A 269,238-nucleotide genomic window follows, 5' to 3' on the forward strand; every position below is an offset into this window, starting at 1 on the left:
GATCTGGCATCTTCAGGCCCCCCCAAAAGTTAGAATTTTTCTTTGGAGAGCTTGCCAAAATGCTCTCCCAACTAGAGAAAATCTACTTAGACGGAATATTATTGACGAAGCCTCCCGCCCCTTTTGTGAAAACCAGACAGAAACGGTCGAACACATCTTCTTCCACTGTCCCTGGACCAAATCTGTTTGGAGCCACCCTACAATGAAGTTACAATTATCAAGCACAGATATTTCAAGAGTAGATCGATGGCTTGAAGAACAACTCGAAAGGACAGGGAACTCCCTTCGGATGGAGAAAATTGCAGCAGTCCTCGGGTTAATCTGGAAATCCCGCAATGATCGCATCTTTAGAAGCAAAAATCCCAACACAGAAGAACCGATTGAAAAAGCAGATACCTTGCTCTGCAGTTATAAGAGATGGAACAAAAGAGATGAGAAAGCCATGCAAAATCAACCTCACTTGCAGTCCGTGTGGGTTCCCCCAAAGAATCGAGCTCTAAAGATCAATATCGATGGTTCCTTTGATGCTGGATGTAGAGAAGCGGCAATTGCAGGTGTTCTTCGAGATGGATCGGGTACGCTGCTTGAAGGTTTCACGGAAAAAATCCAAGCTTGTTCACCTCTTCATGCGGAAGCGAGAGCGCTAGTGGGAGCCTTAAAGTTTTTCGGATCTAGAAGTGGGGAGGAGCTGTACTTGGAAACAGATCGCAAGGCATTGATTGACGCTGTACTTGAACGAGATGTAATCCCGTGGGAGATTGAGTCGGTGATACGGGAAGCCCGAGCCCATCTTCAGAACTACACAAACCTCACCGTGGCCCATTGCGGGAGATTTGCTAACCAAGTTGCGGGACGGTTGTCTAAAGCATCGCGTTTGAACTTGCTTCCTGCTTTTTGGTTATGTAAACCCCCCCAAACCTTATGGGACTTTCTTTGTTGTGATGCCCCTGGGTTGAGTTTACGTTCTGCTAACCCAAGCTGAGAAATAAAGATTACTTGTGTTTCCGACCAAAAAAAAAAAAAACATAGCCAAGCCTGCCACTGCTACCACTACGGCTTTGATCAAGAAAATTAAAGTAGTATTTCACAAAAATAAATCAAATCTTGTAAGTTTGAGAGATCCAAATACCCTTCGTAAGTCGCGTTTAAGGGCAGCGAACAAGATCTGGATATTGAGAAGACCGTGCCATGCAGTTGAGATTTTCAAAAACATTTATCCTATCTCTAGTTGCACTAAACATGTGATGAGATTTTCCACGATCCGGAGATATTTGGAAGATTTCTAATCCGACCTAATCCTATTTTATCACCATCTAAATCCGGACGATCAAACGCAATCTTTAGAGCAAACTCAATTGGGATTTCGAGGATAGATAGACAGAGAAATTGCCTTAATCACTCGTAAAATCAAGGAGTCCGAAAAGGGGAAGGACTCCAACTTACATAATTTCAGCGACAAAGGAATCACCCCAAATTGATCCGAAACATTAGTCACACTTCGAAAAATCTTGGTGATTGACCACGATTAAAGAAGAACAAAAACGTTGCTTTGCGTGGAAAATGATCAACCCTAGACATCTTTCATCAATGTCCTAACCTTGTGGTGTCGGCTTTGCTTTCCATGCAATTGAAGATTGTCCATTTCGAGTTCTTGCTATATTATTCTTTTAATTTCGCTTTTTATTAATTATGTCTCCACCGCATTCATAACTTGCATAAGCTACATAATCTATAAGTTTAGTTCCCTTTCCTCCTCCACAAGAAACCCTGCGTTTGGTCGTCGGGATTTCCGGTCGGGATAGGATTGGATAGGATAGGATAAGAAATCTAGGGATTTGGTCATATCCTATCCATCATTTGGTGAACTACGGATTTAAAGTCCGATATTCTCATATCCTATCATATCCCGCATTTGGTAGAAACTGTATATCAATATAAATGACATATATGCCCTATGTGATGCTATGAAATATTCCGATCTTATGACTATAAAAATAATGTTCTCATACACAAAAAAAAAACTTGAAAATGTACACATTTTATTAGATTTTCAAACCTCTTTGCAAAAAAAAATAAATAAAATGAAAATAGAAACAAATGAGACAAGAAAGTTAGCTTTTATATGATGGATAAGAGAAATCCTATCCGACCTTATCCCCCCCCCTCCCCTAAGATTTTTTTATCCGGGTTATATCCCCTTATATCCGACATTATACTATCCGGGACACCTACCAAACACGGGATAGGATAAAACATATCCTATCCCGAGTTTTATACGGACGACCAAACGCAGCCTAAATGAAAAAAGTTTGAGTTAAAAGAACAAGAAAAAGGTAAAAAAGATAGTTTAGGGTAAAGGGTTTGCTAACCCCTCAATTTAACCAGTGAAGTTACATCACAATATCTAAGTTCTTGAAAACATTTTCGTAGCAAAAAAGAAAAAAGAAAACCGGGGTCCCAAAATGCGTAAATTCATTGGATTTTTTTTAATGCCTCACTGGGGCTTACAATGCGACTAGACGTTGGTATAAAAGGGAGTGAAATAATAAATGAGTAGATGTTCGCTACTAATCAACATTGGATTACACAAATAGATCAAGGGTATTATAATGCGAGTTTGCAATCCTAGGTCACGATCTTTGCGACGTTTATGCTGTGCTCATTGTAATTGATGTTTATCGTAGACACCCTATAAAATTGCACCTAATTGACAAATCGGTTAGAGCAAGTCGGAAGCGATTTTGAAATTTCAAAAGGAGTAATCAAGATTCACCGAATATCGATGGAGAAGGGGCTAAAGCACTTAATAGGAAGACATATTCCTGTACGTTTTTCCAAGGACGATGGGCAGCTGAACGTCATCTGCACAAAAGTAATTTTAATAATTGCTCGTGAACTTTGGTAATTTTCTTCTTCTTCTTCTTCTTCTTCTTTTTGACTTTTTTCCAGGCAGGCTCGAATCAATTCGGTGAAGTTGGACCGTGACAACAATATTAGGGCCGGCCTTGTAAAAATTAGGATTCTCTTTTATCTTTGGTTTTAGGGGACTGGGCCATAGTGCGGATCGGGCTGAGCCCAGTCCGATCGAGCCCAAGTCAATTAGACCATTTCGGTCTTCACCGGGTCGGGCTCAAGAACCCGGCCCAGGTCCTTCTATCAGATAGAAAATAGAAAAAGTAATAAAATATTAAAAAAAACAAAAATTTGGGTTTTAGGGTTAAAGTTAGCTTATTTCGTTTATTTAACATCCCTTTAGTTTGGGAGTTTTAGTGTACACGTCTAGTTTGGTCTAGGAAAATTAATCCTTCGGAAAAGAAATTGAAACTTGAATTGATCTTGGATCACGTTACGTGGGAGCTTATAACATGGCCATGTATATTCTTCGCCTGACGTGTGTATCGGGTATTAATCTCCCGTACCTTTATTTAAATGCTTTCAATTACTTGGATGTTTCATTCCAGCGCCGCATTTCAACACATTTCTCGTTAATTTCTTTTCCGAATTAGGTTAGGACTAGTTCGGACGGTAACGAAAGCGCACCGATAGATAAACAACAAACTAGCTTAGCGGTGCTGAAAGGACGCTAATAGACATTAGCGTTATCAAGTGCCCGAGTTTTGCTGATTTGGGTCTTTGTGATGGGACTGTGTTTTCTCCAATAAGAGCCAAAGTGCTACAATCAAGCACTTATGTTCGAGTGGTAAAAAATATCGCATCTTGAAGACATCCGATCCGAGAGATTTGATCGGCCAACCAATTCAAATAACATCTCACCCTTCTTTACCTCGCACCCCTCCGATCTTACTTGATGCACGTGAGCAAGGTGGTGCACGTGCATCCGTGTTGAAAGTCACCCGATTCAAGAGTATAAATGACTAAAAATATTGCAAGGTTTAGTTAAATTAAATATTAGAGAGCACCCTTTCTTTTTTTCTTTTCTTTTTTTCCGTTAAAGTTAACCCAAATGAGATCAGTCGTTACATTGTCTTTTGTACAGTTTTGTACACTTGATTAAATTTTTGCTTTTACAAGATGCTAAAAAATGTTGGAGCAGGTTCATCCACACACATCGTCAATCGAGGACTTGGATGGCTCTCAAACCTCCTCCGGGTTCCTTTGGCAGCTGGAATTGTGAAGCGAAGTAATCACGGCGGGTGGTACGACGGTGAATGACCGGACGGCATTTTGCGGTTCAGACACCACATCCGACCGAACTATCCGTCATCGCGACCGTTTTCAAGTTGAGGTGAGAGCAACCCAGTGATGTTGTGGATGAGATGAGGAAATCCTTGATCCACAGCTATGTCTAGTCATTTCATAGGTCGTTCTCGAGTTTAAAAGTTGGGCGTCATATGAACATTAGAAACTACATGGACTGATGGCCGAGATACGGAAGGCAAAAAAAAATTCTGCTCCGATTTCGACCACCCGACCGTGATCTATTAGAAGCATAGGCAGTATCCAATTTGAATCCCCTAGCCTTACGACACCAGTTCAACAATTTCACATCCTCCATGCACGCATCTTCCATCTTCTTCCACGAGACGAGACTTCAGAAACTCCATCACCCAGCATCTGATGTAGATCATCATCAAATTGGCCAACTCATTTGCATGCTTGCTTCGAGGTAGAAAAAGGAAGAACATGTATTGACCAACATCGTAAAATAAATCACTATGGAATCTCGAGAAACGAAGGGCTTTTATTCTTATGAAAAGAGTTTATTCTTACCGTTGGGATTTTGAACTCTAAGTCCCATAAGAGGTGAATGAGAGTGAAGGATGGAGAGTCCCACATAGCCCGCTTCGTGATCTGCTCCATCGAATTGAGTGCTGATGGATGCTTAATCTGCGTTAATCTGGAGAAATTGCAAGTAACCAAGACGAATTAGAGCAAATGGCATGCCGTAGCGTGCTTAGCACGTCATTAAAATCTTAGGAATATCGAATAGGATACCTTCCAAGAAGCAATAGGCAATCTCGGCATCATGTAAAGCAAACTTCATCAACACAAATAACCTTTCATAAGCTTTTTACGAGGAGGAGACGGGGCCTCATCTAGCTTTTGAATGCCTAGTCTTGTCTCGTTAATGGGTGCAGGATCGGCAAGAGGAGGAGATGAATGAGCAGACTCAAGTTGAGTTCCTATTGAATCAAGAACACAAGCGCTACCAGGACAACATACAGTACTTGATCGAGCTGCCAGTTTCCGGCGATTGCACTTTTAAGAGCGACTTATAATCTACAACGGAATATGCTTTATCCGACCCTCTTGTCGATGAAAAACCAACATCTTCAGAGTTTTCTTGTCGCTGCTGTTGGGAGTGCAGTCCATTAAGGGATGAGTTCCTGAGATCTGGTCATGAATATAAAACACGAACATTCGGCAAGAAAGCTAGAATCAACACGAAACGAGACAGGTCGCTTTTATGCCAAAAGTACCTTCCCATTTCCAAACCGCTGCATTTATAGCGGATAATTCATCGAAACGTTTGAGCAAAAACGACCATGAGATGCCACCAGGCACAAAAATGGAGGAAAACAAACAAGAAAATGTGCAAAACATCGACCTTCTTGCCCACTTTCAGGCTACACGGCAAAAAAACGAAGATTCTTTGCATGAGAAAACTGCCACCACCATACTCGGCCGCTAGGACACTTTAAATCCTCCATCTACTGTCAACTGATCTTGGTCGCTAGTGAAAATTAACCAGGCCAGTTTATGGCATGTGCCGTTCCAGGTCTGCGTCCATCTGCAGATGGCATGTGGCCAAGGCAGGACTAAACATTTCAGGATTGATTGGGTTTAATGGCAGACCTCGTCCTTTAGCATGGAGCTATGTGAAGCATAGAAGCCAACTTCCGCATAGCAAAGTTTATACACAATGCTGGTCAAATGATTCGAGATGCTTAATCAGGAAATTTAACAAGATAACAAGCGCTTATATCAGCTGTATGGACTGATGTCCCTTTTTTGCTTATCTATCAGAATAATACAAGGTAAAATCTACGGTCCATTACCGTCTTAATAGTAAACAACAGGAACTCAAAACAATTGAAACAAAAGCTTATCACTAATCTCCATTTGTAAAGGATCGGAGCTGCGTTCAGATCGAGCGAAAAGAAGAACCGATCAACATGAATCCCACCAAACTGCTTCCAGAACCTAACTTTCTCTTCTTGTCTCTTGTACAATCTATACAGAGAACGCCCCCATAAATCATAGAAAAGGTCGAGCTGTTTCCACAACTTTTTCGTCTCGACAATCCTCTAAGCTCTCTTCTCATAGCATTTTGAACAAATTCAAATGGACCGAAACGCCATCCGGCCACCAAAACAAGCTCAACATAGTCATTGAACAGTACACTCCGGTCACAATTGCTGTGATGCAAGACAACGCGTGTCCGGAATTGGGCGGCCCTTCCTAGCGATTGAAGTCAACCGGGGGACCTCCCTATTGACATAAAGTCAAAAGTGTTCCGTGACCATCTAAGGCAATGACCCTATGACCAATCCAATAAGTTTTGGAGGGTCAGCGAGTTGCCATTACAAACTATTGGCCCGTAAAACATAAAACAACCGACTGATGGGTTAGGTTTCGTTGAAATATCTAGCATGGCCCGACCACGAGGTTTATATGCTTTACAGTCTCTCTCCGCCGGTTATATCGAACTTTTAGGTCGGACATTTCAATACGGCACCGGAGTCGAGTTCCGCCTCTCCCATTTCGCGTGCATGTCCAGCCTGTTTAAATTCTTCGAGGGCTAAATTTTCTAATACGGCATTGTAATCGGGTATGCACGGAAGAACCGATGTTGAGATAAAGCAAGAAGAATCTCAATCGCCGCAGTTAGATTAGCAAAACCATATGAGGCATAAACGTTGGTTAGCATCAAGCTCAATTAATCCTACTCTAGGGTAATGGATGTAGGTACTTGCTATGGATTGGTTGGGGGGATGCATTAAATTATTAACCAAAATGAGGAGAATCTCTAAAGTGAATCGCATGCCCAAAAGAGTTGGGTCCAAAATCCTTCCCACCAATCTCCCCCGACCCCAGAAAAAAATCAGAAACCTCATAACTATAGTTAGTATATACCGTATTTAGACACATCAAAAACGTATCTTTATACGTTGCTGGTGCATTACATCCTCTCAGTTTTTTTTTTTCCTCCTTTACTCTCTCTCTCTCTCTCTCTCTCTTCTCACTACCTAATAAGGCCATGCGGATCAATCATCCCCCTTATGACCCTCGTTCCCTCCTCCGAATGCACTTAAAGAACCTCGAAAACTACAGCTCGTCCTCCCTGATCGTCCGTCCCCAACAGGCCCCCCCACCATCGAACCCATTTGATTTTGATTTTTGATTTGGATTGATTGATTGATGAATCCCCGCAAACTCGACAACCCGGAAGAGAGCCGACTCTCTTACGTTAACGCCAGTATTCCATTTATGTTTGATGAGAACGGAGTCGACATGAGGAAACGCCATCTCGACTCCGACGTCAAGGCCCGTCGCACCCCTCCCATCAAGGGCTGGCTCCTCGCCTCCTTGCTCGTCACCGTCGCCCTCCTTTTCCTTCTCTCCGCCACCGCCCTCGTCACCCCGGGGAGGAGCGTGGCGTCGTCCTCCTCCTCCGCTGCCTTGACCTACGTCCCGACGCCGACGCAGCTCCAGGCGATCCTCCACTACGCCACCTCGCGCGTGGTCCCGCAGCAGTCCCTCGCGGAGATCAGCCTCTCCTTCAACGTCCTCCGGGAGGCCTCCCCCTGCAACTTCCTCGTCTTCGGCCTCGGCCACGACTCCCTCATGTGGGCCGCCCTCAACCCGCGCGGCACCACCGTGTTCCTCGAGGAGGGCGAGTCGTGGATCCGGTCCGTGCTCGCCAAGGCCCCGGCCCTGCAGGCGTACCACGTGCAGTACCCGACCCGGCTCGCCGAGGCCGACGAGCTCATGGCCACGTACAGGAAGGAGCGGGACTGCATGCCCGGGCGCGCCCGGCTGGGGAGGGAGAGCCGGTGCCGGCTGGCGCTGCCGGGGCTGCCGGAGGAGGTGCGGCACAAGCAGTGGGACGTGATCATGATCGACGCACCGAGGGGGTACTTCGCCGAGGCGCCGGGGAGGATGGGGGCGATATTCACGGCGGCTGTGATGGCGAGGGGGCGGGTGGGGGAGGGGTGACGCACGTGTTCCTGCACGACGTGAACCGGCGGGTGGAGAGGGCGTACGCGAAGGAGTTCCTGTGCATGAAGTACAAGGTGGAGGGCGTGGGGAGGCTTTGGCATTTCGAGATCCCGCCGTCCCATAACGCGAACGCCTCACGATTCTGTTGAGGACGACTTTATTATCCTCTTCTTCTTCTTTTTTTTCTTCCAAGTTTTGGTATCGTCGTCTTCTTGTTGTTGCACCATATCGTGGAGAACTTGTGTAGAGAAGAAATCTTACGAAAAATTTAAAAATAAAATAAAAACTGAAGTGTGTTGAGAGTGGGATTTGAACCCACGCCCTTTCGGACCAGAACCTTAATCTGGCGCCTTAGACCAACTCGGCCATCTCAACCTTATTGACAGGGGATTTTCTTTTAATATTTTAACTATGAAATCATATCACCTTTTGGTCGCGACAGAACCACTGAAGGGGTGACATCTTATGTGCACTGGTTAACCACGAGCGTCGACGTGCCGCTCCCGGTCCTGTAGAACTCGTCTCGAGCTGGCGCATAGGGCAAAGTACCTAGTTGATACTGCTGCTGCTAGACTAATTGGATCGATCTGGTCGGAATATCTACCCTACAAATCCGGACCTTGTTATAACGATGTGTGACCCAGAGAAGCCAACTCACCAATCTCAATCAAACAGATTTGCAACTCAAAACTCATTTATGTGGTGGATTGTGATTCTCTGATGGAAGACAAACTAACTTTCGGGGATGGCAACATGGATCCTGTTATGCTTCTCACCAAGAATACATGTTGCTCTGGATGTAATAGTGCTCGAGTTCTCTCTTCATAGTATCCGCCAACCAACTTAACACCACCCGTAACACGAGTAATAATTTCTTAACCATGATATCCAGCTACAAGGTCTTAGTCAAATGCACATGGCGGTGCCATGGTTAACAAGCAAGTCTAACAATTAACTCATCGGAACATCGGTCGCCCGGTTGCTTGAGGTGGCAATTTGAACCAGAAGAACAGCACTAGAACCAGACAAAGCAAACCAAGCAGCACTGGAGCGGATTGACAATCTTTGTGCGGTTCACCTCAACTTGCTCCCCTGTTGATCCAGTAGAAAAAAAATCATCAAAAAAGAAAGTTAAGGAAAGGAAAGAAGCTTGCAAAATAGCACACCGCACATGCTATTAAATCAGGTCCAATCATTTCACTGGATTGTACCTTGGCGTAAATAGAGGCGATACCCTCCTTCGGACAGTTTCTTGAATTTGTTCTGGTGACAATACTGATGCTTCGCCGTCAAAATTTGCATTTTCTATCTGCTGCCGCAGCTGTTAGATCAAACTAATAGTGAGCTTCTAGGAAGGGCATATCGGGGATATGCACGGACTTATTAAGTGAGAAAACAAGGAGAATAAGAACCCTAAAAGTATTTTCTGGTTTTGATGTGAGAAATCACAGAAAGCAATTATCACACGGCAAACTCATGCTCACAGTAATAAGTCATGCGTAAGACATTTGTTCTTGGAACTGATTTTGCTAGACCACGTAAACAGCATAACAATGAAAATGGAGAAAATTATGAGCGCTTCACTCCAGCTCTTTCCCTGATTGGCCTTGAGAATATCCCTCCCAGCTCTTTTCTTTTAGGTGATACTATGAAGTAGGTTCTGGGTATGTCTATAGAGTGATTTGATCTGGTTATGCATCGCATATATCAGGTTAATGTAGATGATCCGTGATAAAGCATAAATGAACAGAGAGCACTATACAATTATTTACCTTATCAAGGATTGCTGACTGATCGTCAAGGTTAAATTGGCGCATGTACTTTAGCATCTCCATTTGCTGCAAGGTAGATTCATACTTTTTTCATCAATGAATAACTTCAATGAGATTGAACCACAAGTTTTCGAATTACAACCTGTTCCTGCAGTTTCTGCTGATAAAGCATTCTTTCTGAAAATTCATCTTGCCCAAATTCAGCCTCATCACAAGCCTCTTCTTCCCTGCCCCATAAACAGAGTCTTACCAACCATGTTTTCCCTATCAGAGACGCAAGACAAACACCTTTTCATCACTAGAATCTTCCTTCTCTATCATGAGCTTTATAGTTGCTTCAGTTAGCAATCTTTTTAGCAGTACAATGCAGTAGCGATAACTATAATCTCTTTGCTTTTCACTTTGAATATGTACAAAGTAACAATGGAACAAGAGTTAATGGTGGCAACTTCTTTCTGACTTCATGCCTAACGTGTCCAGATTAAAATAAAACTGAACAACACTGCTCATAAACACCAGGCACGCGTAATTGGTGATCCAGCACCTTGGGGAATGCTGCAATATCATACGTTCCCAATGTGTGTGCATGGGTCTTGCGCACAGGGAGAGAGAGAGAGAGAGAGAGATTACTTTGCAACAAATTTATAGAAGCGAATCATCAAATCCTGGTCATTCTCATAAACCATGTTTACTCTTCCCAAGCATGCTATGCCAAATCTTGGTTCTGCAAGAGAAAGGCAGCACATGATTCCCAAGTTACGACAGTGAAGCACAACTTCTGCGCTTCATTAAGCTGCTTATGTCACATCCTTCACATATCTTGTGCATCAGTGCAAGAGAAATAAATTCAAACAACATTGACCCTGAACTATGTCAAGTTCCTCGCTAACAAATTTCAGCTCCAGGCTTCAGAGAAAGGCAATAGTATCAAAATAAACTCCACGCAAACTTTTGCAGGATAAGAATCAGACTCATGATAAAAATAAATGAGCTCACTATAGCCGCTTATTTTTGCAATTCTAAGATTACTTCCCAGAAAATTTGGAAGAGAAATGCAGTGAAGGACTTAAGCACTAAAATATAATCATGTTGAGAGTAAATCCAAGAATAAACTTGAAGAGAGAAAACTAATTTGTTCATCTAGAGAAAACTAATTTGTTTGATCTAGACACAGGAACATATTTCAAGTTTAGACCATATATGTATTTCCAGAGCTAGCTGTCCTTTAGTCCAATCATAAGCATCCGAAACCTTTGCAAATTAAAGAATGAAAATGACCAAAGATCATGTTTCCAGTAATCTCACCGACACCCATCTCCTGAAATATTTCTTCTTGGATTTCCGTAGTCACAGCAACAGCTTCCTGCAGATTGCAATGTACGCCAGGTTATACACAAACATAGCACCATCACTTCGCAACAGATCACATTCAAAATAGCATCTGCAGACAATCTGATTTTGGTAGTAAATCAAAGTTCATAACACGGTGTAGGTAGCAACAAGAAGCTTCTCGAGCAATTTGTCAAGTTCTACAATGGATCCCACATGCAATATCACCTTGAGCTCATTAAAGCATCTACAATAGCACCGCAACCTTCTAAGCAAAAATTAACGGCAATCTTTCTACATTCATTTCGTAAAAGTACGTCCTGATGACACATTTGTGGGAGTAAAATCCCACTTGCATAGAATGACGAATTAGATGAAGAAAACGAGAACAGTTATATTTAGCAAGAAGATCCGAAAGATTGAACAGTTGAATCTTTGGATGTGTTCATTTTACAAAAGATACATATTAGCCGTCAGTCTGAAGCTAGCATAGTTAGTAAAAGGAACAGGGAAGGTTAACTTTGAAGAGATGTCCTTAAGACAACAAAATATCAGACAATGATAGATGCCCACATTTCACCATGGACAGAAACTAGAATATCCTCCTGCCTGAGGTTAGTTAGAATAACACCAGTATACTAGATGTCCAACCAGAACACGATTTCCCCATTCTGGGGACAAATTAAAACTTAAATCACCAGCTGAAACGGGGAAAATCTGTAGCTCAGCACAAGGTCCACAATGAATGCACGTCTCGCGTTGAAGATTGAACAAAATTGGTCACGTCAAGCACAAACGCGAACATCAGCCTAAAATACTGATGCCCGAGAGTTCGATTTGGATAGCTCGAACAACATTGCACAAGAAAAAAGCCCATTCCTTTGGAGTCTTGCCGAGAAATCGAGATAAATGTGGGCATGTAGATGAGCATCCAGAAAGCAACTCCTGACTAACAGCAACAAGCCATTCGAACAAGTAGTCCATCCAACTAAATCTAGGCAAATGCGAGGAGAGAGAGAGAGAGAGAGAGAGAGAGAGAGTTACCTGTTTATCCTGCACAGCATCCGAAATCCGTTTCTTAACATCTGCAAGCATGAGAGAGAGAGAGAGAGAGAGAGGGCTCATGAAACGGGAAACTCGAACTCCAGGAAAAGCAAGGAGAGAGAGAGAGAGAGAGAGAAGCTCGAGTGAGTTACCAGGCAGAGAAGCGAGGAAAGAGAAGCGGTGGAAGAGATGAAGAAGCTGGTCCTTGGACAGCATTCCCCGACTCCCAGAGGACGCCATTGCCATTTCCCTTCGTTGGCCTTCCTCAAGAGTTTCGAAATTTGTGGCGGTGCGGCGACGCTGCGGCGAGGACGATAAAGAGCCACACCGCTCCCGGGCGCTGGAGCTGGTGAATGAATGGTGATGAGTCTGATGATGACGCCGATTGGTTTTTGAGTGACGAGGCCGCGAAAACCTCTCAAATTCACTTCGAACAAAAGCAAAAAAAAAAAAAAAACCGGAGGCAAGCGGCTTTTTGCCTTTTCCTTTCCCAATAGGTTTTATTACTTATCCAACTATTATGTTTCTGTCCCAAAAAAAAAATTATATATATATTATTTGATCATTTATTATTGAGGAGGCGTTCCCTTTTTAGTTATGATGCCGTTGTTTGTTTGTTTGTTCGAGGGAAAGTATTTTTTGAAAACTTATTTTTAAAATTTTTCACTTGTTTGGTTTACCGAAAATAATAAGTCAACCAAAAACATTTTGATCAACGAAAATATTTATGCATAAAATCTAAAAAAGTGAATTCCCTCGACCGATCCTCAAGCCTTGGAAATGGCCGATGACTAACCACATGCCTAAAGTGGCATGCTTAAGCCTCGTTGGCCCACGCTTGTGGCGAGTGGAGCTTGAGCCTTGTTAGATGGAGTCTCGATCTCAAGCTCGTCATGGCCATTGACTGGCGATGTAGAAGAAAAAAAAATTAAATTAAAAAAGGAATAATGACACAAATAGTCAAATCTCTGAATTTTTAATTTAATCAATTTGAATTTTTAAAGCATATTCAACTTAATCCTTGAATTATAAAAAGATATTTAATGTAATCCTTCTATTAATTCAAGTTCAACAATTAAGTTGAACATATTCCAAATGTTCAAAGTCGATGTTATACCTTCGATTAAATGTTCAAAAATCATATTGATCAAATTAAAAATTCATAAACTACATTACACATTAAATAAAAATTTAGTAATAATTTGTGTCATTTTGCCATTAAAAAATTATATAAATAATTTAAAATTATTTTTCCAATGAAAACCAAATACCGGCCAATCGTTTTCTTTGATCTTTAAAGAATTTGCCCCATCGGTATAGTAAGCACAGGGCCAACGAAAGGACAGCGTTGCTCTTCCAAAAATGCCAAATTTTTCGCATTTATCTCTGTCCTGCACCAGCTAGCTTTACCCCCACAATAAATTTTTTTCAGAGACTTGACTATTTGTGTTTCTCGATTTTTGTTCTCATTCCAACAAATTCACCCAAAAAGTAAAAATAAATAGGGGACCCATTCACAACGAACCGGCTTTTATAACATTATCATTTCCCAAAACCAAAATAAGTTGCAAAAAAAAAAAAAAAAAAAAAAGAGAAAAAGTGAGACAGTATTTGGTACACCACGCCCCAACGGAAGCATCTAAAAGTCCTCGTCCATCTTGAACACGTGGCTCCCGCCGTCGCCGTTGATGCTGGACATGACCGAGGCCTTCTGGTACTCCCCGACCCGCTTCTCGAAGAAGTTGGTCTTCCCCTGCAGCGAGATGAGCTCCATCCAGTCGAACGGGTTCGCCGCGCTGTACATCTTCCCGTACCCGAGCGCCCCGAGGAGCCGGTCGGCGACGAACTCTATGTACTGCCCCATCAGGTCCTGGTTCATCCCCACCAGAGCGCACGGGAGCGCGTCGCAGATGAACTCCCTCTCGATGTCCACCGCCTCCCGCACGATCCCCCTCACGCGCTCCTCGCTCGGCTTCCTCCTCAGCAGCAAGTAGAGCAGGCAGGCGAAGTCGCAGTGGAGCCCCTCGTCCCGCGAGATGAGCTCGTTCGAGAAGGTGAGCCCCGGCATGAGGCCGCGCTTCTTGAGCCAGAAGATGGAGCAGAAGCTGCCGGAGAAGAAGATGCCCTCGACGCAGGCGAAGGCGAGGAGGCGCTCGGCGAAGGACTCGGCGCCGTCGATCCAGCGGAGGGCCCAGTCCGCCTTGCGGGCGACGGCGGGGACGGTGTCGACGGCGCGGAAGAGCCGGTCCTTCTCGGCGGAGTCCTTGATGTAGGTCTCGAGGAGGAGGCTGTACATCTCGGAGTGGATGTTCTCGATGGCGATCTGGAAGCCGTAGAAGGCGCGGGCCTCGGAGAGCTGGACCTCCTTCATGAAGCGGACGGCGAGGTTCTCGAGGACGATGCCGTCGGAGGCGGCGAAGAAGGCGAGGACGTGGGTGACGAAGTGGCGCTCGTCGGGGGAGAGGGAGTCCCAGTGGCGGAGGTCCTGGGAGAGGTCGACCTCCTCGGCGGTCCAGAAGGAGGCCTCGGCCTTCTTGTACATCTCCCAGATCTGGGGGTACTGGATAGGGAACATGCAGAAGCGGTCGGGGTTCGGGGCGAGCAGGGGCTCTTCCTCTTGGATGATCGACGGCATCGTTTTCGGCCTCCGGGCGTTCGAGCTCCCTGCGATCGGCTGCTGCTTCGACCGGGAGGTAGACGAGGGAGGGGATTTAGGGATTTAGTTCGGGGGATGCCGATGGAGGGATTTGGGGATTGGTGGGGGTGGGATTTTAAAGGGGAGGGAGAAGGGCGGGTGATTTTTGAAATTTGGGGAAAGCTTGCGCGAGAATTTTTAACGTTTCGAGCGTTTTTTAGAATTGAAAAGGAAGCTTGCGGGAGAATCTTTTGCGGGGGGCAGGGGTGTTTTGGGGATTTTGAAGGAGTTGAATGTGGATGGCGCGGCGGTTCTCTTGGGCTTTTCTTTAGTAATGTGGGATTGTACTTCTATCCTTAAAAGATCGTCCATCGTTTATTATTTTTAGGTCACGCAATTGGTCCTCGCGTTTCTTCGGAAATTTAGGAGAAATAAGAAAAATTAGATAAATATCTTACCACACTCGAAATTAGTAATGACGTATCTTTTTTTTTTTTTCTCTTGGTTCCGAGGTTACCGATGATGTTTCAATGAAGTTCGATTTGGATCTCGCTCGTGCAATCTCGTTGAGAAAAGTTTTTTTTTCAATTTTTAAAATGTTGATCACGTATCAATGAACATAGATACTTGAAAACGTATTTGCACATTCGAAATTGCAATCTGTTTTTTTTTTTTTGGGTGCATTTAATCTCGATTTCGATTATCTTTTTGATACTCCATTCAAAAATTAAGGATAATTTCTTATCTCGTGACGCTGGCGGGGACTTTTGCAGGCGCAAATGGGGAGGGAGGTCTTGAAGTTCGAAATGGCACGCTGTTCTATTTTTGGAGGGAGGAGCGTTACGGGGACGGACAGGTCGTTATCAACAATGACCATCGCATGGGGAGCGGAGCGGGCGACGGCTAGGGTTCGTTGTGGCGCGCGCGATAGCTGGCAGTGGCACGCGTCCCCACTCCAGCCGACGGGGTCCGCCTCGCGCGGCCTTCTGAGTTCTGAAGACTCGTATGGGCCGGCGGCGATTAAAGATTTATTGGGCCGTTTTACTCATTTGCAAGAAATTCAAGATTCAGTAAAAAAAACCTATCGTTTGGAACTATAAAAAAAAAAATCTCACACCACGGTAATTTATATCTTAACATATTCGCGAAGTATCAAAAAAAAAAAAAAAAAGGTCTGCTCAGACCATTGTTCCATCGTTTTTCATAAAATATCTCCCAAATTAATTTTTTCGCGAAACATCAAAAACAACATCACCTTTATCCTAAACTAATTGGAGTGGGCGGTTGATGAACCCATAAATAAATAAAATAAAAGCAAGACCGATTGTGGGAGAAGAAATAATTATATAAAAAAAAAAATATATCTAAAACGTTATAACAAACTTTTCATGTAATAAACTAAAATAACAATTAAATATAAGTCATATTTGAATTCTTATTTTATGTTATAAAAGCTTTTTTTCAAATAACAAACTTTCATGTAATAAACTAAATAACAATTAAATATAAGTCATATTTGAATTCTAATGTTAGAAAGAAAATGAAAACATGAAAAATAAATTTTTTATTTATTCCTATATGTTTTTATAAATTTTTGAGTTTCTTTCTACGTTATGATAAATATTTTGTGCATATGCACACACACTTCATATCTATATCATTACATATTTTAGGTATGGTAGTTTAGTTTATTATTCAATAAAATTTTTATTAAGGAATGATGTAATGAAATAAAAATAATGAAAAAAGAGATATGAAAATAAGAAAAATAAGTAAATAAAAATGAAGTAGAAGAACCCAAATTTTAAGTCAACAAGTTCGAACTTGAAAATGATCTTTTTAATTCTAGAAGGATGTGGGCCAATGACATTTCTAAAAAATAAAAAATAAACCAAGAAACCTCAATCTCATTCTCTTATGTATTTCTGGTTCATGTTAAAGTTCCATCATTCGTTTTTAGTTTTTTAATTCACGTCAAAATTCTACGAAAACAACAAGAGAGTAAAGAATTCTTCTAAAGATAGTCAAAACTCATTCTCATCCGCAGCTTTGTGGTCCATGTTGAAATTTAATGAAAGTGGTGAGAGATGCTAAACTTTTCTTAGTTTCCAAATGTGAATGATCATATTTTCTCTCTCTTACTAGAGTTAGCGATGAATTACAAATAGATTTTTAGGACATGCATGGTAATCATTCTCATTCTCTGATTTTGGGAACAAAAAAAGATGAGAGTCGCGTTTGGTAATGCAAATAAAATTGATTCCAATTATGTTCCTAAAATCAATTTTAGAAAATCGGAATCAGTTTTAGAGCAAAATACGGAACAAAAAGACGTTGGTTTTAGAAGAAAAAATCACTTTTGAGAATCACAAAACAAAATGAAATCTCGCATATCTTATTTTTCCCTTTCAATTCTCTAGTCACTTTTCACTCGACATAATAAAAATAAAATAAAATATTTTTTAAAAAGGAAATTATTTAAAAAATCACAAAAAATTTGGAAAGTCCCTAAATATCAAATAAGCTTATATAAGGCTAGTTTAACCTTATTTTCATAAATTTGAGCCTAAATTTCCTAAATTTCATAGATTTCACTAGTTTGTAAAAAATATCATAGAAGATGATATATGTTCGTAGTCATGCGTTACAAAATGTAAACACCTGCATGTGGAGCTGAAGCCAAACACTCACTTGAATTTAGGATAGAAGTTGCAAAATGATAGTTAAGGACTTGTACTTCATATCAAGGAGGATAATTTTTTTTTGTCGGTGGATAATTTGATTATTCGACTATTATGTTTATATGTATTTTGGACAACGCAACATTTAAAGAAAAAATGAGTTCTTAATATGTGAACTGTCCCATGCTTCAATCGAACTTCAAACATAATGTATTAAAATTTATGTTTCATTTATGACTTGCTAAAAAAAACAATGTATTTTAAATTATTTTAGTATGCATTGAAAATTAGTTTTCAATTTAGGATGAAATTTTACAAAGTAATTACATAGTTATTTGACTTAAATGAAAAAAAATTAGAAAGAGAAACAGTTTTTTGAAATAGAATGTTGTGCAATTATTAAACGCGTTTCTATTCCGGGAGTAGAAATTTTGGGCAATTATCAAATGCGTTTTGATTCCCTAAAACTCATCCAGGGAATAGAATCAGAAAAAGTCATTTTTATCGGAATCAATTTTCCAGAATGGTTACCATGCACATCCTTATAGTCTCCATTTGTGCATTTTTAGGTTCACTTACATTAATATGTATAAATACCAAATAATGAATATAACATGATATGAACATATCCGACTTTATTACTGTAATTCACCAAACAATAAATATGATAAAATAAAATCCTTGAATTTTATGTCCTATCCTATCCTATGCAATTTTATCCTGGCTAAAAATCTAGATAATCAAACGCAACCCTAAGAGATTATCTCCATATGAACCTCGTTTTCCACTCTCTTATCGGTATAATCATCCAAGAATGCTTCTTCGTTTGATTTCAAACTTCTAATAAACTCCCATCTCAAAATTTGAAGGACCATATAAATTCCTATTGGGACTTATTAAAGCCTTCATTAACCTTCCCCGATCAAAAGCATCATAAAGTATAAGCAAATCTCTTCCTTTACATGATGTTCAAAATCATTTTAAAAGGATCAAAACCTCAAACACATCTTTCCTCTATGTAAGTTGATAACTATGCCTGGAAGCAGTTAAACTTCATCCGAAAGAACACGGATTTAGCAAAAAGGAAGAAATCGCCAAGCCGTTGATAATTAATTGAGTGAAAATATCATCAAATACTCTATAAAACGATGAGGGCCAAAACGAGTTCAAAAGAACAAATCTCAACGGTAAGCACAGACCTACCTCAATGTGCTCTCTCCTCTCATCAACCATGAATCAACCCAAAAAAACTCAATGCTAATTAAAGTTGCAGAGACAAGATTAATTCTTTGGAAAAGGAAGCAAGGCGCCAGAAGAGATGAATGCCGCGCCGTCGCACATACATCAGCACAAACTTCTGGTGGATGCTTGATCTTCTGAATGAACACAGATATACCGCTACACTCATCGCGGGGGAGGAGGTGGTGGGGGCATGTGAGTTTTCGCAAACCCAACCCAGGCGACAATGCCGACAGCAAGGATGATCCAGCCAAATATGTCGTACTTGAGATCACTGGTCTTCTTTTTCTTTGAACCCTGAAGGGAGACGAAGCAGACCGGTCATGCATCCTCATAAAGATGTAGTCTATCAACAGAGACACCACAAGCAGACTCCTCATTTAAACATGCAGTTTTCTGTGCGCGCACACGTGTGATTGTATGTGCTACCATGTGGTCGGTCGGACATCACAGGCCAATATTGCCACAGCAGCGACCTCCCCCCAAAAATAATATATATTCTATATCTCTGATTGCACGATTGAATGTAACAAATTTTAAAATAGCAAAGCTCGGGTACAACCAAGCAAAGGACTATAATATAAGAGATTGAAGAGAATGACCTTCATGCCACCGGAAGAAGATGAAGGCCCAGCAGCTGCGACCTGTTGTCCTAATCCAGACTTGTGGATCTCCACGTGTATCTCCGGGGCCTAAGCAGAAACACAGACACGAATCTTTAAAGCTAAAAATCTCCATTAGGGAAGAATTGACTGCACGGACACCCTACTTTCAATCCAATTGAACAAACCCTGGACAACAAGACACTAAAAATAATAGTCCTTCCCCAACCGGATTGAGGTCACAGAAAAAGTAAGGCGATTTCAGAAATCCCCGACAGGCTATAAGCTGCATGCAGGCACACATGCTTGTAAATCCACAGCACCAGCACCAGCACCAGCACCAGCACCAGCACCAGCACCAGCACCATGCGTGCACATGCGCATGGTTATAAAAGCTTCCCAAGAAGTAGAGCAACCTCAAAGAAGATTAGTTCACAGTACCTTAGCAGCCACTTCCAGAGACTTAGCATACAACTCATTGCCAGGATCCTGAAAAGCATGGTTACAGCATAGTCATTTATCTACATCTACCAATCGAACAACAGGCATAGAAATTGTCGAGGCTTCAATTCAAATCACCTCAGTGACAGCTTGCTCAAAATAGCGAGTCGCCTTCTCAAAATAAACCTTAGCCTCATCTTGGTCTGGAATTAAAAATGCATGGGAAGTGTGAGCATTCCCAAGACACCAAAGAGTATCATGCCTGGTGGAGTTCACCTGGAGTGCCTCCTCAAGTTTTGAAATAGCATCTGAATGATCAGACTATCAGCTAAGAATGCAAAGACGACCATTCATTTCCAATAACAAACACACCGTGCAGCATTAACCGAAAGAAATTAACTACAACAAACACAATAAGTTCAAAGTCTATGCAAATGCACTCAGGGATTGGAAATACGGCTGCTGTGACAACAGGCTAATATCACATGTCCAGACATCAAGGAAAGACCCAATTATCGAAGATTTTCTTTTTCATCAAGGAAATAGCTTCTATTGATGCCTTGAAAATTCCTTGAGATAAGCAAAAACAAAAATCTTCATTGGTCGAGGAAATGAAGATGGGTGTGAAGGATGCAAAGGAGACCTTGAAGTTTTCATAATGAATTTTGGTCAATTTACGTCATCTTAGAACTTCATAATCATTTGTGAATGTGCCAAATTTGTATAGCTTTCATCTCTTCTTCTCATTTACTTCCATGATCGCGCCAAACAAACTGACTATCCTAGTTAAAAGGAGCTTGCGTAAACAGAATGACAAGGATGAGATTTTCAAAACAGCATACGTTCGCCGATCGATGAAATGGGACTATAATCATCCGGGGCAAAAAAAAAAAAACAGAAAAGCTAATTTCCCTTCAGAATTAACAGCAGACGATTGGGGCAACGCGCAGAAATTATTAAAAAAAAGAAAGAGCAACCTTGAATCATTTTTTTGGAATCCGGCACGCTCTGAAACTGAGACAACTCCAGCAAGGCTCCTCCCCACCTAGTCAAGTTCTGCACAGCGAGGGAACAAGAAAAAGCATCCAAATTAACCCCAGAAAAACAACATTCAAACAACGCAGGAAGCACAAATTGGAATCTGAAATCCCACAGTTAAAGCATCTCCCCACAAAAGCATCGAACCTACTAAAAGCCACAAGCAATCGAACCTGAGTCGACCGACAGGGCGAGAAGAAGAAGAAGAAGAAGAAGAAGAAGAAGACGAACGACGACGACGATAACTCAGGGTGAATAGATTACAGAGCGAAAGCGAACGATATGAATTACTGACATCGGCATCGAGGGGGTTCTTGGCGTAGGTGGTCTCGGCGGTCTTGCGAGCGTGCTCGAAGAAGAGGATGCGGTCGAAGTCACTCTGCATATCCATGGCGAGATCAAAAACTTGCTTCCCACTCTGTCTCGCTTGGGTTCAGGCAGCGGGAAGGACGAAAGAGGCTGGACTTTATGGGCAAAGTATTCGCTAACGAGCCCTAACGGAGCAAAGGAGAGTGAGGAAGACTAGTGTTTCGAGAGGAGACTCACAGCGAGGCGGCTCTGTAGAACCATGTGCATTTTCGTAATTTTACAGCTTTTTCTAGTTGTCCTTTTTCTTTCTGGAAAAAGGATGGACGTGGCCTGGGCCATGCGTGTGCGTGGGCCGAGGCTCGTGCGGCTTTGTTGGGGGGACGATCGACCGCGACGCCACCACGACTCGGGTTCGAGGGTCGTGCATTTGCGAAGTCGCCGGGGCGGTTGAGAGGTTTCGGTCGTGCCCACGTCGCCGAAATCAGGAATTTCTCAAGATAAAATCGGGTGTTCAATCAAATGGCGAAGGCCTACTCTTCTCACGCAGGTATCGAAATGAATCAGAACCGTCGGATCTACCTGGATCTAATAAGCGTTCTTGATCATCTCTAGTAGGGTCCGACCCACCATTTTGGATTTTGGACAGATCAAATGGTTGAAACTAAAGTTTGATGACCTGATGTAAATCCCACGAAATTTACCCTCGGAGAGATGAGATGAAATACTCTTGCCACATCCGGCTCCTGATGTACATAGCCCTAGCCAATTGGCCGTGGAACTTCTCTCTCAAAGACTCCCTCAACCGGAAGTTCGGAACAACGCCTGCGCCTCGTTGAAGGTTAGATGAAACCGGTGGACCGCACCCGAATCGCTTCTTTACCTCTTCTATCTCAATGTTTTCGTCCGAGGCGGATAATAGAAAGAAGATGAGTTCGCACACTGCCACGTGGACAACTCGTCCAAATAAAATTTCCATCACGCGAAATCCGAGCTCAGTCACAAGGTCTCCATTTTTTTTTTCCTCCTACATATATAGTGACTTCTAGGACTCGTTGACATTATACAAAACACACATTGCTTTCTCTGTCATTTGAAACCTACAAACACCAGGATATTCGAGACAGCAAGTTGTTCTGTCCATCGAAAGAAATGCTCCCGTCCTCACTGCCCCGTGCTTCTGATCTGCACAGATCGCTGATCCTGCCCCCTTCAACAACTCGATGCTTCAAATTGAGTCGGAGTTCCACACTCGGACAACATGACATGCTGGGCGCATTACAAAGCGGCTGAATTGAGGAATGTCCGAATTCTTTGCAGCAGTTCGCCCTTTACCGAATCGGGAACAGAGGCTGCATCATACGTTCAAATGCCAAACATTGCTCAGATGAAATCCAAAAGAAGTTCGATAGCGAGAACCATTCTCGTATGAACTGGCGGCTCACACACAAAAGTAAGTAGACTGACATCTTTCAGCAGCTGTGATGAACCTCATCCAAAAGAACCAAAATTTAAACATAAATTTCACCCGGTTGAAAAAGGCGACCTTTTTCCTCACGGGCACCAACATCAATCCACAGTGCAGGAATACACTAAGCCTACCACACAGAAAAGCACAGTGCCTCCAGTGCCGTGGCACTAATCTAGCACGAGAACACCCTCAAGACCAGTATGCTAAGGCCAAAAGTCTGTCACTTACCAAATTATGTACAGCAGAAATTGTTTTTGCAGTGATAAGGCAAACAATAAATATAACAGAACCTCAGAGTTCAAAGAGTAGTGGAAATTCGAGTGTCATCTTTTCTCCAGGGCCACTATAAGAAGAACCAAGAAAGTAGAGAAAGGATACACTTACCTCTTCCCTTAGGGGTAATGACATGTACGAGCTCATCCACAGTGACATTGTTCCTACCTTTCTTCTTTATAAAAGCCCTGTTAAAGAAAATAAGCTCCTCATGGTATAATACCCAAACTACTACGTAGGCCAAGATATCTGAAAGTGTGTGTATATATAGAGGCGCACAGATAGATATTCAACTTAACCAATCAAAGAAGTTAGTAACAGAGAAATAAGTTACTGCAAGAGAACATAAGACGACTGATAAGTGAAGCAGCAGTGCACCCGCTGTATTGCTACTTTCAATCCTTAGGGTCCCTATCGGGATCTATGTACTCGCTTGAACAATCTCTTTACAGCCAAGAAGTCATAAATCCACAGCTGTGCCTATCCTCCAGACATTTCATTCAGTGAGAACTTCATAATACCAAAATGTCATATTTTTCTTTACCAATATTACTCGGTCCTCAATATTTAGTGCATTACAAAGGGACAGGAGATTAGTTTGTGTGTAAAGCATTATCAATAAGCGAGCAACATAACTCATAAGAATCACTTGGGCACTCATAACACAAGCATTACATGTGGCCATCTCCGTTTTTGGGACCTGAGGTACGATTACGCTAAATCTGACAGTTAAATTAATCTCACAAGATGGGGGCAACTAATGAGAGAATATATATAATCGGCATAACCATAATAACCTGCAAAGCGTTTTCATTTCATCTTTCCAACCGCACTCGGTAAGCCTTTCCCTCAACAGCTCCATCAGCCGTTCCTTCTCTCCACTTTCTATCAGCTGCCACAAGACGTACACGTTTCTCAGTCGAAACAAGGTAAAGGGTTCGAAGCCAACGACATACAAAAAGGAACAACACGACAAGAACTGCAGCTAAACCCAACGAGCGAGTTCGATGTTGAGAGTCGAATTAAAGCAACACACTAAACTGGAGATGTGTGAACTGGCCCAACTCAAGTTTCTGAATCATGGGACAGTCTAGCTACTAAAGAACCGCGAGGAAAAACAATCAACGTCACAAATCGAACCTACAAAACCCAGCAGCCCTTCAGAGTTACCATCAATTTCCACATCGAGGATGCAAAAAGTTTGTCAATTGAGTGAAGAAACAGACCTTGATGTTGATAATCTCTTGGAGAGTAGGCACGTTTTCCTGATCCTCTGCTGCATCTGGCGTTGGGGGGCGATTCACCGAATGTCTCCTATTTTTTTCAAGCAGCAGAGAGAGAGAGAGAGAGAGATTAATCGGAAGAAAAGATCAGACACATTTCGTGTTAAGAATGCTTTAAACTGAAATAACCAGAATCTGTTCAGAACTAACATCTTTGTACTTGGCGCAGGCAGACAACGTAATTCGCCGGCACCGATTGGAGCAGCAAGATAGTCTTCTTCGCTCGAAGAGGAGGAGACGACGACGACGAAGAGGGAAGCTCGAGTGCGAGATTCGGATGCGCCCGAAACGACGTAGTTAACCGGGAAATCGAGAAATGGTGGGCGGGCCCAAAAAAATTTCCCCAAGCCCGCCCCGTTACGGGCGGGCCGGGCCTCAGGTGAAAAACGCCCATGCCCTCGAAAGTCAACCATGGAAAACGAAATGGCGCCAATCGGTCGCCATAAGTACGGCCTGTGGCCACAAACGTGCAAACGCCTCGAAACAAAAATATCAGCGACAACTCACGAACAAAGCATCGATGAAGCCGTCGCAGAAGCACGAGGGTCGTATCCGCCACTGACCTCCGCGCTCTCCGAAACACCTCCCTCCTCCGCATAGCCCTTCCTTCCTCCATGGCCTCGGCCACTCTCTCCTTCCTCGCTCTGCCTCAGAGACCCCGCGCCCTGAGCTCCGGATTCCGGCATCCGAGCGTATTCGGGTTGAGTTCGGTCTCGATCGGGTCGAATTCCGTCGGAAGGAGGCGTGGATTTAGGTTTTCTGTTTGCAGAGCCGCCGCGGTCGTGTTCCGCGATCTCGATGCCGACGATTTCAGGCACCCTCTTGATAAGCAGGTGTGTTGGGAGCTCTCATTTGCTTGGCTGCAATAGTTGTTGGAGAGTTTTGAGCTTTCCTCTTAGAGGATCGCCATGGAGATATCATATTGTCCAATCAACTTTGGTTACGCTGAGATGAAACAGAAATTGAGTTAAAAAAGTGAGGATTCTTGTTTATTGCGACAGGAAAAGGAAGATTCTTGTTTGCATAAAAATGAAATAGCTCGTGAATTCACTTCCTTCAATTTGTGGTTTTCCTCCATATGTTGTCATACATAGGAAACATCATGAACCATCAAGGAAATGGCAAATGGAGGGCATTGCTGCCTGAGAAATCAATGCGAAGTTAGACTTGTCGTAGAGTATCAGTTTCATTAGTACTTGTGGCACCGCCTGAATCCTTCTTCCGTAACCATTTTATATGCAGAATACACTAATATTGAGGGCAATTCCAGGACTAAACGATGTTGGGAAGGCTCTACTAGGTGAGTTGCATCTTCATATACAATAGCCAGACCAAGTGCCATCACCTTAGTTGGTTTTACATAGGCAGTTCATGTTATTTTCTCGGTAGGTCCTGTTTTTCATTCGAATACTACACTTCTATTCCATGCTCCACACTGTTGGTTGATTTTGCGTCAAACATCCTTTCAATTTGTCTCCATAAGAAACTTTCCTTGACTCTGCGATTGCAGGAACTGTAACAGAGCAAGTTATGCTTCTTGAGAATATTGGGACATCGGTTCTTGTTTCCCAGAATCAGGTCATATTATAATCATCCGTTATTTTAGTTGTTTGGCTTAACTTAACTCCTTTTAAATCTGCCTACGAAACGAACTTAAATTTTTTCTACCCTTTGCAACTTTAGTCCAAGCCAATACATGATGAGTCTGAACAGAAGACTTTTAACGAATCACATCACCTAAATGATCTCGTAACTTTTCTGGCTGGCCTACTGTTGACCTTTGGCTTGTCTGATTTCAATGATCATCAAATTTTTTCCTTTAGACCACACTCTTAGTCGTTCATGTAGTTTTGTCTCGATGAAGGATCTCGAGCTCTTGCATTAGGCGCTTCAGTCACGAAGAAGTAGCGTATATTTGGATGAAATTACTAGTATTCCACAGTCATAGTCACTCCTATGTGACAAAAGCACTCAATTGACAATATCTTTTCCACAAATTAGCATTAGCAATAGGTTGTTACGTCTAAGTGCTCCCACGTTTTAGCTGTTCCTTTTCTGGATGTGCCTAACTGCCGTCATGACTCAACTTGCAAGGAGTTAAGTAAATGCAAGTTGCGCTTATGTTTACAGGATTTTTTATTGGGTCAAAAGTTTCTTTACTGTTTACTAGTTTCCTCCCTCAGATGGTCAGTTGAATACGAATGAATGTTATATCTCTAGGGGAATATAGTGGTAAGACTTGATCCTACTATTCGAGTTTCCATGTTACAGCTTTCTGATCTCCATCAATTGATGATTGAGGCTGCGCAAATACTGAATATTGAAGCTCCGGATCTCTATGTACGTCAAAGTCCTGTACCAAATGCATATACTTTAGCAATCGGTGGCAAAAAGCCATTTGTTGTTGTTCATACCAGCCTTGTGGAGCTTCTAACACGAAAAGAGTTGCAGGTATCTGCTTGTCTCAACTGGGATTTACATTCTTGCTAAATGTTTTTATGTAACTTAGGTTCAGTGCTTTCTGTTGGCGGACAATGGATTGTTCCTAGTAATGCTTTGTTTTCTTCAAAATCAGTAACCTTATAATTGTATGGTATCCTTTCTGCTGACACTAATGATGCATTTGAAAAGATGTAGATATGGAAGTTATTATGAATTTCAGTTGATGGCATTTTATTAACTGGCATCATTTATTGTAAGAATAGGCCGTTTTGGCTCATGAGTTGGGTCATCTGAAATGCGACCATGGTGTATGGCTCACATTTGCGAATATTCTCACCCTTGGAGCCTATTCTTTGCCTGGTAGGTGTTTGGTATTTCAGCACTTAGTTTGGAAATTTGAGCATTTCTGTTACTTAATTGCCTTAATCCAAGTAAACTTTAGATACAATACCAAAAGGATGTCAACTTTTTCTTCAAAATGCTGATTAGTTGTATAGAATTAGAAGTTATCAAAACGTTTGATGGCTACACAATGTATATTTGGTAACCGCTTAATAGCTTGCAGCGCTGTGTGGAAATAGTCTTAGTTTGCATAATATGTCGTGGTGATTGTTCACTACACGCAGATAAGAAAATAAAGAAAGGACTGTCCTTGTAATGCTGTATAAAATTCATCTTATGGCAATTCTCTGTTCATAGCCATCTTCTGGAAAGTTAGAGCTCTAATAATTCTAAAGACGCTGCAATCTGTGGTCGCAATACTTGACATGATTCCAGGCTGACCATTCAGGCATCCTCATAATTATTTTTGGCAGGACTTGGTGGATTAATAGCTCAAAGGCTAGAAGAACAGTTGTTTAGATGGCTTCGAGCAGCAGAGCTAACTTGTGATCGTGCTGCACTTCTCGTTGCCCAAGACCCCAAGGTACAGGTCGATTCCTCAGAGCTTACGTATTATGGATAACCTGTAAAAGGATGAATTTTAATGACACTAATTGATGTTTGTACAAGAGGTTGTCATTTCTGTTCTGATGAAACTAGCCGGTGGAATCCCATCTTTGGCTGATCAATTAAATGTGGATGCCTTTTTAGAGCAAGCTCGTTCTTATGATAAAGCATCTTCAAGCCCTGCGGGGTGGTATATAAGGTGAGCGATGGTGTAGGCTAATTTTTGCCCATTGACGAGTTAAGAACTCGTGATATATTCTCTAGCCGTTTTGTCCAGAAATGCTCAAACAAGGCAACTTTCACATCCTCTGCCAGTTCTACGTGCCCGCGAGATTGATGAATGGTCCAGAAGTCAGGATTACCAAATCCTTCTGAGACGTGCTGCACAGGTCAATTCATTGCGGAAAGTATAGAAGTCTCCGGTGCTACAGAAAAATTATCAGGAGTAGCTTAAGCAGGTTAGCTTGTGACTTTGATCCTTATCTTCTGAACCTTCTGCATGCGTAAATTCTTTTCTTTCTTACAAAATTATCTCCCATCCCCAATTTCCACTGTTTCGTTAGGCTTGTAGGTTCTCTGCAATTTCCATTTACCATTCCAAATGGAACAGCGAGATGGTTTCACTTGCTACAAAAGCTCGAGTCATGGCTTTTATTTTCAGTATGTGGGATATGCCACGTTTTCTGCTGTTTTGCTCCAATAGGAATTAAAAAAAAAAAAATCTGCTGAAGAATTTTGCGAAATGGCCTTCTCAAATGCGAACTCACAAAAACGTCTGTTTACCTGACATTGTTGCTGTCCTTCTAAAAAGCTCTCATAGCAACACTAAATCAAAGACTCTAAAGAATTCTCAGGATCTGTGTATTAATTCATTTTATCTGGAAAAGAAATTTTATTTATTGAATTGTGGCAGATGGAAGATGACCGAAGAGAAGGTGTCTAGAGAAGCTCTCAGCTGCCTCGGAATTCAACGTCGCCGTAGCTTCAAGGGTCATCTGGAAAACTTAGTGTAGGAATACACACAAGCCTGCGTAAAATATTGTACAAACTGCAGAATATGCAGAGGGATGTATAATATACAGCAGTAAAAGAATGAACTTCTGTTAAAGAAACCTCGTGGTGCATTTGGTTGGACACAGGACATCTCCAATAGTGCACTGCTTGTACAAAATCTTCCAATGGACGCTTGAGGTGTATACTGATTATGGACGTCGGTCATAATTTTTACTGGATGTTCCTCAGTTTATTCGCAGTAATATAGCTTGATGTGAAACTGCTTTGATCTCTCTCCAGTTTTGTATCTCTTTTAGCATACAGCCACTTTGGTTTTTCTAGCCCAGCTGAGTAAATTTTATCCTATGCCAGCAAACGGTGGTAAAAACGTACTCATCAGGTGGTAAAATGATCAATTTCAACCATTAAAGAGTGAATATTTTCTCGCAGCACTCCTTAAATCGAAAAAACAAAATCCCCTGAAAACTTCTCGAAGAAACAAAATTACAATGCTCGCAATAAAATCATGTCATTTTCCGAAGGGCACATTCAATTCATTACGGGAGCCACAAATAAAAGCAGAGATAGCAGAAACCTCCACTGGATTGCCAATTTGAGGCCAAGAGAAGCTCGCAAAACGACATCGTCGACCACCGGACCGCAAAGCGTGCCATCCTTGGTCTGGCTACTCACATAGCTTACGAAGCTGATCGGCGTCGTGCCGGTATCAGAATCGGCCTTGAACTTGAAAGAGAACTTCTGAGCTGACCCCATCCCCTTGCTCTGAATTGTGTAGTTCTGAAGGACCGATCCCGCTTGCGCCCTGACTTCCAAATCGCCGACACAGGAATCGTTCCCGTCCCCGAGCATAAATTCCAATGTGTAGGACGAATCCTTCGTTAGTTGGGCGGCCGTTTGTATGCCGGATGAATTTCCTGAGACGAATTCTACAGCAGCATTTCCTTGAGGGATAAAGAAGTGTTTGGAGTCGATATACTTGACGGTGCCGAGGATCGACCACTCTCTCAATGGCGATTGAACAGGGCTCTGCGCCGGTTGTAATAGAACTCCTTCGTTAGAGTCCGCCAAGAAATCTGGACCGAACTCGAATCCCCCGTTTACCAATTCATTATCTGCGGAAGCATCAGCATTGTAAGAAAACACAGAACTCGGTGAAACCTCCAAAAATGGAGAAATTCTTCTGTTACGCACCATTGGCTTTGACGAGGCTCGTGATGCTCTTCAGCACGATCGAGTCAACGACCGGCCAGCACGTCGCGTTGACGTCCGACTCCGTCGTTTCGCTCCCGATCACCAGATCGATCGCCTCCCTATCTCCCCAGCTCCCCAGGAACTGACCGTACACGGCCCGCTGCTTCTCCCCCACCGGAAACACCCCCCGGCTGTCCGGCGCCGAGATCACGACGCTGCCATTGCTCGAGCAGTTCGCGCCGCCGGACGAGGCGATCGCGAAGGTGACCAAGTAGTCCGCGTAGTCGGCGGAGGCCGCGAAAGTCTGGTTGATCGTGCCGTCCTGGCCCAGCTGGACGGCGCGGCGTTGGCCGTCGCCGCTCGCCGTCAGGTAGTAGACCTCGCCGCTGAACGACCAGCCGGGGAGCGTGTCGTTTTGCCAGAGCAGGAACGGCCCGGTGGAGTTCGCCGGCACGCCGGGCGGCGGCGTCTCGAAGTCGGGGTTCTGGAGAAGATCAGCTGGGAAGGCATCGTGGCAGAGACATGGGAAATCAGTGGGAAGGACCGCAAAGAACAAATACAAAAAATTTCTTCTTCTCTTCTCTGTTCGACGATGAGAAAGATGAAATGTGTCACCTGCAGATGCAAATCCCAGCAGAAGAAACTGGAGGACGAGTGTCGATGCCGCCTTCTTCATTGCGATCCTGCGGCAGCAGTAGCGCAAGCCCATGAACACCGATCCGTTTGACTACGAGTCGCCGGTTGCCGCCATGTCTTTTAGCCAAAAAAGCAAAAAAAAAATTTGAAATAAAGAAGAAGATAAATTTTTTTACGGCAAATTAATTGGCGCATTAATGCTCTTGGAGGCTAATGTAATAACCTAAGGCACGTGTTGGAAAGCGTTGACTTGCACGTGGATGACTGCTTGACTTGGATGGTGACGCGACTCTCGATTCGGGTAGCGCCCACGCTCCACCGGCGAGGAGGACGGTGAGGTCCAGGTCACGTGACACAGGAAGCGCGTGGTGGTTTCGGTTCCACATCTGCCACCACGATGCGGCTTCCTTCCATCCGTCTACGAAGGGGAAGGTTCCGGCTCTCGCCAGGCGAGCAAGGCTTTTCTAATTTCCGCTAAAACAATAATAAGAAATCAAAAGGTAAGGACATTTTTTTTTTATAGTCCAGAATTAAGTTGAACGTATTTTAAAAATTTAAAGATTATACTGAAAAATTGAAAATTCATGGATTATATTACGCATTTGACTAAAATTCAAGGATCATATTGGTCAAATTAAAAGTTCAAGGATCACATTGCATATTTGACTAAAATTTATGGATCATTTGTGTCATTTTTCCTAATTAGAACTAAGTGCATCTTGAAAAATTAAAACGACTCGTGAGAATTAGGAAATAAAATTCTTTTTGTTAATACATTAGGAACATTTAATTGAGTAGGCTTGCTTGAAATCTAGCATTATTTAAAGATAACAAAAAATTTCAAATAAGATCTATGAACAATTCCCTAGGTCTTGATAACATTTAGGCTCCATTCCTTTCGTAAAAAATGAAGTGTTTTTGGAGAATGCTTTTCAGACAGTCATTTAAAAAAAATGACAATATTTTTCAGTGTTTGGTTGAAATCTAAAAATGAATCGGAACATATTTTTTGCCATTCGCTAGGGAAAATCAATTTCCTTTATTCACTCCTTTTAATAATTTTTTTTTAAACTTCTAATCATTTTTATTTTTTCTTTTTCTATTTTCCATTTATTTTTTTTATTTTTCCTTCTTCTTTGGTCGGCCAAAGGCGTAGCTCGCCGGGCTGGCCTCGTACAAGGCTGAGCCAAGCCACATTGGCGACCGACAAAGGAAGAAAAAAAGAAAATAAATAAATTATGAAAAATTTAAATAAAAAAGATTAACAAAATTGAAAATAAAAAGAAAGAAAAAAATAGAAATAATTAAAAGGAAAAGGAATGTGAAGAAGTAGAGGGAGGAAAGATGAGGGAACATATTTTTTTTTTCTTAGAAAGATAAAATCATTTTCTTCACTTATAAATGTGTTTTCGTCATGAGAGGGTGTCATTGACTTGCTTATTCTTCGACGAAACGACGGAAAATTCAGAAATCATTTTTCTAGAAATTATTTTTGCGAAACAAACGGACGGAGCCTTAGAAGTTAAATTGAGTCAAACTAGTTGTGCTTAGCTCGGGCACTCCTCCGGAATTGCTCGAGATTGATTCTTCTAATTTTGAGTCGAGCTCGAGCTACTTTTGTACCTTCGTGAGTCAAGCTTGAGCTCATCAATCCTCATCTCAATAGGCTCGATTGAGAGCCTAATCAAGGTTAATTTAAGTTTCCAGTACCACTTTAAAAACATTTAATGCTTATAGAACAAACACAAGAATACCTAAAATCACACGATATACCCACATCATACAATCTATTCGAGATCAAGTTTGAGTGTCTTTCCAAATTTATTGAAATCGAGTTGAATTCGACTACCTCAATTTTTCTATTCAACTCAAACACAAACATAAACTTTAACAGTGGATTAAACTCAAATCAAATTTTGAGCATCGAGAATGTGGATCTATTCAAACTCGAACTTGTGATTGTAACTACTCAACTCGGCGCCATCATACCCCATACTACATCTAGTTAGACGCAATTTGATTCGAGTTGATATTCTCATAGGCTAATAGTCCTCTAACTTATAAAATATATATAGTCACATCCTCTACCTTTTCCAACCTCCTCTACCTTTTTTCCTTGGCAAAAATAAAACCTTTTCGCCTTCGCCTTTATTGACACCGTCAGATGGCTTGACACGACATAAAATCAAGGGAAAAATCCAAAAAAGGGCCTGAAGTCCTCTTGTTTTTTCAAATTAGGGCCCCAAGTGAATTCTGTTGCAAATAAGGGTCCAAAGTGACATGGTGTGTTTCAATTAAAGGCCTGAAGTTGTTATAATATTTCAAAAAATGATCTGGCCTGAAGGGCACTTTCGTCATTTCACATTTTAATTTTTTTGTTCATTTTCCTTTTTTTCCTTTTTTATTTATAATTTTTTTTATAAAAAAAAAAAAAAAAAAGGAAAAAAGCCGCACAAGCGGGAGGGCCGCCCCTCCCCCCTGTGTGGCCGCCGGCGCATCTCTTATGGGGGGTCGGCGAGGGCGGCGAACGCCGGCGTCACTAGCCAAAAGCAAGGGTCATCGAGAGAGGGTCGGGCCCTCTCCCGGATCTGTGTGGGATCGGCGGCCCTCGCCCGGATCGAGAGCCGCGGGTCGTCGCCCGGGACCGGGCAGGGGTCACCTAAGCAACGGCATGGCCTCGGGACAGCGGTGGGTCGCGACTACAAAGGCCGAGGGTGGTGTCGAGTCTCGTAGAGGGCAACCGCGAGGTCCTCCGGTGGTGCGACGGCTCAAGGTACTGGGTCGGATGCGGATTTGAGCTTCTCGGGCTCGAATTTGGTGGCGAGGGGAAGGCGGGCCGGCGATTGGACAGATGGCTGGTGGCACGAGGTGGAGTTGGTGGCGGTGACAAGAGAAGGAGATAGGGGTCGGACCTCACCGAGCTCGTGGGTTCATGGGTCTCTCGACCTCGGGTGTAGGGGCTCGAAACGGTGGCAGAGGCGGCGAGAGGCTTAGACCGACGGTCGAGCGGCGCGGCCGTAGGTGGGTTGAGGTGGATGGCTAGCTGGCATCTATAGATGGAGGGGTGGTCATGAGCAACAGAAGGAAGGAGAAGGAGAAGACGAAGACGAAGGAGAAGAAAGAAAAGAAAGAGTAGGGGAGGGCCTGGTCGCATCAAGAAAGAGAGAGAGAGAGAGTGAAGGGAAAAAAAGTGTAAAACAGATAAAAAAATTTAAAAAAAGAAAAAAATCAAATAAATAAAAAGATGAAAATGCCCTTAAAATCGGACCCTTTTTTTGAAATTTTATGATCATTTCAAGCCCTTATTTGAAATAATATTCACTTTAGGCCCTTATTTGATAAAATGATGACACTTCATGCCCTTATTTGAAACAGAGATCATTCGGGACCCTTATTTGAAAAAATAAGAGGATTTCAGGCCATTTTTTAGATTTTTCCCTAAAATCAATACGAGGTGCTGACGTGGCATTGCATAACCACCACGTCAGCACCACAATTAGGAAAAAGAGCTATAAAGGAGAGTAGGTAGCATGAGTGCACAATCAACGGACTAGAACTAGGGCTAGTTTAATTTCAATTTGTCAGGCATCAACCAATCGGATAGGCTCTTGACTGGATTTCATCTGGATCGCTAAATATACACGAGCAAAAATGAACCACTTTGTGCGCGCGCATATATATCGAGAATTCTTCGAGACCTTGCGATCGGTTGAAAAAAAAAAAAAAAAAAGAACAATAATAAAAAAGATGTTGAAATGTTAAAATAAAATAAACTTCAAGATAAGTAATTTCGAAAAGTATTTCCACATCTTTAGATTTGAGAATTCACTTTACTGGATTTATGCGTGAATATTTTCGGTTGAATCGAAATTATTTTTTATTCAACTTATCATTTTCGGCTTCGAAAAACGAATTTATAAAAAAAAAAATACGTTCACTCAAATAAACTGTATTTTAATTTCACTGTCTAATTACCTTATTTAATCAGTCTTTGTTAATGTCCGAAGTGCTTTGTCAGTTGACGACCACTCACGAAATAGAATTTCAGAAAAAAGGAAAAAGATCAGTGCTGGACAGATAATGTTTCCCCGTACGCAAATGGGATCGTGACAAGTGTTCGTTTCAGTCCTACCAGAATATGGACAGTCATTTTTCCCTAGGCACATAATGCGACTGTTCAAAAGTTGGACAAGGACATGAATAGCAAACTGACGACACACGTTTTGCATTAGAAAGTCCAGTAAAAAAACGAAATAGGGCGCCGCACGGACGCGGTATCACAGGGCATAATGTCGTGGAAAGCCTTACTCTGATACTATGTCATAAAGTATAACCAAGAGCACAAGCCATCGGATGGAGAGAGAGAGAGAGAGAGAGGGAAGGAGATGCCCACAAGGCATGATTAAAATCAAGCAACCAAGTGACGTGAGATTAAATTTCAACACTTTACACGAGCTTCTTGAGATACATTCGATTAGGATGCGTCAGATGAGCATATAACCCGCCCACTAACGTCTGTCACCATAGAGAAGGATACACGACGACCGACGCAAGTCGGGGAGAACAACCTTGTTAACCAATTGTCGCTTCTTTTTTTTAAAATTTATTTATGACTATTTGTTGTTATGGTGAAGTCCAAAAAGATATGAACTGGCGAAGCCCCTTTCAGCGAAGTTCCCTCGCCTGGCAAATCCCCAATCGATGGAATTCCTATCTTCTTATAATATTTCAGCGGTGAAGTTAAATATTATTAGTCCATTCATGTTCCGTGAGATTAATGAAACGTTATTAGTCCGTGCTTTGTTTGTTTAAAGTGGGTTTCGGGTATTAAAGAAATCAAGATGGGCAATGGCATGTGTTGACAAGGTACTATATGCATGGCCTATCAATTCCCTGAATAAAATACAACTACGAATTGTATTAACTTCCCGTGCCTTTTTCCCGATTCGCGCCGAGGAAAGACGATATACACCCATATGTATAAGATAATCTGGGAGGGCCGGCGGCGAACGCCTTTCTTATTTGACTCGATCAGTGCCCATCTTCTCGCCGCCACTGGTTCCCCTCCATTAAATACAGATCTGTTGATATATAGACCTGTCAAAATGGGTCATAAATTTTTTTTTTTTAAATCCATATGTGATAGGCTGACTTGTTATATGGGTTAGCTATATTCAATAAACAAATCATAAATCGATTTAAATATAATACGAATGTTGAAAGGGTTGTAAATGAGTTTACAACTTACTTAGGCCCGGCCCTCCTCTACAACTTTCTCTTCGTTATCTCTCGTGCTGCAATTTCACACCGGTTTGAGTAAAGAGTATTCCTAAAGTTGATTAAATATGTAAGTGTTTCGGATATATGAGTCGGGTCGACTATGTGTCACTGGATTTGTGTTGCCATGAATCGGTCATATACGGGTAAAATGTGTATATTTGGATCGGACCATCCGATCCGCCCATTTGTCGAAAATTGTCGAAAAAGGCTTAAACTTATTGTATTTTTGTCAATTCGAGTCATAAATTTTTTTGTGCCAATTTAGTCATAAACCTCTTGTATTTGTACTAGTTCATTCTATCCGATCAATTTTGACCGGCCGACGCCGACGTGGACGCCGATCGGTACAGGACGGGGTAATTTTTTAATTTTACTTTTTTTTTTAATTTTTTCCTTTTTTTCTTGTTCTGGTTCATGTCCAACCTTCGACCTTCTTCCTCTGGTTCATCTTGTTTCTTCGGATTTTCTTCGTCCACCAAGGCTCGCCGGTGCCACAGTCAGCTGGGCGAGGCCGACCTCGACATCCGATGGGTCTAGCCGAACGATAATTTTTCTCTCGAGAAAGCGTGTATAAATAGATTTGGCAAAGATGGTTTTTTTCGCAGGCTTAACTTTTTCGGGTAAGACGTCAGAGACCGTGAAATTTATATTTGAAAATGCGCGCTTTATATTCGCTATACAGTGATATACTCGGTAGAAGACAATCGAGCTCGTGATGGACGGTCCACTGTTTGGCCAGACTGAAGAATGGCTGGTGGGGCGCGAGGGGGAGTGGGGGACGGCGCCAGGCTGTCGTGTTCGAATGGCTGGATCCGCAGACTGTACTTTGCGACTCTCTTTCGGACAGTGAGATGCTCGGACCGCGACCTTTTCCCACACGTGGGCGCATCACACAATCAACTTTTTTTTTTTCCTTTTTCTCTTTCCTTTTTCGTACGTACATATTTTAGCTCTAATTTTACCTAACGTTTATAATCACATCGCTCCAATTGGTTAGAGCTGACGAATTCGTGCGAGCCGCTCAGCAAACCGACGTGCAATTGCTTTTCTTTCTGCCATTGCACGTTACCGGTCACGTCGGAGTGAAACAAAAAAAAAAAAAAAAACTTTATGGGTCGCGGGATTTCTGAACACAAGCCGTGAGCTCGGAATTCTGTTTAGGCTCTCGTCGGTCGCGACGGATGCGTCGCCCTCGATTAATTTGATCCGGAGAGGTTCAACGAGCCGTGATAGGATGGGTTTAGAATAAAGAAAGCATTTGAATGGGAAAAAGCCAGATAGATTTGAAAATTCCGATTTGACATGTCGAAGAAGAAGAACATTATACAAATGGAAGAGACCGGAAGTGGAGTGTTATCCTCGATTAACAAAGACACAGCAGCCAGCCACCAACAAATTTCCACAAAAGAAGGACAAACAGAGAAAATGGAAGGTAGGGACTCCAAAATCAAACTCCCCATTTTTTTTTCCCATCTTTTCAATCATTCAAAAGAAGAAGAAGAAGAGAGAGAGAGAGAGCTTTGATGTTTGGGGAAACCGACCAATCAGGAGCGAGCAACTGATCCAATCGGTGTCTACTGTCCCGTGCTTTTGCCCCCTTTTAGGACCGTGTGATCCGATCAGGGGCAAACCACATGGTCGGACCAACGCTGCCGTCCGGAGAAAATGTCGCCAGACATGGAATACATTATTTCCACGGGAATCCACCACGTGGGGGGTAAAACGTGGGGAATGATAGCAGGCAACTACACCTAAAGTCAATTCAAGTCCCCTCTAAGATAATTCTTCTTTTTAAACTGCTATCCCAAATTAAAAAACTACTGTCCGACCCAAAAAAAAAAAAAAAGAAAAGAAAGAAACTGCTATCCCATTTTTTTTTTTAAAAAAAGCTACTATCTCATTGAAACATTAATTTTCATGATTAGCAATGTCCATCCAACCTTTTGTTGATTTATTCATGAAAAATCTTCCATTCGATGATCAAGATCGACGGTTATTTCGATCATAAATCCACACATCATCAATGCGTGTTTTGGATAAAATACTCATTAATTGAAAAATCGCGAGGTCATAAACAATGATAATACTATCGGACTATCTTCCTTTATTCGTGTAACTACGACACTACAACTATACCCATCAAGTTTGCTTTGGTGAATCCTATACGATATTTAAGGCAAACGTCTATCCAAAAGTAAAAAGGAAAATCTCACGATGCGAGCCAACTTCTCTGATAAATCCTCGCAGGCAACACGTCCCACAATTATTCGTTTCATATTCAGGCACATGCTTTGAAACATGGAACAAGAAGCACTTCCGCCGTTTCTGCCTCTGCACCTCCTCTTCCTCCTCGCTCTCTTCCTCCTCCTCTTCCACAGGCTCGCCCGCGATCTCCGGCGAGCGGCCAAGGTCCCTGGCGGCCGCGCCCTCACAAGCTACCCCGTCGTCGGGTGCTTGTTTTCCTTCTACCAGAACCGCCGCCGCCTCCTGGAATGGTATACGGAGCTCCTCGGCCAGTCGCCGACCCAGACTATCGTCGTGCGGCGGCTCGGCGCCCGCCGCACAGTCGTGACGGCGAGCCCCGAGAACGTCGAGCACATCCTCCGGACGAACTTCCACAACTTCCCCAAGGGCAAGCCGTTCACGGAGATCCTCGGCGACTTCCTCGGCCGCGGCATCTTCAACGTCGACGGCGAGCTGTGGCGGAGCCAGCGCAAGCTCGCGAGTCACGAGTTCAGCGTCAAGTCGTTGCGAGACTACGCGGCGACGACCCTGAAGGAGGTGGTGAACGACCGGCTAATGCCAGTCCTTGAGTCGCTGTCTGCGGAGAGGAGGACGGTTGACTTGCAGGAGCTGCTGAAACGGCTCTCCTTCAACATGATTTGCAGAGTCTCGCTCGGGACTGAGGTTTGCTCTCTCGAACCTTCCCTGCCTGAGTCTCCGCTCGCCAGAGCCTTCGACATTTCGTCAGCGATCTGCGCGCGCCGTGGAGCCGCGCCTGTATCAGCGATTTGGAGGATCAAGAGGCGGCTCGGAGTCGGATCGGAGCGCGAGCTGAAGCAGGCTGTGGATGAGGTTCACGCGAGTATTACTCAGTTGATTCAAGATCGAGTGGAGCGAATCGTCGAAACAGGGGATCGCAGCTCAAGCAGTCAGACCGATCTCTTGTCGCGCCTAGTGTCAGCGGGCTATGGCGAGGAAGTGATCCGAGACATGGTGATCAGCTTCATAATGGCCGGGCGAGACACGACCTCGGCTGCGATGACGTGGCTCTTCTGGATGCTCTCACGGAGCCAGGAGGCGGAGCGGGAGCTGATCGGGGAAGTTGACAGCGCCGTGGGGGAGCTGGACTACGACTCGCTGAAGGAGCTCAAGTTCCTGAGCGCGTGCCTGTGCGAGGCGATGAGGCTGTACCCGCCGGTCGCGTGGGACTCGAAGCACGCCGTCAGCGACGACGTCTTGCCGGATGGGACCCCGATCCGAGCTGGGGACAGAGTGACGTACTTCCCTTACGGGATGGGGAGGATGGAGGCGATCTGGGGGCGAGATCGGCTCGAGTTCAAGCCGGGCCGGTGGCTCGAGGGAACCGATGGGAAGCACGGAGGGGAGCTAAAGAAGATGTGTCCATACAGGTTCCCGGTTTTCCAGGCCGGCCCGAGGGACTGCATTGGGAAGGAGATGGCGTTTATGCAGATGAAGTACGTGGTGGCCTCGGTGCTGCGCCGTTTCGAGATCAGACCTGTCGATAGGGACGACCCCGTGTTCGTGCCTCTCTTGACGGCCCACATGGCCGGCGGGTTACCGGTTCAGATCCGCAAGAGATAACGCCGGATCACGGCTTTGCCTACGAGCCATTGACTCTGAGAATGTGTGATCTTTTGGGGGGTCAACCACAAGAATGGTGTCAATTTTTTCTGTTGTATATACCAAGGGAAGGAAAGGGACCGACCGATTGCTATGATCAAGGTCACTTTTTTGCCAAAGTTCTTTGGCACTTTCCTGATGTTTCGGCCAAAAGTAAGATTTGCCCATTACGGCTCAAATTGGCCATGATCAATAAAGAAGGGGGTGATACGCATGTGGCGAATGTGATCCAGATGACACAAAACAAATGCGGGAGACATTCGGAATCCTGTGCATCTTGAACTTTTCGTCCGAATTGTTTAATCGGTACACATCACGTGAAGATTTGTAGTTCAAGCTGAGTTTGTTCGTCCGAAGCAAACATCGAGATCGGTGGCCTGAAAGAGAAGCAACATCTCGATTGGCTCTCCTATATTATATCCATCCTTCATCTTTGATCGTTTAACCGATGAATCAAAAGCTATGTAAACAGATTGCGTGAAATATAGGGGAAAGCATATTCAAGGATTGTTACTTGCGTACTTTGAAAGTGTAATTGCTAAAAAAGTAATTTTTATAGACCATCTGTAGCAGCCATAGCTATAGCTCTAACTCGATTATTTCCTTTGTCTCTTGCAATGGTTGTATGGGGGTGAAATATAGGAAACGGCACGTTCGGTTTTTGTTTTTTTTTTTGTTTTTTTTATTTAGGGTAAAGACCCACTTTGATCGAATATGTTGTGAGAGCGGACAAGATGAGCGCAAGCTACAGTTCGGAATTATTCATTGTCGCGATGCAAGAATCGAGCATGTACAGTCTCTTAATAAATTCAAGATCCTGTTTTTTAGGGCCCGCATGAAAATATTTGAGAAATTACATTTCTATGCCAGAAGCTCATCCGACAGAGAAATGTGTTTGATAAAAACTTAATCGAAGTAAAAATCCGTTTGATAAAAAAATTGACTTTTGATAGGATTTTTCACTGCTGGTAAGATTTTACACTTCTGATAGGATTTTTGGTCAATTTATTCTGGACCACACCGACTTCCACCGACTAGCGTTGTCGCGATCGCCGTCGGCCGACCACGACCATCGCGGCTGCCGGCCACGGACCGCCGCCCGCCCATCGCCGCCGGCCGCCGACCAACTCCGTTGACCACCGTTGCCGCCTACTGTCGCCGACCACCGTTGCCGCCTACCGCCGCCATCGCTAGCCGCCGCTTCCGCCCACCGCCTCCGCCATCAATCACCACCGTCAAAGATTTTATTAATAATGTTTCAAAAGTAAAAATTTTCAATCGTTATCAAACTAACGAATTTTTCTAATCAAAAGTCAATCTGAAGTAAAAGTAGAAAAATCAACTTCTACTTTTGAGGAGAAGTAGATAAGTCAATTTCTGATCAAAAGTTGATTTCTTGTAGAAAAGTGTTATCATACTCACCCTTAGCTATCGCGTCATGTGTATGGAGTCGATGTTCTGTGTTCTTGTGTTGAATCTATTCTATTCCGTGTACATTTTGGGGATCGATTTCTGTCGATAGTTATTTCGATGATGGTGGAGGATGCTTGGATGCTGAGAAACGCTAAAACTACAAAGGGTTAACATAACGCTGCTTATCCAGAACAGCAAGGCAAAGTCAATATCGACGTGCATGCATGCGTGGAAGCATCATTTCACGTCCAGTCCTTTCATTCGAAAGTTCGGGCCTTTGGGACGATTCAAATGATGCACGAGCCTAATCGCCGGCACGATTCCGCAAGCGCGTTAATCTCCGACCGGATGTTTAAAGAATGGGCTTTTGCTGGCAGTGACTTTAAGAGTAATCACATATCTCGGATCATAAATTCTTAAATGAGTGAACCGCAATAGATAATGATCTCTTAGTGAATTAAGAACGGTCACATGATCATATCTCATATCTTTTAATAGGCCGCGTGAAAGTGAGTTGATCGTTGACATTCAGGGCACGCTTGGCAATACTTTTGTTTTAAAAATCAACTTTAGATCATAAGTTATTTTTTCTACTTCTACTTACGAACATAAGTTGATTTTTCTACTTTTTGACAAAAATAAAGTGACTCCAAAAGTAAAAAAATGAAGTTGTGTAATCAAACGGATTTCTACTCTAAAAGCACATCTAGAGTATACAATTCTAATCCAAAAGTGTTATCATGCATATTTTATCGGTGGCTATTGGTCATGCTGCGTATGATATATAGTAGCCACCGGCGAGAGCCTGGTCAATGACGAGGTTTGTTGATGGCATGCAAAGGGTAAAAGGGAAACAAGAAAAAGAAATAAGGAAAAAGAAAAAAACCCATAAGTTTTTAAGAAAATGTAATAATTGTTCACGCCAACATCGTCTACACCACGTATAATGCCGGGTACCGACTAGACAATTACGTCGGTAATTTCCGGTCAAATTAGTAATTTGTCAAAAGGTTTATGACTAAATTGGCAATCATCAAAATGCTCGGGACTAAATCGACATAACTAAAAGGTTTAAGATTAAATTGAAAATCGTCAAAAGGTTTAAAATTGAATCGATACAATTAAAAGGCTCAAAACTGAACTAATCAATGTACCATATGTTTAAATTTTTTTGCACAAATTTCCCTTATGTAGCTATATAGATGGTAGTTATTAAAGTTCATCAATATTGTTCATGAGAAGTTACTTTTAGGGCTTGTTTGACAACGATTCCAATTCTCCGATTCTATTTTCCAAAACAAAAAAGGATGATAAATATGTTTGGTAACTTAAATGATTTTGATTTTGATTTTATTTTCGAGAATAGTTTTGGAGCAAAACAAGAATAAAAAAAGAGAGTTGATTATGGAAAAAAAAATCATTTTTGAGAATCACAAAAAAGAATAAAGCCTCAGTTCATATTAAGTCCATGTGGACTTCTGAACTTAAAAACAATTAAATTTTGATTTGAAAAATCACTAACAACTAATTTTTTAAATAAAATTTTTTAAAAATTAAATTTAAAATTAAGCTTAAAAATTTAACAAAAAAGATACATTTTTTTAAAAAGTTGGGGGAATTAAAAATGGGTGGCAATTTTAAAAAATTTTAAATTTTTTTTAAGTTATAATTTTGAAAAAAATTTGAAAAAAAAAAAAATAATTTAAAAAGAGATGAAAAATCCTAAAAAAATAATTATCGCCACTTGGTTGTTCTTAGGAACATAAATTTTGTGTATTATCAAACGCGTTTCTATTCTGATAGCAGAAATTTTATGTAATTACCAAAAGCGCTCCGATTCTCTAAAAATCATCTAGAAAATAGAATCTGAAAATATGATTCTAATAAGTATTATTTTTTTGAATTAGAATCGTTATCAAGTAAGCTCTTAATGTTTGACAAAATTGCTAACTATTGTAAAAATCCGCATCTCACATTTTTTTCTATCACGTTTTTCTTGAGATGATTATAAGGGAACCGAAAAGCACTTCATGTTTCCCTAACGGTGAAATTTTCACAAAACATTTTGTTCGCACGACTTTCATATCCCTAAATTAATAGTGATTGAACCTATAAATGTAACATAATTGACAAGGGTGTCTAAATCAAAAGATTTCATATTGAAAAATTGAAGGTCCACATCTTGAGAACTGGATAGATAAGACTACTAGTTGCTCGATCATGACCTTAGCTTTATTGCGAGCCAAAAACCTTAATGGGCAAAGTTAAACACGAGTCTTAGAGAATTCTGAAAAAACGAAGTTCTCTTCTCTTTTCGTTCCATTAATTTCTTTTTGATAGTTGGTTGGCAGGGTCAATTTCTCGAAGTTCTCTTCTCTTTTCGTTCTATTTTTTTTTTTTCTATAGTTGGTTGGCAGGGTCAGTTTCTCTTGTTGTTGTCGAGTGCCTGCAATTACACTTATTTCTTCATATGCCTGAAGTCCCATGTTTTCCGTTGGTTAGCAACCAACCGAAGCTCTATTTAATTTTTCACGAGTACTATAGGAAGGACTCTCTTTCTATCTGTAGGGAATTGGAAAACAAAGGAAATCATATCACGACTCAAAATCGGCGCTTATATGCTATATTAGGAAAATCTCTCTTTTCTCTTCTCATGATTTTGACCTTGATCAGTCTTTTCTATTTCTTTTGTGTTCCATGTTGGGTACAGCAGCTTTCTCGCTAAATGGGAGAGCGATCTCGTTTTTTTTTGCTAAAGGTGGGATGCGATGTTCTGTTTTCAGATTTGACACGACATTAGATAGGACCAATAGAATGACACTTCCGAAAGAATTAGTCAAGCAAGTAAATGATTTCCTATTAGTAAGGGCAGGGTAGGCGGAAAGATTCACTAAGTCAATTCGATAGCTGCTATAGTCCAAAAGATGAGCAAGGTAAGAAAGTAACTAGTTAGCTCTCGCAGTACGCAAGGTGAATAAAAGCCTTCCTTTCGTCCGAGGGAGTTGACACAATCGAATCTACTGTTAGATATAATAGTTATAGAAAGAGCTATTAAGATGTTTGCGTAGAGTAAGGGGCTAGCTGAGAATAAGGGATGAACTCTCAGTCTCAGGATTGGCATCAAGCATAGTTAAAAGATCAAGCGCACGAACTGCTCCGGATTCTGATCATCTATGTGCCGTTGAATTTTTTTTTAATGACGGAGGATTTGATAAGAATTTCTTAGACAAGATGTCGTTCAATAACAACAGAAACAAAAATAAAACTTTCAAATCCAGGGGCCACGGCATGGATCTCAATCGATCTGCCCGGACCCACTCGCCACAAATGACCACGGTCTCGTCCGGGACTCGCGAACTCATCCCATCCACAACCCAACACGTCACTCCCTCACTCATCAATGGCTTCCTCTTTGCCCGGCTTCCTCTCCTTCCTGTTACCCTCCAAAACGCCGCCGCCGCCGCCGCCGCCGGTCCTGTCCCTCTCCACTTCGCCTTCGCCGGCTCCTTCGCAGACCATCCGACAATCGCGCCGCGAATCCGCTCCTCCAGCGCCCCCGGGCCGAGAGCCTCCGACCTCCGAGTTGTCCTCCGTCATGTGCCCCTCCCTGGCGTACGCCAACACCCTCTTCTTCCGGTCGGCGTACAACGTTCAGGTGGTCGTCGCCGACAACGAGCCCGAGGAGCGGCTCCTCAACCGGTTCCGCAGGGAGGTCATGAGGGCCGGGGTCATCCAGGAGTGCAAGCGGCGCAGGTTCTTCGAGAACTCGCAGGACGAGAAGAAGCGCAAGACTCGCGAGGCCGCGAAGCGCAATCGCAAGAGGTTTCTCATCCGATCGCCCCTTTTCCGTCAGCTCGTTCATTCGTTGATCTATTCGTAATCGTTTGTCCGTAGAGATGGCCCTGTAGTTCGAGGCCTGAGTTGTGGGAGGCCATAGATTGTGGCGTTACCTACATTTTTGGGCTCTTAGTGTATAAGTATGGATAAGGAGACACAACTTCTTAATTCTGGCATGAGGGGTCTTCACTACACGAAAGTCCTAGTTTGCTGGTACAGTGTCTGGCTTCGGCGCAGTTTGTCATATGAAATTAGGATGGTTAATGTTCTTAGTCTGACGATGACACTTTCTGCCCTCCCGAAGGAACTCAACTCCCGTAGCTGTCTTTTGTGTGACTCTGAATTTGAGGGGTTAAAGACGATTCATCACCAAAAAGTGTCACTACGGATGACAGTATAGGCACTTTGGCATACATGTCTTTTCAAATTGCTGCTGAATATTTCGTGTATTGATCTGCTCGCAAATGCTGTCAGTTGTATCTGTGACTGAGTGGAAGGGTTCTATATGATAAAATGGAGTATGCCTCATGTCACGAGGAAGTAGGTAAGTATCAAGCTGGTTTTTTTTTTCCTTTCTGCGAAGTAGTTTTCTTCTTTACCGGTTCCGCTTTCACTTAGCATTTTCGTATTGATTTGTTAATATGTCTTGCATCTCACTTTATGAAAGTATCTGGCATGTTCGTTTTGCTCATGTTTCTGTTGTCTTCACTCTTTAACTTATGCCTTCCATACTGATGCATATGCAGGCGCCCCTTCTCAAGAGCTGCTTCACAGAACAAGGACGAGACCGCTACAAGTAAGAAGAATGATGACGAAGGAGATAACTGGGATCTTCCAGAAGAGGATATTCCCAATTGATTTACTCTTGCTCTTTCTTGTTTGAGGACTTCTTGCCTTTGGTTTCAGGAGCTGTTTTGCTTTTTCTATGTTGCGGTAACACCGGTTCTCGAAGTATTGAGTATATTACACCTTTTTGCAGTATATATGGTAAATGCGTCCAGTATTGTCGCAAAGTCTCTTCGCTTTAATCACTTCCATTCTGCTTGTACATACGCTATGAGATCTTTGCTTACTGGGAGAACTGATGAAATTATTCGAAGGTACTCTTGGAATTAGAAGTTGTGAGAAATCGATCTTGATGGGTGATCACTGGACTACACCATTCTCATTGATAACATTCTTTTCACCCTCAGATTGCACTTGATGAAGCTATCGTTGAACAGTGTTTACAGTATTTTATCAAAGTTATAGCACACATGCTGAGCTGATGCTGGCATTGACCATATTGACTACATGATCTTTGGTCTGGTTTCTTCCATGCGTGCCTCTGTATAACATATCCTGTCCTCCCTTATCAGCGTCCTTTGCATTTCTGATCATGATACAGCTCAACTAAGCTATTGGAATCATATTCATATCATTCAAATCTGTCATGGGTGGCGTCATGATTTTGCGAGTGGAACAACAAGATTTCCCTACATATAGAGTTTATTTTCAAATGCTCCATAGAATGAGCTATGTCATTCAGCTTGTCAAAGCTGTTTTATGAATTTTCTCCCAGCGTACACCACAATTGCAGGAAAGATGGAAAATCGTTCCACAAGTTTCTTTTGTCCCGTTTTGACTGATATCTGGCAAGTTGGTACACATTTTAGGAAGCCAGATAGTGTGGCTTAATGATTCCTGGATGCTTCCTCAGAAAAAGCGTTTCTGCCTTATTTTGGCTATGAAGAGAGCCGGTAGAGTTGACCCCCCTAAAAGAAATGCTGCAGCAATGGTGGTGTGGATTCATTGTTTCCTTAATGCTTCCTCAGAAAATATGTTGTTTCACCTTGTATTATGTTGTTTATCTTAATTTTATGAAGTCTCTATGTTTGAAGTGCTGAACAGGCTTGCTTGGTACATATTTCGCTCATTTGGTTGCTTAAAGAGCAAAATCCATCAAAATAGGCTGAGTCCGAGCATTGGGTATGCAACCCAAGAAGGTTGACTCGCCCTTCCTGCAGTGTAATCTCCAACGGAGATGATATGAAAACCGGGATGTGATCTTCTTGCCATGTTCCAGTACTTGAAGAGCTAAATGGATGTGACATTTTTTGAATACTGGTACTGAAGGCAATTGTCATTTCAGGGAGCACGTCAAAGCTCGGGATGGATTCTGGAACCACACAGCATTGAGCTCCTGCATAAGATAAGGTAAGCTTACATGCACAAGATTGAATTGATTCAAGAGTCAACAGAATTGGTGATGGGTTGAGCTGGAGTCATCATCAACAATCTATAATCCAGGTGGTTGGTTTGGGGCTGGACATGGGTTTAACGAGATTCTTCAGCAGCGATGGATACTACACAGAGCGAAAACAAAAGATGGCATTAACATATTGCAACCAGGGTAGTTGCGCCGGAAAGGAGTGCCGATTAGCAAAGCCAACCGGTTCCGCTTTCTGAACGACCTTGGCCTGACTAGATGGGCAAAATATCAATCTTTTGCCCGCTGTTGTTCGTGCGAGCCATGCCTTTCGGACTGTTATTAGGAGTAAATTAGTTGCAGTGCAGAGAACATTGTAATCCGGCCCAAGCGCCTGTTGCATGAATCTGTAGCTTTCAACAAATCCACATGTGAATCGTGATGATGTCAAAAGAGGAGCTTCCTCTCTGGGCTTAGCAATGCAGGCAGCAAGAACGAATGGGCTCGCTGTTAGTGTCAAAATTGGTTGAAGACCCATTTTTCAATTAATATATGATGAGTTGGATCATATATGGATTAGCTAAATTTTGCTAAATAAGTTGATATTGTTTGAAGTAACAAAGTTCAATAAATTGAGGAAAAATTCCAAATAAAGATCTGAAGTGCATTTATTTTCTCAAATACGGATCTGAAGTGGATATTGTTTCAAATAAATGACTAAAGTGCGCTTATTATTTCAAAGAAGGCTCCGATCAAGGGTACTCGTTATTTGTTGTCATTATTATTATTTTTTCCTTCTTTTCTTTCTTTTTTATTTTCCTTCCTTTTCGTCGATGGTCGAACATACCGGTCATCGACGAGGGATAGGTGGGTTGCCCTCGTCGGCCACAAGTGAGCTAGCCCTTGTCGGCCTCGGGTGAGGTCGGCCCTCGCCAATAGCAACAAAGGAAAAAAGAAAGAAAGAAATGGGAAACAAATTTATGAGAATGCCATTGGTCAAGTGCTTCTTTGAAATAATGAGGGTATTTTAGGCTTTTATTTGAAACAAGAGTTACTTTATGTCCTTATTTGAAATTTTCCCACGAAATGTGAATTTTTAAAGGGTCTAAAGCTCAACCCACCTACACCCCCTCTTCGCTTGCAGGTTCAAGTTGGGGATTTTTAGGTGGGACAATTTATTTTCTAGTTTTACATATGATTATCCAATGTGCATATTTATCGACTTATTGATTTTAAGAGATGTCGGATACTTAACTTGAAAATTTTTCCATAAAGAAAAAAGTTGCAAATTTATTTGGAATCTTATAAAAGTATTAAAAATTGTATCTTTTACACAATACGCATAGCATAAAATTTATTATTTTAAAATATTTATTTTTTTTTAGTAATATGGGTTAGGTCGGGTATAAGTTAGGTACATATAAAATCGGGTATGTCGCTCAATTTGTATTGTATATAAATTGGTCAAAACGAGTTAAGCGGGATTATTTGGTTTGATCAATTTTTGACTCGACCCACCCGTTTGATAGTCCTACTCACAATGCATGTAAAATTGGCCGAACTCTATAAAAATTTGAGAATTTTGTTTTGCTTGAGGCGTGATTTATTATTTAACTATTTTAACGAGATTTGGCTTCAGTTCCAACGGGAATTGCTTATGCAGCCAGCACACCTCGTTCATATGGAAGATAACCAAGGTTAACTTGGGTAATGATACAAAAAATCATTTTAAGGACATCTGATCGGATCCAGACAAACGAATTAGAATCAAAAGAGATTTGAGGCTAGGGCAACTTCCCGCGTTCAGCCACCACAATCGCACTTGTGAGACTCGAATTCTCGCGGTCGAAATAAATTTTCGCAAATTCATCGTCAAGCGCATGTATAGATTCAAATCAAGCGATTCGATCTTGAAATAATCTGCTTTCACGCACCGAGTTAAGTTCTCTATTGCGACGTGGTGTTTATGGTCACAAGTCGAAAAACGATAGACAAACACCCACAATATCCGATGTGTTTGCCTTTGGATCATCTCACATTAACCCATCGCATGAGAATTGAGAAAATTGTCAAAAAAAAATCTTATATCTATCGTACTTTTGCTAATTCAATCCTAAACATTTTAATTTTACCAATCCAGTCCTAAATCTTTTGCATTCATGCCAATTCAATCTTAAAACTTTTGTATTTGTGCTAATTCAACCATTTTCGATCAATTTTGATCGAAGATTGCTAAAATAGACGTTGGGCAACCCCAACTGGGCTATTTTTAATAATACTTTAATATTTTTCATTTTTTATTTCTTAATTTATTTTTCAATTTTTTTCTTTTTTCTGGTTCATCTTATTCCTCCCGCCTGTGAGGATTGACCTCGCTAGCCACCGGCCTCGCTGGGCAAGCTCGGTCTCGCCTAGCCGTGGTGTCACCAGATCTAGGTGAGCTCGCCCAGGCATGAGCAAAATCACAATACGTACCAGACATTGAAGAAGCGAAACCCATATTCTATGAAGCAACATCGGAATGGATGAACCTTGGGGGAGACTCGAACATGACAATGGGCAAAATCGATAGTCGCAAAGCCCAAAATAACAGAAAATGTAGCTGAAACTTATAGAAGGAAAAGCTCGAGATATCCGAAGTAGCGACCAAGGAGGAGCTCGCAAGATGCGAAGTTACAAATTGAGGTTCCGAATTTTTATTCTGTTAGTGAAGAACAAGTTCGAATTTCGGAGAGCAGAGAGTAGGATTGAGACGAAGTTGAGTGAAAGAGATAGTATGCAAAGCGAGCTCGGCCTCGCCCAGCCATGGTGTCGCCGGATCTAAGCAAGCTCGCCTAGTGACGGCGGCGTCGGCCTTACCCAATGACGCTAGTTCAAGCCTCGTCGGTGCCTCTATCGGTCACCGGATCAACAATTGACTGGAGGAAGAAGACGAACTAAGAATAGAAAACATAAAAAAATTAAATAAATTGAAAAATATTATTAAAAAAATTGCCCCGTCAGGATCGGCCTGTCAAAGTTGGCCGAATGGACTAAATTTGCATAAATGCAAAAGACTTAAGACTGAATCGACACAATTTTCTTTTTTTAAGAATTGGATTAATAAAAATTTAAAAAAATTAGGATTTAATTGATAGAAATGTAATAAGTTTAAATTTTTTTTAAGAATTGGATAAGAGAGCAACGGTATGGAACCCACGCCCTTAGCTGAGCTGGAATCAAAATCCCCCACCCAACGCACAACCACATCTCGGTCAGCATCGTCTGGTAACTCTGGTTGGATCACCGCAATCATCAAGTGCAAAAGGCCAAGCCTCGCGAGTTGGTATTTTCCCCGTTACTTTAATTCCGGCCCCGCTTAACGTCCGAAACGACATGCAGGTGACTTAATCCCACCATAAAGTCAAAGAAGCATCAAGCATCGAGATCAGGCTTCTACGGTGGCAAATGGGACCGGAAAGAATCGAATTACGTATCAGGTAAGGGAAAATGCTCCTTGAATTATCTATGTAAGACTGTAATTGCTTCATAAGAGAGTACCATTTGGCATTAAAGAGAGCATTGCCGCGATAAAGTGATCTGCATGTTCCAACGGACACGAAAAGATAAAAAGGGCGAGGCTCTGCACGAGATGGACCAAAGCAGATAAGGCCTTCGGTGAGTTTAATCCATTCGATGGAAATTGCAACGGCTTGATTCGTGACATCTCAAGTACCATATTGAATTCACCACCGATCTCCAACCGATCACCACCTTGTGTGCCTGCCTACTCAAAGTACTTCTTTTGGGGCTTGGCCTACCGGGAATGGTCGAGTCATTATAAATAGTATTAAAACAGGGCTCTCTCTCTGGTAGCTGTCCGAATGGTTCGTGGGACTTGGTCAGGCGAGGGCGAGGAGGCAAATCGTATAGCCCCTTGTATATCATTGCTCGTTGCATATGGCAGGTTTATTGTGTAACGAAACACTAGAATATTAGTCATTTTGCCTTTGCTCTCTCTCTCTCTCCACACCTCTGTCCTTTTGATCGAGAAAATATTGGGTGCCCTTCGAGTACCAACACATCTCCATGGCACTCCACTCAAAAATTGCCACGTGGCAAGCGGGGTCCACATTTCAGATTTTTTTCTAAAATTCATTTCTCATTCACTTTTTATCTTCCCTAAATACCCTCGACCCCACGTTCTGTCTCTCTCCAAAATTTCTGCAGATCTCACTCTCTCTCCTTTGTAACTCTCTTCCTTCCAGATCTCACTTTCTCTCTCCAAATTTCTGCAAATTATCAATACCCATGCCCACGAAGTGCCCCACCACCAGCCACCGCGGGATTTCTTTGAATCGAAATCTCAAACTTTCTCGCCGACTTACCGAGAGCCAACACTAAGGATTATCCAAAGCATTCACAGGGTAATCGGACAAATCATAACGCCCAATTGCGCCGCCTAGTCGGAACCTTCTCGCGACGGTGGAAATCCATTTGAGAGGCGGGATTTTCGAAAGAGACCCGGAGCCGTCGCCGACTCTGTAGATTGGGGTTTGGGCATTGGAGGGTGGAGAGGGCGACGAAACGGACCGGCGAGTGAGAGTCAGCATAGAGATCGGGCTGGATGAAGGGCTCGACGATGACAGTTCTAGACTTTACGGCCATTGCCATGGAGAGCTTGTGAGGAGCTAGAAAGGAAGGTCAAAGTTCGGAGGAAGAAGAAGCTGAAATTGAAGCCGTAATTGACGGAGCTTGACCGACCTGCAAAAATTCGGAAAGGGAGGGGTTGGGGCCTTACAAAGGAAAGAGAAAGTGAGATCTGCAAAAATTTGGAGAGAGAGAACGTGGGTGCCTTGAGGGCATTTATGGAAGATAAAAAGTGAATGAAAAATGAATTTTAGAAAAATCTGAAATGTGAGTCCCCCTTGCCACGCGATAATTTTAGAGTGGAGTGCCGTAGAGATACTTTGGCACTCCAAGAGCATCTAATGTTTTCTCCTTCTGATTCGCTCACAAGAGATTACGGATCTGAAGATTTCTACTCTGTTACGATGTGGGACCTTCCACTCTCCCGCCGCACGAGCTTGTAACAAATTTAGTCCGCGGTGATCGGCGCTTTCGTTCTACATGCTTGACGCCCCCCAATTCAACCGAACCCCGATTCCCAACCATCATCATACTCCGCGCAATTTGGAAGAAAGATTAAAGCTTGTGATCGCGACGTTGAATGTCTTCTCCAGGACCAGAGGTGCAGCTGTTCGAATCGATGGATTCTTATGTTTCCGGGATCGAAAAAGATGAGTGCCCAGATCAAGTTCTGCAGCGTACCGTGTCATTCGCTTCGGGCATCGAATCTTTCTTTGGGGTGCAGAGCAGAGCATTCAACGAGCCGTGCGGTCACATCGCATGCACCCAGATTTCGCCATCTTCTGTTTATAATTGTCGTCCATGTTTTTTTTATGTTTATCGTCGTTTTTTGTCTGTGGCTGTGCCCCCTGCAGGTCTGATGGAACGCGAGACGTCAACGTGGGGTCTCGAGGCCCACGTTGATGCCTGTAATTTCGGAACAAGTCCTTTGAAAAAAAGACAAATCATTGCCGGTTTGTTTATTTCGCACGACGACGTGCAGATAAGGTGGCGTTTCAATGGCGTCAAGGGTCGTTTTAGCGCGAGCCGTTCATCTAGTGTCGATCCCCCCCATCTGGATGCTCTCCACTTGTCCCCTCTGCGTAAGCACCAGAGGTCCAAGAGCGACAAATAATGAGAAATATTAACTGACACAAGGAGAAAGATCTTAAATTATGTTGGTCGATGCAAGAAAACGAGAAGAAAATTCCCACCATTGGACGTGCGTATCTTTGGAATAAGCAAGGCGATCGCGATTGAGATGTCGATTGAAAACAAATGTTACGAACTCAATGTTTCTCTTGGGGCTGAAATCTTCACATGAGAGTGTCCACTATGAAAATCCAATTTCGGAGTATTAAGTTATGGACAGTAAATGATAAATTTGCTGTTCTAATTACAATTATTCATTGATTAGAAAGTTTCTTTGGGTGTGCTCTGTTTCTTAATCAGAAAACAGGGCGAGACAGGAAGATGTTTGAACTTGGGACCACAGCACAGCACAGCACATTTCTTTCTTGTCCGAGGCAAAAATCACGTGGATTGGATATCTATCTCGACTACTAGAATAACACTTGGTCATAGTTATGTGTTTATCCATTTTAAGTCAAACTAATCGTTCAAGGACTCCTCAATGGAAATCATTAGCCCTTAAACATGTTCTGTAGATGATGCGAAAGTCCTTTCCATTTGAATTAGATAGCTTTCCCTTGACCCACAAAGAGTAAAAATAAAGTAAAAAGAGAAAGGAGACAGCTGCACGTCACTAGCTAGATCACTAGTTACTGGACCCCTCTAATGATTCACGATTGTGATTAGAGAAAACCATAATGATGAGATTTAATGGATAGCGAACAAGGCGTGGTCTTTATTGCCAGAACTGCAAGTAACGTAAGAAATGTGATATTTTTATCAGATTACTTGAAAAAACAAAGCTCCAAAATCTTCATGTGAATGCAATCTGGTTTCAGCTCTTTTACCGCCCACATGGAAGTTTCTTTTTTTTTTTTATGGTGCAATCATGGGAAACAATTGTCATCATACATTGAAACCCGGCAAAGCAGACAGTATATATACTCCAGTGGGACAAAATGAGCACGGACAGAGTGCGTCGTAACAGCAGCTGAAGAGCATTTGTCTTCAGTACAGTCTTCATTTTTTGTTCTTCATGATGGAGGAAGACCCGAATCCAGTTGCAGAGGAATCATCGCCAAATGGCATGGCCGGAGAAGCAGATGGAGAAGAGAGAGACCCGGGAAGCATTTCACTGAAGCAGCCACTGCTCAAGAGACACAGGACACTCTCTTCAAATCCTCTTGCCATGGTTGGAGCTAAAGTTGCACATATAGAGAGCTTGGACTATGAGTAATTTTTTTAAGACAGATCCGATTGCAAATTGTCTTGAATTTTTTTTTTTGGAGGGACTTTCTCCATTTTGTTGATGAGTCTTACCTTTCCTTGCAAGATTTTCATCTGCGGATTGGTGCTTGGTGGGTCCTGTTTTGCAGGATCAATGAGAATGATCTGTTCAAGCATGATTGGAGAAGCAGATCCAAAGTGCAAGTGTTGCAGTACATCTTCTTGAAGTGGACACTGGCTTTTCTAGTTGGACTCCTCACCGGAATCATCGCCACGCTCATCAATCTTGCTGTGGAGAACATTGCCGGATACAAACTTCTCGCGGTGGTTCATTTCATAGAGAAGGAAAGGTTTGATCAGTGATGACCACCTCCACTTCGTGATATCGTCCTTCGTGAGAGTAATTGTTTGCTTTTAAGCAAGAAGACTCGTGGAAATTTTCATACTTCTCGGCAATTGTTTTGATGCAGATACTTAACCGGGTTCCTTTTGTTCACCGGGACCAATTTCATATTGACTCTGTTCGCTGCTGTTCTGTGCGTGTGTTTTGCTCCAACGGCAGCAGGGCCGGGTATACCAGAGATTAAAGCTTATCTCAATGGCGTCGACACTCCCAACATGTTCGGTGCCTCAACGCTGATTGTCAAGGTGGGTTGCGCCTCACAGAGGGCTTTCTGTTGTCAATGGAAAATGGCATCTATGTCGGAACTCGCAGGCAATTTACATTCTAAGTACCATCATAGATTTTGTCCGAGAAGCATTGTCTCGGCTTTAGGTGCTACAGTAGAGGTCTAGCTCGATAGTATGCTCGTAGACTTGAAGAGTGGTTCAGTTATTTGCGGGTCAGTTGAAAGGTGGTATAAAAAGACAAGCAGCTTTTAATGGTGAAAGTCTTAAAAACAAGTAATGCTCAACGATCTCCTCACTGAAATTCACTTCTACTCCTGAGATTCAGGGTATAGCAAATACTGAACCAATCCTCTTTCATTTATGACATCAACTACGACGACACTTGCAAGTTGCAATGAACTTAGATTAAAATCTTTCCAACAAAGAAGCAGGATTGTATGATGATTGACTACGAGTATTCTAATCTGTACAAGCTTGAAGTGTTTGCCGCGAGAATTGACGAGAAATAATACCACCGTGGTTTAGATTGTCGGAAGCATCGGAGCAGTATCTGCAGGCCTTGATCTAGGCAAAGAAGGACCTCTGGTGCACATTGGCAGCTGCATCGCGTCCTTGCTCGGACAAGGCGGCCCTGATGATTACCGTCTCAGGTGGCGTTGGCTTCGCTACTTCAACAACGACCGGGACAGGAGGGATCTTATCACCTGCGGTGCATCATCAGGCGTTTGTGCGGCGTTCAGGGCTCCAGTGGGTGGGGTGCTCTTCTCTCTCGAAGAGGTGGCCACATGGTGGAGGAGTGCCCTTCTGTGGAGGACATTCTTCAGCACTGCCATTGTGGCAGTGGTTCTTAGGGCCTTCATCGAGTACTGCAACACCGGTAGTTGTGGTCTGTTCGGACAGGGAGGACTCATCATGTTCGACGTGAGCAATGTTACTGTGAGGTACCATGTGATGGACATCATCCCCGTGACTGTGATCGGCATCATTGGGGGAGTTCTGGGAAGCCTCTACAACTATGTCCTCCACAAAGTTCTCAGGCTCTACAGTATGATCAATCAGTGAGAACCTCCAACCTTCTCCACATTGTGTCCAAAAGAAAGACTACATAAGTACTAAAATAGATTCTAAGACTCCACTGTTATTATACAAGTTTATAAATGAGAAGTTTGGGTCGGTAATGTTAGAAGATGACTATCGGTATCTGTTGGTCGGATGGCCACTGTCGGTATATCTTTGATAGCTCAGAAAAATGAGGGCTCCAAAAATAAGTAATCTGGGTTATTGAACAAACACTTGCTAATGTTAGTATCATCCAATAACCATTTGATGTACTGAGTATTGCATCCTGGACATAGTAACCTGTAAGTCATGGGTGTAACTGAGGCTCTCTTTCTTGCAGGAAGGGAAGAATACATAAACTTCTGCTGAGCCTGATGGTCTCTTTGTTCACCTCAATCTGCCTGTATGGCCTGCCTTTCCTAGCCAAATGCACGAAGTGTGACCCCTCCCTCATGGATTCTGTCTGTCCCACCACTGGACGGTCGGGCAACTTCAAGCAATTCAACTGCCCCGACGGGTACTACAATGACCTGGCCACTCTGCTCCTCACAACTAACGACGATGCCGTTCGGAACATCTTTTCCACAAACACTCCGAGCGAATACCACGCTATGTCTCTTCTCATCTTCTTTGCGCTGTATTGGATTTTAGGCGTCTTTACCTTTGGAATTGCCGTGCCATCAGGTCTCTTCCTCCCCATCATTCTTATAGGCTCCGCCTATGGCCGTTTGCTTGGAATGGCCATGGGCTCCTATACAAACATCGATCAGGGTCTTTACGCTGTCCTCGGTGCAGCCTCTCTCATGTCAGGCTCGATGAGGATGACCGTCTCGCTTTGCGTGATATTCCTCGAGCTGACCAACAATCTTCTCTTATTACCGATAACTATGATTGTCCTCCTCATATCCAAAACAGTTGGAGACAGTTTCAACCCGAGCATCTACGAGATCATACTAGAATTAAAAGGATTACCTTTTCTGGACGCCAATCCTGAGCCATGGATGAGAAATCTCACCGTTGGTGAGCTTGCCGATGCGAAGCCAGCACTAGTCACCCTCTGTGGTGTGGAGAAGGTGTCCCGCATAGTGGAAGTTCTGAAAAACACAGTGCACAATGGCTTTCCTGTCGTCGACGAAGGGGTGTTGCCTCCAGCAGGACTCGCCACCAGGGCGATGGAACTTCATGGATTGATCCTTAGAGCGCATTTGGTCCAAGTGATCAAGAAGAAGTGGTTCCTACAAGAGAGGAGGAGAACGGAGGATTGGGAAGTGAGGGAGATGTTTTCCTGGATCGATTTGGCAGAGAGGGAAGGGAAGATCGAAGAGGTAGCTGTGACAAGGGATGAGATGGAGATGTATGTAGATCTGCATCCCTTCACGAACACGACTCCTTACACAGTGGTGGAGAGCATGTCGGTCGCAAAAGCCATGGTGCTCTTCAGACAAGTGGGGCTGCGACACATGTTGATCGTACCAAAGTATCAAGCAGCTGGGGTGAGTTATCCATGCTTGTCAATCCCATTATCTTCATGTGCTGATACTTTTAAATTACAAGCCAGGCAAGATGGTTTCCTTTTTCTTTTGTGGTTTTCTCTCAATGCATTAGGCATAGTTATCGGCAAATCTCCATGTCTGCTCTAACAAATGAGACATCAAAGTTGGTATAGCTTCAACTAATAAAGTTTTTAAAAGGAAGATTTCACTTGCCTGACAGCATGCACCGAGTTGCAGGTGTCTCCGGTGGTTGGGATCTTGTCGAGGCAGGATTTGAGGGCCTACAACATTCTCGCCGCCTTTCCTCACCTGGCGAAATCCAAGGGCAGAGAAGGGGAGCATTGAGTCCCCATCCAGATGAAGCAGCTCCGAATTCCCAGTGGAAAGAGACTTCAGAAGATTGATATTCTCAGAGCAACAACCGATATTTTCAATTTCATATTCTTTGGTCAGGCTTGAAAGAAGATAGAGAGGGAGAGATATGGCGAGGCTGTAAAATTTTCAATCAATTAATAAATTATTCTTTCGCAACTCTTTTTCCCTCGATGTCATTCACCTGATCGCTCAATCCTTGACTTCTGCTTTATGTGTGTCTAATGAAGTATTCTTTCTTTCTGAATGCAAGTTGAACGGAGACCTAATCTCACCTCATGGCATCAGAGTTTCCACAAGACTCTGCAACCAGTCCTCCTTCCCTACATACTTGTTCATGCATGTTTCCTAGGCTGTGCACGCTAAAGTCGAGCGGTCTTCCTTTTCCACACTGAATTTCACAAAACGCGACCAAAGAAACGCAGAACCCAACATGCCAAATCCAAAATGGGACAGTGGTTAAAGACTTAAACAGTAGAAGCAGACGCTTTTCTGTGTGCTTATGAAGGATTATTTCCACCTTCTTAACTTTCTCCAGTTACCGATTCGAAGCCAGGAATCTGATCCAACACTATTGTTGCAACAATCGAGAATCGAAATGACAAATGAGGGATTCAAACAATCAAAGTTAACAGCAAAAATCATGATTCTCTCCACAAACATAGTCACAAAAGGCCCCAGAACGTCATACAATGTCGTTGTCTATCAAGTACCAACGAATGACAGATCGAATTCGCTTCAGTAATTACAAGCACCACTCGCTTCCAACTTCTACAACAACAGACATCATAAACACATAGCCAATCAGAACTATCTACCCATCTACCAAATAGTCCCTCTTCCCAGTATACTCTGTATCATTACCCCTATCATCTCCAAAAGAAAGCACTCAAAAGACTGAGAAGGCACAGAGGGTCACCGGGACCATCAGGGACACGAGAAATGCCGAGCCTGGAAATTCGGGACTGGCAGCAGAAGCCGAAGCGGGAGAGGACGAAGACGAAGAAGACGACGCCGGAGTGGACGGGGCGTTGCCGGCGACGGTGGTGACCTTGAGCTTCATGCCCTGGCCGCAGTGGCCGAGGGTCCCGCAGGCAAAGTAGCGGGTGCCGGGCTTGTCGAGCTTGACGACGTCGTTGCCGGTATTGAGGGAGTTGACGCTCGTGCCGGTGTTGCAGTTCTTGTAGGCGGCTTCACCGGCGAGCTCGACCACGCTGTGGAGGCCTTGAGAGTACTTGAACACTGTTCAACGATGGAGTCAGTACAGTCGTTGGGTGAAATTTCCACTTTTGGCAAATGGGTTGTTCTTAGAATTCGAAGCTAAGACACCGAAAATCATGTACATGGACTTTCTGTAATTTTTCAAAACAGGAAGGAAACTTCTAAAGGGAAAGTCACAGATAAAAAGTAGGCAAGCCCTCTATCAGGAGGGATACACAGAGCTTTTGTCATCGCTCTAGGAGCCAATCCCTCGATGGGGTAATACGTCGTCATTCACATGCATTTTCTCGTAGTTTTGTACATAAATTTTCACAATCTACTAAATTATGCCGAGCTCGTGTCATATCAGGTTGGACGGACCGATTAATTGCTACAATCTCGCAATGAGATGGTATTTCTGCCATGTATGGATAGCCATGTCTGATTATACGAAGAGTATAGTGCAGGCGAGTGTCCCCGACACAATCTCGAAATCAAATTCTCGAAATTTCTAACCCAAATTTCGTGATTCGTGGAAGCAAGTTATTACTTTTATGACAAACAACCCACTCCTAAAAGAAGAAGAAGACGACGACGACGGGGACATTACCGAGCTGATCGCCGACTTTGAATGTCTGAGCAGACGTCCAGGAGTTCAAGTCGGTGGATACGTCCCAGCCTTGGCTTCCTCCAACAACATGTTTCGCAGCCGAAGCTTGTCGGGTGATCACCAAGGACACACAGCAAGCCACAAGCAGTACCAGCACCGCTCTTTGAGCACCCTCCATCTTCATTCACTGCCGTATCTTACCCTCTCTGCTTCCTTCCTACTTCTTGGGAATCCCTTATCCGCTTTTATATGTACAATCCTGCACAGCTTCTTCATTCGCAATCTTCCCTCTGGGTCGCCCCATCATTTTATCTGCTGTTACTTTTCTTGCAAGCAGAGTTGGAATTCGATTTCGACAGGGATGGGTCATGATACTATGCATAGTATGCCTTCCAAGCATACATTGATGTTTGGTGAAGAAATTACTCTTCAGGAACTTTCACCACATCCGAACATGGTAATCACTAAAAAGAAAAGAAGGGGTCACTGGCTAAAGATAACGTGTTAAGGCATGTTAAATTTACTCAGACTGGCAATGGGGGGTGTTCAGAGTTTGCATTTCCCGCAAAGCAAAGGATTTGTTGGTTCAAAAGGTCTAAAGCTTGTCTTTGAAACCAAGCTATCAACCATGATTCATCCATCTGTACTTCTCGCTCTTACACTTCTGCATAGCGTGGAAGCTTGCCTTCTCTTTTTCCCTTCATTTTTTTTTCGTTTTTTTGAGCAATTCGGGAAGGAGATTCCAAAATCTATAAATAGGACTATGGCTTTTCTGCGACTATCCAAGGAGTTTCGGATCTTCATCAAGGTCAGAGAAGTTACTTCCTGATCCAGTTTTCGCTGTTCCTGATCACTGATGATAAAAAAAGTGCTTATCTGCTCATTACATGTAGAATACTGCAGAAGTTTCAGAATCATAATCCAGAAGCAAATCAAGGTGGACATGAATAAGCGAGAAGAAAATTTGCGATAAGATGCTACTTCACCTAAGTGCAGAAGCAAAATACTCAAGTCAGATGAGTCAGTTTGCGATATACATGCTTTCGCATAAGATAACGGCATGCATACAAGATTGAAGACCTCTATTGACTATACAGTCTCACGGATGGGTAAATCAGAATTTCCTCTCTCAGCACGAGAGATCCCGACTTCCTCCATGTAAAGCTCAAGCTGATAAACATTTCTAATCATGCACGGCTATTGCAGGGCTCATCTTCTTATTCCCCTCACTTAAACTGCCGTACAAAGACAATCTAGGGAGGCAACAAGGCGTGGTTCTAACGGGTTTCTGCTTCTCCATCACATAATCTCCATTAGAAGTCCTTTCGCTGCTACACATGGAAGTGGGTTTAGAGATGTAAGGCGTTCCTTGATTAGAGCTCGGAAGAACATCGAGTATAGTTGGCTTGGCTTCAGCCTTTGCTTCTGCAGTTGCTTTGTCAGCCAGAGCATCGTGATCGGCAACATCTTCTTGCCCCCCGAGGCTATCTCGGAAAAGTTCAGCGAGTTTCTTTTTCTTAGCTGTTGGGGAAGGTTCGGGAAAGGGGACAGGTGCTTTGTCCTGAGGGGCATTCTTAACCAATTGTGTTCCCCTGAATAAGGATGGGTGGATAGGAGTGTTTCCCTGGGAAGGAGTACTCCCACGAGAAGGAGTCAAATCTGCAGTAGAAACAAGAATGAGCACACAGATAACAAAAAGAAGTACAATTAGAATGATATCAACCCGCAAACACTTTGAACAGTATTTGACATGCTGTTGTTCGCTTCAAGGCATATGATGAATAAAAGCAAACTCTGGTGTTTGACATATGCACTTTGGCTGAAGAATTATCGATTAGAGATCAGTGCAAGTTTGCAGCCCCGGTTCTCAATGTCAAGATGGTGTCAGGTACATTTTGAAGAGACTTCAATTGATTGCCATCACTTCACTCGGTAGAAGACTAAATACCCAATTCATCGCCCCTATCCGAGAGAGAGAGAGAGAGAGAGAGAGAGAGCATTTTGTGAGTGGTGCTTGGTGCTTAATAAGGTGAGAGTGCCAAGATAGTTGTCTAAAACCTGCCATTTTACAAAAGCATCCTCCTCAATCAAGAGCAACTTAAATTGATAAAAGGAAGGAAGCAACTCAACTAGTGAAACATTAAGCAAACCATAAAGCACCACGCATATTTCTTACCACCATTGACACTGAAAAAATCATCTTCACAGTCCGACTCTAACCAGGGCTTCGAATCGAAGAAAACATCCTCTTTACTGCCTGCATTTGACAAAGATAGGTAGTTCAAATGCAAGCATTGATAATACAAGAAAATGAAACCACATAGGAAAAACACAAGTCGATACAGCACGCATTCAGATTTAAGCATCTAGAGAAGCAAAGCTTATTGGGTCGCTCAGCATAAAGATCAAATCCAGTAATTACACGATAGTTCATTCCTTTAGTCAGCTAATTACAACAACAAAAAACAGAAAAACTAGTGACGCAAACATCATCACCACTCTCTAATAAATGAAAGGATCTTTGAGTGCTGCTTGGTTTAGGCGGCACTGTTGAACAGAAGTAATGTAAGTATAAGAAATCAAAAGGATAGTCTCCTTGAAAAGGAAAACACTTTGAACAGATATAGCAATTAAAGAAGATAGTATGGTATTAAAAACATGTGCTTAATAGGAAAAGGCTAGGTTCTGCGTATTCTGTCCAAATGTCCGAATGATCTTCCAATAATCGACGTACTACTTTAATCAAATTTAAGGTCCATCATTGACCTCTCATCTGATGAAGCTAAAGGCAACTCGATACAAAGTCAAGAACAATTGCAACCCGAAGTGTTCAAAAATTACCTACTAAATTTTTACTGTAAATTCCAATTGTCTTTCCGATTAAATCGTATAACTGCATTCTACTTTGCCTCTCAGTCTCACAAGACAAAGTCCAGATTCGAGTGAAGCCCTGATCGAAACATGCCCTCCAAACGTCCCTCCACCACAACTAGTCTTCGTAGGGAGCAACAGAACAACTCTTTGATCTGTGAGCGTGCCCCTGAGTTCAGTATCATATAGACTACTGCTCCATACAAGAAATCCCGTTATCACTTGCCACTTATACGGCTTGAATATACACATTGCTCACAAAGAAGCTTTCTTAATACAGAGAAGACCAAGCAGTTAAAAGATATAGGAGAGGTCCTGTCTATTCCGGGTGACTATTCCCTCAAACAGGGTTGGTAAATATGATGTGAAATCATCAAAGCCTCAGCGAGCAACAATCTTTGCAGATTCAGTATTCCAATCATCACAAAAATTAACTAGTCTAGATCATCATGGGCGATAGTAAATAAACAAACAAATCATCCAATTGCCGGAAAAACTCCTTGACCGGGCAAATTGCGAAATAAGGACTTGAAACATTCCCATCAAAAAGAGGGGAAAAAAGCCAACACATCTGCGAACTAAAGCTTCACAAAGCAGATTGCTTAAGAAACTGAACTACACCATAAAATAAAGCACAAAAAGAACCATTTCGTCATGACCATACAAAAAGCGAAGCTCGTGGATTGCCCTCGTTTGTGCTTCGACAACAAGCAATCATTTCATCATCAGGCAATCAATAAAGGGGCAAAAACACCATTACTTCAAACACACACCGCAAAATCATACAAGAAACGATAAAGAAAGGGAAATGAAAAAAGGCGTTCCTTTACACGACGAAAGGAAAAGTCGGAAGCAAAAGCCCCACTCCGTTTCCCTGCTTCCATTAACCACACCAACGCCCTCCATCCCAGAAGTATATCAAAGGGAAAAAGAGAAGGACGTCGAGATCGCACCGTAGTCTCTGAAACTCGTCGTTGACCGAGGACCAGGCGACCACTGAGACTTGAGGGAGCCACCATTGATCGGAGCCTCGCCGTCGACAGCCTTTTCCTTGATCGGCGAAGGCGGGATCGCCGCGGCGGAGCTGGAGTTCCCGCGAGCTGATGAAACGCACGAACCCATTCCCTCCCTACTCTTTCTAAACTGACAGCGCAGAAACCATTGCAGCGTCTGGAGTACCCAAACAAAAAAGAGAGCTTTTCACAGAGGAGAGAGAGAGAGAGAAACGAGCCGGTGACGTGGTTTTTTTTTTTTTTGCGATATTTGTTGTGTGCTAAAGTAGAAATTTTGGACCAAAAAAAGTAGAAATTTAGGTGAAAAAAATGGAAAAATCAGAGGTTTTGAGAAATTGGTGATTGTGGTTTTAATACATGGCAAGTCAATCTTAGGTGCGGTTCACTATAAAAACCAAGCAATTATTCTCATGCGAACCTGTTCGACCAAAAAGAAGAACAGGAAACCTATAGTGGGGTGTGAAAGCGTGGACACAAGTCAAGTCACTCGACCCGCTTAATAAACGAGAATGTTCTGAAGTGGTTTGAGAATTAGATACGATTGATTAACTTCTTGAAAATCGTTGTGCCTTATAACTTGATTCGAGAATTCCTCAAGACAATACATTTTGACTATCGCGAGATATATTGGTAATTGCGGATCTTCTGATTGGAATGGAATTCGCAACGTACGAAGCGATTTTATTTTGATCAAACTTCTCGACCTTTACTACATAAAGAGGAAAGATATGAACCTCCTGAGAAAGTCTAGAAAAATCTAGGGCACGTCCCATTTGTCTGTTCCTCTGCTAGGACTTTATTTCTTTCTCACATGGCCACGTTTGTCCTTAATCTTTGATTGGGCACGGTTTAAAAAAACCCTATTAATTCCAATTTCATCTGAAGGGGAACTTGCATTTTGATGTGTGGACATCATTGTATTTTAACAGCTTTGACTCATCAATGAATACAAATATCTTGATGGGTATTTTTAGAACTCAAGGCATTGGCTTTAGCTTTCAATTTGAATCTCCTCCCTTTGTTGTTGTTGTTGTTTTTTTTTTTTTTTTATAACCGAAGTTTCCCACGTGTAATGAACTATTCCTGGGGGTGGTGGGGATATGAGCGTTAATGCCACCAGTTAAGTCCTCCAAGATATGGTCGGGGAGATTCGAACTTGAGACCTCATAAGTTTAACTGTCCAAAGCCCAGGGATCTCACCAACTCGGCCAACGCTTCATTTCATCCCTTTGTTTTTTTTTTTTTTTGTGCCAATTTGATTGTTCAATTGTCCAATTTCGTCTAGAATGTCCATTGATGGTTCTTTAAGGATTTTGATTTAATGCTCAAGAACCGGACAAGTCCTAAAGGTAGGTGGCCTTCAAGTATGTAACCTAAGCATTCAATGGTGCCTCCCTCCGCGTAAGTGCCATGGACCTTGGCTTATTTACCTACCAAAGCACAACCTTTTTCAAACTCTGTCATGGATTCAATGAAGTGGGGAGGTCTCAAAAGGTGGCTCAAAATTAGAAGGTTAAGTCCTGGAATTTATATTTCTTTCTAGTGACATAAGCAATGATGATGGAGCGGAAAATAATCATTTTTTGAGAATATTATTAAGTTGATAACGCATATATAATTAAAGAAATGGATATGATTCATTAGCTAACCCGTGATGGACGAGTTCGTGCTTGTGAAAATATATTTTGGGCTAATAGACTTTGTTTCGAAAAATAAACTGTATGTGCCGTAATATAAAATGAAAAGAATCTCTTACTTTTAAAGGATAATCGTCTTTTCTTAATCGCAAGCTTGTGATTTTTGTCCAACCGAAATTGTCTAAATATCCCTATCTTATCTAAAAGTCTCGAATACCCTAGCCTCGTAGCCGACCTCCCAATCGGGTTTGCCACCACCTTCCCGGCAACCGGCCACCGCCTTCGCCGTCGCAACTCCATTTCGCTCACTTCCGCCCAACCAATGCGAAATCCCCTCTTTCTCTCTCTCTCTCTCTCTCTCAAGGGTCACTGTCATCAAAGTTGTGGCAAAGCGAAATTACGATTGGGCTTTCGATTTAGGCCTCAAAATTTTCATTATAAAAGACAAAATTGCCAAAAAGCATGTTCAGCCAAAGTTGAAAATGACAGTAGATTTAACAGGTGGAGAAACACTCCCCGTGACTTGAGTGATGTTTATCAGGAAATGAAACCCCGGTTTTATCCGTTCGCATTTGCACTAATTCTTATTTGTAAGTTAATATCTACAAGTCAATAAGTTCAGAATTCAATTAAAAATTGAAGGAAATAGCCTGGGCAAAGGTCAAAGGGCAAAAAAAATAAAAGAATAATAAATCATGCTCGGAACCAAGCCGAACCAAGGAGCTGGACCGGATCGAAAAATCTTAATTCTCTCCTTTTAGTTTTACCTTGCATTTTGTATTTTTTGTTATTGCTCGCTCTGTCTCTTGTTTATCCTCTCTCTCCCTCTTTGCTCTGCTTCGCCCACTTCTTCACATTTCCTCAACAAGGATAAATCATTCGAAGCTCACGAACCTCCTGTAGATCGGTTCACTTTGCTGGCAAGAAGAATCGAAGGCGCTTAAAATCCATTTCTCATGCCCTTGTCGATGTATAGGGTTTTCAAAGACATTTGCATTGTGTAATCGGATAATCAAAGACTCGAGCAACACTTTTAAAAAAAAAAAAAAAAAAAAAAAAAAAAGGGGTTATTTTATGGGGTAGGATTTATTTTTCAAAGACATTTGCAATCTGTGTAATCGGATATTTTACAATGGAACGATTTTGTAAATTTGTTCGAAGCCAACTTTTATTGCTTTTGAAGAATCAAAGATCAAATGAGGAAAAAAACGAGATTACCGAGTTCACCCAAGATTAGGACAAAGATTTTCTATTTTTAGTGGATCATGCCCGAACCGGGCTAACTAAACCTGGAATGGATTGACATGACGTACATGGTAGGTTTTAGGTTCTCAAAATTGAAAACCACGGTCCTTGATTGAAGAGTGACTAACAAGAGAATGTCTACACTATATTGGAGGCAAAAGAGGTTACAAAAAAAGAGGAGGGGTTGGGCATCGTTAAGCGTCTTTGATTTCGAATAGTGTAGGTGCATCATTAGTATTCATAAAACTATGGCAAAAAAAAAATTGGATCGAAAATATTTAGGGGGTTTATTTCACAAAAGAAATTTAAGATTTGAAAAATTATTTTTTCTAACAAAAATCAATAAATTAATAAATTTTTATTATCTACGAAAATAATTAGACATAAATTTAAATTGTATAATAAAATATTTTTTTTCATTAACTCAACCAATCAATTTTTCGAAAATATGTTTCAAATTATCAAATTTTTCATAGACCTCAGCTTGTCCATTGGAAAAGACAAAAAATTGCCAAAAAGCATGTCTAGCTAAAGTTGAAAATGACAACAAGATAAGATCACCCAAAAAAAGGTCAAAACTAGATTAACCGGGTGGAGAAACACTCTCGTGACTCGAGTGATCCGATGTTAGTTAGGAAAAGAAACCCCGGTTGCGTCCGTCCTTCTTTCGCTATTTCTAATTTGTAAGTTAATATTCACAAGTCAATGCTTATTTGAAATTCAATAACAAATTAAAGAAAACCAACCTGGGCAAAAATCATTAAAAAGAAACGTTGTCGTGGGATATTTCAAGACAGCCACTTTGAGCCAATTAAGCTTTGCTTCGTTGGATTTTTTTTCCCTTAGTTTTCGGTTTACTCTCTTTGTAAACCATGTGGGCATTGGCATTTCGATGTTCGAAACACTCGAAACACCTCAAATTCCGAACTATTCTTTATCTTATCGAACGTGCACATTCATGGTATGTCCGTGGGAAATAGATTGTGTGGTTAAGGCTATTCCCGATAGGAATTCACGTGTCTAATCGGATTTTACTAGAATAACAGTCTTTTATGTGGCTATGAGAATAACAATATATTATCATGCGTAAATTCTTAAAAGAATAGATCCCGTAATAATTTTTAATTGTTATATTCTTTTTTTGTGACAAAAAATAGATTATTAACATAATAGTCACCATCGTTACATAATTAATTTCCTTATCTCACCACCGCCCATTGTTTACTCGAATGTATCACGATCTAAGTGACCTGACATGCACTTCTTTCTAGTTAATTAGTGGGAGTGGGGTTGGTTTTTGGGATTAAGTAAGGTCATTGGGGGCCAAAGCAACCTTAGATGGAGACAAAACAATCAGTCTAATTCGAACCATCACTAATGGTTCCATTTACCTCATTTAGAAAATTGCGTCGCGATACGGAATCTTTTGCTTTGGCTTTGTCGCTCCTCTTAGTTACATGCTCGCCCTTTTTGGGTCCACTCGTTCATGTTCATTTAATGAAAGACCGTTCGTGGGAAATAGCGTTTCGAGAGGATCGTGATGAAACCAACCACCACACCATCGGACCATATGTCGACCACGATGTCATGTTCTAGGGCTTACATACAAGTTCCATTGTCGACGTATCGACTAAGCAAGCCTCGTGTATAATGTATCGGTACATTTCCGAGGGGCGAATACGGATATTCGTAACTCATGCAACTCTTGGGTGGTACCCGGATGTGAGGCACTACGAAGCATTTTATTGCAATAGATGAAAATAAAAAAGGTACATCCTTTCTTAGGAGATGTTTCGATTGAGGCGCACACTTTACACGCGAAGTATAGTAACATTAATTGGGTTTCGGATCTTCTAGGTAACCGATTCGATTTGGATTTACAACGTTGTGAAACACCATCTTTAGGGATGTGCACCTGTTGCGATCCAACTCGAGAACCATATTGTATCGGTCGGTTCTCTGGTCCCAAACTTTTGCAACCAGGAATAACCGGTTTGGCTCCCAATTCTTGGTCTCTAGTCCGGGATCGGACCATACCGGTATGCCTTAACATACATGCATATATACATACACACATGCATGGTCCGACCCCCAAAAAAAAAAAAAAATGGTGAGGCTAAGCTGGTAGAGGCAAAAGAAACCTTAGGCCTCTGACTTTACTCTCTTCTATGGGGAGAAACAAAAGAAAAGAAAATCCCATTTCTGTGCATGAAGAAGCAAAAATTCGTGAGGCTTGGTTCTCGGGTAGAAAGCATCGGTTTCCAATTCTATAGTGATCTACAATCATTTTGAGATACATAAATCACTGACTTAGATGCGGCTTGCATACAACATGAGAAATGAAACAAATGTTGAATGAAAATATACGAGACTATCCACGATTCGAAACTACTCAACTCACGCATTATGTGCGCTGATTATGGTCTATCTATAATAAGATTCGAGTTGTTTGGAACCAACGAAAAGATGGTTATGCCCCATCATCATTCGGTGCGAGACAAAAAAAGGTCTTGACGTACAAATTTGGAATAATTAACAAGTGGGAAAGAAGTTGGAAACTATGGCTATTGCAAGAATGGGGGAATACTTTCGTCCAGAAAGTACGCGACCTTTTATGTACTGTCAAATCTCGGGGCACGAACCGGACGATCCATCCACGGTGCAACGTGGTGGGGGGCCCTATTGAAAAAGTTGTGTGTACGCCACCCACGCCCCGGAGAGGGGGGGGGGCGGCGGTCTAATTCCATCGTGCGGGTCCAATGTCCATAAAAAATCTCGAGGAATTGAACCGGGGGAAGGATGTGGAATGGTGATTGATGACGTCATAATTGTTGAGGACATGTCCTTTTCTTTTGGGAATTATTGATCGAGTCGGCTGGATTGGTCACGTCACGTGACGACCGAAATCACGACTTTGTCTCCATCCGTCGAGGCATTATCGCGATTATCATTTGTTATTTTTCTAGCACAATCTTGTAACATTCTTGGACAATAAATCACGTTCGATGAGGCCCGCCGACCACGTTTGATCAGGCCCGCCGACCACGTGGTCTCTGTTCCTCCATGCTAGGATAGCATCTTCCCAAGAGTGGGACCCCCACATGCCATTATTTGTAATGTAGAAGATTTGTGACTTTTGAGATTAGTCTTCTATCAACATGTACATATTCATACTTCTTTTACAATTCTTTTTTTTTCAATAGGCCAATATTCTGAACTTTGACCAAAAAATAAAAAGGACTTTTAACTTTTCGGAATTTTTAGACGGACACGGTCAATCCATAAATCGATGAAAAAATAAAGGGAGCATGTATTAACTGGGAGAAATTTAATATGATTTGATATGGCATTATATAAAAGAGAGAGAGAGAAAGAGCCTTAGCAAAATAATAAGTACCAAGATCATGGAGTATCGAAATGTTTCGATGAACATCTATTCTTCCGAGTTCTCAGCAAAGGTGATAATCAATTCTTCTGAGTTAGGTATAGTATCAATCGATGATGCACGTGTGATGACCTCGTGGAAGACTGATGACTCCTTCACCATCCGACTATGGATGACGTGGCTAATGACGCTAACTTGTACATAGTCAGGAGACGCTTCAGACATATCGACAAAAGTCACGTGACACCGTTTTCATTAAAGGTTATCGTTTATGCTTTATGTGTTTTTAAGAGATCATATTAATCATGCCGCATCAGATTGTTCAAATGAAAAATTTAACGATCAGCGCTTTTGTCCATCCGCCGAAGCTCATGGGGTTTATTGGGTCAATTGGAAAGTGGTGCACTCTTTGTCCTGAAGACGGGTTTCGATATTGTTTCTGGGATTTGGCCCGGTAATAACTTGATTAATTTTTGTGCTTTTCTGGTCGAGCAATCTTGTTTACGTTGCATTCTCGCAATAAAATGCCACAGGCCCATGAAGTTGAAGGGGCCTTCTTTTGGTCCAGGCCCAGCACGGCCCAGCCCATTGTGTGTGTCTCTCTCTCAGTGCTGAGTTCTTTCCGCATCGTCGTCGTTCACCAAACTCGGGTCTCATGTAGTCTGCGGCTCCTTTTCAACGCCTGCTCGTTTCTTTCCCTCGCAAGGCATCTGCTTTGTTTACGTCAAGCTTTTCAGCTACCTTCCTCTAAAAGAAGAGAGAGAGAGAGAGGATGGGAGTGACCGCGAAAATAGCGCCGTCGATGCTGTCTTCGGACTTCGCGAATCTGGCTTCGGAAGCCCAGCGCATGCTCGATTGTGGCGCCGATTGGCTCCACATGGACATCATGGTACGCTCGAACATAGTCCGCAATTCAACTTTTTTTTTTTTTTGTTTCGTTTGCGGAGATTGTGTTGGATTCTGTGTGCTGCTCGTTTTCAGTCGATCTCTGTATGATGTGATCTCAGTGGCTTTTGGCTTGAGCTTGTACCCGGTGCTGATGGCTACCTAAAGCAGATTTAGGTTTCAGATTTACATCTTAGCTGCTTTGCTGTTATAGTGCTAGTAAGTTGAGGCGGGATCAATTTATCACTCTGATTCTCACCACTAAGTGAGCGAAAATGATGCAGCTGAATCGAGGAGATGTAAGCAACTTAGGTCGTTTGCTTAGCTTTTTGGCGGGACGTGTGATACAAAGGCGTATCCACTCTCAGTATTACCCTATCTCGAGAGGATCCCAATCCCAATCCCAATCCAAACCCAAATCCAAATCCAATGCCCAAGTTCTATGTAGTTAAAAGATTATCTGATAATGTATATGGGTTGTGTCTTTTGATGAATATGCATTTCATTGGAACGGAACAGAGTTGCAGCCCTCTGAGAAAATACCACAATTAGAAAGTAGAAAAAATAGAACACAAGCGAGAGAAAAATTCGAAAAGTAAATTGCAATCTAAAGAGGAACCTATCAACAGCATGGCCTAGAACTCTAGCCATAAGTTCCGCAACGTGACCTTGTATTCTTGAATGCTGACTCATTCTTCTCCAACTCTTCTTCATTTGAGTGCTCTGCTACATTGTTGTTTTTTATGCAGGAGCACAATTCAATTTTTGATTATTTTCTTTTAATTATGTCCCTTATTATGTTATTAGGTAATAATCAGTCATAAGTTAGTCGTGTGACTTTTAATGAGCTCCAGCGGTTGAGATCAGATTGTTTTTCGGATCAAGGGTTTAGATCATCTTTCATCTGTAACTCTAGTGTAAATAGGTCTTTTAAGTCCCTTTGTCATTACCTTTACTCATTCAAAAAAATCATTGGTTTCTATAAAGCCTGGAATATCTTCTCTGATCCAGCTTCAATTAAACTCAACTTCAGCCCTGATTTTGTTCCTTTTGCTATCAGTTATTTTTCTGACTACGTCAAGTTGGTATTAGAGCCCCTGGTTAGGGTTCTCCCCATATCAGTTTTATTTTCATGGTAATGTTCTCTCTGTTTCTGTCAAACGTCAATGTCTCATACATCAACCTAAAAGCATGAGCTGATGGATGAGATGATTGTGACCTTCCTTTGTCTTGGATGCAAACTGCCAATTTGAAATATGGCTAAAGAATTTTTTTTCTATGCATTTTTATGGAGGATGACTTTGGTTGGTGTTAACTTCCTCTTCTGGTCACTAACCAAGGACTACTTTTGTCCATCATTAATTTTGGTGTATGAAGTGCATTAGCAATATATCCTATGCTTCATACCTGTTACGCATCATAGGGTATTCTCGTTTAGAAGTTTGTACTCTGTTTGTAACGAAGTGACATGGTTGTCCTAATTATCTGCAGGATGGGTAGGTTTCCACATTCAGTTCAATCTCGTTGCTGTTAAATGGCCTTATGAAGAGATTTCAGTCTAGCGACATGCTTCCATCTTCTCTTATTTTCCCTTCTTCTTCTTCTTCTTCTTTTCAAATTTTACTTAAAAGGAATTTTAGGTTAATATTTGTACATAGTCAATTTCAACGAGTAGTTTTACGTACTGTGGAACTTTTGCTTGGATACACATTTATTCTCGTGCATGCTAGCTTCATTTAGCCCAAGTTTGCTGATTGCAGGATCGACCAGGCCATTTGAACTTCTATATGTCTAACGATCTCAAACCATGAAAGTTGTACAAATCTGAAGTGGATGAAATGGTGACCCCTATAAAGGCATGAAACTCCAACCCCTCCCCCTTCCCTCCGGAAAAAGAAAATAAAGATAAAGGAAAGTTATACAAATGTCAAGTGGATGGAAGTCGGAATAACTAGTAGCATTCACTAAGAATCATTGATAGAAAGGACTGGAGAAGAAAGATTTGCATGGTTGTGCTTGGCTGGTATTAGATTAAACCTCATTTGAGTAGTTGACATGAGCAACAAATTAGCTTCTTCTCTTGCAAACATGAAGATGTGAGGCTGAAAAGATTAGACCTGCTTTTTGATAAGTGAAGTGCTGCGCGATGTTTACAATATGAGAGAATGCACTTAAGAGGTTCGTGCCCTAAACATAAGAATTTGGAAATATCTTCACTGTGTGTTTTGCTGCATAACAGACGAGATAAGGATATAAAAATCAAGTCAATTGCCTATGGGAGCTTGTTGACTGGTATTATGTTGATGGGCATGACAAACAAGCTCTCCTCGTAGGCACTGGTGTACTACGTGCAGTCATTCTACTTCTCAGCAAAAATATGTTTGAATGACATCTCAGTCAAATACTTTCGGTTCCAGGCATTTTGTCCCTAATCTAACTCTAGGTGCTCCAGTCATCAAGAGTTTGAGAAAGCATACCAAGTAATGTTCTATCACAATTTTTTCCTCCATTAAGTTTGTTCTTTTACCTATTAGCGATTTGCAAAAGTAAAGTTTGATTATTTTGGGTTATACAGGGCTTATTTGGATTGCCATCTTATGGTCACGAATCCTCTTGATTATGTTGAACCTTTGGGGGACGCTGGTGCTTCAGGTTTTACGTTTCATGTTGAGGTGTCAAAAGGTAGTGCCCTCATTCTCTTTTTTGGTGCTGACTACCTGGACTTTTCTTTTAAATGTCCCCTTATTTATTTGATAATATCTGCTGGTTGCAGAAAACTGGCAAGAACTTGTGAAGAAAGTCAAGTCAAAAGGCATGAAGCCTGGTGTGGCTTTAAGACCTGGAACCCCCATCGAAGAGGTTTACCCTCTGGTGTGTATTTCCCAAAATCCATACTTCATTTATGAACTATCGTTCTTCATAAGGATTTTGGTTAATTAGTGGACTTTCATGGGATCCTTTTAAAATCGTTTTGTCATGTTCTGACATGTTCTGAAGAGTAGCAATAGCATCTGTTACAGTCTTTTTATACTTTCGTAGGTCGAAGGTGAAAATCCTGTGGAGATGGTCCTTGTCATGACTGTAGAACCTGGGTTTGGTGGGCAAAAGTTTATGCCAGAAACGATGGAAAAGGTACCCCAGTGACCCAGTCCTTTGTATCTTTATTCTGTTTTCGAGCAATTGTTCTAAACTCTCATACGTTGGTGTATTAATTGGTCAATTTTCTGCTCAGTGAAGTCATTTCAAGCTTGAACCTGTCTAAGCGGCCTTGCACCCATTGGTTTATTTTCAGGTTTGCGTTCTGAGAGCTAAATACCCATCACTTGACATAGAGGTATGTGTTCATCGTAGTAGTTTGACCAATCCCTCTGCCAACAACTGATGAACTAGTCAGTTATGTTGAAAGTAATTTTGTTCAGGTGATGTTTTGTTTGACAGTATGCATGCCTTTGTGAGAAAATGACTCCATTTACAAGTCATTTCAAAATTTCGTCTGTTAATTTTATTTTAAAGATGTTGAAATCCTGCCCTTGTTGGAGAATGATGGTGAAGAACTGGATAGGGAACTTCATTGATGCATCTTAATGGGCTCCTGGTAGTATTTGTTCATAACACCTGACCTTCCCAATATATCAGGTTGATGGCGGTTTAGGACCTTCTACCATTGATATGGCAGCTTCTGCGGGGGCAAACTGCATTGTTGCTGGAAGTTCAGTGTTTGGATCACCAGAGCCAGCACAGGTTATACTTCATATGAGGAAAAGTGTCGAGGAAGTGCAGAGTAGTAGTTGATACTGTTGAAGGCAAGATACTTCACTTGATTCTTCTCGATTTATACATGTAACATGTTGCTTTAATTATATGGCTCAATTTTTATGTAAGATATGTGCACTTGCCTTCCCTGTAATGATGTGACTAATAAAGCCCAAAGACGAAGACAATGTTTTTGGGACATCCAAAGCATGAGAGGTTTCTGAGATGAATTATGCACAGACATCATGGATTTTAATCCAGATTCATCATTTGGTTGGATGTGTTAATCACACTTCGTTTCTTGTCAGCTTGAATGTTTTTAAGGTGGGCACTATATGCACATGGGCATAAGCAATGAGCGTCTAGCCAGAGTGTCTGTTAGCGTTACACAAAGAGCTAGTTGAATCTTTGTGTATGGTGATGATAGATGTGAGGGGACTTGCTTCAATCTTAGTCGCAAGTATGCACGTTTTTCTCATAAGATTCTGTCAATTATGCAGTTCAGATGCTTCGTGTAAAGTACGGCATTGAATGCTTCAGCGAGCTCAAGCTTATAGGTGCGGCCGTCCTGTACCCCACGAGAGATCTTTGCCATTATTGGCATCGAAGAAATATAAACAATTTATAAACACGCCAACTTCATAAGAGTAGTCAATTTTCACAAGTGCGAGTCTTTAGCATTTCATGCTGGTCCTACGCTTGGGTCGAAAATGTTATAGGAGATCAGTCCTCTGCTTTGACCACCTAAAAAGGTCACTCGGGCTTTTGACCGATGGCTCTTGATCCAAACTTTCGAAGTATTTTTTAGGGTTTGCATTCTGTAGTTGCTCTTCTTTTGGGGCAAGGATGCATGAGTGCCCAGCATGTGTTGTCACGTGAACGCGACCCCTCCTTTAATTTTCCCTTGGGGCTCGCAATCTTCCTTTTTGTACTCTTATATTTTTGGCAAATGTGGAGGAGAGAGCACTTGCCAGTCCTTCTGCATCGTTCCAGAGAAAAAGTTAAGAGTTGAGCCGAGTCGAGGCGAAAGTCAATCAATCGAGTCAATGTCAATTGTCCTTTACTCCATATTTGAGCTCAATCCAGCTTCATTCCTCTTGCTCGTGCCCCGATTCGTGAAGATCTTAGATTGAACACCAGTTAGACTTGTCGAATATTGAATCCAGCTATCACCTGGGCTACAAGTTAGACAGAACTCTTGAGGCAGAGAAGATTTGAAGTAGTTCAAGAATCTTATGGAGCTAGCATACATAATGATTGTCGTGTTCTTGTTTGTCCTATGTATTTCTACCATATTGTAAGAAGGCAAACATATCCCACACATTCCATAGTTCCTAGGAGGACGCTTCATGAGCAAGAGAGCATGAATCTCACAGCTGGGAACAATTTGAATTCCCATGGAAGGGAGGAGATATTGTACTTTGCCAACAAAAAGGATGTGAATTGGACACAGTGTCACGGTCCGAAGGAGACGATGCATCCGAACATGCCGGCGCCTCGTCGCTGTACTCTGTGACTGTTCGTGGCGATTCTCAAGATAATAAGTAATTATAAAATCCACCGTCCTTGGGCATTGTCCATGCACAGCGGAACAGCAGAATTTTTTTCATCGAATCTAGGACTCGACATCTTCATTCTTTGAACTTTGATATCGATATTACCATTTCCCTTTCTCAGTGGACTCCACTCTTCCAGTTGCTCTGAAGATTGGAAAACACATGGCAACTGCCTCCAGCTCCGTGATGGCGACACGTGTCGCGCGACCGGCCATCAAGAATGTAGCTGATGAGTGCTTCCTTGCATGGAATATATGTCCTTTGTCGATGTAGGAATTTCATGGCCTGTTTGACCCATCAATCTTGAATTTGATCACCCTTTTGGTCTTCTGCTCCTGCTTTACCCTGCATGGCGCCTCTTCCATCTATCTCCGTTTTGCCAGTGCTCGAGATGTTCTTTTCAAGTTTTGGCCTTGTCGTCTCGCTAATCCTTGCGTGCATGGCTTCGTGAAAAGGGTTCTAGCTTGCGAAATTCGCAATAATCAAAGAGGGTGGCTATTGACTACGCCCCTTCTCCCGAGTAAATCATGTGGTTTCATGACCTATAATATGAAATGCTATGGACCCGAAACCGGGCCTTGAGACCCGTGATGGTGCTTCAAAATTGGGTACGCCATGGTCCGCGCCATATGCCGATGTCCTGATAAGAAGTAAAAGAGACAAGGCCATGGTTCTACACACACTTGAATCTTGGTATAGATTATCTTGCCTCAGCCATTGAAATTATGCCCTAGGTATTTAAGGGTTTAACAATGAGCTGAGTCAGAGCAAGTATGTGGAATTTCAATTTCTTTCATCATCCCCAAGAATCTTGTCAGCCTCATAAAATAAAATAAAATAAAACTTCCTTTCAACACCACTTTGTGTAGAGATCCAAAAATATTCAACCTCTGAAACTGAGAAAGCTCTTATTTAATTCCGTGTCTTTCGTTTCCTATTATAAGTACTTGGTCATGGACATGGAAGCCCTGATCACTGAACACCGTACTCCTCCTCCCCCTTCAATCCGAGCTTCTACTTGGGAATCGGCGAATGTGTAGCTGCAGAGACTAGTGGTTCTTCTGCAGACACAGAGTGCTGCGAATGCGTTGGCGGATCGTTCCGGGCCGAGTTGATAAAGGCGACGGATAGACGGAGAGAGCTTTCGTGGCATTGCTGAATCGCTTGAAGGCTTAACACCCTGCCAAGCCATCGGAGTGGCAAACCCGGGTATTCCTCGATTCGACCCTAAAGACAATGTTCAGTTGCATTGCCGCTAAATTTCTTCCTGCCTTTCTTCTGAAACTAGTCCTAGTCTCTTGCTCACTTATCCTGTAAAGCAATGGAGACACTGTATCAGGCTTGGCCTCAAAGTTCAATACCACTCCCCAAGCTATCATATCCATATCTGTCAATGATGGATCACTAGGAACGTTCGATCCCGATAGGCTGATTCTGCTGACGTTCATTTTGGTTCCAATTAATGTTCAGCGTATGCTTGGTTCTCCTGCTAAACCCCGTAAGCTGATCTTGGATTTTGTGGACGCTAGGGGTCCGATAGTCGAGCAACACAAGAAGAGATCAAGAATGTGGGAGACTTGGATTTACGTTGCTGCAAGCTGTGTGACAGTTGGGATCAGCCTTGTGATTGCGGCGGTCGTTGTGGTAATCCATTACAAGAGGCTGAACCGGAATTTATGCAAGCCCGGGAGTCTGGCCGATGATGTGGAGCTGCAGCAACTCAGTTTGAGTGTGCGAACCACGAGCGACAAGAAAGTTTCCTTCGAAGGTTCGCAATGTCCGCTGGACAGTCAGATTATCGACCCCACACCGCGTAAGATGCAGGTCGAGATGTACACCGTCGAAGAACTCAAAAGGGCCACCGAGCACTTCAATGTAAGTAACCACATCGAGGGGTCGGTCTACCATGGCCGGCTTGGCGGAAAGAACTTGGCAGTGAAGATGGTGAAAACGGAAACTTTTGCGAAGATCGAGTTCGGTTTATTCCATGATGCCACCCACAAGCACCCAAACATAATTAGACTTCTGGGGACATGTCCGACGGAAGGCCCGGATTCTTATCTTATCTTCGAGTACGCGAAGAACGGATCGCTGAAAGATTGGCTTCATGGAGGCTTAGCGATCAAGAGCCAATTCATAGCTTCGTGCTATTGCTTCTTGACGTGGAGCCAGAGGCTCAGGGTTTGCCTTGATGTGGCGATGGCCTTGCAGTACATGCACCACATAATGAACCCGAGCTATGTGCATAGGAACGTGAAGAGCCGGAACATCTTTTTGGACGAAGAATTCACCGCGAAGCTCGGGAATTTCGGCATGGCTTGCTGTCTCCAGGACGGAAGTGGGAATTCGCCGGCAGATGAGCCGGACTCTTGGAGCAAGGCGTGTTTAGCACCTGAATACATTAGTCAAGGCACCATATCGCCCGGCCTCGACATCTTTTCGTACGGGGTTGTCATGTTGGAGGTGTTGTGCGGTAAAATGCCAATGATCTGGTCGGAGAACAAGGGAGAGGAAACAGTTCGGCTGTCGGACCAAATCCAGTTGATTCTCCGATCAGACAATGCGGATGAGCTCAGGGAATGGATGGACGCCGCTTTGGGCGAAGACTACTCATTTGACGGAGCAGTCACGTTGGCCAATCTAGCAAGAGCTTGCACGGAGGAAGATCCATCTATGCGGCCAAGCGCCGGAGAAATTGTCGAGAGGTTGCTGAGGTTAGTGGAAAAACTGCCGGGAGAGCACGGTATGTTGAGTGAGAGCTCCTGTAAGCCTCTGGTGAAGGCTGCTGCGACCAACCCGCCGTAAATAACTGCTTGGAGATTGAAAAAGTTTCAGTTCTGAAATGTGATCTAGTCATTACAAGTTTCTCTTTAGGCCAATGTCCTAGTTTCCGATTTTCAAACTCCTTGTCATGTACATTCGTGGTCGAACTGGAATCTATATCAGAAGCATGTTGAAGACTCTGTATCCCTCCTTTTTCACGCATCAATAAAACTGTCTTTAAGTCGGAACTGGCTTTGTGGCGAATGCGTTTCTTTTTTTTTTTTCTGTTGCTGTCTTACGTTAATTTGCAGCAGCGCAAACGGGACGTGTAGTTTTTGGGAACCATGTGGCGCGTTCTGATACTAGCAGGGCGAAAGATTTCGGAGTTCTCATTTACTCTTCATCTTCAATCGAAGATCATGACGTCACACGCTACTAACTTCGTAAATGCAAGCCGAATATCCAGGCGAATGAACGGCGAGATTACTTGTACTTGGTGATGTGAAAGGCATGGATTCTGCGCAAACTGATTCCTGGGTAAAGAAAGATTATTAAGAATGATGAGTTACACTTTATTGAACACAAGCAGATTATTCTTTAAGAAGTTCCATGCATCCATAACTGATTTTTCTGCGAGTTCTCCAGATGATCCAGGAACCGCCCGGTCGTTTCTCACTTGTTTCACAACGTGTGACCAAAATTGCGAAAGATATATACAGCATGAACAAAAGCAGAGACTGGAGTGGTTTGTTCAGGGGTCAATCACCCGTGTAGAAAGCGGCTGATGCTGCACTTATTCACAGTTCGTCCACACCTCCCGAAGGAGATCGTACCTGGTGGTATTTTGATTTGCATTTTGCTTCGATGTCCAACTAGGCTTGGTCAAAACAGGAGAAGACCGAGGACCATCTATGAAGATTGAAGCTAAGGGCGAATTCAGTTCATCGAGTTCATCATCGCTAGCGTATGATTTTCTGATCACAGACGACCCACATCGTCTAAGCTGAGAATCTGCAACAACCTCCCCGATAATTCCACCAACAGTAGATGCCAAAGGTGGTGTGTATATCACAGGCGCTGCAACGTATGGATAGTCTGCAACGGATTCTTCAACTTCCAAACTGTGATCCTGCATCGGAAGCAATAAGCTGGTTATTGACACTATGAGACTTGCAAAATCAGTTGTGTGTTCCCCAATATTTATTGGATGAGGGGGTTTTGGGAGTAACTTATCCCAAATACTTTCTCCTCTTATTGCAAAATGGATATGTAACACTTAAATGTATCTAAACATATAGAAGATGGTATAATGCATTTTGAATCTCCTAGTACTACACTGACATGCAAAAAAGCGGCTGCTTCAGTGAGAGAGATTTTGACCTATGCAAAGAAATGCAGTTCAGCGTGTTGGTTGACAAAGAACTAACCTCAGATTCCAAGGCTTCAAGCACAACGTCTGGAATGGGGTCGGGGCAAAACTCATCTGGGACAAAATTGTCGAGAACCCTTTTGATCAGTGAAGCAGCAAACGTAGGGCATACCTGAACAAATGTGTAGAAAGTAAGTACACTATAATATCACGGTGCCCCGGAAAGAATATTGTAGGGCAATGTCTTCAGAGGTAAACCTCTTTCCTGATAGATCTACTCAAAAGCATGTCCTTTGGCAGCATCATAAGATCGCTCAATGCGCTCAAGAGATTGAAGGACTTGAAGGAACCGTCTTTCCTCTCGTCATCAACATATTCACTCTCATCTTCTGCTAGATCAGTATCATCTCCACCAAATAAATCAGTAAGCCATCTTGACCAGTTCCCAATCTGAAAATCACACCAAGAAAAAATTTTGGAAAAAAGAAATGGATTGTTATCTGACAGGCAACAGCTGTCATGCACGCCCAAAAGATAGAAAGATTGCTCCATGAAATACTCTATATATATCATAACCTTCACAATGGTCCATTAACAACACGATTACCCGTTGCTCATATGCACTAGTATTCTTGGGAAGGAAAGAGAATCTGCAATGAGTTAGCGTGGCTAAATCAACATCTGTTGTAGTTCAGTTGGTATGGGATTCTCGGCCCAGGTTCAAGTCCACCGATGGAATTGTTATTTTAAGTTGTCATTAAGTCCGAGTGGTTAAGGAGATAACTTGAAATCTGTTGGGCTTATAAGGTATTGAATGAGTCAAGGTTTATCTACCTAAAGTGGGCTTTCCTCATCACAGAAAGAAAGAAAAAATTGACACGGGGGGTCCTGACTCCTCAAATTATATCTTATCTCTATAACTATACTTCATGCATCACAAGAACACAATTTTTTTAATAGGAGCTGCCTGATGATGAGAACAAATTTAACAGGGAATAACTAGCACGACTTTGAAAATTCTACCGTGTTCTTCAGTTGTGCACCAATGCCAAAGCTCGATTTCCCTGCCGGTATAGGTAGAACCTTAGGATCAGAGATGGGGTCAGATATTGGATCACTTAGGATCCCATTTGCAGAATCACGAAGAATCGCATTGAACATGGCCACATCTAGTCTACCCACGCATTGCTCCATAATCTGCAGAAATTGGGAACACAACCACAATTTCAATGCCATTATTCTAAGGACAAGGGAAAAAAAAAAGCACTGGTTGGATAAAGAAAATCGTGAATGGAGAGAGATGAACTATTACAACTGTTTTTTGCAACAGATACAACTTTCAGTTTACAAGTCACATGGTGCTCAAGTTTTTTGGACTAGTGCATCCTCATTGTTGTCAAGTCATGCTAACATAAATTACATATCAGTATTTTTTTTGAGAAAGTGATCTCATATATATTATGCACAATTTTGAGTCATGGCCAAAGCTAGGTCCCTAATATGTAACCAAGGCCAAAGCAAAGTATTGATCATGTCATCAGTCGCATATAGACTAAAAATCGCAGCACAAGTTCAAGGACCATTTACTGCTCAGTTGCGATATTAATTAAAGCATCATCATCTGAACAAATGGAAAAAATGTTTGGAATGAGCATTTTGCCGCTTTAGATTGTTTTGCATCATCCCATCTTATTAGGCTGGCAGTTACTGGTCAACCTCAATTGAAACTATGTGCCGAAACAAGTTTTCAGCCATAATACAAATATTCCATCAGATAAGGCATTATTCAAATCATCTTTTAAAAACATTATGCTGCTGTAAGTGATTTGTGTCGTTAACAGTAGAAAAAAGCACATGCATGGCACGAACCATGCAGCAAGTATATATGTTCGCAACATCATACCAGCCTTGCAAGCATAGGCAAGCAGCCGCATTCATGTCCTACAGCTCGAACAGGACAAAGTCTCTCACAAGCATCCCTAAATGCTTTCTTCCAGTGTTCCAGTGAAATGTCTCCTTGAACATCTTCGTGAGTTACTCTTTTACCACTTTCACTCAAGCTAGAACCCATGATAACGGTCATTATAGTAGGAGACTGCAAATATGGAGTCAAGGTCTGAAAAGGGATAGAGGAACTATGAATCAGCCCAGAACAAAAGAAAAACACATAGGACAGAAAAGAAATAAGCTGCTTCTCGTGAAGGTTTTAAAGCTCGTGATACAGTTCAAAAAAAGAACATAGAAGAGTAGGAGGGGAGGGGGAGAAGTGGGAACAAAATAAGTGTGAGACCTGCCACCACATGGACTCTACTGCACGGGAGAAGATCCAAGCTTCAACCCTTTCCAATGCAGATACAAATGTACTGTGGTCCTCCCAGTTACACTCTGTTCCACCATTCGCATGTCCATTCCTACGAGAAGAGGACTTCCATTTTAACGATGATGGAATCTCGGCACTTTGCTTCCCAGCATAATCTTTGCTGCTCTGGGTCGATGAGGAAACTGACAGGTTCGTCTTTTCTATCATCTCACTGATTATTGTTCTTAATACAACAGAATTGGACAACCAGTACATTAACCTGCACTCAGCACATGGGAAGCAAAATCAACCTATATGGACAATCTGTCATTTTTAAAGCTCAGAAATAATTGTCTAAGTGAGTGATACGGACAGGCTTGTTATGGGCTCAGTCAATGATCTATTAGTGTAGCCATGGTAGAACAATTTTTGCAAGGACCTATATTCTTCTATAACTTCCAAATTTTTCTTAGGATTTAAACCTACAATCTGCCATTGCACGTATCTCAATATCCTAAATCATCAAGTCAGTAAGCTCATATGATCCCCCAGACCGGCCAAAATAAAAAATAAAACTCCTCTGATCCCCACTGGGAGAAGCAAAAATATGCATTGTCATAAAAAAAATCTAAATAAGCTAAGTCATTCTAGATGTTGAATTCGAGATTTTCAGGCTTCTGGAAACATAATAGTCAACGTTCAAAATGTCTAATGAAGGTCTCATTCTGTATATTGTGTACCTTGGCACATCATTGCCACATGCTTTCGCAACCAACACTAACCCTGAAACAGCGCTTCTAGCTGCACTAGCTCTTCTTGAACGTGAAAGCTGTCTACAAGCGTGAATATATAATCGAGAAAGCCGCCGAGCCGGAGCATGGACTTTAGCCATAGCAGAACCATGTTCCGCAACTACTGAAAACAGAGCAACCTCAACTGCAGCCGATTCAATCAACTCTCCCTCCAGCATTTTGATTCGCTGCTCCAATTGCTGAACTTTAGCTTCCAAAAGTGCGCTTCTCGTGTCCTTAGTATAAACCTTAGAATCCCTTCTTTCATTACTTCTGAAGCTTCTCACTCCAGTTGGTTTAATACCACCTTCCTTACTATAACCGGCTATCAGGTTAGCGCTTGCTGTTCCTATGCTCTTGGTAATTTCAGGAGGCGAACGGACAGATTTTGCATGTCTTAATCTGTCAATTACATGTCCCTTTAGTCCATGGCTTTCTCCCCCAGAAGAAAATTCATCATTCGCGAGAAAGCTCTGCTCGCTAGCAGCATCAACTGAAAGTCCATCAACTGAATCATCTCCAACAGTACCCTTTTCTTCTTCCAAGTAACATTCTGAGCGCCCACTTCCCCCAATTCCATCTGTTGCTGAATTTTTACCAACATCATCTTGACCTACTTTTGAACATTTCATATCATCGCCGTCAATGACCTGAGCATCAGTATCATCCACGATGTCCAAATTTTCATCCAAAGGAGTTAATTTAGCAGAAGTAATCAGAATATCCTTAGAATTTAGTAGAGTTTCACCACCTGATTCAGATTCTCCATGAGCATCTTGGGTCAAACTTTCACTACCGTAACTTAGAGCCTTAATGGACTCTTCCTCTGCTTGGTCAATGGCAATGGATGAGATCGAAGAATGAGCACTATGACCGCCTGCTTTTGGGAAGGCCATTGAACTAAACCTCCCGAAGCTATTAGAAGATGGATTGCCGTTGTCTGAACTCCCTGGATCGGAAGAAAGGTCAAATGATGATGAGCGGGAAGAACTCGGAAGTAAGTCCTCTGCTGGTCGCAAGTTTTCTGCAAGCGCAACTTCTGATGTAACATCAGATCTTCTGAGCTCCAACACTGGATCTGAAGCTAAAAGGTGATTCTCCTCAATCCTTACAGTGGTCTCGTTAATGGCAACAGATCCGCTCTGCCATTCAAAGCCAATAGTCCTTTTAGTAAAGTTGAAGCTATTAAGTTAGATTTTCGAACCCATCAACCCAGTGCCACACAGGTCTTATAACTCCAAACAAGAGCACGTAAACCCAGAGATGAATGTAATAGGCACTTTAAGCCCTAAGCCCACCAAGTATTTAGGTGCATCCCATATCCTTCCAACATATCCCTGGATTCTTTTGAGGAGAATTGTCGAGACTCAAAAACCACAAAACTGGTGCTTTTTAATATCTTGTCTATGTTCCTAAATACATGCCACAGGAGGCTGGTGCAGTTTTTAGCAAAAATATTTAATGTTATAATTAGGATTTCTACAAGCATGAATGGCCTATCATCATGAAAATTATTCAAGGTATCCAAGGGAAAACACTGGTAGTTACTACTAGAGGGACTAGAACAAGTACCTGTTCATTTTGAGGAGGTGATCTTGAAGGAGAAGAGGGAACCGTCATTGATGCGTGGGATGAAACATCATCATCAGAGAAAGATGTCATTTCCTCTTCGGCTGCATATTCTTCTCTCATCAAGGCTGCCACAGAGTCGCTGCCATTCTTGTCCAGTGATGATTGCATCTCCAAGCTTTCCTTTGAGGAAAAACTTAAGGAACCTTTATCAACAGGCTGAATCTTAACATACAGCACAGGTTGAGCCGTATTCCTAAAGTTCCTCTGGCAATTCATTTGAGCAGTAATGCTTATGGCATCCTTGATGACACCATAGTCCGCAAAATCTACTGAGGCGGTACCAAGCAACTGGCCTTTCAAAGTCCTATCTCTACGAGGCTCATACAAGTGAAACTCCAAGCAATTCTTTTCGAATGCATCGCCATCTCCTGATTTGACGGAGGTATCCTTCAGTAGAGTCACGGGTAACCTAAAGGACTCGTTGAACTCGATCTTGCCATCGTTGATGCCAGAGCCCAGAGATGGAATGACAGAACTTGTCGACCCACTATGCTTTTCCCCGTTTTCCCACTGGATAAGGACGGAGCGGACCGACTTGAGAGACTGTGACGGAGGCCAGGGCTTGATCTCCTGAATGTGGATTAGATAACGAAGCTTAACAGAGCTGTTTTTCCTGGCCTTTCCCTGCAGACCAAGAACCATGGTCGCCAAAACTCCACTAATCCCACGAACCCGGAGTACTTACGCATTCACCGTAAAAGGTCTCTGCTCAAATTTCACTGTCACGAAACAAGAGAACCAGAGTCCTGTCACGAATAATCGACCAAATAACTGTCTCTTATCTCCGCATTTCAAGCTCCAGCACAAGTTCAAAGCTGGTCTTTTCAGCTCACTGAGTGCGAATGCGATGCAACAAGCTCGAAATCAGCAAATTTCTCTTTCCACACCTATAAACTCTACAGCATTTGAACAACAGCATTGCACTGATGAAACTACAGATCCAGGTAAAAATCACCACCACAACGTGGAACTCGCAACCACTCGAAGCTCAAAGCACAACAGCGATTAAGAGAAAAAAAAACAATCCAAAATGCAGCTACAAGAGCAAACTCAAATTATCACACACGTACACGAAGAAACCTCCATTTCCAACTATCAAGATCAGACAAAAGCGAACACTCACGCGAAAATCACCAGCTACAGCAACGACGCTTCCTTACCGGTCTCGAAATGTCGGCAGCTAAGTCCGCCGAAGAAGTCGGGAAGACGCTAAGGACGACGAACCTCGGCCTGCAGCGTCTGACATTTTCAGGGAGCTTATACCGGTGATGAAAGTGAAGAAGACGAAGCTCAGAGAGAGAATCTCAGTGAAACGCAACAAAAATACGCTGCAGAGCAGAATTGCCATGACTCATGAGTAGAGCTTCGATTTTTCAATTATTTTTTTAATATTTTCTTGAATTGATTAATTCAAGTGAGCTCGCTTTGGCCAGACGTGGGCGCTGACTCTGACGGCAAAAGGCGATGTCGTTCCACGTGCTCCCCGAGCTGAGAATCGCGTCGTTTTGGAGTTCGTTTTGATGGCGATGCCTGGGCGGACATGATTTCCTCCCTCGTTAATTAATTCGTGAAAGTGCGTTTTTCCTCGGAATGTAGCGACCAGCGAGAATCTTCACGCGCGTCGGACAAGGATGATCGGGAGCCCTTCCCCGTTTCTGCCACAACTTGTCCCCTCCTTGAAAATATGTAAATATGTAATTTTTCTTTTTCCGGTCGGGGAAACACTCGATACGTACTTAGAAAAGCGAAAATTTCATCTTTCTAGATTGAGAAAAACTCAAATAAGACTTGGAAACACGCATGACAATATTTTTAGAATAGAATTTTTGATCCATGAGTACTTTTAGAGAATCAATTTATTTGATTACGCAATTTCATTTTTCAATTTCTAAATGATTTTTTTTTCTTGTTTCAAAAGTAATTTTAGAGTCGCTTCAAAAAGTAAATTTTTTTTAATTCTCTCCTGGAAAAAAAAAAAAATCAATTTCTTCTCAGAAGCAAAAGTAGAAAAATTAATCGTTGGCAAAAAATTGATTTTTAAAACTGAAGTATTGTCATGCACGTCTTTAATTATCTTAGAAATGACATTTATTAATTGATGACTCGACATTATCAGAAAAACACTTTATAAATGGATTGGGTTCGGCCGCGGGGACCGAATTATGCTGATTTTTCTACCTAACATGTGATCATCACACTAAATGACAAGGCATCGGGAACGTGTGATAAGCCAATTGAAAATGATTTATTTCAAAATTCAATAAAAAAAAAATAGTGATGAGGGCAACAGGCAGATTACGTGATTGGTGAGCGACACATAAAATGCATTTTTCATTACCCAACACTCGACGGGGAGTTTATTTATTCAGCAGCTAAGCGGCGCGTGAGTCCAAACGCGCGTGGGACACGAGAAGGGGATCGGGGGGGAATAGTGGACATTGGCGCGTCGTTGTCGAGCCTCGCTGGCGTCATTCGCCGACACGATTCTGAAAAAGACGTGGGTCCCAATGACCGTTCATCACCACTACACACGGACGGCCACGATTCCATTCCGTGCGGATGGGTCGGACTAAGCCCAAAACACCACGACAGAGCCCACGCCAGCCCCCCCCCCGGCACGTCTTGCTATGAAGATATGATTGAAATCACTCGAGACCGAGATGATTTATGGAAAGTACATATAAAGTAACGTTTTCAAAGTAAGGTTAAGAAGACTAATTTTATTTAGGTCCGTCTTAAGCAATTAGGGAAATAGTCAATAGACATGACTACGGAGGGTTGTCGTTGAAGAGTCCACGTCTAGATCGATCACAGCCCCAAAAATTTAAAATGAAAACGAAAAGAGTTGACTAGTGCCGGCTCGGTGGTGGTGAGGACTGCCAAGTTGCCGGCACAATACATACAATATAGTATTTGATCGTCTCGGGGGCAAACGATCGACAATTCTCGACACAACTCAGTGCATTTATAGAAACATTTACCACCACGGCCTAATTTTTAGCCTCTTGAGGAAGAGTAACAATGTTTTCCGGCGAGCGGGGAATTACAAGAGCGGATCCAGGAATTGCAAAAGGAGATGAGAGTAATGAGAAAGACAAATTGGCTCGTGGGTGATGTTGACTTCGGCTTGTGGAACAGCTCACGGCCAGCCATGGACGATGGGGGAATCCATCAAACGCTTGGAACCATTCTTATTTTTCAGGGGAGTGGCCATGAGCGGACCACCTGAGCCGAGGAGGGGCCCAAAATTAAAGAAATCTTGATACTTTGTGAGAGTTGATGAATGCTCCTGTACATTACAGCCATTTTTTCCAGGTTAACAGCACTTCCACCAACATCGTACCACCCAGATGAGAATTGATCCGGCTGAGCATCACGGGCTGACCTTAAAACGTATGCCGAGCGGCTCGCCTGCCATAATTTACCCGAGCGACACCGTATGGCCGGCAGATTCCAGATTCGAGTTGGGCAAACATGCTGTCTGTCTGCTCTGCGCTCTTGCCAGTATTGAGAAATCGAAAGAAGAACCGATTTACACCTGCGTAAGTGCCCACACTTATGGGAGAGCTCGGTCCCTGAAGATGCGAGCCCTTCCTCAAGACTGAGAGTTGGTGTCGGATTTTTGGTCGGTGTCGTAGGCCGCCTGGACTTGGGCCGCATACTGTAAGTTCCAGAGGACGTCCTCGAAGGAGGGACGAGCTGACAGGTCCGGAGATATGCATTTGTTCGTGATGGCTACCACGATGGACAACGACTCTTGGGAGCACGTCGTTAAGACGATTGGATCCACGATCCGTCTCCGTCCGTCCTGACTACCGAAAGATGCCTGCACGATGAACCGGGCATTAAATTCACGCAGCAGCACGACCGCTAGGAGGAGGGACGGCAGAAAAGATCGTTTGGCATGCCGCTGTTGTTATCGATTGAAACGTTTTCATCCACTCTAGGGTAGGAAACATATTAACGCTAGACAAAGGAATATCTGTATGTAGGATAAAGACAATCTTGAGACTGCCAGTTTTAAGCCCAGTCAAAAGCTTCCAAGCAAATGAACTTCCTAGCATAAGTTCAATGGTGCTGTAGATCTCAATAACTTATCTCGACAGAAAAGTAACAAGAACAAAAACCTGAAGCTCAGAAAAAGAATCAAGAAAGTCTCATCTGCATTAACTAGCTGACTGGACATTTGATTTGTTTCGGCTTACCATTTCATTCAGCAGAAACGCCTCTCCTTTGCCGGAAACTATGGTCCCAACAAGTGACTCGAGTAATATGAATCCGAAATTGTACACGTCATCCTCGATGTTCGTCTTCTGACTGCAAGAAGTAAGAGTCAAGATCGAGCATTACTAGTACATCCATCGAATTCAAAGTAAATAGACTCAAAACTGATGAGGAGAAATCTGAAAGTAACAGGTGGTTATCTGCAATGCTTCGACCGATATACACTTCACATGTTGCTAGCTCCAGTTGTCTCTCCATATGACTTAAGTTCCGGGCATGAAATCCATAGTAGTATCTCAAGGCATATGGGTGATTCAGACAGCAAAATAATGTCCTCGGACCAAATACACTTTTGAACATGCATGTACTATATAGGTTCATACAACGAGATTTTCAGAAATGAAGTTCCATACCCTGTTTTGAGTCCTTCTCCCTTTGCCTATAAATAAGCCCAAAAAAAAAAAAATGCATCAGGAACAAACCTGCACTGAAAATAGCTGCAACTTAAATATGGGAGTACCGAGAAGTAGAACCGAAGAAACTTACATCCGACTTTTCGAAATCATCGGTGAGGATGGACATTCCATAGTCACTTAGTTTGGCAATCTGATGCTCGTCAAGCAATATATTATTTGTTTTCAACCTATTGTTGAAGCAACTGGGAATGATTCCGGTATGAAGAAAATGCACGGCCTTGGCAACACCAATGAGTATGGCCAATCTGTCTGACCAATTGAGAACCTTCTCCAGAGAATTCTCTGCACACAATAAGTACATGAAAATGTAGAAGACATAGAACCTGGGTTTTGAACAATTTGAGGATTCCTACAAACAGAAGGCGGCATTCTCAATCGCACAGATAGTATCACACTTGTGAAATCTCTCCTATACGGTGACAGTAGGATTCTGACCTGTTAAGTGGGTACGGTAATTGCCATTGACAACATATTCGTATATGAGGAAGACCTTAGTACTGGACTCATCTTGTCCTCGGCCATCAACACAATGGCCCAAAAGTCCGACCAAATGTGGATGATGGAGCTTCGAAAGCAAGTCGAGCCGAACCCTGAGATTCTGCACTGAATGCTTCTTCAGCGAGGCTATGGATCTAATGGCAACATAGGCTCCATTCTCGAGCCTTCCTCTGTAAAGCTGAAAAGAATAAAAGGTCACAATGATTCTGGGCGCTTTCATGTACTTTCATTAGGTCTTATGGTCTCTCTGTATGGTTTCTTTACTTGACAATTTTGAACAGTTGAGGTTGGAACTTAGCACGTCAATAGAGAGAAGCAAATTCAAAGAACGTTCTGAGTTTCCTATGACAAACAGCCATCACAGAATAGTCAAAGCAAACGGTATCGATCAAGCTAGGTTATGATATCTCCAAGAAAATCTCGTTCGCGAGTTACCTTTCCGGTAGAGCCGTCACCCATCAAATTTGGAGGAGCAAAATTATTCGTTGCGTCCTTCAACTCTTCTAATGAAAACAGTCTATATGAAGGTGCGCTTTGGGTTCCTATCTTCGCTGTCTCAGATATGAACCCTCCAAAGAACAGAAGAGATACATAGATTAGTTTGATTCTGAATCAACGCCTAAGCAGATATGCTCAAATGTAAAGTGATGAAACCATAAGACCATAATTCGGCAATCACTTACTGGCGTTAGCCAGGAATTCAGCAGACATCCCGGTAGGAGCATTTTCTTGGACAACCTTTGGCAAATCATGCTGCCCAAATGTTTCTCTAGAACGAACTTTCCTACAGAAAATAACAAGCCCAAGCGCCAAAAGCACAATGACGAGAGTAGCGCCACAGATGATGGCGATCGACACTCCTAATTCTCTTCCCAGAAAATGCTTCCTCCTCGCATCAGGTGCCTTACAGTAAGACTCGCGGTGCTGATGTTTGACATCAACGGATAAACAGTTCCCACTAAACTTAACCACAGGCTTGGCCGAAGTAGTGCCCAGGCATGAAGGAAGCTCGCCGATGAACTTATTGTTAGATATGTCTACGAAGCCCAACTTACTTCCGCAATGTAGACTCCCCGGGAGTGAACCGCTGAACATGTTCGAGGACAGATCCAAGTAACTGATGTTCGGCAGAGAGAACAGGGCTTGCGGTGGCATTCCGGTCAGAAAATTGAAGGACAAATCGAGGTGTTGGAGCTGACCCAATTCACCATATTGCTCAGGAATATCGCCAGAGAAAGAATTCCTACTCAGAAGCACAGTGACCAACCCTTTAGGCAAATTAGGCAGGTCGGAATCGAAATGATTGTCGATCAAGTCCAGCAGGTGAAGGCTGCTCAAGGCACCCAAATCAGGCAATTTACCGGACATCTCATTTTTAGACAGGGCCACAGTACTGAGTGTCTTTATTCGCGAAATGGAAGATGGAAACCGACCGCTGAGCTGGTTGTTCTTGAGAGTCAAGACGGTCAAATCGGACATGGAGTCCAAACCATCAGGAACACCGCCATTGAAGTAATTCCCATCCAGAGTCAGAATTTGGAGTCTCGCCAGCCTCGATATCTGACTCGGGATTGGGCCGAACAAGAAATTTGAGCTCAAATCCAAGAGCTGCAGCGAAGACAGCCGGTGGATTTTTTCAGGAAGTGGTCCCCAAATGCCCAGGGAGACCAGGCTGAGCACTCTCAAGGTGGTCAGTCTCGTCAGAGTGGTCACAAAGGAATCGACCGAGAAGGTCTCCGACAGAGTCTGGTTGGGAATCGCATGGCCATCGAAGTCACGGACCTTGACGCGCTTGTCTCCCATGATTCTGAGCTCGGTGATGAAGGTGTCTTGGCACGTGATGCTCAACTGGGGAGAGGGAGGGGCATTGCAGACATCTCCAGTGTAATTTACCCAAATGTCCAAGAATGTTGGGTACTCCAGGTGTTTCCTTAGTTGGAGCAGGACCTGCGATTGATACGTCTGCAACTGGTGCGTGGTCGGAATCAGCACGATTCCTGAAAGAAAAAGCAACAGGAAGCAGGAAACATTGGCCATTCGGGAGAAATGTGGAGCTCTAGTCCCTTGAGAGGCTCACTTTCATAGTGAAGAAAAAGAAGAAGAAGACGACGAAGTTGAAGTCGGTGGAGATGAAGTAGATCAGGTTCTATAACTGAAGAAAGGCAGAATCAAATCGAACAGTGAAGGTTAAACATTCTCGAGAGAGGACAACAACAACTCCAAATCCCCCTCGTATCTTAGAATCCAGGGAGAATTCTGGACAATGTGCGGGAGGGAAAAATAGGGAGGATTCCGGGAAAATGCCGCGAAATGCCGGAAAAAACTTTTCCGGCGGAACACGCGGGCCGCGTTTTTCCCAGGAATTCCCAAACGGAGTCCACCAAACAGAGAATAAAATCAAGGGAATGCGAACATATAGTTGGAGGAAATGGCTGAAACGCTACTGGTTCGTAATAATTGCTCGGAGGAATGTCTCTAGGACAAACACCAACTTGAAACTCGGCAACAAAAATACCAACGAGGAAGAGGAAAAGAAGAGGCGAGCTATTATGGAAGAGAGAAAAATGGCTAATAACTGCCGGGAGAGAGAAGAGACGGAGCCTCGGGAGGAGGAATCAGATCGTTGCCGGAGCTCGTAATGGACTGAACACCGTACGATCGATCTTCATTGAATGCGAGGCGGAAGGAGGGCAAGAAGCTATAATAATGGAGGTAGTTGGAGCGTGTCAGAGCGACCGGTGGCAGAGAGAGACGCAGGTAATTCAATCTTGCAGTTTTGCTGTGAGGAGGAGGAGGGAGAGGAATTAATGGAGGTCGGTCTTAAAAGCGACCAAAAAGCCGAGGTGCAGATGAGGACGACGCGAGAGACAGACAACGAGAATAGAAGAAGAAGAAGAAGAAGAAAGAGTCCACTCGGTCACTCGCTCGCTCCGACTCGGCTTGTGGGAGTGGGAGTGGGAGTGACTCTGTGACTCGAGATTTTGCAGGCATTTCTGGTCTTATTTCGTTTGGATTTTTTTTTTTTTTTCCTGTTTTGGGGTTTAGCTGTTGGTGGGCTGATGAAATACCCGCGGAGTCTGCTGCTATTTACGGGACTGCCATCACGTGGTCACTTCCCCAATTTTTAATTTGAAGAAGTTGGACTAGCTTTGAACGTATGATGCCTGTCTGGTATCTCGGTAGATGCTTTTTAATCCTGAACATCTTGGAAAAATAAAAAAATTTGGAGCATATACACCTTTTCGAGATAATAGCTTTGTCATTATGAGTTTTGTTATGAAGTAACTCTGAAGATGTTTTTGCACAAATCTATTTGAAATGTGTTCATTTTGAAATAAGAAATTAGTTATACGGACACGTTAAAAAAAAAAAAAAAATAATGTAAAATATGATCTTTATCGTAGAAGTTCTTAGCCCGCAAAGGGTTCGAGAAAGCTAAAGTTATGTGTTCAAGACGATGCATGCATTTTTACCATCAAAGCTATAGTCTAGTGTTCACATAGACTCGGGATTAATTATCTTTTTTTTTTTTAGAAAAAATGACTCCTATACATGTTGAGAAATTAAAGGTAATTGATTTTTATTTTTTAGTCCAAAAAAAAAATTGCTTTAGCCTAATCAGTTCGATCGCAATCTTCTTTCATCAAATTTTTTTTTTTGGGTCAAAACTTCCGTAAGCTTAAGATACAACTTCTCTGTTACTTTTTTCAATATAAGACATACTTTCTTTCTCATTCAAAACGATGGAAAAATGGCCGTTATCGAATAAACAGGAATCTAAATTCATTTTATTTAGGGAAAATGCCAGGTGATTTGTTTTTTTAGTTGTTGGAAGGGTAGTGATTTTTATTCAATGAGGGCCTGAACGGGGACATTTTGTTTTTTTGTGATTTTTTCCTTTTTTTTTTTTTTTTTTTTTTTTTTTTTTTTTTCCCTACGAGCTGCAAACAGGCGCTAGGACCCCCCCCCCCCCCCTTCCCCCCTCGCCTTCGGCCGTCTCTCGTCGTCGGCCGCGCGGGTGCAGATCGCTCGCGCGTGAGGGACCCGTTCGTCTCCGCCCCGCGTCCCGCCGCCCGCGATTTCGTCTCCGGCAGCAGACGGGTGCAGGTTCCGCCACGATGAGCGACGCAGGACCCCCGCCCGTCTCTCCGCCCCGCATCCTCGCCGCCCGCGATCTCGGCTGCTCGCCCGCGGATCTCGCGGCCCCGGCTGCAGACGGGTGCAGGTCGCTTCAGCGGCGATGAGCGAGGACCCTTTAGGTGATATGAGTCATCGTGAATGTGTTAAGTTTAATTTTGAAATCGAAGCGATGTAGGGATCGTTTTTTTGTTTGGTGGAGATCTTGGGTTATTTGAGATATCATCATCTGATCTGAACATAAAGGCGCATGAGATTAAAACGAAGAATAGCAAATCTAATATCTATCCGCGTGAATAGAGGAAATTCCGGGTACGATAGATTAGTAAATTTCAAAACGGTGGAGAGGTTTTTCCACCGGGCGTCGCCCACGATCGTCGGGGGTCGGTGCGCGGTTGTTGGCGGGCTCGTTCTTGTTCTTGAGATCGTGCTGACCGGGCACCCACGCGCTCTCGGTGGATCTGGCCTGCCGTTTTCTCGGTTTAGCTGGAGACTGCAATGCGTCGCGTCCCGCGCCTGCATCATGCACGCGTTAGCAAGATAAACATGCAACAAGCGCGGGAAAGGTTAAACTTGATCGAACGAGTGAACCGGGGCAGGAAACGGGGAAGGACGCTCTGTTTTCCCTGTTTTGAGGAGAAAAAAAAACTCATCTAAACAGGAGGGAAGCGGAAACGCCAAGACCTGGCGAGACGCGGAGAGCGTCGACGGGGGGAGGCGGCTGGGTTGACGGTTGCACGACGAATCGAAGGAAAGACCACCCACGCGATGCACGCGACCGCGAAAAGTCGCCCCACACGATGGTTTGACTTATTGTAAAGCCTGAGAATGCTATGCCTCAGTGGCCTTGGCTGGCCCGGGGCATGCACACCCCGCGGCCGACCCTCGCCGAGCTGGTGGGTACCCTCGCCGCTCGCCCCGCCCCTAGGTGAGGAGGAGGAGAACAAAGAAAAAAACAGAAAAAAGGAAATTAAATGTAAAAATTTCCATTTTCTTTTTTTCGACACTTCTTTTTTTTTAATCTTTTTTACTTTTATTTTTTTTTCAATCATTGAAATTGTTGAGATGATATTAAACAGTGACGAGAGAAAAAAACATACTTTATCGGAAAGATGTATAATGTGTAAATCCGAGGGCTTTATAGTTCCTAAATTGGGGGAGAGTGTCATCTCCATCATTGGTGTCAAGATGGTAAGCAAAAGCTACCAATTATAACCAAATTAAGGTGAAATCATTGGGCAGCCCCAGATTTATGATTGCGGATTTTGCCGACGCTCCTTTTGCCCCTGGATTTTTTTAAACTGTTGGGGTTGGGTGGGGTCCGCTAGCCCATGAAGCCAGCCTGTTTTTGAATAGCGAAGCCACGTGGCATTACCCAGCGAAGCGAATGGAGGGGCTCGGGAATCCCATGAGGGTTGCGGTGGCGGTGACGGTGAATGTCGCGACCACGCGCACCCCCGGTCGATTTCTGCAGCGGCGTGCGACTCACGCGCCAGCGAGGACGAGTGGGGACGGTTAATCATGTGCGGGAGTTTGAGACCGGTGACGTGGATGCGGGACGCTGTTGACTGCCCGGAGAAGGAGGCATGTTGGTTGGGCATGTTGTATGAGGAAAAAACCAATTATTTATTAACGCCATATGTATGTTGATTTGATTCTCATCATTAAACAATCTAACGAATATTAATAATGATTGAGTGTCTATGGTCATAAATTCATCTATTATATTATTATAAGTATATGCCAAACATAGTAAGATCGATGCACTAAATGAGTTTTGTTAAATGATTTGGCGGATAGTTAGCGATAATTGAATTAGCGGACCTATTTAATTCCCCGACAAAAATATATCATGTTATTTAGTAAACTCATTCAGTATGTAGGGTCTTAATATGTCTAACACTTTTCGCTTAAAAAAATAGTGAAGGTGACTGTAACTTATTTGCTCGCTTAAAGTGAAGCCACGTGAAGCAGATTCTGGATTTTGAATTTTAAACTCTCTAAATGAGTAGTGTTTGTTTCATAAGTAATATGCAAAAGCATCGACTAAAAGATGGATTAACACAGGACGACGTGAGTTTCAACCACAGCGTGACAATAAAGACACACAAGACACGCCAATTCGAAAAGAATTCAACCAATCAACTCTTAGAATGTAATTTACATTTCACTTAAGCTTCGTATGTTTTGCAAAAAATGAATGATGGGGAAAACATATTTCCTAAAAATGATCGTTTGTATCGCTTGAAATAATTAGATTATTTCTATCATTGATATTAATTTATGTCTAGACATTGACGATGAAAGTATTTTTTGTTAATCCATTATTGTAAGTGATATAAGCATTCATATTTAAAAGAGATGTTTATCAAATCATTCATTTTTTGCAAAACAAACACATCCTAGAAATGAATGATTTGATTTTTTTTAAATGATAACATTTATTATCTGAAATTAGTCAATTAAAAATGTTCTTATTATCGACAATAAAGTATATCTAGATTTTTTCATTTCGTTTATTTACTTTTATGAATAATATAACAAATCGCATTTAAAAAAAATATTTTTAAAATTATTTATTTTTCGAAAAGCAAACAGATCAACTCTCGCCTCTTGATGGCATGGGATTTTGTTCACCCCAACACTTTTTAACGTTGTTAAAGATAGATTCTGGCATACGACTCAGTCAAATCAATCCCCAAGTTCCTAACACATTTTTGCCCGTCGTCTTTTGTGTAAAGACGAGCCACTCGGTGATTTTTTATTTGATTAAGATGGACCCACCCTCTAATTTTAACTATGCAAAGCAACTTTGTTTTTTGTTATAATCACGCTTCAACTTTTTTTTTTTTTCTGTTGTTTTGACTAAAAGCGAATTGTGAGTCACAAGGAGAGATTGGATTTCTCGTGTCTTTTATCTTTTGCCATCTTTAGCCCTTGAATCCAAGGCCCGTTCCATGGCGATGCTCGGATTCGACTTCCTTCTATAAAGAAGTTAATTAGACAATCTTAGAGTCCCAATTTAATTTCTTTTAGGAAACCTTATTGGGACAGAAAAAAAAATTCTATCATGCAGTTTTCGCCGTCGTTAATAAGTTAATAGTGATTATCAGCTATATAACTGAGTATCAAGGGTGACTAATGCTGTCTTGATTAAGCAAAATGATGGAAATAACTCATGTAATCCACGCGGTAGTCGCTAGATGATGCTTAATATGTATTTGTTACATTGTGATAAACTTATCAAAATGGCTCATAGATTCAATTTTTTTTAGCCCATGTTCGATGAGCTAAGTAGTTGTATAAGTTTTTTATATTCAATGAATGCGTCATAAATGGATTTAGAATGGTAAACCCAAAATAATATGAGCATTATATAGGTTCACAACTTACTTACACCCAACCCACCTCTACGTCTCTTTGTCGCCCTCATTCGATTTCACACTCGCTTACTATGTGCTCTCACCTCAATTTTGGTTTGAATTCTCCTAGATTAGGTTAAATGTAGAAGTGCTTTAGTAATATTGATTAGGTTGGATCGGGTATGTGTCACTGGATTTGTATTATATAGAAATGGACCAAAACGGATTAAACGGATCAAATTGGATTGGGCCATTTTCAACCCGGCCCCATAAATTTGACCGGGTCGTTTACGTGGTTGCTGCTGTCATTGTTGTTCGAACTCTGTTCAAGATTCACGTGGGAGAATGGTCCATTTTGCTGCGGTGGCCCACTTAACGTGACATCTCATCAACTCCATTCGACCGAGGAAAAGCCCAAAGCAAAATTTTGGCACGGTCGATCACCTTGCTCGCCACATGGTAGCTTCATACATTTACGGAATGCGTCCACGATGAATTCCAAGCCGAAACACGGCGATGACGACCACAAGGTAGGGTCCTAGGTTGTTCATGGGCCCCGTGCCCTGCTCCGCCGACACCCCGACACACACCAGACCGCGTGGTTCGAAACCGGGAAACTACCACGGGCCATTTGAGGATTTCGCCCACGGGCTTTAAGCATATCCCAACGGACATTTTTCTCGTGACATTGAGTGAATCTGAGGGGAGCTACGAACAGAGTTTATGGCCCAACAGAACCAGAAGGCATTGGCCCAAAGAAAGGCAAGGCGAAAAAACACTTGTTCGTGTACTCAATGAGTCGATGACCGGAATGTGTTGACGTTTCGGCCTGGTCTTGCCCCGGCGCACGTGATCATGGACAGGACGGTTCGCGTGCATTCTCGAGAATCAATCGAACGAGGACACGTGGAAATGCTGAGCGTAAATATTTTCCATCATCCTTTCGATAAAAAGAAAAAAAGAAAAAAGCAGAATTTCATGCCACAAAAGAACAAATACCAATGATGGACTGCCTTAGCATCAAACGCAAGCCCACGTCACAACTTTAGCCCCTCCGACAAAAAAAGAAAAACCCCACATCCCAACATGCTTCCTCAAGCAAGTAGAAACGTGCGATTCACGCTGCCCCTCCCTTCTAATGATTTACCCTTGACACGAAAGCCTCGAATTCGTGCATAAGCTCCCACGGACAGACAAGTTCTTCGTAAACAAGTCACGTTTCACCCTCGTTAGCGACCTTAAACTCCATCATTGTCCCCTTTGCCGTGGCCAGATCGGGGGTTATGGGCCTCCCCTAATCATCCCCGTTCGGCACTAACCGAAACTTGCCCGTTAATTAAAGACCCATTGCTTTAAATTGGGTCGCTTCTCTTTTCCCTTGGAAGGAGCGGTTAGCCCTAGCTTCAAACGAGAGCTACCATGAAATTCTCTTATTGTGGAAGGAAAGATTGTCGAGCACGAGATTGGATTGTTCTCGAGTGATTTGCGACTCAAGTAAGCAGTGATTGGGCGAGGCGAGTTGGTCAGAGAGGCCTTCGAGGGAAAAATAGCATGCCTCGCCACTTTCAAATTTGCATGGAATCATAAGCACATTGGACGGATGTCAATTTATTCATAAACTTTTTAGTTTGGCCAATTTAGTCATAAACCTTTTGACGATTTGCCAATGTGATATTTTTGTGTAATTTTGACTGAAAATTGTTGACGATAGTTATTTTTGCATTTGTTTGAAACTTTATTTTATTTATTTATATTATTTATTTTTGCATTTTCCCTCTGCCAAGGCCTGGCAGATCGATGGAGGAAGAAGAAAATAAAATAGATTAGAATAGAATAGAATAACATGAAAAAAGAAGAAGAAAAATTTAACAATTTGAAAATCGTCCACATCGATATCGAGCCAACCGTGCCATCTAAGATGGCAAGGGTCCACGATAGCAATTTTCAATCAATTTCATTGACAAATCATCAAATCATTTGGGATTAAATTGATCAAATCATGAATTTAGGGTCGAATTGGCATACATACAGTAGATTTAAGAATTTTTAGTAATTTTTACGCATTATATAGTAATTTAAAATTAAGGGTTTTCGTCCACCATGCTTTTTGAATTGAATCGAGTATCACTTTCCTAGTACATGAGAATCCCATTGTTTCGCTAGTGGGGGTTGGTGAAGGCGCCAGAGTGATTGGAACTCCAAATGTGATGATTTTCTTTTTTTGTGAATGTGGTGGGGGATGGACACGAATCATTAGACGTATGTCTCTCTAAAACACTTAGCATGGACCTCACTTTGTTGCCACTTTTCAAATTAGGGTTTGTGCAATTTTAAATTTGAAATCCACTTTACTCGACCAACGAATGTCCAAAAAAAAAAAAAAAAAACAGAGAGTAAACTCAAATGCCCTTAAGCTCCATTTGTTTCATGATACATTAATAATTCAAAAAATATTATTTCAAAATGATCGATTGTATCGCTCAAAATAATTAGTCGATGAGAAATTTTTTTATTATCTACAATAATTAATGTCAAAAAATTATCGTTCATGAAGAAAATATAGTCGGATGTTCATTTTTTTATGATCAATATAATCGATCATTTTTAGAAAAAATATTTTTTCAAATCATTCATTTTTTGCAAAATAAACGGAGCCTTAGTAGCATTTCTACATGCCCTTAATATTCATGAAAATAGTTGGACTGAAGCTTTGAGATTAGCATCCCCCGTTCTATCTTGCGTTCGGCGAAGAGACAACATTCACCCTAGATCCATAATTATTTTTCTCTATTGTCAAGAAGGCAACACTTTAATTTAATTATTTTTCACGAATATTACCGAATTAGTTCTAAACTTAATAAATGGATGTTGGCCGTCTTATATGGACACACTGCCACACCAGGATTTCCAGCGAAAATTGTCTAAAAAAACTATACTGAATTTGTAAAGGTTCGAGAATAAATTAATAAAATTGAAAAATTTCATAATCGATCATTTTCAAAAAAAATATAATTTTCAAATCATTCATTTTTAGCGAAACAAACAGAGATTGGTGGCTTTTCTATATGTGCTTAATATTCATGAAAAATAGCTGGGTTGAAGCTTTGAGACTAGTATCCCCTGTTCTATTCGGTGCTCAGCCAAGAACCAACATCCACCCTGGACCCATAATTATTTCAATTATTCAATCAATTGTAAACTTAATAAACGGATGTCAACCATCTTATACGGACACACCGCCACGCCAGCAATTTCTAGCGAAATTGACCCAAAAATTGAAATTTTGCGTAAAGATTAGAAACTAAATTAACAAAATTGAAAAATTTAGGATAACTACTTCACTATTAACTATATCCAACTGCACAAACAATCACACGGAAATGGGAATCATGTGGTTGAACAGTTTTGACCGATAACGCATGATGTTTTAAAGGTTCGGTAGGTGGACGCCCGTAACTGTCTTGCATGACTTTCTTTGCATCCAGACTCTTCGGATTCTTGATTTCTTCGTGTGATTTTGGTAGATGCAACTTCCGGCACAAATTGCACGTGCCTGCGTGCATCATGGTTAATGCCGACCAAGAACATAGTTCCTAAATCAGAGAAACAAGTTTCGTCGATTAGTACCTAAATAAAGACGCGAAAAGGAACTCGTGCGGCTACATAAGAACTCAGATTTGATCGAGGAGCGATTAGTCTCGGCGACTGAGTAATAATCAATCTAGCAATACATGCCATTGGTAGTTTGTTTGTAAAACAAATTTAGAAATGCCTCGTCTCACATAACTTCGACGGGAGAGTGTGGTTCAATATATAAAGTGGAAGTCTTCTATTTTTACAAATGAAGGTAATGGGTTAAGTGGGTTGGACCCGACAATATTCACGCACGATGGTACACGATTATTAGGCGCACTTAGCACTAATCAATGATTATTATTTTTTATTTAGTGAAATTTCGAATTTGTAAAAACGATTGTTGTGTCCTATTGCAAAAGTGTGATTGTTCACAAATAAGTTACAATTATTATTTAATTTCCTTTGTTTTGTTATTTTTTATTCATGTCTAATGGCTATTTGGCGCTCTCACAACATTTGAAAGGTTGTATATGTTCAACGTCTTTTCGCTATTAATTACTTAACATTTCCATACAATAGACTGACTTCTATTGCCGTTTCTTTCAAAAGATACACAATCCTATTTTCAATTGTTTCCCTTTGAGAATTCCTGGAGAAATCAAAATCGCTATTTGGTATTCTCGTTTGAGATTTTGTTATATCATCAAGGATTTACCACTAGCAACGTTGTAGGACAAATAATTCTTAAAGACAGTGTATTTCGCGTATCAAAGTCCGATTCTATTCTCTCCGGTCATTAACTTTCTCAGCACATGCCGAAACAATGAGATGTGCTTCGTAATTGATAAAAGGGGGAATTGGTGTGAATTTGGAGGCGGTGGCGAGCATTCGTTCCTTCCATTCTCAAGCGCGAGTAAAGTAACGTTCGATCTACTTATCGGGGTATCGATTCGCGGGTCTCGACTCGCGGCATGACTCGATCCGTGAAGCTACCGACGTAGTTAATCAGGTCCCGATAAATTACAAGAGGCAAAATCCAAGACGGAGGGATGCTATATCTGCATCAGAGCCGCGGGGAGAACGCGGCCGAAAGAAGTCGTGAAGATATTCGACTTGGATTTTGAGGTGATGTGACCCGATTAAACTAATCCTCGGGGTTTTGATTTGCGTACGACCAGGCCATGAAGATCCAAGGAACGACATCGGTTGTTGGGGGGGACACGAACAAGTACAAGAGAATAAGATTAAGGTCGCAATCTTAAGCGAAATCAAAAGCCTAAGTATGGTTAGACAAGCCTCGCCAGGATTCCAATACGTTTTGGCCTTTTGCTTCTTGTTGTTGAGGATTTCCACCCGTTTTGGGACCGCAGTAGTGGGTCAACAATTTCGAGAATCTCGATTGCATGGACAGGCTTAGTCGTTGACCGGATGATTAGTAGATGAGATCGTGGACGTTATTTATTAAACCTTATTTTTATAGTTCAGAGACTAAAACGAGCATGTAATAAAAGTTTAGAATCATAATGAACAACTTAAAAGTTTATGAGCAACATTACACATTAGGCATAAGTTTATGAACCCGTTAGAATCGGCGCACAAACATAACGAAGTAAAATAAGCGAGAAAGAGAAAATTGAGATACGAGATTTTATTCTGGTTCATCTTTAAATTAGGGTTACATCTAGTACAAGATTCTACAATAAGTAGCACATCGCATCTCTCATTATATCACTCGATTAGAAGCGAAGAAGATTATATATAAGCGGTAGCTATTCATAAGCACAATCTCAAATTACTAATGAAAAATTATGGGCTTAAATTGTAAAAGTCCTCTAGTGTTTGGGGGGCGCTGCCCTCTTGAGACCTCCATTGAGGCGGCTCGCCTGGACCCTTGCCCGCTCGGGGTGGAGCGAGACCCACGTGTTTTTCCGTCGCGGAAAAGTATAAATCACATCTCAATATAATCACGTTACATATTGAGCTAAAGTTCACGAATTATTTGTCATTTTCCCAAAAAGGATCAATACTTTGATCATGAAGTGGAGATGACACGCCAGAAAGATTCCCAATTTTAGTACTCCGTACGGAGGCTCGACCGAAGCGAAACGCGTCATGCCGTCACGAGCATGCTTGGGACCCGGTCCTAAGTTTGAACCGAGGTGTGAAGCGGAGGATCGCCAAGATAGGTTCGGCACGCGGCGTCGGTCCGGGACCGCGAAGTCCGGTCGGTCGTGGATCAGAGTCGGCCAAGTAATAAGTGCAGTAATCGATGAAACGACGGTCACTTTGGGAAAAGCCAAAACCGGGAACTTGAACGTCAAGCCACGAGAAGTCTCCTCTGAACATGGAAGACAAAAGGGCAAAACCAAACAAAGGCACGACACGGTCAAAAAGATGCCTAAGACTGGACTGGAGTCCCGGCAGAAAGAGAAGAAGTAGCTTCTCAAGTACTGTTGTTGTTGACCATTATGAATACTGTCGAGGCTATCTACAGATCAGACACAGTAAAAAAAGAAAAAATAAAACCTTCATTTAAAAAGTAAAAAAAAAAAAAAACCGATGAGCGCTTGATTTGGATACGACATAATCCAATCGTCGAGGCTTACGAGGGAGTTCTAAAGTATCCTTAAATAGAGATTAGTCGAATTGAAACTCCCGCACCCCGTGCTATGAAACATCGTCTAGCACAGATGTGGTCCCTTTGTGGCCCGAGCTTGACCGCCGTGTCAACCACTCGGTTGGAGACCGGCTAACCGAGCTCAGGACGAGATACCTAGCTGGCGAGAGAGATTGTTGGGCCCCTTCTCCGACGATCGCGCCGCGCGCGCTTCGTGTTTGTTCCATTCCTTCGAGTTCGACGCTCTTCTAATTTTTCATGTCACGCCATTCATGCCTCTCTCCCCACCATAAATTGCGCCAAGTAGTACCTTTGTGCTCCCTCTCGGCGCCCACCAGGACCTGGTGAATCGTCTCCATGACCCTCACAAGATTTTCCCCGACGCATCATTTGCTGGGAAGGGGAACTTCAGTTGGGCGCACGTGAGGCGTACGTGCTCGGTCTAGCTAGATATCGGAAGCGTACATCTCAACCGGTACTTCTGCATTTATGGCTGTCGTCCCAGCGATCTCGCTTCTTTGATATTTGCTCGTCTTTGATGATATGGATTGCGGACTGTTGAAATTATGCCACTTCGATTGTGAAAGGAGCTGGTGATCGATTTATAAATGTAAGAGAAAGTCTCATCCTTTAAGCTAGCTTTTAAAACGAGAGAGGCCCAAAACCACCCAACAATGATGTCAAAGTCCACGTTATCAACAAATATGAACTAGGTTATCAACAAATGGCCTCTCATGTCGGTTGTGGAAGTGGCCTCCGACTTATGGCCTCCCATATCGATTGTGAAAGGGATTGGTGAGTTAGCTTTTGGGACAAAAGAGATTTATGTTTTTTTCGGTGGAAGTTTGTAACGGACTAGATCGACTCTTGAGATTACGGGATCGCGTGAAAGGCAAGGTGATCAATACTTGTAGAGAGATTGCGGGTGTAAGATCCATTGTGGGACGATACTTTCGACATATGCGACCGGCATTTTCCATAAAAGATCTCATCGGATGCGATCCCCATCTGAGCATTAAAATGCCACCATTCGAGGGAAATAGGATGTTTCAGATTTTTCCAGACAGCATTAAATCAAAGATCTTCTCGATAATGGCGATGCGAAATACCCAAAAATCAGGTTGGGAAAAAAGGACAAAAAGAAAAATGTTACCTTGACAATACTATTAGCAACGATACAATTTTAACCGTAAATTCACACATAAACGCCGCGTATTTTTTACATAAAATAATTATTGATTAGGAGATTGTATGATCGGTGCTACCGGGCTAGCAGTCTATCAGGAGAAATGCGGTGCGCCAACATCAACATAACATGGCCATACAACATAACCACGTAGGCTTGGCCACATGCTATCATCGTCCGCAGGGTCGTCCCGGCTGTTCGGGCAATTAGCATAGCCGAGGCCTCTCTGACACTACAGTGACTCCACATGGTCGGACGCGATACCTCATGCTGTCTTTCCCTCGACAAATCGATTTATTTTCTCCCAGAGCCGAATCGTCATGTGGAGATATCTCAGTACGTACTGTGGCATGTTCAGTTCAGACATAACATTATATAATACGCATGTTCTCAGGTTTTGCTTCTTAAATTATCAGAATTTGCCCCCACCTCAATAAAGAAAAACGAGAGAGAGAAAGCAGATTCTGCGATGGAGTTTCCCGATATTTGCTTATGGGCGTACGCTGCTGAGCCAGGAGGAATCGCTAAAGCCTCACCTCACCTGCTCTTTGGCCGCTTCCTTAGGATAATTTCTCTGGGTTTAAGTTAGGTTGATCCCAAATAAAAAAATGCCTAGGCATAAAAAATTCTAAATTAATATATTTATGATAAATTTATTATGAATTAATTTTTTAACCGTAAACAATTTTAAATTGGTACACTTGTAATAAATTTATCTCAAATTATTTCGTTTTTACCATAAAAAACTCGAGACTATTACACCCGCAATAAACTTATCCAAAATTAATTTTTTGATCATCGGGAGCTCCACACCGGTATACTAATGATACACTTACCATCTATTGATTTTCATTAAATCGGATTAATGCCGCGAAAAGCTCCGTTCGAGTTGAATTCCGTGGTATAAATTCTTAAAATTGCGAGAGCTCGGGAAATATTGGGACCCGCGTATAAATTATTTCTAACCATTACCGAACCGCCAATCTCATGCTGAAACGAGTGATTGTCCGGATGAAAGAAAAAGGAATCCTTAAAAATTTCAAAAGGATGAAACAAAAAGTGATTAATCCAACGATACATAAAAAGAAAATTAAATATACATTCAGCTATTTCTTTCCAATAATAATAATAATAATAATAAAAACATGATATATACCGCACTCGCTCCTTTCCCTCTCGCTGCGTTTCTAGATTCTGGCGCTCACTTCTTTTGAAGGCTTCCCCCCCCTCTCTCTCTCTATCTAAGCTCGCGTTTCTAGAGATAGAGAGAGAAATCCGAAGGAGAGACGCGCTACGCATAACATAATCCCCCACATCGAGCGATAGGGATTTTGATTTCGGAGCGCACGCGGAGCACGCCACTGATGCTGCAGAGGAAGCGCGAGACGACGGTGCTCGGAGCTCTGGCGCCGCCCCGGCCCGCGATGCTGCCGGCGTTCAGCGGGAGGCAGGTGGTCCCCGTCGACTGCGCCGCGGAGGTCTCGCAGCGCCTCCTGGAGGCCACCCTCGGCGGCGACTCGGAATCGGCCGTCGAGTGCCTCGCCGACCCGCTCGTCGACGTCAACTACGTCGGGGCGGTGAGCCTCAAGACCAGGAAGGCCGAAGTCGTCCTGCGCGGCGAGTCCGCCGCTGAGGTCCGCGTGGAGCACGAGGAGTTCAGGACGGACGTCTCGGCTCTGTTCCTCGCCGTCCACGTCGGCAACGTGGCCCTGGTGAAGAAGCTCCTGGTAACGCTTCCGCTATCTCCTTCCATTTTTCCCAAACTCTGTCCAGCGCCTGAACTAGATTCGAGCATTTTTCCGTCAAAAATCTGTGCACATTCTCCATTATCACGAGCTCGAGACCCTGAGACTCTTTGGTTCGAAGTTTAAACCGTGAAGCCGTTTTCATTTTCTTAGCTTTACATTCAGCGAGTTTTCAGTGTTGTTCACGCAATACGTTTCTCATCTTCTGACAATTTCTTTTTTGTCGGTTGCACGGTGGATGTAGCTCCTGCTTGGCTTATCTCTTCCATTTGAATCCTCTCTTTCGTGTTCGAGCGGATGTTGTTTCGGAGTTCACGAGCTTTAGCTGAAGCCGTTTGTTTCGTGTAATTTTGAAAATGTTCTGCAAATTTTGATGGCGATTTTCTTTTCTTTTTCTTTCTGGTATTGAGTTTTGCCAATTTCCAAAGCTTGCACGGATTCAAACACGCTCGATTTCAAATCCCCATTCGAATCCGTTGCATTTCTCTTTGCAAGTCAACGGACCGTTTTTCCTTAAACGCGAGATCTCCTCCTCAGCCGCGACATTTGCTAAGAGATTATCCTCTTAAAAACCGCACCAACTACAAAGTTTTTTATTTCTTTTTTTTTTGCTGGAAAAGCAAAGGCGGGCGCCATGTTTGAAATCGAAGTTCTTAATTATCACGAATGGTTGTTTCGTGTCGCTTTGTGCTTTTTCCCTCTTTGTTCCTAGCAATTAAATGTCGGGTCTTTCTCTTTTTTTGGGCCGTGGAACAGAAATTAGGAATTTTTTTTTTCGGTAATCCCGTATGCGTTTTAAGGTGTAGATTCAAATCTGATTCCTCATATTGGGATTTCTTTGTCGGGATAGATAGAGGAGAAGGCATTTATCATCTTTTCCGTATCTTTTTTTTTTTTTCTTAAGTCGGGTCCGATGTTTTACCGTATGAAACTGGTTTACCCACCAAATGGCTACTAGAACAAGTTTCCTATCCAGCGATCATTTTTTCTTAGCAATTGTTATCTTTAACTACAGCGAGTAATCTGCAGTCGGTTGACTGTCGGCTTACCCGCTTGGATGCACGTGTGTTCTGTGCCGGAAAAATCGGTGAAACAGATGAAATCTGCTAAGTTGCTGCTATATGTTCCTGTAACCACGTCTATGAGGCTCGTATGCAATTTGCTTCTGGCCAATTGAAGATCCTGAAGCACACGACAATCCGCCCGCATAGGGACAATGTCTCCTCTTTCAAGATCTTTTTATGCACTGTTAATGACACTTCGAAGCTCTCTTGTCCATCACATCAGGTTATTTGTTTTTTTCTCCTTATCTTTCTTGGAGTGGCCATTATGCGGTAGCCTGGGAAGAATCCAAAATTTCCATACTGGGCCTCTGCTCTTTTTCCTCGTTCCATCAATATCGCAGGCGAATATAAGCTATATAAACAAGAGAAGAAGAAGGAAAACAACAATAGAAAGTCCACCTCTTTGGGTCTTTTCACTATCTCTGTGTGCTAACATCTAGCTGTTATCAATCACAGAGCGTAGGAGCTGATGTGAACCAGAATCTCTTCAAGGGTTGTGCAACCACCGCAGCGGTACGGGAGGGCCATCATGAGATTCTGGAGATCTTATTGAAAGCTGGGGCCACTCAGTCAGCCTGCGAGGAGTCTCTGTTGGAAGGGAGCTGTCATGGACGGGCAAGGCTTGTGGAGCTCTTGATGGGCTCCGATCTTATTCGGCCTCATGCCGCTGTGCATGCTCTTGTCACCGCTTCCTGCAGGGGGTTTACTGATGTGGTGGACACTCTCATCAAGGTATAGTTCATATTAAGTAATATGATCGAGTTTATCTCCGAATAGAAAAATGAAAACTTGTAGAGTAGTGAGAGGTAAATCCTTTTATCTTCTTCACCTATGCCATAGGTAACCCACGTTAATTTGAACAACAGTCCGGGTGTTCTAGACCACATAATGTCAGTAAAGTCAAGGCACATTGAGTCCCCTGCTAGTAGTTTTCATATTCTGCTAGCTAAGGCAATAATGGTGTAGAAAGATTCATGTGACTGATCCTACATACTGGAAAAAGATACAGTGGAATTATGTCAGCTAACCTGCGCTTCATTTCCCTTTTGCTAAGGGCAGGCCCTTCGTTGGAATAAATTGGCAGATAAACACATATCCAGTGAGGCCTTTGCAGTGGCTTTGACTAAACAACCATTTTAGATTTTTTCTGTACCGTGCTATTAATCTATTACCGTGACTGAGACGGTTGAACTTTTGATAGTGTGGAGTGGATCCAAGTGCATCTGATCGATTTCTTCTCAAGTCATCCAAGCCGTCTCTGCATATAAACATCGACTGCACTGCTCTTGTTGCTGCTGTTGTTAGTCGCCAGGTCACTGTTGTCCATCTGCTATTACAGGTAAGCCAAGTTTCAGTTCATCTAGCCATATATTGGCGTGACACTCAAATGCATCCTTTTATTTCTTTTTGCCTGAGAATTAGTTAGTAGCCATATCTTGAGTACAATTAATAGAATTCTTGATTGTCATCTATTACATGACATAATGTGGTTACATTAACAGGCTGGTGCAAGAACGGATGTCGATGTAAGACTTGGAGCATGGTCATGGGACAAAGCTTCTGATGAAGAGTTTCGAGTTGGTGCTGGACTATCTGAGCCTTATCCCATCACCTGGTGTGCAGTGGAGTATTTTGAAGCTAGTGGTACTATCTTGCGCATGCTTCTCCAGCACATATCCCACAATAAGAGTCATCATGGAAGAACTCTCCTCCATCATGCCATCTTGTGCGGCAACTTAGGGGCTGTACATGTGCTTCTAAAATCAGGTGCCGACAAAGAAACTGCCATTGTTACGGCTGTTAAAACCGGCATTCGTCCAGTGCACTTGGCTGCCCGTCTTGGTCTTTCAACAATTCTTCAATGCTTAATTGACTTTGGCTGTGACTTGAACTCCAGGACAGCTTCTGGTGACACGGCTCTGATGATCTGTGCAAAATATAAGCACAGGGAGTGTCTTAAGAATCTGGCCATGGCTGGCGCAGATTTTGGCCTTACCAATATATTCGGTCAATCTGCGAGTTCAATTGCCGGATCCAACCGGTGGTCCCTTGGGTTTCAACAAGCAGTAGTAGATGTGACCCAAGCTGGAAAGATTCCTTATTCCAGCAATCATATTATTTTCTCCCCATTGCTATTAGCAGCCCAAGCCGGTGACACTGAGGCCTTAAAAGCTCTCATTGGTTCTGAAGCCATCAACCTTGACTACCAAGATGAAAATGGCTTTTCAGCCGTCATGATTGCTGCTCTCAAGGGCCACGTCGAAGCATTCGGCTTGCTGGTCTACGCTGGGGCAGATGTTAAGCTATTCAACAAAGCTGGCGAAACTGCAATTACCATATCTAAACTGAACCCGAACAGGGACCTGTTTGAGAAGGTCATGCTGGAATTTGCGCTCGAAAAGGGCAGTTGCAGCGCGTGGGGATTCTACGCTTTACATTTTGCAGCTCGGCATGGAGATCTTGATGCAGTCAAACTACTGGTGAGCAGAGGTTACGACGTCAACATCCCAGATGCGGACGGGTACACTCCTCTGATGTTGGCTGCAAGGGAAGGTCACATGTCCATGTGCCAGCTTTTGATATCAAGTGGGTCACGTTGTGATTTCAAGAACTCTTCAGGTGAAACCGCCCTCTCAGTTGCAAGGAAAAATAGCGGCACGGTAAATGGCACGGTCAGTGTGATTCTGGACGAGCTTGCCCGTAACGTTGTTTTGGGCGGTGCTCGAGTATGGAAACACACCAAAGGAGGTAAAGGAACTCCGCACCAGAAAGATGTGAGGATGGTCAGAAACTCGGGAGTGCTGAGGTGGGGGAAATCTAGCCACAGAAACGTAATGTGTCGACAGGTTGAGGTCGGGCCAAGCCCGACCTTTCAGAAAAACAGGCTGACGAAAGGTGGCACTGATGATCGTGGGATTTTCAGGGTGGTGACATCCGGGAACAAGGAGGTTCACTTTGTTTGTGAGGGTGGAGCGGAGGAGGCTGAACTCTGGGTCCGAGGCATAAAGCTTGTTACCAGAGACATTACTTTTGGCAACCAGAGGACACCATGACTCTGCACGATCTTGATGTACAGATTTTTAGGATTGGAGCTTGATGCATATTCCAAATTCAGATTGCAGTGGTTGTAAATGTTTCCCTATCTTGTATAATTTCTCATTAGAAGGGCTCCATTATGGTAGAACTTTGCTTTTGTCTACCTTGTCCCACCACTAGATGCAATGTCGGTGAACGCCTAAAGCTCCGCCACTACAGTTCGTAGTGAGAAATAAATAGAATTACTCTTCGAAGTGCCATCAAGCCAAAAACAGATCAGCCCACAATATATCTCAACGGCCAGTTCTGTCCGTGCATTCGAATATGACGACAGCAAAATTCCCAGCCGACCAGAGGAACAATTTATACGTAATTTTGAGTGACTGCTCTCCGAACGAACTCTCGAGTTCTATTAGAAATTGCTAACAGCCGATGGTTTAGCCTGAATTTATCTCCTTTTCCTTCGCTTTGCACATCTCCTCGGCTGATTTAACGAACTTCTTAGTCAAGTCATCTACCTGCAGAAAAAAAGAAGAGGAGATAAGATGATTGCTTGACTTGCAATACAGATGATGAACCCATAACTCACCTCTTTCTCCAATTTCTTTGCATCATCCTTGGGGAAACTCGAACCAGCTTTCTTTATTGTATCCAATGCCTGAAAATTTTGTGAATGAGCTAACTGCAACCGCAGGCTACTAAAACACCTTTACTATGTAAAAAACCACTATGCCGTTTACAGTAAGTGTTGTGTGGGCAAGTGACAAGCACGCCTTTCGCAAGAACGCCTCCTCAAACTAATGCCTTTTCTTTTCACACTTTGAAGGCTCGAAATATAACATTCAGTTCCTACTATCAAATGTGAAGTATTGGAAGACAATTTGCAACATGACCATATCAGGAACTACATGTAAAATTATCGCCCCTGACACACCTTCAAAAATCTGCAAGCAACCATTCTTTCAAATTGCAAGAATACTACTAAATGTTGTTGCACGAGAAGTTAGTACGCCCAAACAAACAGCACCACAACTTCCTTGATGTATGCAACTTAGCAACTCCGTTCTGAGAAAAGCATCACCATGACTTCCGCAATAGTCTGTGCACCTTGAATTACACTAATCGAGTCTATGTTCCCAAAGGTGAACTTTATATTGCCCTAAACATCCCCATGACTTTGTATATGAGAACAGCAGACATTTTAGAGCTTCCATTCTCTTGTGAAAATAATGATCCCACTCCTTTGAAGTAGCATCTAAAGATCAGGTGACAACGAACTTTTTCAAAGTAAAAGCATGAGAATAACCCAAATATGAATGGATTGTATTCCAAGCAGATCAGAGGCTTGCATTATCCAGAAACACGGTGGAGTGAAGACTTTGTATTAAACATATATTCTGGATATCATCTTCGATGTACTACAGTTCACCATCACGATTTCTCGTATTCATAATCAATCACTACAATGACTAGTCCTTCGCAACATGCACTTCATAGTCCAATCCTTGATAAAAAGGATCCAAGAAAATACCTTCTGGCGAGCCCTTCTTATACTCTGTTTAACATCTTCACAAGACTTGGCAACCACCTTAGTCATTGCCTGTACAGAGCCAAACATTGTTACAGACCAGAACAAACAGAAATTAACCGGAACAAAGATCAGCAATATCCTACCTGCATATGCTCTTTTGTCAACCTAACCACACAACGATGACAAGTCAATACAGGAAACTTGAAATACAACAACTTACAAATAGAGAGAAAACTTGTAATTTGCATCAATATAAGTTGTTGATTCCAAATAAGCTAAATACAGAACAGGGCTTACGGAGGAATATTGGCAATCAGACGCTGACCGTCCACCTGAGGATTTAATCCTAAAGGAGAAGAAACAATAGCTTTCTCTAATTCCTTCACTGTCTGCAGGAGAGGGGGGATAATCCATTAGACAAACAGATGCAGAAAGTTCCAGTTGCAGTCACAAGGATATGAAAGAAACCCAGATCACATGCAATGGTATAAAGAGTACATTGACAAACAGAAAAACAAACAGGCTTATTGCACTGAGGAATAGAAGCTCATTACATTTGGATCATAAGGATTGACCGACAGCGTCTTCGGATCAACCACTGACACGACCGCTAACCTATTCAGAGGCATCTTTACTCCACTTGTCTCCACTATAATGTGATCGAGTATCCCTGGCAAAATCATCACACGGGGTAATCGATTGTTAGGGAAAAAAAAACATGAAATTGACGATCGCATCGAGTCCAGTAAAACCAACCAGCAGAGGCCCTTCCAGTTCTAAGTTTCACTAATTCGCGCGATAACGCCACAATGGCAGCATCCATTTGGGACTTGGCAGCTTCCTTAACACTAGGCCCAATGTCCGTAACGACATCAACGGAACCAGAGGCTGAATCATCCTCTAAAACACGCGAACCAAACAAAACCATGAGCAACTCGCAGTAACGAACCTGGTTGGCCAGCCAGCCCAGATGCCATTTGCTGTTCAATGCGTAGAAGAGAGAGATGGGATTTACTTGATTTTCTGCCTTTGGCGAAGCCTCTGGCGTCTAATCTGATGAATTCAGCGGGCGCGAGGGACGGAGGTCCGATCCGTAGATCGGGATCGGACAAGACGCCGGAGCGAGCCACGGGAGAGAAATCGCAGCTCTGGAGGTTGACGCAGCACCGATGGAGGAGGATGCTTCGACGTGAAAGTGCGCGTCGCAAGCACATGGCCATGGTTCTCTATTCGAAGTTGAGTCAGGGGAGCTGGGTAGGGTTTTAGCAAATGGCGAAACAGGGTTTAGTCGTCTTCTTCGCGCTTTGACTGGGAGTGGGGAGGGGACGATGTGTCCATATCCATGGCAGAGGTTCGAATCCCCGAGCAAGCAAACTTTAAACATTCATTTCCAGTCGATTAGCAATTGACGCAATTGATAATTCGTAATAAAATAAGTTTGCAAGTGATAGTTTTATGTCGTTCGATTCCAAAATTAAATTATACTATTATGAAATGTGCATATGCAAAGCTTTTATGAAAATTTACGATAAAGGAGCAACGCAAAATTCATGCGATTTTGTCTTACCTTCTTTCATGCGATTTTCTCGTCTTCGCAAGAAAAAGTCTAAGAAAAAATAAAATGCAGTCGGACTTGCCCGTACTTTGCAGTTGCAATCTCCCTCGTGTAAGAGTCCGGAGATTTTCAATGCATAGAGGATCGAGGACGATTCGAGGAAATCGAGCGAGTCTTTCTTGTAAACTATAGAATATTCCTAGGGGCGATATAAGAAATGTACATTATTGTCAAGTTTTCTCGCAATTAATACTGTTAGTTAGTTGATAGATAGAGAGATAAAACCTCAACTTTATATTAAAAGGAGATCTACTGTTGTAATTGCATGAACATATGTATATATAAGGTCTCCTCCCTTATTTGTATCATCATATTTGTAATCACCAAACGGATTCCGGGAGCACTTCTGGATCAGAAATTCTACTCTGTCGGTGTTGTCATGCTTGCCACATTTTCAACCAAAAAAGAAAAAGAGAGAGATAATGATACAAATGGCCCTTGAAGTTTAATTCGATGTACAATGTGATTCTTGAATTTTTAATTTGACCAATATAATCTATGAATTTTAACCATGCACAATGCGGTACATGAATTTCTAATATGACCAATATAGTACTTAAACTTTTGAAACATATTCAACTTACTCCTTGAATTATAGAAAGATGTTCAAGGCAATCTTTCCATCGATTCAAGTTCGGGGACTTCATTTGACATTTTCGTATAGTTCGAGAACTAAGTTGATCATATTCTAAAAGCTCGAAGATTACATTAAACAAGTTGAAAGTTCAAGGATCACATTGCATGTTTGGCTAAAGTTAAGAGATTATATTGGTCAAATTAAAAGTTCAATGAATACATCGTATATCGAGCCAAAGTTTGGAGACTGCTTGTGCTATTTTCCCAAAAAAGCAATTCCCTTTTTTTACAACTATTTGTATTAAAAAAAAAAAACGGAAAGCATTTTCGTCGCCCAAACGGGCCGTCGTTTTCAAGCAAAATGCACATCCAAAGGCAAAGGCCCCTCTTTAGCTCAGCCCGATGACTCATCGACTCCGCCGATTCCAAAATCGAGTCGCGCTTCTTCCCCCACCCGCTTCCCTTCCATTCCGCCGGATCCTCCGACTCTTCACGTAGCTTCCGTAGACACTGAGCTCTAGAGCGAAGCATGGGATCGATGGAAAACCTAGTGACCCAAATCCAAGGGCTCTCCGGCAGCGTCGAGGACATCGCTCACCTGCACAACATCCTCAAGCTAGCCGATGAGGCGCTCCACTCCGAGTCGAGCATGCTCAGTGCGGTCCTCGACCAGGTCGACCCCGCCAGGCACTCCCTCGGCTACCTCTACATCCTGTGAGTCTCGGTTCGCTCTCTCCTCCTCCGCCATCGCCGCTGAAACGATCGCGATTCCGTCGAACTTCGCTGCATTGAGCTAGCTAGGGTTTCGGAGATCCTTCGACGGTCCCTTTCGGTGTCAATGCCTTTGATAGGCTCGTGCTTAGAGTTTGGGACGATGTATCGATTGGGATTTGATTGCGCGATGTGCTTAATTGTGCAGTTTCTCAGTTAGCCAACTAGGGATCGGACGGTGTTATACTTGGGAAATCAAACTCGTTTAAAATAATTGCTGGAACTACTATTTTTCATTTCTCTACCAGATATTGGTGAAATGGTGAATTTGGAAGCGCTAGAAGTAGTGGCTGCTATTGCAAAGATGGCACTTATAGATTTGAAAATATTGTACTTCTGTGGAGGCATTGAGGGTAGGAAAAGAGTAGAGATTGTGTGGCATTTGTGGTGAAATGTGCTGATTTAAGCATACTCAGAAAATGCTTTCTCGAGACATTCTTCTTGTGTTGCTACTCACATGATTGTGGTGTCATATATTTCTGAATATGCAACAGAGAGGCCTTCACGTCCGGTCCAGTTTCAAAAGAGCAAGCCCTTACCCTCGTTCCAATTCTTGCCAGATTTATCAATTTCTGTGATGCACAACAGATTCGTCTGGCTCCTGATAAATGTACCCATCTATACCTCAAAACAATCTGCAATTGGCTTTGTATTGTTAAACATTGGATGCTAACTCACAGCATTGATTCTTCTTATTGAGCTTGCAGTTGTCTCTGTCTGCAAAAGGTTCAAGGATCATGTTTTGTTGATTGAATCCCCACTACGTGGTGTTTCTCCGATGCGAACAGCTGTCCGAAAGCTTCAGACTACCTTTGAACATTTGACTACCTTACACCCAGAATTTCTCCTTCTTTGTTTATTGTCCAAAAGCTATAAAATAGGTCTATCCGTTTTGGAGGATGATATATTTGACATTGATCAGCCAAGGGACCTTTTCTTATACTGTTATTACGGGTGAGCTTAGCTTCTATGTTTATCTATTTTTCTCCAGTGTACATTTTGCACATTTGTATTCAAGTAACGTGCATTAAGTCCATGATCTGGCTCATGGGATGGATGTTTGAAGTATAAACTGGGGTGCCAGGTCTACTAATACTACTTCCATTTTTGTTGTTCCATTAAATTTTCTTCTCAATGATTGCATGAAAAAATGTGCTAGAAAAAAGGTGTCTGTAATATCTGATACGATAGAATGTGGCATGGTCGTCTGAGCTTCTACTTTAGGCCCAAAAATGGCACTTGAGGCGCGTGCAGGAAATATTTTCAACAGCAAAGAAATAACTAAGCATCATCCCATGATGTGGGGCTGGCCATACTGTCCACCACACAAACCAAGAAATAAACTTTGAACAGGATTAGTTTCTCCAGTTCTCAAATTTTTCCAATGTGAAGTGAGGTTCCAATGAGAAAATTATCTGATGTTATGCATATTGACTGTATAGGTTATCCATGGAATTAACGAAAGTGTGAACAGGATCAGCCTTGTGTATCATAGAATGTTCAATTTGAAGCGGTGAAATCTGATGTTTCATATGCATCACAAAAACAAATGGGTGGTTATTTTGGCGAGTCCCATGATGTGGTTTTATTGTCTTTGGAAGAACCTGGCTTGTATATTCTTGGATTTTTTGTTTACTTGAAGAGTATTTTCTCTCGATTGATTGCCCTTTTTGTTTGTGAGGATGAGCTTTGAATGTTTTGCATTGATAATTCTATCCTTTCCCATTTTGTCTGCAAATAGGTTTTTAACATGTCTTGTGTGTTCAGTTATTTTATATTGATTGATATTTACTTTGGTTGTAGGGGTATGATATGCATAGGTCAAAAGCGTTTTCGAAAAGCGTTGGAGCTTCTTCACAATGTAACTTATCTACATGCATCTACTGAAATTTTGTAAATTATTTTGCAGTTCCATGTTATGACCACTTTCTTCGGATGTCATCTCACATTCCAGGTGGTTACTGCTCCAATGAACATAATCAATGCTATTGCCGTTGAAGCGTATAAAAAGTACATACTGGTTTCACTAATACATTATGGTCAGGTACTTGTTCTGCTAAATGTGTGCTTAGATCCTGTTCAAACTTGTTTTAAATGATAATTAAAGCATTTTAGTTTTCTACTTTTCCTCTCGATAATATTTTTCTTATGGCAGTAGTATTTCTTTCCATGATACTGTGCTGGTTTGTTTTGGAGACAATGTATGTGCTAGCTGAAATTTTCTTTTTTGAGAATGATGGATATCTTGAACTTTTCTTCACAGTTCTCAACTAGTCTTCCCAAGTATGCTTCTTCAGCGGCTCAAAGGAACTTAAAAAACTTCTGCCAGGTATGTCAGATTCTATAAAGCATCTATTAATAGCATATAGTGGGTCCCTCGGATGTTGATGGTTTTTGTTTTGTGTGGGTAATAAAGTTGAGATTAATCGACAATTTATAACCGCGTATATTCTCTCCCTATTTCGAAGGATATTTATTTGTTGGATTAACTGCCTATTGCCTGATGATTTCCATTCTTACCAATTCAAAGTCCAAGCTAACTTTTGTGCATATTGGAAATTTTGAAGACTTAATTGAAAACATCTGTGTGAGTATCATGTTGTAGAATTTTGAATCTGTATTGAAAGTATTCATGCTTATGTTTAGTTTGGTTATTGTTCACTGACATGACTTCTAATAGGATATCAAACCTGGTGGTTTCAACTTTGCCTGTAAAGTTTAATACTAGTATTTGGCACCTGTTGAACAGTTGACCTAGTGTTTACGAGCTGTAAGACCTTATTGCTTTCAAAGTTGCTTTACACCTTCTCCTACTGCTTAGGAAAGAGATTCGAGTGGAATATTCATGCTTTAAGTGATATATATGTTTTCAAGCTTGTGACCACAGAAGCACGATTAGAAATTGCTTGTTTCTAGTGACAATATCGTGCATTCAGTTTTAATGAGCTTGAACAGAAATTTGAAGCAGAAGCCCCTGTAATTAGAAAAGCCAGAAGGTAAAGTTCCCATGAAAACAGTTTGCTCTGCAGGCGTTTCCTTTCTGTACTCGCTGCATGTGTGTTCTATTTGTACTGAAGGGCAACTGAACATTTCCTTTCATTTGATGATCCTGTACTTGAGGCATCTCTTGATTATTGTTCCGTTTTTTGTTCTTCTTCATGATGAACCCAGCTTCTCTTATTATTATTCTGTTTACCTTGTGCCCTAATCAGCCCTATATAGAGTTAGCGACTACTTATAGCTCGGGTAAAATTGCGGAGTTGGAGACATATGTTCAGACAAATAGGGAGAAATTTGATAATGTAAGTACTGAACATCTGCCCCTTTTCTTCTCTACTTGCCTCAACAGCTATTGCAAGGCATGTTTATGCACATGAGAAATGATTATGATTTCCTTTCAGGACAAAAATCTTGGTCTGGTTAAGCAAGTCGTATCTTCCATGTACAAGCATAACATCCAGAGGCTGACTCAAACTTACTTGACTCTCTCACTTCAAGATATAGCCAGCACAGTGCAATTGGGTAGCCCAAAGGAGGCAGAGATGCATGTTCTGCAAATGGTACTTATAATAGTAGACCATTTGTTCCCTTTTCTATTTTTTAGTAAATTGCTCTTAAACTGTCTCTAAAACAATAAGTGTTTAATTTTTAGATTCAAGATGGTGAGATCTTTGCAACCATAAATCAGAAGGATGGAATGGTTAGGTTCTTGGAGGATCCTGAACAGTATAAAACCTGCGAGATGATTGAACACATCGACTCCTCAATCCGGAGGTACAGTTTTTTGGACAGTACATACTGCTGTGCCCTTTCTTACGGCACATCATCTCTCCAGGATTGTCTGAAGTCAAATTATGTTTTTCTCCAATGGCCACATGTTTCTTTTGCTCGACTCATTTCCTGGTGATCATTTTGATCAACGGTTGCCCAGGTCCATGTTTTAATGAGTACATTGTCAAAGCATGTTAAGTTGCACCTTCTATCCATCAAAATCTTGTTACACTTTCTTAAAACCTCATTTATCATTGGAGGTCCTCTTAAGCAACTGCTGGAGTTGTTACCGTGGTAGCGGTCAACGTTAACAGTCAGTTGCTGTTTTGTGTTGATTTCTATTTGATCTGGTTAATTTCATCGCTGGACCACTAGTATTATGAAGAGGATAGAACTTTTTTCTACTCTTTTCTCCTATGGAGATGCTTGCACAATTGCACGCCCAGTGTAAAGTCAGAGGCTTCAAAGTAGAATATACTTATATCTGTATTTTGTCAGGATAATGACACTGTCCAGGAAACTGAATGCTATGGATGAGCTAATGTCATATGATCCTCTCTACCTAACCAAGGTAAGGACATGCTTTCAGATTTTTAGGCGAATTACTGTTGTTTCTGATGGTTCTGTTTCCTCAGGTTGGGAGGGAGCGACAGAGATTCGACTTTGATGACTTCGATACAGTTCCCCAGAAATTTCCTATCTGAAGATATGCATATGGGACGGAAATGTTAATTCCGTTAGAAAATCAACCTCCCATTGTTCCACCGGCTCAATTTGCTTGTGATTGAGATAGAAGAAGCGGATATCTGTAATGAAAATTCTCGTAGTCATGAAATTAGAAGCAAGTTGAGTTTCCTCCGCTGAAAATTTTCCCCAGTTTTGTTCTTTTTCGGCACTAAATTTTCAAGGTATTACTTGTAACGTGCCAATTAGGCCCCATTTGGTTGAAGAAAAACAGGTTTTTGGTTGAAGCACTGTCCGACTTTCCATGTGGAACGTTGCGGTGGACAAAGAAATTTTTTCTCGTTTTCCTGAAAATAGGCAAGAATGAGGAAAATAGATGCTCTCAGCATCTTCCTAATGGGAGCTAATCTAATGTATGGGAGCTTTGGCTCAGGAATAAATTCGTTTTCCTTCTCTTGAAATCCCTCTCTTCTTTTTCCCTTTCAGGAATCTGCTTATCAATCCAATAGTTGTTCCCATGAGTGCTGTTGTTACATTCCAATTTCCTCAAACAATTTCCAGGGTAAATGAACCCCAGAAAACAGCTTACTTTTTTCTCGATCCTTGGAGTTCGGAGGAACAACAGACCTGCTTGCGAACATTGGCCTTCGGTTAATAACCTAGAAATGGGTCATGTGGCATGCACGTGTATATCTACGACGGCAGTCTTTGGTGCGTGAACTAATGGATGGCGAGAATGGCGGAATTCATTCGCCAGACGTTTTTGGGGAATGAAGAGGAGACGATTAGTAAATAGCAGTCAACAGAATTGTTGATTCAAGGAGAGGTGCAGTTGTCAGAACTTTTGGCTCGATACTACTTAACTGCGTCTTGGGTGTCATCATCCGGTTCATTTCTCAGAATGGTCGGTCCATAGCCAAAGTTTACATGCAAGGTCTATAAACCAGCACTGCATCTCACAGAACAAAATGCCCTTGCCCCATGTCATCCATCCACAAACTTATCCAAGAAGAATGGCAAGTCTTCGAAGCTGATAATGCGTGAAGCGCATCGATTGAGCCTTATCATGGCTATTCGAGCTAAGGATATTAAGCTTTAAAATCGAAATCTTGGGCAAAAGAATTCATCTTTCACACAAAGGCCGCCGTTTGGACAGTTTGCAAATGCGAAACTCTTCTGGTCAGCAAGGAAAAAAAAAACAGAAACTTTCCATATTATACAGGAGTCCCCATAGATGTTCTGGGACTTCTACAGGATAAAAATCTCCAAAAGAATGGACGAGTTCATTGTTGATCGTCTGAATGAACAACAGACTAATGGTACTGCTACAAAGATGTACAACAAAATCTTCCTCCTAGCAACCGCCACCTCTTTCACAAACACCCAACTCGGGGAAAAAAGGGTAAATCTGTCACTAATCAAGTCATCCCCCCATTGCAAACCCACTGAATAGTAGGGATAAGATTAATACGAGAAAAACAAAAAATCAAAACCTTCTAAGAAAAAGCAAATCAATTAACCTTGGTGCTATCTTTACACAACATGTGCCACTCCTGTAGAACAGCCGCTTGAAGAGCCATATGCTCGACTTCCTCCGCGGTCAACTTTGAGAGGGTTGCAGGTCCCTTAGGTTCTTCCTTCTCCGCGTCTTTCTTCTTTTCCTTCTTTTTCTTCCTTTTCCCTTCGTCTTCCACTTCTTCCTCATCTTCATCCTCATCTTCTTCCTCTTCATCATCGGATTTTGGAGTCTTGGGAGGAGGCTGGGCTGCCTTTAACAAAGCTATCCTTTCCATCGATATCCTAAGCTTCTCGGCAGCAGCCACTTTCACTTCATCTTCAGGCATATACTCAACACCCCCATCAGTAAGGTCGTCCAACCAGCCCTGAAGATCGGATTCTATGACCTTCGTAATTGATGCATCAGAAGCTCGGACAACAAACTTGCACATCATAGTAGTTGTCTCGTCGCCCAGGTCCACATTTCTGCTCACTTCACTGGCTCCAAAAACCATCATGCCCAAGAAGCCTCCATACCAAGTTTTTGCAGCGAAGCAAAGCTGTGTCAAATATCATAGTAGCAACTTAATGTTAGAATAACTAGACAGTGGCTAGGGGTTCAGACAATACTGAGCGCAGAGACATCACAACTTATGTACCAACTTATCCAGACGTCTAACAAAACTACAACAATCTCAATTTGGCACATATAGAGGCATCACTTTCAAAATTTCCTATTACAATAATTCATGCGTTTGTACATGGTTTTGGTCTCAAATTTACTCCAGGATAATCAACAATAAAGATCAAAGATGAATGGCATCTATAATTGCACATAAATTTTCAACCTACCAGCTTAAATGGCAATTGTTCCACAGAGAGAGAGAGAGAGAGAGAGAGAAATGGTAAGTAATAAGTCTAATATCCTACCTGAAAGCCTGCCACCGTGCGGATGATGTGTGAGCAAACTCTGTGGAAAGGCTTGGAAGACAATGACTTCAGGCCACTCAAGAAAGGAGAAGCCCCATACTGCTGTGCAGCTGTTGCTTTAAATCCACTTCCCTCGTAGGTATAAGTACCGGTTAACTCTACAATAGCTGGTAAACTAGGCCAGAGACGGAAAAATTCAACAGGTGAAATTTTATGAGGCAATAGAAGCTCCGTCAGAGGAATTTTGTAAGGCTGACACCTCAAAATTACAGGTTCACCTAGTTCTGGCCTTAGACTTCGCTTCTGCCTGACAATCTGTGGATCCTCTTCAGCATAATCACCGTCATAATCACCAGCAGCACCACTTCCATAAAAGGGGTAGTATAAAACTTGAACCCATAGGGCACTTCTCTCAAACTGAGAGACACCCACTGTCACACTACAGAGAACTGGATCCTGGGAATAGATCACCAAGATTAAAGTAATAATTGATTTACATGTACCGTCTGACAGTAAATAATACCCAACTGCCTACTTTATACAGCCAATCTTTTTCTTTTATGGATAATCTATATAGCAAATCTTTTCACACGGGAACTCCAGAAATAGAAAATAAAACTGATTTTGCAACTGGGGATAACTATACAGACCAGGCTAAAAGACCAAGAAAGAGGACATTTGTTTTCTCAAGTTCTCTTCTCCCATAATGATAAGACATTACCTCTACCATAATAATTGATGGAAGACTTAATTCAACATAACATTCTCCAGCTCATGGATTAGCAATTAAAATTTCAAACACATGCAGTCAGTATGGACCTATAATAGGAAACCAGTAACCACAAATGAAGGGATCTAAAATATAGGGTATATGAAAAGGGACCTGCGAAACAAGATTGCGCAATTGCCGAACAGCCTGCGGAGACCCATCCATGTAGTACAGCGCACCAGATAATCCAACTCTAATGTCAACCCGGTTCAGTTCAAGTTCAGTTAGATTCAACACCTGAAATAACTCCGTCAAATTAGCATGATATTCCTTCACAACTGGGATTATAGAAGAGTTAACAATCAGGAGCAGTGTAAAACTAATGAAAAGAAATGCATTGATTCCAAGGTGTTTCTATCTTCTAATAAAATTGAGGCTGATGAACACCCATGTTACATATCTGCTAAGACAACTGAACATAGAAATGCTCTCTATCTTCAGTAAGCATGAGCAGAAATAAATAAAGCATTGTAGTAACTTTGCTGGCTGTCTAAATCAACAGAATATAAAGTTGCGAAATTACACTGCCATGCAGTGACATAAAACCCAGCAGAGAATGATAGTGATGCCAAAAGCTACATTCATGTGACTTGGAAGATGAGTTAGGTTTTGGTCCTGCAGTAAGGTACCCTCACCCCATATCAGTGTGAGCACAACAGTCTCAATTTCAGGTGCTAGGAAGAGCATGATAGATTGATTAACAATTCATCCCCGAGTTTTATAGCCACTATTGCCATCTTTCATTCTTTTGCCAATGTAGGACAAATAACATGTTCTTATCCTGCTTAGAAAAATGCAATCAAACATTTACAGGAGTTATTATCTCACAGTATGTAGTCTGGCAACCACAACTTAGGCACCAAATGCACACCAACTAAAACCAGAATGCACCTTTAAATGTAAAGTGATCTTCCCATCACCCGAGTCTGCCAAATGATATGCTTCCACGTAGCAAGGATCACTGCTTCCAGTCAAAGTAATTGCAGTTGGTGGAACCTTAAGTGAGGTAGAGTCAATTCCCTTGGTCAGCAGTAAGGTTAGTTCACTTGGTTGCGGCCTCCAAAGTTCCAAGATAGCCTTATGAACTAATCCTTCTAACTTTCGGTCCTGAGCAGCAGCAGCTTCATAGAACTGAACAGTTAGCTTATGATGGCTAAACGGGTAATCACCTCGGGCTTCGCTGACTCCAGCCCACCTGAAAGAGGCATATATTTGACCCTAAATATGCACAAAAATAATTTGATAACAAAGACAAGATCCGCGACAAGCTAGAAATTTTTGAAAGGAATCGAAGATTGTCAACCTTACCTATTGTCTGGATGGCTGGTGACATACTTAATTCTCTGTAATATCAAGCGGCATTGGTGTTTATTCACAGAATCAGCCAAACTATTGTTTCTGAACTCTTCAAGCTCTTTAATTAGTAGTTGTCCTGCCCTGGCATTACGAGATCCCAACCTTTGAACAGACAAAAGAACTGCCTGAACATCTTGAAGTCTATTTGATGCTTCTGCAGATGCATCCATGTTGAACATGAACAAGACCTTGTGGATGTTTGATATGATTATGTTAAGTGGATCATCAGGATCATCGGCTAAAAGTGGATCCAGACCTTCCAAATCTATGTGTTCAGCAATGGCCCAAATAAGACGAGCACAAATTCTGGGGGTATTCACCTGTGGCATAGATGGATATGTGAGGTTTTCTTTTTACATGTCTCTGGAAAGAGAGTGAAAATAGGAAAGATAAAAGGCCTTAATTTTCCCGCAACCAAAATGATAGAACAAGTATTGCATTAGATGAAACATTGCAAAACAAAACAAAATAAAACCACTTTATACAACGGTTGAGACTCTCCACCAAGATAGGAGAATCACCAGGAGTAATTTGTGCACTAAAATTCAATTCTGCAGCTTAATATTGAGAAATTACCAGACAAGAAGTATACATTAGTCCCCGGGCAGTTGACTACTGATTAGACAACAGTCCAATCTTCACATAAACTGAAGAACTTCATGCAAGTGCAAGACAAGAATTTCAAGTCCAGCTGATTAAATATAAGAGCACATGACCAAAATAATCTCTCCATTGAGCACACTGCTTTAGCTAAAGGGTGTTAACAAGCATCCAAGTAATGTTCAAGCTTTGTTTCAAGAGTGTGGTCAAGAATGCTGAAACAAAATTTCGTTATTTAGATAGGAACAATGCTGAAACTAGAATATGACCCTATGTCAAGAATGCCAACCAGTTTTAAGACAAAAGGATCACATCCTGTCATGGATCTAGTGAACAACCTGAAAGTAACGACTACATTGTCATGTAAGCCTCTCCACATCGCAGAACTAACAGCTTCATTGTGGCAAGCCTAGGTCTTATTACATAGTTTCCCATTGTGTTGCATATCGCCAGCCACTTTAGGTAGCCTTTTCTAAATTTTGTGTTTTCTGCCTTTATGATATATTCTAGCTTCATATAAGCCTCTAATACAGCAGTAAAATTACTTGTCTTGGAAAGGTAAAAGCTAGGAAGCCATGTATACCTCCAATTTCTGCATTATGCTTCATGAATAATTTTTTTATTCCGTGCATTAAGTTCCCCACCAGGTATATGCACAAAACATAAGCACCCATAGCCTGGCATTTGGCAATTTAGTTTTTCTATGCACTTAGTCAGCGGCAAACCTTAAAGTAGAAGCCATATGGAAATTTCAAGGTTAAAAACCCCCCTGAGAAGTGAAAACTAAATCATCTGCAGGCAAACTATTTTAAGAAATAAGTCATGATCTTCAGCCTGGAGACATCCTGACATGAAATTAATATCCAATAATCACGTTTGATTTCAAAGTCAAAGAAATACATTTCCGAAACAGTGAGCATTACAAATCATATTTGAACTATCTATTGCAAGATCTTTAGCACATCTTTGGTCTCGTGAGAGTTTCGTACATACCTCACGCAAGTCTTTCACTAGCTCACGTTGCAATTTCTGCAGTCTGGTCTCATTTAGAATTTGATCTTGAGAAGCACCGTCTTTGACTCTTTTAACACCACCCCTTGTATCGTATATATAACAGAGTCTAACAAGCAATTTCAAATAGCAGTCGATTGCATAGGTCCGACCATCACAGTCCCACTTGACGCAAGGCCTACAGACTTCCACCACCTCCAAAGCAGGCTCCGTCCAATTAAGTGCACCATAACCAGTTCCATATGCCAAGGCTCCAATGACCCTGCTCTCCATGCCAGTGTTCTTTTGTTCAGGCAATGGTAATGACAACTGAAAGCAACTTTCAACCAGTGATGCAACTAGTTCCTCCCTAAATAAGCTTTTACTAGTAACACTATTGAGATCATCCTTTATCCTTGCATCTTCAAAAAGGGAAGCAATATCAGTTCCAGGTAGAGGTTTTTGACCCCTTCGAACGCTTTCCTTGGCAAAAAGGTCAACACAAAGAGCGGTTCGACAGATGCAGGCCATGGCATGCATACGGTCTGATTCTGCCCTCAAGTTTCTTACCATAAGAAGCAGCCTCTTGAAAAGAGAAACCTTCATGCATCGAATTCACAGACATTAGTTTGTTTGCATTCGAGGAATTCTATCTCACACATCCTAATGACAAATTCCAGATATTCATTGTTAGACTACATGGAAATTCAATGACATGGAAGATCCTATAGAGATCCTAGAAAGGCTATAAAGTAGACTCCAATCAAACACTGCAAGTGATGGTAGATTAAAATAAGATAATATTTCCCCAGATAATGATAGGTACATTAAGAATTGATATTCAAATATTTCTTCTTAGACACACTAGTTAAATGCCCATTAACAGTATTTCGCATCATTTTGCGAACCAGTTTCATATATCTACCTCAGTAAGCCCAGCATCATACCATTTTCATACTCGTCTTGACTTAGAAAAAAAAAAACAATACCAATAGCCAGCTCTTACATAGCATAGAAGTATGCTTGACAGTATTTTATGCTAGGTACAGCAGAATGAAAAGAAATTGCATAACTTAATAGTCTTCGTTGCATCACAAATGATCATCAGTGAAATCAAACAGTATGATGAACAAAAGGCAGATCAGTTCAGGCACAGAGTTTCTTAAAAAAGATGAATGTACTTTAGAATAAATGAAGCAATCAGACGCATACCTGCATATGAAGGTCAAGAAGGTGCAGATTCGTAACGACAGCCCTGACAATACTTTCTCTGGCAGAAGAAAACTCTTGTCTATCCCACAGAGTCAAGATCGCAATAATTGATTGTGAAGCCCACTCTGGCTTCCCACCAGGTACATCAGCCAGATACAACATGTTAATACCAACCTCAAAAATCAATGCCGGATCCAAGGAAGAAGCCAGAAAGGGTGCCAGGTGCGAAACAACATCCGAAACACCCACCAATCTCTCCGCATTATTCAAGTCAATCAAACTTGCATTTGCATTACTCTTCGAAAGCTTCCTCACAATCTCGATTGAACCGGACGCCACCGCCTTGACAGCATACACTATAGGGAAGACTGTAGCCCTGAAGCTCTCGACAGGCAAAACCAACGATCTCGCCATCAAAGCATTGCGCTTCTTCCACACAAAATCCACCATGGAAGACACCCAATTTGACCGAATTGCCAGCGAGTTCTCACTATCAACTAACTTATCACCCGCCAATCGACTCATCCTCTTGTTATCAAACTCGTGAAAAAGCCTACCGACCGATTCAAACGCTACTTTAGAAACGGTATCGGCCTGGTCAAGCATGTTCTGCCCGATCCGCGCCCACCAATTGGAAACCCTATCGAGCAAACTCACATTATTCTCGCATAGCGTAACCAAATCATCGCGCGCCAAGATACAACCCAGAGTCTCAGTGATGGAGAAGCGGAGATTGTCGCTGTGAGAGTCGAAGCAGCTGTTGATCTCCTTGTGGAAGCTGGTGATGAGCCTGGATAGGTGGTGGGAGGGGATGGCGGCGAGGATGGACAGGGCGGCGGCGGTGACATCGGGGTCGGGGAAGTCGAGGTCGGTGCGGATGCCGGTGCAGACGGTCTCCCAGAGGTCGGCTGTGAGGCGGGTGGATCGGATGAGGTCGAAGGCGAGCTTCTTGCACACGGCGGAGGCAGGGGAGGCGACGATCTCCTCGACGGCGGACTTGGCGATGACGGAGATGTCACGGCCGGCGGCGGACTGCTGAAGCGCCTGGAGGAGGGCGCCGGACTGGCGGAGGGCGTCGTTGGAGCGGAGGTCGGCTTGGATCTGAGCGAAGAGGATGTCCATCGTCGTTCAGCGTACGATTCAGCGCCGCATTCACTGTGAACAAGCGCAGAGATTACAGTACGAGATCGAAGACCGGGAGCATGAGCGGCGCTGCAATTGACGCTCGCGTCGGGTATTGGTGATCGGAGGAGGCGGAAACGGAAGGGAGTTTTCGCTTCGTATCATCAGCACAGAGAGAGAGAGAGAGAGAGATCGGAGACGGTGATGCTAGCCTTTCGTGGGCTTTACCGATCGTTCCGGTATCGGGTTTTAAAAAATGGAGCAGAGTGTGGTGTACAGTTGAAGGCCCGTATTTTTGGCCCAGATATTGGTGACCAAACCCGACCCGGTGATCAGGTCTTGCAAGCTGCAATTTCACTTCTTTATAAACCATTAAAAAGTGGAAAAATTCCAAATAGGGGCTTGAAGTGATCCTCATATTAAATAAGGGCTTAAAATGCCCTCATTGCCTCAAACAAGGGCCTAAAGTGGCCATGACCGTTTTAAATAAGGGCCTCACCTCATTGGAATGGTGGGGTGGCGGCTTTGGCCGGCGGGGTCGCCGGAGCCTCGGTGAGGGTCGATGACCCCTAGCTGTCACTCTAGACTAGCCGAGGGCTGCGGTCATCCCCCGGATCTAGGCGAGGGCCGGTAACCCTCGCCCAAATCTAGGAGACGGTCCGAGCCCTCTCCCTGCTCTTGCGAGGGCACGTTGGCCCTAGCGACCTGCCCGCCCATTAGGGTTGGGGCAACCGCCACAGGTAAGAGGGGTTGCCCTCCCACTTGCGTTTTCATTTTTTTTTTTCAATTTATTTATTTTTTAAAAAAATCAAAAAAGGAAAATAATAAATAAGTTATTAAATGACTAAAATGCCCCTGCTAACTAGGGATTCGGACCCTTTTTTTAAGATCGATGAGGTCACTTCGGACCCTTATTTGAAATAATACCCACTTTAGGTTCTTATTTGAGATAATATGAGTATTTTAGACCCTTATTTGAAACTGAGACTACTTCATGCCCTTATTTGATAAAATGAATATACTTTTGACCCTTTTTTAAAAACTTCCCTTAAAAAGTCGCAAATTTCACCACGGATCCAACCATTAATTCAATAAATTCTTGCCTACTTTGTAAAAACATACAAGACACTCCAAAATTCTAGTATTACATGGTGCCAAAAATCATTTGCTTCGATGAATGAAACTTTGCGGGAATTGAACTCATTATCTTAGTTATATTATGACAAGTAATTTTTCAAACTTGAAAATTTCTTAATGCTGGGCACAATTTCAAATTTGGTTTGATATGTTAGGGGTGAGTAATTTCATATTATTTCCAGATTTCACTTGAAACATGCCCGTCGGAAACCGGTTCTCAAGTTTTGGGAATCTATAATTGTATACCTTGGAACTTACCTCCAAAGGTATATTTAGATTCTACCTGTATTCTTAATTTGAGAGTTGTATTAAACTACCGCCTCTAATAACTACCATTTGTTGCTACGGTTTATTTAGACACGTGAAAAATATGAAACGTTAGCGAAGTAAAACTTTGCTCATGGATATCATCGGGATAGAATCTCAAACTAAGGATTTGAGATTATGCTCATCATCGGACGTCGTGGAGTATTGCGAGATCACGCAAATACTTAGAACAACAAAACACATAAATACATATTTTTAGGTTTCAAGTTTCAGATTTCACCTCTTGAAATCTATTCGTCCGAATCTGTTTCTCAATTTTTGAAATCTGAAATCTATCCGGCATACTCTAAAACTCGAAACTTGCCTTATTTACATCGGTCCGATTTTTCGATTTTCCTCCAAAACCATCCTAACCCCCGGTTCTTTTACTTTACAAGAGACACTTGAATAATTCAAATTCAAGAAAGGACAGAAAAAAAAAAGATTCTAATTTCTTCCCTCCAGTGAAAAGATCCTTCTGTCCTTCGAACGCCATTTCCCTTTCAATCCTTCCTGTCTCATCTCTCTCTTATCTCGCCAACACAACAAGCAAGCCCCCCCCGATGTACCGCAGCTCTCGTCTCTGAACTTCCCACCAGCCAAAAACCCAGAAAAGATCTGATCTTTCTTGACCCCGAACAGCAACCAACCATAACCCACTTCTCTCTCCCATCTCCCGCGCCTTCACTCGCCCCCAAAACCCTAACCCTTCTTTCTTCTCCGTCAATGGACGCCACCCACCTGAGCAACGGCCCCGTTTCGCTCCCGCTCCGCTCCCTCTCCCCACCTCTTCCCGGCCTCTTCCTCAAGAACCGGTCCCTCCGGCCATTTCGCCGCAAGAGCCTGTGCCTGGCGTCGAGCTCCGAGACTCTGGTCGGGGGATCGCTGCGGCGCGGCGAGGTCGTCGGGAGCAAGAAGGGAGAGGAGCTCGGTGACTTGAAGAGCTGGATGCACCAGAATGGGCTCCCTCCGTGCAAGGTCGTGCTCAAGGAGAGGGCCTCGCACAATGAGAGGCATCAGCCCATACACTACGTCGCCGCGAGCGAAGATCTTCAGGTGCGGTTTCGGGGGCTGATTGATTGTCTTGAATCTTGATGTTTGATTTCCGGTTGCTGAATTGGCGAAGCTTTTGAGCTGAAAATGGTTTCCGTCGACCAGGTGGGCGATGTCGCCTTCTCTGTTCCGAATTCACTGGTTGTGACGCTGGAGAGAGTGTTGGGTAACGAGACTATTGGTAAGGTGCATTTTTCTTCGTGACCTTCTTTACTACCTTTTCTGCGGGCAGTTTGTGTGGCACATCGTAGAATTATATTTTAGTCTTAGGAATTGCTTCTGTGACATGGAATTGTCAGGATGGTCCATACTTTCTTTGGCAAACCAATTATATGATTATACGAGGAATGACTGCGCGAGGGGTGATTTTAAAATTACGTCAGACTATACATTTTGATAATTATTGACTGAAGCTGTTGCATATCCCAAATTTGGTACAATGTGGTACATGCCACTTATGTGCGCGGTCCCCAGACTACGAGTGGATGTCCTTGAAATTTTGTCATAGGGTGATGCAAGTATTAGTAAGAGATTTTACCTTTTGGGACTTTTTGGTTTTTTGATCTTGCACCCTTTTCTCCTCGATAAAGTCATGGTGCCTGCAACCGATAGTGTTCTCTGGAGCCTCCAGTATAACAGGTTTTAGCCTGCACCTAATTTGCTTGAATCTCACGGGCCTCGGTGCAGCGGAACTACTAACCACAAACAAATTGTCGGAGTTGGCATGCTTGGCCTTGTATCTGATGTATGAGAAGAAGCAAGGGAAGAAGTCTTTTTGGTACCCTTACATAAGGGAGCTTGATCGTCAGCGAGGAAGGGGCCAGTTGGCAGTGGAATCTCCACTTTTATGGGCAGAATCTGAACTTGATTACTTAACAGGCAGTCCAACAAAGGTACTTTAACGCTATGTTTTTGTGGTTGCTCTGTAATAAGTGCTTCAACAAATACATCAAAGTGTAATTATATGTTTTATGGTTCAAAAAGTCTGAAACTCTACATTCTTCATCGGAGCATTAGGCTGAAGTTCTTGAGAGGGCTGAAGGGATTAGAAGAGAATACAACGAGCTCGACACTGTTTGGTTTATGGCTGGTTCTCTGTTTCAGGTAATAATTTTTGCTTGTCCAATTTCTATCCCTAGTAGTTTTTCTTTTCTGTACTTTTTCCAGTAATTATGCTAGCTCAGTGAGACTACTTATTTTGATTTTGCAGCAATACCCTTACGATATTCCGACTGAGGCCTTTCCGTATGAGATTTTCAAGCAAGCCTTTGTGGCAATTCAATCTTGCGTGGTGCATTTGCAGGTGCTGCTCTTCATACCTTTTGCGCAAGGAAATAAGCACTGTTGCTCTCACTAGATAAATTACATTTTATAGTTATTTAATCAGATGACTCCTGTTTGATTTCAGAAAGTCAGTCTTTCACGAAGATTTGCTTTAGTTCCTCTTGGTCCCCCATTGCTAGCATATAAAAGCAATTGCAAGGCAATGTTGACAGCCGTTGATGGTGCTGTTGAACTAGTAGTTGATCGTGCATATAAGGCTGGAGAACCAATAGCTGTTTGGTATGAATTCTTCTCTTGCTGAAGTTGGCTTTTCAGTGTAAAATCGAGCTCTTCCTTCTTTTCTTGGCAATCCTGACAGCATCCTTGTTCTGCACTTCATTGCAATCTTAATAGTTGTTATATTTGGTCTTAGGTGTGGACCGCAGCCTAACTCAAGATTGCTTTTGAATTACGGTTTTGTTGATGAAGATAACCCTTATGATCGGCTTGGGGTTGAGGTAAAAGTGACTGCTCTTTCCCGTGTCGCTTCTTCATATGCTTGTCAAACATTCTAATATGCTTTCCTCCTTCGTGTCTCTTTAGGCTTCTTTGAATACTGAGGATCCTCAGTATCAGGATAAAAGAATGGTTGCTCAACGAAACGGAAAGCTTTCGAGACAAGTTTTTTATGTACGAAACTTTTTGTGGCAAAAGTAGCTTGGATTTGCCTCTCATGAGTATTGTAATTCTTTGTTGTGCAGGTGTATGCCAGAAAGGAAAGGGAAGCTGTGTTGGACATGCTTCCTTATATGCGATTGGGCTATGTTTCGGATCCTTCAGATATGCAGTCAGTCATTTCATCCCAAGGCCCAATCTGTCCAGTAAGTTTCGTCCTTTGAAATCAATTTTAGTTTTGAAGTGTCTCGTGTTGTGCTTAATTCATATATCTTTTATTTAGCATTTAGCTTAGATAGTCTGACTAATAGATTGAACTCTGGTGGATGACATGTTAGTTTTCGGCTACTTTTTCAGTTTTTCCGATTCTCAATGCGTCTTCCAGAGTGACCTCATGTGCAGTTCACGGATACTACTTCTATGTAATACCGTTTGTATATCCAGAGATGAGAGTTCACTGATAGTGTTGAAGTTTCATCAGTCTTCTCATGTCATTTTGGTAAGAATTAATTTGTAAAAAGTCAAATGTTTTCTTTAGGTGAGTCCTTGCACAGAGAGGGCTGTCTTGGATCAACTAGTTGAATATTTCGAGTCACGGATTGCTGGCTATCCTACAACCTTGAGCGAAGATGAATCTTTGGTAATTTGACTCCGCTGTACTCCATTCTAAGATGCCAATTGTAAGCTCTTCGCTAAGGTTTCTTTTCTTTTCCTCTTTCATCATTAGTTGGCAGATTCCAGTTCAAACCCTAAGAAGCAAGTTGCCACACAGCTTGTGCAGTTGGAAAAGAAAATTCTAAATTCATGCTTGCAGACGGCAGTTGATCTGATAAATCAGTTACCTGATCACACTGTATCTCCCTGTCCTGCTCCTTATGCTCCTCACTTGAAATGAAAGGCAACTCCCTCTTCCCTTGCTCTTTGTTCTTATGATTTTCTCTAATTATTCTGCTCATTTTTTTTGGTTCGTTTTTGTGCAGAAATCAGAGATGTCTTTATGATGTAGAAATTTGTCATAGTTTCCCATCAGATTCTTGGGAAGTTCAAGTGGGAGATTATAGTCAGGTCAGTCACAATCTACAGTTAAATTTGATTGCAAACGTTAAATCGAGTCAACTGAGAGAATCTATCCACAACTGGAAAACTGAAAATTGCTTAAAGCATTGGCTGCAGAGAAACAATTAAATTTGCAGTGGAGTCTCTCTCTATCTCTGTCTCTCTGTCTCTGTCTCTGTCTCTCTCTCAATCTCTCGAGTATGCTTTTTGCTTAGCAGTGAGCATACATGATTGCGATGTACTCATTGTGTTAAACGTCTGTGTGGTTTGATATCCCTTGCCTGGACAATGTTAACACTATTTTCCTTAATGTGCTCAACTTTAAATGACAAATGGATGATCTGTTTTTAGTTGGAGTTTCTCCAAATTAGAATTTAGGAGCCAATTCGAGTCATCATTCTGAGTCTGAAATTGAGATGCTGATGCCGGATTACCCGCATTCATCCGACTATTCCAACTTTTCTTCTTCAACTTCTCTTCACATTTTGTGCAGGTACAGTGGGAAAGATGGGTATGGCTTTATCAAAAATGAGTTGATGTGGAACCCCACCTCAGCTGGTTTGATCCATGCCTTAAGACGACCAGAGTGTGCACTGTGTTTTAGGTTCCAGGAAGACGTGAACTGGTTCCCACAATGAACATACTCTTGGTAGGCCTCCCTTATTCCTTACTATTGTTAAGATGCTAACTAGTCCCCTGTCCCCGCCCCTTGCCTTATAGCAGGTCTTCTGTGTGACTTTCCTGTGAAGTGTTCATCTTTTCATAAGGCAAGAAGATGTTATTTTTGCAGGCACCGATTGCTTTGTAGGTATTAGTGCCGGATATTTCCACGCTGCCTTTTGTAAATGTAAATGTAAACATACACGACTGATGTCAATTTGAACTTGTACCTGTGATTCCACAATTTTCAGGCACCTCATTTGCTATTTTCGACTCCATGGAGTTATGAAAAAGGTCTCTTACGTCATTTCTTCCCCAGAAGAGTTTCATAGGGAGGGCTAAAAGGAAATATTAATTTGGACACTGTTGAAGATCACCTGATTCTTTTGATAATTAAGAGTTTATTTTGGGGACTGCCTTTGGAAGATTCAGCATGGAATATGCTGAAGGAAGTGCATATGGCAATTGAAAGCAAATCGCCCCGGGAGCTTGACATCCCCGAGCCTATTGATTATATATAAGAGCAAGATGAATAAAATCACATCAGTAACTCATACACTTGCGCTATCTTTGACCGCCTGAGGATGAGGTTGGTCTTTCTTTCATCCAGTATTCTATAATGATCAAATGTAGCACTGGATATCGACATACCCAATAAAAACTGTTCCAAACATGACTGGTTGAATCAACCGGTAAACCCTTATAGCCACTCACTTTAGGGTCAGGACAATGACCGACCACTGTGAGCTGGTTGGCTATTGCATTCGGATCCGGACAGTGACCACCCCCACGAGATGGTTGAGAGATAGAGACAGAGACCATTAAATTATTCCACTTGACATGGACGAGTCCGGATTGATCGGATTCATAACAGGCCACTGAACATTTGGATGGGATAATTTAGCCCTCTCTGACTTTCCTTGAACACTTAAAAGCGTCAAGAGATAAGGGAGCTTAAAATTATAAAGCACAATGGAAGAATCTCAATCTAGCAACTAATTACTTCAATGAAAAGAAAAACTTGTTCACCAAAAGTTAAAAAGGAAGAAAAGAAGCAACTCTTTCCGTTTGCTTTGTAAATGCTCTCCTCTATTCAATTCAAGACAATCTGCCACATTTGCACAAAGATGTAAAAACTGCAGTTAAATAACTCTATGCCTCGCTCAAGTAGAAAAATTGAGGAAAGAATACTTGGACTATTTACCTGGCCTAGAGAAAATGAGTGTGAAAAACTAAAATCCAAGCTAAAGACAAGACAATGCTTCAAATGGTAGACTTCAAGTGACTCGCATCACAATCTCAATTTGGTCCTCCACATGTCTCCGATGACCATCTTAGGCTGCGGATTATTTGGCCCTCGATCCCGCTGCCCCGATGTAAAGTACAACCAGCCGTCCCAAAAACCCGCAATCGCGGTTTTGACACGGTAAGGAAGCTTCCCGATCACTGTCCATTTCTGCCACAAAAACATCACAGTCCACAGATGTTTCACCATAAGAGTGCAAAAGTAACAGAACCTTAAAGGAACAGGAAGAGCGAAGCGGCCATGCCAGGTCCATTTTCCCTAGAGCAGTTACCTAAGAGAAATCGAACGATCAGTGTATAAATTTCCTACAGCAAGTACTCCATTCGAATCGTTTTCTGCTTTTTTGTCGAACTTCGGATAAAGAAAAGGTTTTCCACCTGCCTGCATCATCACTCTTTCATATTCAACGAGAGGGAAGAAATTGTACCAGTGTGTCCAAATCGAACCGGAACACCTCCCCAACGAGTATCATCCTCTTGTTTATTGGATGCTTCTCAGTGGTACCTCCCGTGATGACAATGGAATTGTTCACAACCACCCAAGAAAATTCTATGTGGGAGTTAGGTTTTGGCATAGGAGGCAGTACTTTCCACTTCATTCCACCATCGAGCATATAGACATCGCTGTAAACTACCTGAAATAAGGAAAGATCCCAGTTTGAAGAATCCACACGAATGGAACATCATATGACCAGATGATGGGTAGCATGACCTGCAAATATTGTATCAGAAAATGTTTCTCTTTGGTTATTGGTACCAAGTTCACATACCTCATGCCTGCGCGAGCATTTGAAAATGGGTGACCCGGGTTTGGCCATAAAATCGCCCTCTTGACCACCAATAACATATAGTTTATCATCCACCATGACACAAGCCCTGCAAAAACCAAGTAAATGATCAATTGATTACCGTGAATAGAGAAGATAAAGCCCCTGTTGTTAACTGTAGTTCACATTACTCGAACGAAATGAGTAGTCTCGGGACGTAAATTAGATACAACAAGATAGATTGCTGCCAAACCTGTGCGGTCCTCCGCGAGGAATGGGCACTTCAGTTCGCCACTCCTTCTCCAAGACTTTGCCATCCTTTACTGCTATGCTCCAGTGTTCCAGTGCAGGCGTATGGCGATTCTCTTTGCCTCCACCCATCACGTGAAGTCTACCTCTCCATAATTGAGTAGCGGGAGCGTACCTGTAGGACGTGAAAATTACCTACTATCGGCTTAAGATCGAGTCAACATATGGTGGCCGAACAGATTGGCAGTCACGTTTCGCGCCTAATCAGCGAACTTATATACCTTGGGGCCGGCAATGGGGGCATTCGATCCCATTTCTTCGTCTCTGTGTCTAGGATAAAAGTATGAGCCACCGGCCCTCTGCATTGTGGACCATATTGGCCGGAGACAATATAGACGTATCTTCCATCAGTGGCCATTCCTAAATGTGAATTCGCCATATCCTTTGGCGTATTGAACCTTCCTCCCCAAGTATTGCTAGTAAAGTTGAACACATCCACATGAGAATGCACCTGGAAATGCAAGTAGGGGAATGCGGTCAGCCCGTTGCACAAGTATTATTACAAACTCTAAAATTGTAGCTGCATTTAGGAGCAGCATATGTCTGACCAAAAGAAAAAAAAAGGCATCGGCCTCAACAATCACTGAACTTGTATATCAAAACTCAGAGAATGAAATACTTTGCGGAGAACAAAGTCAAGGACATTGGTAATTACATAGTCAAGCGTGCGGTATCCTGAAAAAGCGTACAACAGGTTATTGATCTGGATCGCAGCGCCGTCCAGACGAGGCACCGGTGCCGGTGGCATCTCTTCCCATTTCATGTCTGGAGCAGCTAAATCGGCAAAAGTAGCCGACAAAAATCTATCCCGTCCCCAATCACGCTTCCCCTTAGCATCCTGTCCCTGATCATGCTTTTCTTTAGCATCTGATCCCGGGCCATGATCTGCTTTTACATGTTCCTCCTGCAACTGGAAGTTTGCCCAGACAATCACAATCCACAAACTTCACTCAATAACATAACACGATTACTGAACAAAGGCAATGAATGACTAGGGAAAGGGGAAACAACAATAGCCGAGTCCGATCTAGCGTTTCGGAATGCGGGGCGCTAAATGTTCGTTCTTGTCTTAACCAAGAACCTTAAACTATCAAAGTTCATGGGCACTGAAGCTACTCTGTTTGGCATTTTAACTCCCTGTACTTGGTTCTATTTAAAAAAAGGGAATTTATTAACTCGTATCTCAGTTATCAAACTGGGCAATGAAGCCGAGGGCACGCAACACACGTTCACACGAATCCAGCACTGTGCCCCAGAGCACGGAAGCAGACAGAGGTACCTGATCATCAGATTTCCTGCGAGATTGGAGGTCGGGGAAGACGACGATTCCAGATTTCTCGAGAGCCCAGTTGGAAGCGAGCGACGAATAGGCGGAGGTAGCGGAAGGAGCGGAGGAGGAGGAGGAGGAAGAAGACGAAGAAGAAGAAGAAGAAGAAGAAGAAGACGCCCACATGAAATCCACGAGCAGGGCGGCGCCGAGGAGCCCCATGCATGTCGACAGCACCGTCCAATGCGTCGACGAAGCGGCGTGCTTGTGGGCGATCCTCGCCATTGCTCACCTGAACCAGTGAATCACACGCAATGGGGAACACCCATTTTATCGGGAGAGAGAGAGAGAGAGAGACGCGTTTGAAGGAAGGAGAGAACATGGTTCGAGAGAGCCTTCTCCGCGGCAGGAAAGAGATGGGCGCCAATGGTTTGTATCTCTTTTTCATTTATTTTCGGCTATATTCTATATTCTCTCTCTTTTTTTTTTTTTTTGGGGGGGGGTGGAATTACGCCTGTAGTAGAAAAATGAAATTTCATAAATTCACTTGGGAACGAGCCCACTCGCCAACATAACTAGTTAGATTTATATCTATATTCTCAATGAGTCATGGGCAACAATGATAACAACGCGCCCCTTCATCACCGATATCTTTCGCCGGACCGGACAGTGAAAGTAGCCATCGACACCACGCTGGTAATGACATGAGATTCTTAAATCTGGACTCCACGGGAGAAATTCTGTGGGAAAGTGTTAAAAAAGTCATAAACTTATTGCATCGGTGCCAATTTAGTCACGAACTTTTTATTGATGCCATTTCAATTCTAAACATTTTGCATTGATGACAATTCGGTCATAAACCTTTTATTGGTGCCAATTCAGTCCTAAAATCTTTACATGTACGTCAATTGAATCCTAAAATTTTTTGCATGTGTGTGAATTGAAACAATCCGGCCAATTTAGGTCAGAAACCCGCCGACGTGTAAGTCGGCGATGCTACGGAGGATGGTCGCTTGCTATCTTTACTTTTCAATTTTCTGTTGTCAACGCTGATGTGAATTTTTTTAATAATAATTTTTTAAAAAAAATATTATCAGCGGCCATCCTACATGGCATTGTCGGCTTACACGTCGACAATTTTCGGTAAAAATTTACCAGATTGGCTCAATTGACACAAATGTAAAAAATTTTAGGATTCAATTAGCACAGATGCAAAAAAATTTAAGATTGAATTGGCACCGATAAAATATTTAGGATCGAATTCGCACCGATACAATAGGTTCATGACTTTTTGGACATTTTTCCCGACATCCTGTTTCTCAAAAGCTTAAATGGGTTCTGGACAGGCTTTACCAATGATCATAGCCCACAAGATGCGAAACCCACGGGCCAGATCAAAGCCCAGAACACACAGATCAAAGCCCATAAACTGTCTCGACGGATCGGACGGAAGGGTTGGTTGATTTCTCTTTCCCATTTTCTCTCTCTTTCGCATCACCACCCGAGTTGGCTGTTCTTTGCTCTGTTGGTTCTCTTCGGTCCTCGCCTCTGCTCTGGATCTCCCGAGGCCACATCGCTCTTCTTTGACCAAAGGCTTTTCGCTGCAGTCCGTGTGAGTTTCCCCTACGATTCTATCCGAATCGCTTCGGGTTTTTGATTTGCGCCCAATCGTGTATTTGCATTCACTAGACTTACCCTTCGATGCATTTTTTTGAGCTGCTTGAAGTAGCTTTATCTGATGGAATTGCTGGCTTTGATTTTTTGTTTTGGAAAGATGATTCCTTTTTTTTTTTTTTTCGATCGACTTCGGGTGATACGGATTCATGTCTTAGTTGTTGCTGTTAGCTCGACCATGAGTGTGTGGATAAATTTGCAGTGTTATTAGTTGAATGCTGCGTTCGCCTTATCACGCATTTTATGTAGTTTTTCGAATTTAAATCGGTGTCGAATTGGGGTTTCATGGGAGGGGCTCTTCTCGATTCTCGCATTGGTCACAAAGAAAGGTTTTGTGTCTCTGGAATTGCAGCTGTTATTTGCGACATCTGGAAAGCTCGATGGTGTTTTGAGAAGTAGATTCCTACAGCTAACAATGCCAATATCTTCTATCAAGTGAATGGTTTTCTCAACCTTCCCAAGGAATGTTCCTCTACGCGATTTGCAGAGCCGTTTTGTAAAGTTCTCATTTTGTGTTCATAGGTTTTCCGCAGCAAGGACAATAGTTTTTTCCTAGTAGCTCGGTGCAGAATGCTTAACCCATAGTGGAAGGGGACTGAGTAAAATTGTTGTCTGCGCTCGGATTAGCGCATGTTCTTTGTAGCTTCGGGAAATCCTGTTCTTGATAATAGTGTCCCTTGGGGATTATGCAGCGTCATATTAGCTCTGTCTATGCAGTTCAGAGGGTGATGCTATCCTAAGGCAACTGAGACAGAGAAATGCTGCTTGCGAAGCTGATACAATGATGGCAACAATTTATTGCCCATAGAGATTTAAGAATGAGCCAGATACTATCCCTCCAACTTGATAGATGACTTGGTCTCACCGTTTTTGAAGAATGAACCTTTTTTTTGCTTTTCTGAAGACTCATCTAACCTAATACGCCTGACACTCTGCGTATGGAATGTTGATAAGTTCTATCTCTGTCCACTAGTATTTGATGCAAGTTCATGAGGATGTCAATGTTCAATCTTTTTCTTGTAGATACTGAATCAATCAATATAGCTATCTTAATCCGACACACGCAATTTTAGTTATTTTGGAATTATGGAAATGACTTTATCGCTGAGGATTGTGCTTCCATCTCAAATCAAATATATTTTAGTCGAACATTTTTGGAGTACATGAATTTTCCCCTTTTCCCCGATTGCATTCTTTTATCTTATGGTGACCGTTTGCTTTCTTCTATTTGATTTTAGGTCGCTAGCAGAAAGGTTTGCGTACGTGAAATGGCTGGAGGAGGGGCAATCCACCAGCTTCTACGGAGGAAACTTCAACCTCAGTCTCAGGTGGTGGGATGACATATATAGTTAGGGAACTGCTTCGCAGACATCTATTTATCGCATTTTAGTTTGGATCTTCCGGTGATGCAATCGTATCAATCTTTTTGTGGACCCACATGAGATTTTGGTGTGCTCATACCAGTGAATTTTATTTATGCCACTAATGACTTTTAAGTTGAAAAGAACAATAAGCCTGTCAAAGAGAGTCTGAACTGGTTATCTAGTTCGCTGGATTCGGATAGTATGAAGTATCATCATTCTGTATGAGCAAAGTGTCATCGCTTCTCATGTTACACCTGCCTTTGTCCATCATGAATCTTCAATTGCTTGGAAGATAGTACGTTAGTTCTCTTTCTTATGCCGTATAATCTCCTGGTTGTAATATATTTGATGTAATGTAATTCTTTGTTTCACTTTACCAGATCGTAGACAGTGTTAACCTAAAGTTGCAAATAGTTCTTCACCTTTTTCCTTGTTTTTCCTGTGGTTGGCTTCTGAAAATTGTTTGTATGTTAGCAGGCCTCTGCCTTGTTGTCGTCTATCTTCTCAAAGAGAGGTCAGGATGGTTCTAGCTCCACGTATACGAGCTATTTCAGGAGTTTCGCACTCGTTGGAGCTGGAGTTTCCGGATTCCTGAGCTTTGGAACAGTTGCATCTGCTGATGAGGCTGAGCATGGACTGGAGTGCCCTAGTTATCCTTGGCCTCACAAAGGCATTCTTAGTTCATATGACCATGCTTCGTGAGTTTTCGTGATCTCCTTTTAACTTCTTTATCATTACTAATCTTGTTGCTTGGCTCATGAAGTCTGCTTTTGTAATTTTGGGCAAGATCATGAATTTTTTTTTTATCTTATCTACAACTACATGTAAATCCTAAGCACGAATTTTCCTTCTACCTTTCTGATTCTCTCTCTCTTTTTCTTTTTCTATTTTTGTGTGTGTTGGGGTTGGGGTTTTTTTTTTTTTTTGGGGGGGGGGTGCTGTTGTCAGGGAATTTGATCCTTATCAAATTCTGTCATATCTTTTATTTTAAAGTAATTTACTGTCTGATTCTAATGGAAATTACTTGTCTTAAATACTGCGCATGGGCAGGATTCGTCGTGGTCACCAGGTGTACCAGCAAGTGTGTGCATCCTGCCACTCTATGTCTCTAATATCATACCGTGATCTGGTAGGGGTCGCTTACACAGAAGAGGAGGTAAAGGCCATGGCTGCTGAAATTGAGGTGGAAGATGGGCCTAATGATGAGGGCGAGATGTTCACTCGTCCTGGTAAACTAAGTGACCGTTTCCCTCAACCATATGCGAATGAAGCTGCAGCTAGATTTGCCAATGGGGGGGCTTATCCTCCTGACTTAAGTCTAATAACTAAAGTAAGTTTTTTTTCCTTTAACTAAACTTTACACGAATCATATGAACATGATAGTTTCACTAATATTGCCGATATCCTTTTGTTCCAGGCTCGGCACAATGGTCAGAACTATGTGTTTGCTCTCCTAACCGGTTACCGTGATCCTCCAGCTGGTGTTGCGGTAGGTATTTTTGTGATTATTTATCACGATGACATATGTTTTTCATGAATGTGAATGGCTGTTTGTTTGATGGGTAGAGCGGTAGCATTTATGGTAGCCAAAGCATCAACATACACCAAACAGTCATTCTTTTGTTGTGTTGTGAAGTCATGGGAAGACTTGCTGAGCTTTTCCTATTTTCATCATTCTCCTGAAAAGTAATAGTTAAAACTGAATTAGAGTGTGTGCCTTTTTGTTTAATACTAGTTCTCACACAATAGCTCATTCAAGTTTGATGGAGGTGAATAGGGAGTGGAATGGATTTACGATATTTCATGTGGATTTTGCATGCTTATATCCTGTATTTCGACATTTTAAGTTGCTAGGTCTTTCTTTTTCCGGCCCTAAAGTACCATTTCACCGGATGTTTTGCTAATGTTTTCCTCTGCTTTGGTAAAAAAATTACTAGATCAATTCTCTACTTCAATTTCCTTATATTGCTGCCTTAAATCAATTCAGAGCTCCTTCTTTGTGATGGGTAATTTAATGCACAGACCATCCCTTTTGGAAGTTTTTTGTTGTACTATTTTGCTCGTGTTATTGGCATTGGGTGATAGTGTTTTAATATGACGCTTTTTTTTTAAATTACTGAAGATAAGAGAGGGGTTACACTACAATCCCTATTTCCCTGGTGGAGCGATTGCTATGCCTAAAATGCTCAACGATGGAGCTGTTGAGTACGAAGATGGAACACCTGCAACTGAAGCACAGGTTGACACATGCTAGAACTCAACGCCTCAAAGTTTCTGAACAAGCTCGTCGTAGTTTATTCTAATTCGTTATTTTCTGCTGCTAATTGTCTCCATGTCATGATGTTAGATGGGCAAAGATGTCGTCACATTTTTATCTTGGGCTGCTGAACCGGAAATGGAAGAAAGGAAGCTGGTACCGTTTTACTTTGGTCATTATTTATTAAGAGGAACAAAATGGAAATGATCGCATCACTCATTATTTTTGTTTCCTTGAATACTACAGATGGGATTTAAGTGGATCTTCGTACTTTCGTTGGCTTTGCTGCAAGCTGCTTATTACAGGCGGTTGAGATGGTCGGTGCTAAAGTCGCGGAAATTGGTTCTCAACGTTGTCAACTAAGCTTCCTTAAAAGATATGTTGCCATGTCACATGCTGTTGGAGCACTGGAAATAATCTCTCGTCAAATGATTTTTTTTGTTATCCGTCCCCGAAATCGATTCAATCAACTACTTGGCGATGTAGTTACTCTAAGGAACCTCTCTCTTCCCTATTTGAGATGGAAATAAAGGCCTTCCATATACATGATGCAAGATACCTTTCTGTTTTGGCAGATTTGAGTTTTTGAACGTTAAGTCTTTTCTAATGTTATGTTCTTCAGTTGGAAATATCACCTCAAGAATCCTTTTTTTTTTTTTTAAATTTCCTGGATGAAGTAATACTGGACAGCAGGCTTCTGTAACATGATGCATGTCGTTTGTTTCTTCGCTCTAGTTATGACAGTGACCCACCTCGTTACTAATGGATTACAGAGATTTCGCGTCGCCTGACATAAGCGATCTAAATTGAGACTGTAATTTCCGCAAACTCTAGTGTCCCGGCAACCGCAGATGCACCTGATTAGCACCGAAAGAGCTCATCTCTAGGTCCTGAATCCATGAAGACCTGGGGTAGGACAGCACCGGAGGAGGCTATTCTCGCTTCGGCTCATCTTTGACAGCAATCTGTCATGACATCGACACACAATTTTTGCGAAATAAAACGTGAAATCTGGTTGGTAGATGCTTGTTTGTGACAGCTCGCTCATCAAATGAGACCGGAGGAAGCAAAGAGGATCAGAACAGCTGAATTCCTCCAAGATAATGGAGAATCTTGATGGACTTTCCTCACGTCCCATTACAACCCGAACGTATCATCGTTCATCCCTGCCTCCACCAACTCTGAGAGTTCACCAATAAAAATCACAAAGTATGGCCCCGATCGGCGCTCCCCCGAGTTCGTACAAGAACGGGGACAACCTCCCGTGCCCAAACAAACGCGCGAGACTAATCAGTACTCGCGAGATTCGATCGGTTTTCATGGACGGGGACGGAATCATAAGCAAAACGAAAGAGCAATCTCTCTGGAAAAATCATCATGGTCATTTCAATTGGACATGTAGCCAAATCATTCTATTCAGGTGAAGAGCCGGATTGCTGGACATTTAAACAACAATCATAAGCCTACCGACACCCACATATCCAAATATTCTCACGTAGATTTCTTCTCTTTCTCTCTCTTATTATTATTATTTTATTTTTTTTTGGGGTTCCGGGGTGTCGCATTTGGAGCAAGATGATTCGAGGACGCGCACGGTTCTTATCTTTATCGTACGTCGGACATGATGTTGATGTTGCCAAAACGACGAACCCCATTGGTCTGCCTCCCCTGCACTCATTGCGTTTCGGAGGGAGGGAGGAATCTATTTTCTTCCTCTCTTTTTTTATTTTTTATTCTTTTCTTTTCTTTTTTTTTCTTTTTTTTATCCCGAGACACGCGTCGTCTTTTCGGATCCGTCAACTTTATCCACGTTGTAGGATACTGACCAGCCCCCCAATCCCATCGACAATTATATTCAGCTTGGTGGATGTCTTGGCAGTTGAAATTCCTCAGGCACTCTCCACGGAGATTGCAAGCACTCGACTCGTGTCATCACCTAATTATTCTTAATCATTGCGTTTTAGCATATACACAGATGCCTTAGAATCGAAAAATGGATTCCCATATTTACCGCAACGTAAGGATGCTCTATCGAACCATGATTGACTCATTCTGTCGGACAATACGACGATCTAAATCATGTTCACATAAAGGACTTCGTATCTCCATCAATTCTATAAAGGGAGGGACGCAGTTTCTAACCGACTTAAAAAAACATACGTTTTACTTCAATGTTGCGATGGTCCGGGCGAGGCCGAGTACGGCATTGCGGCACTTGCCCGTTACCGGTGAGGACTAGTTGACCCTCGCTTACTGTTGCCAAAGAGTAAACCAGACAAAAGAAAAAGAAATCGATAAAATATTAAAAAGTTTGATCACGTCGGTTACTGTCGCATCGCATTAGCGTCGATCGCGCCACGTCAATCCAATCTTTTGTATTTGTTTCAAATCTATCACATCTCTTTTAGCACCGCCCTCGATAAAAACGAAACATTTTGTTAAATTCCTTTCCAAACTCTAGTTTTGCCTGTGAGATCTTTAGAGTAGTGTGATTTTCTCCCACCCATTTTCTTTCATTTTTGTCATTTTGTATATATTTATGCGGATTCATATCAACCCCCCCTTTTTATTTTTATTTTTTTCGACTATGCCTCTTTGATTACTTTTCTAAAAAGGGCCAAAGGAGGACTCTAGCCTTTAGGATAGTTCGAATCACGAGAATTTCTTTTAATCATATAAAAAGGCTGGGATAACATTAAAAAAAAAAGGATTTAATTTGAGAATATGAAAATATTTTGAGAAAATTACCAAAAAAATTCTAAACCTATTGTAATTGTATCAATTCAATCCTAAACATTTTTTTTGTCGATTTAGTCTTAAACCTTTTGCAATTTTGCTATTTCAGTCATTCCAACGAATTTTGGCTGGCCAGGGCCGACGTGGACATCGGCCGACGAACTAATATTTTAATTTTTTTTCCTTTTTTTCTTTTCTTTTTGTTGAGGGCCGCCACGCCAATCCACATCACGTACTGCATGTTTGCCGGACCTCGGTGAGGTTCTTGCCGGCCTCGCCGGATCCGAGCCGGCGAGGTCGGCCTCGCCTAGCCCAACCTAGCGAGGTTGGCCGAGAGCCTCGCCGATCATCCTCTGGCCGACCGCCGGGCCGATAAAATGGGAAAGGTGAAGGAGAAGGGGAAGATGGAAAGGAGGGGAGGAAAACAAAAAATGAAAAAAATCATACAAATTCACTGAAATTACCAACGACGACGTCGGAGAGTCGGCCGGCCAAAATTCGCGGAATGGACTGAATTCGCAAAAATTTAAAATCGAATCAGCAAATAAAAAAAGATTTAAGATTGAATTTGTACAATTACAATATATTTAGAACTTTTTTTTTGATAATTTTTTAAAATATTTTCGTTTATTTGTTTTTTGGCGACATAAACCTTTTTTTCCATCTCCTCGTCACGAGAAACGACTGTCCTGCCAACTGAATCAAAATCGCGATGTCGCAGCCATTTAATTTATTCTCGCACCGAACATGACACGGACATCGGCCGATTCCTCCGGTGAGATCCGGCCACGTGTCCCGCGCGAGAAGCCGCTACTCCGCGAAAGAGGAAGCGGCATTTTTTCTCCTTTTCACCACCCCCCCACCACCCCAAAACAAAAAAGAAAAGGAACGGAGCAAGAGAGAGAAAAAAGCCACTTTCAGCTGCACGTCCACGTGTCCAATTCCTCGGGGGAGTGCATGACACAAAGCCCCCTCCCATTGGCCTGGGCCCATGTGGGCCCGATCCCCAGACCAAGCGATTACAACAAACATGGGGGGGCACTTTTCTGTGGGGCCCCTCAACCAAAACTCCTCCCCCAATCACGTCCCGTTACTGCTCCTGAGTTGGGACATTATCTAACTTGCGTAGCACTGGGTATCACGCGCCGCCCCCCGTATTATTTTTCATAAGAATCCTAACCCCAGAAAAATATAATATTTTAACGTGCGATATTCTAAAATACGAAATTAGCCTAGGAAAAAAAAATAAATAAATTCTCTATGTTTGTTTTACTGTGTAGTTCGTTCAGACACGTGGTGCTTGTGTACTAGACCACCGTGTGCTTTCGCCGATCCCATTCATTATCGGGCTGGAGAGACCTGCGGTTCTCTCGAAGCTCAGAGCTTGAGGCCCTCAGCAACAACCACCCAACATCTTTCCTTTTCCCGTAAGCGACTCCCGAGAAAGCTGAGCTGGTGGTGGCGCCGCCGGAGCTCCTACAGCGGCGGCGCGTTCTGGTTCGGTAGTTCCGACGGTGTTGCTGGCGAGCGCGTCCCGATAATCGATCCGATAATGCTCAGATTCCGGCCGATAGCGCCGAAGCCGGCCGCAGGCGAACCGGTCCCCGGCGCCGGTGACCTCCCGGAGGGCAAGAGCTGGCTCGCCGTGAAGAGAAGAGCGAAGAGGAGGTACGTCAGGGTTCGGAAGAATAATAGCCAGTGCAAGAGGAGGATCAGATCACAGGCCGGGGGTCGCCGTCGCGGGAAGCCTGTCTTGACCCTCCAGCTGCTGCCGGAGAAAGCGGAGCCGCGGGAGTCGATGGCCTCCGGCGTTCCCCTCGATCTCGTTCCGATGATAATAACCCCGAAGGAAGTTTCCCAGCCAGATCGCGAAAGGCCCTTAAAGTTCAGCGTGGACGGCGAGAACTCGTGGGGCCCGACGGTGGTGAACCCGTTTAAGCGAGCCGTCGCCGTGTCATGGCTAACGGTGGAGAGGATCGGCCTCGATCCGTGCATGGGAGAGGTCGGAGAATTATTCTCGGGGAGCACGGACGACGAGAAGATAAAGATTCTCCGCTCCGACACGTGTCCTAGTCTGGTGTCGGACTTCCAGAACCGGGTTTATTGGGTGAACGACGCGTACGCCAGGTTCGCAAGCGGCCAAAATACAGGAGAAGCCGAGAAGGAGCAAGATCCTCGTCGGCCGCCGCCGCCGCCGCCGCCGCCGGAGATGGAGGTGAGGCTGGTGGCGAAGGAGAGGCTGCCGACGTGGCAGCGGGCCTTCACGTGCCAAGTGACATGGCGGGACGAGAGGGGGACGAGGGCAAGGACCGTGCCCTGCGACGTGTGGAGGCTGGACGGGTTTGGAGGAGGGTTTGCATGGAGGCTCGACGTGAAGGCCGCTCTCGGTTTAGGGTTTTGAAATAAATAATGCAGAGACCCCCGAAGAGCATCCCGGGAAGAAGCTCACTCCCAACTCAGGTATAACTATATATAGATAAAAATCTGCGTGTACATAATATTCGAATGACCCTGAACAAGCTTTTTGCCTAACTCGGGAATGCCTGTGTATTCGGCTAGCAAAATGTGCGAGGTGGACCTTTTAAAATAATAGTGTGATAGTATGGACGAGGGATGGGGCTACATGTCCTCTATTTATACATATAGTAAGAACTGAGAAGCAGGGAGATTGAAGGTAAGAGCGATGAACTCTGTGGGGGAAAGAAACAATAAAAAGGATGTGATAGCTAGGCTTCGAAATGATTCAAAAGGAATCGGATTGTGTTCCCACGGATTGGAAATGTGCTGGAACTCTCTCTTGTGGACACGTAAGGACCTTGGGAGGAAGCTCCTCAAAATCCCAAAAGGACACGTCTGCAATTTTCTTGGTTGGTGTGTCTTGATTATCACCCCCAAAAAAAACAAAACAAATAAAATACAAGAATTTGCACAATGCGCGAAGGGATCGAACCTCTTTCTTAAACTCTATACCTCGCCCGCAGAGAAACAGGGGGAGGATGCCATTGGTCAACATGTCGGGACTTGTATAGGGTTAGGTCTCCTGGCATTATCATCAAGTGGGTAAGGTACTTTGGTTGGGCAGAAAGCTGAGAAACCCTTATAGTTCAATAGCCACCGACCGCCTTGGACCGAGCTTAAGTACATCTTCAAGGTCACTCTCTCCGGTGATGACCTTGGGATTTGTGACCTAGAAAATAGGCTGTCCCTGTCCGGCGGTCGAAGGAAGTTTCACCACAACGTGCGCAAGAGATTGACCACAATCCTCGCTTTGTGTTTTGGGAAACTAAGCTTAGTTTAGTGGCACTTGCTGACCATTCCTGGATGAGTGCGTGCTTGGACCGCGACTAGAACTCACGTGACCTTAGCAATGCGGGGTCACAAAGTTGGTAGAACATCAAGTTCCGGTTGTGGTGAAATACAAGCTCTTGAGTGCTGACTGTTTCTTCTTGTTGACACATTGGTTTGGGTTCGAGCAACTCGTAATTGCGCTGTCTCCTGTAGGGGTAGATGTGTTGTCGGCATTATCCCATTGACTCGGCCGAGGGACTAGCAATGGGTGATGGATAATGGTCATCATGTCCATGGGTGGCTTTCATAAGAACCACCCAACTTCTACAGAGAAGTGAATGCGTGAAACGTATGTTTATCCTTCTCATTTATTTTGGCTCTTGGTTCTCTTTTTTCACGTGCAATTTTAGATTGTTATGAATTTTACTGTTGATGTGATGAACTCGAGTTGGATTTAGCCATATTTTAATCCGTCTGATAGAGGGAAGTCATTGTCTAGGTAAACAAAACTCAATCAAGATCCGCTCGGCATGGTTGATGTCAGTGGCATAGTCATATTCGTTGGTTGTTGTCCATGAAAGTTAAGGGTGTGCCTAGATTGATTTTTATATTTTGCTTACATGAAATTTGTGATTCGAAGTACGCTAATCAATTTAATGAAAAAACTCCCGATGTTTTTGACAACATGGAGATTTGCATATAATATTCTGACGATTTTTTTTTTAAATTTAGATAATATTTTGAATTTTGGTGAGAAACTTAAAAAAAAAAAAGAATAAGAGTAAATTTAGTCGAAAACAGGCATGTCGTAAGAGGTGGACCAATTAACAGCGAAACTTCGCTATCAAATGAGGGAGAGAGGACCGTCTGCTGCTGCGCTGGTGTCCCGGAGCCAATCCAAATCCAGATCCGACTCAAACAAAGACGAGACCAGCGCTGTTTTCGGATGACGTGGGCGGATCTTGTCGCCGATCCGCAACCGCCATCGGACCAGCCACGCGTCCTCGTCGTACTTCACCCCCCACTTCCCTCCCCTCCCCCCAAAGCCCAACACCACCTCATCCCCACACTCTGCCCTCCCGCGCGTGCCGCGCCCCGCCCCGCTCCCAAACCCGCACTCGAGGGTCTCCCACGCGCCTCGCCCCCGCGTGGGCTCGCGGCCCGGCTCGCCTGCTTATTTTCAGATATGCTGGTTAGGCCAACGAGGGGCCGCCACGCGCGCATTCTCTCGAACAATGCAACCCTCTTTTTTGGATTGAATATTAAGGGAGGGAAGGAAGGAAGGAAGAAAAGGACGAAAGATGAGGACAGGAGGACGCTAAGTCCTGCGAGGGCGCCACGTGTCCATCTTTGCTTTATCTGCAGTGCTGGACACTGTCTCGCCTCCCATTGGCTGCTTCCCACAGTGGCCAATCAGGAGGCTCGATTTTCCTTCACCTTCCCCGATGTGCCCGGTGGGCCCCCACTCCCCAGTGATTGGGCCAATCGCGTCGTCCATATGTTTGGGGAATGCCCTAGACACGTGGTTCTTTCCATCTCCTACCAACTCTCTTTCTCTCTCTCTCTCTCCCCGGATTCTTCGGCCAAAAGGGCCCTCCCAAACGCGCAAAAAAAAAACAAAACAAAACACACACACACACCTCACACACACAATTCGATGAGTGGAAAAAAATGTGTACTAACTCAGACTTCGAACTTCTCTGGGGAAGAGGAAGAGGACGACGGTGGGAGGGTCTTTGGTGGCGGTGAGATGAGGCGGAGGCGGCTGGGGGGTGAGATGGGTGGGGCGGATCGGGTTTGCCGAGGAGGGCTGCCGGTGGGCGACGCGGCTCGTGGGAACGCGGGGATCGATCAGGTGATGCTCCGATTCCGACCTATAGCTCCGAAGCCGGCCACGGAGGGCCCGGGCCAAGGCGGGTCGCACGCGGGAAGCAAGGGGTGGCCACTTTCGGGTGCGAGAACCAAGAGGAAGTACGTTAGGGTTCGCAAGCCCAAGGGCAATAGTAACTGTAGCAGTAATAATAACAACAGCAGCACCAGCAGCAGCACCAGCACCAAAAGCAAAAGAGCAGTAGCGCAAGGGCCAAAAGGAAAAGCAGGAGGGCCTGACGGCTCGTTGGGTTTGGAGAAGCAAATAGTGACCCTCCAATTGTTGCCTGAGAAAGCTGATCATGGAGAATCTAAAGCGCTTAAAGCAAAGCCTCAGCCTCCCGAGCAGGAGCCTCGATGGTGCACCACCAATAGCTGCTGCGGTGCTCCCTTTGGTCCTGATTTCAGCACCGTGAATCTCGCCCTACCTAACCGGGTCCCACCCATGTGGCCGCGCTCGGACCCCATTCATCGGATTCGTTACCCTAGGGTGCTGGAGTGCTGGGTGTTCGTGGAGTCCGTGGCCGACGCGCGCATTGACGCGCAGGACCCTCAGCTGGTAGGGCTCACCGACGCCGAGCGGATGAGGAATCTCGAGACCGACGCGTGCCCCGGGTTCCTGGCGGATCCGAGCGACAGAGTGAAGTGGGTCAACGGAGCGTTCGAGAGGATGGTGATCAGGGAGCACTTGAGCGGCGGCACCGACAGCGGCCCGCCGCCGGCCGGGATCGCGGTGAGGGTGGTGGCGAGGGAGGAGCTGCCCAAGACGCGGGCGGCATTCGCGTGCAGGGCGACGGTGCGGCAGCGCGAGGAGAAGTGGGCCGCGAGGATAATGCCGTGCGACGTGTGGAGGATGGACGAGGTGGGGGGGTTTGCATGGAGGCTGGACGTTGAAGCTGCACTCAGCTTGGGTCTCCGCTGACACAACCCAAGAATTTCGGGTGGGGGCACCGATCGGACGGGCGTTCGGTATGATCAGGTACGACTAGGGTTGAACCGGCTAGGGCATATTTTCGACCGTACAGTAATATAATAATAATAATTATTATTAAAACTAATGATTAATTAAGCAAAATCAGATACAACTAATTCGGGGGGAAAAAAAAAAGGAAAGAAAGGTTAGGAGTGATGCTTTTTAGGATTCGCTTGTCGAGGGAGAGTATAATAGAAGGATATGAAGGAATTTGTCGGACAGAGATAAGTTGAACCCTGAAGAAAAAAAACACAGTTTGCAAACAGGGATTTATATTGAGAAATATATTTATGAGATATATGTCTACAATCTTCAACTTCTAGAATATTAGTAATAGAATGAAAATTGTGATCTAACCCTTTTCGGAAATAGGGTCCGAATCGGGAACAAAACTTAGGGTCTCGAGTTTGATTGAAGCTCGGCAAGATGTTTTTGGCGGGCACTCTATTGAAATAGAAAATTGAATTTAGTGGGGTACGTGATGGCTCAAGATACCATATGTCCCTTAGTTAGCTATACCATATATCCCTTATTTATTATCTTGAGGGAAATCTACGGTTTAGCTTTGTTATTATTATTTTTTTCGCAATGCATTTTACTAAACTTTTGCTTTATTTAAATGCCGTTACCCTTTCTTACCGTTATTATGCAATTGTAGACATCCATAAATCGAGTCTCATGCATGTATTCACTTTGAGTTGTATCGGAACTTAGTGCTAACATAAATCGTTAACTTAATAGATTGATGTCACCTCCTTCCTGTGATAGCTACACTTTTGGTTCTAACTATTAATTTAGCAAGTGAATGTGGTATCAATCTTAATATAGCGGACATCTCTTGCATTATGTAGATTGAAATTGTGAGAGTAAGTAGTTCATTTCCTTTTCTATTTCCTTAAATCCGTTCCTAGTTGATCTTCTCATCACGTGGAAGCCTAGTGCTCAAGTGACCCAGCGTCGTGCCTTAAATGTGGGACGAGGCACTAGGCACAATTGTACAAACTAGGGCCTATAAAGCTCAACCAACCACCCTATTTTGTCCTTGGTATTTTATGATGATGAAAGTTCGATTCCTCTGAAATAACCTCCAAGTTCATCAAAGTATGTCACTGCCTTATGGATCAAGTGAAAAATTAGTTAAAAATCGCATGGGGAGTTTGAAATAAGGTTATCTAGAGAAAATTATCCATTCAGTTTTAAATTTTGTTGTAAGGTTGTCATTTTAGTCATAGACTTCTCAATTTTGCCAATTTAGTTCTAAATTTTCGCGAGAAATTTCAATGTTGACATTGGTCTATTCATTGCTGGCCATCCTATGCGGTGGTGTTAGTAATTTTCAGCAAAAATTGGCCGACCATCGTACGCGGTGGTGTTAATAATTTTCAACGAGAATTGACAGAAAGAACTACATTGGAATTTCGCGTGAGTGTCTATGATTAAATTAAAGTTTATGACTGAATTGATATCGATATAATTTATTTAGGATTGATTGGATAATTTTTCCACGTTCACTATCTTGTTTTATATGGATCAAGCTTTCCAAAGGAGTAGATACTGTTCAATTGCATCGTTCATGTAACACAGTGATTATTTGTAGTTGAGTCTTTTTTACGAGTCACCTGAAAGGACATCTTCCATTCAAATATGGGACTTGTGTCACTAATGAGAAATGACTCTGTCATTGGTGACGAGTCACATCCATGAGCAGTGCTCACCTAATTCAGTGCACGATTCTCTTTACTCATTCATGCACTCTGTGTCGTCCCGAAAGCTTACCGAGAGACGCGTCAAATTTGAGCACTCTCGCCTCAACTTTCTGTTCTCGTTCTTCTTAGATCGTGTGACAACTTAATGTCAACATCGGTTGGGCGAGGTTCTATTGAGTAATTAGTTAGTAAAACATCCTCCCTCAACAGTTGTCACTAGCTTGCAAAGTTACTTCGAGTACTCTTTTTGAAAGCTTAGGGTGGTATAAGCGGAGTTTGTCCTCCAACAAATGTGTGGTTTGTGGACAAACTAGCCCCGTACCGGATTTAAAGAGCGGGGTGAGTAAAGTCTCATTTGGTTCAGCATTTGCAAGGGGCTTCGAGGTCCCAAAGTCCTTTGGTAAAATGCAAATGGCGTATGACAATTTTTTTGGACAATTTTGGGGAAATGTAACCGTAGGCCTCTAAAGGACTTTAGCTCAAGGCAGGTTTGTAGGTACTTTGGAATACTGCATTTTGAAAATGCAATAGACTTTTTTTTTTCCTTTCAATTTTATCCTTGCTATGATTTTATAATTACAAAAATGTCCTTGAAAACCCTAATCTTTTCGGTGAAAGCCCCGGGCACCGGCGGGCGGGCGGCGAACCGCCGATGACCTTGTGCAACCAGGGCCGACAGCCGCCTAGGGTCACGAGACCTCAAGCAAGGCTAGTGGCGGTAGACTTGGCCTCGCTAGTCACACTGGCTGCCCGGCAAAATGGCTTTGCAAAGTACGATTTTTTCAAATATCATTTTAACCAAAGTTGTCTCCCAATGTGTTTTTAAAATACACTTCAAAAAACCTTTTAGCCCAAAAGTCCCTCAAAGCCGATCCAGACATGCCTTAATTATCGAGATGAGATGGATCGGATAAGATACAAATTCTAGCAAGCTTCTAGGATGGTGAAGCGGGTTAGAATGGATTAGAACACACATCGAACATGGAGAGTATTGCTAGGCAAGAATACTCTGTAGTGCATGATTAGTTGGGAAAGGCCTAGTTGAGTGATTTACCAATAAACACTCATCTCTAATTGGTCACCAGCTTGTGTGGTTACTTTGAGTACTTCTTTTAGGGGCTTGGCCTATGTATAAAGGACCGGATTGTCACATGTTAGCTTGAACTAAGGGCCTGTCTGTTTGAAGGAAAACTAATTCGAGGAAATGAATTTCCGAATTTCCAGTGTTTGGATGACAGAAAACATTTTTCTTTGACCGAAAATAGCAAGTTTAGATTGGGGGCACCCAATTTTTCATTCGGGCAAGAAGGAAATCACTTTCCCTAAACCATCAAATAAATGAAAACTAACCACTTTTCTTAAAAATGATGTCCACGGAATATATTTTCTTGTATCATGAAATTTCCTGTGCCCTCTTTGAGCCACACATCCGTGAAGGAAGTCTTACTTTGACGCCATCTTTGACAGTTTAGTCTGTTTCACCTAGACTAAGGCTCTAAGATAGGTGCTCAAATTTGACCACTCAAAGTGGTAACCATTTTTTGTGGGTCTAACTTATTAATTGCTTAAAAAATCTTTTTCATCGTATGTAGAGCTTAAGAATGTGCTTGGTCATTTGGATTTTTTTTTGTCGGATAGGATAAGGTTGGATAGGATATATATCGGATGGGATAACCATGTATTTTATAACATCGTATACAATGTTTGTTGGATACCGGATATAGCATGGATACAAACGAACCCGAATCAAATCTCAATCTTTTCGCTCCTCCTTTCTTTGTTTCAAGTCAGAAACACAATCTTCTCCTTTCTTATACCAGTGTTTGATGCGCTCTCAATTATTTTGCTGCTCGGTGGACGGATCTCTTGCGATTTCAGCGAATACTGCCTTCCCCTCCTCCATCATCTCTCTGCTCTCTCTCTCTCTCTCTCTCTCTCTCTTTTTGTCATTCTTTATAATCCTTATCTTGTGCAGGTATTTCCCACCTCTTAGGTGAGATTCTGAGCTGTATCCGAAATTCAAGTCGGCCGAACGCCAGAAAGCGTAATTCTATATCCTATCTGAAGTTATATCCAGTTTACTAAACCTACCTTTCCCCTTGGAAAGAAGACAGAGGAAATTTATTGGCATTGACCCGACTCTTGCTCCAAAAGAGCTTTTGCTCCTAAAAAAAGCGTAGAAATTTGAATGGCCGTTCTCCTACGTTTTTTTTATTAGAAATTAATACTTCCTTTCGAAATCATATTTAATCGAAATGTTTTAAATTAATTTATCTTTGTATGAGTTTTTAGACAAGATAAAATAGTTTTATATTATCCATATTTAGTATGAGGATAGTATTAATTTCTCTAATAAATTTGCATTTGTATCTCAACGCGTGAAAAAATATTATATCGGATAAAAGTATATTTAAAAGCACAAACTTCACAAAATAACCGAAAGATTATTGGCAACCGAAGCTAAATTTTTTAATGATACTCTTTATTATTTCGACTTCACTTTATTGTTAAAACTGATTTTAATTCTTCATAAATGCAAACAAAGTGATAAGTAATGCTTTGATAATTATGTTATCAGTGTTTACTCCCATGTCGGTCTCAGTAAATTTATTTTTACCACATTTCGATCGCATGTGTCATTGTGGTCAACATCTTCCCCTCAGTCCTCCCTTTGCTCCATTTGCTCCATCACTGAAGCCAAATACCTACACAACACTAAAAGAGAGCAAAACAAGAAGCCTATGACAAATTGATCAGTTTGGTTCTTGTTCTTCATGAACTTATCAAGTTTCTGTTCAATTTCAATTAAACGGACTTATCTTTGACTTAGAGACTTATTCAAACCCCGATGTCCAAACCGAGTAAATGTACAAAAGTTCAGAAATTCCAGAGGCTGAAATCAATTCACAAGGAAGAAGTTAGCTACTGTACTGAACCGAACGGCAAACAGCTTTATTTGGTTTGGTTCCTGCATAAACCGGAGTCCCAATTTGAATTTCCTTATTCAACTAGATAGGAAAAGGCTAAAAATTGTTTGAATTTCAGGCTGAAATCAACTCATTAGCTAGATTCTTGATCGGACGTACCTTTTGGACAGCACTAGTCGAGGAGTTCTCTTTTCATTGCTTTGTATGCGGTGAACATGGTACAGATCAGAAGCAACAGACAAAGCAGATTGTGAGTTCTTGGTGTAGTGTGTGGACCGAACTATGATCATCCATTTGATATCTGCCACTTGTCCGAATTAAAGTGCGAAAAAATCACATCTTGTGTGCATAGATTGAATGTAACTAGACTATTAGAGCTTGAATATGTTCGAATCGTTTACAAAAAAACGATTCTTATTTGGTCCCTTTGAGTGCTTATTGAATAGCGATCAGTCTGCTTGGCCACACAAAGAGTGCACATCATGTGTGAATTTAAGTTTCTGCACTGAAGCGGTGGGTCTAATTCGGTACTTTTCTTGTGGTTCTCTGTGTCTCTCTATGTGGGTCTATCTTATTAAGCTTATTCATTTAGTACCTATACTTCCATATGTGTGGCCTGACTGTGTCAGTGATCAGCGATGAAGTGCGGTGTGTGTTCGACAGAGATTGAAGCTGAAAAAGATCGGTTGAACACGGAACAATGTAGAGTCTGAAGCTTGGAGACTGGAGGGAACTCGGTCTAAAGCTTATAGCCTGAAAAACAATTCTGTGGGTTTATGTACCTACGGGGAAGATGTAAATGGTGGCAAAATGTATCTATTTGGTTGAGTCTCGTATGTGGTAAGATATATTCTGGGTATCTGGAAAGATCAGATGTTTCTGATGAAACCGACGTGTGATTGTAGCCATGGCAACAAACTAATCTTGCCAAATGCCATCTCTATAAATTGTAATGTGTGCTTTGTGGGAAGTGAAAAGGCAGGAGTTGTTTGTGCTAACTAAAATTTGCGTTTGGCAATTGCACTTCTATGGTGTAGAAGGTGGTTTTGTGGAAGTGCATTATGCAAACTCTGCGTCACAGCAGGAGCTCTACAGTTACTTGCTTCAATGGTGGTTTCGATGTCTGGGAGAATTAAAGGATGATCGGGCTACGGAAGCGGTTCTCACTAGAGGTCTAATTCTACGAAGTTAGCCAACTTTGGTAGTTCCTGTTGCTTTCTTTTATATTCCGATAAACCAAGGTGAACACTCTACGCAGACTTGCTATGCGGCTGCAGCATGGTATTATCATATCTCACGGGACGGTTAGCAAATTACAGACAAGTCACCTTCAGGGGGGCTTTAGTTTTTGGACTCTTGGTGGTGAGACTTTGCGATTGCTGTTCTTGCCAGCAATTTGCAGGTTTCTCTGTGCTTTGTGCTGATAGTGGTTAGCTTAAAAATAAGTTCAAGTGACGCTTTGCAGTTGCCCGGATGCCGTCCCAAATTAGTCTCCGGTTGTGTGACTTCACTTTGCAGGTGATGAATGTGTGGAAAGCTTATTGGGGTAGTAGTCTCTGCTGTTGAAGTTGGCCCTTTACTTCAATCAAGAATGAACCTTTTGTTTCTGGGTAAGTAACACACTTCAAAATTGAAAAGAATCACACTGGATACATCTTTTTTCCTCTATGCTAGCACTGAAACAAACAAGCTTGAGACAAGAAAAGGTTGACATACACACTCAATAAAAATCCTGTGCGTTTACACTACAAAGATCCTGTTGGCGGCTCCGTGGAAACATGGTACAGGTTCTGTTCGGCCGATGACAATTTGCAACTAACTCGCCGTTGTGTTTATCTCCATCCATAATTTCTCAAGGATCTGCATGGCCGCGAGCGCCCTCCCTTGTAAGCTGGTATGTAAGTGTAGAATCTAAGAGTAGAATGAGTAGGTCTTAGCCTCGAGTATGATCGTCCTCAATGCTCCAATAGGCGCTAAGACCATCAAGAGAACTCCAATTACAATGCATATCTGACATGATAAACGAACCCAAGTTAGACCAGCTCACTTATATAAATCTTAAAGGAAGAACGATGAACAACAATCGGATAAAAGAAAGCATACCCAGTTTGTCCACCACGACAAGCTGTACTTCCTCGGCTTGTAAATCGCCAGCCACATTATGCAGGGAAGCTAAGAGAGAAAACAGAAATAGAAGAAGCCAGAGGACTCAGTGGTTATGCACATTGGCAATTTGGGAAGAGATTCCAAATGCATATCTTGCTTATATGGATGCACTTACAAAGTATGTGGTAGGAGCAAAAGCGAATCCTCCGAAGAACGAAAGAAGACCACTGAAGAAGGGGAAGGTAATGGCAAAGAACATCGTGAACGCTACAAACGTAAATCGATTTTCGAGATTCAGTTAGATCTCAACAAAAGCGATAAGCCCATCTAATTTGAAATAACGAGACATCGCATAGGATGGAGTCTGGATCCACTTACCAACATAGACATTGCGATAAACAAACCGAAGCGTTCTAGTGGGCTTGAAGTGCAATTTTTTCACAAGTGCAGTTTCTATCATGTCGAACACCGGCATTGCATAGACCTGCCAGGAGAAATGGTAAATGAGATCTGGTAAATATCTGGTTCAATTGGTCCAACCTCTCGCAAAATCGCAGGAGGATAAGGGAAAAAAAAATTGAGGAAGGCAGTAATCTTTACCTGATAGCTGCCAATCACATGGACAACTACAAACATATTGGCCATAGCAATGAGCCAAGCGGGCTTTTGCAACGAGACGAGGATGTCGTCATCAATCGAGTTCCCGTACATCCAGTACCCGATTAAGGCGACCGGGAAGTAGCAGAGAGCCACAATGATGTATGCGAAGATGACTCCTCTCCACATCGGGACCTTGGATGGCTTCCCTGGCGTGGACGGGATCGTGGCTTGGATCTCCAACACGACGTTGTGCCCAGCATAGGCGAAAGCAACACTGCCCAATGCACTGAAGAAGTCGAATACCGTTCCCGCCACCGACTTCGCTCGGTAACCATATTGTACGTCAGGCTGAACACCCTTGTGGAGCGCTGCTGTCCAAGCAATAGTGGAGTAGCTGTTCGGAAACATGAAGAACAAATGCTTTAGTCCGCAAGCAAACAATCCACTGCTTCAGTCTGTGTATGATTCAATAGCATAACACTTGTTTTCCTTTCGATCCGGATCGTTTCTTCATGTATATTATCGAATAATGTTTCGCCTGCTAAGGCTTTTGCCCTCTGTTTGTCATGGGTTATGACAAGTAATCTGATTTAAACGTGGTTACTGATTCGACATGAATTGATATTGAAGTTGGATTTGAATACATACCTCAAAGACATGACGGCAGCAGCCAAGGAGACGCCGGCGATGGAGTTGAAGTTGGGGAGGTGGGAGAGAACAAAGTGAACGGAAGCGAATATCATGATGAAGTAAGTCGTCTTGATCTTCGCACAGCTCGTGCAAACCGTATCGTGGAACTTTTGCAGGGACTTGCCTCCGGTCACCATGTAGAGAATGTTCACTCCAACCTCGACGATGAGTTGCTGAGGAACCACAACGTAGAGGCCGAGTTTTTCGCCGAATGCGTGTTGGCCCAGCTCGTGGTACCTATCAAACCGCTTTCCGGGAACCATCTCGTGCATCTCGACCATTTGCCACAATGTGTAGAGGGTGATAATCCAGGACAAGACCATCACCGCCACGCCAGGACCCCTGAAATTGAAATCGAGACACGATTGATCGGGAAAACATTATGGAGATAGAATTGGATGTAAGACTGCAGTTTAGTCAAGTGTTTGATAGAAAACAACTCACCACCCAAGCTCAGCCATGGCGTACGGGAGGCCAAGCACGCCAGCTCCAACCATGGCCGTGACATTGTGAAAAGTTGAGTACCACCATTTCGCGTTTCTTGAGGAAGTAATTGGTAGCCATTCGTCAATCGCCTTCTGATTCTCCGATTTTTCTTCGACCTATGGAAACCATAAACACATCCAACTCAGGCTACATGTTGCAGATTGACGTTCCATTAATCTTGGCTAGTAAGAGCATCAATCCTACTAGAACCAAAAAGGTGTGAACATGCCATGCTGCAAGTTTACGTCCCCGGCGACGCGAGCATAGACAGAGCAAATCCTATGCTTTCATGACGCCGACACACACGAAGAACGCGCGCGCACGCGTGCACTCAACAAGCTCTGCATCAGAAGCAAACTAATGCTGGAAAAATTCAAGTGATGTTCATATTTCGTGCTGCATTGTCTCTTTCATGTCTTAATCATATTGACGAGCCATGGTTGGGTTACATTTACATACAGTCGAAACTAGATGGTCCAGGAAGACGACAAGAAGAAGGGGTAAAAAGATGATGGGTGAATGAGATCGATCTGACTCAAAAGTCAAACACAAGAACAAATGCAGAGAGAAGCCGACGAAGAAGAATCAAGATGGCCACACAGGCCCCGGGTCCTTCTGCGAGCTCCTTGGTCAACGAAAGCAAATTAAATTTTTTGACCTTTGAACACCTAATGACGCGACACGTGCGTTGCCGCCGTAGGGATTGCCGGATTGTTGCCTAATTCTCTGCCACGTGGGGCGCACCGTTCCCACGTCCGACCGAGCATCCATTTCATGGGATGTTCTGTACATTATTATTATTCACTTTCGTAGGTTCAAGTTCGGGTTTTCAAAGAAGACTAGATAAGTATTTTTCCCTACCTAACTTAACCCAACAAAATTCCTAATTCCGAATCACGAACCGTCCTAACTCTGTCCCGGTAGCTGCAGTTGCAAAGCTCGGGCGACGCCGCCAGATGATGGAGCACGATCTTGTCCCCATCAGGAGCCAAGTGCTTGTGGATAGAGAAAGAGCTACCGAACGATGCCGGAACACGAGATCCGCCGAATGGCTGCATCATCTTCGCGAATCAATTTGTATAAGATAATCTCTTTTTCCATCATCCGGGCCGGAGTTACTTGAGAAGAACAAGAGAGCTACCTACCAATCTATCTACGTTCGTTTATAACAAGAATCTTCAGTTACGTCTTCGGCCAGCTCATAGTAAATTGCACGTGCTAACTGAGACAGTAATGAATACTAAACACTAAACGAATGGGATAGTAATGGTTCTGTTGCAGCTAATTTATCAAACAAAACATTTTTCCATGCGCACGTACGTTTGAGAGAGAGAGGGAGAGAGACTAACGCTGTGCTGGCGATCGTAGGTATGATCGGCCGGAGCTTGAGTCCCCATAACTGCGTCCTCTCCTTGGTTCTGCACACCAACCGGACGCCACGGAGAGAGAGAGAGATGATGAAGAAGAAGAAGAAGGAGAAGAGTTTTTGCAAAGTGCGTGGGACGAGGAAAATGGCCGAAAATCCTCGTATTTAAAGAGAGAGAGAGAGAGAGAGAGTTCCGACCGGGAAGTTGCAGTTGCAGGTTCCCACTTCACACGAACTGTGCGTTAGAGAGCGAGAGACGACGAAGGCGAGTCGGTGACGTAACTTGGTTTGACCGCGAAAAGTCTTCTAATCAGACGATTGAAAAATCATTTAAAAAAACCAAAATGGGGTAGGGTGGGGCCAAGCTGCGCGATAATGAAGAAATTTCGATCCAAGTTGCGCACGACAAGATACCAGAATCTCTCTTTCTTTGTTATTTTCAGCGACATTACTCCAAACCATCATATACGTGTAAAAAAATAAACAGGATCTCATGCATTTATAAAATCACAGCCATTATCTTGTCTTCAATAATCTAATCCTTACACTTTGAAATTAGAATCTTCTTTGTCTATAAACAATCTTACATGAAAAAAAAAAAATTAAGTGACGACGACATTTTTCACTTTCCACACGTACATGTACAATTCAACGATCGCGTAAACAATTTCCTTCATTTGATTATTGATTTGAACGTTTCCTAATTAGATAATTTTGGTAAATGCATTCGCGCTACATTGCCGCTCCCACCATCATTCGAAGGAAACACCTTCGCCCGAACTTCTAATTCTGAAGGAACACCTTCTCCCCGGACTTTCAATTTTCTTGGCAATTTGAAGGAATGCCTTACTCACCTCTCCATCCCTATGCACTGAATGGGACAAATTGTTGTTGTATCGACTCGGGTGTGAAAGCAGCGGGTTACATTTGGATCCATGCGGATCTCGCCCGATCCGACGGGTCCAAATCTAGTCGAGCACACAGCGTCGGATTCATGCGATACTTATTCGGTACAAAGTACAAAAACCGCTTAGCTGCGCAAATCGCGCATCTTCACTTTCCTCGCACATTAGGCGAACTCCAAACCGATCTTTGGAATGGGTAGATTGCCCATCCTCTCCCTCATAAAAAGGTAATAGAGCAAGAGAATGTGCACAGGGGAAAAGCCTCAACGACTCGGCTAGCGTACGAAATTGGTACAGTAGGTGATGTGGCATTATTACAAATGGGCCCTTAAGCGAGTTGGTCATGGATTCAACAACCGATCCCAGTCTCTTCTAGTATACCAACATTATCGACCAATCTTTCCGACAGTTGTTTTGCCGAGATTGGGTCGTCAACGAAATATTTTTCATCGAAATTAGTTTTTTCGAATTTTATTAAGGGGGGGAAATGGCTTCCGTAACGATTTCGGACAAGAGTCCGAATGAACCCCGAAGAACAGGTATACTTTGTCGGAATTTACTCGATAACAAAGTACAAAGCACTTTACTTTGCCGGAACTCAATCGACGACAAAGTGAGACGATAGAGAGATACAACGCCGAAATTTAATCGGCTACGAAAATCTGAAAACTATCGACTAAGATACGCACCGGAATGTAATGGACGATGAAGTGCCTATGCTATAACTAAAGTACGAGAGATGAAAGATAAAAGATAAATTGTTGGAAGAGTGAGTTCTTTGATGGATTCGAGAGAGTCTATAAATAGAATGATGTGGCCATTTAAAGCCTTCAGTGGACGGGTACACAATTCAAATAAATAAACAACTTTCCAATCTCTTATTATCTAGCAACACTCGAGTCCGAAAATATCTCTACTCATCAATTACTCAAGGATGTTGATGTCGATAACATCATCCCTAAATAACTTATATTTGCTCTCATTAAGCGTTGATATCGATGACTTTATCCCAAATAACTTATATCTAGCAACACTTAGCCCGAAAAATATTGCTATTTATCGGTTACACATAGATATTGATGTCCACGACTTCTGCTATTCACCAAACTCTACTTCTATTGACTAAGTCTATCACTTGTCGACTAGAATAAAAAAAAGTTGATCATTTGTGGGTGTGACATTGCTCTTCATCTTTCTTTGTCGGAATTGGCTTTGAAAGAAAGGCAAGAGGGACACCAAATCAAGGAACTGGGCTGGGTGGGTCGAGATTCCCACAAATCATATACTCGAAGGACTGGTCCGAAAAGGATAAGGAGCTCTCCGCTTTCAAATTGCACGTGCTAGTTAGAAAAGCAAAGTCCGCACATCACGATTAGGGAGTTATGTGAACCACTATTAAAATAGCCCAGAACGAGTTCATTTAAGGAAGGATCCCGGAATGGATGAGAGACCCTGCTCGACAATATGGCGTGGGACGATTACACTTCATATAGCCTTCGAGAGTTGGAAGGTGCTTGTTTGAAGGCACTGAATGGACTTAAACACTTAACTAAGGCACGAGTGACTACAATGCAAATAACAAATAACTTCCCAATGACAGTTGTAAGAAGTTACGCTATTCACTGGCTCCTATTATCCATAACAATTATCCACAAGTAGTTAAAAATCCGCAAATCAGAGGCAACAAAACATACTCGACAAATGCTAATTACATCTTCGTGTTGATTGCACGATGTTGATGACTTTGTCGATAATAACTCGAAAAGCCAAACGTTACTAAGAAAAGAAAAGGCCTTAAATCCCATGGATTCTGTAGGAAGAAGTGTCAAAAAGGTTCTAAATCTATTGCATTAGAATCAATTCATCCATAAACCTTTTTTTGATGCTAATTCAGTCTTAAACCTTTTGCATTTGTACTAATTTAGTCCTAAATCTTCTGTATTATTGCCGATTAGGTCCTAAATCTTTTATATTTATACCAATTGAGTTAATCCGGTCAATTTTGATCGAAAATCGCTAATGTGGGCATCAATTGTCCTACATGGCATGGCTAGCGCTAACTTAGACTTTTTTAATATTATTTTAATATTTTAAATAATTTTTTAAGCACTTTTTTGGTTTTTTTCAAAATTATTTTTAAAAAAATATCCATGTTAGCGCCAATTGTGTCATGTAGGATAATTGACGTCCATGCTAGTGATTTCCAATGAAAATTGGCCAAATTGACTCAATTGGTATAAATACAAAATTTTTAGAACTAAATTGACACTATTGTAAAAGGTTTAGGATTGAATTGACACTAATAAAAGGTTTAGGACTAAATGACACTAATACAAAAGGTTTAGGACTGAATTGGCACTAATACAATAGGTTTAGGACTTTTTGGACACTTTTCTCGATTCCGTACAATGAATCGGGGAATTATTTCTCCTTTTAATTAAGACGCGTCATGTATTCTGTTGTCTTCACTTGAAAGAATAAGAAATACATAGCTTACACGTAATTAAATGCGTGCTAGAGCCATCCCCGTCAACGGTCGAAACGAGTGCGTGTGCTCTTCGTTTTACGAACTCGAGGACAACTTCGAAACGCATAGTTCTCCGAGTGGACACTCCAGACGCGTCGTCATATGTAACGAGCATCTTTTAAAGCTAAGATACGAAGAAGAAAAGAAATCAACCTAGTCCCAAATTCGATAGCGATAAGTGCACTTTCTTATTTTTGGACCGACTCAAAGGGCATGAACCTTAGCCTTTCGATCCGATTCGGCCTCCTCATCTTCTCGTGGTTTCGGCTGTCCGAATTTGATTCCACGTCCGACTTCCCGTCCTCGGCCTTTTACGAAAAAACACGTGTGGTTTTTTGGAATTTGACTTCCTCGCGAATGGTCTTCGCACGTGCGATTTATTTGGGAAAATGTGATGAGATGGAACTCTTTGTGTGGGCGGTCAAGCGGCGGCGTTTTGTCCCGAAAGCACCGTCCCGTTTACACTTGGGGGGATTTGAATGTTCCTCGCTATTGTTTCGTGGGCCCCACTCCATTTCCCCTAGCGCTGAGCTTCTTCCACGAGTGGGGGTGGGTTGGCAAGATATTTACAGTGCCAATCTTTGTTAACTGTGCTCAACTTTGTGGAAAAAAGATATGAAAAAAAAAAAAAGAAGATAAGAAAGCGAAGTGTGGGTGCTATTCTTTTGTAATTATGCTCAATCGACTCTACTTCCACCACTCGAGGAAATTAAGGAGCACTTAAACCTACCTTGGGCAGGGCCGGTTTCCTAATTTTGGAACCTTGTTGATCCCATAATCCGACTTATAACTGGATTGACAGATTCCGGTGTTAATTCAGAAACCCAAGAACCGGCTGGGTTGTTTTTTTTTTCCCCCTTTAGTTTCTAATTTCACCTTATTACAATTTGTATACGTCATATATAAAGTCAATTTTTCTGCTTGAAGATACTTAATATATTCAATTTCAATAAAATATTTTCTGTTTAAAAAGAGAGAGTAAAATATAACTTACTTTGAGTTAGGGTGAACCGATTCAAAAACTGATTAGGACCCATGTAAGCTGGAACTGGCCTTGTGGGTTTAAGGTTGCAAGGTGGAACTTGCCGGTTCAGGGAATGAAGCTGGAAACCGAACTGGTCGAGGCTAATTCCTAAATCGGTTCCCTTGTGAACCAGCCTTGAACCAATTGGGTAAGGCTGCAAAGGGATTGAACCGCTTGAACCAACCCGTTTGCTCACTCCTAAGGTTTATACGGTGAGTCGAGCAGGGCAAACAGAGCACGAGGGCGTGTTTGGTACTATCACTGTGCTGTAGCTCACGTGTGTTGGCAACCCATGTTACAGAATTTATAGAAGAGGTTTATCTTTTTCAAAACATTTCCTTTTTTGTGGTCGGGCACTTTTTTCAAAATTTTTGTGCGGCCACAGAATTGTTTGTATACAAATCATAAGAGTTTGATTTAGTTTTTTGCTCCATAGCCCATGAGTCTTGTGCAATCTTAACTAGTGTCCGATTGGGTACTGTGGTAGCACTATGCAGCTAATGTCTGCGGTGCTAATATAACCTAACTGCATCATGTAGTAAGGGTGAGCATGGGCCGGGTCCAGATCTAGACTCTGAAACCAACCATGTTATAATCGGTTTCCAGTTTTTAGAACCGAAAACCGACATTGTTTGTCTTGGAACCTGTTTTGGAACCTACCCTGTGTTTCAATCCAATTCCAGGGTTTACCTCGAAAACCTGTTTTTCTTTTTCTTTTTATCAAAATAATATGAGTATCGATGAAATAAACAATAAAAATTACAATCCACCAAAAATAATAGTCCAAAATGTAATAGATAATACGACAAGATGGGAAGAAATAGAGGATCGAGAGGAGCCGAGGGACGTGAGGCAACTAAAGGGCAAGCGATAATGGATTATACACTAGGGTTTCTTTTTAAAAAAAATTAAAAATCGGTTCTAAAATTGGTCTAGGTGGGTCTTCACCTAGAACCGGAAACCGGATCGATTTCAACCGGTTCCCAAAAATTGGAACCGATTCTCGGACTCGTTTAAGCAGGAACCGATTCCCAACCTTGTTTTTCGAGTAGGCCGATCCGGGTTCCGGATAAACCCGGTCTGGTTGCACACCCCTATCACGTAGGATAACATACGTTCATATCCGCGATTGTCGGTGAAAATTGATCGAATTGATCGAATTGACATAAATATAAAAGATTTAGATTCAATTACTAAAAAAAAACAATCATGACTACAATGGCACGATTGGGAAAATTTTCAAATAAGGGCCAAAAGTCCTATCATTTTCTCAAATACGGGGCCGAAGTGAATCTTGTCTCAAATAAGGGCCTGAAGTACCCTTATTTTCTCAAACAAGGGTCCGAAGTGAATGTTATTTTAAATAAAGACCTGAAGTGGCCATGAAGGCAAAAAAAAAAAAAAAGACTTGTTTTCAAGGGCATTTTCATTTTTTTTTCTTATTTAATATTTTTTTTTTTTTATTACCGTCATCGGAGGCCCTCATCGAGGCTCTGGTGACCCTATCGGCCTTCACCAACCTTGTCGATCCCGCACCAAGCAGGTCGACCGCAACACAAGCGGGAGGGGTAGTCCTCTTGCTCGCGTGGTTGTTTTTTTTTTTAAATTAAAAATATATAAAAGATAATCAAAAAATAAAAATAGAAAATGACGAAAATACCCTTTAGGCAATACCTTTTTTTAAAACTTTATAGTCACTTCATGCCATTATTTGAAACATATTATGACACTTCGGACCTTTATTTAAAGCAATGTTCACTGGAGACCCTTATTTGAGAAAATAAGAGAACTTCGGGCCCTTATTTGAATTTTTTGTGCACAATTATGGTAAGTTTAAGATTTTTTTTTTCAAAAATTTCCCAAACACTGGCGCTTGCCTTTCAAGTTATCACCCAATCAAAGCGGAGGAGAAGTCAAAACGACGGTTGGGAGGCCTCAGCCCTTGGAAGAAACGACGCAATTACCCCCGACGACTTGGACTTCTAATTAGGAGGCAGGTCAACGGTGGGACTGAGTGATAGCGCACAAGCACCCCCACCATGGTTTTTTTTTTTTTCGAGTCTATTGATGATCTCATCCGACATCAAGAAATGTTCGGCTGCTACTCTCGATATGGTTGATTTTTTCGCGTTCTTGGTGTCGAATCGAATGCTTCGGTTGGCAATTTTCCTTTTTTTTTTTTTTTTTTAAGATTCTTGGAAAAGAAGAGAAAAAAAAAAGGACCGAACAGAGTAATTGGAGCTTCATTTGTTAGGGCGCGCATGACAAGAGTAGAATTTCTGCACAAGACTTGCTTCCGGAGCAGAAATCCGTTTAGTTAGGTAACTTCATTTTTCTAATCCTGGAGCATTTTTTTTTTTTGGGTGCAGAAATAGTTTTGGAGTAACTTAAAAAAAAACAAAAAAAAACTACTTATCTCCAAAAATAGAAAAATTAACTTCCGATCGGAAATTGATTTTTAAACTAGAAGTGTTACCATGCGCGTCTTCTTGACTGAGAATTCACTCGTCAAAGTGCCAACGGAGTTTCGGATTTGCCCAATTGATTAACCCAACGTCGGAAAATCGAAACCGTCGAGAGGGTCAGTCGGTCAAAAACAAGGAAAATTGAAGCCGCTCGAACATCATTATATTCAACTCTTATCCACAAAAGGAACGGAGAAATTTTTGAATTGGTCGTACTCTGTGCAAGACATTTCAATTTTGCGTGCAATTGTTTCTAACGAAAGCAGCTGGCATTTGTAAGACCGCAGAATCCTACATTTGACTTGTATAAATTCACATCAGAGCGACACGACGCTCGTGTAAGCAATTTGTGCCTTTTTTTTTTTTTTTCCATTTTTGATGGCCATTCCGTATCCCCCCTTCTTCATTTTTCGTTCTTTCCAAAGTGGTTTAACGTTTGGACGGATGCCCCCTTCTTGTCGCATTCTCACGTGAAACTTCACATCAATTGTTTTTCTTTGATGTTTCCTAATGCCGTGTCGAGAAGCTACAGTCGCGCTACGAGGCGGCACGCTTCCTATACGCACCCGCCTTCTTCTAAGTCGGAAAACGAAAGGAGCGTGTTTATTCTGACATGGAGGATTAAGTTTTCAGATTGTAGCGTCTCCCTATTTATAGTAGCTAGGAGATCCACGCTTGCCGCCCTACAGGAGGTGACGTCTTACTTAATGCTCGTGGATGGAATTGACTTGCGCGCATCCGTGAGAACTAGTCGAGTCGAGACGTTTGGATGCCTCATGATACAAGAAAGAAAATATAAGGTAATCGACCGCGTAATAAACCGAATGTGTTGTAGTTCCTCAAATACCTAAGTTTTTAATCGGTTGCTTTTGGCAATATTTTCAATCCATTAGAGTCAATTTGGGTTCCTCGAGGAAATATCTCCATCCTTTTCGGGAGGATGTTCATGAGGTTGCCCTCCAATTTAGCTTTACTTGTGTTGCTTGATCGAACCGGAACTTGCGGAGGAATGAGCCAAAACGCCAACACGATGGCTTGCACGTTAAGGGATCAATTGTTTTTAAGCAAAAAAAGGAGCAATGACAATGACACAAGGACTGATTTGCACAAATAGAGAGATTAGATGAGCATAATTTCAATTTAAGCAAGCAAGAAATGATTAGGTTATTTTGTAAAATAGTCTTTATTACCATTTACATCCTCTCGTTATTATTGGGTAAACAAGAGCACCTTGGCATTTATTTTTCTTTTTTCTTTTCTTTGGACAAGTGCATTGAAAATTCCAAAATTTGTCACGAGAGCGCAATTAAATCCTATTACTCGTCGGAAAATGCAATTGAGTCCCAAAAATTTAGAAAAGTGTAATCGAGTCTTAAAAATTGTCGAATTGGGGAAAAAGCTCTGTCCATAGATTACATTTTTTGAAAATTTTAGGTTTTAATTACATTTTCATGATAAGTTTCAAGACTTGATTGTACCTTTTGAAAGGTTGATGACTCAATTGTAATTTCATAACAAGTTTTACGAGTTTATTGCGCTTTTTAAAGTTTTACGATTTAATTGTAACTTTGTGAAAAATTTTAGGATTTTCAGTGCGTTTATCCATTTATTTATTTATTTCTTCTGTTGCCTGAGAGTTCTCCGTCGCTAGTTGTTAGGATTAGACCTGATCGGGGAACGGCACTAGGCCTGCTTGAGCTTGCCCAGATCAATTGGGCCAAAAGGCCAATTTGAATAGGCTTGAGGAGAGACCTTTTATGTAGGGCCCGGCCCGACCCGACTGACCATGATAGACGTCCATCTAGCTCCGAGAAGTACCATGTTCTTTTCTTCGTCGATGGACGGGGATTGGAGGCGAATTACTATCGGTCATTTTTTACCACACGATTTCTCAATTAATGAGTACTTTATATAAAACATGCGATGATGGTGCGTTAATCTATACTTAAGATTGTATGGCCAGGTTTCTGATTGAATCGAATCTATGACAAAAAAAAAAAAAATTTGAATCGAATCAAGAACGACAATGAACATTTCTAATCGTGCGAAGGTCTTTATAACTTGATTGAACAGTTGAAGAAGTAAGACTCTCTCCTCCAGTTCTCTTGATATTGCGCATTCCAATCAGAATTCCAAGCCCCTGCGTTCCTGCATCTACTTGTTGCAGATCCCCGGTTCGTGCTTGTTTGCTCGAATACTTGGCCACGGGAACTTCTTGAGTCGCCTCCTGACGCTATTCGCAGAACTGGGTCTCTCACTGATGCAGGAACTGCTGTTTTCATCGGTCGAGTCGAATGAGCAAGAGTTGATTCCCGCTCTGTTCCGATAGCCGTCAGCGTCCGACGTGTCCCGGACCCTGGCGTGCAAGAAGATTTCATTATCGTCTATTTGAAAAGATGTTCCTGGGCTAGCTGTTCCGTTGCTAGGCATCTTTATCTCCGAAAGCAAGGCTTCTCTAGCAGAAAATTCAGGAATCCCAAGCATTCGGCCTCCAGCCAAAACTAACTTCCTGATTAGTATATCCGATGATGCGGAGCGCGGTCGCCGTTTGAGCCAATCAAGTGGGGTCATCCCGTCTTCATCAGGAACGTTCACATCGAGTCCTGGTGCCGCCATCAATATCTCCACTAGTTTGTGGTGCACGTTACCGACGATCGCCAAGTGAAGAGCGGTCCGGCCGTCATTATTCTTCGCGTTGATTACATCTTCCACATTGAAGACTTCTCCACTCAAGAATTTCTTCATCATCTCGATCTGGACATCCCATCTCCGGAAATCCGGAGCTTGGAGTCCAGAAATAGCCATGTGGAGGAGAGTCTCTCCATTCATGTTCTTCGACGAGATAGAAGACGGAGAAGCAGAGATTAGTGCCTGGATTGTGGGCAACTGACCCTTGTGAGCAGCTATGTGCAGCGCCAAGTTGCCTCGATGGTCGGTCGTGTCGATGATGTCGAAGGCTTGAATAAGATGCTCAACCACCTGCATTGTTTTCGACATGAAACAGGGACCGAGATCAATTCAATCTTCTTGGCGAGTTGCTCTAGGCGTGCAACGTTACAACTAGGTCTGCACTAATATCATCTCTAACTTAAGGCTCTGTGATTTGTAATCAAATGTACCAAAAACAACTAAGGGGAGCTGTAAATGGTCTCCTTCTTTACAAAAATTTCGGTGTGTTTAACTGGCTTGATGAACTGATCAGATTGGCCGAGACCTTATTGCCGAAATCGAGCTATGTTCCGATTGAACCGAGACACCAGGAAGCCGAAATTCGGTCATAATGCAGAGTTACATTCACTCCAGTGGTGACACTATAATCCTCAAAGTCCGCGAAAGAGCATAAGACATCAACTAACCATTAAGCAAAATTGTCCATTCGAGAAAAAATCGTGCTTCCTAAATCTAGCAATATCGGTATATCGAATTCGGGGACGAAAGCTTGCCACAGAGGCCACGAGCTTTCACGATCCGGCAACTCACCTCGACATGTCCTTTGCCTGCAGCAGAATGCAAGACGGTGGAGCCATGAGCATCTCTATAAGCCAGAACATCGGAGCGGTCGTCACCCGCGATGAGCTCCTTCAGGATCTCCAAATTGCCTCCTCTAGCAGCAGCGTGCACTGCTCTGTTCATCACCTCCCATCTGTACAAGGAAGCAACCTCTCCCTGCCGTGCATTCTTGGTCGGCATCGACCACAACGCCCTCGGAGACACCGTGAAATCGAGAACCACCTTGAAGACCTCACGGCTTCTGCTCCTGGAAGCAGCGTAAAGGATGTCGGTGAGGCCGTATTCGCCCTCTCCCAAAACAAGAGACGGGTCTCTCTCCAGCAGCTCCTGGACGAAACCCAAGTCCCCTGCCGACGCAGCGGTGTACATGAGCCACCCACCAATACCGTATCGACCCTTGACGAGGGAACCTTTGTTCTTCGAATCGAACTCCAGCAGAAGCTGCCGGGCCACCCGGGAGCGGTGCTCGGCGATGCCGCGGAAGCGCCCGGCGTCGCCCGCCTCCTCCCAGAGAGCCTCGAGGCGGTGGATGCGGCGGAGCGAGGTGAGCTCAATGAGGTGGTTAGGGTCAATGCGGAGGAGCTCGCGGACAAGATCATAGTGGCCATTAGCGGCTGCACATTCGATTGGAGAGGCGCACCACCACTGGTCCCGGGTGTTCGCACACCGGAGAGGCAGGAACGTCGGAGGCATCGAGTAAGATCAAGAATGCCAGAAAAGAAAAGGTTTTAGTCCGTTTCAAGAGCGAGACCGAAAGCTGCGTTTGTTGGAATCGGGAAATGGACGGAAGAATATTTGGGGAGGCTCATTTTGCTGAAGTTGAGGCGTGCGACTTCTGATTTGATGAGGCGAGTGTTCTGTCGTTGTCGTTGTCGTTGTCGTGTCGTCATGGGGCCAATCTGCTTCAGGAAAGCAAGTGTGCGTGGAAAGAAATGCAAAGTCTGTTTTAGTGAGAATTTATTCGGTGCGAGAGGGGTGGGGAGATTCTTGCCAACGCCCATGAACAGGGACAGGAGACTGTTCACACGATAAACCGTGGTGATCTATTTGATCCAGTAGACCTGGATTCATGCAAGAATTTTCTCGACGGGGCGATTGATGAGCGTGGGCAAATGCTTGAATGGATCCAGACCCACATATACATCCGGTTTATCGCTGCCATTGATCATTTGAGCCCCGCTCGTGGGTTTCATCAGCGGGCACATGTACGTGGGTCCACGGACCTCGGACAGTGCAAGGCTTACTCAGAGAGAGAGAGAGAGAGTGTGTGTGGTTGTAGTGATGAAGCAAGCAAGCATTGAGGAACAGAGAAGATGCCACTTTTCTTCTTTTGAGTGAGGGCACGGGGGGGCAAGGAAGGAAGGTGGTGCCTTAAGTAGGAATTACTATTTGGGCTTGTTGTGGGTGCAGTTTTTGGATTTCAAGTAGTGAAGCCGAGTGTACAGTAGTTGAGAATTGAAACTGTACCAGAAATTAGCATTGAATTCCACAGAATAGTCCCATTCTGTGCTGCTTTTTTTGCTTGTTTGTTTCAATACCTTCCTAACTGCTGCATCAAAATTACCTCTTACCTCTTTGAAAAGCTTCCATTTTGGTAAGTATGGTGGACAGGGCTCTGGCTGTCCTAACACCAGAGCAGAGAATGGCATGTGAGAACCAGCTTTTTTTTTTTTTTTTCCCTCTCTCCATAACCCTTTTCTTCTGCAGCAATATAGATGGTGGGGTGAGTCCCACTCTTTGTTTTTTTTAACAAGAAAAACCAGTTCTCTGTCTGGACCCCCCCACACATACATGCCCTACAATCTTATCTTATGTTTCTTTTCACATGGTACTGGGAATATTAATAAGAAAAAGAAAAGAAGAAAGAAAGGAAATGGCAGAGCAAGCCACTTAAACAGACCTGAAAAGGGAGGAATCAAACAAGGGAAAGGAAGGAAAGATTAAGATATGAGTTTACCAATGAAAAGTGAGCCATACCTTCAGAAGCTATGCTTATATTGGAAGCATGGAAATAGCTTACATAGGTTTGATTTCAAATGAGAAATCGATATTTCGATGCGCCCACCAAAAACTATATTGTTGCATTGCAAGGCACAGATTACATGCTCGAATACGAATTAAATAATTACAAGCAGATTTTGAAAAGATCACGAGAAGCGGGCGAGCCGCTCTGTCCATGCATACGGAACGAGATCTAAAAAGCAGAACCATGAGAAATTGAGCCGACTCATTTGGCGGGATTCTGTTAAGATCGGGAAGAATTTACCCAAGTAAATCGATCAAACTTTTAGTCTATTGAACTTATCTGATGAAGCATATGAAGAACAGGCTAGTTTCCTGAGTCGTTGCCAAACTCCTCTCGATTCTCCTTAACTCCCTAATGGGGCCTCACAGATGAAACGAATTGCAAAATAAATCAGCATAATTTGATTCCTCCACAAAATTAGAATTTGCAAGCCCAATGTGAAGCCCAGCCCATGTCCTCGTGCTGCGTCCGCATCGTCGCTCTCCTCCTGATCCCTGAAACAACTCAATTCCAATTTTACCTAGGGCTTATGGAGGGGATAGCAACCCTTTGAAGATTCCGCAGCTAGGACCGAGCATAAACGATGATCTCCCGATTCGGTAGCTTACCAACAACTTCGCTTTCGCTCCGTTCTTCAATCATCCCGAGATGCATTTGCTCACAATGGGAACACCCAAGCTCCATTTCTTCGCGACCCCTTTTTCCCGAGAAAATGCACTCGGGATCGAGTGATCCCGAGAAAATCAGTTCAAGACCAGATTTTTCCGAAAGCCCATCTGATTCCGGTCAAAATGATCCCGACCCCACCACGCGCAGTCCAGGTGGTTTGGTTTCTCGAGCCAATGTGTTGAGCACTCTACTGAGCCTCAAGGATGACCCGTCTTTGGCGCTTGAGTTCTACTTACGAGTCGAGAGAAGGCGCGGCTTCGTTAGGAGTGTCGATGGGTATTGCGTCTTACTTCATATCTTGACTGGATGTCCGGAGTTTTGGTGCTGGGCTCGGAGGTTGCTCCGCTGGAATGCCAGTGCTGACTCCGGATACTCCCCGGCCCTGCTTGTGGATAGCCTGATCGAGTGTGCGCAGCGGTTTGATTTCGAGTTGGGTTCGCAGGTCTTTGATTACTTGCTGAGTAGTCTCGTTCGAGCTGACCGGGTGGGTGATGCTGTAGATTGTTGTTATAGAATGATTGAGAGCAATGTGATGCCTTCCCTTCCGTACTTAAATGCTCTTTTGGATGCATTGTTTAGGACGCTCAGGATTGGGGCAGTGCGGGAATTGTATGATACCATGGCCGCAAAAGGCGAAAGAGGTGATCTCTTTACGTTGCACAAGGTGATGCGTGCGTGTGTGAAGACAGGAAAGCCTGAGGAGGCTGGAGAGTACTTTAGACAGGCCAAGGATCGAGGGATGCAACTGGACGAGGCAGCTTATAATGTTGCGGTCCAGGCTAGGTGTCTAGAGCTGAATTCAGAGTCGGCGTGTGAGTTGCTGGACGAGATGAAAGAAAAGGGATTGGTCCCTTCAGAGTTTGCATTTGCTCGTGTGATCACTGCTTGTGTGAAGCAGGGGCATATGCAAGAGGCTCTGAGGGTTAAGGATGAGATGCTAAGGAGAGGGTATGAGATGAATTTGGTGGCAGCAACAAGTTTAATCAAGGGATATTGTATGTCAGGTGATTTAAATTCTGCACTGAATTTGTTTGAAAGTATTTGCAAGGATGGTCTTGTCCCAAACAGGGTTACCTACACCACTTTGATTAGCGGATGCTGTAGGAACGGGAATGTCAAAAGAGCATTTGAGGTATACTCCCAAATGAAACTTGCCGGCGTACAACATAGTGTCTCTAATTTTAATCATTTGATTAGGGGATATTTAAAAGCTCAGTCATGGGAAGAGGCTCTTAAAATATTTGAGGAGGCCATTGAGTGCGGAGCTGCTAATACCATTACCTATAATCATCTTCTGTCCTGGCTCTGCAATCAGGGTGATTTGACTGAAGCTTGCAAATTATGGGATAAAATGATAGTCAACGGCCTAGTGCCAAATGTAGTTTCATATAATATCATGATTCATGGACACTGCAAAAGTGGCAGTATGGATACAGCATCTACTATGTTCTCAGAGATGCAAGGAAGGAGACTAAAACCTAATGTAGTTTCATTTACCTTCTTAATATATGGATACTTTAAACATGGCGATCCAGATCGTGCTCTTGATGTGTTTGAACAGATGGAGCATGCGGGAGTTGCTCCCTCTGACTTCACATTCCACAGAATCATCAATGGTCTGTGTAAAGCTGGCCAGACTGTTGAGGCAAGGGACGTGTTGAATAAGTTCATTGGCAAAGGCTTTTTACCGAGCTGCATGACTTACAATAGTGTTATAGATGGATTTGTTGCAGAGGGTGACATAAATTCTGCTTTATGTGCTTTTAGAGATATGCATGATTTTGGAGTTTCCCCGAATTTAGCTACTTACGCCAGCTTGATCAGAGGTTCTTGCAAAAGAAATAATATTGATGTGGCACTTAAGATGTGGAATGAGATGAAGAACAAGGGTCTTGAACTGGATATCAAGGCATATAGTGCTCTAATTGATGGATGCTGCAAAATGCAATACATGGAAAGGGCACTGGACTTGTATTCTGAACTTCTAGAAGTTGGTCTGTCTCCAAATACAGTCATATATAATTGCCTCATCAGCGGGTTTAGAGATCTAAACAACATGGAGGCAGCACTTGGCTTTCATAAGAAAATGGTAGATGAGGGTATCCCTTGCGACTTGCCAACCTATACCACTTTAATTGATGGACTGTTGAAAGAGGGTAAATTACTCATGGTATCGGATCTTTACTCTGAGTTGCTCACAAAGGGCCTTGTACCTGATTTGATATTGTACCGTGTCCTGATGAAGGGTCTCTGCAAAAAGGGACAGCTAGAGAATGCTGGCAAGATTTTGGAAGAGATGGATAGGAAAGGTGTCAGCCCTGATGTTCTCTTATACAACACATTGATTGCTGGAAACTTCAAGGAGGGAAATCTTCAAGAGGCTTTTAGGTTGCATGATGAAATGCTTGACAGAGGACTTGTGCCTGATGATACTACATATGATATCCTTGTAACTGGAAAATTCGAAGGGAAAAATTATCTGCCTGAAGCATCAATGTCAAGTGGTTGATTTCCTATTGTATCTTTGGACCCTGGTCAGTCATTTGAAGATGGAGCTCATAGTGTCTTGCAGTGACCTGCATATCCAGTATAAGGTACTCCCTGCAATTTGATTTCCTTTATTCTAGTATCATTTCCACTTCAATGGCTTTGTTCTTTTTTCTTGAATACTCAATTCAAGGCTGTCTTCCGTATCTGCCAGGTGGATCTGTCTTTTATGTCAAGTCTGTTCCTGTGCAAGAAGAGTTGCATAGGAGGCAAAAAGATCAAGGTCTGAAGATGATCTTGAGCATCATGAAGTAAATATTTGTTGTCTGTTTCATGCCATAGCAATGAGGGTTGATTCTGCTTCAAAGAAGTTGAAACCGCTCTATGACCATGTAGTCTGCAGGTACTCTGAGAAATGTCTTTTAACTGGCTAGCCTGATTCTGTTATTCTCTAGGTGCTTTGTCTCAGCAATCCAGACTGCTTTACACAAGCTATTGCTTTTTGAATATGGAGAAAGTTCTGCATTTTCCATTTGCTCAAGCACATGGAAATGAAATGGATCCCCAATTTAGATACATGTGACAAGAGAGAGCCTGTGATCTCGTAAAATATTGGTTTCCTCGCTTGAGAACATTATAGTGGTCCAAATCCACTAATCCCATGGTTAATGGATATTATTGACCTCTCTAATAATGGTTTTGCGTAAGTGCAGTAACTACCAAGAGTCAACTTGTTACCTTTGTTCCTTGCTATCACTTGTGTTTTATGTTACCATGATTCTTCTTTTCCAGTTTTTCCTTATTTTTTCATCATAATTTGGTTAGGTGAGAAGTCCTCTATCAGTTGTCTCGTGGATGGTTTAAAAAGTGGCTGCCGATATAGTGCTGCCAGCTTTCACTGAGAAGCTACGTCTCTGTATGGTCCGAAAGCGTAGAGACTTACATCATTCTTGACAATGCATGATGTGGAACACGAATTACTCCAAGTACGTTCCCTAGCTTCAATATGTTCCTACTTCTTAGAGATCAGCACAAGCAACTCTATATGTTTATATATTTTCAGGTTATGAGTAATGATATTTTGGCTGGTGGAGTATCAGTCCTCAGATCTTTGAGTCACTTTTTACAAGTTGGGAAAACAAGATGGATCAGCATCAGGTTCTCAGACTTCCTTCCGTGGCAAAATTAACGCCAGTTTCTTTCGATGCAACCAAAGTTTTGAACCCAAGTGTGTTGGACCTCCTGGAACAGATCATGACCAAAGCATGATGAAATGTGTATGTAGTTTAAGGATCGAAAAAACCATTCCGTCGAACTGGAAAAGGTTTCGAAGAACGCAGAAATTACTACATAAATGAAATGTGAAATTCTTGAGTGGATATAACCCATCGGTAGAGTGTCACCTTGACGTGGTGTAAATCATCAGTTTGAGCTAATTTTAGGTATTCACTTAATCTTGTTAGGTATAGCTGTAGATATCTATTTGTGAGGCTGTCCGCCTAAATCAGAGGCAGATATAGATGCTATAACAAAACTTCAGGAGATTAGAGTGGCTTTCCTTGGAGATGGAAAACTTGTCCACCTGGTTTTATCAAGGTTGTCAACTGCATGCTCCTTTTTGTTCTTGAGGCTTGTTTTTCCGTTTTTCTTTTTCAGAAATTCTGTTCAATCTCGAGCTCTCGTCCTGTGCGTTGTCCTTATGGATGTCTGCAGATGCTAGTGAAGTCACGTACTTAACCAGACTCTTCTTTGGCTAGTTGCTTTCTCTACAGAATGTCAGTTTCTGGGTGCCTTCATTCACGCTTTTAGTTACCGCTCCACCGTCCTCAATGCACTGATTTGTAACATGTGTATAGCAATAGCGACGTTGGCCGCAAATGCAGACTTAGGGACGTCTACGAGCGGACATTGCCAACATATGTAGTTGGGGATTTCCAGAGAGCTTTAGGGACGGCCCTGAAAGCCCGAGACCGCCTTTTCATTTGTAGTTGGTGGTGCGTGTTCTCTGACACCCAGAAAGGACCAAGTCCGCATTGTTAGCCGATCAAAACGCCCACTGCGAAGAGTTGCTAGATCCTCCTCGCCACGAGCTTGATTCAATCGTCATTGTAAATCCTGTGATAATAAGAAAATGTAACCACCACATGGATAATTTTGTGGGCTATTTCGCGCTGTGAACTCCCTTGCTCTTGGCACGGACATCAGACGCATCTGGTGGACGTGCAGTCACGCTATAATTCACCCTAAACGTTTAGTTCGATACACTAGGACATGCTCAGGGAAGGGAAATAGTCACTCGCACCGGCTAGGGTCAAAAGCATTTGCTTCTACGTCCATATCGAAACTGTGTTCTTACGAATCACAAAAGGAGTCTGGGCAGTAGAAGCTCTCGTAACATTGCATCTAAGCTTAAAAAATTAGTCAAGACAATCAGTGTTAACTAAGTTAGCCGTCCGGTTTAATCAATTCGAAGAAATCAGAGAGCTGTAATCAACAGAAAATTAGGACACGACTCATTATTTATTGATAAGGCTCAAATGGCATTTGTTATTTCAAGTCTACACGCAACACCTCCTTCTTCTAGAGCTGGCGCCTTGCTAAGCTTTCTCTGAAGCAAAAGGCAGCCTGCAGCAGATATAACACTCCGCTATTGTATACAGGTAGGTATGCAGTACTAGTGGCAGTATAGTACCAAAAGACGAGGCCTCAAAACCTGCCAGCTTATAAGGGCATTGGACCGAAATTATTTGTGGACGGTCTCTCCATTTCTACAAGGTTGGAGGAATCCAAATGTAACCATGCGTTTGGACGTAACCAGCTTTTTCCAGCAGCTCGTCCGCTTCACCAGGACCTCGGCTCCCTGGTTGGTATGGAATTGGTTTAAATTCACCATTGTCAATTCTGTGAAGAATTGGTGTGAAAATCTCCCAAGCCGCCTGCGATTGAACAATGCAACTGTCAATGGGCAATCCCGTTCTTGCAAAACCAATAAACTGTGCCATCTTGTAGATGGAAGTTTCACAACCGTATGGCAGTGCTTGTACCTTAAGTTCATCTCTCCGGACAAAATGCTGTTGGTCACCCCTGATTCTGCAATACCAAATTTCACCATCATTCACCACTACAAATGAAAAAACCAGCTATGATAAAGCAAAACATCTCTCAATTTCATATCATTTTAATAACAATAATTGAAGAGGCATGCTATGTTTTTCACATTGGATACCAGAGAAATCTATCCTTATAAAAGTTGCCCGCTCAAATGCGAGTCTTCTTCAATGAGTTAAGCTTCAAACAAAGAGCTCCAAGATTTTTTAAAGTAGGAGGTCCTCAAAATAAATAGGAAAGAATTATACGTGTCAAGTATTAGACGCTCATAAGCCTCAGGAATTACGACTTCTTGATAACGCTGCCGATATGACAAATCGAGTTCGCTCTGCACAGTTGACATCTCCAACCCAGGTTGCTTGACCTGCATGAAAAAACGCTCTCGAACATCATGTTCTCCTCCTGATAATGTCTCAACATCAATGAAGTGTGCTGCATCTACAATTCCAATCTTTTTGATAGGAAATAACAAATCCACACAACCTATGAATGGGTTATACTGACGCACTACCAATCCCTTAACCTCACTATCAGCCTGTTACTGACATATAGAAGCTACTGTGTGTGTGTGTGTGTGTGTGTGAATTTGTGCATGTAACATTAAGCAGGTGTTAGCCACAACATTGTGACTATACTAAACTCTACAGAAAGCTATTAGCAAATCCAGTCACCTACAGTGAGTTTCATGTACATGGCTTCAGAAGGTTGTAGGCGAATTACGAACTCATTTCTCCCTTGCTTCTGACCTGTAGAAAGGATGCCATTCAAGTAGCAAATCAACCTATTGCCAAAATGAAATAGCCATAAGAGAACAAATATATGCAGCAAAACTGGAGGCCTGTAATATTTGACTGTTTTTTGTTTTTTCGGTCGAATAATATTTGACTGTTTAGTACCTGTAATATTTGGCTGTTTAGTACATCACCAAAGTACTTCACATGGCCAAAATCCATAATCGACAAGTTTTTGAAAACCAAAAGTCGAAAACACGAAAACTTCTTGTTCTCTGGTCAGTACATATAGGCCTGTCTGGTCAGTGAAATCATTTTCTAGTAGATATTATCACATATAGCGCAACTACACAGCAGACAGGATGTATTCCCTAAAGGTCATCCTCAGGCTTATGCTTTAAATGTAGGTTCCGCTTAAAGGGAAAAAAAAAATCAACAGTTCTTGAGTTAACCAAATGAACTGACCAAGCATGAACTTCAGAATATCAGTGGAAAGTGAAAATGGCTACTACCGTACATTTGTATATATCCCCAGGAACATCCTTAAATTGGACACGGATCTCTGCTTTTCTTGAGTTTAGAGCTTTCCCTGCCTTTAGAATGAAAGGAACACCTAAAAAAAGGATGGCACAGGTAGTTAGAGCAATGAAAATGATATTATTCAGTTGTTCATTAGCATATGTCTATGAAGACATAATTTATATACGAAACAAATGTCCATAGGGAAGTTCGGAAAGTAGTTCCTTTCAGCTTCCATGTATCCCACCTTCCCATCTTTCATTATGTATACGTAGAACCATAGTTGCAAAAGTTGGAGTATTTGAATTGTCAGGGACAGTAGAATCGTCCCTGTAACCTTCATATTGTCCAAGAACAACTTCTTCATCTTCAATCGGAAGTACTGATTGAAGGACCTGCATACGTCATACAATAATCAGCAACCAAACAGTATTACATGCCCAGGAATACTACCAGTTGGAAGTACCCCATTGTCGTGCCATGGACTTAGAGAATACCTTCACTTTCTCATCGCGAATGTGCTCTGGTTTGAGGGAAACGGGTTTTTCCATGGCAACCAGACAGAAAACCTGCAACCAGTCAAAACATTATTAATCAGGGGATGATCATTTTCCCCCTTAGATGATATGCATGTTGTCGAGTTTAGTTCACAATTACTTCTCTGCGGATTTGGGGCACAGAGGATGAGTGATTGTTATGAAGCGGGGTAGCGAAAGGACATGGAGAGAAAAACTATTGGCACCCAAGGTGCCAAAAAGTGCCAAGATAATTCAAGTTAAAATCCAGCACAAATGGGGATAGGCATATCTCCCTAATTTAATTTAGGGTACAAGTAAATAACAAGATAAAAATGGCAGTACCTGCAAAAGATGGTTTTGAATAATATCACGGATGATACTGCAAAATTCAGATAGCACAATTAATGGGTCTTAGTACCAAGCAAAGCAAAGAAAAGACAACCTCATGGCGATTAGGCATCATTAAAGAAACATCATCAAATAAACCTTAGTGAAAGGCGTAAGATAATTAAATTCTAAATGGACAACACAATTCAATGATAGAGAAACAATCTCTGCCCAGACATCTAGTTTGAAGGACAGAAAGAAAATATAGCGTGCATACCCGTATTCATCAAAATATCCACCACGACCTTCAGTTCCAAAATCTTCTCTGAATACTATCTGCCAAAGACAGAAGCAAACAACATACAAACAAATAAGTACACTGCAAATATACAATATTGAAACAACAATGTCAGTGATCAGCAAAGCCATGTTTGTAGTGCTCTTATTTCAAGGGCAATGGCCACACAGGCACACAATGGCGAAACCTCATCAAAGAAGCAAATTCATCAATTTGCCAAAGTAATAACTTGAGATGATGGCACTTACCTGCACGTTAGCAATGTTATCGCGATTCCAGAGGGGCAAAAAGAATCGATTTGCAAAACGAAGTACCAACTGTATGAAGGAATAGAAGTAAGAAGAGGCAGAATATTTAGAGAATGAAAAAAGAAAGCACAATACATATATATCTACCAAATTCTGCACGAGTTCTTTTCCGAGATAGTGATCAATACGGTAAATTTGTGGTTCATCAAATAAGTCTCCAATCTGAGCACTAAGTTTTTCTGCAGATTCGAGATCCCTGCCAAAAGGTTTTTCCACGACAATTCGAGTCCATCCTCCAAGATCAGCTGAAAAGGCAAGATGCAGTTGTTCATATATGTTAAATACAGACATTTTTTCTAAACATAAAAATAAGCCCCATTCTTAATACCCCAAACTTTGTCCCCAACTGTAAATTACTCGTAAGATTCACAAACTCCAACAGTTCAGCCAAGCAAATCATATCATCACCAAAACAATTAGAGAGATGCATAGAAGAATCTATTCACATACAAAAACAGATAGAAAACTCGTTGCCTAGTTAATAAAAAGTGATGCCCAGAACTCAAGTGGATCTTATGACTCTCAGCATAGCCGGACAAAGATATGAGCATATTAAAGTGGCACCATGCTCTCACTAAGAACATGCATCCCAGGCTATCTTGCTAAACAACCACCGATTCATAAGGGGCCCGTGAACAAAATTAGATTGGCCTTCAATTACTAGTTAGCACTCTCGTAATAACTTCAAATGAAACACAGATGAAGAGTAACTATTCAAACAATATAGCTTTATGCAACTTCAGATATCCTCTCACATTTGTTCATGCAGTAATTTCTGATCAGCTTGCAGACAGATGGATATACAGATGGGGGAAGTGCCAGATAAAACAATCTCCTCGATGACCCTTCGCGACTATTTTTTGAAATTTCATGCTCTGAAATTTCTTTGTCCAACCTCTGAAAACCCTCTTCAGAATCATAAGAACCACTTACATATTTGATCTGAAAGTGATCATCAAGAGTTAGCATGAGAATGCAGTGTAAAACTCTAGTTACTGTACCAGCAACTAACCAGCTGGAGAAACTTCACAACGTCGTCAGAGTGCTTGGATGAAGCAGCCTTGTTATCAACAAGAAACCTGATACATTGATTGCCAATGAGATTTATACATCTTCGAAACGAATGAAATTCCTGAATCTAAAATACTGAAAGATTATGCATATCATGGCTACTATAATGTACCACTGAGTTGGTCACCCAGAAATAGAATAACCATGGAAGTTCACCTTCTCAAAAGTAGTTCCAAGTAAGTAGTAAGGAATGGATAAGATAATGATTTTCTTCTCCGTTCATATTATATGGATCAGAGTTCAAAGAATTAAAAAATTATGTTCCTTCTTAATCATACCATAGAAGGATGAAAGTTCAATGAAACATTAAAAAGAGAAACTCGAGGCCAGATAAATGGTGCAAAAGAGAATGCCAACGGATATCTTACCCACGGATGCGATTTCTCAACTCGTCATCTGATATTTTAGTCCTTGCATAGCCAAAAATGTAAACTTCGTCTGATGGTAAAAATCCCTGCACCAACTCATCCAGCTAAGAGTTAGGTTAACTCCTATGACCACAAAGCAAAAAAAAAATACCACCAAACAATGTTATTGAAATAATAGGATATCATCAAGTAATTATAGAATCAAGATGATGGTGAAGTCCAGATAAGGACACAATGGCGTATGCATCAACACAGCAGTCAAAGGTCCATTGTTTAGCAGACACTCCTGCAGCCTACAGCTAGGAAAATGCCATTCGACAGACCTGACGGTAGAGGTTGAAGAGTGCGGGAAAAGTCTTCTTCTTGGCAAGATCTCCAGAAGCACCGAGCACTACAATCGAGAGGCACCCAGTTTCGGGCGCATCAATGTCCCTCAAAAAGGATTCACTTCTGAAACTGGATCTTTTCTCAATGGACCAGCCACCCGATCCCATCATTCCAAGAGTTTGACGACAAATATGCTACTTCACGATCGGGGCACCTCTTTGATCTGCAGTTAAAAGCAAGAGAAGGGTCAATTCAAGAAAAAAAAAAGAAAAAATTGAATTTGATCATCATTAAGCCACAACAGAACAGTAAGCTAGAAGTAAAGATGCTCAGCCCTATTACTCCAAACGCAAAATCAAAGTAAAGAACCTAGGAACGAAGATTTGCTATGCACACTGCCTGGCTACTGAGACACTCTGTAACAAATAGAAAACCCAGAATTCGCTCACAATCCTAAACCAACAAACACAGCTTGTTAAGCATATCACTGTACACCCACACTCTAACCACTACTCTCGCTCTCCTAGGCAAACTATCACACAGCGAGCGAACAGCAGCAAGAACTGCTCCTCGAAAACAAACTCTTCACCTCCAAAGGCAAGCGCAAGCACCCCTCCCTCCCCCCCGCGGGGCCCCAAAAAAAAAAAAAGAAGAAGAAGAAGCAGCAGCAGCTGGATCCAGAAGAGAGAGAGAGAGAGAGAAGCAAGACGGACCAGACGGACAACAGAATTCGGAGGTCTGAAAAGGGTGGCGATCGACTTATACTGATTAAGAAATCCCAAAAAGGATCGGAATCAAAACGTCACCAGATACGACAGCAATTCCGCTAACTAGATTACAAGAAAAACAGAAAAGATCAAGAGGCTTACGAACAGTGTCGTCCTGGTTCGAGCTCCGAAGCTGAAAGTTGAAACACAGAGAGAGAGGGTATAAAAAAATGATGAGAAAGTCGCTCACCAACTCGGAATGGTCGCGATCAGTCCATGGATGCCTACCAAATGGCTTGCCCAGCTCCCGGCTTCCGAATTCAACGGGAAGGCCAATTCGATAAGTTAATATCTCTTTTCCCCATTTCGTACTTCTCCCCCAACTTTTTCTCGTATTTGCGATTCTGGCCCGCAAGACATCTATTTTGGCAAAAAGGTTCCATCTTTACGGAGTTTTCGTTTTTGCTTGTTTTGGGCCTACGTTTATAATTGAAAAACAACAGAAAAGGAAGTTGTTTCTTTGGATTCTTCTCATAATAAAGGTTAGGTTAATGGCATCTACTGATTCATCTTTCCAATCTCGTTAGAGATTTAGAGACAAGCGATTAATGTCACGACTATAAAATTGGAGAGAAATTATCTATCAAAGCATGATTTCGCATATGGCCCCGTGATTTTATTATCTACAAATTTTTAGTTATTGTATCCCTCAAATCAATCCCTCCAAAGTTAATTACTCGATATGTTTCATAGGACAGCAAGAGCTTGGACCGGACAAGCAATTTATCAGCAACAATTAGCACTTATTGGGTACTAAAAAGTATATTCCTTCGGAGAGAAGGAGGGGAAAATACAAACTGGATAAGTATTTACAATGGCCCAAATTGAAAAGAAGCATTTACGATGACCCAAATTGAAAAATCTGAGGGACAGTGAAGACATCTAGATTTAGACATGAAACACAAAAATGCTGTGGTCGAATCGTATAATGCCACGCCCCTCAGCAATGGGAAAGGTAAGACCACTGCGACAAAAATCTCGTTTGTCAGTGCGACTTTGTCGAGACGTACTTGCTTTCCGATCGAAAATGACTATCCACACGTGCAATGTTAAACGCGTGGCATATAAAGGAGCAACTTAAAGAGAGGGAATGCAACAAATCCCACGTTCGAATCTGCGCAAACTTATATATCGATGGATACGAACATATAAGCAGAGCATTTCTACATGGTACATGTAGCATCGATCCTCCAAGAAATAGGAGTGTGCGGTTTCAGGTTCCACCTAAAATATACTCATCGGAATCGGTTCCCTATTTTTTGGAACATGAAACATACCATGCATGTCCCGAAACCCGGAACCTATTCTGTCATAAGTTTTAGGTCGGTTCTACCAAGTTCCACATATATTTTTAATTGAATGATTACAGTGAGTTATCACCTCTAATGACTACCATCTGTTGCTACAATCCACCGATTATAACCGATATTTAGACACGCGAAAAATATAAAACATTAACAAAATAAAAAATTTCGATCTTGAATATCGTTGGAAATGAAAGCTCGGACTAATGATTCCATATTATACACTTATCATCGGGCACCATGAAATATTGCAAGATTCGGTGAAGATAAAGAACAAAAAACAAAAAAATAAAAAGACTCGTTTCAGATTCCACTTCTTAGAATCTAGAACCCGTCCGTCTGAACCGGTTCCTCAATTTTTAGAACTTGTAACCTAGCTTGCATAATCCGAAACTTGGAACCTACCATATTTTCGGGTTTCACCTAAAATATACTCATTAGAATCGGTTTCCTATTTTTTGGAACATGAAACATACCATGCATATCCCGAAACCTAGAACCTATTCTGTCATAAGTTCTAGGTCAATTCTACCAAGTTCCACATATATTTTTAATTGAATGATTACGGTGAGTTATCACCTCTAATGACTACCATTTGCTGCTACAATGCACCGACTATAACCGATATTTAGATACAAGAAAAATATAAAACATTAACAAAGTAAAAAATTTCGATCTTGAATATCATTGGAAATGAAAGTTCGGACGAATGACTTGGGATTATACATTTATCATTGGACAACATGAAATATTACAGGATCCCGCGAAAATAAAGAACCAAAAAAAAAAAGAAGAGAGAGAGAGAGACTTGTTCCAGATTATATACTTATCATTTGGCACCATGAAATATTGCGGGATTTAGAGAAGATAAATAAAAATAAAAACAAAAAGAGTCATTTCAGATTCCACTTCCTATAACCTGGAACCAGCCGGTCAAAATCGGTTCCTCAATTTTTAGAACCTATAACTTAGGTTGCATAATATGAAACTTGGAACCTACCATATTTTCATCGATCCGATTCTCCTAGTCCCTATTCTAATTTGGAAGCATACTCATCCATATCAACAAAGCATTTTTGTGCTTGATTCCAAAGTCAATGGGCCCTAATGACAGCAAGCGAACGGGAGGGACCACAACCCGAAAATAAGAAAGGACAAATGGGTCCATTTGACAGCACCAGCGGCAGCTGAGGATTGAAAATCAAATTTATGTTGCTGACCAAACATTTTGTTTTCAATCTATTTTTTCCGTACATTATAACCAGATATTTCAATTCAGTATACAGTACCCCCAAACACAACACTATGACGTCGACGCACGTCACTACGCTCCTCTCCTCCAACGCGCAGGATTCCGAAACCTCGAAAAGCAACGAGACCACCTCCGTCGCGGGGCAACGGAACCGGGGCTGCCGGCCGGAATCCCAAAAAGAGGCTCCACCTACTCGCCATTGGTTGGGACCGCACGCGCCCCCCTGGTCGAGCGAGTAGGTGATCCCCGCCCACGTCATCGCGTCGCCTCGGCCCGCCGGTGATTGAATTGAGCCGCCAACAAGGTTTGACCGACAAAAAGTCTAAAGAACATTTTATTTGACCTTTACCTCTAAAAAGGGAAGTTACATTTCAAATATGAATCTCGCCGCCAACAAGGATTTCTACGCCCGGGCTGTCGTTGCATGGACCGGGATGCACGTGTCGGGAGTTCGATCCTTTCGTTAAATGCGAGGATCCGACCTGCGGTGGTTATTATTCAATTTAGTTTGGATTAACGAATCTATTGAAAACATACTCAATTTTCCTCTTTGATGAAATTGCAAAGATTGGAAGGGTGCTGACATATCTTCTCAGGAAGGCAAGTAAACGCGTCCGCCGATTTTTTTTGAAGTGAGCTCACTACCAAACAAATCATGTTCACCTGTCACGAGTTTGAAACTCTCCCGATCTTTTTGACTGTGCCATGATATATAATCATCTTGATTTTATTTTTACTCTATTGTGATGGGGTAATGGCGTGGACCTGCTAGAAATAAGCAGTAATTATAGCTGAAATAGAACATTTCATTGTCGATATGAAACCTTCATGATAATATCTAGGGAGTCGCCAACGCGGGTTGCCATTTTCGACCATTTTTACTTATAAAAGGGAAGAAATAAGCCTGATCGAAATATTCGACTCCTCAAGTTTTTCTTTTTGAATTCCCTCAATCCCATATCTCACTCACACCGCATCTCAAAAGGTTAATATATGTTAATTACTTCAAATACCCTTTTCTTGTTCTCCTTTTAGTTTTAGCCCTGCCTCGGTTTTAGGGGTGAGCAAATTGGATCGGACAGGACCGGACCGAAGAACAGGCTATTCGGTCCCCGATTCCATGATGGATGGGACCAGACTAGATCGCCTAGACCGTATTGCCCAAAACATACATACATACATACATACATACATAGAAAAAAATTAAAATTTTTTGAAGGAACTAGTTAACCTAATTTCCCTATCTTCTACTCAACGCTCACTCCTTTCCTCTCACTCGACGCTCACATCTCACCTTCACAACGCACCTCTGCTCGATGCTCGCTCCTCTTGTCTTCACCTCTCGGCTCCCTCCTCTCGTCTTCCCCATCTTTGTCGATATGCAGTCTTCAATTGTGTTTTGTCTCGACTCAATCTGTGTTTATATTATACAAACCCATTATTTTGTTCGTACTTAGATTTAGTGAAGTGCAAGTGTAATCTCACTTTGAGCTTGATTCTTTCCAACTCGAGGAGAATGATACAAGGACATAATCATGTTTCACTTGTTTTAATTGTTTTTCTAGCTAATTTAGTCTTTTTTTCATTATTTTATGATTATAAATACTCATATAATGGTTGTACGATGGTCATGTGTATAATTTATTAGATTTGATAATTGAGATTGAAAGTTGTTAGTTTAGATCTAAGGATTAGATTTCTATAAGTAGATGCACTTAGCGATCCCATTGGGACCAAACTAGACTACCGATCCCAGTTCGGTCCTACTCCAATCTCGGACTGGTCCGGACCATGCACACCCCTAGGTCCTTCGAAATGGGCAAAAACATGCTGTTTTTCTTTTTTTTTTCAACGCTAATGGCGCATTGATGAGCATAGTCGATGTAATAATTGAAGGTTAGTTGAAACCCAACTTGTTACCAAACCACGCGTGGGATCAAAGTCTAAACCCCACCGGATTCGTCTCATTTGCTTTTCAAATCTTCCGTGTGAGTGGGGTGGCTGGTGAAGCCAAGCACCCACCCACCTCCCCTCCTCCTCCCCACCTACCACCGTCCTCCGTTCCCGAGTTCGTCTCCGAATCTCCTCTCCCTCCTGACCCCTCTTCCTTATCCACTGAATATCTGTTGCCTCCGTTGAATGAAGTAGGAGAAACAACACATGCAACTGATCCGTCGTTCAGAAACTTCTAACTTTGGTTCTCTCTTGGATCTCTCAGAACCATGTTTAGGATGGGGGTACGTGCTTACGGCGAACGGGATTTAAGAGCCATGCGAGCACTCGCAGAGATGGGAAACGGGCGCTGAAAGGGGGCCGTTTCGGGTGCAAGGCAAAGGTAGAAAAACACCTGAAGTGTCAAGATTTGTGTACGGCGTTCACTTTAATGCCAATATTTTTTTTTTGGATCACTTAAGTGCCACATCGGAGAAAAAATGATCACCGAAGTGTCAATTCCGGCCAAAAATGATTATTTAAGTGCCAATTCCGGCCAAACAATACACGTGACATTTTTTAATTAAATTTTTAATATTACGTGTCAATTTAAAAAAAAAAAATCAATACACGTGGATGCCACGTGGACGCCATGTGGAATTTTCAACATTAAAATAGTTAATTCTTTTTTTAAAAAATTAAAATTAAACATAAAAATAGCCTAAAAAATTCAAAACAAAAAAAAAAAAATTAATACCGAATATCGCACAAAGATGAACTGGTTCTTACTCCTAGAAAATTTTTGCTGGAAAAGTTTGCTAGCCCTTTGCTGGCATCTCTAAAAAATAGTTAAGCTTAATCAAATTAAACAAAAAAATAACCTAAAAAAAATTCAAAAAATGAAAAAAAAGGTAAGTGTGAGATGCAGCGGCGAAGGCCGTGAGTCGTTGTTGCCGCTGCCCCCACCATCGCCAGCCATGGCCGGCGACCCCCTTCCGAGGGCTCGCCAGGGGGGCTGCGGCCGGGCTCGTAGACCCATGGCTAGGCCGACCTCGCCAAGCAACGGCTTAGCGAGGCGGGTCGGGCCGCGGCCAAGCCTCGCCGAGCCCCGACGACCCCCCTTAGCCATGCCCCACCCCTCGTCGGCCATTGTTTGCGATGGTGGGGCAGCAGCAGCGAGGGTTGTGAGCCCTCGCCGCTGCAACAGAGAGCTCCATCTTTTTTTTTTAACTATTTCTATTTTTTCACTTTTTAACCTATTAAGTGGAATTTCTTATTATTTTTTGCTTTTTATTATTGCTTATTAGGATCTCCGGCAAACCACGTGTATTTCCAACAAGCCACGTCGGACTTGACACTGAAATAGCCATTTTTTTAAAAAATTGACACTTAATTGATAAAAAAAAAATATTGGTATCAAAGTAAATGCCATTCTTCTGCCTATTCTATCCCCTTCGGAACAGAGCATTCGTGAAGGCAAGAGAGACACGTTTTACATCTCTTTACTGCCTCCAAGGACTATGATCCAAAAGATGATACTGTTCATGCTTGATAAATGTTCATACTTTCCGGACTTGACGGACTTGACGACAGGCAGTTATTCGATGTCATCACCACGGGCCTCCGAATAATGGTCGGAGTAAACAAAATGCATCACTCACCATCCACGACTCCAGGGACATCCGATGGGAAGGAAAAAGGATCGGAATAATACCACATATGAGCGCCGCACCTCAATCCAACTTGAGAATCTAACCCGAAACTTAAATGCGGTGTACAAAGAGGGGTTGCAAGACCACAATCTGGGGAATCCTACGAATGGATATACATAACTTGACAATCAGGAAGGATGCTGCTGCTTTACAATAAACATGATCAAAATACAAGGTTCTCTCCATGAGGAGAGTCACTTTCAGAATTGAGTGCCCAGTTGCCCACATTAACTGGTCCAAAGTGTCACAGTGATGCAAGTTACCCTGAGTTAACTGCGCCTGCATTGAGATCAGCATAATCCAAGAAAAGAGCAAACCTAGGGATCGTAAAGTGACAGATATCGTGCAGGGGGGAAAAAGAGAGTCTAAAGGTAATACTCACGATGCAAGTCACATTTTAAGCCACTTTGGCTTAACAGGCTTTTTCGCAGCAGGCTTGCGCTCTTGGACGACAGGCGGAGGAGCTGGCTCTACAGGCTCTGGTGCAGATTGAACCGGCTCTACCTTCTCAATGTTGAGCTCCAAGCCTTTCAGAGCCATGACATACTCTTGAAGGAAAGGACCCATCTCCGCGGCTGCTATATCCTCATTTGAAACTGACAGGCAAAAGACGCAAAGACCATGTTAGCATTCCATCGTAAGAGACCATGTAATCTACCATCCATACTACAAGAATTAATAAGCAGTGGATTAATATTTTGTGCTCCAGATACTCGAATGAATAAGCATTTCACATATTCTCCTGTTGACATGGCCACGAATGTGAAGCGTTTGGTAGTTCTTGTGAGTGGGTCATCTTTTAGTACGTGCTAGTATACCCAAGACAAATTACCAAGAAGGACCTTTAAAGGTGCTTCAGCTTTGCGGAGCTCAGAAAAAGTGAACTGCACTCGGGGCAGTTTTGCATCACTTAGGAACGCAACAAAACTCAAAACTGTTTTGTTAACACAGCTTAACTAGGGAACATCCATGCAGATAAACCACTCTAAATAAAACACGAAGGAGCAACCCCTGGTGAGCAAAAAGGAAAGGAAGATACTACATTTGAGGTCAATAATGCACATACAAACCTTTCTGAGTGTCATAAGAAAAATAAACTATTGCACCAGGAATGAAGCCGGCAGAGTAAAAGTCCTGAGACAAGTCTTTTATTTGCTTCTTGGGTGGAGTAGTATCTGAAACATGATCAGATAAATGCGTTATGCTTTAGCTTCAAAATACATCATCCCAAGACGTGAATATCAAAAGCATCAAAATATTGCAAATTAGTTAATCATGTGAGCAAACCTACATATATAAAATGGCAGTTCAGGTTTAGCAACCACTTTCTCAAGGAGATCAACCAAACTCTCTATTTTCTCTGATGGATGAAATGTAGCCTCCAGTGTATGATTATCAGGAAACCGTACCCTTATAACAGTCTGCATTACAAAAGCATATGAATTTTAGGGGTATGTTGCACAGGCAACCAAGATAATCCAAGCTCCATATCAAGATTACAAGCTACATGTTAAATAGAGCAACAAAAAGAAAATCATATCGGGCACTAGTTGAGTGGATATCAAATGACCTTTGTCATTCTCGAGCGCCGTGCTGCCTCGTCTGCTTCTCGGAGTTTTCTGGTCTTTAAATATTTTTCTGCCAGAGTCATCCCACCGAAAAATCAGCAACCACAAAATCAAAGATTATTATTACTGTTAACATACTTGAAAATAGAATTAGAAAGGAACTTTTCTATCAAACTAAAATTTCAAATCACCAAGAACGATAATGTAAGGAAACAGAACCTCTAAGAGCACACACAGAATCGCAGAGCACATATTTTGCCCTCCATACTAATTTGTATAGCAGGCCAGGGATTCAAGGTCCAAGAAGGACACATATTCGTAACTCTATACCCCAGCTGATTACAAATCAGATGTCTTTTTCCAAACATCCAAAAGGCAAGCTATCCAAGCAGTTAAACTTAAAGCCTCTTCATCTATTTGCACAATTAACATGATATATTGTCGGATGATACCTTCTTTTTTGGTAGTCAAAAGTCGGTGATAATCCTCCGCAGTGAAATCATAGAACTCATCTGTTTCATCTGTTGTAAAATACAATCAGACAAAATGCCCGGACATGTAAAAGATAGGCAGCTTAGCTTAGAACTGAAAATAAGTTAGTAGAACTTGTTCTCACCAGTATCTGGAGCTGCATTTTGTGTCGGAGAACTTACTGAAGTTTCAAACACACGTATTTCACGTCCAAATTTTTCCTTCATGTCAGCAAGCTTTGCCTGACATTAGCTAGAACAATCAACCAAATTGCAGGCAGCAAATCCAAGATATGTAAAACATCCCCCTCACACAAAAAAAAAGATTTTAAAACCTTCCTTCCATGAATGATATGTCATGTGTTCAGTTCTGCTATTGACAGTCATGTCAAATTTTTTGCAATGATCTTAGGCAATATGAGGCATCTAGTGATAGCAGGCACGTGAAATAGACAATTGGCAAAAAACATGTTTAGAATGTGACATTCCGCTAGTGTAGATGAGAAAAGGCAAGGGTTTTAACCATTTGATTAGACAAATGACAAAAGCAGTAGAACATTTGATGGGCTGCAAAAGAAATAAGGCCAGGAATAACATTTCTTTTCTCACTTTTGCAGAACAAAGTCCGGTAAAAGGAGTTGATTGATTCAACCAACGAATCTCTGAGTATCACTGCCAAGTTATCCTAGAGTTTGAAACTTTAAATAACTAAGAAACGCATGTGAGATTTGTCTCTAAAGCAAGAAAGACCGCACAGCTCCATAACTCTAGGCAGACACAAGTCAAACACAAAGCACGAATTAGATAGCTAGGTATATGACTTGGGGAAAAAAGCATGTAAAGTCATGAACTTTAACACCACTTGCAGAAAAGATTTTCCCCCGCAGCCTAATTGCCCTCCTATTCTGCAATGAGTCAATTCTTTGACTCATATGCCAACACTCTATGCAACTGGCCTACCAGGATCTCTCCACCTACTTGACATTAACCAGTGTTCTTTCAGTATCATGGATAATTCTAGTTATCAGGAGGTGCTAAAGTTACCCGTCTAACACAATGTGGGAGAATGTTACAAGATTTTTCGCAGAAGCAAACTGCATCGACAATTTATTGTTTAATGCAACAACCAGACAATACAGCCTCTTTCTTTAATTCATCCTTGCATATACAAAGTAGACAACCACTCCATCTAGCCAGGTCGGAAAAAAGCGTGCAACATCCTCAAAGTTTCTCTCCCTCTTTGAAGGCAATGCACCTAAAAACAACCCCCTTTATGCCTAACTTCAAGCTATCGACAGTTTGAGAAACAAATTGTGACCGATCGAGCAAAAAAACCCAAGAAGAGCCATAACGGCAGCTACGATCCACCATCAACTAAGAAATTAAGTGAAGAGAACCATCGCAGCCCCCAGCATCAAACATCGAGAAATTGAGCTCCGCCGATAGTTAATCGGACGGAGAGAGAAGACCTTGGCCGGTTCAGCTTCCATGGGGTCGTGGATGGCGAGTCTCCTTCTCTTGAAAAGCAGCTGAGAAGAAGAACCATCAACTATCATCACATAACAGAGCTGAATCGGAATTTCGAATCGGAATCGGGATCAACGCATCCCGAGCATGGAACTGGGAATCGTGCGCTCTGGCCCGTGAGTTGGGTATATGCTTTGCTTGCCTTGATCTCTCTGCCTGGGCATCAAGTCGGAGACAGCACGTGCCATGAGGAACACGTACGTATGTTGCGGCGAAGGATTAGGTCGGCGCCGATTGGCTTCCTGGGCTACGCTCGTTCGGGCCAAAGCCCATTGGTTCGATGGGCTTTTGGAAACGACGACGTGTTGGAATCATAAGGGTCTCTCGCAAGTCGAGTGGCCCTCTCTCCTCTCTCTCCAATTCAATTTAACCTTTGTATCTCTCTATCTCGTTATATATGCCAAAAAGCAAAAATCAAACATGTAGAAATCAAATTATCTTGCACCGGGTCATAATTTTGAAACATGTGATGACCAAATCTCTCGCTAACTTGTATCTTGGGAATTCGTCGGCTTTTAGGATTTTACATTAACATAATTTTTAACAATCCGGATAGAATCAATCGACGGTAAACGTGAGAGCGATATGATAACTTCTAGACAACGTAGTCGCATCAGTCGCCCCAACGCCCTTCTCGGCATTTCCGAGATGGAACGAAACACTATTCGAACAACAATTTCCGAATCACCAAAATGTCAAAAACATGCTTCGTACAGAGACCCTGTTGGTCGGCTACGAATCGCACCGTCCTCCTCCATTCGGCAAGGAAATTGTAGGAAGGCCTAGTCTCTACTCGTGCGCTTTTGCCTTCTCTTCACGTCGTGGACAAAGCGACAAAAGGGGACCATTCATTTTTAGCCTTACGATTCAAGCAATTCATAACGTGCCGTGCCGTGCCTGCCCTACTATGCCGACTTGGTGCTCCCTTTCATCCTCGGGCCGTTCCAATTGGGGGTGCCAGCGGATTTTCATTCTTCACACCAAACTTGTCCACAAGCACCGACTTAGCTTTTAAGCATCTATGTGCCATTTTTCCTCGCGACATGCGTCCGAATTTCTTTAAGCGCTCGAGCAAACCACCCTCTCGTGACGGTTTTCTTGTCCCGATCCCACTCCCCTCCAACGGAATGTTCATTACTCCGAACATTTGTTGTAGGGTAATCAAAACACTCGTTAATACAATATTGTATTTATCTGATGCCATCGTCGACTCGCCATATAGTAATCCAACAATCAAAATAGAAAAGAAAAATGAAAAAGAAAAGATTACGAGTGTGTGCTATGCATGTCAATGAACCTTTATTTTGAATATAGAAATTCCTAGTTCCAATTGGCTTGTTTTTTTTCACGCGTCACCGCCACACGTGACCCTAGCGCGAACTACCTTTCTAGCACGGGGGCAATTATCGCCGACCCGCCCCCGACTTTGCCCGGGCGAATTCGGAGCTTTTATCCCTTCCGTAGCTCTCCGTTCTCCCCTTTTTCCATTCTTTCCTTCCCTTGTAAGCTTTCCCTTAAAATGCAGAGCAGTTAAAGAGCGGAGATAGGAAACGGAAAGCAAACAAAGTCGCAATGTCGTGACGAAGCTTTATGTGCGCAGTGGGAAAATTTAGGCGACAAGTCATTGTTAGGAAGAAGACAGGTTCCCCGGTTCAGTAATAACTACCGGACCGGAGCTTTGAGCAAAAACCAAAAGCAACGAGACATGATTTGATTTCGTGACAGCTTTTTGCTGGATTCTGCAGATAGGAAAGGGACAGGTTAATCCAAATTTAGGCCGGGCGTAGTAGAGACAGGCTCGAGTTTTCCAGCATTTTCGTCAAATTCAAATCACGAGATCGGCCAACTGCCGAACGGTGATAGCATGACGAACGGGCAGTTGAGCTGAGTCAACCCTCGCCCCGTAAAGGATTTTGTTTAGTCGAGTCGGATCGGGTCGGGTTTTGGCTTGAGAATGAGGGTACCCGGTCATTTCTTTTCGGAGAAGGACCCGAGAGTGTTCGCGACAGAGCGCTCGATTGAGATAGAATACATAATTGAAACGAATTTTGTCGCATGTTGAACGTGTCTTCGGAAAAAGGATGAAGAAGGGTCGAACAAAGGGGATATTGAAGGCCGCAAAAGACATACAAAATATGAGTAACGGTCCTTCTGTGTGAACCGCCGGGCTTCCGACTTGATTATGGGCGCGGCGGCAGTCCCGGAACCACGAGCCAGATCGAAACCGCTTGCCGGAGATAATGGGTCTAAACTCGATCATTTCGCGAAGAAAATTCGGTATCTCGTAGACGACCAACTAGTATGGTCAAAGAACTCCATACCCAATCTTCAACCCCTCCTTAGGATCAAGTCTATAAAGTAACAAACTTGTCTCAACTAACATGGAGTTTCTCAAGTTAATCGTAAACAAATCGAATTGCAACTCCTTTACGTGCGCGAGCTTATCGAGATGAATAATAATATTACCAAACAATGAAATGGCTTACAAATAGTGTCTTGTTTCCCCGATAAATTTTTGTCACATGAACTCTAGATCTAACTGGAGTCTAATCCATCAAATTTACATCTCATGACATGTCCGTCCCTTTTTTCGCAAAGCGGAACATAAAAGTCAAAAAAAAAAAAGGGCACAACAATCATTTGCAGAAGAACAAAAAAATGAGCACAGCACGTCTTTTTATGTGCTTTTTTATTTATTTATTGCGGTAGGATGAATTAAAAATCTCAAGTTGTTAGACCAAAAAAAAAAAAAACACTAATGAGATTTTTGAACAAGACACAATTTAATATTCAGGACACGTCTAGAGAAAAGTCGTTGGCGGAGTCTATTACAAAGTTACGATCGCATGATGTGATTGTCGGTTTCTGCACTTTCTACTTTTTTTGTTTTCACTTCTCCTCCTCATGACTTGACTTTCCGCAAGAAGTCAAATGTTCCTAGATTTTCAGATAATACGAAATACTGTAGTGGGTAATATGTTTTTTTTAGATTAATACCACAAAAAATATCAAATTATTATACTTAAGATAAATTTATCATACTAATTTTTTTACTGCAAAAATTTATAAACCGATACACAAGCGATAAATTTGCACAAATCTAATTTTTTGACCACAAAAAACTCTAAACCGATATACCTTTAACAAATTTACTCTCTGTTGACTTCCTTTAAATTGAGTTAATATTACGAAAAATCATATATCGACAAAGCTATGACAAACGGAGGGCGAAAATCCCAAATTGGTACACCCCGTAAAAAGTCATTTGTCATGCAATTCAAGAGTTACGAAGGGTAAATTTGTCACGGATGTACCGGTTTGAAGTTTTTTGTAGTTAAAAAATTAGTCTAGGGAAAACTCGTCAAGTCGTACTAGTTTGGGAGTTTTTTTGTGATATTAACCATTGTTTTTGCATAATTTTGGAATTAGAACACCATTTTGATTTTTAAGTTCGGAAGGAGATCGTTTTGAAACTTCATTTAATTGCACTGGTTGCCACAATTAAATTTGGCTGAATTGGTGAGATCCCCGAGTCTTAGATAGTTAAACCGATGAGCTTCCAGGTTTGAATCTCCTCGGCTGCATCTTGGGGGACTTAACCAGTGGCATTGGCGTTCATATCCTCACAACTTCGAAGAATAGTTCATTGAACGTGATAAACCTCAGTTATATAAAAAAAAAAAAAACACACACAATTTTTATTAACTTTTGGGAAAAAAAACAGGCGAAAAGGCCTCACGTCTGGGTTGCGCGAGAAAGGGCGTGGCAAGTTTTTGCAAATTTTTAAATTTGCCCCGACTTGACCCACCATTCTGGGCCAACCGGCAATTAACCGGTTCAACAGGGTCTCAGATTTGAAATAAAAAAGTTTCGACAAAATCAAAATCATATTTTTAAAATAAATTAAGAATTTGAATAGAATAACCAACCGGAGTAGGAGAAAAGCAAGAGGAGGAGGAGGAGGAGAAGACGAAGGAAATAAAAAAAAAAGGGGGGGCGAAGAATAAGCAGGCGAGCGAAAGCGCCATCGGAGAAGAAAACGAAGATCGTCACCAACGTCACTCCCGCTCGGAGGGAGACAGAAGAGGACGAAGGAGGAAGGAGGAGGAGGAGACTGGTTTCGCTGCGGGTGATGACGATGGACAGGGAGAAGGAGAGAGAGATAGAGCTGGAGAGTGCAATGTACACTAATTGCTTGCTCCTAGGTCTCGATCCGTCCATCATCGGCGTCGGAGCCTCCAACGGCACCCCTCGCGTCGGCCTTTTCCGCCATTCCAACCCTAAACTCGGCGAGCAGCTTCTCTACTTCATCCTCTCCTCGCTTCGCGGCCCAGCTCAATCCGCCAAAGTAAATCTCTTTCTCTCTCCCGTCCTCCCCTCCCCTCCCCTCCCCCTCTCTCTCTCCATCGGACGTGCATTCGCGATTAGTTCGATCTCCCGTGCTTGTGTTATCGGAGTCTTTCTGGTTTTCGTTTGATCTCGCTGTTCCCAGTTCACTAACGGTCGGGATCTTCCAGGATTTCGACAGGGTCTGGCCGATTTTCGATTCGGCCCAATCGCGGGACTTCCGGAAGGTGTGATTCTGTGATGAATTGAGTTCTCATTCGTCCGTCCGTCCGTCGACATTTCGAATTTTGGTTGATAGCTTGTTGCTCGCGTTGATTTCATTTTCAAAACTGTTGTCGTGGTTAAGGTGGTTCAAGGTATTATCAGCGAGCTTGAATCACAAGGGGCGCTTCCTAGGAGCAATTCCAGGGTTTCTTCGCTGGCTACATGTTGTGGGCCAAGGTAATTGCCCGGCTGTTTCAGATCTTCGTTTTGCAATTTTACTTGGCTGCTTGGAGCACTAAGGTTGTAGTTTGCGTGGACTCTTATGAAAATCGTCCAATATTGCTTCCTTAAGCTTGCTTCGGTTGAGAATTTTAGTTTTGCCTTAATTCCTAGGAATTAAATTGACCAACATGATCATTTAGCTGAATTGAAATAAGTAAGTTAACCACGAGAATGAGGGTTAAATATCATTCAAAAATATCTGTGGCGTGTGTTTTATTCAATGTAAGTGTTTTTCTTTGGTCGGATATTCAACATAAGTTAACCGATCACGATTTGTCTACAAAAGAAAGCTTAAAATCTAATCCAAATACCACCTCCATTATTTTGTAAAACGCATGCAAAGTTCTCCCAGACAAAGTTTATTTTGAATAAAGACAAGTAGTACATGATTTTCATGAGAGCGAGTACGATAAATTCTGATTATTCCATACCCAAGAGTTATAGATTGAAGCAAAATATTAGTTCAGTGAAAACAAATTAATGAGTATGCTAGCTCCTGTGGTCATGCCACTTCGAATGATGAAATGACACATTTTCCACGTAAAACTGAAAATTTCCTTGTGAGTAGGCTGTTGAATCCCTTTTGATAGCTTGGCGTGAATGGGACGTGATTTCTGGTGCCATTGTTGAGAGTTTATCAGATAAGAGTACTATGATATTTTGTGAATATGCAAGGAGGGTGCTAGTCGTCATGGGAGATGTGAAGAGATGATAGTTTAAACATTTGCTTCCCGAATGTAAATGTTGATGTACTTTTGGATCCCCAATATTTGTTACTATAGTGTTAAGTTGTTGTTGGGCCTTAAACCTTTTTTTTTATCTGATAATTGACTACACAATTCTTATTTGGTGTTACAGATTTGTTGAACTCTTATGGCAACTTTCCTTGCATGCTTTAAGAGAGGTTCATAGGCGGACATTTCCAGCTGATCTAGCTACTAATCCTTTACCAGCTTCATTGACAGATGTAGCTTTCTCCCATGCTGCCACCCTTCTTCCAGTAACTAAGGTATAGACGGTTATTATTTATTACTTATCGGAGATACCTATAGTGGTTGACATCATCGTTTGACTATGGTTGTTTCGATGATAATGAGGTAGTTCAATTTAGCATTGGCCTTTTCGTATCCTTTTTTACGTGTCTCCATCTTTATGCACCGGGCTATCTTTTGAAATATAGACACCTTGACACTCGAAGAGCAAAATAACAGTTAGGAAATGCATTCACCAGCATTGCCCTCCCCTGGTAATGTGAGTTGTCAAGGTTCCTTACGGCTATCTTTTCTTGGTTGTGCTTTTAAAAATATATAAGTAGATCTGGAGACCGGAACGAAGTAACGTAAGTGTCATGCCGATGGACTCCATCAAGAAGAAGAATTAATTTTTTAGTTCTTTATCATGAGCCTTGGGTCTTATTTTTAATGTTCTACAACTTCCTATCAAACAATGACATCTGGCTTTTGTTCCTCATGTGAAGAGTTGGCAATAACTATAGGAAGCAGCATATATTGATGAATTTTGTGCTTGGTTTTGGTGAGATATGAATATTAATTTCAGGATGCAAGTGTTGAAATATATATGATACTCTCTGCAGGCTTTTATCATTGCTATACGGTCGAGATTTTCCATTTTTACTATCTTAAACATATTTCCAATTATTAAAAAAAAAACATACTTTTACTTCAAGATTGTTGAACTTGAACTTTGGGAGCTTGACTCGGATAATTAACTTTCCATAGGCTAGAATTGCATTGGAAAGAAGAAAGTTCCTGAAAAATGCAGAAACAGCTGTACAGAGGCAGGCAATGTGGTCCAATTTGGCTCATGAAATGACTGCAGAGTTCCGAGGCTTGTGTGCTGAGGAGGTGAAACTCTAGCTCATTGACTAACAACGCTCATGAATAAGCCATCATATGTAGGTCTTTAATGTGCTTAAGAACCTGGATCGCAGGCATACTTGCAGCAAGAACTGGAAAAACTTCATGACTGGAGAAACAAAGTCAAGTTGGAAGGGGAGCTGTGGGATGATCTTGTATCTAGTTCCAGTCAGAATTCTCATTTAGTTTCAAAGGCTACACGCCTATGGGAGTCCATATTAGCAAGAAAGAGTACGCACAACCGCCAAGCTTTCTATAAAAAAAGTTGTTATAATTTCGAATATTTGACTCTCTTGTCCAATTATTTTTCAAGCAGGTGAATTTCATGATTGAGATAAAACACTACAGAGATATCGCTTTGCATCATTCAATCTGAAAATATCATCCTCAATTTTCTTTTTAGTGTTGATTGGCATTCTAATGAGCCCATCATTATGTAAATGATGTGGCGAGAAATCCATGTTTTGGTATAGAAAGTACTTACCAGTTTCTTCATATCCTGTGTGGATGCCTGCCTTGGATATGTAGACTGAACCATTGCTTACATGTGGCTCAGTTCTGCTGTTTTAGTTTTCCTTGCATGTTTGGCTTTTGTTAAGAAGTTTTTATTCATGGCTGTAAATGTTCCGTCACCTTTTGAAGATGCTCTTTGGTGTTGAAAATGGTATGTTTGGAATCACTTTATTTGTTACTTTTTTCTTTTTTTCAAATCGTGCAATACACATACTTTGACTTTTACCCGAGTACGCCAGTCCTTTGGGAAATTTTCAAGCCTTAGTTGATGGGACAAAACTTAATTTCAAAGAGAATTTGACCCGAAACACGCGAAACCTTATAAAACATTCAATTGTCGACATGTAGAATCGTATATAGTATTTCCATAATTTCTGAAATTCGAATTATATATTATATATTAGATTTTGCCATGAAAAGAGAAGAGTTGAGTTTTGCTTTCTTTAGTCCCGTGCAAACGCTCCCGTTGATTCCTAAGCTTCTCAATGTTGTTTTTGCTATAACATTCCCCTTGGCTCTCTACCATTGATATTCATAACCTGTTCACAGCCTAAGAATTACAAGTTACATCCTTCAAGTGCAGGTCAACATGAAGTGCTTGCTTCAGGTCCCATCGAGGACTTGATAGCTCATCGGGAGCATAGGTATTGTTATCCCCTGTACTAGTTTTGGCTTGCATTTAATTTCCATGAACTGACTGATTTGAGATATAATTCTGCTCAGGTACCGAATCTCTGGATCATCCTTGCTTGCGGCAATGGATCAAAGTTCTCAGGTTCCTCATGCAGAGATCCTTTCCGTCCAGCCTAGTGATGTTGCTTCAGTACATTCGGATGACAAAGAACAAAATAATGGCTCATATGATAATATGGATAAAGAAAAGTGGCACAACAGCCTAGACGCATCCAATCCTGCAAATGATGAAACAAATTTTCGGGTTGATGATAGAAGTGGAAGAATCCACCCAACTGTTGATGTAGCCGAAGTTATAAGGCGCTGGACGCATGCTTTACAGCGGATTCATAAGCAGTCACTGCTTCTGGTATGCTCTTCTTCATTTATGTTAAGAATTTGCACCTTTCATTACTTTGTTTGAGATTGAGATCCTTTTAACATAAATATCAAGGTTGAGCCTTTATTGTCCATCACCAGTTGCCACTCGTGAAATATAAACCATGTTGCTTATCTTACTTAACACATGGTAAGCTTTTGCAATTTTCAATGCTGTTTCATGTAGAAAATAGATAGACTACACTTGATGAATTTCGTCGTGTGAAAATTGAGTTTTTTTTTTTTTTTTTTGGTGAGGGGGTTACCTTGGTAAGTTACTTGTTGAGGATGTGAAGGGCTTTGCTTAAGATCATTGGTTTCTGATCCTGGGGGAAGTAAGTACTGTAATTGTTGCTGGGTGCATTTCCTTTAGCAACCATGTGAAATTTCAAAAGCAGACCACACATGATACATCCCAGGCTCTTAAAGACATTGTGGGGAATCTTTTGATTTATCTTGTTTGCCAATTGAAATTTGTATGTAAAACAGTACAGTGATGGAGAAAGATATAGTTTCTTATGCTCATAGGGGGGTTTTTAAATTCTAATTCCTCCACGTATTCAACCTTTTGAATTGGTACTTTTGGCTAAAGTCTACCTTTTGTAACGCAAATTGTTTACTTGAAACTTTATTTGTGGTTGCTGAAGTAAGGTAGAATTACCTTTTATAGTTTATTTTCTGTTTGTTCCCCCTACAAATAAAGTCATGAAGTCTAAACTACTAGTTAATGCATATGAAGATAGTTGCATTTTCCAGAGTTTTAAGTTTGGGTGTCCCAGAAAGTTCAGGATAAGAAGTAGTTCTCTTACGCTAGATATTTGACTGCATTTATTATTTTTTCTTGATTGTTGTGAGAGGAAGTGTTTTTTCGCTGATGCTCATTGGAAAGAGAGAATAAAATTCAGGCATTGACCTTATAGAGTGATATGAGCAGGCATTTTATTTTGGGTGTGGTTGAGTAAGAATATCTCAGTTAACCAATGTAAATTCGTATTTCAGTAAAAAAACTAATGCATTGGCAACTTAGAGCGTAATATTTCCCTAAGCGCGACGATGTTAGAATGTACAAACTAGTAAGGCTGGTTATATACAATATGCCGATAATTAATGTAGCATAATATGGTAAACTTGCTTCTTTGACATTGAACCTTCAAACATGTCTTAATTTTAGTACCTGAGGGTTGAAGTTTTGGGGTTTTGGTTTTCCTTTCCATATACATCACACAAGCTGTTGAATTGTCTCTTGGGTAGGCAAAAGCTAACGATGGGGAGGGTCCAGAAATATTACGAAGTGCGGATGATGGCAGTACAACTGGTCATGTGGAATCATTAGCAGCAACTCTTGCTGAACATCAACAACACTTAGCGAGCTTTCAGGTGATTATTGCTATTATTATTAGTATTTTTATTTTGGATTGGGCCTTTGAGGTCCCTTTTGCCCGCATACTATCTAAGATGAGGCTGAAGATCATCTATTGTTATATTCACACATGTAGGTGCTTATTAACCAATTAAAAGAAGTATCTCCTGCTATACAAAAATCAATCTCGGAATGCACGGATAATGTAAATAGTATATCTTCCGGTCTTCCTCCTATGATGAAACAACGTGCTCCATTGAGCTCACCGAGTCAAATACAGAGCAGTGGAAGAGGAATAGTAAGTGTTCATGTAACTACCTGTCTTATGTGAGAACTGTAGGTGTAGCAACTGCTACATGTCCATCTTTATGATGATGCATTTCATGGCTGATCTGTTTTACATTTGGATTGTATAGGAAAGTAGTGCTGACGATATCAATGAGATGACTTCAAAAATGTCCAGTGTTCAGCTAGACAAAGTTTCAGCTGCTCCTGCTTTGAAACTCCCACAGTTATTTACTTTGACGCCTAATTCTTCTGGAAAGGCTGGAAACCTACAAAAGAGACAAACTTTGGCCATTCAAAATATTCAAGTGGAAAATGCATCTGAAAAGAAGTTGCCAAACCAGATTTTTCCAAAAAATCATTCCGACCATCAAGCACAAGGTTTGTCTTTTTCACTGCCTTGCCTGTTAAGGCTTACCATAATTGGCGTGTGAAGTTCTTTGTTAAAATGGAAAGGAATTTGATCTAAATCACTGGAGTTTCTCAAGTTTATCTCAATTTATGCAGACAGTGATGATTCCTACATTCAGAATTTGAAGAGATCTGTTCGAGAAGCAGCCCTGTCATCTCAATCCTGTAATTCAGAAGGGTCACGAGATAGCCATTCTGATGAAGGATCTGAGCATTTCTTTTTGCCATTTCCCGTCACTGGTTTTTCCCATGTTGGCCCAGAAAAGAAGGATGCTTCGAGGAGCAATAGGTTGTTTAAATCTCACGTAGACAGTTCCTCAAATGGCATTTCTGTGACTGATGATAACATTGGTAGTAAGTTTGATGGATTACCCGATGTTATAAGTGATCTGGAATCCCTTAATGACTTTGATCAAGTAAACAGTTTTCTCTCGGCTTCTGTTTCTAAGCACACACCTTCGGCTACACAAAGTTTGTTCTATGACATTGACGGGACTCGGGATCAGGTCTTTTCACCGCCTTTGCTGATGGAAACGTCTCTGTTAGCCGATTCTTATGAGGATTTGCTTGGTAAGTTGTCACGCTATTATCCTTTCAAAATTTAACTGAAATTTATCTTAGATGCAAGTGTTAGGACCTTTGTTGTTCTGCTGGTTCTCTGGTAACGACAATAATCGTAGAGGATTATGTCAGCATTCATAATTTTTCACTGGAGATACTGAAAACAGGATCATATCTTCTCTGAGAACATGAATCATGACTTCCTAAATTATAAAATTTTCTTGTCATGCAGCCCCATTATCCGAAACTGAGGCTGCTCTGATGAACCATTGAAGTTGCAGCCTTACATTGGCCACCTTGCAACACATGTGAGATGTTGCCTACTATCTCATTCTGGAACACCAACCAAACTGTGACTAACTCCCTTTAAATCCCAATTGGAATTCTCCAATATTGTGTTGTTCTTCCACTGCCACGGTATTGTGCAATGCCTGCGTCCTTGTTGTATGCTCGGCCTATCTGACAAAGTCGACATCTCTGCTTTGGAGGGCAATAACCAATAGGCAGATCCTGCTCAGGAGATGCATGTGACTTGGGGGTTATTATTTCGAAGAAGCTTCGATCTTGTATTTGGATGGCAGTTTAGCACCAGATACGCTATTGTGGCCTTCGGCGGGGTATTGAAATTTCTACTGACTTCAGGACTTTGCTGTGAAATCTTTGGGCTTTTGTGGTTGTGTGCTTCGGGAAAAAAGTTCGTGCTCTACATGATGTGTAATCTCATTATCGACTATGTCCTGATAGGATAGGAACAAGGGGTTCTTTGAATTTCATTGTATTTGTATTCAGTATCTAATCTCATTATCAACTATGTCGTGACAGGATAGGAACAAGGGGTTCTTCGAATTTCATTGTATTTGTATTCAGTATCTGTCCGCACACAGTTGTCTTTCTTTTGCGTTAACTCAATGTATGGAAGCGAGTCTCCGGCGGCTACATTCACTGGAATCCTTCACAACTTCTTTTTCTTTGACTGTTTAGCCTATCCAATCCCAAGGGCATCTTTTGTAGACTTCCAGTTTTGTCCTTCCGGCGAAACAATCTGGTTTCGTCATATTGTTGGGTTGTATCGATTGTTGCTATTACTTGTTCTTTTCGATTCCTAAATTGGCCGATGGAGACTGGTTAATATATTTAAGAAGATTTGACACTGGATCAGAGTTGGACCATTTCTTGGGTTGTTTTGTTTGGAGTTGGCTGACAGGAAAGTCAAGAAGTCGGCTGTTTTGGCGGGCCCAATAATTCAATACAGCCAAAATTGCCTGAGTCGCAGCCCTCCAGACTCGACTGTTTCTCCCAGGATTTGAAATCTCATCTTATGATACACTCTTCCCATGCAACTTGCTTCGTTATGACTCTCAAATTGTGCGTGTGCTGAGAAAAGAAATGGCCTAATCCTCAGGGTCAAATCACGTTGAGGTACTTCTCTAAAATCCCTTAATCTTTGCGTTAACGACCTCTTTGACCGGAGCAGAGAGATCGATTTAATACTCGGCATCGAAATTCACCCACAATTGCAAAAAAAAAAATTCAAAAGCTTCGATTGGCTGTTCTTTTTGTCAATGTAAAGACAATTTCTTTAAAGAGGTGTGGGACATCGGTTGAGACCGGCATTTGATCGGGTCTTGTCTTGACCTTGCACTGATTCTTGATTTCTATGCTTTTGATTGGATGGAGCTTCTTTTCATCGGGACTGTAATCCTCGTCACCCACCTCGGACTCCGACTCGTTTTTCTTTACCTGCTTTTTTTTGGGAACATTTTCTGCTCTTACAACATTGGACTACAAGTGCGGATGATGGGATCCCTTCACCTACTTCGAATTCCATTGATTAACCCCGAATTGAGCTTTATCCATATTCGGTTGACTAGCGGTCCAAAAATTAATGAAAGTCAAGCCACCCATCACCGATTCTTGCAAAGCACCACGGGTTTTTTTTTTACACATGAGCCAAGTGATTTGGACGGTGGACTTAGAAAGATGAGAGTGTGTATTTTACTGCAGATTATGCATCAGTTATTTGAAATTTATTAGATTTTAAAGAAGTAATTTTCAAATTATTATTATGACGTATGAGTGGCATCTTTCTTTCGATCCAAAAAAAAAAAGAAGAAGGAGAAATTCCCGTGGTGGCAAAGCGATAATTAGAAATCGGCTAAGTCAAAAGCGTGGAGTGAGCTGTGAAATTGATGGGCAGGTGAAAAGGAAGACCGCCATGTATCTTAGTCATTCGATAGGTTCGTGCTCTATTTATAGAAGGAAAGAAAGACATCCCAATTCGACTTTTTTTTTTCAGTATTTTCCTTTTGCTTCTTTATATATATATATATATTTGGAAGCTTGTAGGGTTTTCATTTTCGAGCTTTAAAAGGCTCAAAGCTTCGTATGCCCACGAGGAGCAAGTGGGGATCAATCTTTTTTTTTTGTCCGTTCACGGTTCCGAACCTCGGCATTTCCCGGGACGCCGTCGATCACGGGGTCGTTTGCTGATCGTGATCGGACGGAACCTCGACAGAAAAAAATAAAAGAGGCCGTGCGTAAAACGGCACGACGTCGCGGGTTCGAGAATCGCAAGTGCGTTTGCAAAGATTGATTTCTGGAAATCCGAAATCTTATATCCTTGTTCGAACACTCGGGTATCGTATTTTAATAGTTAACTACGTGTTTTTGGTCGGATTAGGTGATAGTTTGAGTTATGTGAGACAATCTTAGCTCGCGTGGCGTTAGTGAATAATATTATAAGTTTATATCACCGGCGGGGAATAATAAATACTCGACGAGGAAATGTAAAAAGCGGCGAAGAGAGTTCGAGATCGTAATCTCAATTGAAATTTTTAGTACGACATTATCGCCCACTTGCATCGATCATTCGACGTGTCGAGCTTTATCGCTTTTGAAACAGCATGATTTTCCTTTCCTTTTCCTTTCTTTTCTTTTTTGGACTTTTGGTTTAAAGTGATTGAGTTTAGGGGTGTGCAACTGGACCGGTTCGACTCGGGAACCGGGCCGGATCATCCAAAAAACATGTTCGGGAACCGGTTCTCGTTGGAACAAGTCTGAGAACCGATTCCAAATTTTCGAAACCGGTTGAAACAGGTTCGGTTATGGGTTCCGAATGAATACCCAATCCGAAAATCGAACCCTAATGTGTTTTTCCCCTAAAATCTAACCTCGTGAAAAGCGACTCGGCAACATGACACCATTCATTCACCTTTCCTCTTAGCAATTGTAGCTTTTTGTAGATAGTAATTTTTACTATTTATTTTTACTTTGAATAGTTTCATTACTCCTCGTATTATTTTGCTTGAAAAAATAAAATCGGAATAAAGAAAAAAACAAGTTCTTGGATAGACTCTGGAACTAGACAAAAAAAAAAATAAGGACAAGTTTGGTAGACTTCAAATTCTAAAAATTGAGAATCGGTTACAACATAATAGGTTTCGGGTTTTAGGTCTGAAATCTCCTTGTCTGAAGTCGATCACCTCTAATTGAGTTTGCAAAAGAGGCCTAAATGATATTCAAGTTATTATTTTCCTTTTTTGGGGGGGTTGGTGTTGTGGTGTTTTTGATTTTTTTTATAGGGTCGTCGAACCATTCTTGGGGTTGTTTTTGTAATTTACCCGGAAACAAGGGTCGCAAAGAGGAACTCGCTAGTTGCGGGTGCACCGTGATAGGAGGGAGGCCACGCGCGAGTCGCATGGCGCGTGAGATGCGAAAGAACTTCCTCCAAATTCAGACAGCCTCGATTTACCATTTTTAACCTTTTGTCATCTCGAAGTTGACGGAGGTGGTTCTCGGGGACAGCTCGAGGGGCAATTTCGTCAAATCGTGGGGTTGAAATTGAAATTCCATTGGATCGAAAGGAGGAGGAGAAGGTGAACAAAACTTTCGCCAAAAGGAGATAAACAAAATAATGGCAATTTCCAGTTAAACGAAAACAGCAGCCAGAGACTGCCCTCTCTCTCTCTCTCTCTCAAAAGGAAAGGGAATGACAAGCTCAACTTTCTCTGCAAGCATGCAGAAGGGAAAAAAATCCCATCTTTTTCTTTCTTGTTGTGAATGAATTTCGACCCACCTCCTTCTTGAGTCTGAATTTCTCGAGACCTATGATGCTCTGATTCTGGTAGGTCGCTTTTCATTGCGGGTTTCATTAGATCTGCTATTGTCTTGATTTCAGCTGGGTCATCTGAGCTGCTTATTGATTCTCGCGTCGTCTAAAGAGAGAAGGGAGAGAGAGCGAGGAAGGTGTGGATTTAGTCTTCACACCTTTCCTTTTCCGAGTGTTGGTTGGACGGATAGCCGAAAGGGGGAGGAGCTGAAAATTTTGTTGTTTCTCCTGTCCCTTTTCTTGTTTGAGCCTGCTGAATTGGGATGTTATATCATTTGGAGTGCTTTTTGCTATATGGGTCGGTTTTGGTAAGTCTAAAGGGCATGCTCTCTCGCCGTCCTGGAGTGGAGAGAGAGAATACGCAGCTGGATTTTCCTGATGTGGGAAAAGCGAATTAGGGGCTTTGCTTGCTGATTTGGTTGAGTTTGGGTCAGCTGTGTGAAATTTTTGTAGCTAGGAAGGCTTGGGGATTCCATTCCCCACAAGGTAAAGCTGGCTTAAAATATTTTCCTAGATGGGGAAGTACTTTTCCTAGCTGGATTGGAGTAGCTTTTTTCTCTATATGTGGAGCTGGATGTGCAAAACTTGAAGCTTCGGGCCTGGACTGTCTGTGGTGAAGAGAATTAGTCTCCTTTTTCAGATCATCTTCAAAGGAGTTGTGAGCGTCCAATTGGCAGTCGTACACCAGACAGAGCTTCTTCTGTCATCTCAACTATGATTAACAAGATATTGAATAGGCTGCCAAAGAAGCCATCTAAGTCTGCGGATAATCGTGAAGGTGGGGGAACCTCTACGTCCTCGTATGGTGCTTCTGCAGTTTCAAGAAGCAACGATGTAGCGGGTAGCCACTATGGGAGTTCGAGTGGATCTGCTCTTCCAGGCGTTAATTCCAATTCGGGGTTGGGGTTGAACTATGGAAGTAAGCTCCCTCAGGTTTTGAACTCTAAGCTGAATGGCACATTTTCAGCATCTTCTTACGAGGCTTTGCCTAGTTTTAAAGATGTCCCCAACTCGGAGAAGCAAAATTTGTTTATCAGAAAGTTAAATTTGTGTTGTGTGAATTTTGATTTTACTGATCCTACGAAGAACATCAAGGAAAAAGAAATTAAGCGTCAGACCTTGGTGGAGCTGGTGGATTATATTACTTCTGCAAATGGAAAATTTCCTGAAGTCGCGATGCAAGAAACTATAAAGATGGTGTCAATAAATCTGTTCAGGACATTAACTTCTCCTCCACGTGAGAACAAAGTCCTAGAAGCTTTTGATTTGGAAGAAGAGGAACCTTCGATGGATCCTGCTTGGCCTCACTTACAGATTGTGTATGAATTCCTTCTCAGATTTGTGGCATCTCCAGAAACTGATGCCAAGCTGGCCAAGAGGTATGTTGACCATTCTTTTGTTCTCAGGCTATTGGATCTATTTGACTCTGAGGACCCGAGAGAAAGAGATTACTTGAAAACTATTCTTCATCGTATCTATGGGAAATTCATGGTGCACCGACCATTTATCCGGAAAGCTATCAACAATATCTTCTTTCGCTTTATATTTGAAACCGAGAAGCATAATGGAATTGCTGAACTATTGGAAATTTTGGGAAGCATTATCAATGGTTTTGCTCTGCCACTGAAAGAAGAGCACAAGCTCTTTCTTGTTAGAGCACTCATTCCACTTCACAAACCAAAATGTATTCCAATGTATCACCAGCAGCTATCCTACTGCATTACACAATTTGTGGAGAAAGATTGCAAGCTTGCTGATACTGTTATAAGGGGTATGCTAAAGTATTGGCCAATTACAAATAGTTCGAAGGAAGTCATGTTTCTTGGAGAGCTGGAAGAAGTTTTAGAAGCAACTCAAGCCCCAGAATTTCAGCGCTGTATGGTTCCTTTGTTTCGTCGGATAGCACATTGCTTAAGCAGCTCACATTTTCAGGTTTTCTCTCCCTCTCCCTGTGATGAACTTCATCTTATTGCAAAGAATCTGGTTTTACGATATTTATGTAATTGCCCTTTTGTTTTTGGTCATCTTCGAGCATGCAAGGCGTTCAACTGTGTAAAACGTTTCTTCCACCTCAAAGGAAGAAGTATGATAATCTATAGAAGTGAGGAAGTATATCCTGCTCTCAAACTATACTCCTAGCTTGACCTAGTGGCTAAAGGAACTTTGAATTGTACACGTGCTGTGTTATGCATATCTTACAACTTCTGCCTGACTTCCTTTGAGCATATTGAGCTTTTTGTGGGACAACATTGCTAAAAAGAGATTTTTACTGTGGATTTGGTTCCAGCATATTTAGACCGATAGTATAATTTTTGCTTTATGGGTGTATGCACATGTGCTTAGTTCAGAGCTTCGGTGCTTTAGTGCCTTCTGTGATTTAAACTCATGGGTACTAATTCTACACTGATTGAGAATGTGGTAGAAAAATGCAAGAGGTTGTCTCTGATATTTATAGGCATTTATGGTACATGTTAGTCCTATTCAACTGGTTGTTCTTGTAGGACAATGAGGAAGTTGATAGACATTTTTGCCTGATAGGGTCATCTAAAAGAATGCCAGAAGAATAATCCATCCGGTTGTCATGGCACTCATAAGTGCATAATAAAATGCTTTGTTGGGCTCTTGAACCTGTCAGATGCATCTGGAAAGTGCGTGTTTGAAGAAGACAAGGGTTGCTAAGTACTTGTTTTTTCTTTTGGCTAAGCTTACATACTTGGTTGATTGTAGTTGGAATCAAAGTACCCTCTCCTTTTAAGTTCCCTTCACAACCATAATTTTGCATTTGGATGGAAATCTAAGGGTCAAATTTGCTTGAGCTTGCTTATGTGCATATACAGTTCCCCTTTCTGGGCCATGCTGATTGTCTAAATGGTGGTTGATTAGATCCGTCTTATGTGCGAAGGAGGAGCTTTCTGTCATAGTCCCATTACGCATGGGGATGCATATTGCTTAATTTGGAAAATAATATGGACTATTTGTGGTATTTTCCAGACCAAACTGTACTATGTTCCATGTGAAATCAAATATAACCCAAGCAAGGTGTTAGGTCTGGTTTGGTTTCCTATTTGGTTGCTCATTGTTGCTTATACTGCGGGATAAATAGCTCTCTGCAGGGGAGTTCTTTGAGTGATGGTATGAGTGCCATTGGCTTTGTCTAATAACATGCAGTTTCTCTAACTGCCGAAAAATTCAAAAACTAAACAAAAGGATTTGGGTGACTATATTAAACAGAACAGTAATTTTTGTAAGTTTGGCACTATGATGACAAATGTGTCTTTTATGGCAGTCATTCCTGAAAATTTTAATCTGCCATGACATTTGTCTAGTATATACTTTATGTCTGCATGATATAAATTACTGGTTTCTAGTTTGTGTGGGAAATGGGGGGCAGCTCCCTATAGAAGTCTCATTGGTAAGTAGTATTAAGGTTGCTGTTATAAAAATTTATGATATATCGAGGTCATTGGCTAGCGAAAAATGAAATAAAAAGGTTGGGCCATTTTTCGGTTTGTTGTAGATAGCTATGGGTAGTTATTTCGATTTAAAACTCAAATCTACAATAGTTTGGGTTGGTTGTTTTAAATACTGTTGTTCCTGTCAGTTGCTTGTTGGATGGCAAATGAAATTCACACTTGCGGTTTGAATAGTGGGCATAGTGTTATTACAGACTAGTTGGAGATAACAGCTATGGACATCAATTTTTGCATTCCAAACTGAAAATCTCTCTGTTCTTTGGTCCTCTGTTTCCGTTTCCATTTTTTCATAAGTAAAATGAAGAGCACCCTTTTGTTGACTACCTAAACCACTCAATTGACGGCATTCTTTCATTTTTTTTATGGAATTGCATTGAGATGGTCATCAAAACATGCAGTTCATCAGAATAGGAACAGTAATCATCCCACTCATACTCTGTCATAGCAAAATTGAAGACTTGACTATTTGCAACGATTCTTAGAATTCATCAATTATTAAAAAAATTTACACTTGAAATTAAAAATCTTGTTTTGTTTACCTTGGATCTATTAAACTCATGTCATGGATCGTATTTGGAACGACCATAGATTCCCTAGTTTGGCATCCAGTATGACTGAATAATCTCCATAACACCTGCAAAGCAACTGGTGCTGCAGTTTAAGAGATTGGTTCTTAACACGTTTCTGTTCAATGAATCTCTAACTGATAGCCCTTGAGGGATTCCTTCTGGTACTACAATCTCTGGAGTGTGTGCATGGGGGCGTGCCCCCGCGCACGAGGAAGGGAGGGAGGGAGAATCCCATCCCACTATTATTAAATAGAAAATATTTGATCTAAACATGGCCAATTGCATATCTTCTGTATAGTACATAGCCAAATCTTAGTAGGGTGGAAAGGTCCCTTCGCTTCTCTGCCCTTGATACTGTCAGCCAATCTTTCATGTCCCGTCTTGTTAATTTTATCCTATATGGAATGCTGACATACAGTTGCACTTAATTAGTTCATTCTTCTTATTACTTTTCTGTGTGCAAAGGGCTTCCTTTTTTGGTTAGGGTGCACGGAGGTAGAGTAAATGGGTCCTTGAGCCCAGTGGCAGCAGAGTGATTACAGAGATAACAAAAATATATTATTTTGAAACTTGATTTTAGGCTTTTCACCTTAGTCTCTGTATGCTTAAGTTTTCTGGTTCTTTCTTAACTGCTTCACATAAATGGACGATAGTGGGTATTCATGACATGTGGTAACAACAGCTTTTCTGTTTGAATGCATTCAAATTCATGACATGTGGTAACAACAAATGATTGAGTTTCAATTTTGAAACAAAAGCATATTTTCACACTGAATTACTAGCTCATGTGCATCCCTGCACGAAAATATTTGAAATGCATAGTAGATTAATTAAGCATTTTTGTTTGAGGTCTATTAAGTCATCGGTTGAATATCCAAATATCTCTCTTGGTAAAAGATTTCTGTCTTCCCTTCTGAATAGAACTAGTGATTATGGATTAATTGGCGTTTTAAGGAATGCTGGAAATGCCAACAAGGCTATTGGTTAAGCTTCATAAGGATGTTATCTAGGGTGTGGAACCAAACATGATATTTTTTTTTTTGGGTCGAAGGAACCAAACTTGATTGAACATGTGACTTAGTATCTTGAAATTCTGGTCCTGTTGATTGGTCTTATGAAATGTGAAAATTCCTTTCTTTTAGTATACAATGAGGTTCTGCTGGGTATCTTGAGCAGACGATGACGTTTTTGTCCCATTCTGAAAGCATGAGATGGGCAACCTGTCATGCCTGTAGGAATGCAGTCATTAAGACATTGTGATTATTACAGCAATTTTGGTACTCTTGTCATGAAAGTTCATCTTCACCTTTGAGAGAACAATAATCTTGTGGGGTATCTAGCTTATTTTGTTTTCCTCCCTTTAGTTTGATATCTCTTCAAACTAAAAAGGAGAAGAGGAATAACCGTGATCAGAATTTGATAAAAATGCTGAATTTGGCACCATGATATTTTACTTGGCCTGAAAACAGAATGTCTTTCTGAGCATTAAAAAAAAAAAGGGATCAAAGTTCCTTAGGTACATTTGAACGTCACGTTTGTTTTGTTTATATCTGCAGATGTTCGGCTCAACCTTATTTGTTAAAAAATTGTTCTATTTCTGGATGATGTCTCAAATTGGTTATGCTATGTAGTGAAACTTAGATGTTCCAGGTTCGTCTTGGCAATGTCAACATTCTTGAGGTTTGACAATGTCAGCATCTTTGGTTCCGTACCTGACCTTTTCTCCTTTTCTCCTTGTGCAGGTTGCAGAGAGGGCTCTTTTCTTATGGAACAACGATCACATTGAGAATCTAATCAAGCAAAATTGCAAAGTGTTACTGCCGATTATCTTCCCTGCCCTGGAAAGGAACGCTAGAAGCCACTGGAATCAAGCAGTTCAGAGCTTGACTCTGAATGTGCGCAAGATCTACTCTGATGTTGACCCGGAGCTCTTTGAGGAGTGTTTGGCCAAATTCCAGGAAGATGAGGCGCAAGAAAAGGATGTCAAGTTGCAGCGTGAAGCCACGTGGAAGCGACTAGAAGAAATCGCTGCAATGAAAGCTGCCAGTAATGAAGCCGTGCTTGTGCCCCGCAGATTAGCACATGCACCTTCTGGCTAGGATGGTCCACGATCTCTTCGAACTTTCCGATGCAAGCTATTTCTGATCCTTGTGTGAGCCCCCTTCATTTGGTCCCCGCAGCTTGAACGCATGGAATATTCCGGCACTGTTGCTTAATGCATGGATTCAGCAGCTCACAGTCCTCCTCTACATGCAATTTTGGCGGTCACTTATGGCCGTCAAATGAGGTGCACGAAATGCCTCATTTTGAGCTTTGTATGCAGTTGCTGTACATACCAGATTGGGTGGCCAAGACAAACGGGCTCACATGTTTGTGTGGTGCTCCCGTTAATAGTACTGGTAAGCTTGCTCCTTTTCCTCTCGTAAAGCTGTTATTAAAAATGACGATAGATAGTGTGTCGGAGATGATTGTTTGTATGTTGTTAAATTTGGTTCATTTGGATATTGGTCGTTCTCCGCTCAATTTTATGCCACCCTAAAGTTGTTGAGTTTGAGATGGGATTGTTGGTTGCTTCCATGTTTATGTATGAAGAAGCTTGGTTATTATTTTTGGTGACATTACACTCTTCTACATTGTGAGAAACATCCGATCAATTTCACTCTTGGCGATCATGTTTGGGCTAAAGCCCTTCTAAGGGCGTGTCGCCGTATGGATACGTAGGCAAAGAGTTTCACTTGCTCATCTGGCGATATGCATTTGTGCACGAGTCATACCTATATCTCTGCTTGTTTGATGCTTTGGCGAAAGCTTAACGCTCTATAAGATTCGCGACTCGCGAATGATGAAACCGAGTTCCTTTCCTTGTAAATTGAATCTGTAAAGTAAGTGTTGAATCGTTAAGCAGATTTAATCCTTTCAGGTACTCCTCATTCAACCAACTTCTTTAAAGTAATACCGAGAAAAAGGTGTCGATCTTACTTTACTCCGCATTAAGCTCTGCGCTACAAGGGATGCCATCGCCGCGATAATTGCTCATCTTGTTGCTGCCTTTTTCTTTTTGTGTAATCTAGGGATGGAATGTCTTTACATTTGCTCTGTTGATCACCCGTGCCGCACGGGATATGACAATTTCGTCATGGTATCCATGTTCGTACCGCCGGGATTAACCCAAAAAGGATTAAGATAAGCTCGTTCGAGCATTTTTGTATTTTTCGATGCTCATCTTAATGTTTGCTCTTCTTGAAACTAAGCTATGAATTTGTGGGGGTAGGTAGAAGAGTAAACCGTTCAACATATCTCGTAATCGCAATACTGGGTCGTATTGTCCTTGTCCTAATCCGTGTAGTTTGACAAATCTAACCTACTCACTACCTTTTATGTTAACCCCTATTGCCGTGTTGCTTCTGTCCATAGGCATGTCCGAGACATGAGAACTATAGGTTGGTTCGTCCATAGATCACCACCATAGTTAATTTAGCTTAAATTAGTAATTTACCGGTCCCCCGCGATCCTATTCGCAAGCGTGCTGTGTCGTGTCGTCTCGCCGTTTATTGCGATTTCAATTTCATTGGGGGCACTATGGAACATAGCCAATGATCTATTAAACGAATCAAATTAGATACGAATTAAATCTTGCTCATATTATGCTCATGCAAATGTGGTTGAATTACATAATAAGATGGGCCATCATCCGATGCATGTCACGCATCGTGTGAAATCATGGGACATGAATGAATTTAACATAGTTTTATTTGCTCCAAACACTAGATGGGACACATGGTCGGTTAATTTCCCAAACTGCCCAATTACCGAAATCTAGATCTATGTGCACGGCCCTTTAGTTTATTACATATTCCAACTCAGCAAAGCCCTTGTTGGAAGAAGATTATTTTATTACCAAATATACCCCCTTACCCTTAATGGAGGAATAGTTCATACCCTTTAAAATATTTGTGTGGTCAGCAGACATGCTCAACAAATATTTCAAGGGCATCTATATTTAGTACGAGTTACAAGAGCAATATCGCGACGCCCTCGACGTCATTTTACGTTTTGGGATCGAAACATATTTTCATTGTACGAAAAAATTATCGCATCGTAAGTATTACAGATCTCCTCATTTTTCTGTTTTGAAATTGATATAACTTCAACGTTCCGTTAACTAATTTCAATCTAAATATATCGTATCTCAAAGTGATGGGCTCATTGATCGAATGCTTTCGCGTCGAAGATGAACATGGGGTAAATGAAATTGATTAAAAGAGCGTACCTGGCACAGATTGGAATCCCACGCTAGCCCAATAATTAAATTAATTAAAAACAGGGAAAAAAGCGTAAATTTGAAAAAGAGAAAAAGCGAGTAAAAAAAAAAAAAAGCCCAGCTTCAAGTTTCATTCACCTTCGTGTCATGTCATCATGTGAAGTTCCGCATCATCATCATCATCATCTCCAATCTCTCTCTCCATCTCTCGCATCTGAATCTCTCTCCCCGTCTCGTTACACACCCTCATGCCGTTGAAGCAATTCTCGGATTCAAATCGAGCCTGCAAGTTGTCGGGAACCCTAATCTGGGCGCGCTTCTTCTTCGCTTCGCAGCTTCGAATCCGTATCAAAATGTGATCTTGGATCGATCGCGAAGATACAAACTGTCGTGAACTCCGCAACCCACGATTCGATCACGTCTCTGCATCCTCTTTCCCTGCGGATTCATTCCGGTTCGAGGGAGATTGAGGGGGGAAGGGGGGGAGACACAGAGACACGGAGAGAGAGAGAGAGAGAGAGAGAGAGAGAGAGAGAGAGATTGGAAGGAGCTGGGAGATGCCGAGTGTGACTGTGAAGCTCTACAGCGTCTTCTTCAAGCTGCTCCTGAAGCATCGGTTGCAGAACCGGATTCAGTCGCAATCTGACGATTCCGACGCGTTTGGCGTTACCTCCCGCCCCGAGGAGTCCGTTGCCGCCGTGAACCCCTCCTTCGCTGACGGCGTCGCCACCAAGGACATCCACATCGACCCCTTCACCTCCCTCTCCGTCCGCATCTTCCTCCCTGAGTCCGCCCTCTCCCCGCCCGAGCCCGACTCCAAGTCCCAATCCAGGCCGAGGGCTCGGATCCCGTTCAAGAGCCCCGATCTCAATGGCAATTCGCAGAGCAATCAACCTTCTTCTCGCCGGCACAGTTATGGCACTCCGACTGCCGCAGCGAGAGATGATCCTGGGAAGCCCTCCAATTTCGAGGAGAGCTCGCGATTGAGCCTCGGGCGGCGCAATAGCTTCGGATCATCCGCGGCACACCCGCACAATGCCAAGCTGAACGGTAATCATTATACGGGGTTTAGTAACGATGCGGAGAGCTTGAGTTTGAGATCGTCTGATGGCGGTGGTTTGCCATACAGAGGGTATTCGCCCTTGATTGGCAATGCGAGGAAATTGCCAGTGCTGTTGCAGTTTCATGGTGGAGGTTGGGTGAGCGGTTCGAATGATTCGGTGGTGAATGATGTCTTCTGTCGGAGGATTGCGAAGTTGTGTGATGTGATCGTTGTTGCAGTCGGGTATCGGCTTGCGCCAGAAAATAAGTACCCGGCTGCATTTGAGGATGGGATGAAGGTATTGAATTGGTTGGCAAAGCAGGCAAATTTGGCTGAATGTAGTAAATCTATGGGTAGTTCACGAGGAGTTGCCGCCGAGTCTAAGAAATCTGACCTTCACAGGCATATTATTGATACTTTTGGGGCACAGATGGTTGAGCCCTGGTTGGCAGCTCATGGAGATCCCTCCAGGTCACGTTTTTTATCCTCTTCCTTTGAATGATTTTTCAGTCTGTGAGTTGGAGTCTGTGTATCAATTATCTAGACAGCATGATACACGGTTTATCTATCTCGGTCAGAATGCAAAGAAAAAGAGAATGTAAAAGTTCGTTGATGCAGTGAGGAAGTAGGCTGCAGATGATATCGAGGAAAGAAAGCCAGTACCATAATGCGGACGCTATTCCAAAAGCATATATTCCATGCTCCCTTAAGGAACTTTGTGGACTTGATATTGTGATTATGACCCACTTTTGGACTGGGCTAACTTTAAAAGAAACTGACTCAAGCTTCTTACCTGGAGTTTGAACGTGGAATAGTGTGGATTGGGGAAGGACATATTCTTTTACCCTAAAATTTGAAGACTCCATTTTTGGTAGTTGAAGTGTTTATGGAAAAAGGCCTTATTAACTTTCTATTTGCTACCTCTGTGCAAGGACGGAAAATCACCTTATATCTGGCTCCAATTTGCTCGATTAGAGGAACTTTCCTCATCATATTGTAAATTTCAATTGCAAGTCATTTTGCATAGAGCTGCTGTTTTAGATAGCTGAATAGATTTATAGATGTACGAAGACATCTTGATGGTTGTTGATTGGCGAGGTGGCAACCGCAACCGGAACCCCGATGACCCTCTCCTTAAGCAAAGCCTCATTCTTAAGCTAGTGAACAGTAAAGGTGAATTCAATTGCCAGTTGGAGCGGTGATATTGGTGCATTCTTCTTTGAATGTGCAAGATTAGCAGTGTCCTTTGCACTACTAGGAGGTTTAGTTACCTTTTTCCCCTTATTTTCGATTGAAGTTTGCAAGCTTGGAGCAGCTACAAAAAGTTCACTTGTCTGATTTATGGGCTAAACTCCTATAGTCTGATATCCTTGGGCAGATATCTGAATTCCTGTTTGTCTTCGTGAATCTTTGGATGTTAATATCTCGAGATCTGTTTTACTGGCGTTAAGGCCAAACTTGAATGGGAGTTTAACTTCCGTTACAGTGGTTGGGCACTGCAGCAAAACCTTTCTTTCTCCTTCTCTGCAACACTACTTTCTAGGTTGATGATAGTCTTGATGTATCTCTTAGAATTTGGATCGGTTGGAGAATGCCAGTTAGCATATGGTTCATTCAGTATGATCCTAGAAATTTTGATATAGATGAGGACTTCTTTGATTTTATTTTATTGTATCTTGATAAACTATCTTAGTCTGTTAATAGAGTCATGAAATGCATTTGAAGATATATGGAGGTTTGAAGTAGTTTTTCCCCGTTTGGCGCTTCTCATTTTCACATAGCGTGGCCTAGGGGCGTACATGAATATTGCTAATAGAATATTGCACTCTTGGTAACTTGGTCTTACTACCAAGCTGAAGCATCCATTTGTAGGAACACAAATAATGTCAACATTAATTTGCTGCTTCACTTTGTATTTTAAGAGAAGAAGATTCCTGTCGTAGTTTTGCTGATTTTTAATTCGTATATTCCCCCATTCTATCCGCAATGACAATATTTGTAGTGGAATGCTGCAATAAGTCCAACTCGCGGAATGGATTGGCAGTGCACCCTTCAATGCAATTAAAGATGGAATCTCTTGCTTATCCTATCAAGTACATATACCTTAGCTTTTGCTACCTTGACAAAACCTTCTACAACGAATTCAGCCACTCTGTGTTGTGTACAGTAATGTCTAAACTAAGCTAAGCAGCATAAGACATGATTAGGTCTACTTAAGTTTTTCCCTTTTGCATGGCTTGATTTGTGGTTACACGGATTTTTTTTTTGTCGTCTTTGATTCCCTCACCCAAATAAATTATGTTGACCCAATCTTTCTTCTCAGTTTTCTCTTGTTGAATTAAAGCATTTGCAACGATAAATGGTGGATTTACGTGGATGTTGTCCTATTTTTATGAGATATGGCTTTTGCCCGTGGATAGGCAGCTGACCAATAGCTGTTGCATTGCATGTTCTAAAGTGGTAGTTAAATTTCAGAGCTGGTGGCTTTTTTATTTTTTTTTTTGGGTCAGCAGAGCTGGTGGCTTTTCAATAGTTATGATTCGGACATTTTTATGAGGTGTACATTTTTTGTAATATTTGTCAGTTTGTGCCTCCTTGCAAGTGAGGTGAACCCTCCTTTGGAGCATGTTTTGGTTCGTGCATCAAGAACTCTAAATCTTTTTTCTTTTTCAATGTCATTGAAACAGATGTATTCTCCTGGGCGTGAGTTGTGGTGCGAACATTGCGGACTATGTGGCACGGAAAGCTGTAGAGGCAGGCAGACTATTGGATCCTATTAAGGTTGTTGCTCAGGTTCTCATGTATCCATTTTTCATGGGAAGTGTTCCCACACATTCTGAGATAAAGCTAGCAAATTCGTATTTCTACGACAAAGATACGTGCCTACTTGCCTGGAAGCTCTTCTTACCCGAAGAAGAGTTCAGCCTGGACCATCCAGCTGCAAACCCACTCATCCCTGGCAGAGGGCCACCCTTAAAGCTCATGCCTCCAACACTAACAGTTGTGGCAGAACACGACTGGATGAGAGATAGAGCCATTGCTTACTCGGAGGAACTCCGGAAGGTGAACGTCGATGCTCCTGTTTATGACTATAAGGATGCGGTTCATGAATTTGCGACACTTGATATGCTTATCAAGACCCCCCAGGCTCAGGCTTGTGCAGAAGACATTGCTATCTGGGTCAAAAAGTACATCTCATTCAGGGGACACGAGTTTTCTTACTAGGCAGGAGATGCCAACTGGAATGACTTGTAACTGGAGGTTCCACTATTGGGACTTGGCAGTTTTGCTTGAGATGGCTGAAATAGCAACTTCTTGCTGCCACCACCTCTGAATTTTGACACAGCAGTCAGGATGACGGCTCATCAATTTTAATACTTTACCCATATCGGGTTTATTTGTGAGAAATATGTAATGAGAGATTAGGATAGATTTGGCGTGAGATGCATTTGCTCCTGATATAAGCTTTATATGCCTGATCAGAACATTGTCTTCGGCATTTTTTTTTTCTCTTCCTGTGAATTAAGATGTACAACGCTTCAATGAATTCAGTTGGTACAATTAAGTACCCTCTCCAATTTCTTTCCATCAACTCTCTTATCTGCTATTATTTCAACATGAGATTCGTCTCTACTTGTCCAGGAATGGCGAATTCTGTTTTCAGTCCACTGTCAAATTTTAGTTTTTATTTGGTCTGGCCACTGTCTAATTCAAGATGCTGAATATTTTACTTGTTGCTGGCACCACTTGTGTTAGGCGTACAGATTCTTGTTCAAACAGTAATGTTATCTCGTTAACCTACCTGGTAGTTGGGCCGCGTTTATCCTGACAAAAGGACGTTCAGCCACTTTTTATTGTCCCACTTGGTTACAAACTCATGCTGTCGTCGAGCTCATGAAACATCATTTTGATTTGGTTCCATGGAGTTGGTTGACAGTGGCACTTCATTGCAACATTTCTAATCAGATTGTGTCATTTTAACTTGAAAACCTTTCCCATTTCCTACTAGTCTTTCCTGCCAAACCTCTTCTACACACTACCCATTCATTCTTCTCGCACTTGGTTTTCCTTGGTGGTCCTGGCTGGTTATAGTTGAGGTTTAAAGAAGTAATGCTGGAGGGTTGGTGAATCCGAAAACTTTTTTCCACTCCCTTGAATGAGAAAGAATCAGAACTTCTTGGTTAGTCGGTGAAGGATTAATGACCATGACAACAAGAGAAACATACCAGCTACAAACGAAATTTAGAACCAGAATAAAGTCAGCACTAGGTAGGTTGGCTTCTAATCCTAAGGTTGATGGCTCTGGAAGCCATGGCTCTTAAGTTTGCCCTGGCCGAGGATAGTGAAGTTCCTGAACTCTCATTAATTCCCCGGAAAGCCTCCATGAACTCCTCTCTTTGCAACCTCAGAGCAAGCGCCGCATCCTCATCCTGGCTTGGCATTCCTCTTCTCCTCCTTGGATATGCGTCTCTGCTCGGTGCAACTGTTGGTCGAAGACTCCTGCGCGAATTGTTGGAACCCTCTCTTCTTTCTGGTTTCTGAGATTCAGGGTCACGAGTTTTGGTGCCACTGGATTTGGCGGCCTTCCTTGTTTCGATCTCCTTCGGGAACAGGAGCTGTATTGTGTTCCACAGGACTGTGTTCACAGGGCAGGATCTTCCATTGCTGCAAATTCAGAAACAATGTGCAATAGTGACAAACTGTCCGAATCAATCGGTGAGCACTATCAGCCACTCTTTGGGGTTTGAATTGCTGCTTGGATTGGAAAATGAACAGAAAAAACAGGCTGGCAGTTATATCATCATATTGATAAAATCTCGCCAAATTCAGAGTCTAGGTTGAGATAGGGTTTATTACCTGATTATCTGCCTGCACTTTGGGCATCGCTTCCCGCATTTGTCGGCAGCGGATTGCAGACATTTCTTGCAAAAACTACAGTAATATTTAAGAAGCATTCACTCAGCAGCTGTTCATCAACTACATGAAATAATTAAGCTGAAGATACAAGCACTGTCAGCAAGCATTCTAAGCAAGGGGTTGAAGGCTGCTGCTTTACCTGTGACCACAAGATGTGGTGCTGGGTTCAAAGCAAACTTCCAGACAGATCTGCAAAATCAAAAACCACTCAGTTAACACAAACAATTTCAGAATTTCCAATTGTAAAATCAAGCAAAGAAAAAATTGATTTCCACAGAACAAATAAGAACGAAAGAATTAGGTTACTTACTGCACATGAAAGTTCTTCCCTGAGCCGGTCTAAGCAAGGAATTGCCGGACTTGGGTCACACGATCCAGACTCGGGGATTTCGCCTTTCTCTTCGTTTTTTGCAGCTTCTTTCACTTGGGTTTTTTCCTCCTTCCTCTCTGTCAACTCAGTTGATTGAAAATAATGTCTCATGAGATTCAAAACCAGAATGGAAATTTAATGTGAGAAATATGACGGGATATGATACCAGAAGCTTTAGCTTCTTCATCATCTAGATTAAGAATGGTCACGGGCAACGGAGCAGGACTCTTCCTCTGATCCCTCCGTTTCCTGAAGCATAAAGATCATCATCTAAGGATCTGTCTGTTCGGATCGATTCGAAGAAAAGAAACAAAAGCCAAAGAAAGGAAAAGAAGTCGCCTTTCAATACCTTCTTGAATTCGAAGGGGGAGTCTTGAAATTCAGATCCGACCGCTTCTTCTGCTTGAATTCACGAACTGGTGTGTCGTCGACAATGAGGCTGGCGATCACGAGCGTCTCTTCATCCCAGCCTGCCATTGCGGCCGCCGACTTGAGCCTCGGGCTGAACAAAGTCTCTTCCTTTGAGCCATTTTGCGCTTGGTTCGGATGTGCCCGCGAGTTCTTCGGGTCCTTGGGGCTTTGCTTTGGTTCCTCCGTCACCATTCCTGGCGAGGGTTTCTACTTTGTACAAGGATTCGCTTCGAGATCGAGCACGAGGACGAAATGGAAATGGATATGGATATGAGGAGGCGATCTTGTTGTGTTTTGATGATTAGGTGGCAAAGCGATCTCTTTGCCGGACTCCAACGGTCGGATCTGATATTTAAAACATGGTTTCCTCTAACGGCCATAATTGCAAGAATAAGGGAAATTTGTCGCCAAAACAAAAGTAATAGTTTAATCTCAGTTAAGGAAAATTACGAAAATATGAAATTTCAAGCTCCTTGAAATGCTTTGATGTACTTTCCGATTGCAACCTCTAGACACTGGTTCCGCCGCCAATCAAAAATTGCGAGGGTAATCAAATACGAAATTCTTGTATGAAATATGAAAAATCGCACGGTATAATTGAAGTTATAGCTTACAATTATACATTTCAAATGGGCGGATCGGGGTTTGGGTTTGATCATAAAAGATCCGATCCGCATAGATTCGTTTATGATCCATCTAGCGATTCATACCCGGTTCATATTTAATTCAATCTAGAAAAGTTCATATCCTAATTGAGGTGAGAATGCTGAACGAGTGAGAGCGAGAGTAAGAGTAAGAGAAAATAAGGGGCGAGTCATAAAAGTGAGTCGAGCCTAAAGCTACGAGAAATGATCAAATAGGTTTACGATGGAATACACAAAAAACTTTATCTCAAAGAGAAATGATATGTATATTTGAGGTAAACCTAGAGCGCCCTACCAAAATGGTATTACCTCTGTCACTGAATTTTATTGCTCATTATCTACAAATCTAATCGAAAACCATCTCTAAAGCGTACTTTACAGCGTCAAGGAGCAAAACACCACCAAAATTGAGAGAAAGATAGAACCCCCCCAAAAAAAAAAAAACCAAAAATTCAGCGTCTCAACCCGGCCGCCTGCACATCCACCTCCTCCTGCCACGGCAAAAGCCGCGTCCGCGGGTCCGCAAAGACCTGCAGCACCCGATCCCTGAGGCCTGTGTCCTCGACTTCGCAGAACCGGCTCGACCAATCCGGGGGCTCCACGGCTTTGGTCCCGAGGCCCGGGGCCCGGTCCTTGGACCCCACGTTCTGCTCCTCCTTCCAGTCCGCCACGTACGTGGCCACCCTCCGGTAGAACTTCTCCTTGAACACTTCCCACACTTGGTATTTGTAGTGGTTGATCACCATCGCTCCTCGGTCCATGTTCGCGAAGTTGAACCCGGTTCTCAGGTGGAAGTGGTGCACCACGTTGATGAGCGTGGAGTTCAGCGCCTCGGGCCTGACTATGCTCTTGTGCCGCTCCGGGGCCGCCATCCTACAAGTGTACCCCACCGTGACCCCTTGTCGCGGCGCATGCTTGAGCCCCGATGGACCGAAACTGTGGCACGAGACCCTCAACTCGCCCACGTTCCTGGGCCTCGACGCGTTCCTCAGGATGTCGTTGAGGAACAGACCCGTTGGCAAGTGGAAGAACTCGTCCACGTCGATGAACCCGACCCACTCACACGCGTCTCGCGCCCGCATCGCGCAGTGGGCGAACCCGCCTTCTTGGGTCTTAATCCACGGCCAGACGTGCCTAGAGATGTTGTAACCCACGTCGGCAAGGGACTCAATTACGTCGTCCGTGTTGTCCTCGCTGTTGTTGTCGTAGATGAACCAACGCTGCACTCCGACCCGGGCGTGGTAAACGACCCATTCCCTAATGAACCGGGCCTGGTTCCTCACCATCGTGCAAATGCACATACTGTGATGCTTCCTGGCGAGCGGCTTGAGCGCAGCCCGATGCCGCGGCCGGGCTATGGAGCGCAATGTCGGCCCGCCCTTTACCCTGATCGAGACCTTGACGGAGGCGTTGTTCCTCTGTGGACTGCTCAGGACGCTCAGGGGAGTTTTACACCGCACGATCTCCTGAGCGATCGACTCGACGTCGGATCGCAACAAGAACCTCGGTTTCCTGAAATCCCAGCCATATACACACTCAAACCTCGACGCGTTGGAGACCCTCTCAGGCCGGAGATTGAGGCCCTTCACGAAAACGACCGTGGTGTTGTCGCGGTCGATCATGGCCTCATACACCAGTGAGTCCCACCTATGGCTCGGCCCCGGCGGGACGTGTTCGTCGGACTCAAATGCAAGAGAGACCAAGGACCCGTTCTCCGAAAGCGGGCACCGCACGATCTGCTCACCGGAATCCTCGCCGTCCACTCCCGCCGGCGGGAGCTTGAGCCGCAGCTTGGCCGAGTCGGAGGCCTCGACATAGACACAGTGAATGTCCTCCTTCGTAAGTAAGCGAGACGACGGAGGGTACTGGAGGAAAACCACCGCCTGGTCCGGGAATATGACCGTTTCTCTTATCGAAACTGATGGAGCGGACTCAGAGTCGCCGGAGACGGCTTTCATCACCGAATTCCGCCATGAGGGGACCACCACCGGTTGAAAAGTTTCTGCACAAATACCAACGACGAAATCAATATGAGAGTCGATTCCAAACATCTTCTCAAATTAAAAGATTATCCGTAACAGAAAATCGCGCAAAGCCCTCAAATTTGGGGAAACGGAATCAGCAAATTTGGTTTTCGAGCTCGTCATCTAAGCCGACGATTGAAAACTCTCTCCTTACATTCTGGAGGCAAGCGAAGAATCGATTCAAGAGACAGAAGGAAGAAGAAACCAAAATTACCGGAATTGACCCACGAATTCATATGCGAAAACAGAGCATCTCATGGAGTTCATCCAAGCACAAGAAATCCCAGACCAAATAAAATCAAAATCAGAGTTCGTAATGCAAGTTGTCGCATTTTTTTTTATAACCCTTATCGACGACGATTTTCGATTCTGGAGAGAGATGATGAGTATTGACGAAGGACGAAATGGAACAAAGAGAGAGGAGAGAGAGAGAGAGAGAGAGAGAGAGAGAGAGAGAGAATTAGTAACCTCCGAAGGAGAGGCGAAGGGTGGAGAAGGTGAAGACAGTGAAGAGAACGCAAGAAAGGACGGCGAAGATGGTGCACCAGAAGAACCTGCTCCACGAGACGACGTCGCCCCCGCCCCCCCGCCCCCCCTCTCCGACGTTCCCTCGCCGCCATCGAAACCGCTTCCGCCTCCGCTCACGAGCGAACCAAAAAGACCAACCCCGTCTCCGTTCTCATTCATGAAAGCACCATAAAAACCTCACCTTTCTTCTTCTTCTCCTTCTCCTTCCTCCTTCCTCCTCCTCCTTATCCGTCTCTTCCCTTTTTTACTCTAACTTCCCACTCGAAACCTCCACGAAAATCTTGGCTTTCGAGGGAGAGAGAATCGGATTGAGATGGGAGGGCAGGAGAGAGGAACGATCTGGTGTTTCGACCGTTCATGTCGGTTTTACATGCGGTCGTTAACTGATGATCATCATGGGCGGGGAGGTGCTTTTGTAGCGACGGAGACCATGCACCAATGGCGCCGCGCCACTGAAGATCCGTCGATGGGGACAGCATCGTCTTTTTCAAGAAGTTATTTCGCGCATTTGGTATGCCTAAATCAACTAACTCTATCGACCGTGTCGGTCTATCATGAAGATCCACACATTCGTTGCTTATGATTTTTTGCGTTACTAAGTAGAGCAGATCGAATTCTGCCATACCCTAGTACCTAAGCAGAGCTTTGTGGCAACTAGCATCGGAATGAAGAGGTTTCCCGTGCACAAACTTGTAAGGAGGTGATGCCGTGCTCTTCCGATGAAATCATGACTTGCCGAAACCAGTTATTGTATTGAAATATTTTGTGTGTCTTGTTCAAGGGACCGGAAGCTCGAGTTAAACTTGGCATGGTACGATCCAAAGTAAGGATGTAATTCGCCATACTTTTCTTATGAACAACTATAGAAAGAAGGATGATTTGGTATTTTCGGCTCATCGGATGCGTGACCAAAAAATTTATCGGCTCTTGGCACATGACTGTATCGATACATATGCATAAGGTGGTAATTCTATTTCGGCGCTACCATGTCTCGGTGTTAAAAATGGAATGCATTCCCACGTGTCCAAACAGAGGTGAGGGAAAATTGATTTGGAAACTAATCGATCATCTCATTGATGATGTCACATCTCCACGGGGTGGGACCCACTGAAGAACTCTTTCTCTAATTTACGATAATAATAAATGTGAAGTGGGGGTCGATTCAATTTCTATAGCAACAGCTTGCGTTTGATGATGCGTGCATTTGGCCGACATCGGACTCGTTGGTTTCGTTCGGGCATCGTTCGATCGCTTTCGATTTCGCTACATCTCTCTTGAGATGTTACGGTAAAAACTTGCTTTTATATATATATATGACGGCCAAAAACAAAAAAACAAAAAATTTGCTATAAAAAACAATTGCTAGTCAAAAGTTAATTTTTTTTACTTTTTCAAGTAGATCCAAAATTACTTCTGAAGCAAAAAAAAAAAAAACTTTAGAAATAGAAAAACGAAGTTGTGTAACCAAATGTATTTATGCTCTAAAAGTACTTATGAAAGTGTTGTCATGCGTGCCAATAAGAATATTATTTAAGTTTGAGATCTTGAGACAACATCAATGATATGATAATCCTTTTAAGTTAACTATTCTTATTTTATTTTATTTTGTACCGCGCTATTATTGTCTCTTTTTTCTGTTGCATATTCGATGTGAACTTTATTGGGATTTTTCAATATAGGTTCGAGGATGAAAAATTACTTTGATTTCGACCCTATAGCGAGCAATTATTATCTTCTTCTTTTTTTTTTCTATTGCATACTTGACGTGAACTTTACTGGGATTTTCCAATATAGGTTTAAGGATGAAAAATTACTCCGATTTTGACGCGTGATTAGCTGAGATGTCGGGGAGAGCTGCTCCTCGTCTTTCGGAAATTTTACGTTACTCTAAATTATTGAATTTACGGAAAAAAAAAAATCCAACTTCCAAATAACTATTTCAAATCTTTAAATATCCTCCCTCTCGCAATTAAAACGTAATTTTTTTTTTCCTTTTCCTTTACATGCACCTAGTGATTAAAAGAAATTTTTTAAGAGAGCTACTTATCTTCTTTAAGACGGATACATGCTACCTTATATGTTCACGCAAACTTTATTCCGGTAATATTTATTTTATTTTATTTTTAAATTAAAGATTTGCATGATTTCCCATAGTTTTATTGACGTCGATATGGTGTGATTGGCCATGTTTGCTTTTCCATTGATAAACAGTCAAATCATTGATAAGCCCGTTACTTTCATCGCAAACCACTATCCAACTTTGCCGTGACAAGCACACGTTGCCAATGGATAAAATAAAGATATTTTTTTTATAAAAAAAAATCCAAAAAATACTAAATTTATTGTACTTTGATTAATTCAGTCCTGAATTTTTCAGTTTTTTCAATTGACTCATAAATTTTTTCACTTCTTTTGCCAATTTTAATCGGAAATCGCTGACGTGGACGTTGGTCTTTTCAAGTGGTACTACCTACGGCGACGGAGATAATTTTTTGAATTTATTTGTAATACTTTTTCTATTCTTTTCCTTTTTTCTTTGTAGAAGTCCGTGAGTGTCCAGGCCTTGCCGAGCTTAGAGTGAAAATGAAAAAAGAAATAAATAGTAAAAAAAATTACAAAAATTATCCACATCGGTGATTTTTGGCTAATTTTAGTTGGATGGACTCAATTGAAAAGATGCGAATAGGTTTAAGATTCAATTGGTAAAATGAAAATGTTTTTAAGATTGAATTTGCCAAAGAGCAATAGGTTTAGAATTTTTCGGACAATTTTCCTTTTTTTTCAAGGGATCGCAATTCTTTCTTCTCCAAGATATTCTCAATTGATTATCTAATAAACAAATTTTTTTTTTGTCTTATAAACAACCTTTGCACACAATAGAATTTGCAAATCTGGAAATGGTTTATCTCTTTGCCCCTATATGTGTACAATCTCTTCACATTGTGTGGATAACTCTTCTGCATATATTAAATAATTCCAATACATCATAATAAACCTATTTCGCAAAATCTTTTACGAGATTCGAAAAATGATTTTGTTTTCTTTTTTGTATGTCTTATATCTAACTTTCCTCTTTCTAAGTTTTGTTCTACCTCTCTGTAGAGCGTGGGAACTGAACCTCACACTTATGATACTGGCATCTCCACCCCTCGATCTCTTTACCGGTAGAGCCGCATGCCTATTGGCGTTGAAAAAATGATTGGCAAAGAACGGTTATCGACTCTTGATATTGCTGTTGGGCCTCATGCAACGTCCTGGGCCTCGTCATTTCATGCCGTAGCTGGCCCGTTTCTTTGATGAAAAGGATCGGCCAGCCCCGTCACATTTGTTTTGTGTTTATTACCGATGGTTGTGTTTTGTTCCATCCCCGTTTTACAAGAATTTTCGCTTTTAATTTTATTCAAGCGTGCATTAAGGGCGATGTCCTTAACTCGGGAGAAAGTACAAAAAAAAAAAAAAAGTTTCAAACCTATTGTATTGGTATCAATTCAATTATAAACTTTTTTAATTAGACCAATTTAGTCCTGAATAATTTCATAATTTTCTAATTTAATTCATCGGACCAATTTTGGCTTGAAATTGCTGACGTGAACGTCATCCACCCTACGTGACACGACCGGTGTGGATTACCCAGCCGTAAAAGCCGTAAAGGAAATGTTTGATGCTTCTTGGGGCTTCTTTGGCGACCGTGAAGTCACCGGATGAATTGCCGAGTAGATAGATCAGATTCGGACGCGGCTGTTGCTCTACGGCGATACAAACTCGATCCGCTCTTAGCCACCCCGAGGCACCATAGCATGTTGGGAATAAGGGGGGACATACTGGACATAACCACTCCCGGAATTTTTCCCTCTGATTAAGATAATTTGAGAAGTTTTGATTTTTTTATGATCAAAAGAGGAAATGTTGAAGTGGATATTTTTAATAATACTTCAATAATTTATTGAGTTTCATATTTTTTTATTTATTTCTTACGAAGAAATAATAATATAATTAAAAATTCATAATTTTTTTAAAAAAATTATAAAAATTGTCAACTTTAACGTTAACGTTAACTGTGCCACTTAAGCATGCCGGTGTCCATGTTTCCAGTCCGAAGATATTTCCCTTGATTTTAAAACTTTTTTGGTATTTTTTCACCTCGAGACCCATCTTTGGCGGGAAATGACTTCGAGGGAAATGACTTTTTTGGTACTTTCCCTCCTTATCGAATGTGTCCGAAGTCATTTCCCTCGATTCCTATTGGTTATTTATGTTTGTATTCGCTGAAAAAGACTATCATTACCATACATGAATCACGAGGGATCTGATAATTATAAGGAAGCAACAACAAGAACAGCAACGTGGGAAGCATGGGGATTTTAATGTTCTTCTTCCGTGGAATTTATCAGTATCAATCCTTTGTTTAAGTTGTTGTTGGGTTCTTCTGTTCATGAACTTGTCGGGTCAAGAAAGAACACGGGACACTTGCGTCGCAGTTTCTCGATTCTGGCCGGCGAAGAGGTGCCAACTCAGGCAGCATTCATCTCCCTCCTCGTTTCACGCTCATTCATGGACAGTTTGATGGCGTGTTGAGTTTCACATTTAGTATCAAATCACCATAATCTATTTCATCTACTCGACCGAGATGGGGATGCATCACTTTCGCCCCCGTTTTCAGATTCTACTATATGACAGGAGAGTTTTCGGCCTTAGTTGGTGGTTCGTCCTAACTAAATCGATGATACGAGGAAGCACACGACATCATTTCAGGTCCCATTTGTCTCTATTATGACGACGACTTCGTATCAAGAAACAGATGTCCCTGCATTGAACATGAAGTGGGTTCGAGTTTCAAGTACTTTTTAAGCTTATTCTGAACGCGTAAACTGGCAATTGATGCTTTTGGACGAACCCCATGTTCCTGATAGTTCATTGAATGAGAGACTTCATTGTCCTAAAGTCAAGATTGGATCTTTTTTGTATTCCATATGAGTCATGTCAATATCGTCCAACTTATTAAACTCTTCCGAAGGTGGGAGTCATTTGGGCCTTTTTCTCTGTCTCGGAATCCCGTCCTAACTAAGGATTCTTGTGGTTCCGGGGGATCCAGCTGCGGGAGAACAAGGAACGGAGAGCTTTCGTCACTTTACTAGTTCTGCATGTCTTCTCAATCTGGTTGTTCCCTCTTCCAAGTAAATCCATTGATGGAACATTTCACACAAGCATGAGAACTTGGTAAAAGCATCTCTTGTTCTTCTGCTCATCACAAACCGCCTCCAGTAGCAACAAGATGGCAGAATTGAATGCCAAGGAATCTCCTGCCATAAAGAAAAAAACATGTCTTATCTTGTCTTAAACAAACCAACCCAATAAGAGAGGGCTTTGGTCTGCAAAGATGATGGACACACACACACAAAGTGAAGATTGTCAATGAGAACAGACCCCGCATCTGGTTCGTCTTTACTGTTACACATTAGGACACTTGTCGAACCAAAAGGCGGTACCCGAAATTGTTATCAATAATCTCTTGGAGCCATTGCCATTTCTTTAATATGCTTTGCCATTCAATCATCTTTCACCCCACTTGAGGAACATCCTGGTTTTTTAATGCTATGGTGATCTGTCAGAATCTTTCCCCGTTTGGACTATAAATGGTTTCGCAAGCTCTGGCCTGATTTTTCGAACTCGAGTGCAGCGCTTGAAGCATCGGACCCCCGAATAATGGGAAGGCAACCCTGTTGCGACAAGGTCGGGCTGAAGCGCGGTCCGTGGACTATCGAGGAAGACCATAGGCTCATGAGCTTCATCATGAATAATGGCATCCATTGCTGGAGGACGATTCCCAAACTCGCAGGTTCATTTTAGTCTCTCCCCAGAAATTTTTGTGAGAATCGGATAATCGAAATAGACACTGATTGGATGGTGCGATGAGTTATTATAGGTTTGCTGAGATGCGGCAAGAGTTGCAGATTGAGATGGATCAATTACTTGAGGCCTGATGTTAAGCGAGGCGGTTTCACCGACGCAGAGGAAGATCAAATCATTCAACTCCATTCGCGTCTCGGTAACAGGTCAGTAATATAACATCCAGTCATGCTAGAGCTACAAATCAAAATTCGTCGTCTGAAATGAGTCATGCTTTGTAAATATGCACTGCAGTTACTGTTGCATTGTCCAGCAAGCAAGCTCTTGTATTGTTATCAAATCCTGAAAAGGATCGGAACTTCCTGTTTGCGGTTACAGATGGTCCAAGATTGCTTCGCATTTTCCGGGTCGCACTGACAACGAGATCAAGAACCATTGGAACACCAGAATCAAGAAGAAGCTGAAGCTTCTCGGGCTAGACCCGGTGACCCACCAGCCAACTCAGGAAGACGAGAACAATGCAAAAGAGATCGTGAACGACGCGGACATGGACCCGAATTCAACTACAGAAGAAAGCTTGTGCAGTGACGATAAACCTGCGGCATTAGAGGCTGATCAACACAAGGTGGAGGCCTTTTCAATGGAGGACGACATGGGGCTAATGACATTCGAAGAAACTGCCGACCTGCTCGAGAATTTCAAGTTGTTGTCCGGAAGCTTCGGCGAAGATCAAGAAGGGTCATGGAGGAATCACCAAGAAACGAACACACCAGTCTCTCAGAGGTCATCATCTTCTGCGGAAGATTCTCATCCGCTTCAGCAACGTCAGCAGCAGCAATGGGTCGATGGTGCGGAGCCTCTAATGTCCTGGGACGGGCTTGATTACTTAGAACAAGAGCTTTTCTTCTGGGAAAATGGACAGTTACTATGAACGAACATGCACGAACACTTTTTCTCTTTCTGCTATGTGAACTTCGTAATCACCCAAGTAATTCTATCGTGTAAGATCGGATCACGTATTGATTATGACAGCTGCTGAGTCTCCTTTTCACTTCATCACTGCTTCTCCATGTCGTGATCCTCTCTTTGTGCTCGATTTTTAATAAAAAGTGTGCTTCAAGCACTCGTCACACTTTGAAAATGAACAAATCCGTCTTGTTGATTTGCAAGAGTAGTAACAGTTGTAACTTGCACATGCATGCTCTGCTCTTTTCTGCATTCACTGCGCCAAATCCGTTCAATCCCATGCGTCCAAGACTCATATGCCGAACTACGCAGATAAACATATACAAATAAAAAAAGATGACTAATACAAGTTCTCTTCGAATTAACAAGGAAAAACTAGACTAGATATGTAGCAATCGTCCGATCAGATTGAATCCACCTCCACCTTGAAGAAACAAGCCCCCTAACTAGAAGGCCAAACAATTCACGAAACACTACGTCCTATACCTAAAACGGTCTCCGTCATGAAATGTTTTCGATCGGCTTCTTCGCAAGATTCGCACTGGTATCGTGAGGACTCAAGCATCCTGCAAACGAGTTGAAGTAAAAGGTGTGACAAGTCGTGAAAAAATACGTCGAGAGTCCACATCTTCACGATCGAAGGATGACTTGGATTTGTCAACCACTAAACCCCGTCATAGTATATGCGGCCGACGAGCGACTACGTAGATTCCTTCGACCATACACGCTTTGCTCGGTTGGAGATTTGGAGCCGAAACAGCAGGAGGAGCAGGTCGTGCCAAGCACTTAGAAAAATTCGAAGCCGCTCCTTTCTGAAACCCAAACGTTTAATTCGTTCCTATTATCACCTCCGTTCATGCACCTAACCCTAGACAGGTACGTAGCGTCTCCAGTGATTTGGCAATGATCCATCACCCCCGAAACCCTTGCAATCAATCAGATTGAATGTGCAGATTAGCAAACATAACACGGGGAAAAATACCAAAAAAGTGATAAATATGTTGCGTTAGTATCAATTCAATCGTAAATCTTTTAATTTTAGCAATTTATTTTTAAAATATTTTTATATTTGTGCCAATTCAATCCATCCGATTAATTTAAGTTAGAAATCGATGACATGGATGTCGACCATTTTACGTGGCAGGCTAACATGGATAGCCACCGGCAAAAGAAAAGGGAAACACAAAAAAAGGAAAAGCAGTTTTAAAAAATTATCAAAAAAATTTCCATATTCGGTGCCGGCCGTGCTACATGGGACGACCGGCATCCACGTCATCAATTTCCCGACCTAAATCGATCTGATGGACTGAATTGACACCAATGTGAAAAAAATTGTAGAATTGACTTAGTCCAATTGAAGGGTTCATGACTAAATCGACACCGATGCAATAAGTTTAAGACATACCCTGTACTTTTTCCTGACATAACACCAAACAGTTGGTGCACTAGTACGCCATTGTTCCGCAACTGGTCCGGTTCAGATTGTTTAAGGGAGAGCCAGGGGTTGCACGTGGAGAAAGAAAAGTTTAGGGCAACGATTTCGATAGTTAATAAGACGTTCTAACGAATCCCCGGCTTGATTGGAGACAAGAAGAAGATAGAAGGAAGAGGTCGAGGTCGAGGTCGGTGAGCTGTTTCAGAATATTCTCGACATTTTTCCAAGTTTCCCCGCGGGCTTTCGAGTCCATCTTGATGCGACTGTTTAAGCAAAATCTTCCGGTTGGTACCCGGCTAATCACATATGTGCAGCTTCCGGCTCATTTCCTATGTGCACTGCATATTAAGTATGTATGAATTAATCATAATCAAACCTGACCCTCTTTAATTAGCTTAATGGTTTTTCTCGTGGCATTATTTTTCATTTATTTATTTTTTTTGTGTGCCTTTTTTCCTTTTGTTATTAGGAAATCATGATTGGGTGGGTTTTTTTTTCAAATTGAGCTATCTTTGTTGTTACTTTCATTTGGCTCCATACTGTTACAACTTCTAGATTTTGTAGAATCATGCGTAATGGTCCCTTTCGATGAACAATCGGCCGAGTACACACGGACGTCGGGACTCTATTTGTTTCGCGAAAGATGAATAATTTGAAAAATACTCTCCAAAAAATGATCTCTCGTATCGCGTGAAATTTTTAGTCAATGAAAACTGTTTTCATTATGGACGACAATTTGTGCCTGGGCATCTATAGAGGGTCATGTATGGAAACCATTTGTCTTTGGCGAAATAAACGTAGCCTGAAATATGCTTTTTTTATTTGATGTGTTATGGGTTTTGTTTTGTGTCGGTGTCAATTGTTAAGGTGATTATTAACCGTGATTTTGATAGAACGAAGACTTGATAAAATCAAGTCAAGCATGCAATTAATTTAAAACACCCATGTGATTGTAATCTACCAGATGAAGAATGGTGGCGATTAGATTAGCCCAATCCTACAGTTCAGGACACTTGCATGTCAACTGGTGTACAAAGCTGACCCTAATCATGATTATCTCAATGGTTGTTCTGGCTCTTTCCTAAACCAAGCAAGAGCCAATCCTAAACCATCAGCTCTGCTGTGATCGTGACAGTTAAGATGATTGTCAAGTTGCCAACTGTCAATCAAGAAAGTGGTCCTAGAATAAGAAAGATAAGGCTCGTTTGGTAACTGATTTATTTCTTTATTTTTGTGTCCTTTTATTTTCGAAAATAAAACAAGAATATAAATCTATTTGTGTACATCAATTAATTTTTTTTTATAACCCGGAATAGATCAGTGGTAAAAAAATAGATTTGGAACAAGAACAAGAAGTAAAAAAATCTACTTTTTTGTTCCCAAAAAGAAAAACAAAAACAAGGTCATTTTACGTAAACAAGATTAGCTTAACCTAATGCGACTGGTCACTGGCCGACGACCACCGACGGGCAACTAGCAAGATTTTGGTAGAGAAAAAGGAAAGAAAGAAACAAAATAAAAATTTGAAAAATTAAAAATTAAAAATTAAAATAATTAAAAAAATGACTCGTTTATGACTCACTTAAACTTATTAGATAACTAACTCGTTTATGATACATTTAAAACTCATTTAAGACAAATTAACTTGATAATTGATCCATTTATGACTCACTTAAGCTTTTTTTTTTTTTTAACTCAAGGAAATTCATTTTTGACCCACATCATTAAATATAGGCTATAGGCCATTTTTCCACATCTACTCACCCCCCCTCGAGTGAGGATCGCCCTTGTTAGTCTGCACATGAAGTGGTTGGGACATCCCAATTTTCACACGTGATTTGACTAAAATCACTTAATTGTTTTGATGAATCTCCGATCCAAATTGTCATCTTCGTCTTCTTACAGAAAAATGTGAGTTAATGTCAACTATGATTGATGTTAGCTCTATTGATCTGTTAGAGTTGTGCTTGCTACTCTCTATTGCAATGAAGAATAAATACGCTTGCTGTTCTCCAAATTAATCTTGCTGGAGTCCTGAGTTTAGCTCATTGCTCTCTTACATGTCTATATAACTGCTTACACTACCATTTTTTGTTTTGTTATTTGTAATAGGGCAGGCATATCATCCTGTACCAAGAGTGAACTTGTCATGCTTAAATTGTCTTCCCTTAAGGTTCTATTGGAGACATCCTTTAAGATCATATGCAATTATTTTTTCTGAGGCCATCTTAGGATAACTTGATCGGTTAAGTCCTTACAAAAGTCTAGTTTTATCCAAACATGGATTATGGAGTCTCTACTAACGTTTTTATAATTAAATGATGAGAATAGAAATTTTAGGGTCATATCGGGCGCATTTCTGTTCTTTTTTCTATTCCGATAATAAAAATTTTGTGTAGATACCAAACGTGTTATTGTGCTAAGAAACTAGTATAGGGAGTAGAAGTAGAAAAAACAATTTCCGAACATAAATTGTTATCGAGAACAAAAATATTACCAAACGTACCTTAAGTGGACAATCTTCATTGACTTGGGGAAAATACCAAAAAAATCATAAATCTATTGTATTGGTACCAATTTAGTCACAAACCTTTTTAATTAAGTCAATATAGTCCTAAACCTTTTCACATTGACATTAATTCAATCAATATGGCCAATTTAGACTGGAAATCACTTACATGGACGTTATCCGTCCTATGTGACAAAAAGCTAATTTTAACATTTTTATATTGCTTAATAATATTTATTAGGTTTTTATTTTTATTTTATTTTTCCTTTTCCTTTTGTTGGTGACCCATTCCTGGCCATTAGCCATAGGTGAAGGTCCGCCTCGCTAGCCCTCACCCTCGCATAGGTTAAAAAAGAGAAAGCGAAAAAATAAAAATAAAAATCCACGTCGGCGCCGATCGTGCAACGTAGGATGACCAACATCTACGTCAGTAATTTAGAACATAAATTGACAAGATGGATTGAATTGGTACCACTATACGGGGGTTAAAACTAAATTACATCAAATTAAAAGATTTATGACTGAATTTATATCAATACAATAAGTTTACGACTTTTTTAATACTTTTCCCTCGTTAACTTCCTTTCTCGTACTGTTATGACTACATAGTTGATGGCTGATGCAAATAATTTGACGTCGAGGTGCGTAATTAGCTTTCGATACGAATGACATGATCGTAATTAGCTCTTGATAAGCATTGATCACTCGCGTCGAGGCTATGTCATTTTCGTTGATACGTCTTGCGATAACGACGCCTAACAGGAGGATTGATGTTCCACTCGGTCCTAGTGCATCTAATTTTCCGACAAATGCAGTGCAATATGATGGGAGCATGACCGGTTCTTGAAACTGGGCATTATTTCATTCGTTCGACGACATTACACTATGTGGTGAGATACAACAAGGTCGAGGATGATCCGATCCACCTGTGGATTAAATTCGATTATTTTACTTTCCCGAAGATGGCTTATAAAAAAAGTTAGGAAAATTTTCAAATAAAGATTCGAAGTGCCATCATTTTATTAAATAGTGGCTTGAAGCGGATCTTGTTTCAAATAAAGACACGATAGTGTCCTTATTGTTTTAAAGAAGACCTTGATCAAGAGCATTTTCGCCATTTGTTTTATTTATTTATTCTATTTTTCATTTTTTTTTCTTTGTTGTAGTCAACGAGAGTCCGACGACCATCGACGACCACTGGGTGAGGGCCGGCTTGCTAGCCTGCTAACAAGGGCTCCCCTAGCGCCAGCAAGGGCGGCCTCACTCGACAGCCACAAGAGAGGGACGGCCTGGCTTCACCCTCTTTAGTGGTTGGCCATTGCTTGAGACAGACCATCAACAAAAATTAAGGGAAAAAGACAAACGGAAAAAAAGGTAAATGGCAGAAATAAGGACACTTCATGCACTTTTTTTGCAACAATGAGATACTTGAGATCCTTATTTGAAACAAGATTCACTTCCAGCCTTAGTTGAGAAAATGAGAACATTTCAGACTCTGATTTGAAATTTTTTCCAAAAAGCTATGGCCTTTTCAGCTATAATTTTAGCCGTTAGTAAATACATTTACTGTTATTCACCAACAGCATAGGCCTTTACTGCTGTGAAACGAGCCTACATGATAACTTGATTGGTCAGTGGATCTGCTCTGTTCATGGGCCTGGGCCTTCTGTTGGGCCCCCGGTCCCGAACATGTGAGAACCCGGCCCATTCAATGTTTTCGTCTGGTTCAACCTGATCCGGCTCGTTCGGTTTGGCCAGGCCACCAGGATGTGTTCACCTGTGACCGAAGCAGTGTTCACTGTTCGGCGTTCAGCTACACTGATTCTTGGCCCCTCCGATCGAATTTCGTCGTCGGGTCGTCTGTAATTTGAAGCTGTTTCAGTTTTAAGCTCACTAATGTCGGAATCTTTCATGCGCTGCGCGGACACCGACAGCGTAGAAGCCGAACGATGACCATGGACTTCGAAGCGTGAAACTTTTGAAAGAGTCGCAATCGAGGAAAAGCAGGATGACAGCCCTGCAGCGAGCGGTTAAATCCATCCACACAGCCGTCGGTGCCCCACGCCTCTCTAAATTCTCTCTCCACGCTCCGAAATGTGTAAGCTTTTTTGCTCACGCGTGCTCTCGGAATCTCGTTATTCTTGATCTCGTGTTCTTGGTTTTGAGTATGTCATCTGATTGTTCCGGTTCCATAGCTCTTGGGTCGATTCCATTGCGTGGTAGAGATGGGTTTGAGTTCATCCTGTGTATTTGACAGAAGCGTAAATGCATTAGGATGTGAATGTTGGTCGAGTGCATATTTTATGTAGGGACCTTGATTTTCAAGGCGGAATCTTGTGAATTGAACAGTTGGTGGATTGGTGAACGCTTCAGAACCTTATTAAGATCAGTGGGTTGCTCAAGTCATTGTCCTTCTTGGAGAGCACAAGTTAGATAATCTTGGGTCGCCCGTACTTGTATCATAAGGGAAGACGTCAAAACTATGATAGGTTGGTGCCACATCAAGTAAAGAGTGATAAGTAGTGAGCTATCATAATTTTATTTCCCAGGAAGTTGTGGATTAGGTTGTCTCTGCTGAATGATGGATATTTAGCATTTGAAGCATGGTTTTAGTGTTCATAAACTTCTCTAGGTGTTTCTGTGGAACAAAAAGATAGAGATTTGCTAAGCTTTTATTGCTAGACAAATTTCATAGAAACCTGGACCGCAAGCTATCAGTAATCTGCCACATATGGTTCAGTAGTGAGTGTTCTTTTTCCTGTTACCCCTGTATCGTACGCTTCGCCTTTTCGTAAAGTGTTGCACAACAATGCACAAGCAGCTAAAGTTCATATGTTGACTGATAGTGGAGGAATGATAAAAATGCATCCTATCAAGCTACTTATTGCGTCACATCACTTGCTTAAACAAATTTTTTGTAGCGTGTTTTCACTTCAAATACACTTTTGCTATTTCAGGTGGAGGTGGAATTCACCAATGGTAGCACATTTAGGTTGTCTGCTGAGTTCCTCAGAATTTGCAGTCCTGCTGCAGATGGCAAGATGAGGTCTATAGGTGGTGAAAAGGTTGACATTCAAGATATATGCATTAATCTCTTGTGTATTCAGAAATGCAAGGACCTACTTTCCTTTACAAAAAGAGAAAAAGAATTTTACACGCATTCTCTTAACATGTGAAACTTTTTTTTTGCTTGGCATGTGAAGGGTTACTGCAAAATTAAAATGAACAACTTAGCCATATCTCCTCTATGATAGTTGTTCGTCTCGTAGCCTCAGTTTGTGTTCACATTTGTGGGATCAAATTAACTTCATCACGAAGACCAGAATGATGGATTCAAATATTCTTTCTTGTGGATCCGATAAATTTATCGATAAATATTACTGTCGCTTTACTTGGCAGATGCTAATATTGGAATAAGTTCTACCGTTCAGTCTGTTCTCTGTTCAGATATGCGTTTTGAAGAATTGAACTTGATGGAAAAAGGCGATCCTGTGTTGCTTGCACTTTTCTTAATAAAAAAAACGAAAGTGCTGCTCTGGAGTCGACAGGAACTTGTTCCAACAATAAGAGACAAGTCTCTATCAACTGAGTTAACTGAACCAAATCTATTCTTCTCCTAAGATCATCTCAGAATTTGGAAATTCCTGACCCTTTGGATAAATGGTTTCTTCATTTTTAGATTCTAGGCGTTTCCTGGGCCACCAATTCCTAAGTTGGCGCTCATGTTAATGGGAAAAGTATGAAAGGCTCTGATAATGATAGTTTAGCTGATATAACTATATCCTGGGTTATAACCCGTATTCAAGGATGGATTTAGTGGGAAGAAGGGTTTTTACCACTATGCTAAGTGATGCACACACCTTTAGACTGCAGCAAAGTAGTGAGTCTTTGCAACCTAGGCATAATGAGTTGCTAATTTCAGTTAACTTTGAATTGATTTTCTTTACATATGTTCTATTATACCAAATAGGAAATTGGCTATCCTATTTTTCTTTGATTCCATCATTTCATATAACGTGTTACCTCTTGAGTCTCATAATTGATGTTATTCTTACGTGGCCAAAAAAATGCCTGTTGATGTTTATGCTCCAATATCATTTGGCTCAAACAGTTCACGTTCCTCATCAGGTAATATTTGGACGTCGTCATGTTGGAATTATGAAAGTTGAACCTATAGGAAACTACGGGGTGAGGTAATTTCAAGATGGTACCTCAAAATAAAAAATAAAAAAAATGTTACAGCTTGAATGCTTTGTGATTTTCCTACTAAGCTCACATTCTGTAATCTTAATGATGCAGGATAATTTTTGATGACTTGCATAAAACTGGGATCTATACATGGGACTATTTTTATCATCTTGGAAGCAACAAATTTGCTCTCATGAGGGAATACATTAATACACTGAAGAAGCATGGACTTAGCCGGGATCCTTCCAGAAGAAAATGATAGCGACTTATCTTCCGTGGTTGTAACTGGTAGTTTTCATGGAATAATGTTCGGCTGGTGGAAAAAGTAATTTCGGCAAGGGACAAGGTTAACTCTTTGATTACTTGCATGCGCTGCTCAAGAGTCACAGCTGATTGCTTGAAAGTGGAATTGGAAATTTATTATTTAGACAGTTGAAGATTGTAATTTCAGGTTTCTGTTGGGCTTTAGTCTTCACAGATGGGGTATCTGAAATGGGTTCTTTCAGCTTGTGCTTCTCTGGCTTCTTGGTTGGTGTTGTATTGACGATTTGAAGGTCTTCTCTTCTGATTCGAGGAAAAATCTCCCAGTTCTGAATTTTGGAAAGAAGGCTTGATAATTGTTTTGATTCAGTATGATTGGAATTAAAACGGTTGTAGACAAAAATGAACCTCCAGATGTAAAGGGACTGCATTGGCAGAAAAGTTAGAGAAGATCGAATCAGAGGCAAAGAAAAATGGCATCTTGTTTACAACCCCTGGTAATGTCATATGAAATTATGTCTACAGTTGATGCAATTTTGTATATTAATATTCTCAAATGCTAATATGGTTGCCACAAGAGAATGCCGTCTTCTAGTTTTTTAGGGCATTTGCTATGATTTTTCTTTTCTCAGAAGATTGTAGTGATGAACTAGCAGTTTGCAGAGTTACATCATCTTTGAGTTCATGTCGTATGTTGTAGTGGAGGTAACGTAGTTTCATGTAGCATTCACCAGATTGATGTACTCCTTATGTTTTTTTGGTGGAAGTGTAACCTTCAAGGAAAAGAAAATTTATGTGCTTCGGTCCAACTCACAGACTAAAAGTGGATCAAGTTTCTTGTTTATTCTTTGGCCGTTTTAAAGATTTTTGGTTCGATAAATGCAAAGATCAGAACCAGATCTTTGGTAGTTGGTATAATCGGCGAAGGGTTTACAGATTAAACTTGTGCAAATCTTCACAAACAGAATTAGCTCTGAAGCATGACAGTGTAGGATTGATGGTACTTGTTCTGTCATGCAGAGGTCGACATTTCAGCTGCTGGTGGTTCAGCCATTAACATCTTTGTCCTCCGAATCAACAGTACTGGCCATTGGGCACCGGCATGACTGTTGCCCTCAAGCAAGCGGGAAAAATATTATGGAGACTTACCCTGTCGATGATGCGGCCGGCAAATCGAGCTTAACCCCTAATTTGAGCTGAATACGAGAAAACTCTTCGGCTGAGTTTCTGGCACAGACCGCCTGATCCTATGTTCATGTCTGTTTTCGAGATGTGAATACGATAACAACTTCGTAAACTCGGGCAATGTCCAAACTGTGGATCTGTCAAGTATTTGCTTCACTGATCCGCTACTTTCTCCAACAGCATGACAAATACATTCTGTGGGGCTCAAGAAAGATCAACACCAGTCGAGCCAACACTTTTCTTTTCTTAAAGGAAAATACTCGATTTTTATTTTTATTTTTATGTTTTTAACTAAAGTTTTCAACGTTAACGTCAAACAAGTGGGGCCCAAGTAAGCCGAAAAAGAGGGAAGCACTTGAAAACGAACTGAAGCATGTCGCCAAATGAGGCCCCCCCACTTTTGTGGTGATATTAAAAAAGGGCACGCTTCACTTTCATCTCCATAGACATATGATGATGAAGTCTACACTGAGAACGTGGGTTATGCACCTTTTGCTTTACTTTTGAATTTCAAATTCAATCCAAACAGAAAGGGAGAAAAAATCGCAAAGAGGGGCAACGTTAATCTTGGTGTTTCCAGTTCCAAGTTTGTGTCTTTTTTGAGGCTTTGAAGCATTGCTAAGCCCCAACCATGGGAGATTCAAGCTGTCTCATGATGCAACCCTTGTCTCACTCTTCAGTCTTCACCAATGACGCCACTGAGGTAACTCCAAGAAACTGCACTGTGAATTTATCGTCTTCTTTCGTTTGTATTCAGATTGTTGTGTCCAGATGCCAGAAGAGCTCAACTTAGTGTCCTGTCCTGTTCATGCTTATGATTAACTTCACCTGATCATTGCATGAGTACGATGAATTTAGCTGGAGGGTTGGTGTACAATAATGTTTCTTCTGCTCATCACACTTAATTGTATAGACAATTCTTCGTGACTCGTGTTTGATCGGCTAGTTTGCTAAATATTAATGCTAGAAACATGCGGAATTGTCTGCTTGAAATGAATCAGTAGGTACTTGATATAGGAGAACTTTATTTATCTGTGGGTATCGGGGAACATTTGGATCTGAACTTTGCATTTAATGTCGAAAATCTCCCTTAATGCAGGGGAACCCAATTCATGCTCTCGGGCAGTCAGTCTCGTTCGGCAGGTTCGTGTCAGAAGAGTCCTTGTCATGGGAGAAATGGTCAAGCTTCTCTCGGAAGCGCTATGTCGAAGAGGCCGAGAAGTACTCCCGGCCAGGGTCGGTCGCGGAAAAGAAAGCCTTTTTTGAGGCTCACTACAAGAAATTGGCCGAGAAGAAAGCGGCGGCCTTGCTCGAGCAAGCGAATGGGGACTTGAGCGATGTTGCTGACTTGGAACGTGAAGTTGATGTCTTAGATTCTCAGGAAATTGTAAATCCTAACCAAGAGGTCAAGAACCTAAGGCAAGTGCATAATCTGGGTGGTGAGATGAAGGAAAATGATAACAGAGAGGATAGAGGATCGCAGTTAACTGATAAATCCATCGTGATTGTGGAAAATGCCAAGGATGAATCATTGAAAGAGCTTGCCACCGACTCTTCCCCGGTCAAATGCTCCGAGGTGAGCTTTGTTACTTCTAGCAGTGACAAGTATGGAATGAGTGATTTAAACGAGAAGGGCCTTGATTCACAAATAAATTCTGTAAGCTAGTGTCTCAATGGCTGGTCGTAGGTGAACTTGAGGCTCACATGAAACTCTAAATATTAGCAGAGGCAGAAATTCCTCGCAGGCACTTGCTCTATTTCTTATGATAAGCCTTGCCAATTTTTGTTATTGCCCTATATCACAATAATGAGTACCTTTTATGTTGACTGCAGGCACTTAAAAGCACAAAATCGGCATACCCTTCAGCCACTCCTTTATTTGGGAAGAGGTGCCTTGTTTATTTTTTGCAGTGTGCAAATTATGTTGTTTCGGTTTGAATGAATGCAATCATCGAAGCATGGCAATCTCCAACATCCATTTAACATAATTGAGTTGTGTTGCAGAAAACTGGGGGATCACTTAGCCACTGGAACGAAAACAGGCCAAAAAAGGCGCTCCCTTGCTACCAAGTAAGAAGTCTTGACTCTCATTCCATTGATCACATGGTGTTTCATTTCACAGGCTTACCATGGGTACTTTAGGGTTCTGCAGAATAGGATCATTGCAGGATTTCACTGAGTTGACCATAGTCGGGTGGAGTCAGATATTGGAATGTCATCTCAAGTCTCACCCTGTCTTACTGAGTTCTGTATATAAAATACTACGATGGCAAAAATAACATTTTCCGCTAATTGTATCCTCGTGGATGTTCTCGGACCAATTTCTCCCTTCGTTTACGGAGTTGGAGGACATGTTCTAATTGGTGCTGATCTTTCCATGTGGGCTAAATGTTGTGGGAGAGGATCAATTCTCCTGTGGTGCACATTGGTGTTATAATCATTGGCCAAAAAAAAGACTATTAAGATCAACCTTTGCCACATCTTCTGCTTAAAGAAGCATCAACTGCTTGTGGCACCTCCCTATCTAAAATCCCTGTTAAAGTAGAGCTCAGTTATATTGACTCATCTCATTCTTTTTACCAGGTTTTCAAAGTTTCTGTCTGCATGCAAAAGCAATTTACAGTCACCAAAGTCATCTACACCCGGATTGAGCACCAAAGGAAAAACTGCAAAAGGCAAGGAGGTAAGGCAGCATCTCTCTCTCTCTCTCTCTATGCCAGTTCTAGAAGGTAGAGAGCAGCGCAAACCATGTGGGTTAGGAAAATAATGTACAGATGTAGCAAGATTAGAGGTCATCTTCTCTAAAATGGGATTTTGTAAATCTTGAACATTTAGCATGAACTAAAAATCCATAAAAATTTGACTGCATTAAAAAGTCAAGCTAAAAATATCCCATTCTCAAGCAGTTAAACTTGCCTTTGGCCTTTCTTTTCAATTTTTTTATCGTCTAAAGCTTATTGACTCGGTTCACCCTGCAACACTTACATTCACTTCCACAGGACAAAGCAATTGAAGAACCAATTAAATGGAGTCATAGCTTCTGTTTTTGCGTGGGGAACTCTTCAAGTATTCGCAAAGGAAAAGAAAGAGCAGAGCATCAGACGAAAAATGTATGTCCTCGATTCATGTCTCTAGACAGTAGACAGATCTATTAGGAATTTTTTTTCCTTTTCATATCTAATTTTGCAGGTCCAACACTCCTTCCCAATCCACCAGGAGAGGAAGAAAGCTCACGACATCAATGATGATGCAAAGCATGATCTCTCTATCTCCTCAAAGATCTTTGATGAATGATGATCACCGAAAACATGTAAAGGAAAGGAAGGGTCAAGCGCCAACCAAGTTGAATGCTTTGGAGGCTCGTTAATAGACATCTCTTATTGAATAGAATATTCAAGTGTAAAGATTAGTTGCTACTACTACCACCACAGGAATTGCACTGAACGCTGTTCAGGAGGCTAAATTCCTGTCAAGCAGATAGAAGAACAATCTCTTATTGTCGCGAAACAAATATCAACCCGAGGAAAATTCAAGGAAAATGCATGGACATGGACTGGATTGATTTGGGGAGCTCATGCTGTATGCATAGTTTCATGTTGTTAGTAGTCAGTAAGCTGTAAAAAATTGGACTTTTCCCGTTCCTGAAACCTTGTGATTGGTTTGACAACTGTCGTCTCTAGTGATTCAATCAGAAATAAATAGTGAAAGAGTACAGAGCGAGAACGTGCATTTGCTCTTTGCTATGTTCGGATCAATTGAGCAAGGGAAGTGGACAGCAGCAATTACTAAGATTTGGTACATAAAGAGGAGCAAAACAAATGAAAGCAGAAAGTTCGATAGACTAAATCGAAGTAGTAGCACGGTCGAGCTTCATGGGTATCGAGCACGATCCGCTCCCTTCTATATTCAATTATAGTCTGTCACATTGGTCTGTGAATTAGTTCCTCTGTGCTCAAGGGCTGACCCAGTACATTAGAAAGACTTCTGCAGAAATCAATCAAGGAGAGAGATGATCATGTCCGCTAGAGACGTCGCAGACAGTTCTTGTTTTGGCAAGCTGTTCGTTTCATTCTCTTTCCCCTGGCCAAAATGGGCTTCAGTCAAACCAGACTTGAAAGGTTCTTTGCAGATCCAGGCCCAGACTTCACGCCTCCCAGTCCTCCTCTCTCTCATCTCCCTCTCTGTCTCTGCTCAATGCTGGAAGTTTGCGACTGTGGAGGTCGAAAAACCAACCTTCTACCGTTTCGCATAGCGGTTTTGCGGTTGTTCTTGGTGCATCCCAGTAATCAATGGCTGCTAATTCGTCGCTACTGTTGCGCAAAACCCTGAAATCGGTTCTAAATCCTTCCATCTTGGCGTCTCTGACCTCCCATCCCCGGCGGCTCAGCTCCGTCGTCACCGCCCAAACCCAACCCGACGGCCCGTCTTCCTCCTTCACGTTCTCCGCCGACGGCGACAAGGCCGACGACAGAATATACGTCAAGGCTCCGAGCCCGAAGCCGGCGTCCGCCTCCGACCCTTCTTCGGTGACGATGCCCATGGCGTTCATGACGGGGTCCATCGTGGGGAAGCGATTCTACAAGCAGGTGACGGCGAGGGAGGCCGACGATGGGAACGGCTGGACCGTGATGCTCGATTACAGGACCCTGAAGACGCCTGCCAAGAGGCCTCTCAAGCTCCCAACTCTCGCTCTCGCCAAGGCCATTGCTGCTGAGTGGGAATATCAGGTGCTTAAAACTGTCATTCGTCTCGGCTCAATTTCGTTCCTTTCTATGGCGTTTCTGGAATTTGAATGACTTGGGGATGTTTAGCTGGTTACGTTTGTGCAAAGTTGATCTGGTGTGGATTCCTTGTATAGAAGTTCTAGTTCTGAGTTGTGTTTAAAGATCATATGGTTGGAGCTGTGAAATGAAGTGTTGATCATTGTAGCAAACAGATGGGATAAGGCCTTTCACGATGCCTCTGATGAAACTCGCTTGCACGGCGCTGGAGAGAGTTCCGCTTACTCGGCCGAAGATCGTTCAACACCTGATGAAGAAATTCAGTCAAGACCTGGTCTTCTGCCGGGCGCCGGAGGACAATGTCTTGACGAGTGATGTTCACGGTACGTTATTAGTGAATGTGACTTGTGAGTTCTGATTTGTCTTTGATAATATTTTCAGATCTTCAATTTTGAGTTGGCAAATTACATATGAAACTTCGTTAGTTTATGTTCCTTTTTTAACCAAAACTAATATCGTGTTGGAGCTTGGTGAAATCTCTGCTGATGTATTTCGACCAAAATGAATCATTAGGCCTCGACCAATGTTTCGGGGATAATATGCAGAATGAATTTCTTTGAACTCTTGAGCAACAATATATTGCAGTTTTTGTATACTTAATGTATTTTTCATGTTAAATTAGCACCACCCATTTAGCTTTGGCTTTCCATAGATATGGTGACTGACTAGTCTGTTGCATAAATTTCGTAGATAGGCAGGTGGAGAAGATTGATCCTTTGCTGGATTGGTTGAAGTCAGAATTTGGATTTAAGCCTGTTCTGTACTCGAGCTTTTTCGGTGGCAAGCAGGATGAGGGATTGGTGAAGGCCATAGAGAACCTTTTGAAGAACACTGATGATTGTGAACTGGCGGCGATTGATGCGATGGCTGCAGCAGCACACTCTTTGGTTATTGCTCTTGGAATTTTTCGTGGAAGGTTGCAGATTGAGGAAGCTATTGAGTTAATCAGACTTGAAGAAGACTTCCAGGTATTTTTATTAAATTTTTTTTAGGTCATTGCCGTGTAACTCTATCTGTCTCACTACCCTAGCACCACCCTTCCTTGCCCACATTCATATACTACTCACATGGAGGCGTTACATGTGATGACCGACTTATGCCTCGGATTGAAGCTTGCGCGGCAAACCACGTTGCTAACAATGGGGCTTAATTTCGTGGTAATCTGTAGATTTGGAGAATAAGTCATCTTATATGTCCTTGTAGGTGGACAGGTGGGGTCTAGTGGAAGGCGGTCATGATGTCGATATTGCCGATCTCAAGGTGCAGATATCATCTGCAGCTGTTTTTCTTGCACTCTCAAGAAGGATTTAGTTTTAGTGCTCCCTCTCAGATTTCCTTATAACTCTGTGGTGTGAAGCGCAGCATTCATGGCTGTAGTTTTTAATAGCACTTGTTCCTTTTATACGTCTATGGGCAGCCAAACAATTTGTAGAAATAAAATTTTCTGCTTGGTTTACATAATGAGATCTCGAACTAATATCATCAGATCTCCCTGCGCTCCTAGCGATGTAAAGCGCTTGTGCATGAGACTTCTTTTTGAATCCAACGATTGTGGCTCAAAAGGCCAAACCATTCACTTCAACTATTCTCTCTGCTGATGGGACTCGAGTCCTCAAAATCCAAAATGAGGAAGAATTTGAAGAAAAAGAAATGGCATTCTGCCTGGTCAACAGTTTGATTGAAAACTTCACTCGCCTGATGTTCTGGGATTTACATTAGAATCGTGTAACGTTTTTCTTGAATGTCTCTCCTGGTACACGTTTGATGAGTCTGTAAGCTAGGAATTCTGTATGCAAGGATTCCCTGCCTTTGGCGGGGGAAGAAGATGCAGCTCTATAAGAACTTCTACTTCATTACTTGGCTGGCTGACCAGAAGTGCAGACTATCTCAAAGTTGAGGCTCAAAAGAGAATGAAAGGGAGGAGAGAGTTGTAATTCAAGGCCTCTCTTTACAGCACTCGACGCATACAGGTGGCTGCTTCGTGATGTCACAGTCACAGCATGCTGTATCACAGTTATTGTTGCATCCTGTTAAAAAGGCAGAAATTTTGAGGATCAGAGATCAGTCCGTGCTTCACACACTGTCTCATCTTAACTCACCAATTCTATAGAGTTGGTTCAGTCTGTGGAAATTCCACATAGAAGCAAAAAGAAAAGCACAGATTGTAATGGACAAGAAGCTGGTGCATTACCTGTTACAGTAACATACTGAAATGTCTCATAGTCCTGCCGGTCGGCCAAAAATTGGAGCCGAGGACTTGACTGGACAAAATTCGTGCTGAAATAGACAGAAATCAAAAGAACCCCGAAACATGATCTTGTGATATGCATGATTTCAGAGATTGCAATGTATTGCCTGATGATGTAAGATAGCAATTTGGAGGGTGAAGTTGCCATCATTCCAAGAGTTTATATAGCACATAAGAGGTGTAGAGCATATTATATTCAAACATTGTCTCTTTTATATCCATCTGCAGCATCATCGTAAATCTGTGTGACCAGACATAATTCGGATGACGCTCTTTCATATTATTTTAATCCTGTCTGGAGTTCAGAAACAGCGTCATTACAAGGATGTGAAACAGGCTTGCTTAATAAGTTTTGGATAGACAATGCCCTTTCATGCGCTTTTTATAAGAATCTGCTGTAATAAACTGTGAGTGCTCTTGATTGCATTCCTCCATTCCATCATATACTAGAGATGGTTGAGCAACTTCCCTCCTAACCAAGCATTCCAGAATGAACCTAACAACTTTCATGAAAAGGTAACGAGGAGATAAAAGTACTACGTAAATGAGACAGTCTCATTCTTCACATCATATTTGGTGGCTATGACAGTAATGCAGTACCATGATCCGAGATTCAAGAAGTCACGACTTATATTCCTAACAGGAAAAAACAAGAATAGTGATGGAACCATTCATATGCTCATACAACACCAAAACTGGTTTAGTTTTTATAGGGAACGTTTGAATCTAAAAGAATGATCTGTCCAACTCCTGCTTCCGCTTCCGAATCACCGGGGAAAAGCCGGTTACCATGTAAACACTGCTCGCCAGAACTTGGTCCCAAACAAAGTCTAAAACAAGTACATGAAAGAAAAGGGGCAAGGGTCTAGAGTAAACTGCAGATGCCCGGGAAAATGCACAGATAAAGCACCAACGTCACTGCCATATCCAGGCCAGTTAGGACCATGCAGGCGGATCTCCAAGAGGAGCTATTCCAAAAGAAGAGGAGCCAGAATCTTCCGGAACCGGATGATCGAAAAAGCACGCGCTTCCATATTTACAAAACCCAAACTGGGTATAATTCCTGCAAGTTCTCCTATCCTGTAAATATGACCACATAGATCTAATCAATCAAGTTTTCACAGTGTGACACAAGAGTGAAACTTAAGTTCGAGGGCAATAATTAGAACAGAATAAAGAACAAGAAAAAAAGTCAATGTTCCAGGAAAGTAATTTGATTAAAAGATGTAAGATTGTGGTCCACTGGAGAGGAAGAATCATAAGAGATTTTAGCCTAAATAGATAAAATCAATGCATGAAAACTGAAGACCTTTTAACTTTAATTTGAGAGTTGCACAGTTCTTATGGGCAATGTAGAAACTTACAGATCTCACGGGGAGTGCCTTATCAATTTGAAAATAGGAGGGTACTGTCGAAACTCGGTGCTTTGGATGGTGAAATTTACAAGCATGTCCATATTTGCAATGACCTGTCTTCATGAAATAAGCACACTCGGGTTGAAAGGGTCGTTGAGGGTATTCTTCCGGAGGTTGCAGCCCATTTCTGTGCCCTGCCCTTTCTTGTGGATAAGCCAAAGCCTAAAAAACAACAGATTGGCGCAAAATGAATTACTCATTTTGCAGATAATTCAATCCTGCTTTCTAAAGTAACAGCACTTCAAAACATTCTTGAGGTAGTAATAGCAATATTATATACTCAGAAATATGGAGATTAGGAGTATTTATAAAGTAGCAATTACTGGACTGACAAGAAAGAGAATGCAGAAATGAAACAACGAAGGGCAAAAAATCAACACTTGGCGAACAAGTATTAAAAAAACATAAAAGCACAAACTAATCACTTAGATTTGTGAACTCTTCCATGTACAGATAAATGCACCTTTTGAGAACTTAGAGAAGTTCCAGGGACAGGGGACAGTCCATTCTCCCAGCAAGGCTGGGTCCCAGAAGCTGCGTTCAAAGACCGGGATGCTAAATATTCCTGTAAAATTCCATTATATCTTAGATGATCAGGGTTTCCCATAGGACTCTCCTTAGGATACTTCTGTTCCCTTCCAACTGGTGCAAGATTGGCCGAGGTCTCATCAGGACTGAAGTCCCCAACCGTTGTTGGATCAGGATGGTGAAACCTGCAATCAAGTCCATACCGACACGTGCCATTCCGCATGTAGAAGGGGCACTCTGCTTTTCCCTAAAGTGAAATATGAAAATAATATAAGCCACACACATTGCTTCTTATCTGTGCTTAAAATGGAGCTTATAGATCAATTGATCGATGAAGGTAGAAAAAGGCCTAGAATTAACTAAAATTGAACTTGCGAATTTGTAGCATGAAAGAATATACTCTTTACCAATCTAATTGGCAGGCCAAGGAAATTAAGTTGTGGTTCGCCTGAGATTTCAATTCTTTCTTTGGAATGGCTAAATCTGCAAGCTTCTCCATACTTGCACCCTCCAGCAGTCGAGTAATACTACAAAATTAAGCGCGAAAGAACTCAATTTTCAGGACAACAAGCATGCATGCACGTGTGTGCACAAAAGAAAGAAAAAAACGAGGCGATCAGATGTCATTTTGAGATAAATGTGGGAGGCTGCTAAATTGAACAAAGCCAAAAAGCAAGCTATTGCTGTCGATATCAGATAGATGAAGCACATTTCTAATCTAGCCATCATATGCCTAGACATATAAACTGAAAAGGATCTTATGAATAAAGCCATTCGTATGAGAAGGACATCTCCAGTCGTGGCTGAATGTCACAACATCATTAGGACATAAACCACATAACTACATATCTAGGGAACATGCAAACATTGACTAGTGGATATCAAGAAAGTCCAGACCAAAAAGGAGTACTCATTGAGCAACCATTCAGATGACGTTAACGCCTGTGCAATGCTGAGAGGTTTGCAAGTAAAACCGGTACATTTCCTAGCAACATTTCCTTGAAATCCTTACCTACTATATCATCAATTATCATTCCTCTGCTGGACTGAACTAAAGAAAGAGCAGCACAAAACCGTTAAAACGAGCGGCACAAATCCTAACCTTGCACTCAATCTGCTTAGTAGGCTGCAAGATCTCTCCTTTTTCTTGCTGCTCCACGAAACCCTTCAAGAATCACGCCCACAAGTCAACCGGTTCATACATCAACCCACTGTAAATCCCCAAGAAAGCACAACACCCGAACGAAACCAACGAAAAGGCTAAGATCACATACCGAACGCTGAAAGACCTGGGACTCGCCCATGCCCGTCCTCTTCACAGGGTGACTGAACCTGCAATTCATGCCGAACTTGCACCACCCGTTCCGGAGATAAAAATGGCAATCCCCCGCGTAAATCCCAAAAGGGTAGTGCGATTTCTCTCCCCGATCGTCCAAATTCCCATCTTTCTCCTCGCTCGCTTCGTCCCCGGCCCCCTCCAAGGCTACGTTCCGAATCCCCTCCGCGAGCGCAAGTTCCGCGACCGTACCGACGACAGCCGGGGGAGAAGATGAAGAAAAGGGCGGCGGCTCATTTGGGTCGGGCCGCGCCGGCTGGTGCCGTTGGAGGAGTTCAAGAGAGGAGGGAAAGATTTCGGTTTCGCCCTCCAAACTCGCCATTTTCCGTTCTCTGTCCAGAAGAATGCAGCGCAGAGTGAGTGAGTGAGTGAGCGAATGTGCCCCTTCGCATTTTGATACGGTCTCGTCTGGTCAACCAATCATCGAATACGTTCAGTCATCAATGCGAAAAAAGGTCCTTCTTTTTTTCTGCGATTCTTTTTGCTTAACGACGCAGAATAGACGGTACACAGTTTCCAAGAATCGAGAAAAGACGCGAGGCGAGACCCCTTCACGGAAAAAGAAAAGGGGCTGCAACTTCCGGGAGATCGAATTAACAAACATGTGAATTGAAATCAACTTGGCTTAGAGCCTTAGACACTTTTTCGCCTATGTTACACGACATGACACGGTATAACTTGCAAGCTTTACCTTAATTTCGCGAATTTCCGGCGAGCGTCGGAGTACATGAGCTGATGTTTTCAAGGTGGCTCCAGAATAATATACAGGAATGGCGATTTGAATTCAAGCTTTGGATAGATAAGTATCAAACAAAACACCTTTGCTATTGGATTGATTTAAGTATTAGTCTTCCAAACCTCGAGTAAAAGGAAAGTTATCGCAACCGGATCTCTTATTTCTGCGGCTTGAATGACCTCCTTGAAATCCAAGCATTGAGGCTCGATTTTTTTCGATATTTAGAATTGACCCTATATCGCATGTACTAAAAAGGAAATGAGAAATCTTACTATACAGCGGTGAATGTGCGACATTCACGTTGAAATTATATAGCTACCAATCGAAAGAACGGATTAGAAAGTAAACGCATAACACCCTCGGCCATGCCAAAGGTGAGAGCCAAAGAAGTGAGCAAATGTATCTTATGATAAAAAAAATTGAGCATCCAGCCTAAAACTCTTCTCATTTGTGCAAATAATTGAAGAAGTTGTCGGATTTTTTAAATCCACCTTTGAGGCTCAGATTTTTTTCGATATTTAGAATTGACCCTATATCGCATGTACTAAAAAGGAAATGAAAAATCTTACTATATAGCGGTGAATGTCGCCACGCTGAAATTATATAGCTACCAATCGAAAGAACGGATTAGAAAGTAAGCGCATAACACCCTCGGCCATGCCAAAGGTGAGAGCCAAAGAAGTGAGCAAATGTATCTTATGATAAAAAAAATTGAGCATCCAGCCTAAAACTCTTCTCATTTGTGCAAATAATTGAATAAGTTGTTAGATTTTTTAAATCCAAGCATTGAGGCTCAGATTTTTTTCGATATTTAGAATTAACCCTATATTGCATGTACTAAAAAGGAAATGACAAATCTTACTATACAACGGTGAATGTGCAACATTCACATTGAAATTATATAGCTACCAATTGAAAGAACGGATTAGAAAGTAAACGCATAACCCCCTTGGCCGGGCCACAGGTGAGAGCCAAAGAAGTGAGCTAGCGTATCTTATGGTAATGAATTGAGCATCCAGCCTAAAACTCTTCTCATTTGTGCAAATAATTGAAGAAGTTGTTAGATTTTTTAAATCTAGCATTGAGGCTCAGATTTTTTTTTTATATTTAGAATTGACCCTACATTGCATGTACTAAAAAGGAAATGAGAAATCTTACTATACATCGGTCAATGTGCAACATTCACGTTGAAATTATATAGCTACCAATCGAAAGAACGGATTAGAAAGTAAGCACATAACCCCCTTGGCCAGGCCACAGGTGAGAGCCAGAGAAGTGAGCAAATGTATCTTATGATAATGAATTGATCATCCAGCATAAAACTCTTCTCATTTGTGCAAAAAATTGAAGAAGTTGTCAGATTTTTTAAATCCAGCATTGACGCTCATATTTTTTTATATATTTAGAATTGATCCTATATCGCATGCACTAAAAAGGAAATGACAAATCTTACTATACAGTGGTGAATGTGCGACATTCACGTTAAAATTATATATCTACCAATCGAAAGAACGGATTAGAAAGTAAACGCATAACACCCTCGGCCGGGCCGTAGGTGAGAGCCAAAGAAGTGAGCAAATGTATCTTATGATAATGAATTGAGCATCTAGCCTAAAAACTCTTGTCATTTGTGCAAATAATTGAAGAAGTTGTCATATTTTTTAAATCTAGCATCGACGCTCGGATTTTTTTCAATATTTAGAAGTGACCCTATATCGCATGTACTAAAAAGGAAATGACAAATTTTATTATACAACGGTGAATGCGCGACATATACGTTGAAATTATATAGCTACCAATCGAAAAAACGAATTAAAAAGTAAACGCATAACCCCCTCGGCCAGGCCATAGGTAAGAGCCAGAGAAGTGAGCAAATATATCTTATGATAATGAATTGAGCATCCAACCTAAAACTCTTCTCATTTGTGCAAATAATTGAAGAAGTTGTCATACTTTGGAAAAATAAACTGGTCTAGAGACTCTAGATGGGCCTAACAAGATAGGCACAACCGAGGAAACTTATTTAGGTCTGCTCATTTGCACTTCAGGATTAATAAGGACTCCGGCCGGCGGCTTGGCTGGCCGGTCAATCGGGTGATCAGACTCATGATCAGCTGTGCAGATAACCATGTCAATATTGGCCTAGTTTAATCGTTTAATGCAGTAAGAACTCCAGGCACAGTTATGAATTATGATCATGTATATCTTTAACTTTTCCCCTTTATTGACACCATGCTGCATAATTTCATTAAGGTTACAAACAATAGCTCTGATCTGTCTGTTTCTGATCTCTTTGAGAAACAAAGAATAGGCTCGCACTGCGGAAAACTAGAAACTACACTTGATCGTAACTGAAATGGGCTGGGAAAGGTAAGGAAAATATTGCACTCGTGAAAACATAGACAACGACCAATTGCGCTCTCGTCATGCAATACCGACGTCCCTGGGAGCGGGTTGCGACTCTTGAACAGACCCGTCATTAGCCTTTTCGCCCTTGAAAGATTTTTGGCTGAATATTCGTACAAAGGCGCTCTTTGATCTTGAAATGCTTTGACTCCCGCCGCTGGATTTGCTTCCGATATTCCTCTTGGCAAGATCCTCCGACAATCTCTTCACGAGAGTGTCGAATCGACGCCTGAATGTTGGATACCTCGATATGGACTTGGTGATCCCTCGGAGCCTTCATTATAGCATCAAAGTTAAGAAACACGTGAACAGACTTAAGTGCAAGAGTATTGAAATCCAAATTAAAATAGCAGACAAGCGTTCCTATTAGGCTTACCTTCGAGCTAAAGCTTCGAGTTCGGCTCTTTTACGCTCGGGCTCAGGAGGTGGGCCTACATATGAAGTCTTGAACCTTTCAGGGTCAGCACTTAGTAAAACAAGTTTACATAGATAGTCCTCCTCAGCCACATTTAGGTGCTCTGCTCTAATCTGGTCCTTGATAATCAAAAGGGGATTGAAGAACCAATCAAAAATTGCATCTTTAGGTCTATTGGTGCTTGTTACTTCAGTATTATCACCTGCATTTTCACAACATTATTCCAGCAAATGTTCAAATACCTCAGATTATGGCATGCAAAGGAAAAAAATGTACAAAGAAAATTGGTGAAAATCGTAAAAAACTTTGCGTTTAGGAAAGAACTTACGCAATAAGATACCCATAGAATTGGCTTTTACTGAACACAAGAGCACTTGTAGCAGGCAATAAGTTGGCAAGCCTATGCTTATCACTCCACTACCTCTGCTCGCTTTGGCATCTTCAAAGTCTCGAGGGGTTATCAACCCCTCAGATACCATGCTTTCTCCATAGTGCTGACACTCGTCAAACAAGCCATCAAGAAACTACACGAGCACAATTTTATATTCGCTTAGTGAAAACAATTATAAGAAAGCAGGAGAAAACAGAGTACAGACTTTTCTCAACGTGGAGCTATGGAGGGGGCAAAGTTGGACGCCCATTTCTTGACGCACACATGGAAGCTGCAGACATTCATTCCCCATAGATGATGTTCTTGAAGCAAAGAGGGAAATGACAAGCTACCTCAAGTGGTTTCAACTCAATAATGGTGTCTTTCAGTGAAACTGCGTGAGCTGGAGGTCTTTTAAAAGAAGCAGGCTGGGATAAAGAAGTGGCAGTAGAGGAAGTCTTTGGCGGCCCAGCCTCTTTCCTCCTATAGTTAGGCCTGATGGACCGAGAATTCTGTGAGCATGTACGAAATCCACAATTTCCATTCAATTGTATCTCAAATCAGAACAAGAAAAAAATAGTAAGTACCTAGGAAAGCAGGATCCCTCTCGCATGTCAAGAATGTCGTTGCTGTATTCGTCATAGATCGCCAAGGATGCCACGACATAACAAAGCCCCAGCCAGAAGGAGGACTCCTGTAATTCCATCACCAGATGAGTTTGACCACACAATTCGCACAAAACAGTTGTTACCAATCTCCAGATTTGCTTATCTTAATGTGTTCCTTGCTAGTCAGGTTGTCCTATTGACTGGCATACTATCAAGAATTTAAGGAAACACATGCTGCATTTAAGTTGAACCACTGAGCTGTAATATCAATGCCGTGACATATCCAACTTTCCTCAGGCTATATGTGTTCAGAAAATCTACCTTGACTGCTCTTAAGACTCCATTTTAGTCCTAATCAATGTTATTTTCACTGCCAACTGAACAAAACACCCTCGTAATCCTGGTTCTGCCAACTGATGAGGCGCATAAACAGGACATACTCCATATTTATAGGAAAAACAATAAGGTACATGTGCCTAGAGCTTTAGTACTTGAAATGAGTAGGGTAGGATTTTTTTTTAACCGTAGAGAAAGGAATTTAACCTGATAAACAATAACTCCTGCAAAGGCACCAATGAAGATGCTGGATAGCATGGAGGCCAACACGGCTCCGACCACCGCCAAAGGCCAAAGTATGATGGCAAGACCAGCGAATGGAACGCAAATCGTCTCCAGGAATGGGCCTTCACGACCAATGAGATCATGAAACAAACGGTGCCATCCCTTGAAGAACATGTAAGGGCTTTTGTATAGGGCAATGAGTGAGATAATGAGCATGTCAACCATAAATCCAAGCACTCCAATTATGACAGCACCTGGAAGATACAGCAGCCTGCAAAGAAGTTTCGCATTAATAAATAAAAAGAAGTAGAAACCGACTTCTTTTTAATTATTCAGATGGAAAACACCAACTTAGAGAACAAGTTGCATCCATGCTTTTTAGGTGGATGGTTACCGCATGCTTTTTTCTACACAATAATCTCTCGATAGTGCATTCATAGTTCAAGAAATACACAAGCTCAAAACTGCTGAAAATCACTGCGTGTGTTCATCCCTAGGTGATATAAGTCCACTCAGAAATCATATCTGAATAAATTTGCATTCTTGACCCAAATTTAGAACCTTTGAGCTGCACATTGTTTATTTCCACTCGTCAAGCTTGTAAGACCGAAGCGTAACTACTCAATATGTTCGTTGATGTCTTAATAAAGCTAACATATTCTGTGCAAACAAGCTCAATGTGTCTACCTACAACAGTTGTAACAGAGATTGAAACATTGGCTCTGGACAAGCCCATCAGGATACTTTTCCTTTTTCTTTGCCCTTTCTTGCTCAAGGAATTTGACTTAGGTCGAAATTGAAGTACTGGAGCAGGCACAAAAACCAGACCTAATCTCATGATATTTACCCACTGCAGGCTCTTGATGCTGAATGTCATCCATGTAAGATAAGTAAGAGTGGAAGCAAACATCCATAAAATCCCGAACGACAGTAAAGCTCCCTTTGACTGTGCTCCAAGTTCCATCCTGGGGAACATTGTAAAATCGTCAATATTCTAGGCCGAGGCACGGGAACAACAAAACAAAGACTTCATACATAGAAACAGTGGAAAAACTCGTCGGTCTTCCCCTCTCCAACAGCATCAAAAGTGGCAAATATTGGTGAAAGAAACCCATATGCTATCCCACCAACGACGCTGCCAGCAATGCCAACCACTGGCCACAAGATCATGGGAATAGGCATGCACAGGATAAGGACAAGCTTCAATACAGGTCCTAATTGCTTTGATCTGCGAAACAGAAAACATTTAAAATGGAGGACCTCCAATTATGAATGAGGCAACTTTCAGTGATAGGTTCAAGGAATCACCTCAGGATACAATAACAGGTCCAGAAACAGTGGAGGGGCCAAAGACCCAATACAATAGCAGAGTTGCCAATTGTTATAATAAGGCACGCCAAGGGACAAATTATAACACCTGAAATACAAGATACATTCAACTTCCAGCACTCAAAATCACAATTTTATACATCGACAAGAGAACTTAGAAACCCAGGTTGGGGTCCAAAATGGTCATAACCTAGACACTATGGTTGCTATCGTCTAAATAATAGGCTTCTCAACAATTTAATCAGCCCAGGGAAACCAGGACAAACAAAACAATGAGTTGATGCTTGATGAATATTCAAGTGGTTTAGTTGGGGAAACACATCGCAAGGGGCTTCTGCCTCCCATCTTGTTTTCAGCAAGTCACTGAGATGTCCTCTCGATTCACAAGAAAACGCCACCCGACAACGTCTAGCCAAAGCAGAGTTACGTACCTATCCAATTTAGCAAGCGGAACTAAATCGAGACAAAATTGTCGCCAACAATCTATAATAATCAGAGCTGAAGTCGAAACATCAGCGCATCAATTGTTCTTTCTCCGAACAACCGTTTCCGACATACGGATCGGAAACAAACCCGTTGCACTCAGATTCTTCAATAGCACAGTAGAAAAACGAAAGCACACAACAAGCAAAGGAGGCATAGATTTCTGACCTTTGATATTGCCCAAGAGCAGGAGCCCAATGAAGTAAGGCAAGAAGCAGATGAAGTTCCATATCTTAGCCAGAGCCCCTCTTGGAGGCTCCATGATATCTCCTCAATCCCCCAAGATCTCCCTCGATCACCGTACACCCACCTCACACCTAGTCCCACTTCCTCCTGCGGGCCCAAAAAGATTACAAATTTTCAGCCATGTAAAACAATCCATTCACGTCGCAGAAGAGAGCAAAAGAAAACAGCAAAAGAGACCCACAAAGGAGAGATGAGCGAAACCCGCACTACCCCTTCGATTCAGTCATCCTCTGACTTCTGGCGTCCGAATAAAGCAAAGAATCGAGCAAAGTTTGACCCTTTGTTGCTCTTGGTACCGGGAAATCGAAGCCCCGGAAAAACAGAGGATGTGAAACTTGGAGTTGCGGTCGGAGGATAGAACAGAAGAAGAGAATAAGACCCGCTAGTAACAGTTTGAAGGACACGGAAACCATTTAATTGTGTAACAAAGACGCTAACTCGACTCGAAGCGACGCGCCCTGGTCAAGTCCCACTTCGCTGTCGCTAAACTTTAGAACATTCATGACTAAAGTGGAAAAAAAAAAAACAAAAAAACGTTAGAACATTGCATAGAAGCGAGGGAAGAGCCCACTTTGAGGATAAGAGAGGCCTCATTAACCGACGTCGACAACTTCTAATTTCCTCTCGTGTGGTTTTTATTCTTTGTTTCTTCTTTTTCGGCAATACACCAGAAAAAATTCATATGAAATTTCAGATAATAATTACTCTATAGCAGCACCTGTTAAAATCACTTCCAAGTTTCCCTTTTATTTTTTTACGTAATGATGTCAAGTTTTATTTGGTGTCTTCTAATGCAAGAACATCGATTTTGTGTCGCCATTGACAACCAGTAATGGCGATTGTTGTCGGCCGGCAAATGGGAATGGGCATTTCAGTCCTTTCACACCATGCTTTGTTTTGGGTCTTCTATTGTCATTTGTCGTCTGTAGAGTCAGATGGTTGGATTCTTGTTTTGTTTGGGGATGGATAGGAGGTGATGACAATTATGGTTACAAAACGACTAAATTTTGCAAATTTCCCTTCTCTCACTTTCCCAGGAAATTTCGAATTTCCTCTTCTTCTTTTTTATGTGAATTTCCTTTCTCCCATTTTTCCATATTTTCCAAGGACATGCATGACAACAGTTCTATTTTCCTATTTTTTATTTTTCTGTTTCGAAGAACATATTTAAAATAGAAATCTATTTTATAACGCAACTTCACTTTTCTATTTTTGAGACAAACTTTTGACTCAAAAATAGGTTTGAAACAAAAATAAAAAGTAGAAATTTTTTTTTTTGGTAAGGAAAATAAAAAGTAGAAATTTTCTATTTTTCTGTTTCTAAAACAGACATATAAATAAAAATTCTTCTTATTGCTCACTCCATCTACCTTGCATGAGGTCTCCTTTTCTCTCATGTCCCTAGAGCCGATCCCTATCCCCGTCGTTGGTTGCCCGTCGCCATTCATCAGTCACCTCTCATCCCTAGTACTAGTCCACGTCCGCAGGCCGCCGGTCGTCGTTCGTCGGTCACCCGTCTTCGACCGCCCTCCATCGATCACCCGACCATCGAAATATTATGATGTTATTACACAAAATTTCTATTCCGAGAACAGAAATTTTGTGTCATTATCAAATGCGTATTTCTAGTCATAAACTCGTCCAAGGAATGTAATAGAAAAATCCATTTTCGGCTATAAATAAAACCCAAGAAAAGAATGATTATCATTTACGCTCTAAGTTTCTCAGCCTCGAAAAAGAAAGCGAGAGAGATAATGCATCGAGTAGGGTTGAATTTGAGAAAATGACACGATTAATCCATAAATAGTCATTTAACGTGGAATGTCGTCTCCGAACTTTTCATTTATTCATTATAGCCCATTGACTCTTAGCAATTATTCAACCTCATTCTTAAATTGCATGAAAATATTCAATGTTATTCTTCTGCTAATTCAACATAAATAAAGTATATTGATGTGGCTCCCAATCAATTAAATTTGAATAACAGAACCAAAAAAAAAAAATTGCACATGAATTATCCATATAAGATATTCATCTCAATTTTTCACGTAATCAAATTACAATGAACATGTTAATACCTTACTATTTTTTTTAAGATAGATGGATAAAAGAATTGAACATACTAATTCATCATTTTCCAAATTACTTAAAGGAACTCCATTGAACGATCTAATGAGTTAGGAAGCGATTCGCTCGCGTCGGTGATATGGCCCACAACACCTTGTTGAGCCATACGTCATTGAGGGAGAAAAATTCCCATGTTTGGACTTATCCAATTTAACCAGTATCTTATACCATTATGAGACTATCTCTTTTGGAGTGGGTCATGTTTTGGCAGTTCATCCATACCGGGCAGATCCACCTCTTATTGCGCCGATTTCATAAAATCTAACTTTATGAAAGCTTGTGAAAGATATAGAAAGCCGACTGACACCACGCCACAAATTAATGCAGAAGCAAGAGATCAAACAGACTTATTGATTAACGTACATGCATCGACTCGGTCGGCCGAGGTTTCACCAAAACACGACAGGAAGAAAGACACACAGATTCAAGAACCATTACAGACGCACGTGGACACGAGCAGTTCCATCAGCGGATCTCGACCCTCTTGGCCTCGGGCTTCTTCTCCTCCGCCTTGGGCACGATGACGGTGAGCACCCCGTCCTCCATGCACGCCTTGATCTCCTCCCTCTTTGCGTTCCGCGGCAGCCTGAACCGCCTCGAGAACTTGCCCCGGAAACGCTCCACCCGGTGCCACTTCTCCTCTCCGCCACCCTTGGCCTCCCTGTCCTCCGGCGCCTTCCTCTCCCCGCTGATTGTCAGGTACCCGTCCCCGTCGACCTCCACCTTCACCTCCTCCTTCTTCAGCCCCGGGAGGTCGGCGATGAACACGTGGGCCTCCGGGGTCTCCTTCCAGTCGGTCGGCGCGTTGAGCACCGGGCACTTGTTGACCATCGACAGGAACGGGTCCAGGATCTCGTTCCCCATGAGATGAGAAATCACAGACATCGTTGGCCGCCGGAAATGGTGACGATCTGCTGATGATTCAGGTGGGTATGTGGGTTGAAGTGGCTTGTGTCTGTGCGTGAGGCTTTGGTTTTTATAGGGCGAGCTTTGGATGCGTTCTTGAAGTTTCTTGATCTGTTCGGTGTGGTGGAATTTTTCGTTCGAGGGTTGATGTGATTACGAAAAGGATAAGGATAGAATAGAATCGAAGGGTGGTTCTACCACCTTCCCGCATGCTGTGCTGCTTGAACCTTCTCCACCATTCCACCCCCTAGTTTAGCATAAACATAATTACGAATTAACCTCTAACCTGTGTAACAAGCTAGTACCTTCATTTGCTTGGCTTAAATATCAAATTGCTTGCGCTTGATATACAATGTAAAGAAATATGATTTCAGACTGCATTTGTTTCGTGAAAATTTAGGTGATTTGAAAAATATTTTTCTAAAAATAATCATTCGTCCCGCTTATGAAAATGAATGAACGAAAATAAATTTTATTATCTATGAAAATATTTAGGTATAAATAATTATCGACAATGAGAATTTCTTTCGTTAACTAATTATTTCAAGCGGTACAATCAATTATTTTTAAGAAAATGTTATTCATTTTTGCAAAATAAATGGAGTATAAATATTCTATGGACACAATAAAATTCGTTTCTCACTCAATCCCTGGGGGCATGTTGGCATGACTTTATTGAGATGGTACTCGACCGCATAGAGTGCACTCGTGTTGGGATTTTCTACGGGTAAATGAAAAGTGTGGAGGAATGGGTTTTCGGCAAAATAGGTAAAAGTTATGAAAAAAGTCATAAACATATTGTAATTGTATTAATTCAGCTCTAAATCTTTTTTTTTTTTGTCAATTCAATCCTAAACATTTTTGTATTTGTGCTAATTCAGTCTATTTGATGGCAAAAGGATACTAAGAGTGCTAATATTTGTGTACGGTGCTCACTATAGTGTCAATTTTTTTTAGATCACTTAAGTGCCAATTTTTTTTTTGAAAAACGGTTATTTCAGGGCCAACTCCGGTGAGATTTGCCGGAAATCTGACATGGCATCTACATGGCTCGCCGGAGCTTTCAAGTCAACAAAATAAATAAATAAATAAATAAAATCCACGTAATATTAAAAAACTAAATAAAAAAGTGAAGCAGTTGCGGCGCTTGCCGCCGCCGCCCCACCATCGCCGGCAACGACCGGTGAGGGGTGGGGGACGGCCGAGGGGGGTCGCCGAGGCCTCGCCCCATCATGGAGAGGTCGGCCATTGTCGGGCCTTGGCGACCCCGGCAAGGCCTTGATGGGGTCACCGGGGCTCGGCGACCGTCCTTGCCTGAACGAGCCCTCGCCACCGCAACTTCTGCTTTTTTTTTTTTAAAGTTATTTTTTTTGTTTGATTTTAATTTTTAAAAAAATTAACTATTTTTAAGTTGAACAATCCATGTGGACTCCAAGTGGGCGCCGCGTGGATTGATTTTTTTTAATATAATTGCCACATAATATTAAAAAAATATTAAAAAGGTCATGTGTATTGTTTGGCTCGAATTAACACTTAAGTGATCACTTAAGTGTCAATTCAGCTCTAAATCTTTTTTTTTTTTGTCAATTCAATCCTAAACATTTTTGTATTTGTGCTAATTCAGTCTATTTGATGGCAAAAGGATACTAAGAGTGCTAATATTTGTGTACGGTGCTCACTATAGTGTCAATTTTTTTTAAATCACTTAAGTGCCAATTTTTTTTTTTTGAAAAACGGTTATTTCGGGGCCAACTCCGGTGAGATTTGCCGGAAATCCGACATGGCATCTACATGGCTCGCCGGAGCTTTCAAGTCAACAAAAAATAAATAAATAAATAAATAAAATCCACGTAATATTAAAAAACTAAATAAAAAAGTGAAGCAGTTGCGGCGCTTGCCGCCGCCGCCCCACCATCGCCGGCAACGACCGGTGAGGGGTGGGGGACGGCCGAGGGGGGTCGCCGAGGCCTCGCCCCATCATGGAGAGGTCGGCCATTGTCGGGCCTTGGCGACCCCGGCAAGGCCTTGATGGGGTCGCCGGGCCTCGGCGACCGTCCTTGCCCGAACGAGCCCTCGCCACCGCAACTTCTGCTTCTTCTTTTTTTATTTTTTATTTTTAAGTTATTTTTTTGTTTGATTTTAATTTTTTAAAAAATTAACTATTTTTAAGTTGAACAATCCATGTGGACTCCAAGTGGGCGCCACGTGGATTGATTTTGTTAATATAATCGCCACATAATATTAAAAAAATATTAAAAAATGTCATGTGTACTGTTTGGCTCGAATTGACACTTAAGTGATCACTTTTTTTTTTATTGGGTACTTAAGTGATCCAAAAAAAATATTGATACTAAAGTGAGCGGTGTACACAAATATTGGCACTCCAATTGTTCTTTTGCCCTGTTTGGTTGGCTTATGCCGACGTGGCACTACCGGCGCCGACGTGGACTATTTTAAATAATTTTTTATTTTTATTTTGTCCTTTCTTTTCTTTATTTTTTTTTTCCAAAACCCATAAGGCCAGCAGAAAAAAATCATAAAAATTAAAATATTATTCAAATATATATTTTAAAAAGTCAACGTCAACAGCGACAGGTCCACGCCAGCACTAGCCAACCAAGTAGATTGTATTAGCACAACTACAAAAGATTTAGGGTTGAATTAACACAAAAAATATTTGGGATTGAATTGACACAATTGCAATATGTTTAGGACTTTTTTGGTAATTCTCCTGGCAGAAAGGCATCCTCTCCCTATGATTTCATAATGAAAAACGAAAAATTGGCTTTAGCCAATTTTATCCATAGATTGGGAAAAAAATTCTTACGAACAGTTCTTGCGCTTCTATGACAGCAAGAGGGGAAAGGAGCCCCTACTGGCTAATATTTGCTGGATTCCAACCCTGCTTTGCTACTAAAGCTTGGATGGGGAAGATCCAAGATAGAACGAAGCAAGTTATGGGTTCGAGCTCTTCAAGGGAAATATCGTCGAAGCTCAAATTTTTGAAATCACGAGGTCAAGGCCTCAGGCTCTTCTTTGTGGAAGGTGACCAGGGATGCTAAATAAATACTCAAATTGGGAACTTTGTATCAGATAGGGGATGGAAGGTCGATTGAGGTCGGAAATCACCCTAGGGCTACTAACCTCTCAACTCATATGCCTTCTTTTATTGATCCAAATCCTATTTCGAAGCAAAGAAAGATAAAAAGCTTATTTATCCCAAGGACAAAAACTTGGGATGAATTTAGTCTAAATCAGACGTTTTGCCCGACCTCAATACAAGCCATTCTTCATATACATGTGTCGAATTCCATTTGGGTGGAGTGCCAATATTTATGTATAGCGCTCACTTTAGTGCAAATATTTTTTTTTTATCACTTAAGTGCCAAATCGGAGAAAAAATTATCACTTAAGTGTCAATTCCGACCAAACAGTACACGTGGCATGTTTTAATATTGTTGTGGCAATAATTTAAAAAAAAATCAACCCACGTGGCGTCCACATGGACTGTTCAACTTAAAAATAGTTAAATTTTTAAAAAAATTAAAATCAAACAAAAAATAACTTTAA

General features: G+C 42.1%; 41 protein-coding genes, 2 long non-coding RNA genes and 1 other non-coding gene across 75 annotated transcripts; 21 read left to right on the forward strand and 23 right to left on the reverse strand.

Moving 5' to 3' along the window:
• Nucleotides 1-202: 202 nt before the first annotated feature.
• On the forward strand, nt 203-5,240 carry LOC125312974. The gene is made up of 2 exons (XM_048273083.1): nt 203-727; nt 5,100-5,240. Exons 1-2 carry the CDS (start codon nt 203-205, stop codon nt 5,238-5,240), a joined length of 666 nt encoding a protein of 221 aa, XP_048129040.1.
• Nucleotides 5,241-7,177: 1,937 nt separating this feature from the next.
• Nucleotides 7,178-8,391, forward strand: LOC115751148 (probable methyltransferase At1g27930). The gene is given in 2 exon segments (XM_030688895.2): nt 7,178-8,176; nt 8,179-8,391. Coding segments are annotated over 2 exon segments (948 nt in total). The 5' UTR covers nt 7,178-7,383; the 3' UTR covers nt 8,334-8,391.
• An 87-nt stretch (nt 8,392-8,478) lies between these two features.
• TRNAL-AAG lies at nt 8,479-8,559 on the reverse strand. The gene has a single exon. It is a non-coding gene; the product is annotated as a tRNA-Leu (tRNA).
• Nucleotides 8,560-8,860: 301 nt separating this feature from the next.
• LOC115751082 lies at nt 8,861-12,777 on the reverse strand. The gene is made up of 8 exons (XM_030688793.2): nt 12,482-12,777; nt 12,330-12,370; nt 11,262-11,319; nt 10,587-10,680; nt 10,099-10,183; nt 9,957-10,022; nt 9,396-9,505; nt 8,861-9,276 (listed from the first exon to the last, which is right to left on the reverse strand). The coding sequence occupies exons 1-8, from the start codon at nt 12,573-12,575 to the stop codon at nt 9,264-9,266; spliced, it is 561 nt and encodes a 186-aa protein (XP_030544653.2). The 5' UTR covers nt 12,576-12,777; the 3' UTR covers nt 8,861-9,263.
• A 1,065-nt stretch (nt 12,778-13,842) lies between these two features.
• On the reverse strand, nt 13,843-32,202 carry LOC115751079 (ribonucleoside-diphosphate reductase small chain). The gene is made up of 3 exons (XM_030688790.2): nt 32,196-32,202; nt 21,936-21,940; nt 13,843-15,020 (listed from the first exon to the last, which is right to left on the reverse strand). Exon 3 carries the CDS (start codon nt 14,962-14,964, stop codon nt 13,969-13,971), a length of 996 nt encoding a protein of 331 aa, XP_030544650.1. The 5' UTR covers nt 14,965-15,020; nt 21,936-21,940; nt 32,196-32,202; the 3' UTR covers nt 13,843-13,968.
• Nucleotides 18,725-21,498, reverse strand: LOC115751081 (mitochondrial import receptor subunit TOM20-like). Its single transcript, XM_030688792.2, has 6 exons — nt 21,261-21,498; nt 20,905-20,983; nt 20,066-20,235; nt 19,928-19,975; nt 19,487-19,576; nt 18,725-19,181 (listed from the first exon to the last, which is right to left on the reverse strand). The coding sequence occupies exons 1-6, from the start codon at nt 21,354-21,356 to the stop codon at nt 19,050-19,052; spliced, it is 615 nt and encodes a 204-aa protein (XP_030544652.1). The 5' UTR covers nt 21,357-21,498; the 3' UTR covers nt 18,725-19,049.
• Nucleotides 22,222-24,599, reverse strand: LOC115751083 (transcription and mRNA export factor ENY2). Its single transcript, XM_030688794.2, has 5 exons — nt 24,449-24,599; nt 24,242-24,329; nt 23,813-23,907; nt 23,127-23,203; nt 22,222-22,623 (listed from the first exon to the last, which is right to left on the reverse strand). Coding segments are annotated over exons 1-5 (336 nt in total). The 5' UTR covers nt 24,451-24,599; the 3' UTR covers nt 22,222-22,549.
• LOC115751078 (protease HtpX homolog) lies at nt 24,765-28,944 on the forward strand. Of its 4 annotated transcripts, none has more exons than XM_030688788.2 (9): nt 24,767-25,131; nt 25,541-25,598; nt 25,809-25,876; nt 26,570-26,749; nt 27,004-27,100; nt 27,556-27,665; nt 27,754-27,887; nt 27,966-28,146; nt 28,234-28,544. In XM_030688788.2, the coding sequence occupies exons 1-8, from the start codon at nt 24,913-24,915 to the stop codon at nt 28,099-28,101; spliced, it is 1,002 nt and encodes a 333-aa protein (XP_030544648.1). In that variant the 5' UTR covers nt 24,767-24,912; the 3' UTR covers nt 28,102-28,146; nt 28,234-28,544. The 4 variants fall into 4 exon arrangements, 3 of the variants coding, with proteins under 3 accessions (XP_030544648.1, XP_048128085.1, XP_030544647.1); XM_048272128.1 differs by having other exon boundaries at nt 28,243-28,544; XM_030688787.2 differs by lacking the exon at nt 28,234-28,544 and adding an exon at nt 28,602-28,944 and having other exon boundaries at nt 24,768-25,131.
• LOC115751080 lies at nt 29,112-30,704 on the reverse strand. Its single transcript, XM_030688791.2, has 3 exons — nt 30,509-30,704; nt 29,894-30,391; nt 29,112-29,814 (listed from the first exon to the last, which is right to left on the reverse strand). Exons 1-3 carry the CDS (start codon nt 30,600-30,602, stop codon nt 29,231-29,233), a joined length of 1,176 nt encoding a protein of 391 aa, XP_030544651.2. The 5' UTR covers nt 30,603-30,704; the 3' UTR covers nt 29,112-29,230.
• A 5,817-nt stretch (nt 32,203-38,019) lies between the features above and the next one.
• On the forward strand, nt 38,020-39,917 carry LOC115751191 (cytochrome P450 94B3-like). Its single transcript, XM_030688957.2, has one exon. It carries the CDS (start codon nt 38,108-38,110, stop codon nt 39,632-39,634), a length of 1,527 nt encoding a protein of 508 aa, XP_030544817.2. The 5' UTR covers nt 38,020-38,107; the 3' UTR covers nt 39,635-39,917.
• Nucleotides 39,918-44,415: 4,498 nt separating this feature from the next.
• On the forward strand, nt 44,416-45,898 carry LOC115751195 (30S ribosomal protein S21, chloroplastic). The gene is made up of 2 exons (XM_030688960.2): nt 44,416-44,908; nt 45,670-45,898. The coding sequence occupies exons 1-2, from the start codon at nt 44,487-44,489 to the stop codon at nt 45,779-45,781; spliced, it is 534 nt and encodes a 177-aa protein (XP_030544820.1). The 5' UTR covers nt 44,416-44,486; the 3' UTR covers nt 45,782-45,898.
• A 7,894-nt stretch (nt 45,899-53,792) lies between these two features.
• Nucleotides 53,793-57,802, forward strand: LOC115751190 (chloride channel protein CLC-b). Its single transcript, XM_030688955.2, has 6 exons — nt 53,793-54,083; nt 54,227-54,427; nt 54,548-54,725; nt 55,233-55,765; nt 56,107-57,259; nt 57,497-57,802. Exons 1-6 carry the CDS (start codon nt 53,887-53,889, stop codon nt 57,602-57,604), a joined length of 2,370 nt encoding a protein of 789 aa, XP_030544815.1. The 5' UTR covers nt 53,793-53,886; the 3' UTR covers nt 57,605-57,802.
• Nucleotides 57,803-58,259: 457 nt separating this feature from the next.
• On the reverse strand, nt 58,260-59,714 carry LOC115751194 (basic blue protein). The gene is made up of 2 exons (XM_030688959.2): nt 59,442-59,714; nt 58,260-58,873 (listed from the first exon to the last, which is right to left on the reverse strand). The coding sequence occupies exons 1-2, from the start codon at nt 59,623-59,625 to the stop codon at nt 58,521-58,523; spliced, it is 537 nt and encodes a 178-aa protein (XP_030544819.1). The 5' UTR covers nt 59,626-59,714; the 3' UTR covers nt 58,260-58,520.
• A 668-nt stretch (nt 59,715-60,382) lies between these two features.
• Nucleotides 60,383-63,552, reverse strand: LOC115751192 (uncharacterized protein At3g27210). Its single transcript, XM_030688958.2, has 3 exons — nt 63,266-63,552; nt 61,618-61,698; nt 60,383-61,100 (listed from the first exon to the last, which is right to left on the reverse strand). Exons 1-3 carry the CDS (start codon nt 63,432-63,434, stop codon nt 60,625-60,627), a joined length of 726 nt encoding a protein of 241 aa, XP_030544818.1. The 5' UTR covers nt 63,435-63,552; the 3' UTR covers nt 60,383-60,624.
• On the forward strand, nt 61,407-74,509 carry LOC115751077 (ribulose-phosphate 3-epimerase, cytoplasmic isoform). 2 transcript variants are annotated; one of them, XM_048272309.1, is made up of 9 exons: nt 61,407-61,437; nt 70,358-70,481; nt 71,969-71,973; nt 72,895-72,957; nt 73,053-73,159; nt 73,251-73,348; nt 73,517-73,609; nt 73,770-73,811; nt 74,114-74,509. In XM_048272309.1, the coding sequence occupies exons 2-9, from the start codon at nt 70,365-70,367 to the stop codon at nt 74,267-74,269; spliced, it is 681 nt and encodes a 226-aa protein (XP_048128266.1). In that variant the 5' UTR covers nt 61,407-61,437; nt 70,358-70,364; the 3' UTR covers nt 74,270-74,509. The 2 variants fall into 2 exon arrangements, with proteins under 2 accessions (XP_048128266.1, XP_048128267.1); XM_048272310.1 differs by lacking the exons at nt 61,407-61,437; nt 70,358-70,481; nt 71,969-71,973 and adding an exon at nt 71,989-72,033.
• Nucleotides 74,510-76,765: 2,256 nt separating this feature from the next.
• LOC115751076 (protein LYK2) lies at nt 76,766-78,983 on the forward strand (the record flags this gene model as incomplete). Its single annotated transcript, XM_030688784.2, is given in 3 exon segments — nt 76,766-76,912; nt 76,914-77,102; nt 77,104-78,983. Coding segments are annotated over 3 exon segments (1,824 nt in total), but the record flags the coding sequence as incomplete, so codon positions are not given.
• Nucleotides 78,984-79,101: 118 nt separating this feature from the next.
• Nucleotides 79,102-85,994, reverse strand: LOC115751073. Its single transcript, XM_048272341.1, has 9 exons — nt 85,809-85,994; nt 84,581-85,365; nt 82,958-84,150; nt 82,209-82,497; nt 81,822-82,034; nt 80,942-81,115; nt 80,177-80,368; nt 79,977-80,090; nt 79,102-79,678 (listed from the first exon to the last, which is right to left on the reverse strand). Exons 2-9 carry the CDS (start codon nt 85,280-85,282, stop codon nt 79,343-79,345), a joined length of 3,213 nt encoding a protein of 1,070 aa, XP_048128298.1. The 5' UTR covers nt 85,283-85,365; nt 85,809-85,994; the 3' UTR covers nt 79,102-79,342.
• Nucleotides 85,995-87,641: 1,647 nt separating this feature from the next.
• On the reverse strand, nt 87,642-92,715 carry LOC115751075 (probable inactive leucine-rich repeat receptor-like protein kinase At3g03770). Its single transcript, XM_030688783.2, has 7 exons — nt 90,522-92,715; nt 90,274-90,407; nt 89,776-90,016; nt 89,411-89,622; nt 89,278-89,303; nt 88,846-88,957; nt 87,642-88,466 (listed from the first exon to the last, which is right to left on the reverse strand). The coding sequence occupies exons 1-7, from the start codon at nt 91,873-91,875 to the stop codon at nt 88,236-88,238; spliced, it is 2,310 nt and encodes a 769-aa protein (XP_030544643.1). The 5' UTR covers nt 91,876-92,715; the 3' UTR covers nt 87,642-88,235.
• Nucleotides 92,716-105,912: 13,197 nt separating this feature from the next.
• Nucleotides 105,913-110,699, forward strand: LOC115751152 (ankyrin-3). Its single transcript, XM_030688898.2, has 4 exons — nt 105,913-106,443; nt 107,982-108,257; nt 108,727-108,864; nt 109,028-110,699. Exons 1-4 carry the CDS (start codon nt 106,081-106,083, stop codon nt 110,576-110,578), a joined length of 2,328 nt encoding a protein of 775 aa, XP_030544758.1. The 5' UTR covers nt 105,913-106,080; the 3' UTR covers nt 110,579-110,699.
• A 117-nt stretch (nt 110,700-110,816) lies between these two features.
• Nucleotides 110,817-113,393, reverse strand: LOC115751153 (ribosome-recycling factor). 2 transcript variants are annotated; one of them, XM_048272514.1, is made up of 9 exons: nt 113,108-113,393; nt 112,849-112,992; nt 112,647-112,762; nt 112,390-112,481; nt 112,236-112,257; nt 112,093-112,161; nt 111,151-111,219; nt 110,993-111,079; nt 110,817-110,962 (listed from the first exon to the last, which is right to left on the reverse strand). In XM_048272514.1, exons 1-8 carry the CDS (start codon nt 113,310-113,312, stop codon nt 110,999-111,001), a joined length of 798 nt encoding a protein of 265 aa, XP_048128471.1. In that variant the 5' UTR covers nt 113,313-113,393; the 3' UTR covers nt 110,817-110,962; nt 110,993-110,998. The 2 variants fall into 2 exon arrangements, with proteins under 2 accessions (XP_048128471.1, XP_030544760.1); XM_030688900.2 differs by having other exon boundaries at nt 110,817-111,079.
• Nucleotides 113,394-114,803: 1,410 nt separating this feature from the next.
• LOC115751159 (COP9 signalosome complex subunit 3) lies at nt 114,804-119,796 on the forward strand. Its single transcript, XM_030688909.2, has 11 exons — nt 114,804-114,997; nt 115,549-115,664; nt 115,762-116,008; nt 116,858-116,915; nt 117,009-117,098; nt 117,318-117,383; nt 118,267-118,356; nt 118,456-118,614; nt 118,707-118,828; nt 119,324-119,396; nt 119,461-119,796. Exons 1-11 carry the CDS (start codon nt 114,813-114,815, stop codon nt 119,527-119,529), a joined length of 1,275 nt encoding a protein of 424 aa, XP_030544769.1. The 5' UTR covers nt 114,804-114,812; the 3' UTR covers nt 119,530-119,796.
• Nucleotides 119,797-120,697: 901 nt separating this feature from the next.
• Nucleotides 120,698-128,196, reverse strand: LOC115751107 (protein TPLATE). Of its 2 annotated transcripts, XM_030688826.2 has the most exons (7): nt 126,864-128,195; nt 125,655-126,251; nt 124,014-124,381; nt 123,597-123,900; nt 122,820-122,942; nt 121,937-122,392; nt 120,698-121,566 (listed from the first exon to the last, which is right to left on the reverse strand). In XM_030688826.2, exons 1-7 carry the CDS (start codon nt 127,983-127,985, stop codon nt 121,021-121,023), a joined length of 3,516 nt encoding a protein of 1,171 aa, XP_030544686.1. In that variant the 5' UTR covers nt 127,986-128,195; the 3' UTR covers nt 120,698-121,020. The 2 variants fall into 2 exon arrangements, with proteins under 2 accessions (XP_030544686.1, XP_048128138.1); XM_048272181.1 differs by lacking the exon at nt 121,937-122,392 and having other exon boundaries at nt 126,864-128,196.
• Nucleotides 128,197-129,955: 1,759 nt separating this feature from the next.
• Nucleotides 129,956-134,401, forward strand: LOC115751170 (ribulose-1,5 bisphosphate carboxylase/oxygenase large subunit N-methyltransferase, chloroplastic). 2 transcript variants are annotated; one of them, XM_048272557.1, is made up of 14 exons: nt 129,956-130,484; nt 130,587-130,662; nt 131,169-131,374; nt 131,499-131,585; nt 131,692-131,784; nt 131,890-132,044; nt 132,178-132,262; nt 132,348-132,434; nt 132,506-132,625; nt 132,958-133,059; nt 133,147-133,317; nt 133,400-133,484; nt 133,969-134,124; nt 134,266-134,401. In XM_048272557.1, the coding sequence occupies exons 1-11, from the start codon at nt 130,155-130,157 to the stop codon at nt 133,312-133,314; spliced, it is 1,509 nt and encodes a 502-aa protein (XP_048128514.1). In that variant the 5' UTR covers nt 129,956-130,154; the 3' UTR covers nt 133,315-133,317; nt 133,400-133,484; nt 133,969-134,124; nt 134,266-134,401. The 2 variants fall into 2 exon arrangements, with proteins under 2 accessions (XP_048128514.1, XP_048128513.1); XM_048272556.1 differs by having other exon boundaries at nt 133,969-134,401.
• Nucleotides 134,402-135,113: 712 nt separating this feature from the next.
• Nucleotides 135,114-138,149, reverse strand: LOC115751139 (kelch repeat-containing protein At3g27220-like). Its single transcript, XM_030688884.2, has 7 exons — nt 137,796-138,149; nt 137,172-137,426; nt 136,738-136,967; nt 136,461-136,631; nt 136,211-136,316; nt 135,869-136,075; nt 135,114-135,591 (listed from the first exon to the last, which is right to left on the reverse strand). Exons 1-7 carry the CDS (start codon nt 138,066-138,068, stop codon nt 135,427-135,429), a joined length of 1,407 nt encoding a protein of 468 aa, XP_030544744.2. The 5' UTR covers nt 138,069-138,149; the 3' UTR covers nt 135,114-135,426.
• A 1,100-nt stretch (nt 138,150-139,249) lies between these two features.
• LOC115751140 (cytochrome c1-2, heme protein, mitochondrial) lies at nt 139,250-143,709 on the forward strand. The gene is made up of 8 exons (XM_030688885.2): nt 139,250-139,395; nt 140,696-140,785; nt 141,299-141,519; nt 141,872-142,151; nt 142,239-142,310; nt 142,944-143,060; nt 143,169-143,234; nt 143,325-143,709. The coding sequence occupies exons 2-8, from the start codon at nt 140,726-140,728 to the stop codon at nt 143,439-143,441; spliced, it is 933 nt and encodes a 310-aa protein (XP_030544745.1). The 5' UTR covers nt 139,250-139,395; nt 140,696-140,725; the 3' UTR covers nt 143,442-143,709.
• Nucleotides 143,710-147,068: 3,359 nt separating this feature from the next.
• LOC115751162 lies at nt 147,069-157,631 on the forward strand. Of its 6 annotated transcripts, none has more exons than XR_007196924.1 (3): nt 150,750-151,926; nt 155,468-155,643; nt 157,241-157,631. XR_007196924.1 is itself a non-coding variant. In XM_048272554.1 (2 exons), the coding sequence occupies exon 1, from the start codon at nt 150,760-150,762 to the stop codon at nt 151,891-151,893; it is 1,134 nt and encodes a 377-aa protein (XP_048128511.1). In that variant the 5' UTR covers nt 150,750-150,759; the 3' UTR covers nt 151,894-151,927; nt 157,220-157,631. The 6 variants fall into 6 exon arrangements, 2 of the variants coding, with proteins under 2 accessions (XP_048128511.1, XP_048128512.1); XR_007196925.1 differs by having other exon boundaries at nt 155,468-155,625; XR_007196927.1 differs by lacking the exons at nt 150,750-151,926; nt 155,468-155,643 and adding an exon at nt 147,069-148,274.
• Nucleotides 157,632-158,134: 503 nt separating this feature from the next.
• LOC115751179 (lysine histidine transporter 1-like) lies at nt 158,135-161,979 on the reverse strand. 2 transcript variants are annotated; one of them, XM_030688936.2, is made up of 8 exons: nt 161,809-161,979; nt 160,418-160,575; nt 159,932-160,315; nt 159,284-159,677; nt 159,062-159,167; nt 158,859-158,950; nt 158,681-158,749; nt 158,135-158,587 (listed from the first exon to the last, which is right to left on the reverse strand). In XM_030688936.2, the coding sequence occupies exons 1-8, from the start codon at nt 161,854-161,856 to the stop codon at nt 158,489-158,491; spliced, it is 1,350 nt and encodes a 449-aa protein (XP_030544796.1). In that variant the 5' UTR covers nt 161,857-161,979; the 3' UTR covers nt 158,135-158,488. The 2 variants fall into 2 exon arrangements, with proteins under 2 accessions (XP_030544796.1, XP_048128515.1); XM_048272558.1 differs by lacking the exons at nt 158,135-158,587; nt 158,681-158,749 and having other exon boundaries at nt 158,853-158,965; nt 158,996-159,167.
• Nucleotides 161,980-170,763: 8,784 nt separating this feature from the next.
• Nucleotides 170,764-173,038, reverse strand: LOC115751089 (serine/threonine-protein phosphatase 6 regulatory ankyrin repeat subunit B-like). 2 transcript variants are annotated; one of them, XM_030688803.2, is made up of 3 exons: nt 173,021-173,038; nt 172,227-172,990; nt 170,764-171,725 (listed from the first exon to the last, which is right to left on the reverse strand). In XM_030688803.2, the coding sequence occupies exons 2-3, from the start codon at nt 172,947-172,949 to the stop codon at nt 170,901-170,903; spliced, it is 1,548 nt and encodes a 515-aa protein (XP_030544663.1). In that variant the 5' UTR covers nt 172,950-172,990; nt 173,021-173,038; the 3' UTR covers nt 170,764-170,900. The 2 variants fall into 2 exon arrangements, with proteins under 2 accessions (XP_030544663.1, XP_048127999.1); XM_048272042.1 differs by having other exon boundaries at nt 172,227-173,032.
• A 372-nt stretch (nt 173,039-173,410) lies between these two features.
• On the reverse strand, nt 173,411-174,035 carry LOC125312756. The gene is made up of 3 exons (XR_007196802.1): nt 173,991-174,035; nt 173,949-173,957; nt 173,411-173,916 (listed from the first exon to the last, which is right to left on the reverse strand). It is a non-coding gene; the product is annotated as an uncharacterized LOC125312756 (long non-coding RNA).
• A 495-nt stretch (nt 174,036-174,530) lies between these two features.
• Nucleotides 174,531-175,027, reverse strand: LOC125312755. The gene is made up of 2 exons (XR_007196801.1): nt 174,891-175,027; nt 174,531-174,776 (listed from the first exon to the last, which is right to left on the reverse strand). It is a non-coding gene; the product is annotated as an uncharacterized LOC125312755 (long non-coding RNA).
• On the forward strand, nt 174,792-178,708 carry LOC115751085 (pentatricopeptide repeat-containing protein At3g54980, mitochondrial-like). Of its 6 annotated transcripts, none has more exons than XM_030688796.2 (4): nt 174,792-177,545; nt 177,653-177,841; nt 178,264-178,424; nt 178,502-178,708. In XM_030688796.2, exon 1 carries the CDS (start codon nt 174,866-174,868, stop codon nt 177,458-177,460), a length of 2,595 nt encoding a protein of 864 aa, XP_030544656.1. In that variant the 5' UTR covers nt 174,792-174,865; the 3' UTR covers nt 177,461-177,545; nt 177,653-177,841; nt 178,264-178,424; nt 178,502-178,708. The 6 variants fall into 6 exon arrangements, with proteins under 6 accessions (XP_030544656.1, XP_048127995.1, XP_048127996.1 ...); XM_048272038.1 differs by having other exon boundaries at nt 178,264-178,359; nt 178,464-178,708; XM_048272039.1 differs by having other exon boundaries at nt 178,264-178,354; nt 178,464-178,708.
• Nucleotides 178,709-179,941: 1,233 nt separating this feature from the next.
• LOC115751086 (glucose-6-phosphate 1-dehydrogenase 6, cytoplasmic) lies at nt 179,942-186,119 on the reverse strand. 4 transcript variants are annotated; one of them, XM_030688799.2, is made up of 16 exons: nt 185,971-186,119; nt 185,010-185,236; nt 184,687-184,772; nt 184,260-184,326; nt 184,003-184,189; nt 183,335-183,492; nt 183,188-183,256; nt 182,919-182,977; nt 182,657-182,693; nt 182,294-182,365; nt 182,044-182,191; nt 181,795-181,890; nt 181,222-181,292; nt 180,795-180,910; nt 180,483-180,528; nt 179,942-180,374 (listed from the first exon to the last, which is right to left on the reverse strand). In XM_030688799.2, the coding sequence occupies exons 2-16, from the start codon at nt 185,181-185,183 to the stop codon at nt 180,207-180,209; spliced, it is 1,554 nt and encodes a 517-aa protein (XP_030544659.1). In that variant the 5' UTR covers nt 185,184-185,236; nt 185,971-186,119; the 3' UTR covers nt 179,942-180,206. The 4 variants fall into 4 exon arrangements, with proteins under 4 accessions (XP_030544659.1, XP_030544658.1, XP_030544662.1 ...); XM_030688798.2 differs by having other exon boundaries at nt 185,883-186,020; XM_030688802.2 differs by having other exon boundaries at nt 185,887-185,992.
• A 5,952-nt stretch (nt 186,120-192,071) lies between these two features.
• On the reverse strand, nt 192,072-195,742 carry LOC115751147 (plant UBX domain-containing protein 1). Of its 2 annotated transcripts, XM_030688894.2 has the most exons (8): nt 195,488-195,742; nt 194,165-194,261; nt 194,001-194,069; nt 193,551-193,618; nt 193,272-193,401; nt 193,051-193,155; nt 192,359-192,576; nt 192,072-192,259 (listed from the first exon to the last, which is right to left on the reverse strand). In XM_030688894.2, exons 1-7 carry the CDS (start codon nt 195,572-195,574, stop codon nt 192,371-192,373), a joined length of 762 nt encoding a protein of 253 aa, XP_030544754.1. In that variant the 5' UTR covers nt 195,575-195,742; the 3' UTR covers nt 192,072-192,259; nt 192,359-192,370. The 2 variants fall into 2 exon arrangements, with proteins under 2 accessions (XP_030544754.1, XP_048128650.1); XM_048272693.1 differs by having other exon boundaries at nt 192,072-192,576; nt 195,488-195,739.
• Nucleotides 195,743-199,498: 3,756 nt separating this feature from the next.
• Nucleotides 199,499-207,223, forward strand: LOC115751144 (AUGMIN subunit 6). The gene is made up of 14 exons (XM_048272408.1): nt 199,499-199,893; nt 200,063-200,119; nt 200,239-200,333; nt 201,237-201,387; nt 202,118-202,243; nt 202,330-202,486; nt 203,352-203,412; nt 203,492-203,810; nt 205,070-205,195; nt 205,315-205,476; nt 205,595-205,844; nt 205,971-206,444; nt 206,668-206,741; nt 206,798-207,223. Exons 1-13 carry the CDS (start codon nt 199,678-199,680, stop codon nt 206,706-206,708), a joined length of 2,235 nt encoding a protein of 744 aa, XP_048128365.1. The 5' UTR covers nt 199,499-199,677; the 3' UTR covers nt 206,709-206,741; nt 206,798-207,223.
• Nucleotides 207,224-210,346: 3,123 nt separating this feature from the next.
• LOC115751146 (serine/threonine protein phosphatase 2A 57 kDa regulatory subunit B' theta isoform-like) lies at nt 210,347-217,201 on the forward strand. Its single transcript, XM_030688891.2, has 2 exons — nt 210,347-212,475; nt 216,328-217,201. The coding sequence occupies exons 1-2, from the start codon at nt 211,258-211,260 to the stop codon at nt 216,682-216,684; spliced, it is 1,575 nt and encodes a 524-aa protein (XP_030544751.1). The 5' UTR covers nt 210,347-211,257; the 3' UTR covers nt 216,685-217,201.
• Nucleotides 217,202-218,978: 1,777 nt separating this feature from the next.
• LOC115751145 (probable carboxylesterase 11) lies at nt 218,979-223,476 on the forward strand. Of its 3 annotated transcripts, none has more exons than XM_030688890.2 (3): nt 218,979-219,330; nt 219,363-220,359; nt 222,576-223,476. In XM_030688890.2, exons 2-3 carry the CDS (start codon nt 219,404-219,406, stop codon nt 223,111-223,113), a joined length of 1,494 nt encoding a protein of 497 aa, XP_030544750.1. In that variant the 5' UTR covers nt 218,979-219,330; nt 219,363-219,403; the 3' UTR covers nt 223,114-223,476. The 3 variants fall into 3 exon arrangements, with proteins under 3 accessions (XP_030544750.1, XP_048128812.1, XP_048128811.1); XM_048272855.1 differs by having other exon boundaries at nt 218,979-219,312; nt 219,347-220,359; XM_048272854.1 differs by having other exon boundaries at nt 218,979-219,306; nt 219,347-220,359.
• A 463-nt stretch (nt 223,477-223,939) lies between these two features.
• On the reverse strand, nt 223,940-229,176 carry LOC115751167 (glycosyltransferase family 92 protein RCOM_0530710). The gene is made up of 8 exons (XM_030688923.2): nt 228,723-229,176; nt 226,710-228,232; nt 225,525-225,793; nt 225,342-225,424; nt 225,116-225,252; nt 224,945-224,994; nt 224,746-224,820; nt 223,940-224,553 (listed from the first exon to the last, which is right to left on the reverse strand). Exons 2-8 carry the CDS (start codon nt 228,186-228,188, stop codon nt 224,154-224,156), a joined length of 2,493 nt encoding a protein of 830 aa, XP_030544783.2. The 5' UTR covers nt 228,189-228,232; nt 228,723-229,176; the 3' UTR covers nt 223,940-224,153.
• A 5,309-nt stretch (nt 229,177-234,485) lies between these two features.
• Nucleotides 234,486-235,644, forward strand: LOC115751097 (myb-related protein 315-like). The gene is made up of 3 exons (XM_030688811.2): nt 234,486-234,618; nt 234,706-234,835; nt 235,008-235,644. The coding sequence occupies exons 1-3, from the start codon at nt 234,486-234,488 to the stop codon at nt 235,558-235,560; spliced, it is 816 nt and encodes a 271-aa protein (XP_030544671.2). The 3' UTR covers nt 235,561-235,644.
• Nucleotides 235,645-241,278: 5,634 nt separating this feature from the next.
• Nucleotides 241,279-244,365, forward strand: LOC115751126. 2 transcript variants are annotated; one of them, XM_030688861.2, is made up of 4 exons: nt 241,279-241,637; nt 242,497-242,604; nt 243,668-243,732; nt 243,839-244,365. In XM_030688861.2, the coding sequence occupies exons 1-4, from the start codon at nt 241,548-241,550 to the stop codon at nt 243,984-243,986; spliced, it is 411 nt and encodes a 136-aa protein (XP_030544721.1). In that variant the 5' UTR covers nt 241,279-241,547; the 3' UTR covers nt 243,987-244,365. The 2 variants fall into 2 exon arrangements, with proteins under 2 accessions (XP_030544721.1, XP_048128292.1); XM_048272335.1 differs by lacking the exon at nt 241,279-241,637 and adding an exon at nt 241,662-241,928.
• Nucleotides 244,366-244,371: 6 nt separating this feature from the next.
• Nucleotides 244,372-248,893, forward strand: LOC115751125. 2 transcript variants are annotated; one of them, XM_048272334.1, is made up of 9 exons: nt 244,372-244,485; nt 245,009-245,649; nt 245,754-245,876; nt 246,273-246,749; nt 247,007-247,062; nt 247,178-247,243; nt 247,757-247,856; nt 248,173-248,283; nt 248,363-248,893. In XM_048272334.1, the coding sequence occupies exons 3-9, from the start codon at nt 245,805-245,807 to the stop codon at nt 248,465-248,467; spliced, it is 987 nt and encodes a 328-aa protein (XP_048128291.1). In that variant the 5' UTR covers nt 244,372-244,485; nt 245,009-245,649; nt 245,754-245,804; the 3' UTR covers nt 248,468-248,893. The 2 variants fall into 2 exon arrangements, with proteins under 2 accessions (XP_048128291.1, XP_030544720.1); XM_030688860.2 differs by having other exon boundaries at nt 245,009-245,876; nt 248,390-248,893.
• Nucleotides 248,894-249,028: 135 nt separating this feature from the next.
• Nucleotides 249,029-251,434, forward strand: LOC115751124 (ATP synthase mitochondrial F1 complex assembly factor 2). The gene is made up of 4 exons (XM_030688856.2): nt 249,029-249,900; nt 250,103-250,277; nt 250,645-250,922; nt 251,158-251,434. The coding sequence occupies exons 1-4, from the start codon at nt 249,463-249,465 to the stop codon at nt 251,263-251,265; spliced, it is 999 nt and encodes a 332-aa protein (XP_030544716.1). The 5' UTR covers nt 249,029-249,462; the 3' UTR covers nt 251,266-251,434.
• A 1,296-nt stretch (nt 251,435-252,730) lies between these two features.
• LOC115751172 (zinc finger CCCH domain-containing protein 67-like) lies at nt 252,731-255,915 on the reverse strand. Of its 3 annotated transcripts, none has more exons than XM_030688929.2 (6): nt 255,435-255,915; nt 255,248-255,310; nt 254,553-254,672; nt 254,081-254,392; nt 253,567-253,779; nt 252,731-253,282 (listed from the first exon to the last, which is right to left on the reverse strand). In XM_030688929.2, the coding sequence occupies exons 1-6, from the start codon at nt 255,801-255,803 to the stop codon at nt 253,139-253,141; spliced, it is 1,221 nt and encodes a 406-aa protein (XP_030544789.1). In that variant the 5' UTR covers nt 255,804-255,915; the 3' UTR covers nt 252,731-253,138. The 3 variants fall into 3 exon arrangements, with proteins under 3 accessions (XP_030544789.1, XP_030544790.1, XP_030544788.1); XM_030688930.2 differs by having other exon boundaries at nt 253,585-253,779; nt 255,420-255,915; XM_030688928.2 differs by having other exon boundaries at nt 255,420-255,913.
• Nucleotides 255,916-256,317: 402 nt separating this feature from the next.
• Nucleotides 256,318-263,028, reverse strand: LOC115751160 (uncharacterized membrane protein At3g27390-like). Of its 3 annotated transcripts, none has more exons than XR_004016581.2 (11): nt 262,558-263,028; nt 261,886-261,994; nt 261,613-261,805; nt 261,406-261,542; nt 260,560-260,848; nt 259,996-260,102; nt 259,762-259,903; nt 259,367-259,562; nt 259,000-259,240; nt 258,513-258,897; nt 256,318-256,334 (listed from the first exon to the last, which is right to left on the reverse strand). XR_004016581.2 is itself a non-coding variant. In XM_030688913.2 (11 exons), exons 2-11 carry the CDS (start codon nt 262,649-262,651, stop codon nt 258,642-258,644), a joined length of 1,764 nt encoding a protein of 587 aa, XP_030544773.2. In that variant the 5' UTR covers nt 262,652-262,722; nt 262,843-263,028; the 3' UTR covers nt 258,424-258,641. The 3 variants fall into 3 exon arrangements, 2 of the variants coding, with proteins under 2 accessions (XP_030544773.2, XP_030544772.2); XM_030688913.2 differs by lacking the exon at nt 256,318-256,334 and having other exon boundaries at nt 258,424-258,897; nt 262,558-262,722; nt 262,843-263,028; XM_030688912.2 differs by lacking the exon at nt 256,318-256,334 and having other exon boundaries at nt 258,424-258,897.
• A 2,194-nt stretch (nt 263,029-265,222) lies between these two features.
• On the reverse strand, nt 265,223-265,810 carry LOC115751188 (18.1 kDa class I heat shock protein-like). The gene has a single exon (XM_030688953.2). The coding sequence runs from the start codon at nt 265,645-265,647 to the stop codon at nt 265,228-265,230; it is 420 nt and encodes a 139-aa protein (XP_030544813.1). The 5' UTR covers nt 265,648-265,810; the 3' UTR covers nt 265,223-265,227.
• Nucleotides 265,811-269,238: the final 3,428 nt, after the last annotated feature.

Source organism: Rhodamnia argentea, chromosome 11 (assembly GCF_020921035.1).
Source record: "Rhodamnia argentea isolate NSW1041297 chromosome 11, ASM2092103v1, whole genome shotgun sequence".
Lineage (NCBI taxonomy): Eukaryota > Viridiplantae > Streptophyta > Magnoliopsida > Myrtales > Myrtaceae > Rhodamnia > Rhodamnia argentea.

Excerpts from the sequence above, each read along its gene's own strand:
- LOC115751139 (XM_030688884.2), bottom strand. The coding sequence starts at position 138,068 with ATGGCGAGGATCGCCCACAAGCACGCCGCTTCGTCGACGCATTGGACG. Across the intron at positions 136,317-136,460 it reads CCTCGCGGAGGACCGCACAG|GGCTTGTGTCATGGTGGATG; the intron begins GTTTGGCAGCAA and ends TGGTTTTTGCAG. Across the intron at positions 135,592-135,868 it reads GGTTCGATTTGGACACACTG|AAATGGACAGTGATCGGGAA; the intron begins GTACAATTTCTT and ends TTTTTGTGGCAG.
- LOC115751086 (XM_030688799.2), bottom strand. The coding sequence starts at position 185,183 with ATGATGGGATCGGGTGGCTGGTCCATTGAGAAAAGATCCAGTTTCAGA. Across the intron at positions 182,192-182,293 it reads TTCGCGATGAGAAAGTGAAG|GTCCTTCAATCAGTACTTCC; the intron begins GTATTCTCTAAG and ends TGACGTATGCAG. Across the intron at positions 181,293-181,794 it reads TCCTGGGGATATATACAAAT|GTCAGAAGCAAGGGAGAAAT; the intron begins GTACGGTAGTAG and ends TCCTTTCTACAG.
- LOC115751075 (XM_030688783.2), bottom strand. The coding sequence starts at position 91,875 with ATGGCCAATGTTTCCTGCTTCCTGTTGCTTTTTCTTTCAGGAATCGTG. Across the intron at positions 89,623-89,775 it reads TTACCGTACCCACTTAACAG|AGAATTCTCTGGAGAAGGTT; the intron begins GTCAGAATCCTA and ends TATTGTGTGCAG. Across the intron at positions 89,304-89,410 it reads ATGATTTCGAAAAGTCGGAT|GCAAAGGGAGAAGGACTCAA; the intron begins GTAAGTTTCTTC and ends GCTTATTTATAG.
- LOC115751107 (XM_030688826.2), bottom strand. The coding sequence starts at position 127,985 with ATGGACATCCTCTTCGCTCAGATCCAAGCCGACCTCCGCTCCAACGAC. Across the intron at positions 124,382-125,654 it reads TAGTGAAAGACTTGCGTGAG|GTGAATACCCCCAGAATTTG; the intron begins GTATGTACGAAA and ends TCTATGCCACAG. Across the intron at positions 123,901-124,013 it reads ACCAGCCATCCAGACAATAG|GTGGGCTGGAGTCAGCGAAG; the intron begins GTAAGGTTGACA and ends TGCCTCTTTCAG.
- LOC115751162 (XM_048272554.1), top strand. The coding sequence starts at position 150,760 with ATGAGTGGAAAAAAATGTGTACTAACTCAGACTTCGAACTTCTCTGGG.
- LOC115751083 (XM_030688794.2), bottom strand. Across the intron at positions 23,204-23,812 it reads GAAATGAAAACGCTTTGCAG|GGCTTTTATAAAGAAGAAAG; the intron begins GTTATTATGGTT and ends TTTCTTTAACAG. Across the intron at positions 22,624-23,126 it reads CATTACCCCTAAGGGAAGAG|CCTCTGTTCCCGATTCGGTA; the intron begins GTAAGTGTATCC and ends CGTATGATGCAG.
- LOC115751170 (XM_048272556.1), top strand. The coding sequence starts at position 130,155 with ATGGACGCCACCCACCTGAGCAACGGCCCCGTTTCGCTCCCGCTCCGC. Across the intron at positions 131,586-131,691 it reads TGGCTGGTTCTCTGTTTCAG|CAATACCCTTACGATATTCC; the intron begins GTAATAATTTTT and ends TTGATTTTGCAG. Across the intron at positions 131,785-131,889 it reads CTTGCGTGGTGCATTTGCAG|AAAGTCAGTCTTTCACGAAG; the intron begins GTGCTGCTCTTC and ends GTTTGATTTCAG.
- LOC115751194 (XM_030688959.2), bottom strand. The coding sequence starts at position 59,625 with ATGAAGATGGAGGGTGCTCAAAGAGCGGTGCTGGTACTGCTTGTGGCT. Across the intron at positions 58,874-59,441 it reads CAAAGTCGGCGATCAGCTCG|TGTTCAAGTACTCTCAAGGC; the intron begins GTAATGTCCCCG and ends ATCGTTGAACAG.
- LOC115751179 (XM_030688936.2), bottom strand. The coding sequence starts at position 161,856 with ATGGGGACTCAAGCTCCGGCCGATCATACCTACGATCGCCAGCACAGC. Across the intron at positions 160,316-160,417 it reads GCCATGGCTGAGCTTGGGTG|GGGTCCTGGCGTGGCGGTGA; the intron begins GTGAGTTGTTTT and ends TTTCAATTTCAG. Across the intron at positions 158,951-159,061 it reads TTATCGCAATGTCTATGTTG|CGTTCACGATGTTCTTTGCC; the intron begins GTAAGTGGATCC and ends TTACGTTTGTAG.
- LOC115751089 (XM_030688803.2), bottom strand. The coding sequence starts at position 172,949 with ATGCCTCCGACGTTCCTGCCTCTCCGGTGTGCGAACACCCGGGACCAG. Across the intron at positions 171,726-172,226 it reads CAGGCAAAGGACATGTCGAG|GTGGTTGAGCATCTTATTCA; the intron begins GTGAGTTGCCGG and ends AAAACAATGCAG.
- LOC115751152 (XM_030688898.2), top strand. The coding sequence starts at position 106,081 with ATGCTGCAGAGGAAGCGCGAGACGACGGTGCTCGGAGCTCTGGCGCCG. Across the intron at positions 106,444-107,981 it reads CCCTGGTGAAGAAGCTCCTG|AGCGTAGGAGCTGATGTGAA; the intron begins GTAACGCTTCCG and ends TATCAATCACAG. Across the intron at positions 108,258-108,726 it reads TGGTGGACACTCTCATCAAG|TGTGGAGTGGATCCAAGTGC; the intron begins GTATAGTTCATA and ends AACTTTTGATAG.
- LOC115751078 (XM_030688788.2), top strand. The coding sequence starts at position 24,913 with ATGGCCTCGGCCACTCTCTCCTTCCTCGCTCTGCCTCAGAGACCCCGC. Across the intron at positions 25,877-26,569 it reads TTCTTGTTTCCCAGAATCAG|CTTTCTGATCTCCATCAATT; the intron begins GTCATATTATAA and ends TCCATGTTACAG. Across the intron at positions 27,666-27,753 it reads TCGTTGCCCAAGACCCCAAG|GTTGTCATTTCTGTTCTGAT; the intron begins GTACAGGTCGAT and ends TTTGTACAAGAG.
- LOC115751125 (XM_048272334.1), top strand. The coding sequence starts at position 245,805 with ATGGGAGATTCAAGCTGTCTCATGATGCAACCCTTGTCTCACTCTTCA. Across the intron at positions 245,877-246,272 it reads TCACCAATGACGCCACTGAG|GGGAACCCAATTCATGCTCT; the intron begins GTAACTCCAAGA and ends CCCTTAATGCAG. Across the intron at positions 247,244-247,756 it reads AGGCGCTCCCTTGCTACCAA|GTTTTCAAAGTTTCTGTCTG; the intron begins GTAAGAAGTCTT and ends TCTTTTTACCAG.
- LOC115751081 (XM_030688792.2), bottom strand. The coding sequence starts at position 21,356 with ATGGATATGCAGAGTGACTTCGACCGCATCCTCTTCTTCGAGCACGCT. Across the intron at positions 20,236-20,904 it reads TTCCAAAAAAATGATTCAAG|ATGCTATTTCAAAACTTGAG; the intron begins GTTGCTCTTTCT and ends CTGATCATTCAG. Across the intron at positions 19,182-19,486 it reads CTTCTTCCGGTGGCATGAAG|GGTTCAAAGAAAAAGAAGAC; the intron begins GTCATTCTCTTC and ends GTCTCCCTTCAG.
- LOC115751195 (XM_030688960.2), top strand. The coding sequence starts at position 44,487 with ATGGCTTCCTCTTTGCCCGGCTTCCTCTCCTTCCTGTTACCCTCCAAA. Across the intron at positions 44,909-45,669 it reads GCGAAGCGCAATCGCAAGAG|GCGCCCCTTCTCAAGAGCTG; the intron begins GTTTCTCATCCG and ends ATGCATATGCAG.
- LOC115751191 (XM_030688957.2), top strand. The coding sequence starts at position 38,108 with ATGGAACAAGAAGCACTTCCGCCGTTTCTGCCTCTGCACCTCCTCTTC.
- LOC115751145 (XM_030688890.2), top strand. The coding sequence starts at position 219,404 with ATGCCGAGTGTGACTGTGAAGCTCTACAGCGTCTTCTTCAAGCTGCTC. Across the intron at positions 220,360-222,575 it reads GCTCATGGAGATCCCTCCAG|ATGTATTCTCCTGGGCGTGA; the intron begins GTCACGTTTTTT and ends TCATTGAAACAG.
- LOC115751144 (XM_048272408.1), top strand. The coding sequence starts at position 199,678 with ATGACGATGGACAGGGAGAAGGAGAGAGAGATAGAGCTGGAGAGTGCA. Across the intron at positions 200,120-200,238 it reads AATCGCGGGACTTCCGGAAG|GTGGTTCAAGGTATTATCAG; the intron begins GTGTGATTCTGT and ends GTCGTGGTTAAG. Across the intron at positions 206,445-206,667 it reads TTCTTATGAGGATTTGCTTG|CCCCATTATCCGAAACTGAG; the intron begins GTAAGTTGTCAC and ends CTTGTCATGCAG.
- LOC115751097 (XM_030688811.2), top strand. The coding sequence starts at position 234,486 with ATGGGAAGGCAACCCTGTTGCGACAAGGTCGGGCTGAAGCGCGGTCCG. Across the intron at positions 234,619-234,705 it reads GACGATTCCCAAACTCGCAG|GTTTGCTGAGATGCGGCAAG; the intron begins GTTCATTTTAGT and ends GAGTTATTATAG. Across the intron at positions 234,836-235,007 it reads CATTCGCGTCTCGGTAACAG|ATGGTCCAAGATTGCTTCGC; the intron begins GTCAGTAATATA and ends TTGCGGTTACAG.
- LOC115751140 (XM_030688885.2), top strand. The coding sequence starts at position 140,726 with ATGGCTGGAGGAGGGGCAATCCACCAGCTTCTACGGAGGAAACTTCAA. Across the intron at positions 141,520-141,871 it reads AGTTCATATGACCATGCTTC|GATTCGTCGTGGTCACCAGG; the intron begins GTGAGTTTTCGT and ends GCGCATGGGCAG. Across the intron at positions 143,061-143,168 it reads CACCTGCAACTGAAGCACAG|ATGGGCAAAGATGTCGTCAC; the intron begins GTTGACACATGC and ends TCATGATGTTAG.
- LOC115751192 (XM_030688958.2), bottom strand. The coding sequence starts at position 63,434 with ATGGGTTCGTGCGTTTCATCAGCTCGCGGGAACTCCAGCTCCGCCGCG. Across the intron at positions 61,699-63,265 it reads GACGAGTTTCAGAGACTACG|GCAGTAAAGAGGATGTTTTC; the intron begins GTGCGATCTCGA and ends TGTCAAATGCAG. Across the intron at positions 61,101-61,617 it reads TTTTTTCAGTGTCAATGGTG|ATTTGACTCCTTCTCGTGGG; the intron begins GTAAGAAATATG and ends TTTCTACTGCAG.
- LOC115751159 (XM_030688909.2), top strand. The coding sequence starts at position 114,813 with ATGGGATCGATGGAAAACCTAGTGACCCAAATCCAAGGGCTCTCCGGC. Across the intron at positions 114,998-115,548 it reads CTCGGCTACCTCTACATCCT|AGAGGCCTTCACGTCCGGTC; the intron begins GTGAGTCTCGGT and ends AATATGCAACAG. Across the intron at positions 119,397-119,460 it reads ATCCTCTCTACCTAACCAAG|GTTGGGAGGGAGCGACAGAG; the intron begins GTAAGGACATGC and ends CTGTTTCCTCAG.
- LOC115751080 (XM_030688791.2), bottom strand. The coding sequence starts at position 30,602 with ATGGGCTTGCGCTACTGCTGCCGCAGGATCGCAATGAAGAAGGCGGCA. Across the intron at positions 30,392-30,508 it reads GCTGGGATTTGCATCTGCAG|CTGATCTTCTCCAGAACCCC; the intron begins GTGACACATTTC and ends ATGCCTTCCCAG. Across the intron at positions 29,815-29,893 it reads GAGCCTCGTCAAAGCCAATG|ATAATGAATTGGTAAACGGG; the intron begins GTGCGTAACAGA and ends ATGCTTCCGCAG.
- LOC115751082 (XM_030688793.2), bottom strand. The coding sequence starts at position 12,575 with ATGGCAATGGCGTCCTCTGGGAGTCGGGGAATGCTGTCCAAGGACCAG. Across the intron at positions 10,184-10,586 it reads TTCTATAAATTTGTTGCAAA|GGAAGAAGAGGCTTGTGATG; the intron begins GTAATCTCTCTC and ends TTTATGGGGCAG. Across the intron at positions 9,506-9,956 it reads AGTCAGCAATCCTTGATAAG|CTGCGGCAGCAGATAGAAAA; the intron begins GTAAATAATTGT and ends TTGATCTAACAG.
- LOC115751124 (XM_030688856.2), top strand. The coding sequence starts at position 249,463 with ATGGCTGCTAATTCGTCGCTACTGTTGCGCAAAACCCTGAAATCGGTT. Across the intron at positions 250,278-250,644 it reads CTTGACGAGTGATGTTCACG|ATAGGCAGGTGGAGAAGATT; the intron begins GTACGTTATTAG and ends TAAATTTCGTAG. Across the intron at positions 250,923-251,157 it reads GACTTGAAGAAGACTTCCAG|GTGGACAGGTGGGGTCTAGT; the intron begins GTATTTTTATTA and ends ATGTCCTTGTAG.
- LOC115751167 (XM_030688923.2), bottom strand. The coding sequence starts at position 228,188 with ATGAAAGCCGTCTCCGGCGACTCTGAGTCCGCTCCATCAGTTTCGATA. Across the intron at positions 225,794-226,709 it reads CGTGGCAGGAGGAGGTGGAT|AAACCCTCGCCAGGAATGGT; the intron begins GTGCAGGCGGCC and ends TGTACAAAGTAG. Across the intron at positions 224,554-224,745 it reads AAGTGCAGGCAGATAATCAG|CAATGGAAGATCCTGCCCTG; the intron begins GTAATAAACCCT and ends CTGAATTTGCAG.
- LOC115751126 (XM_048272335.1), top strand. The coding sequence starts at position 241,821 with ATGTTGGTCGAGTGCATATTTTATGTAGGGACCTTGATTTTCAAGGCG. Across the intron at positions 241,929-242,496 it reads TCAGAACCTTATTAAGATCA|GTGGAGGTGGAATTCACCAA; the intron begins GTGGGTTGCTCA and ends TTGCTATTTCAG. Across the intron at positions 242,605-243,667 it reads GGTCTATAGGTGGTGAAAAG|GTAATATTTGGACGTCGTCA; the intron begins GTTGACATTCAA and ends GTTCCTCATCAG.
- LOC125312974 (XM_048273083.1), top strand. The coding sequence starts at position 203 with ATGAAGTTACAATTATCAAGCACAGATATTTCAAGAGTAGATCGATGG. Across the intron at positions 728-5,099 it reads GCAAGGCATTGATTGACGCT|GATCGGCAAGAGGAGGAGAT; the intron begins GTACTTGAACGA and ends TAATGGGTGCAG.
- LOC115751153 (XM_048272514.1), bottom strand. The coding sequence starts at position 113,312 with ATGGCCATGTGCTTGCGACGCGCACTTTCACGTCGAAGCATCCTCCTC. Across the intron at positions 112,993-113,107 it reads CGCCAAAGGCAGAAAATCAA|AGGATGATTCAGCCTCTGGT; the intron begins GTAAATCCCATC and ends CGCGTGTTTTAG. Across the intron at positions 112,482-112,646 it reads TCAATCCTTATGATCCAAAT|ACAGTGAAGGAATTAGAGAA; the intron begins GTAATGAGCTTC and ends CCTCTCCTGCAG.
- LOC115751147 (XM_030688894.2), bottom strand. The coding sequence starts at position 195,574 with ATGATAGTTGATGGTTCTTCTTCTCAGCTGCTTTTCAAGAGAAGGAGA. Across the intron at positions 193,619-194,000 it reads TTTGACTACCAAAAAAGAAG|AAAAATATTTAAAGACCAGA; the intron begins GTATCATCCGAC and ends TGACTCTGGCAG. Across the intron at positions 193,402-193,550 it reads GGCGCTCGAGAATGACAAAG|ACTGTTATAAGGGTACGGTT; the intron begins GTCATTTGATAT and ends TTTGTAATGCAG.
- LOC115751146 (XM_030688891.2), top strand. The coding sequence starts at position 211,258 with ATGATTAACAAGATATTGAATAGGCTGCCAAAGAAGCCATCTAAGTCT. Across the intron at positions 212,476-216,327 it reads TAAGCAGCTCACATTTTCAG|GTTGCAGAGAGGGCTCTTTT; the intron begins GTTTTCTCTCCC and ends CTCCTTGTGCAG.
- LOC115751190 (XM_030688955.2), top strand. The coding sequence starts at position 53,887 with ATGATGGAGGAAGACCCGAATCCAGTTGCAGAGGAATCATCGCCAAAT. Across the intron at positions 54,726-55,232 it reads CCTCAACGCTGATTGTCAAG|ATTGTCGGAAGCATCGGAGC; the intron begins GTGGGTTGCGCC and ends ACCGTGGTTTAG. Across the intron at positions 55,766-56,106 it reads CTCTACAGTATGATCAATCA|GAAGGGAAGAATACATAAAC; the intron begins GTGAGAACCTCC and ends TCTTTCTTGCAG.
- LOC115751188 (XM_030688953.2), bottom strand. The coding sequence starts at position 265,647 with ATGTCTGTGATTTCTCATCTCATGGGGAACGAGATCCTGGACCCGTTC.
- LOC115751077 (XM_048272309.1), top strand. The coding sequence starts at position 70,365 with ATGGGAGTGACCGCGAAAATAGCGCCGTCGATGCTGTCTTCGGACTTC. Across the intron at positions 72,958-73,052 it reads AGTTTGAGAAAGCATACCAA|GGCTTATTTGGATTGCCATC; the intron begins GTAATGTTCTAT and ends TGGGTTATACAG. Across the intron at positions 73,160-73,250 it reads TCATGTTGAGGTGTCAAAAG|AAAACTGGCAAGAACTTGTG; the intron begins GTAGTGCCCTCA and ends TGCTGGTTGCAG.
- LOC115751172 (XM_030688928.2), bottom strand. The coding sequence starts at position 255,803 with ATGGCGAGTTTGGAGGGCGAAACCGAAATCTTTCCCTCCTCTCTTGAA. Across the intron at positions 254,393-254,552 it reads TTGGCCTGCCAATTAGATTG|GGAAAAGCAGAGTGCCCCTT; the intron begins GTAAAGAGTATA and ends ATTTCACTTTAG. Across the intron at positions 253,283-253,566 it reads AGGCACTCCCCGTGAGATCT|GATAGGAGAACTTGCAGGAA; the intron begins GTAAGTTTCTAC and ends TCATATTTACAG.
- LOC115751079 (XM_030688790.2), bottom strand. The coding sequence starts at position 14,964 with ATGCCGTCGATCATCCAAGAGGAAGAGCCCCTGCTCGCCCCGAACCCC.
- LOC115751160 (XM_030688913.2), bottom strand. The coding sequence starts at position 262,651 with ATGGAGCCTCCAAGAGGGGCTCTGGCTAAGATATGGAACTTCATCTGC. Across the intron at positions 261,995-262,557 it reads GCTCTTGGGCAATATCAAAG|GTGTTATAATTTGTCCCTTG; the intron begins GTCAGAAATCTA and ends CTTGTATTTCAG. Across the intron at positions 258,898-258,999 it reads CTCGAAGCTTTAGCTCGAAG|GCTCCGAGGGATCACCAAGT; the intron begins GTAAGCCTAATA and ends GCTATAATGAAG.
- LOC115751085 (XM_030688795.2), top strand. The coding sequence starts at position 174,866 with ATGATCTCCCGATTCGGTAGCTTACCAACAACTTCGCTTTCGCTCCGT.
- LOC115751073 (XM_048272341.1), bottom strand. The coding sequence starts at position 85,282 with ATGGTTCTTGGTCTGCAGGGAAAGGCCAGGAAAAACAGCTCTGTTAAG. Across the intron at positions 84,151-84,580 it reads CACCTCCTCAAAATGAACAG|AGCGGATCTGTTGCCATTAA; the intron begins GTACTTGTTCTA and ends TTTGAATGGCAG. Across the intron at positions 81,116-81,821 it reads TGCCTATGCTTGCAAGGCTG|ATTATGGAGCAATGCGTGGG; the intron begins GTATGATGTTGC and ends CAATTTCTGCAG.